The sequence below is a fragment of the Passer domesticus genome, chromosome 2 (assembly GCF_036417665.1).
Source record: "Passer domesticus isolate bPasDom1 chromosome 2, bPasDom1.hap1, whole genome shotgun sequence".
In the NCBI taxonomy this organism is placed as follows: domain Eukaryota; kingdom Metazoa; phylum Chordata; class Aves; order Passeriformes; family Passeridae; genus Passer; species Passer domesticus.
Window position 1 is genome coordinate 76,441,530 of NC_087475.1, and position 288,358 is coordinate 76,729,887.

General features: G+C 36.9%; 4 protein-coding genes across 25 annotated transcripts; 3 read left to right on the forward strand and 1 right to left on the reverse strand.

Moving 5' to 3' along the window:
* Positions 1 to 46,519: 46,519 nt before the first annotated feature.
* Positions 46,520 to 196,274, reverse strand: DYNC2H1 (dynein cytoplasmic 2 heavy chain 1). 22 transcript variants are annotated; one of them, XR_010356428.1, is made up of 91 exons: positions 195,897 to 196,272; positions 193,409 to 193,579; positions 192,763 to 192,898; positions 192,340 to 192,458; positions 191,642 to 191,786; positions 190,648 to 190,880; positions 190,274 to 190,408; positions 190,067 to 190,180; positions 189,793 to 189,904; positions 189,524 to 189,648; positions 188,236 to 188,411; positions 186,687 to 186,882; positions 186,010 to 186,105; positions 185,342 to 185,494; positions 185,133 to 185,231; positions 182,848 to 182,987; positions 182,531 to 182,759; positions 181,976 to 182,103; positions 180,634 to 180,749; positions 179,253 to 179,380; positions 177,632 to 177,781; positions 176,645 to 176,850; positions 175,663 to 175,818; positions 175,457 to 175,571; positions 174,741 to 174,911; positions 174,171 to 174,553; positions 173,314 to 173,446; positions 173,106 to 173,223; positions 172,836 to 172,948; positions 172,628 to 172,747; positions 172,033 to 172,183; positions 170,275 to 170,477; positions 169,629 to 169,811; positions 168,877 to 169,059; positions 168,517 to 168,740; positions 167,833 to 167,948; positions 166,801 to 167,000; positions 165,873 to 166,137; positions 165,333 to 165,540; positions 164,840 to 164,969; positions 163,786 to 163,941; positions 162,930 to 163,189; positions 162,055 to 162,301; positions 161,191 to 161,342; positions 160,458 to 160,602; positions 159,103 to 159,205; positions 157,725 to 157,892; positions 157,481 to 157,605; positions 156,063 to 156,311; positions 155,149 to 155,257; positions 154,037 to 154,150; positions 153,077 to 153,219; positions 152,288 to 152,369; positions 150,890 to 151,044; positions 149,868 to 150,005; positions 147,354 to 147,467; positions 146,049 to 146,209; positions 145,763 to 145,886; positions 145,028 to 145,149; positions 144,078 to 144,164; positions 142,588 to 142,714; positions 140,767 to 140,908; positions 140,116 to 140,225; positions 137,527 to 137,625; positions 136,276 to 136,399; positions 133,288 to 133,451; positions 132,428 to 132,547; positions 129,592 to 129,726; positions 128,694 to 128,837; positions 126,986 to 127,075; positions 125,376 to 125,441; positions 123,235 to 123,285; positions 121,702 to 121,779; positions 120,420 to 120,551; positions 118,950 to 119,022; positions 116,164 to 116,324; positions 114,154 to 114,279; positions 111,008 to 111,118; positions 109,381 to 109,536; positions 107,391 to 107,466; positions 105,741 to 105,952; positions 103,907 to 104,011; positions 86,659 to 86,775; positions 80,459 to 80,668; positions 77,509 to 77,598; positions 61,913 to 62,022; positions 61,498 to 61,579; positions 55,105 to 55,221; positions 51,346 to 51,528; positions 47,643 to 47,768; positions 46,520 to 47,095 (listed from the first exon to the last, which is right to left on the reverse strand). XR_010356428.1 is itself a non-coding variant. In XM_064409406.1 (90 exons), exons 1-89 carry the CDS (start codon positions 196,095 to 196,097, stop codon positions 51,370 to 51,372), a joined length of 12,921 nt encoding a protein of 4,306 aa, XP_064265476.1. In that variant the 5' UTR covers positions 196,098 to 196,272; the 3' UTR covers positions 46,520 to 47,095; positions 51,346 to 51,369. The 22 variants fall into 22 exon arrangements, 12 of the variants coding, with proteins under 12 accessions (XP_064265476.1, XP_064265477.1, XP_064265475.1 ...); XM_064409406.1 differs by lacking the exon at positions 47,643 to 47,768; XR_010356429.1 differs by lacking the exons at positions 46,520 to 47,095; positions 47,643 to 47,768; positions 51,346 to 51,528 and adding exons at positions 58,028 to 58,101; positions 59,893 to 59,941.
* Positions 196,275 to 197,056: 782 nt separating this feature from the next.
* DCUN1D5 (defective in cullin neddylation 1 domain containing 5) lies at positions 197,057 to 210,286 on the forward strand. Its single transcript, XM_064409418.1, has 8 exons — positions 197,057 to 197,421; positions 199,977 to 200,059; positions 202,584 to 202,654; positions 203,048 to 203,139; positions 207,985 to 208,093; positions 208,203 to 208,307; positions 209,170 to 209,272; positions 209,955 to 210,286. Exons 1-8 carry the CDS (start codon positions 197,342 to 197,344, stop codon positions 210,008 to 210,010), a joined length of 699 nt encoding a protein of 232 aa, XP_064265488.1. The 5' UTR covers positions 197,057 to 197,341; the 3' UTR covers positions 210,011 to 210,286.
* Positions 210,287 to 248,985: 38,699 nt separating this feature from the next.
* Positions 248,986 to 256,620, forward strand: LOC135294308 (collagenase 3-like). Its single transcript, XM_064409419.1, has 10 exons — positions 248,986 to 249,287; positions 249,388 to 249,629; positions 250,738 to 250,886; positions 250,988 to 251,113; positions 252,010 to 252,171; positions 252,749 to 252,866; positions 253,457 to 253,590; positions 253,931 to 254,090; positions 254,825 to 254,928; positions 255,467 to 256,620. The coding sequence occupies exons 1-10, from the start codon at positions 248,991 to 248,993 to the stop codon at positions 255,565 to 255,567; spliced, it is 1,593 nt and encodes a 530-aa protein (XP_064265489.1). The 5' UTR covers positions 248,986 to 248,990; the 3' UTR covers positions 255,568 to 256,620.
* Positions 256,621 to 280,753: 24,133 nt separating this feature from the next.
* On the forward strand, positions 280,754 to 287,323 carry LOC135294309 (interstitial collagenase-like). The gene is made up of 10 exons (XM_064409420.1): positions 280,754 to 281,000; positions 281,148 to 281,392; positions 281,851 to 281,999; positions 282,094 to 282,225; positions 283,080 to 283,241; positions 283,634 to 283,853; positions 284,988 to 285,121; positions 285,686 to 285,845; positions 286,695 to 286,798; positions 286,988 to 287,323. The coding sequence occupies exons 1-10, from the start codon at positions 280,896 to 280,898 to the stop codon at positions 287,086 to 287,088; spliced, it is 1,512 nt and encodes a 503-aa protein (XP_064265490.1). The 5' UTR covers positions 280,754 to 280,895; the 3' UTR covers positions 287,089 to 287,323.
* Positions 287,324 to 288,358: the final 1,035 nt, after the last annotated feature.

Here is a 288,358-nt window from a genome sequence, read left to right on the forward strand (position 1 = left end):
CCTTTTGGTTAATTTTGGCCTAGTTGTGTCCCCTGCCAGCATCTTGCACATTCCCAGTGCCTTGGTGGGGGGAATGTTGCTGTGCCAGCACTGCTCAGCAGTAGCCGCAGCAATGCTGTGCTATCCACAACTTTGTAGCTATCAGTTCAATGGGGGCTGCCATGGGGAAAATTAACTCCATCTCAGTCATCCCTAATACACTGGCAATTTACACATGTTGGTGGTGTGGCAGGAGAGGATTTTAATATGAGAAGATTTCTGGGAAGGAGAGGAGTTAATGTAAGAGCCTTCAAGAAATAAACAGAGATTTATGTATTCAGTTCATCTTTGTTTTAACTTCAAACAAGACCTCTTCCCTCTGAACACTTTTATTATGAGTGAACTTTTGAGTCCATCAGCCCAGAAACAAGTGTACATCCAAGGTGCATCCCCACCACACAGACACTGCAGACACAAATCATTTTGCCAGATTTTGGAGGCTTAATCCAGTTGTCTGCATCCAGTTGTCTTGTGACATTGGGGTGCTTTAATACATTTTATCTGGCCTGCAATTGCTAGCCTTAAAGGATATGACCATCTGTGTACATTGCAAATACCCCTGGGCACCTCAAAGTCACAAGGTAAATATACACATCATAGATCTTTCAAGTTGATAAAATGAATTCCAATAAAAAGACAGGTCAGAAGTGAGCCATGAAAGTGACTTTGGTTGATATGCACACAATAGTAAGTTACATGTCTGAGCTCTCTCGCTGAGCTGAGGACTCTGAACAAACGTAGCTCTGACTAGAGGTGCATGCCAAAAATTATAGAGCTTGTGGGAGATATTCATCATTGCAAATTTATAGCCAGCTTCAGTAAATGTTCTTTTGTTTTCACTCATTTATTTAACCATATAGCCAGTTAATATCTAGCACATATAAAGGCTATAGCCATCATTTTCCATGGAGGAATTCGGGGTGAGAGAGCTGGGGACAAGTCCATCTTCTCAGTGACATAATTCTAAAAAGCTGTTGTGAAATTATTTTTCCCTTGTCAACAAAGAGCAGTGAACGAATAGCTGTGTTAAAAGAGTAGCTGCATGCTTCTGAAAAATTAAAAAGCCAGCCCTCAAGCTGAAAAAACAGCCTAGTGATGTACTGCAAAAGTCCTTATTGTTCATTAATACAGACCAAACAGCATCAGGGGCAGCTTTCAGAAACTGAAAAAACGATGATGATAAAACGAGAAAGGGACAACATGTCAGTGTCTGTCCCCCTAGAGCCTCAAAACTTTTATTTCGCTGAGAAACAAACAGAACTCAGGACCAAATAAGTATATAAGGGATTGAGATTTTGTTCTCTCAAATGGGGGTTGTCACTGTCATCACAGCTTGCTCATGGAATGACAGTGCAGCAAAAAATTTACTCCCATTTTTATTTTATTTAGCTTTATTTCTGTTTTAATTAAGCATGGAAAGTAAATAAATAAGACTTTTTAATCTGTGATATGATAAATAAAGAGTAATTGAGGAAATTTTACCAAAAAAACAATATAAATCTACACAATAATGAAGTGAATTAATACAGAAACTAAAAATCTTTGAGGTGAATAATTCCTGACAATTGATTTTATTAATTATGAAAAGATAAGACAATTCCTTAATTTGCAGTTGGACTCTTGGCAAAAAAGTCTTCCTTTCCTCACCTTAGAATTTTAGCAGGACTTCAAGGGTCTGTTTTCCTACTCAGACTGACCTGCCTGCAATGATGCTTTTAGTCAAAGTGTTGCCCTGCAAAACAAATGTCTTTAGAAATATACATGGAATATTTTCCCATGACAACTATTAATCACCACAGGATGAACCACTGTTACAGAGGAAATCCAGTCCTGTCCCAATTAAAGGTCATTTCAGGGTTAATATTGTATTCCAAATATTCCACATAGTAGAAAGGCCAGAGAGAAACAGATTATGGATCCTTTGTCTCTCCTGTGAGAGACTCTGTTTATGTTTTATGCATATTTTTATATCATTATCTCTCTAATCAGTTTACAAACAAACACTCCTAACACAATTCATCCTCACAAAACAGATGTATTTACTAATACAGGATATTTCTATTCTGTTCCTACATCTGGAGTAATACCTTTTAATTATGTAATTTCCTATATTTAAATCTTTTAAGCAGTGTCACTGTGCGTGCACTCAACTTGATATGCAGATTCCTCTTCTATTAGAGTTTGAGCAGGAACATGAATATTGTGCCAGCTGTACACTGTGATACTTATAATGTGTATGAGGCAGGAGTACTGCATAACACACTCTATAGGTGTGTGTGTCTGTGTGTGAGTTTGTATGTTTGGAATCCCAACAGAACGTGAAAGGATATGGAAAAGATTGGCCTAGTTATAGCTGATATTACTTTTACTTGCAAGAAGTGCTATAAAAAGGTGCTGCCTCTTAAATCACAGCCAGGGCCATACAGAGAGGGCTACCCAGCCTAGCACCATGCTTGTGAAAAGCCAGTAAGTAGCCACAGCAGGAACATAAAAGCAGGACCAATACCAAGTTATCCTTCTTCTGGTATGTCCTCCCACTTCAGTTTGGAGACTTTTCAGAGAAAGAGGTTTCCTCTGTTCCTTTGTTCTTCAAGGCAGTGGAGAGGGGAGCCTTCTTTCATTCCTGGGCATGTTTTCACTCAAATCCCAGTCACTTGTTATTCCTTTTATGCCTTTTATATTTTTATATATCTACAATAGTCATCTCTATGCCAAACTAAAAGCTACTTGTCAATTCTATCTCTTTTTATAGTCATGCTATTTTAAAGCCCTGATTATATTTGCCATCCTTCTCTGATTAGCTGACACTGGCATATGCAGAAGCAAATTATGCTTTTGATAGCCTTGTAGTTAACACACTGATAAGGTTGTCCATAACTGAGAAATCAACCCCACACACATATCACAGTTCCCATGTGGTTTGTAAAGCAGAGATTACAGAGACTTGAGTAAGAATGATAATGATAGGAAAAATGGTCCCTAACTTCTCCCTTGCTCAGTCAGTCTCTTTCAAAAGACCTGTCCAAGGTCCATGGTCAGGCTCTTGGACCACTTCCCACCCAAAATGTCCAGCTATAGAAATTTTTGTTTCTATTGGTCAGAATTGCCAAAACTGTAAGACTTGAGAAAGAAACGTAAAACCAAATCAAGAGCAAAAGACAGTGGCAGGTTTGGCAACCAGTGTGTCATCCTGCCAGCCAGGGGCACTCCCAGTTTCAAAGCAGAGGTCAGTACTAATTCATTCTATTTCAAAGGCTTGATGCAGTTTTCTTCCTTGTCAAAGTGTACATGATTTTGCTTGACCAGTCTATTCATGGCTTACGTGATGTAAACAGTGAGCAAATCTTGAAATCCTCTCTTTGTGCTATTGCCTCCATCCATTGTCCCTTCCATGTGTTACTTCTTTGGAAAAAGAGACATGCTGGGAAAGCACAGCAGCATCTAATTCCTGAGGGCACATAAAATGGCAACAGTGATTACTGGTTTAAATAAATATAGCAACAGTGGTAGCAATGCAATCTATTCCTACAGTGAATAAAATTTAACATCCATGTTCAGACACTTCCTGTTATCCATCAATTACTGGATCAGCAGGAAATAGCATACTCAGGAGGAGCCACCTGGGTAATTGCACGGCAGGTAGTTAAAGGAATAAGCAAGTCGGATGGTTTAAACTTAAAGGAGATAAAAAAACTTCTGTTTAAAAATCTCAGATTTTAGTGAGGATTATATTATTAAAAAATAAAAAAAAATTCTGCATCTCAGTCAGAATTTAGAATCACATAGCTATATGTAAACAGGAAGCAGAAAGATCAGCTGGATCTTTTCTGTCACTTCCAGCGTCAGACCCTTATCTACAGACCTTTGCTAGAACACAACAGTGAACCACTAAGAGCAAAGTGATGGCATTTCCCATTATTTCCCCTCTGCAGCTATCTCTGGCAATCCTTGATATTAAGGTTTATCTTGACAATTTTGACATTTTTAATCACTTTTACCATCTTAAATATTTGTTTAGATTCCTATTGTATAAGAAGAATAAATATGTATTTCAACCACAGACTGAGATTTATTCCTTGCTGGCCTTACACAGAAGATAGTACAATTCTGTAGTGGATTTAGTGACATCCACTAGCTGATGTGCTTAGATGCATAGAGTTCCCAGTGGGCACCAAACTAGGAAGCCCTTTATTGAACAAATATGTTCTTCAATCCAATATAAAGGCAAAACAAGAAAGAAAAATCTAAGACAGAGAGAGTTCCAATATAAATGTGAGAAAGAAAAACTTAGAGAGAACTATCAATTTCCTTTTCAATACAATGACTGTTGTTGCAACTAGGAAAGGAAAGTGTGATGGGTTCTAGCTATTCAGGTTGCACAACCTAATATCTAGAGAAACTGGTATTATCTCTGGACATCAAATGTCCTGCTGTCTCCTGGGAAAACTTTAAGAGTGCCAAGAATGCTGCTATTTTCAAAGAAGTCAAAGAATGGCTACAAGATTCTACTTTGCAGAATGTGTTCTCTTTTGCCAAATCCCACATAACTGCACCTCCAACTTGGTGAATTTAATTTTTACTTAATTTTCAGCAAGCTACAGTTTGAAAGGGGTTTCTATACTTATTGTGTTTAGAACAATGCAAGAGGAGTCCTTCTAACCCTGGGCAAAAAAAAAAAAAAAATTGAGAGAAAAAGGCAATAGATTTATACAACTAGAATTCAAACAGTAAACAACAAAAAGCCCTTCCTTGGTCCCCATCACATCCTCTGTCTTATGCCTGCTGTTCATTTAAAGAAAAATTAGTTATGAAAACTTCTTATAAAATTTCTTATGAATATTTTAAAATAGAAATGTTAGGTACATAAATCTCTGTCAGACCTCCTTACATTATAGCAATAAAAATATTTATATTACTTATAATTTGCATATATGTTTTACCCAAAATAATAATTCCTAATTATTATTTGAATTTCAGGCTCTTTTCCCTAGTATGCTAATTTTCCACAAGTTATTCATTTTGCTATTTCCTTTTCTGGTGGTTCCTTCTCTGTTTTCACTTAAGTTTTAAAAGCTGTTCAGTCCATCAGCAAAAACTTTAGTTCATTTTCCACAGTAACAGCCAGGTAACTGGCTTTTTCTATGCTTTTAATGATATATTCATATTAGCAACGTTAATATTTGCTCTAGCTGTGTTCTTCCTTCATGGATATGAAATGAATGCTCAGAATTTCCTATTGTATTTCAGGTCTGAGGAATCCATTAATCCCACTTAAAAGCCATGTTACAGAGGATGCACAGAGCACACTGTGGAGAAAGGGACTTAAGGCTCTGACAGCAACACTCTGTTAGGTACCTTCCCCAGCCAGGTGCACTATGGCTTCCCTTAGCCCAGTTCCTGTAGCCACATCAGTGGGCATTTTTAAGCACAGAGAAATGCACTATTTCAGGCTTTTAAGTAGTGAAATATTAAACAAAAAAAAAAAAAAAAAAAAAAAACCACAAAACCAAACAAACAAAACAAAACAAACAAAACAAAACAAAAAAAAAAAAAAAAAAAAGAGGAAAACAAAACCAAGCCTTGCTTGACTTTCTTGAAACTGCTCACCTTGAAGCACACTGTTCACACAGAGTTGCTTACCCTGGCCAGGAGCTCTCCTTCAATGCTCAGCAGACTCTCTCTATCTTGTGCATCTGTTCCTTCAGGCACAGCCCATTTCTAGACCACCATGGAGCCACCATGTGGAGGACATGAAAACCATTTGCAGGACTCCTTTTCTTCTATCTTGATGTATTTCTCTCATGTAAAGAAACTACAAAGTGAAGACAATTGTGTTACTTGTTTTGAATACTTTCTTAGTTCACTCAGATTAAGAAATAAAGTATCCCACTCGGTAAACATGTGTCCCAGCATGAAATTATGGAAATCAAGCAAAACCAATGGCAAAATCTCATCGCATTCAATCTGACACATGGTTCTATTCTGGATTTTATATACGTGAAAAAATGGAAATTTAATTATACCTTTTTACACTGCTACAATCCACTATTTATCTCCTCTGAACTACTGACCTTCTTCTGTCATGCTCAAACATCAAGGAGTTGTTTGTTCGATTTAATTGCCCACAGGCAAGTAAGTCTGATGTCTTCGTCTTTATCTTGATGATGTGAGGACTATCAATTGGGAGTGATTACAGCACAAGCCATGTTACTGGGGGAGCTGGAAAAGTCAGGCCAATATGTGTAGCTTTGGGGAATGATGAGAATCTTTAAGCTTTTAAGGAATCAATGCAAGCTGAAAAGCTGAAAGATATGGCTATGTTCAGGAAGTGAGCATACAGTGATCACACTCCTAGAGGGAGGCAGGGAGATGTCCTTCATGTCCAGCTAGACATGTCCTTCATGCCCTTCTCTGAAGACATGCCTTTTCTTCATAATACCCTTATTAAGGAGTGACAAGGTAGTGTTGTTTTTCACAGATTAATGTTTGCATTCAGCAGCATGCTCCTGAGTTTTTCCATTTTATCAGGTTGCAAATAATTACCATGCGCCACATCACCTGGAGTGCCATTATGCAAATTTGCATATGGCTTGAATACGCTGCTTGGATAAATATTTATCATCCTTTAAAGCTTCTCTTGGAAAAGAATGTCATACCTTCTGTTCTCTCTTGTCACTTCACATGTACCATGATTCAAAAAGAATTTACAGCTGAAGGGAAGGTCTGTGGAGAAAAGGTTTGGTCCCTGCAGAGAAATTTCTTTCAGAATTCTGGAAGAATAAGACAAAGGGAAAAATTGTAAGTAACTAGCATATAAAAAGAAACATATAGCTCGATGGTGCACCTTGTTCAGAAGTAATTTTATTCTCTTCTGCCAGGTTCTATTCTGTATACTCTTCTCCTGAGCCTGAACCCCAAAGGATTCAGTAATCATTGCGGAATATTACAGAGAAAGGCTTTCTCCTGTCAAGGTTGCTGGAATGTTTGCTACCATCTCTCATTTGCTCTCTTATTGAATGTTCATAGAATAAAATATATAATAAAAATTCTATAAGAATAATGAGCAAGAAAAATATGCTCTTAATCCAAAGGTTTCCTTTGGAGGTATTAAGGATTATCTGCCTAAGAAGTGAATGAGGACTAGCAAAGACCCTTTTGCCCAAAAACTAAGCTGGTACAATATTGCCTTATTAAAATTTTTGGAGCACAACTCTAATTTAGAGATTCAAACAAGGCACACTGACAAGTGCAAATATGCACTTGGTTCTGATGGAAAGAAATTGAGCAATGTAAGAGGGTTTTCTATCATAAAACTTTGGGTTTAGGAAAGTGTCAAACCTCACCTGAGATCCAGGCATGGCTTGAAAGTGCAGGCCTTTATAAATTCCTGGTCTTGACTTTTTCAGAATGAAGAGGCTGAGGATGAGGCTACTCAGGGAGACAGAAGAGACAGTAGACGCAGATTAGGCCTGCTTGCTGTTCCCATGCATGGTGGTCGTGGTGTCTGGGAAGGGTCAAAAAAGCTCTCCATACCACAGGGATGAGCTGATACTTCTGGAACTGGAGTCTTGTGAATGTTTCTGTTGATTTGGCAGAGAAAGACCAGAAGTTGTGGTGAATGTTTGTTGCATTCACCCCTGATTCACCCAGCTAGATGTCATTTCACCCACCCAGAATAAACAAATTGCTGCAGGCCATGTCTACTGCTCTTCTTGTGGATGTTGGCACTTCTGAAGAGGTCTCAGAAGGCAGCAGCACAACATCATTGCATCAGCTGAGCACCTGAAATCTCTTCATCATTGTGAGAATCCCACTCACATGCTGGAGCTGAAATCCCTGTTCTGTTTACCTGCATGAGCTGAGTACGTCAGACATTTTTCCCCCCAGTCCTAGCTTTCTCTTTCTGAGAGAGTACTACAAAAGACACAAAAGATGGTGCCTTCCCAAAGACACAGCATAATAGCTTGTGATTAATGAAAGACCAGCAATCAAGAAACAGGCAAAGAAAATGGGGCTTTTTTATTTTAAATTATAACAAGAAACAAGCTTGATTTTATGTAAGTCAGGCCAATTTGATCAAAAATAGGTAGATAGACCAGGGAAGGGTATTTTGTATCATAAGAAGGAAACTTAAAATTCCTTGAGTGGCTAGTTGAGGATTGATTCTGCCAACTGAAGAAAGAGATATGCAGATGTACACATTTAGATAACAATTTGAGATGCCTTGAAAGAAAAGGTGGTGGTGGTAAAATCTTTGCTAAGCAGAAATTAGTAAAATAATGATTTGTTAATTTTCTTACCTGTTTTTCCTTAATTGTCTTCTTTGTCATGTGAAATTTACAACCCAAGTTCAACCAGAACATAGCAGTGCATTGTTAATGGCTCACATAAATCAGGTAAATTAGCTATTTTTACCATTTGTCTTCCTGAAAGCTTTAAGAGCAATTTGTGTTGCCTGCCCAATTGAAAGAAAAATATCTGTGCCTTTGTGTGTTGATAATGTGGGAGCTGCAGGAACTGTTGTATTAAACCAGCTGTTTCTTAACATATGACTTTCCTAAAACTGTCATGTTCACCTGCTTTAGAACTACTTCATCCTGCTTCTTCTTAGTACTGGGGTATGTTCAGAGCTATACCCTCAGTATAAAAGAACTTTAAAACAGTATAATTTTCTTAAGTCTTCAACTCCAATCTCTTGGGAAAATGCTACAAAAAACCCTCAAGCATGGTAAAGAATTGTTGTTTCCTACATTTTGGAGATGCCTAGTTTCAGAAATCCTAAAAACACCCTGGTTTTCAGAGAGAAGATCTTGCTATCACATAGGACACTAACTTCCTTTGGTTTTAGTTCCTGAATGATTTAACCATGATCACACAATATAAATCAACATTATCTTTCAGATTCCTAAAAGTTCATTATCAAAACAGGAAATTAACCCTGACAAGAGAGTGGCAAGTAACTATTTTAATCACTGAGCAGCCTTTCATTCTACACTGGAATTAAACCACGACATCTTTGTTAAATCAAATCCTGCTTTTTGTTTTGTACTCCATGCTCTTCATGTACTTCAGCCAGCTTGAAAGCCTAGTTGATAAACATGTTCTGAGGAATAGAAGTTACCTTGTCCAGCCCAGAAGCCCACCACATAGGTTTTCCCACTTACCTGCTTCAAAGCAGATAACATTTTTCTTTCTTAAACACTTCTGATGTTATCCCAATAATATTGAAAAGACTTGAGCAGCAAGGAGGGAATTTTAACAATGTCATAAATACAGCCAGCAGAATCTTGCATTTTCTCAGTAAAGACAATGGGGGTATTTTGTGATTCAGCTGAAGACCAAATGCTGTCCATAGAGTTGGTATCCACTGTGAGAGAGTAAGACTTCAGCCAGCTCAATAGCATTCCCTACTGCCAAGGAAAAAGGACTCATGCTTTGGAATTCCACCCCCCCAGCCTGCTGATCCTTTAGCGGAGTCTCCCCACTACAAACTGCATGAATCACAGATGGACAGTAACAATGGATAGCTAGGGTGGGTAACCTGTGACCTTTTGCAGGAAGTTTAGATGCATCATATGTAGAAAAAAAGGCCTAGCCTCTACAGGCCACCAAGGCTTATATTCATATGGCACTCTTCCTTTAGGAGCATGAAGGCAAGCTTTCCCAAAGATGAGAGGTGGAATGCAAAGCTACTGTACTATCACACAGGGTGCCCCCCAGCACAGACAAATCTGCTGTACATTTCTTGTTTGGGTATCATTTATCATTTTAGCACTCTTGGAAGGTTGGCTGCTGTATCAGATGCTATTTCTCTTGACAGACAGAAACACAGTTATGAAACACCACCCATCTCCATTACGTACTCTGGATCAAGAGAACTGGATCTGGGGGTAATATGAAGTCTGGAAGTGTTTCACAAGTTGATTTTACTTCAAACAAATATTTTGTTCTGCTATTCCTTTGTTCTTCATGAGAATCTAGACTTTCATTTCCAAATTGACAGAATAAAGAAGGTAATAAGTTTCATAGTATAAAAATTAATTGCTAATGTGTTGCACTTTTACATTTTGCAGCATGCTAGTGATTACTTCTGTTGGAAACTGGATTACACAGCATATATTTAATAACTACATTTCCACTAATGTAAATTCCTTGTTTCAATCTATCTTCTACTTAATTTCTCTGAATAAATTAACTCTTGTTCACTCGGAAAAGATGGTTGCAAAGTCCATAACATGTTTCTGTGACCACGTTGAACATATTCAAAGCTCCTCCTTCCTTTTGTCTTTCCTCCCCTCAACACATATGACTGAGGAGAAAACAATTTTCCACCATAAAATTTGTTGAAAGGCCACAAACTTGGAAGGGAAAGTGAGTATGGACATGCAGTTTTGGATAAAATATTTCAGATCCACCATCAGGTTGCAATCTAGAACTATCCAACTTTTTGCCAGATAAGCCACAATTTTCAACTACTTCTCTCTCTCTGTACTCTGGAAAACACTTAATCTTCAAACTCTCCCTAATATCCAGTGAAGAGTCATCACCTAAACATTGAAGACTAACACGCATGATTACTTCCATCCACTGACTGTCAGTGGCACCCTAAGCCTCTGCCAGGCCTTTGATCTGATGAGCTGTCAGAACAAGGTAACTTTCTTAGCAATGAAGAGTAGCCATATATCAACAATGAACATATTAAATGTAAATACAAATGAAAATAATACAATTAATGTTTTCAGAAGACAAGATTCCTGTCAATCTCTGATTATGAAAATGCTCTCCAGCATTACCCATAGGCAAAGCATTGGAGTAGGACCGTGCTGCCAACATCTGCATTTTTGCATGGTGCCAACAGGCAGAAACACACTCTGAGGGTCTACACACAGGCCCATGACCAACCCTTGAGGCTCTCAGATGCAGAGACATTTGGGGAGCACAAGCCTGCTACATGGGATCTTGTTGAGCTGTTTTGAAAACAATAAAGGCAGTGCAGGCACTGGTTGCCAAGCGTTTCTGTTTGGTTTGCCAGCTATTCATATGCTGACTGGAAGGTGCACACCATTACAGACATACTCATGTCCTCTATATTCTCCCCTGCTGTTCCTCTATTTCAAGTTGCCCAAAGCTGGTCATTGATTTGTGTAAGCCAGGCCACTATTCCTCTCCTTTTTTTGACCTCGGACACCCTCCAAGATGGCACAGGGTAGCAGGGTGACATTTCTCCTCAGTGTCTGAAAACTGAAAATGGACCATAGGAGACAAGTTAAAGCAAACAACAGGGCAGAGATTATGGGATTTTATCTCTGTTTGAGTCCTGTAAGTCAGGTTCCTGTTATCTTCAGTAAGGCAACAGAAATTTCCACAGAACAGCAGTGGTAACTCATTCTGGAGGCTCTTCTTAGTAAGGACACTTAAGCCTTGAACCAGACAAGGCATCTCTGGTGTGCCACTACAGCAAAATATTTCTCATCTTACAGAACCCAGGAAGAATATTTAGTGCTGGGGTAGCTCAGAAAAATATGATTTTCATTGTGTGAGAAATGGCAGCATTTTGAAATTAATTTCTGCACTGAATTAGATTGTTCACAAAGAATGCTAAAATCTATGAAAAGAAGAATGTCTCTACTAAAAATGGTAAATGCCAACTAAAACTGTTGGCATTTTCAATACAAATGAAAGTATTCAATTTGCTGAAAGAAAATCAATTTTAACCTGACAAATGGATGATATGTTATTGTGACTTACTCACTTATGAAATGTAGACTCCAATTTTCACCTTTCTGTTTTCATCATCACATTTGTCAGCTAAATAATAAAAAGCAATATTTGGTCCAAGAAGTTATTTACCTGTGTTTAAAAAAATCATATTTTCTGAAGGGAATTGTCCAGCATCAGTAGCTTTAAGAAGCATTGACTTCCAGTGTGTTGAACATGTGGTGTGTACATGCAAATCTCCACACAGATGCACCTTCATTTTTCCTGGAAATCCAAGTAAAATCTCCAATTCTTAGAAAAAAAAGGCTTTAGTTTCCATTGTGTAAGGCTCCCAGCAGGGTCTCTCCACCTCACTGCAGCAGATTCACTGCTTGTGTTAATCTTTGCTGCTCTGCAGTATGTATGCACTTGCAAAGTTAATTCTGACTACTGAGAGACTACTGGAGCCCCAATTTAAGCATAGGAAATATATCTGGAATTGGAAATGCTTCTGAAAGCACAATGAACTCCTGAAGTGTGCCTACTGTTTCTGTAAATTACATCTGCCTGGGAGATGCAATGCTATATGCTTTGGGATTTGTTTTATTTGGCTTCTTGTTTGTGTAAGGCTAAGAACATAAGCAAAATCAAATCTAAGCAACTGAAAAGTTCAACTGTGAAATAAAAAGACAAGGAGAAACATTTCTTTCTCTTTGTCTCCTGGTGGAGGGTTATTGCAATCCAAGTAAAAGTTTTCCTAATTTCTTCACTGTTCTTTGCACAAAGCTAGCAAGCACAGCCTCCACAAGATCCAACTTCTCTCCTGCTCCCAAAAAAGGAAAAAAAAAAAAAAAAAAAAAAAAGAATCCCTCTTTCGTCTACACCCAAAAGCTACAGGAAAGACTTTTTGTATTCACATTTGCCCTTGGCTTTTTCAAAGAAGATATGGTCAATTTACATTCCCTTCATGCCTCTCCGTAGTTAACTTTCTCCTGTTTGCTCAAGTTACCCGCTCACCATTAGAATGATGTGAATATTTTTCAAATGTCAGCCTTTACCCTGAGTCACTACACTGCTAAAGCATCTTGACTGTGCGCTGGATGCAGAACACAGACTGCTTTGATTAGGTTCCATTTTTAAAAATCTGATATGGGCAACAGTTTTTTACACTATCTCATTATGTAAAAAACAAAATGAAAGACTGAAATTAATAGGCTATGGAGAATTACATCAGCTGCATGAGAGACAGGCTGGCACTGCAGAGTGCTATATTTAACCTTCAGGCTCTGGAAGCTTGAGAGCATGCTGACCACAGACATCAGGGTTAATTTTTGTTTTCAGGCTGGTGTTTATCATCACTGCTCACAGTGTTCAGGCACAATAGTTTATAATACATCAAAGGCTTAAACTGAGTAAATGGATTAGTGAATTAGGAGGCAGGTGACAATAGCCTGCAGTTCTACAGCAAAACAGTAAAAATATTTAGTGCATACCTGCCTCCCTCCTTCAGCCTGACCAGCTGTGGTCTCAGGTTATGACAGCTCCAAGATAGAGCTTGTTACAAATGCACATCCCAGGGGTGACACAGGAACACACTGCTTTTTAAAATTGTGGCACTTGAGCAGAAAGTGATAGAGATTTGTCAGAGTCATGAGAATGCAGAACACTGTAGAGGAGATCGTATGGATTACTGTCAATACTGTCGCAAGCACATAACATGCTGCTCCCCAGTGAACAGGCAACGATTTGTCAGGCTGGAAGAAAGAAAAAAATAACAGCAACATCCCAGAAAAAATAACAGCAATATCCCACATCTGGAGAGAAAAAATAAAGTATAATTAACAAAACTAACATAAGCTGAACTAAAAAAATAATTTCTTAGGTCACATCAGCAGGACAGAACAAGTGAAAGGTTACAGATGAGGCTTATGTCCCTATACAAGTTAACTATGGAAGCTCATAGATTCAAGAACTATGTCCCTTGTCAATGCTGGGACCTAAGAATGACTAGCAAAGACAATTAATTTCTGCTTTATACTGCTGAAATTTTCAGACCAAAGCAACCTTTTTAAGGAATATACTGGTAGACATATGGATGAATTCAAGGTTCCTCACTCATACTCCTCACATGATAAATATGTTTTGTTCATTGGTTTGAAAACTCTTTTCATGAGAATCAAAACACCCAGTTTATAAATTCCTCCATAGCTGAAACCACATATTTGACAACTGACCTTGCAGGATCCTAAAATCACAGAATCATACAGGCTGCACAGTAAGCCTGGGAGTGATCTGGTCCAACCCTCCTGGGCAAACCAGGGCAAATTCTGATGAAGGTCTGGTTGTCTGGGGTCTTGGGCAGCTAAGTCCTGAGTACCTCCAAGGATGGGGATTCACAACCTCTCTGGGCAGTCTATGAGTATACTTTATCACTATTGGTATAAAGATTTTCTCTTCTTCTAATGCAACTCATATCTGCTTCCTGTGGCGTCTCATAGAACCCCTCCACAGACAGTCTGTTTTCTATGCAGTCTCTGGTTCGGTATTTGGACACTGAATAAGATTCCCTTGAGTCTTCTCCAGTCTAGAACGACTCTTCCTCTGCACCTCCCCTCACATGTAGGATGCTACAGCCCCTTCATGGTTTTCATGGTCCCTCTCTGGACCTGCTCCAGAATGCCCATGTGTCTCTTGTACTGTGCAGCCTAGCACAGGACCTGGAATTCCAGATGTGTTTCACCAACACTGAGCAGAGGGGAAGAACCACCTGCCTTACCCTCCTGCCCCATCTCTTGATGGTACAGCACAGTACAAGGAACCTGCCAGGGCAGATTTCCACACCCTGCTCTGTTTGTGGTTCCTCAGGTCTCTCTCCAGAGCTGTTTCCCAGCTGGTCATACCCAGCCTGTCTTGTGCCTGATGTTGTTCCTCCGTGGGGTCAGGACTTTGACATTTGCCCTTGCTGAGCTCTTAAGGTTCCTGTCAGTCCACTTCTCCAGCCTCTTCAGTTCCCTCTGAATGGCAGACCTGCCCTGCAGCTCATCAGCTGCTCCAGCCAGTCGGGAAAACCGTGTATCTGTGCTCATTCTCAGAAAAACTCCCAGGTTGAAACTAGATCCTGAGAAAAATACTAAACCCAGGAAACAAACCAAACCAACCAAGCAACCAATTAACAAAACTCACTACACACCTCCCAGTATCATGTATTACCAGTAAAAACATATCTGGAAGTAAAGTCTCTGAATGAAATAGCTTACATCCAAAAACTACCCCAGGTGCATGATACTTCAAATCTGACACCTTCACCTGAAGATCTCTGAAGACCTTCCACTGGTAACACTAGTAATGAGTGGGTATATGTGCTGAAACAGCACTAAAGTGCTGAGCATTGGCTTTTCCTGTGTCATTTCCTGGCCTCCTGAGAATCAGTTCAGCTGGGACAGGGAGCAGCCCACACCTCTGTGTGGGCCCTGTATCCCCACCTTGCTGCCCACTGGTGTTTCTCAGTAGGTCTGTACTAAGATCCCGTTGCAGATTGCAGAGAGCTACTGAGTGAGCACTGTTTCTATATACCCAAGAAAGCTGTGTTCTGTGAGTACTAATTTACCTCTTGCATTCCCCCTTTCTTTTCCTAAGGTATAACTGATCAAATTCACTTTCCTCACAAATTACTATCAGCCACTCAGCAGAAAAAGTGGTAGCTCTTAGGTGACAATCAGTATATTTTTTCAAATGAATTGAACAATCATGGCAATAGAAAAAGAAAGTAATTTTTACTAACAGTACATTTGCAGACAAAGTGGGGGGTAGCCATTAGAAATACTGAAGAACACAGAGGTTAAAAATACCTGATTGTGCAGTGCCAGAATATTTGTATAAAGGGGAAAAAATGAACATTTTTCAGTATAACTATTCTGCAATTGTGTTTCAATAAAACCAGGAAAACCATGGAACAGGGAGACAATGCCGGTTTAATCTATGACTATCAGAGACTGATTTCCATTGAGAGTAAATGCAGGAAAAAAATGCTAATGTAATTACTTTCCTTTGGAAAAATGCAGTCAAAGTGAAATAGCATAGCTTTATTTTCCATAGTATTTTTATGTACAACAGTTAGTAATATTGGAGGGGGAAATGCTTGGTTGGTAGGAAAATGCCAATCTTATGATACAGGAGGAGCCCTGTGTAATGTAGAGACCTCGTTTCTACATACTGTACTTTTGAAGGTGAGGTCTAACCACCTGCAAGACAAGATTTGCTTGTGCCTTACAATTTAAACGTGTCCTGTGTAAGGTTTGTTATAGTTCTGAAGCTCTTTATATGTGCCCATTTCCTACACAGATTTATGGAAGAACAAATATTGTAATAACCAACAGTCTTTAATCCTTTATCTTAACAAACTATAAATGAATTGTCAACCCTTTTGCATAGTTTACAGGTCAGAAGGGAGATCTTATGAGTTAGTAAGATTTGCTGCATAGCCCAGGAAGCATTGAAACCATCAGGCCCATTTCAAACCTCCAGATATGTAGAAAATTCAAGCTCCCATGCAGCCCTCCACGTGAACCAGGGATCCTAGTCATGGTTTCAGCAATAACTGAATAAAATGGTATACAAAGTGAAATCAATGGGATTTTGAAGTCCGTAATTTTCTATGTTTATAGTTTTGAGTGAAAAAGATGAATGATGACTAATACAAATCATTTACATTGAAAACATCTTTTCAGCAGAAAAATTTCAAAGCACAAGTACTTTATCCTGGTGAAATCATAATGAAAACAAATAACATAATTCACCTGTAAGACTGCTGGGCTTGCAAGAAAATATGAACTGACTTTTCCAGCAGTTCATGCAATCTGTTGTCATAGAAGGATGCTTCACTTTAAAAACTTAAGCATCTGCAGTTACATGCTCTTTTTTAATACACAGAGAGAATAATGCTACAGTGCACATCAAAGTCTCATTTGCATGCAGTGCTTCATTATTTTACAACTGTTGAGGCCTCCAAAGTTTTGCCTACTCTATGCAAGAAAGATCCAATCCTTGGAAAGTTTCTTACTAGGTTTGTGTAAAGAAATATTCTCAGCTACACACCCTTTGGAAATGAATGGAGAAGTGTACCACATGATCTTCCTTGAAAGACAGATGAAGGTCTTATTCAAATTTTCTAAGTGTTGATAGTAAGGAATTTTTAAGAAGAAAATATTTTATTTAAAGTATTGCATGACAGATTAAATGATTAAACACATGTTCCATCTTCCTCATTAGTAAGTTATTCTAAATCTCAAAATTTTGTTTAAAAAAAACCCTGTTAATATAAAATTTCACTGGCAGTTAACCTTCAGCTGATGCATCTGCATCACTCAACCTCGTAAGACAGGGTGAATTAGAAAAGGTAAAACTTTTTTTTTTAACAGACTGTCACTTTAGTATTTCCTCCCAAATCATACAGTATAATGGGTTCTGTCTGGTGAAGTTTCCTTCTGGGTCAACGCCCACAGCTAAATAATGCAACTCACTGATTTGCATGTGCACAGCTGAGACGGTGATGCAGGAGATGCTTTGAAGGCTGGGCAAGTAAATGACTGCACCTGACAATGTGGGAAGCACCTGACCAAATAAAATCTGGGACCCTACAAGTGGTGCCTGACTTTGACTTGGGAGCGTGTGAACTTTGGCTTGGGATAGCATAGGACAATAGGCACAAAGATGGCCTATTTCCCAAAAAAGGAGATGGATGGCACTAAGGGCTGGATGTGGCAAATTCACACAGAGAAGCCTGAGGCTGTGGCTCATATGGGTCAGCAGCTGGGCTAGAGGCAGAGCTGCCAGATTTCCCAGGGAGGAAAAAGGCAGTAAAAAAAGGAACACTGGAATACCTGCTCTAGGAAGCACTCACATTGCAGATATCCTCACTTGGACAATACCATATTTCTAGGAACAATATCCTCAGGAATGTGATCCTTGGAGAAAAATAACTGAGCTCTGTTCCCTATTCATTTCCTTTAATTTTAACTTGTACTCTATACATTTCCTCTGACTAGTCTCCTCCCTGGAGAAAAAAGTTCACTTTCCTCACAAAGTCTTTTAAAAACACAAATAGTACCTTTATACAAAATAGAGGCTACAGACATGACTCTCCAAGATTTTCTAAGCCCTTGGTGCAACAGAGAGCTTTGACAGTATATATATATTTTTTGCATGATGTAATTCCTTCATTGTCCTAATTTTTTCCAAAATATAGGCCGGTTCTGAAAGAACAATGTCAACATCAGTCTTGAATTCTGGTTGCCTCTAAGATAATTAAGCATTTGAATACAACATAAACACTTTAAGAAAAAACAGGCAGACAAAAACAATCAAAAAACCAAACCAAAACAAATCAACAAAAAAAGGCACAAAACCCAAAAAGAAAAAAAAAACCAAACCCCAACTCAGATATACTCCAAATGTAGGAGAAACAAAATCAGAAAATGGATTCTCAGTTCAACAGCAAACAGGAGGTAGGACTACAGGTTGTCTGAGTTACTTTTGTTATTGAGTTACTGTGATTCTATAGTTACAGGGGAAAAAAGATAGGAACTGAATATTGTCATAGAATAATCTACACACTATGGGGATGGATGCCAAGATGCTCTGTGGAGGTCCATAGAGGGTATGACCTTTCCACACAGGTGCGGAGGGTCTGGGAGCTCATCATTGGCACACCTGATCCCTCCACTGGTTTTCCTAGGAGTCATTTTGGTTTAGCAGTGTTCATTTTGGTTTAGCAGCATTCTGACACATCTCTGCTACATTTGATGACCAAAAGCCAGAGATAAGTGACCACTGGGAACACAAGCCAGCCATGAAATGTATATTCATACCAGCATCTCTCTCTCAGACCCTGCACATGTGCTGGCTAATCTATACAGCACAAAGGACAAACCCAGCCACTAATCAGAAGTCTCTATTTGTGGCTGTGCAAAATTAATTCTTGCCCTGATAGCTCCTGAGCAGCCTCTTTTTCCCATGTCATGGCAAAGATCACTAGGTAATCCTTGGGCTGAATAGTGACTTTTCACCTGCTGAGTCCATACATGCACTGCTCATTTGCTCAGTTTTGCATCATGCTCATCCACCTGGTGTTTACAGGATCACAGAATCATAAAATATGCTGAATTGGAGGGACCCACAAGGACCATCATTTGGAAAAAGCTAAGAAAGGTTTCTTTGTGGCTTGATAAGGACATATCTGATGTCCTTAAGCACTGGGCTGTGTTAAGGCTTGATCTCCTCCAGGAAAAAGCCATGGAGCTCTCCTAACCCTGCCCCGGGGGACAGGAAACCAGCGCAGAAAGTCCAGGCTTATGAAGAGGTTCACAGCCACATTTAAATGTTGTCTCACATGCCTGTGACACTGTGAAAAGCATGTTGACATCTGTTCTACATGGTCAGGGTGGTTTTCCATATGGAAAGTAGCAAAGCTTGGGAGTATGCCTGAAACTCTCAGTATGAGGACACCTGCATGGGTTCTGAGGGGCCCGTGAGAGTCCCAGCCACCATGAGCCCCTTTTCAGCAATAACTAAGGGCATGTTGCCCCTTCTGAGGTCCTTTGAGTCACAAACAGTTCATCCTTTAAAATACTTTCGGAGCTCACATTGAATTGTGGAGCAATGGGAGGACTGACTCTGTGGGAATCTGCAGTCTCTGTTACCCGTGAAGTGTGAAACAACGGAGCATGAAGGCAAGTGGAGAGCAGAGGCTTTCTAGAAGAGTCTTCAAACACCACTCCAAGCCAAGGCATCAGCATATCATGCAGTCCCATCCATACTGCCAGGGGGAACAATCTATAGACCATCCGGCTACTAAACCACCCACAGTTTTCACATACCTATTTTTTCCACTCCCAAAAATTTTTTCCGTTAATACAGCAGGCCATGGCCAATTAGGAGAACAGGGTCCTGGAGGGAAACAAGAAGCAGTCCAAACCAACAGTGCAAAATGAGACAATGGTTGCAACACTAATTTTGCATTGAACGGGAAAATTGATTTTGAAATTCTGGAATAACTTTCTGAATATAAAAGGTGACAGGATTGCTGATGATCCACGTATGAGTGTTCCATGCATGGGCTGAAGACTTTCTGGTTTCTATCTTGCTGCTCAGATCAGTTTTCATATGAAACATTCTGACTCAAGCCCCAGCTCATGGCTAATTAGATATAGATCTTCTAATATAAAACAGTAATTCCGCTAGAATCCTAGTAGAGCATGGACATTAATAGATTCCTCTACTCCTCCCTTTTCCTCAAATGAAGCTTTAACCTTAGGCTAAACAAATGTGCAAAATTACTTCTGGAGGAATTTAATTTCCCTGTTCACTAGTTTTACTTGTATTAATTAAAAGAAAATTCTCAGTCATATCTTATTTGACTGGAAGAAAATATTTTACCATCAAACCTTTCTGAATAAAATATCATTTCTGCTTTGAATAATTTCCTCCTCCAAAATATCCAGGTAAATTATCTAGCTATGCACATTTAATGAGTCCATCTCATTAGTATGTAGGTATCAATCAGAAACCTAAGACCCCTAATAAATTCAGTTTATTTCACCTCATCCTGAGTATTCATGTATGCTCTAAGGATGTATGGGAATGTTGGGGTTTTTAAGTGTCTACTTTGTTCCTTGCCTCATAAAGACACCTTTGCACTGTCTTTTGATTTCTAATTGCATAGCATGGCAATCATGCCATTGAACATCTTGGATCTTCTTCATGGTCAGTCTCAGGAGTCCTAAAAAGGGCAGAGAGTATCTCACAAGGAATTCAAAGCTAGATTTGTCATTGGGAAAAATCCCAATTTCACATGTTTTTTCCTGGCTGTCCTTTTAGTGAGACATTCTGTTTCATGGGAAATAACTGGCCATTTTGACACATTCCTCTTATATTCCAGAGAGGGCCAGTTAGACCATTATTTTGTACTAATAAATAGTTTTTACTATAATCAGCAGTACATCAGAGAGTACATTTGTGTAATCACAATCTGCATCTCTCCTTCTCAAACACAACACAGTACTACAGTAGGAAAAAAAAGAAAAGTATCTGAACAGTTCATTCCAATTTTGCTAAATGACCGTTCAATTTTCAGGTGTTACAGAAGAATGTAGTATCAGCCACTGAAGTTATTTTCCACTGCAGGACTTGCTCAATAAACACAACCAAACTTTCAGAGGCAAACTGGTTGCCTATCCAAAGGTTAGAGAGGACTGAGCTTCTTGTCAGCTGTAAGGTCAAAATGATCACTTTTTTTTAGCTCATCTTTCTACCATTACACTATATTTTCCCACAACTGAGCCCATGTCATAAAAATTTCATAGCCCTGGCTAGGTCTCTACTGATACTTCGCTCCCAAGCTGGCAAAAATCAGCATGTTTCATAATCCATGTTCTTTATAACACCAAGTTCATGGGTTTGACCCTCACCCATATGGGCCATTCAATGAAGAGCTGGATTTGATTGTCCTTGTGGGTCTCTTCCAGCTCAGAATTCTGTGATTCTGTATTTGTGTCTTGCATCTTGCTGTAGTAGTTGAGTTTCTACAATTGGTAATGTGTGTCCACTACACACATTGGAAACTGGTCATGTAACCTCTGGTGGGAAGAGGTTACATGAGGTTATCCCTCTTTGCTCCCTGCAGAGGTACTACTTGGGCATTCAGGGATATTATAGATTCAGTCCTCAGTTCTGTGTCTGAGATGTCAGTGCCCTGGGCAGAGGGGATGCCATCCCACATCATGCGATTGTGGTTGCTGTCAGATTCTGCAGATTTACATATCCTGCCAAACAGCTATTCCCATAAACATGCCATGGATGGTGAACTTTCATTGTGGTAACATGATCAACTTGCAGAAAGGCTGCCTTTCTAGTTAAATGGCTGGTGTGCTTGTTAGTCATCTCTCTTACTGTGAATGCCTTTCTTCCCTCCAGGAAAACACTAACAGAGAATTTGAACATTTATTATCCAATAAGTGAGTTATTATCATAAAATATAATGAAAAATATTGATTGAAGAAAACAAAATCTTTCTTAACATATAAACAGGAGTTCAAGACAGCAAAAATAATTTAATAACTATTAACTGACAGAAGAGATAATGTACATTATATCAATTCTCCAGTAGATACTGATCATAAAGGTTATCTGATTGAGATTCTCTGGTGTGTATAATACAGCAGGACTGTAGTAGCCTCTGAGACAAGTACAGCTGAATAATTCAAGTTGACATCTGTCTGGGTGCACTATCACAACTCGTTCCTTAAATTCCTAGATCCTGGTCTAAGACATTTGTTCACATCCATGAGCAGTGAATGAACAATTCCCTCCCAAGACAGGTGTCCATTAGCAAAATGGCATGCCTCATTTGGCCTTAAGCATGGGTGACAGCTAATAAAAGCATGTGAACATGTGTTATGTGTATATATGCCATAAAGCATAATCCTCTTTGCTCTATGCAGAAGTATTTCCTATTGCCCCAATTATTGTGAGTGCTGGGAAGTATTTCAGCATGGAAAAATCATGTCCTTAACATCTGTGTCCAGGCTGGAAGCAAGCAAATATTGTAGAGTACTTTTCACAAACATCCATTTAGGGGTTATTCCGTTCCTGCTGTCTGTCAGCAATAGGATCCATACAAAGACACTTCACTGGCACATGCTCCCTTCCTGCCAGCTGTCACAGCGGCTGCTGCTGGGCCCTGGCACTGAGTTAGGGATGACAAGTGGCACAGACAAAGGCTGATGCCCCTTCCTGGTGCAAAGTTGTAGTCCAGGAAGGGCAAATTGTTATTCTGGGCTACTTTCTGATGCAAATAATGAATGGAGCATCTATCCTATAAGCCACTATAAACCATCAGGTAGGTTTCAGCATTTGTGTCCAACTTTTTCCCGATGCCTTAAAAAGAGATGTGAAAGTACCTTTTAATATGCTCACTGATAGGAAAGATACATTTCATTTTAAATCTTTTATGTGACAGTATGTTTCACCAACTAGATCATAAAAATGTAAATTACTGAAGAGGGGGAGAGGAGACATGCAAATGCTTCAAAGCTTACTGAGAGCTTGTACAAATCTCCCTGTGCATCACACTTTTCACTTAGGTAAATGCTTTCCATCTCCAAAGAAGAGTTATTCTGACTAAAAAAGGCTTCAGCAGTGGACATTGATTTCAGTTGTACCACGGCAATACAGTTAACTGCAACTAAAGTGTCAATGCTGATCTCTTCATTGTATTTGAAAGAAAGCTGTCTCAAAGCAGCAACTGAGAGCTCCTGCTAGATGAGTTTTGCACGACAAAGCAAGGAACTCTTCTTTGTCTAAAGAAATAAGGTGTTTTCTTCTAAGCTGGCCAAAATAACAAGCCTATGGGAGTGTCTGTCTTAGATACTTTGACAGCAAAGAATTGCTATTACTGCAGGACATGAGCTCAGAAAGAAAAGAAAAACATAAGAAAATGTCATTCATATAATGAAGTTGGTTTCTGCATCTGAAAGCCCCAGGTAACAGCTTCAGTCTGTCAACTGTTGGACCTTCTAAAAACTACCTTCAAGCGTTCTTCAAATATGTCCTCAAAATAATGAAAAAGTTCCTTTCACCAGTCTGCAGTGCTCACAGCATTAACTTCCCAAAAGCTCCCCAGAGATAAATGACTACAGAAAACAAACCTATTGGACATACCTATGCAGTATTCATTATAATAATATTCTTTCACAATTTCACTAGGCTTCTCACGTGCACACAACACTCTCGTGCCTGACACTTTGTACACACAGATCCTCATCACCTTCTGGGCTTGTGCACAGCACTAAGATAAATGGTAAATTAACTTACAAAGTCTGGCCTGTTGAGAATTCAGAAGCAGCTTCTGTGGCTGTTAGAGACACAAAGAGGCAGCTGATGACCAGCTCCTCCAGTACTGTTTGACTGACATATAAAGGTCAGTGTTTCATGACATAGAGCTCTTGGGCATATTGTGGACCCTCTTCCTTGTGCTGGCTTAGCATCTTGGTTTGCTTCTTTTTTCTCTCATTCTTTACCATTTTGGTTTCCTAATCCTTTGCTTGCCTTCCAGTCATCTTTCCACATGGCTAGGCAGATCACCATTTATCTTGATGTCCAGCTAACTGGACATCAACTGAGGAAAAGGGGGAACTGAGAAATTATTTGCATTCACTTAGCAGGAAGTGGTAGAGGAAGAAGTGAGAGAAGACACTCAAGTGAATATTCACAGGGAGACCAGGATTAGCCATTAACTTGGAAGCAGAAGCCACTCTGGGCATGGTTATAACAGGGAGGTCACTGAAGAAGAGGAAACACTGAGATCTCAGGAAGATCTCCTGTCTTGCAGCCAAAGCAGGCACAGGAGGATGAGTGGTGGTGCTTGGAGCAGACCATGTATGGCATGAGGAGCTATGACCCTTGTCTTCCAGCTCCTCACTGGCATGTAGGGTAGAGACAAGCAAGGGGACCCAGGAATCCAGTACATAAAAACTACAGAGCAGACTCTCTCTTTCCAAGACATCACACAGATATATGGATATATTTCCCTGAAACTGGACACCAACCAGGCCAGAAGTGTGTTTGCAACACAGAAAATATAACTGCTGGTTTTGGGATTTGGAAGGTTTCCAAAACAGTTCTCCTAGCTGGAGGCAGATGCTGCAGGCCACAGAGTTTAATAAAACAGTCCCAACCAAAGGTTTACAGAACTAAACTGCACACTTGAGGCCAGATTACTAATAACAGATGGGCAAAATATAAAGCTGCACAGGCTAATTGGATGCCCTGTTAGTGGACACTTTCCATAATCCAGGGGATTTTTGAATGACATATGTTTATCTTCCCCCCCCTTCTTTTGATACTATATCATTATGCACAGTAATGAGACACCTGTCTTGGTGATTACTGAGCTGAAAATCCTTATGAGGATGTTCACCTGCAGTGTATCAGCTTTTTTATTGGTAAAACATAGATACTTCTCTCTGATCACTTCTCTGGTCTCAACATGAGACTGTCTGTCTGAAAATCACCACAACTGGAGCTATCAGCATTTGGGAGGCACCTCTGCCTGGGTTAAGAAGGTCACCTGGAGGTAACTTTTTAGCCACAAGGGAAAGGTAGAGTGGGAAAAGGATGAAAAGAAGTGGAAATGACTTCAGACATGTCACAGACAGTCTGGATAGAGGCACAGCAGCAGTGAGTGATATCATGAGACCTCAGTTACCACCCTTGCTTGGAGGTGAGAAGCCAGCCTGGTGTCCTACAGCCATTTGAGTGGCCCACCTCTGCTTGGGGCAGCAACAGCACTTGAGCCATATTCTCTGAAATCCATATGCAAATATCCATACGCATTGTTCCTCCAAGAAGGCTGAGGTCACTGAATCATTGTGGTGGAGGTTTTTTCATTTCTTAGTGACGCACAACTCTTTGTGTTCACCGCCACTTTTCAAGTGAGAGATGGGCAAAAATGACTGGTTTTTCCAACAAAAAATTCCAAGAATTTTTTACTTTCTGTGGCATAAGCACCATCCCACTAAACATCTAATGTTTTTTTTTATGGTTGTAAGTACAAGACAAATCCATTTGTGTCCCTTTCCTTCTACCATTACATATATATTCATTGTCCCTGGTGGACACAAGAACCTGCCACGTGCCCTGAGATGTATGTCAAAGCTGGAGCAGGGCAGGTCTGTACGAATTCCTGCCTCTGAACACCTGTGGAATTGCTGGTTTGGAGCTCTAGAGAGGAGCTGGCCACAAAGACTAAACAAAGCTCAACACTAGCTGAGTTATTGGAGACAGGCACTGAGTAATCGTGTTCCTACCTGTATAAACTGGAATCAAAAGTGAGTTATTCAGTCAGTGGAAATAAATGGATTTTTCCAGCTGGTGTGGCTGACGTGTACTGTGTATATCACATTTATATATCTTCCTTCCTCCAACCAGCTCCCCTTTCAATAATCAAGCTCTATAGCTATAACAATTCTACTGACTGGAAAGAAATGTGTGTTCACAACATGCGCCAAGAGATAAATCTTGTTACAGCGCCGGCAACACATTCCATGCATTACATGTGCCAAAGGAGTAGGATTTATTCAGGTCATTTATGCTCCACTGGAGTGGAAAAAGGGAAAAAAATAGGCTTTGCTATAATGAATTGGACTCTTTGAGTCCTGCAAAGAATAATGCCCATGCATGTGCTGACGGAGATTGCCATCCATCAAGGCAGCAAGGGATGGCCTTGCAGGACAGGTCTGTCCAGGACTCACAGCTCTGTGTGCACTCTTCCCTCTTCAGCTGTGTGTACTGAAAGCCCTGCTCCGTGTGCTGCCCACCCCAGCAGCAGCCCCTCACACAGCCACCACCATGCTCTCCCCACTCTTCACAGGAACACCTCCTGATACCCGACACACCCTGTCCCATGCGAAAATCCTTCCTGCAGGTCTCTTCTCATTTTGGACAGGCCACTCTGAGGGAGTTTCATTTTGCACAAGTTATTGTTCATCCCGCAAAAATGCCCAGAGGAAAGTGACCAGTGTCCCACTTGGCTGTGTAGCTGCAGAGCCACAAATTCCTCTGATCTAAATAGGGCAATGAGGAGAAAAAAGGGCAGAGGAAGGAGAGCTCAGCTGGCCAGAGCTATGGCAGAGACCAGAGCTGGCTTCAAAGCCATCACAATTCTCTCAGACAAAGGAGGAGAAATTAATTTATAAACTTCTGGGAGTTGCTGCCTCCTCCTTCTCTTCCTTTGTCTGTCCACAGAGCTGTGAGCTCTCAAAGCAGAAAATACCCTTTTCCCAGGATTAAGAAAGCAGCTAGCACATTGCAGCTAGTGTTACAACTACAAGGTAACCCAATGTACATTTGCAGACACCAGGTTGGTATCTCACAGTTACTGTAGATAAACAGCCTATTTATCTGTCTATCTATCTATCTATCTATCTATCTATCTATCTATCTATCTATCTATCTATCTATCTATCTATCCCTTTATGTACCAGCATGTTTCCTTTCTTCATCATGCTTCAAATTCACTGGCAGAGAGGAAGGGAAGTTAAAAGAGAATAACAGAGCAGGGAGAAAAGGGCCAAAGTTCTGTATTTGGGTGACGGGTGATCTGTTTCAGCATGAAACAGATTAAATCTATCAGGATGTCACAGGCCACCTGTCCTTACACAGAGAGAAGGGGCAATAAGTTCACCTTTACTGTAGTGGAAATAATATCAATGATGCTTTAAACCCTTACTATCCTGCACTTTACCCAGAAAACACTCTGTGAAGTCAAAGCAGCCAAAGAAGTATCTTGGAATGTAGAAATGCAGATATGGAATTGTGTTCATGAAGAATTCAAATGGCTCTGTACTTTTTGAAAGTGAAAATTTATTTTATTTTTCTCAATTAATGTCAGTGCAGTAATACATGAATGGATCTGAAAGGCCATGAGGTTTTCTTTCACTGTGAAGGAATGTTTGATAGTGTAGATATTTCCAGCTTTTTAGTAAAAAACAGCAGACTACCAAGATCATGTATTTCAAACTTCAAGCTGCACAGGAAGCCATCAATAATGTATTTGCAGTTCAATCTATTGACTCTACATCTGCATTGTCACAGGGAGGAAGAAATAAGAACTATTGCACTGTGATTAAAATGGTAATGAAAAGATCTAGGAAGGGAGAGTGCCTTTGAAAGAGTGAAGGAAATGTTTGCACAGCTCCTGAATGTCTGGTAACACAAAGCTTCTTGGCTTTTGTTTGTGCTTTCTAGTTTGAGGCAGGTTTCCTGTATTGTCATAACACAAGATGTCCTGGGGAGGATGGTTGAATATATCATGTTCCACTGGGCACGGAGAATTTTTTAATTCCTCAGCTGATGAAACTGACCAGATCTCAGCTGACTTGTTTTCCCATCATCCCATCACACCTCGTTGGTCTGGCCAAGAGAAATGAACAGGAGATACATGACATACAGAAATGAACAGAATGGGGGACTGCAGAAAATTTCCTTTTCTCTATCATTCTCTTGGAATGAGACACATATCTAAAAACAACATACTTTGAGATGACATAGCACATCTGAGGCACAGGATGCAGAAGAATAGTAGGTGTCAGAGGACCAGAAAAAGAAGGATGAAGTATCACAGTAGCACAGGACTTGGAGTGGACTGTGGGGTCACTGACTGTAGCTGGCAACAGTCTTTGCAGGCTACCTGGTATAAACTCAGTTCTTACACAAGCACAGTCCATCATGAAGTGCTGAAGGATGTTCTTGTTGGAAAGAAAATATATCCTTGTGTCCTCCTGCTCTTGCAGTCGGGAGCACACCCATTATTCTGTCTGATCTTAGTCACAGCCATGTAGGCATCTGTTCATACAAATCTTCTCTGCTCTTGTTTGTCCTTTCCTGCTACTGTCTCTAAGAAATATCAGTCCTAAGGTTGTTTTGTGGGGAAAAAAAAAAAACAAAAACAAAAAACAAAAAAAAAAACCACCAAAAAACTTGCTGTGATGTCATCTGTTACTAGAAGTTTCATTTTATGGTATCTCCTTCTTACCTCCATTTGTTCAGTGTTTTTCTCATTCAGAACTGGATTGTTTTTCTTTTTTTAATGTTATATGTTATTAATGTGTAATTGATGGGTGATATGTGTGTTTAGGTTATGCTTTCCCTTTTTCTTAAATGGCGATGCTGTGTGTTTTTGCTTTCAGGGAAGATATTTGAAAGGAATATGGTGTAAGAGGAAGAGGGATTAACAAAATGGGATACACAGTTTCAGGGTGGGAAATGCAGTTGTGCATTGCATATGGAGGCATACACTGAACTGCAGCTTAGGTACAAATATTAATTTTTTATATATATATATATATATATATATATATATATATATATATATATGCTTGCATTCCATATGCATTCCATAATCAACAGGTTTAGGGAGAAAATTAGGTAAACACAAATCTTTTGTGTTTAGAAACACAAAATATTTGAAATGTTGTCATTTCTTTGTAAAGAGAATTGGAATTCAGCCTCAACATGGAATCTGCAAAACCACATAAAAGGCAAACTGATTCACATTTTGTAATTGTGTGCTTATCCCTAGGATAGTAAATAATACTCAAAACAATAGATGGTAAAAAGCAAATATTATGCATATTTTTGTATGTTCTGATATCTCTGCCTCTTTAAAATCAATAGGAAAAGCAGAGCATGAGCCTGGAGCCATGGTACAGCAGTGGATCCAGTATAGTTGGCAGAATCCCGCTGCACTGCTGGAGCAGATGGCCCAGTATAAAGAGAGTTGTCAGTGTCTTCACATAGATAGATCTGACTAAGCAGTCACTGATGTTAGCTTTTTTCACAACCTCCCTCCAAACCATGTTAAAATTATATAAATGCTACTAGTGAAGTAACTGCTCTGTTCTCTATTCAGTCCCAGGAACAATGGCTTTTATAGCAATCCTGATCACTTTCCCATAGCATCTTGATGAATACTAAGAACCAAGAACATGCATAGGCTGGGAGGAGATATCTGGAGTTTTCCATGGATAACTTGTGTCCAGGCCTTTATTCCACCCAGGGGTTCAAGGTTCACTCTTAGCATGCGTGTCTCCAGAGGCTAGAGTAACTAAGAAAAACATCAGTGTCATTAAGCAGAGCCCTAAAAGGAGTGATATTCCTGCTTTGAAATCCTCCCTGTGGAAAAGTAGGTCTTCTTCAGGCAAATCTGATAATAGGATCAGTAGTAAAACATCACAGTTTCTCCTCTGCCATATTCTCTATGCATACATTACCTAGACAAATCATCCCAGAAACAGGAAACTAACACTGTTAATCAGTGTAGCATATTAAATATTCTTGATGCTTCAGGGGGAGTAGGGGAAGTCAAACGTAATTGTCCTGAGCAGAATATATTTCCATAACAATGAAATCTCAAAATCAGTCCCCTGTTCATTTTAGCAAAGGAAAATTATCATACCCCCAGATATTTTTGGTCAGTGGGGATACCATTACAACCTTCTGAATCTACGAGAGCCATTTTGAGCTGTATTGTTTTATGATGACTCTGTCACTGCAATGTGACAAAATGGCACAGGTTTTAGTTCAGACCAGTAGATGGGGATTAATCAAGCTGTTATTTTTGTTGTTGTATACCACCAGTGGAGGCTTTTAACTAACCAGCTGAGAGACTTATGAGTGTGGAAATTGGTTTTTTGCATATTCATTAAGAAGGAGAATTGTTCTCCCTTAGCAGAGCAATCTGTATGAGAGCAGAGGACCAAAACTTCCAGCAGAGTCAGGCAAACTGCCTGGTTACAACTGAGCCACGTCTCTGGAAGTGAGAATGAGAATTTGAATGCCTTGAGGATCTGGACTAGTCTGTAAATAAGAGGGGATTTTCCCTGCAGACAAAATCCCTGCAGAGTTTAAAGGGACAGCGGGAAGTACTAAATTTTCTCCTGAAGCTGTATAAAAATTAGATAAAAATAGAAAAATCTGCTGTGTGCTCCCCTCACAGTGACGTGAGACTGCTGCCTCTGCATCTGGAGAGAACCGATTTGGAAGAGGTACTAACGTCCTATTGTCTTTATTGATCACCAGGTGAAAACACTGACATTCAGGGAAGAAACTTTGAGCTGCTGCTGGGAGTTTGTGATTGGCTTGAGGGGTAGAAGAAGTAGCACCTCGATCTCTAATGAGAAAGCCTGGTAGACACAAAGTCTGGGCATCTGAAATAATCACCTGAGATACTTACCTTCATAATTGGCCAAGGAACAGTCATCATCGAAGCACAGGTCAAACCACCATGCAGTACATCTGACAGGTCAGACTGATATTGGGAGCTGTGCCCCAAATCAGTTTGTGTCATTTCACTGCCCAGAGGTCCCAAACACTGCCTACTAGTCCTGGCGTGGTGCCCTGTTCTGTAGGTATAAAATAGCTTGAGACAATTACCTCTTTATCCTTAAATCCAAAAAATTACCCTTGAGATCCTCAGACAAGTGAAGTTTTTATGGTGTTTTTGCAGCCTGCTCTGATGCACTGCAATGCCATGTGCTACACATGCCTGTGAGATACCTTGGTTGTGGGTGAGGTGTGCATAGAAAGATACCCCAGACTCTGCTCAGCGTGTAGGAAACTGCTGAACTCAGAGATAATTGATGATGAAGACAAGTTTACTGCATTTGGTAGGTTTATATTTTCCTAAGTCATGGCTCAGACTGGGCCTCGACAGTCTATTCTTCAATGTCAAACCCCTGAGGAATATTATTTCCAGAAATGTTTAATGACTATTTAATAACAGCTGCATAAAATATCTCTGATCATATTTTAATATTCCCAGTGACAGAATTGTTCAGTGATGAAGTATTTTATGATTATAAAAATATATCTCTCCTTTTTCAGAGAGCTGTCCTTAAAGCAAACCCTGGCCATGCAGCCTGACCCTCCCATCCCAGCTGAAAGGGCAGTCCAGGTATGAGCTACATGAATCAGAGGGAGAAAAGGAGCAAGGGAAATGCTTTGCCTGAACTCACAGTGGTAAAATCTGCGACTGGCTTTTTAGAAAGGCCGAAAAATCTTATCACTTAAGCATTTGCAAGTAGGCAGGTAAAGACAAGATACGAGTAATGAAGTTCCTTGCTTGAAGGCACCAGCTGGTCACCAGCGGGATGTAAGGCAAGAATTTACCTTCAGAGGGCTGCCTGAAGAGCCCAGAGCAGATGCTAACATGTTACTGGAGTGCTTGGTCTTTCCCTGAAACAAAAGTTGCTGCCCAGTGTTGGATATAGCTGTGCAGGGGGTTTTCACACCCCAGCTGCATCCAACCTCTGCCTCGTGAGTAGCAAGGGCAAAGCAGGCACAGCGGGTGCTACCAGAACCCACCTGAGCTTGCAAAAGGCACTTGGGGCTCCCCTTTGTTTCTGCAGTGTTGCTGCTCTCCTCAGCTCAGTTTGGCTGCCTATCCCTTTGCTCTTGGTTTTGGAGCCAAAGCACATCAGCATCTTGTGGCAGTGTCCACCCCCAACCCCCGGGTTAAGCTATAGCCCTCATTAAGGCACCCAGTTGACTCTGGGATCTGGGGGGCAGATGTCAACAGGATAGCTGAGAGTGGTCTGGAATGGCGACCCTAACATCTTGCTGGTATGCAACTACAATCATCCTTCTCCATAGGCAGTGGATAAGCAGCCAGGCCCACTGAGCAATCCTACATGGCAGCAGGCTGCATGGAGGATCTCCCCTTGAGCAGGGATGTCAAGGTTATTTCTCAGTGTTTGGAGAGTTCTTGTAGCATCAGACACTAAACTTTGAAATCTTTAGAAACATCAGCATGTTAAACTTTGAAATCTTAGCTGGATGATATAAAAGAATGTGTGTATATAATCCTTCAGACATAAACTGTTGACCAAGGGGACAAGGATTTCCTCTCTGAAAAGGAGATTAGAGTAGTTTATTTAGGTAGGGGAACCTTTCTGGGCCTCACAACCCAACAGGAGGGTCTTCCTGATAGTTCTGACCATGCATTCAGTTAATAACCAAGTTTATCTTGCCATCAGATCTTGATAAACCACTATTGCATTTACCATTGAACATTTTTAACTCACTGGTTCAGATCAATAAAGGATATTGTAGCTTCCCTCTTACAAGTGAGGTGCTTGACTCACCTGTGACACAGCCACACCCCGGAGTTACCTTGCCTTGGGAGAGATGTGCAGTGCACTAGGTCCTCATGAACCGAGCCACTTGTTAATGTCTATGTGATGTGGTGCTGGTCAGGAATTTCCCATTGCAGAAGGTCTTACTCTTCTTTACCCAAATATCATCTGGAGCCAGCTGGTGGCACCTCCCTGCTCCTGATCTCAGGCAGGCCTGGGTATCACTGCCTGCTGTAGACCCCATTTTGTACAGTGACTTTTGGGGTTCACATTACTCACAGGACATCTGTAATAACCCTCAATAGCCTCAGATCCCAAACAGGACTGCAGGTCATACATGCTAGGAGGTTTACAGCCTTCAGGTGGATGAAAGAAATACTTTAAAACAAGTTAAATATGTGTGTCTGTATGTGCATGAAAAGAAACATGAAAAGAACATTTACATGAGTTCACAGTGTTTACACTTTTACATGACCATTAAATGCCAGTTTCTGGTAAATGGATTATTGGCCCAATTGACTCAAATTCTTGGCTTACATAATTTATTGCTAGTTTAAAGAGTTGCCACTCTTCTTAAGATGAGGTGGCTCTATCCAGGGATACAAAATATGTTCTTAAAGCACTTTGCATTCCTAAAAGGGATTGAAATAATCCTAGACCCTGTAATATTTCCATTTTTAACTGAATTAGTGACCCTGTTAAAATGTGCAGCCATTAGAATTTTCTTTGCAAATACACATGGTTCCAGAAGGAATCTTTTTTTAATGTATCTATCCTCATCAATATCTGAAATCCATTTTCTCTAAGTTACTTACATGTATTTAAATTCCATTTTGAATGGGCTTCACCAGTCTGAGACTTTTGAAGTACAGCTACCTCTGAGGAAAAACACCTATAAAATCTATTCAGTCCATTGCAGAGTATCAATATGGAAGAAAATTTTGCTGAGCATCTTGAAGATTTATGCCTATTCATTCAAGAATTTTTACAGGCTATGTCTTTTTGGAATTGACATTTCCTAAAGCTGTCTGTAAAAGCATTCCATGGCAATCTAATGGCATCAGTTTACCTGCTGCTTTCTAAAGCAGCAGTGTCTCTTTAAAATTCCAGCATGTACAGTAAATCTAAGCTTACGTACAAAAGCATTGCTAAATTAATTTTTTATGTATTGATGATTTCACTTTTACCAAAGGAAAGTGGAGAACTCCCTGTAACTAAAACATTCCTTTGCATGGTGTGACTTTAGTACAAGTTGTATATCAGTTCCAGAGAATTTACTTTCTGTTGAGCAAGTTGGTGGCATGACTGATGCAACTTATGTAATTCAGACTTCTTGGTGTGTTGGAGGAAGTAAGAGAGCATAGGATTCTCTCCCTTTCTGAATGTGGAGATGCTTGGTCAGTCACCTGCACAGGAAAGTTATCGTTCTATAGATTCTTGTAATACCTTGATCTGTCATCCTTTTCTAATACCTGGCTGACAGCTTACACTTAACAAGCCTTACAAGGAAATACTGAAACAAGTCTGGCTGCTGCCTCATCCTTCCAACAGCATCACACCACCATGGACCAGTGGGGTTCAGCCTGGTCAGGCAGCCAAGCCCCAAGCAGACACTTTCTCAGTCTTTCCCTGTGGGATGCAAGAGATAATTGGAAGGGTAAAAGGGTTGTGGGAGAGGTTGTGGTTTGGGTTGTAGTAGAGGCTATTTTTTATATAGTAGCTGGTATTGGGCTATGTTTTGGATTTGTGCTGGAAACAGCATTGATAACTGAGGGATGTTTTCATGATGGCCAAACGGGGCTTACACAGAGCCAAGGCCTTTTCTGCACGTGAGGAGGCTGGGGTTTGGTTTTGGGAGGGGACAGAGCTGGGACAGCTAACCCCAGCTGACCCAAGGGACGTTCCAGACCACATGGCATGATGCTCAGCATAAAAAGCTGGGGGAGGAGAAGCAAAGGGAGGCACATCTAGAGTGACAGAGTTTCTCTTCCCAAGTCATGGCTATGTGTAATGGACCCCTGCTTTCCTAGGGATGGCTGAACACCTGCCTGCTCATGGGAACTGGGAACAAATTTCTTGTTTTACCTTGCTTGTGTGCATGGCTTTTGCTTTAGCTATTAACTTGTCATTACCAGGACCTTTGAGGTTTTTAGTAAATTTACTGCCTTGGATCCATTTGCAAATTCTCAGCGGAATGATCATGAAATCATAGAATGGTTTGGGGCAGAAAGGACCATTCACCTAATCCAATCCCCTGGCATGGACAGGAATATTTTCCACTAGATTAGGTTGCTCTGGGCCCCATTCCATCTGGCTTTGGGCAATCTCAGTGATGTTGCACCTTCTCTGGGCAACCTGTTCCAGTACCTCACCACCTTCATCACAAACATGTTCTTATTTCCAATCTAAATCTACCTTCTTTCAGGTAGCTGTTAAAGCTGTTGCCCCTTTTCCTGTTAGGTCCTGGTAAAAGATCTCCTTCCATCTTTCTGATATTGAAAGGCCACAACAAGGTATATCCAGAGCCTTCTCTTCTCCAGGCTGAACAACCCCAGAGGCACTGGCTTTGTACCCATGCCACAGAAAAATGGGGTACAATGGTATCTTTGCAGACAGAGACAATTACAGTCACACAGAGAAGCAAAATGAATGGGCTGGGGGTTTTCTCTTACAGAGGAAGACAGGCACACTTGCTCCTGCCCAGAGCCTAGTCCTGAGATCCCTAGATAGGGATGATCTTTTCTTCTACCTCAGCCCTAGTTCTGTGCTATAAAAGACTTTCCAATCTCCTATGCAGGTATACCATGGGATTTTTCCCAGGCAGCATGCCCCTTAATGCTTGGCTTCAAACCCAGATCAAAACATCTGCATGCAGGCAGTACATGCTCAGCATCAGCTGCATGAGGCACACAAACATGCAGGGAGGTAATCACTCTGCTGTTGCTTCCTTGAGGCACTGAGAAGTACATTGTGATTTCCTTTGGGATACCTCATGAGGACAGAAAGAGCATTTTTGAGCAGTTATTGTGATCCAGCCCTCCTTTGGTCTATTTGCATGGGAGACACATGGCTAGTTTGAAAGGAGTCTGAACGGAATTTATTTACTTATTCATGTGATCTCTGAAAGGTTATCTCCTGCATCGAGCTGCTGAGGACTTGTCCTGTCATGTTGTCTGAATAAAAACACAGCTCCTAAACCTGCCTGACTTCAATAACCTTAGTGAAACCTTGTTGGCTTTGATGGAACAAGTGGACGTGACATCAGATGCCAAGGATTTGCTTGTCATCTCCATCGTAGTCCCACTTTGGGATTCTAGCTGGGCCACAGAAATCTGTCACAGACTAATCTGCTTGGGATGTCAAGGAAGCCAGAGCTGAAGCCTTGATGTATGAATCTTCTGTGCTGATAACTCTCTGCTGAGCTTTGATGAATGCATAAAGAGTTGGCAGATGAGTGGGGGTTTTGATTAACTGTGCTAGTCTATGCACACTCAAGCTTCAGTGAGATTGTATATTGTCAGTCTGCTGTCTCCTGTGTGCTGAATTCTTATTTAAGCTTTTGTATTTAACAGAAAATTTTGATTTCTCTTTCACTATGGAGTTTAAAATGAAGTTCAAATCAGACACAATTTACAACATTATAAAGACTGGGTAATAATTTCTGTCTCTGTAAGTAGCTTTGAGATGGGATTACCTTTAATGTTTATAACTTCTCGTATTCACATTTGCATTAATGCATTTTCCTTAACAAGATAAAAATATTTCTTTACCAAGCACATCCATCTGGAGTTACGCTCATGAATATTTTTTCCCAGGTATCAAGTTTCTCATTTTCTGCAAAAAAAAGGAAGTTAACTTATAATTTTTAAAAGGGCAATGTAGATCTAACTGAATCAGATGAAACCTTAAAAATTACTAGGAAGATCCAAATTTGTATTGCAACATGCAAGGCAAAAAAACATACAGAAAATTATGTATTTTGGTACATAACATGTACCTCTTAAAACCTGTAAGAGAAGAGAAATGGTGCAACCTTCCTTTTTTGTAAGAATGCTGCTTCCTAAAGTGGTGCCTAGACAGCCACCACGATGGGGAACCACAACCATCATCATGGACAAGAATTACAGGTAATGCAATTTCCGTCCCGTTTCACTTGTGGACTAAAAGCAAAGTGAGGCTGCAGGAGCAAGAGCAGACACAGAATGTAAGAAGGATAGAAAGCTGTAAGAAAACATCCAAAGAAGGGCTATGAAGATGGTGAAGGGTCTGGAGGGGAAGCCATGCAAAGAGCAGCTGAAGTTACTTGATCTGTTCAGCCTGGAGGAGACTGGGGGGAAACCTCATTGCAGTCTACGACTTCTTCATGAGAGGAAGAGGAAGGGCAGGCACTGATCTCATCTCTGTGGTGACAGACCTGAGGGAATGGCCTGAAATTGTGTCAGGGGAGGTTTAGGTTACATAGCAGGAAAAGGTTTTTCACCCAGAGGGGTGACTGGGCACTGGAACAGACTCTCCAGGGAAGTGGTCATGGCACCAAGCCTGCCTGAGGCCAGGAAGAATTGGGACAATTTTCTTGGGCACATGGTGTCATTCTTGTGGTTGTCTTGAGCAGAGCCAGGAGCTGGACTTTGATAACCCTTGTGAGTTCTTTCCAACTCAGGGTATTCTAACACTCTATGATTCAATTATTCAATAATTGTAATACATTGTCTCACTGCTCTATCTCAAAATCTTTCTGCCAACGTCAGCTCTATTTGTAGGAAGACACATCTTTTAATTATCCTCTAATTTGTTACTTTAGCTCTTAAGCAGAATACAAAACCTAATTCAATGCAACATAAAAGTTCACAATAGAAAAATGTATTGAGGTAAATCACCTCCATTGTATGAAACTCCTGAAAAGGAAGAGACAAGGGAGGAATACCAGGCACTGGGTTTTCTTACCTTTCTTTTTTATTCTTTAGTGCACAAGTTTCAGAAAAGTCTCTCAGCCTCTTTTAACTCATTTTCATTATAATGGGCAATGGTAGCACTTACTGGCTCCACCCGTTCCTGCACCCTTTACTGTTTCTAAGCCATGCAGAACTCCAGTCAAAATTCACAGTCTGGATGTGCTACCAGAGCTTTCCTGCTTGCATGGCTCTGTCATCTGATGTATTGACAATGTTTAAATGTTTTTATTGCCTCTGTATATCCTGTCAGATGGTCTTCCAGCAGCAAAGCCCAAGAGGTCTTTAAGAAGAATTGGTCACAACTGATGGGTTTTGAAAATACAATTTTCACTGTCCTTTACAGGAATGGTGGCATTTACAACTATTTATGGCAGAATACCCCTCTGTGCCCAACAGAACCAGAAGAAACCAATGAAGTGTGTGGCTGAAGTGTTTCTTTCATTGCTTTGGGGACCTCACAAGTTTTGAGTTAGACACGAGGAATTAAAGGAAAAAAATTCCAAAGCCAGTTAATTTCATTTGTGTTTGGATAACATTAAAAGGTCTGTCTTCTACTACCAAAGCTTGGTATGCATGACCCATTTGCTCTTAACAACTCATCCCATCTCTGCTGAAAGGTGTGTGAACCATTGAACAGTACAGAAAAGCTGGTGAATAAAGGAAAAGGAGGAAAAATCCCACATATTTTGAGTTACAAAGGCTCTACTTGCTTGCTTCTTTTGAACACAATGCAACATTTCCATACACCAGTCTTCAGTGACTTTTAAGTTGCCTTTCAAAGTGACTGAGTGCACTTTAGAGCAAAGCCTCCTGTTTTTCTCCCAGCAAGGAGTGCACCTGTCCAAGCCATGAGCAGCCAGCTTCTCCAGGAGAATGCTGTGGGATGTGGTGTCAAAGGCTTTACTAAAGTCCAGGTAGGCAAAATCCACAGCCTTCATGTCATCCACTGAGAGGGTCACCTGGTCACATAAAGAGATGAGGTTGGTCAAGCAGGACCGACCTGTCACAAACCTGTGCTGGCTGGGCCAGATCCCCTGGCTGTCCTGTGTGTGCTGAGTGTTGACACTCAAGGTGATCTGTTCCATGGCCTTCCCAGCACTGAGGTTAGTCTGACAGGAGTTCTGGTTCCTTGGGTTATCTGATGGTACAGCCCACCTGCCTTGAGATGGTTCCTTTCACCTGTTTTACAAACTAATTTCAGCACAGAATGAAAGGACTGCTATACTTTCACTTATTAAAAAACCAATTTGCTGCAAAATAACGGTGAGCAAAGCCCAGTGTTCCATGACAGCTGCTGCCAAAGCCAGCTGCCCTGCCACCCCTCCTGTGTGGTGTGGGGAGCTGGGGCACGGCTCTTGGGACCTACAGCTACACCAGGATTTTAGGTCACATCCTGACAGATGAAGATGACTTGCCAGGCCAAGTGAAAGCCATATCTGGTCCCACTTTGGACCAGACAACTTGGTTGGAAACACTCAAATGCTGATGAGAGTAATTTTGTGTAGAGAAAAATATCTTGGTATTTTTCCCAAGTAAAAGCCTGTGTCAACATTTCAGCAAAAACCTGAGAGACCTGAGGTTTGCTGACTACCAAATCCTCATGAAATCCTTAAAAGCACAAGACAGGATTTTTCATAAGGTTCATAACTCCAGAGGATTAATGAGCCTGAGGCACTTCCAGAGTCCTGTTCATAATTATCAAAATATCACATCCTGTATTCTGAATTCTGAAGGGAAATATTGGTGGTTTCAGATTGTTTTCTGTGCTTTGTACTGTGGGCCGCAGCTGTTTGAGTAACTGAATTTGAAATTTATGGTAGTCTTCTTGCTTGTCTGAAAGTACATATTTTTTATATTTCTGTTCCATCATCCAGAACAAACCCCAAATATTGCAGCAATCTGTAGGACCCAAATACCATGAAAATCCAGGGCACAAGCTCTAAGACAGTGACTGCAGCTTATCTCCTATCATAGATCTGAACTGCTCATGCTATTACAGTCTGGGAGAAGAATTTCCAGTGTCACATGTTTTGGAATCATAAGCTGGCAGACAATTTATCAAGAAGGAATCGAAAATTGTAGTCACATTTTTTGGAGTAAAGGCTACAGTATGTACATTGAAAGCAGCCAGATTCTGAAAACTAAATTTTATAATGGCAGGAATGGGTCCCTGTAGTTGACAAAAAATGCACTCGTGTATCTTCAATTAAATAATTTTTTACAAATCAAATTAATTGTCTTGATATATAATTTTAGTATTAACTGAAGACATTTTATTTTGTGAGTGGATAATTTTTTAGAGAAACTATTAGATTTATCTCAGATGTATAATTTTTTTTTTTATCCTTTGGTGGTTTTGGTATTTAATTTATACTGGTATGCTTTTAGATATGGAAGAATATGTTCAGATTTCAAAACAAAAAATTCCTATGAATTGAGGGATAAAAATTTCTGTATTGCAGCAACCCTAGAGGGACAGTCTAAAGTGTTAAAACCGTTTTTAAATTTATTATTTAGGACTGGTTTCAACGTACTTTCCTTCTCAGAAGTCATGTTCTAGTAAATCATAATTTTCCAAAGGAAAAAGAAATCAGCATAAATTTCTTAACAGGCCCACAAAAAAACCCCAGCCAATAAGTTCTGCTGTTCACCACAGCCATGGCCCCCACTGCACAGAATTGTTTAAGGTCAAATTAACTCAGTGAGACATTTCATCAGCTGATGTGAACCAGCACAATTTCCCTGAAGAAAACAGAGACGTGTTGACTTATAGCTGCCCAGAGTGTCCATGTAAATTTTCCAAGTTTTCTACAGCACTATTCCTTTTGATGGTTTGTGTCAATGACGTTGCCCCAGACAGGTCTTCAAGGTGGTCATAATGGAATATAGTCAACAAATAACTTCTGTCATATCACAGAATAGTGTGAGCCTGAGTCGGAAGGGATGCACAAAGGACCCTCATGTCCAACTCTGGACTGAATGTGGGGGTCAAACCCACAACTTTGGCATTGTTAGCACTGTGCTCCAACCAGCTGAGCTGATCATATGAGATCTACTGTAAAACCTCACTCAGATTAAACAACCCACACAATGGATCCAAGTCCTTGTCCTCCTGTCTCCAGCAACACTCAGTAGCAGATGCTTTGAGCTGAGAGCAAAGATAGTCCTTCAACAGATGTATCACTTCCTTCTTGTATTTCCAAGAAAATCACCACAAGGCTCTTCCTATACTTTGCAAATGCCCTCCATAATGTTAAAACCAGTCCATAATAGGATATGATAAAAGTGGTTTTGCAGTTTTGAAAGAAAAGAAAATATAGTTCCTGCCTGTTCATATTCTCTCTTAATCCATTTCTGTTATATTAAAAGTTTGGAGCCTGGCAGCAGTGGGAAGGGGTGTGTGCCTGCTTTGGGCAGCTGAAACCTCTGGGAAAGAGAGGAGACCTTCCACCTGGGAACCAATTAGACTTTTGCAGTTCAAGAGACCTTCTGGAGAAAAGGACAGAGGTAAAAAACCCAAAAAAACCCAGAGCACAGGGGCCCTGCTACACCAGAAATTGGTACTGTTGCAAAATAATTAAGAATTAATATTTATCTTGAGTACCTCTTCAGAAAAATAAAAATTGCTCTACAAAACACCTACCTCTGAAGTAGTTCCATCTGTAGGCGGGAAAGAAATATGATCTACTTATAAATAACTTTAAAATTAAAAGGTAAATTCAGTTTTGTAAAGATTTATTTAAATTCAATGTTCCTTTAAATTAAAATGGCAAGAATAAGTATGTATTTGCTTAATGGATCCTGACTCAACTTCCATCATTTAATGAAAGGAGATGGGCAACCCTTCACAATATAACATTTGTCCTGTTCATGAAGAAGCACTGGGAGAGTGCTCTTCAACAGGGTATGAAACCATTCAATATGGATAGCAAATAAAATCAAAATTTTATATGTTGTTACCTGAAACTTTGTAACCATCTGATCATTAAAAAACAAAGAAAAAGTTAGTTCAGAGTTCATAAAAACTTAGCAAAATCAGTTGAAGATGGCTAGATGGAAAATAACTTTTTTTTTTCTTATCAGCAGACTGAAAGGCTGCAATTGTTTTGTCCAGAAGGAAATTTTTAAGAGGGGATATCATAAACTTGTATAAAGTAAAGAATCTCAAAAGAAAAATCCAGTTTTCTGGAAGTATGCCTCAGGCTCAAAATTTTGGACAACCTGAAGAATGTTTACACATATATATACATGTATCACAGAAATATTCATGGGTATTTTGGGTAACACATGGTTTCCTGGAAAGGGAATGAAATCTGCACTTTGGAAAATGAAGAAAACATTCAGTTTGTAGGAAAGAGAAGGAAATATACACAGATTTACTTTACTGCTTTATTTTACCTTTTTTTTCCCCCTTTTTTCCCCAACTATTGGTAGTGGCAGCATACTGGATCAGTTGACATGTAGTCCTGATCTAAACCATCAATTTTCATCTTCCATTCATGATGGCAGCACCCAGTTAAATGCTAAATTTGACTCATCTTTGTATTACTCCACTGCACAAGTATTTTCTGGATTGCAAGGCATACAATTCTTCATCAAGTTGATAGATTTTCAGTGTGGACTACTCTTCAGGGTAGCTGGCATGATGCCAGTGGGTGTCTGGCCCTTCAGACTGGAGTTGCTTCACATTCCAGTAGTGAAGCATTCCACTGGTGCCTAAAGAGGCTGACCTGGAACAGAGACTAGACAGAGTTAAAGGAATAATGTGGGTATCTATTAAAAGGCTTTCAAAGGATACACCTTGGGCAGTACAAGAGCCCAGCCAGGGCTCTGCCCAAGATGGACTCAGATGGATGACCAGTCACAAATTTTCACACTTTTATAAGATTTGGTCCATTTACATATTTGGGTTAAATGTCCAATAGCAGCTTCACGTTATGAAGTCACATCCTCCCAGATTGCTTTACTCAATTTGCTGTTTGTACTTTTTTGCCCTGAAGCTGCAACGCTGTCCTTGGCTCTTGGGCTGCAAAAGGATTGTTTTGTCTAACTGAACTGTGAAGAGAACTTGCTATGAAACTAAGGCAGTGCAGAACCTGGAAAATATGAAAGCTAAAACTTAAGGCATCACCACAATTCCTCAACAAGCATGGCAAATCCATTATTTGGGATTCTTCAATAATTTTTAGGGGGTTTGCCCCTTAATTTTTATCTTTCATTTTTAAAAATTTTGTTCTGTTCAACTTTCTATTGCTTAGGAAATTGCCATGTTCCACTTGCTTTTTTGAAATCTGCATCACCTTTCTGCTACCTCAGTTTAGTTTGGTTTCCAATTTCACCAGTCTGGACTTTTTCATTTCCATCCAGTGAAATACAATTAATTCAATAATAGTAGAATAAAAAATATTTCAAACATCTAGACTAAGTTGTTTAAAAATCAGATATTCAGGGACTAGTTAAATTAGCATCAGAGACACAGGACAGGGTAATTTTGACTTGCTTGTGGCAACACAAATTTCTCATCTCATCAGCTCACTCCTAGAAGCAGCTTTGTCCTGTGAAGTGATCAGCTTAAAACCTTCAGGTCTGTTTCTTTTTACTTCAGGAGTTGACCAGGAAGTGCAGTCAGGATACTTTCATTTGTATTAATTCCTGTGATTCTGCTGTTCCTGCTCCAGGCAATCCCTAGGAGCAGGTGTGGTACAGCCTATTCTTTGATATGAACTGGATCAGAACTGCCAAAACTCTTGTTTCCTAACACCTATTTCAGTGAAGGTTTCCCCCATTTTATCTACCTTAATGTCCAATCACATATCAGATGATTTAGAGGGAGGGAGGGAGGGAGGGAGGGAGGGAGGGAGGGAGGGAGGGAGGAAGGAAGGAAGGAAGGAAGGAAGGAAGGAAGGAAGGAAGGAAGGAAGGAAGGAAGGAAGGAAGGAAGGAAGGAAGGAAGGAAGGAAGGAAGGAAGGAAGGAAGGAAGGAAGGAAGGAAGGAAGGAAGGAAGGAAGGAAGGAAGGAAGGAAGGAAGGAAGGAAGGAAGGAAGGAAGGAAGGAAGGAAGGAAGGAAGGAAGGAAGGAAGGAAGGAAGGAAGGAAGGAAGGAAGGAAGGAAGGAAGGAAGGAAGGACAAAGTAAATATTGAAGTAAATATTGGCTGATTACCTCTGCTACCTTTCAGGATGATCAATCATACAGCATCCAAGAGAGAGGTAAAGTTTACACAGGTTAAGAGACAACCTACCCTTGGGCACAGCATGTCTGAATGTGGCAAAACCAGTAAAAATAACACAGATTTCTCCTTAAATAAGTATCCCATTTTACTGAAGAGCCACAGCAAATATTTTTGCCTGGGATTCCTGCCTTGATAAAGATTAAGTAGGAAATTGAGATCCTCAGCTGTTGTAAAATGGCACAACACTACTAACCCTCTCCCTCCATTTGTCCCTCTCTCTCATTTTTTCTTGTTGTACAATTTAGTTCCTTTGCCCCAACTTGTCTCACATTGTGCAAATCCCTGCATACTGTATCAAATTATTTTTCTGACTCCATCAATAAATTCAAGCTTTTTTAAAGGCTTAAAATTAATTTCTTTAAAACATGACTTACAAAAAAAATCCATGTTGACCTTCCTTGTTTTTAAGATAGTTGAGTGTCACATTTTTTGGTTTACAATTTCAGTGGGGTTTACATAGAATAAAGTTTTTAGGGAAGATTGCTTAAAAAAAAGAGAACTTTTCCTTGCCCTAGAACCACAGTCTACTTAAATGATAGGTTAGGCACCTATTGACCAGTGAGGTGACATTGTGCTGGAGTTCCTTGAGTTTCTTAAGGACTCTTGGATGAGAACCTAACAAATTATTTCTTACAGCTATTTTCTAGTTTCTTCTAAAACCTTTTATTTGACAGGTCAGTTTAAGATGATCCCTAAGGCTCATCCTTTATTTAAAAAACACAGACTGAGATGACAGTATGACATCATATGAGAACCACACTCAGGTTCTCTGAAATGAATTTTGATGCAAAGAATTTAGGTTTCTGTTGTGGTCTTACCTTCCCTGAGTACTCTTTTTGCACTTAATCTAATAACCCAATACTCCGCTTGGCAGGCATCTTGCTTCTGAAGTGTTCAGAACATTTATTTTTGGTTTTATGCCTTGAGGTTCCTCTAAATTGTTTTTGGCTTGCTCTATAATGGTTTAACATTTCATTCATCCATTTATGCTGTGAAGTGCTTCATTTTCCATTGACTAACCCCTGAACTTGCTGATAGCTTATGAGGAGCAGTAAAACTGAAGGACTTGCAGGTCATTTCTGTATAGAGCAGAAGGTAGAAGGAGCAGAATATTTTTTTACTGTAATTTATACACTGTGCTTGAAATTATGAACATGTAACTAATCCACCAGACAGAGGCATGGTATATTTCAGGTTGGAGGGGACACCAGGAGGTCCCCAACAGCAGGGTCAGCTCTGATGTCAGAATGGATTGCTCAGGGTCTTATCCAGTATAATTTTCAATATTTCCAAGCATGGTGACTGGACAATGTCTCTGGGAAACCTGTGCCTGATTGTCCTTGGGGAGAATATTTTTCCCTGTATAAAATTATAACATCTTGTCCTCTGTCCTCCTGCCATGAAATTTGATAACCTCCATGTAGGCAATGGCATGCTGCCAATAAGTCCCTCCCCAGAAAAGTTGCCTCTTATCCAGGCTGAAGAAGGACAGTTCCTTAACCCTTTTCCCATAATTCATGCACTCCAGCCCCTTGACCATCTTGGTGAACTGTCTCCAGTGTCTTTGGACTCGTTCCAATATGTCTCTGTCTCCACTGGGGAGCCCAGCACTGGGCCCAGAATGGCAGACCTGTGTTGCCAATACTGTGCAGGGAAGGATCACCTTCCTCAGCCTATTGGCCACGCTCTGCCTGGTGCAAAACAGGATGCTGGTGGCCTTCCATGCTGCAAGGGCACCTTCTCCTCACTGTTCTTTCTTCCTATGCAGGCACGGAAGATGTACAGAAATAGTTCCAAATGGGCCAGAGTGGTCAGTCAGTGCTTCTTCCACTTGCACAAACCAGACATCTTGAAGGAAGGAGAAATTCACTTGCTGGATCACTCATTTCTAAAAAGAACTACATCACAACTAACTAGAAGAATTTTTTTAAGATGTAGCTGCTTATTCAGCACTGCTGTAAGAAATCTCCTTTGGAACGGACTGTTGATGCAATGTTGTATAGACTATAAATTGTCTTTACCTTCCAAACCCATCTTAGTCCCCTGTGCCAGGCTCTCACCAGGGTCTAGTCCACAGTACCATCTAGTGGGAAATGCTGATATGACCGTGTCCATCCCAAAAGTGCTCTGAAGACATTGTCATTTCTTCCCAATCTCAGTAGGTAAAGTGTATGGAAATCCTCTTAGGCATGGCAGTAGTACATGTGGGATTTCATGAGGAGAACTCACCTTGCCAGGGGCTGAGTCAGATCTGACAATGAAATTGCCTATCTGAAACATTTCATAAGCATGATTACTAATTAATTTTTCCAAGGCTGATCTGTCAATAAGAATAATAATAAGATGATAATAATAAGATAATAAGAATAAGAAGAATAAGAAGAGTCCATATTTGCTGCTCTGAAAAATTAAGTAGATCTAACACTGGAGGAAAATTATGAAGAATATATCTAAGACTTCTTCTAAAGAGAGCTGGGGCAGCTTGTTGTCTCCTGAGATGCAAAGGCAGTAGCAATTTCGACACTTCTGTAGAAACTGCTCCAGTTAGAGTACACAGATCTGACATTCACCTAGGGCATCTGCATACTGCAGTTCAGGCAGCTTCCCTTACAGGATCACCCAGCAGGAGTGAACACCATACAGGATATTTACATTGTGCTCAAATGACATGTGCTCTCAGTTAATTTATGTGTTGGACAAGACACTGCAATGCAGATGGCTTTGATGAAGAAAAAGTAGAATTGTGGCATATTCCTACACAGGATGAATACCCAAATTCTTGCATCAAGTAGCCTGTCATACCTACACAACCCATTCTAAAACTAACCTCTACAAAGATTTCTGGTTATTCTATCATGACTATTTATGTGCTACAATTAAGCCAAAGTAATTCAACTTTAAAATAAAAAGAAATAACCAAATAACCACCTCAATTTCCATTAAGATCATATCTAAGAACTATTTGTGTGGCCCATGTTAACAGTAATTGTTGTGAAGCTCTTCAAAGAACACCAATTTTGCTCCTTGATTTTCTAAAACAGGCCAGTGAAAAGTCTTTCTGTGTGCACCAAACACACAGAAAGTGAAAAAAAAACCCCTTTTCTGTTGCTTTCTAGGTAATGAGAACTAGGAGGAAATCTAGATTTTAAAGGCTGGCAGTTCTTAAAACACACTCATTTGGTGAGCTCTGCTGTAAGGAGCTTCAGTATCTGAAATGAAATGCAGCTCCAGGAGATAGGGCTGAGTTATGCAGCCTCGCTGACTGGAGGCCATGAGCTGAGGTGAAGGAGGATGGACTCTCAGGCACATGGGCTTCCAGGGAAGCTTCTGAGCTGTGAAGGACTCCAGGGCACTGATGAAGCTGCACATCTTCAGAGGAGAACATAGCATAAGAAACCACAGAGGCTGAGCTTGTTTTCTCAAGTGTGACCCACTCTTTATGGGTCTTCAGACTCTCCCACATCTAGTTTCTTATTCACACCTTTCATCTGCAAAGGATTAAAAATGTAAAAATTAAAGGGAATTAAAAATGTCTATGTAAATCTTCATATAGAAATTTCTAGTCCTGGTAAAGCCTGCACATTTTTATTATGGTAACCAACATTAAGAAGAATTTATGCAAACCCATTTTTGTAGTTGAAAGACAGTCTATCAGTTTAAGAACTCATATAATTCACATTTGATGCTTTTGAGCATGCAGTTCAGGTTATTCCCCCTACAACTCTAACAGTGATATAGCTGTCTGGGGACAAATTACTGCTGTTCTGAGTATTGGTGTCTGAAAGCTGAAATAAAGAAACAGAGGGGAAAGACAATTTGCATCACCAGTTCTATTTATACTCAGCATAACTTGCATAACTTGCCTTCCACTGCAGCATTTAGATTTTACTGAAATTCTAAAAATTTTCTGGGAAACAAATTTTAAGTCAACTTAGCACCTAAGACATGTGAGGTATTCTATCAACATCATAGGTCATGTTTCTGAAAGGCTGTTTTCCCTAAATAGCACAAAGTGAGTCTGACTCTTTAACAAACCTGTATTCTTCTGTTTGGGCACACAGCACGCTTTGTGTCAGCAGACTTGCAGTGAATTTGCTAAATGCACCAAACAGCACACCTTCCAACGGAGGACAGCACCAATATCTCACAGAAATTTGATTGCTATAAGGTGTAAAAGGAAGAAACTACTCTTTTTCAAAGTTAAAGTACATGCATTTATTAAAAAAAAATTATTTGTATTTCAAAGACGTTAAGATATTACTGCATAATCTTCATTATTTTCAAAGGTTTTGTTATCTTTTAAGGTTTTTTCACTTTGCATTTTGTCACTTTGATTTCTGCTGATAACAATTTGCACTTCCTGAAGATTTGCTGATCTCAAGTCTTCAAAGGAGTGTGTTTACAGAGAAAATGTGTGTTTTCTAAGATTTCTTTATATATCTTTTTAGTCCTACAAGTTCCTATACCCTTGAAACTGAATAGCAGAAAAGACTCTTTCAAACCCTATTCAAACCATAAAGGCATTTCTGATATTTTTATTTCTTATGTTTCCTGATTCATACTTCTCAATGGCCTATGCATGTGATACAGCTGCACTTTGGTGGCAATAAAAACTCTGCAGTTCTGCTTTTACTGCCAAAAATACAATTCCTATGATCTAGAGTAGTAGTTATCTATATTATCTTTCATATAGAATACAACATTGGGTAGAAAGCACATTATACAATGCAAACAGGCAATACCTATCAAGGAACACATAAATAATTTAATTTTCCCTCTTTAGGTCATCTGTGGGCCATCAAAAAGATTAGGGTTATAACTCCAGTTATGAGAAAGTAAGAGTAGTAAACTTAAATGACTTAAACAAAATAAGTATGAAGCACACTGCTTAATACACTGTGAGTGCAATATACAGCTCCCAAAGTTTGGGGGTATTTTTGTGATGATAATACTACATAATTTAAAAATCTACTAGATTTCAAGCTGAAAAATTAGATTGATATTTAAATCAGTTTTTTGTCCTGTGCTGGAAAAAAAAAAATTAAAGACATCAAAGGCACCTCAGAAGAGAGAGCCTTTTCACAAAGAGAAGAGAGAGCCTTTTGTAACAAAGATCAGCCTCAATGCACTCCCACAGAACCTCTGTCCAAATAAAAATTTAACTCAATGCTCCAGTTATAGCTAAACATTAAGTAGCTTCGGTTTTTTTCATGTCATGGAAGGTCTTAGAAAGAGCAGAAGCAAACAGACAGTTCCAGCAATGTGAAGGGGCTCTAAGCTGAGAGGACAACCAAACAAAATGAGATTTAATCAAGCTGGCTAAAAGAAGGCTCTGACAGAAATGCATGAATCTGTCTGGGAACAAAACTCCTGATGCTGTGAGCTGAGAAATATTCCACAGTTCTAAATCCATGGCAGTAGTGGATGATAGGTTACAGACCTCCAAAGATAGGCCAGTTCTGAGGGATTAGGATACAGACAAGCCATCAGTAAGAAACTGAATCAGTTCCTGACCTTGAAATAGAAATATGGTGTGGTAGGTCAGGAGGAGTCTCTTTTATATCTGTTCTTTGTGATAGGATCAATATCAGTGTATTAGTAGAATCAGTAAGACTAAATATATAGCAAGAGGAGACTTGAAAGGAGAGACTTTACATAATAATCATATTTCGCCTGGCAATATGGAAGAGAATTCCATAATCTCCTTACAATGAGGAGAGAAAAAAATTTTAAAAACCAAAACAAGGAAATCCCTAGAATAGTCTACTAATCATTCCTTTCCAGATTTCTACCACTTACTATTTTTATTTCCCATTACAAGCGAGATGGGTCATCAAAGCCACCTACTACGTCTCTGGTCTTTACTTTCTGTGCAAGGTAGATTAAAAGAAGATGTATTATTCTCCAGACATCTTTGTCCTAACAGGTAGTTATCTGAACAGCTGAGTATCTGTATTTCTCTACCTGACACAAAAAAGAAGCTGGAGTTCGTAAGAGCCAGCATACTGATCCCTCAGTTTGAGACATATGAGAGCTGAAATTCAGTCTAGGTTATGAAAATGGTGGATCCAAAAGGGAAAGTTGCAGCACGTTCTTTACATGTACCTATAGAAATTAAAAGTATGCCCTCTACAAAAGTTTTCATCTTCAAGAAAGTCTAGTATGGCAGAATATTTTCTCTGGACAAGTCACCGTCTAAATCCTCACAGAGCTTGTACATAGATTTGCAGAAGTGCTTTTGTTCTGATAAAAACTTTGTCATTTTTCCCAAAAATCTTCTTCAGAAACATTTTTTTTTTTTTTCACAAATTTTCTACCCTTTTACTCTTCAGTGAATTAGAGTGAAATATATAAAGGAAGATGATGCAATTATCTGAAAAGTATTAAGTAAGTCTGTTCTGCTTTTAGACAGGATTCAATTTTAAAAAGGTATGTTCAATTGCACCAAATTATTTTAGGATAGCTTTTGATTAGAAGAACAACTAAAATGGAAAACTTTCCAAACAGAGACAGAATACCAAGTTTAAGGCATGAACAATAGAGAAGATGAGAGAAAAAAACTTTCTTCAGGAAGTTGACCTGGAAATGGCGCTTATCTTTTTTTTGCTTTCCTTCTCTCTCCCTCAAACCATCAATGAAAAAAATCAGTAAAGTGAAATTTGGTCTTAATTTAAATACTAATTCAAAATTAATATAAAATCTATCAGATAGATCAGACTGAAAATATCTATTTTGTTTTCCAAGCAAACCAAGAAAGTGCTTTGCCTTTGGCTTTTAAAAATATCTTCATGAGGTGTGTAATTCCAGTTAAAAATTAGACACTTTCAACTGTTATGTTGAGACATCAGTAATGCTGCTTCCTGCTGGATTTTAGGATTTTGTCTAATTGCACTCCAATGCTATGAGGGCATCCCAACCCGACACATCATGAAACAGTGAAATCAAACTTGGGTAGCCTGCACTAAGAACAAGATTCCAGGTGTTTCTCACATCAGACCAAAGGCAATATTATATTCCTCTGTCTTTCATTTAACAACTGGATGGAAATCTCTCTCTCTCTTTTTTTTTTTTTTTTTCCTAAGGAATTGTTTGGCTATTGCAGGCTTTTATGTGCACGTTTCTACAGGAACTTAGTACAGTTCCATATTTCTTTTTTCAGTAACTTCTGGATAATACCCATGATAGTAATCTAACTCTGTAACTCCACATGAAGTTCATCAAAATCCTTTTATTTACTACCTATACAAAGAAATACCATTACAAGTAAAACATCATTAAAAGAGACTGACACATTTATCCTGATTCTTATCTTCAAGTAAAACATTAAATTTCAGTTAAAAGGGGTAATTTTAAAAATTTTGTTTTATTGAATAACAGAGGCATATGAATAACAGTTTCAAAAAGATAATGAAAAAAAAGATAAAAGAAAAAATGCTGACTTTGAATTTTATCCAATATTTCTGAGCAAACCAAAAGAGATTTCAACAACTTCAAGAAAGAAATACAGTATATTACAATCTAGAGAAACAATCCAAATTAGCAGTTTGCTTAACAGTGTCATGTCAAATCTTACAATATCCCACAAAGATACAGTGAAGTTCTATCAAGTAGGATTATTTAAATACATCTTAAAAAAATAAACAAGAATTAATAAACCATTGCTTTAAAAATAGAAAAACAGCTAATCTAAAGTTCTCTTTAAGTAGGTAAGAAATTAGATGCTTAAATATCTCTTAACTTCACAAGTTGATGCAGTTTCAGATCACTGATTTTTCAAAAATAAAGCAGCTCCACATTGAATCCACTGGTCTTGGTTTCCTCCACAAGGTACATCAATATTTGTCACCACACGGTCTCTCTCCACACTAGTGTACACTGGTAAAGATATGCATTCCTCTGGAGAATATGGACCATATGCATCCTGTCAACAAACAAGCACTTAGTTATCACATAAAAATACAACAAAATATGAGAAAACTATATTCTCCACCGGTATGGTATCTAAAGTTAAGATACAGCTTGGACACTGCAGCCTTGGACAAGGAAGTCTTCATTCAGGACACTAAGGAGAAGGATTGAATGAAGCAGGGACTTCAGGAAAATTGCTCTCTCCATAACTCAAACACCAGGAAGGAAATAACAGGGATGATCCTATGAACTACATAAAAAAATCTTCCTTCAGCTAAAACCCTCCCAACAATCACACGTCAAAAGTGCCTCCAAACCAGGCTAAGGGAAGTGCAGATCAGTTTCCTGCAGGGAGAAAGCTGCTCAGGAGCCCCTGTGCTGTAGTGTGGGGAGCAGCTATCCTGGCAGGCTAGAGTGTTGTGGTGTCTGTGTCCTGGCAGACCCTACTGCCCCATCCATCCCTGCAGCAAACCCTGCCCTCCTCCTGTGGCACAGCCCCTGCTGTCATCTGAGATACCTGCAAGCATCATACTGCAGGAACTACAATCCAAAAAACCTTACCCCACCCATTCCAGGCTACTTTATTGAACTGCTCCTCTCTGCTGTCTGTACTACAAACTGCCTTGGATGGTTTCCTCTAGGGCTTTGTATGGAGCCCTAGGCTCCATACATGGCACTGCAGCCATGTCCAAGGCTGCAGTGTCCCTTAGCCTTAGTCCATATGTGTGACCACAGAACTGAGCTCAAAGACTCCATCTAGACTTCCTACAGCACTTAATTTCAACCCATGATGTATTTAGTTACTGCAAATAGTTCAGGGTTTGATTCAACTGATATATATTAAGCATGTTTTCTATACCACTCAAAATGCCCCATCCTGTCAACAGGAAAATGTCAGATTTTCAAGAACCAAATAACAAAGCAGCACACTTGTCAGAAAAGAATTTTAAATAAAAATGAGTGTCATTTTAACTCAAATCACATCAAATGTGAGTTAGTGATGCTCCAGCATTAGAAAATAACTAAAAACAGGAAAAAGGAAACATGCAAACAATAACTGTTTCAAGCACTTTGCCTTGCATGTGAAGTATATAGCCATTACTGAAGAATTTTGCTGTTCTTTTTGAAAATCAACTTCCCCTGTTTTTTGGAAAACAGTGTTTCAATCCTTGCAGAAGATTTATGTGTAGCAATATTTGTATAGAGTTACTGAATAATCAGGAACTCAGCTGTTCTCGGAAGGATTGTACTTAGTCCATTTATCCCTTGGTTAACTCTTCTGAAGAAGACAAAATGCTGGCCAGACTGAGAGTAAAATGTTAATCAGAGAATTTAAATTTTGTCAAAGCTGGGAGCCAGAAGCTGGCCAGTTTGCCTTCAAAGACCCGTTTTTGGACACCTTTTAGGAACAAAAAAAAGGACACCTTTTAGGAACAAAATAACTGTTCTTGTGCCTTTCTCAATCCCACTGATGTTTTAAGGAATCACATTATTGGGGGGTTAAAGCCATTCTGCGGAAGTCTTTTTGAGTCACAAATCCTTATGTCCTTGGCTGAAGCACAGTCCAAAAGTTCCCTCTGTCAGACTGCCTCACACACAGTTCCATTCCCTTTAGTGACACCCTTCACAGCGTGGGTTCTATCAGTGGATTAAAACTGGAAAGGACCTTCACAGTTTAATGAGAATAAGCACAATGTTAGTAGCTCAAAATATTCTGTTTAGAGCACTGCAGGATTTTGAGAGGGTTCTCTCAGAGAAATCCCGTAGGCTACTTTATGTTTGGTTGAAAATTACTTCAAAGCAGTACATTATACATATACTTTTGCTCAGTAGCTTTCAAAAGATGCATTTATGGAGAAAAGAAAATAAGTTCAAAACCTAAGAATTCTAAGATAATATGTTCAATTTTATGCAATCTTCTCCTAAGGAGAGATAATGAAATTAAGGGAAATGCATGATATCCAGTTCTGCTTTGGTTTCTGTGCACAGTATTTGATTATAGTCAATTTTTTACAGTGATTGTAAAACAATTCAAGGGTAGACCAATTCAGAAAAACTCTCCTTAGAGACACTTTATATTTAAAATCTGGGAAGCTGACAAGTTATGGCCTGTGTTTTATAAGAAATACATGTTTTTCCAATACGAAGATGCCAGTTGCTATTCATTTCAAATATAAGTACATTTGAAAAAGTTTAATTCATTGATTACTGAAGTATCTAATTTTTTAATTTTACAGATAAAGCTCCCTGCTGATTTCACACATAACTTTTTGATCCTACCTTTGGAGTTTGAAAAAATAGTCTTATTCAGAAAAATACTAAAAAATCTGTTTAATTTCAAACACAAGATGAATGTCTTTCAGAACAATGGGAGGACTACTTAGAATTCTCATTTAAAATGTGTTTCCATTTGGTGTTACCATGGAAAACCACACATGGAATTACCATCCTGACCATCCACCACGCAGCCAACACATTAAAATATCTGGCAATTCTGTATTTATCCCATGTACCACCTCTCAAACAAATTAGAAATCTGTTTATTTATCTGAAAAAACCAAACCCTGCAAATACTGAAAAACTGAAAAATCTTTCAGTGATCAACTCTGTAAGAGCTTTTGTGATGTTTTCTTTTTTTTTGTCCTTTTAAATTTTTTTTTGGTATTTTCTTGCCTAACCAAGCTGGGAGCAATGGTGCAGATGGTGACTAGCATTTACTTCTGTGTTCAAAGTCTAAATCTGTTGACCTCTATACTTGTAGTGCTGTACTATAATATAATGCTGTATTTCTCCTGCTGGAAAAAAAAAAAGAGAGAAAACTAAGCTAGAATACAGCAGTGTGTTAGCAGTGGAGCTCCTTGCACAATATCTGTCACAATACACAAAGGTCATCATAGTGGTCTAGGCTGTCTCTAGAGTCACACCTGGACAGATTTATCCCAGATATCTTCTGATGGGATGGGCTTCCTAAATGTAGGTTGGATGAATTCTGCAATAAACAATTTTTTAATGAAAAGACATGCCCTTGAATACATTCTATGTGATTTTTTGAGTTATTTATCAGCGATTGCTATGCCAGCTGGAGAGCAGAAGCAGTAACTGTTTTTACTGTTTGGATTACTTTGCTTTCATCTTAAAATCTGCAAGCATTGACATTTTTTTAAATTAGTTTAAGTAGGAGAAAGGCTTTCTTTGCTTACAGCTCACATCATATTCTCTCTTTTTTATTGCCACTGCATACTTTAATATTTAAAATGCAAAGAAAATATATACTAGGAATGAACTCCCAAACACATGTACATATTTATATGTACATGGAAAATATACTAATGTTTTGAAAAAACAAAGAAACAAAGGTATGACTAAAATAAAGCCCTTGCCTTCATCTAAGCAATATAAACTAAAGAATATTAACAAAATTACAATAAGTTTCTGTTTTAAATCATGTACCTGCTTTTCCGAGTAAAGACTGGGATTTTTATTTTGAAATGAAAGGAAAACAGGTCAGCAACATCATACTGAAAAGCTACTACACAGAAAAAATCAAATTATGGGTCTTGAAAGTTTAGGGCTTTTAATAATTTAGTACCTGTGGAATCCAGGCCATGTAACAAGGGAGAACAGATGACACACTGGGAGAATCATGCAGATTTTCTGAAAGTCGATTTCCATCAAAACGACAACCTTCCAGTTGTAAGCCACTGATCTGCCATGGAAATATAAAATATTCAAACATAAATAACAGAATTAAAATGTCAATAATGATTACACTGTGCTTTAATAAATGATGAACCTTTTTACTGTGACCAAATTTTTAAATAACAGGAAATTAATTACTGTTATGTTCTTTGTGAGAATAGGAAACATGATTTAAAAGCAAGATCTGGACCATACTTCACTGTGAACTTCCTCTAATTTGGATTCACATTCTTTGAAATACTGGAGAAAAATACCTGTAAATGTCATTAATTATGAAACTGCAGTTGCCTGGCATTTCATTAATGGAATTATGATAGCAACAGCCAAGTTCACAATCATTACAATGTCGAGTAGAAGAGAAGAACAATCACTGCAATAAGCATGACTTCCTGCTTGGAAGTCTGAGCCCAGCTTTCAAAGAATGGAATGTGCAACTACACAGCTTCAGCAGAGGCAAACAAAATATGTTGAAATAATATGAGAGAAAATTTTATTTAACAAACTCAAGACTTCTTAGACAAGGATATTGATGTTTGGCAAAAAATTAAGTAAGAATCAGAGATGCTTAAGTAACTATGCAATGCTTTATTTGCAACATGTTTCAAGTGTTTTCTTTTAATTAAGTAATTTCAGCCTCTGAATTAAAGGTTCTGTTTTTTCTTCTCTGGAGTCTTCCATAAGTTGGTGACATCTGTTCTAGATTCCTTTAAAAAATTCCAGTATTTGCTGATAGCTTTACTTTCCTCAGTACAAATATTACTAGTTTGCTAATAATAATAATAGTAATAGTAATTTTGGCCTTCTGAAGTGAGAACTTCCATTTTAACAGTAATAAAACTTAATTCAGTAATAACTTTCATGCAGCTTTTCAAAAGGCTAACTATCCAGCTGCAGCAGATCTGTAACAGAAGCTACAATCTGAAAATCATCTTTCTGTTATACTATTGTACTAAAGCTTGAATTAAATTTATCATACAGAGGTTGGCTTTCACCAAATGCATGGTTCATAAAGTAGTGCTGGAATTAGGAAATACAATGTTGTTGGAAATTGGACGAGTGATCACATAAGCAAAATGGAGAAAAATGTCATTTTCTAATATATTTTCCCTTGCAAGAAATGTTGAAACATCTATCAGATTGCAAAAAGGAGTTAAAGTATGATGTTACAATGAAGATCAGTATCATAGAAGAGAAAATTGATATAATTTCCTTACGTAATTTTAGTATTCTAAAATTGCGCATTTTACGCCAAAATATGAAATTAAACAGTACCACAGTGTGGGTTACTGTCATGCTTGAAAAGCAATGCTTTCCTCCCCAGTGTTAGGGGTTTTTCATTAATAGTATATTAATTGTAAACTAGCTAAGATTACATTTTGCATTTTTAATATCTAATTATTCTTTTGATTGTAGACAGGCATAACACTCTTCAAGAATTTGCTTCTTTAAACTCATATTTCTCTTTTAACGCTGAGCTGGGGACTCTTCCTTACAATCTGAAAGATGCAGATGTACAAGTTCTAATATGAAAAAAATGTTATAAAATACGGCATTAAAAAAGACGTAGAACTAAGCTGTGTTTCTCCTTGGACAGACAGTGACCAGAGAAGTGACAATGTTCTTTGGAGCAATCTGTGCTTCATACAGACTAGGACTAACAGCGAAACCACCAAAGCTGCGGATAACCTGAACCAAAACAATCCCAAATGGAAAGTTCAGAGTAGACTTTCTGTCTAACTTTCACACAAATTTTAGAAAGATTCATCTCCTATGTTATTCTTTCTGTCCTTCTTGCTTTCTGCAGGGAATATTTTTAGGGATTATAGTTTAATAAATAACCACGGCAAAGTCACTGCACAAAGACTGGTATGATGAAAAGGTTTTAAAGTTTGTTGCTAGGATGTTCAAAGGTCTGGCCATCCTGAACATCTCTGAAAGAAATTTCTACTGAAGTGGATTATCTATTGAAAAAACTTTTTACTATACTTTTCTTCTTTTGATATTGGCAGTCCCTTTAACATTACAGTTATGTAAAATACCATTTGATCTCCTGGAAAACTTCTCCTGGAAACCAATGGTAGAAACTCCGTTGAAGATTAAGACCAATTTTTTACTTTCATTCAATATTAAAAGACATTAAGGAAAAAAACCCAACAATACTAGAACAATGCACTTTCCATACCATTTGGCTCAGTATGCCCATAGCCATGTTTTCATTTCTATAATAAACAGTAAAGAGAAATTACAAGTACTATGAAAGACATGAATTTCACAGCATCTGTAATATAATCATAGTATCTTTGAAACTCACCAGAGAGTAATGGCAGAAGTTGACCATAATTTTTAATTCTTACAAAGAATTTGGCAGTTCACAGCTATCAGTACTATTTTAGGTTCAAGACACTTATTCTTACACATTACAGACTATGTTTCTTTAAAATACCTTTGTAGAAAGTGTGCTGATACCGTGGTCCAAAGCACATCTGTTTCCAGACAGATTTTCTCTTACTAATTAATGCCATAATTTTCCATTACACGATCCAAACTGCAGCAGACTTTGGGAAGTCATATTTTCACTTCACTACCTCTACAGGCCTCCATCATTAATTTATTGATATTTTGGGTTGGAGGTATATTGTAAAAAAAGATCTCTGAGGATGCCTTATAATAATATATCTGTCAGTTGCTAAGTGTATGGTTTTGATATTAATACTCATATTGTGGATTTGAGACTCTCAGTAATTTTTTTTTTTCACTATGTATATCAAGTTCTACCCAAGGTCATATTACTTACTACCCAATAAGTTTCTTACCATGTTTCTTCCTTCCTTTCTTTCATTCTTTTCTACAATACAGAAAATGGAATTCCAAAAGGAATGACTACCTGCTGTTGTACAACAGCACAATCAGTGCACAAAGCAAACAGACAAGATGTATTTGCATATCAATATGTAATTTTAGTGCAATAGCCATACATTTTCAGTACCTTCTGTTAAAGCAACCTGGAGTGATATTAAAGAAGGTGTAATTTCATACAGATTGATTCTAAGTGATATTGAGGAAGGTGTAATTTTATACAGATTGATTCTAAACCAAATATTCATCACATCCTACTAGAGAAGATCCACATCATACATCTAAACCATCACCTGAATTAACACTGATAATTTAACATCTCATTTGATAATTCATACAAGACCAAGGTGTGTTCTCGGCCTGATTGAGTGTTCCTCTGCCTACTTTGCACTTTCACTGACAGTTCTAGAAAGCTGCATGCTTCTAAGTTACAGATGATCATAGGGTGAATTATTTGTATTTTTAGGCATAGAAAGCTCAGCCATCTACAGCTGCTGAAGCTTGATGCCATTTTTAAAAATCACGGCAAGACTGAAAAAGCATTTTCATCATACAGATTATAAGGAGATCTTCTTTCTTCCCTATCACAGAACAAATTCTAAGTCATCAAAACTTTTTAAAATAAAAAGTAAGAAAAAATCCTGAAGAACATGTCTTCAAAACCACGCCTGACAGTTTTCCTAAGAAAGTTATATGAAGTAAGTTTGACTATCAGGTTTAAATTTCCCCACATTACTACTTGTGCCAGTCCCTCAACAGAGATACTCTATCAGGCTTTTAAATCTCTGTTGATTCAGGGACTTGAGGACAACTCTCCCATACCCTGAAAGAGAGTCCCCCAACTGTGTGAGTACAAAATCAAGTATCTCAGTGGAGTTAGCTACATAAAGAGAAATAATACCATTAGCATCAATTGAGACTGATAAACTTCAGAATAGCCTATACCATGGTCTGGTTCCCATAGGGGAGTCTGGTAAGTTACAATTTCTGGTTTAGGTAGGATAAAAACAAGGTCCCAGCTCTTTCACCACAGTATGTGTTTAAGGACTTATTTCTTCTGCTGACGGAATTAAATGTTTTTTTTACTTCCCACTCAGAATAGGTTCCTATTCAACAAGGTTAGCCTGAATTCTTGAAACTGCCAATACAACATTTACTTTACCAGTATTAAAATTCATACTGTTCTGGTGAACCAACCTTAATGTACAATCCAGAGGATCCTTATCAAGCAAGACACATTTTAGAGAATTAATTTTCTGAATCAATGACTCTTTTATGCCCTAGTTATAGTCTCTGCTGTGTATAGCTTTGCTAGTGGGAAAGTTCCCCTCAGTTCTCCATGAACATGAAGAAGCACTCATGGTAGGGAAGTCTAAATATTCAGCATTGCAAAGGGTTCCAAAGCCTTTCCTCTCATCAAAGATTAATAGAAACAGTGAAAATACTAGTGATTTCCTAGTAATAGAGAATCAAGGAATATTTTTCTTACAGAGGAAAATATAATATTCAAATCAAGTGAAGAAACTTGGCAGGATTCTTATGTTTTGCTAAAAATAACTACTCACCTAGCTGCTTGTTGCATTCATGGGGCAGAGAATTTACTCTTAAACAAAATTCTCTTCTGATTTTCAATCCCTCTTAGAACATGACACATTCTTGTAAAGCAATCATATAGATTAATTTTTTTGCCCACACATGATATAGACTGCCAACAGTGTACTTTAACCAGTATTGCCAAAAATTTACCACATAAATTCTCAGACAGTAAAACATTTCAAACTTCAGTTAGAAGTTTAATAAAAACTGGAGTACTGTAACAAACCTCTTTCCTCTCATTCTTTATTTGCCAAGCAGCTCTTTCAATCTGGCAACTGTAAAACATTGTGATATTTTTTAATATCTGAATATACAGAGTTATATTTACTGAGTAATATGTAGGAGTTGCGGTACTTGACATTGATTTTGACATTTTTCAAATATTTTAACATGGTTTTGAAGAACTTCAAGCTCCTACAGTCTGCAGCTGATAGCTAGCCTACTAGAATGACTGGTCTGAGATGTGAGACTCAGTTTTGACTTACTGCTACGGCCTTAGAGGCCTTGGTTGAATCTGTAATCAAAGACCATGTGAATTGCAAGTATATTTGTCATATACTGGGTTTATACCAAGCCCTAAAAGTTCCCTGGTTTAGTTATCTCCAAGTTCTACACCCTGTCTTCTCATGCTTGTTATGAAATGAAGCAGGCAACCATTACTCTTACTTAAGTATCAAAGTTGAAGAATTTGCAAAATTACATTCTCTAATTCCAACAGGAATTAATTCAATGAAGTTCAAAAGTCTGCACTGTATATTTAGGGCAGATTGGATGATTACAGTTATCTTTACTGGCTTTACAACATATTAACATTTTAGGAATACGAAATCTTACATATTCTGTATTAATAATTTTGACACTGTTAGGAGCCAGCCCAGAACTCTAATATCTCCCACAGCCTTGTGTCTGTCTGCATTACCAGACTAGAGAAGGTGCCCTGCCACTTCTCTCTCTCCTAATGCAGCAATCTCTGTTTTAGCAGAGCTACATGGGCCCCACAGCTGCTGTTGAGTGCCCTGTGTTGGGCACAAGTGCCTCTGTGAGGATGTGGTATTAAGGGCTGTGCTCCATGCTGAACACAGAACATGGAGCTGTGCAGCATTATTTTGGGATCAACATACCTGTAGGAAGGCAGCACAGAAAACTTAATTTGTCAATTCCCTAAAAAATTAAGTATAAAAAAGGTGCACAGAGACCTGTGCTGACCAAGGTGGAAGTTTTACCTGGCATGTTAAGAAGCTATATCAAACCATTTGAGGATTCATCTCTACTTTGCTGTCAAAGCAATCAGTGGTGACTCTATGGCTGGTGGCTGCAGGCTTAACTAATCATTAAAAAATTGTTGGGTTTTTATCCTACGAAAATCTAGTCATCTTATAGCTTACTTTGGTTTACTTCCTTAGTAGTCTCCTTTCAGTGATTAAAGAAATGCTAACACATGGCCTTAGACTTACAGATTTATATGTGTATTTTCTCTGGCTACCAGCCACTCATCTATCTGGACAAGAGCAAGATTTTAACTCATAAAATTGCAGCTTCCATTATCATCTAAGAGGTGATTGAAGAGAATGGAGCAATAAGCTTTATTTTAAAATAAGAACAGTGACCAGGGAGGAGAAAAAAGATAACCGCCTTCCTTTTCTAATTGCGGTGGAATTTTGCACTGCCATTTTAGTAGCTCTATACCATTAACCAGCCTTTTTATCTCAGGTACACCAATTATCTATAGCTCAGTTTTCCAGGAAGTTTACGGACAGATGACTTGGACTATACTGATACAACATCCTCAAAAAATCCTAGTAAAATACCTTACAACATCCTAGTAAAATACCTTAACTTGGAGTTTGCCTTCCTGTATTCGCCCTTTCCATGAAGCTGTAAATTTAAGACTGTCCACTGAACACTTCATTACTCTGCAATGGAAACAGACATACAGTAAATCTTACAGATGTGCAACAACAGGATATCAAACACAAAGCCAAACTCAAAGTATTTTCAATAGGTACCATATGATATTAAGTCTTAGTTTGAAGAAAAATACATCTCTAACTGAAAAGAAAAAAAAAACAGTAAGTATTAAAACAGGTAACAGATATTTTACTTCAAGGCAAGAAATAAAAATAAGATGACTGATGACAGCAATTGACATAACTTTTTGGCTCTGTGTCCTCAAAATGAAATAACCATCCTCACACATAAGGAACAATGGCACATTAGCACAAATAGGCACATTATTTTTCCCTCACCTTGCAGTCTCCTGGCGTAAGGCATTGAGAAATGTGTCTGGATGAAACAGCTCAGAAAGGTCAAGGGTGTCTGACAAGAGTTTCTGTTTCTCTGCTTTTTCAACCCAATTCTAAAAGAAAGAATAAATAAAATTTAAAATAAAGAAATTCTGAAATAATTGAAATTATTACTTGATTTTTCAACATTTTGTGTTAATGTGGGTGCGTCAATTATTATGATTAATAAAAAATGTTTGCGTAAACATACTGTAACCTCAAAGCTTAATAATAATTTCTATTATTTCATAACGGTAAAAAGGAAATTAATATCCTCTTAAAATATAAAGAAAATTAGCAGTTTATGTGCAACACGACTCAACCGTTCTAAATAAACTCATGTTTCATTCTTTGTTCATTGCAGCTTACTTTGTACAGTGAAAAGTTACCATTGTATGATGAAAATTATAATTCCAACAATTTTATCATTGTTGAAACCCTATTTCACCTTTACTTACTGGGGAGTTTATGTTTTCCATCAAAATAGCTGGCATTTCTGTCCTTGCTTTAATAAGTTCAGAAAAATAACTGAATTCCTCTTGGATATGCTTTAAGATCATTTTTTCGTATGAATGGCATATTATATTGAAGAAACACTTGATTTTCAATCTGCAGTAATAGTTTCTATAACTACCTGCCAACAGGTTTTCTAAATATTGCTCATTACTGGTAAGGTTGATGCTGCCATTTTTATTATATTAGTTGAAGATGTGAATTCACAGAATTGATTACAAGATAAAAAATGGACTCTGTTATACATGGCAGTAAATGAATCCAGTAAAGGTGGGGCGAATAACTGTCCTCAACTATCCTTACAGAGCACATGTCTCAACCTTCTTCCACTCTTAGTAGCAGCTGTGAAGCCTGCTAGGAGCAGGAAGCTTGGAATTTCTCATTCCAAGCAACACCTTGTCTGCAATATGAGGAAAGAGACACACATTGAACCTCGCCATCTTTATAAACCATGCCATCTTTATAACCCTAAGAAATGCAATCTAGGTTTGATTCTCAAGACATTAACAATGTCAGACAAAGAATTTGCTCTCTTCAGACAAGATATTTAGGTACCTGACTGGTTATGCAACAGTTCACACTCAAAACCCTCTTCTGAAATGTTTACAATGTATCCCTTTGGTACAATTTATTTATATGATACAATCACAGTCCTTGCTATGGCACTGTAGTATGAACCTGAAGCCACTGTATAACAAACCCTACAAGTAAGCTCTTCACAGATAGACTAAGTTTCCAAGGCCAGGCTGGATGGGGCTCTGAGCAACCTGGCCTAGGGGAAGGTGTCCCTGCCCATGGCAGGGTGTTGGAACCAGATGATATTTAAGGTACATTCCAACCCAAACCATTCTGTGATTCTGCAAATACTAAGATGGAAACTAATCAGAGAATAAGATTCCACATGCTATCACAGAAAGGAGAGAGACAAGTCCCACTCCTTTCTAGATACCAGCTCCCAGGAAATGATAAAATTGCTCTAGTCACTGAATAAAAAATCTTGGAAGTTATACTCTCATCACACAATGTACCTTCCAAGCACCTATATCATGTTTTAAAATTACTTTATTGTATTGTTTGAACTGCTGACAGATTAATAATTCCATAGAACCATTTTGGAAATTACGAAATCATAAAAAATGCAAGTAGATAACACTCAGTAAGTTTTATTTTATTTTGGCAACGTGTCACACACATCTCCATAATGTTTCCACCATGTTCAAGCCTTTAATCAGTTTTTTGGTTTTTTTATCTGCCACATCCCTGATTATGAGCCCTCAACCCAAATGATTATGAATCAGTTCAGAGATTTCTGCTTTCCATTTTCATTAGGTAAATGTACACAGTTAATGACTCTTGTCTGCATGATTCTTTTAATGACTTTTTATAACTTTATGAAACTTTTGACTTCAATTTCTTTTATCATATAGCAGTAAATGTATTCTGATTAGGAGAGGTTTTGTAAATTGTTTTGTGTAATAGAAGTAGGCATCACTTCAACTTGTAATTAATATAATCATTATATTGCTGTCATCAAATAAACTTTTAATGTAACTGCTGAAGAGAAACACTGTCAGGAACACAGATGTTTATATTCCACCCAATTAAAAGACCAGTATGGGTAATATTAACTCTAAACTCATATAATTAGTAGCACTAGGATGTACACAATAACAAAAACTTTCATTAGATGACAAAAACAAAATTGTAATGTCTTGTACTGCTCCATATAAAGCTGAATATGTAGCTCATTTACATCCATTTAAATAAATCATTTTAGATGCAATCAAATGTATTTCACAACCCAATTGTAAAAAGTATCCTTATATTTATTTTAGTCCTATAAGATCACATGACAGCCTATTAGGGAAATGCTACAGTCTCAAAAGACAACACGACTCCATTAACAGATCATTTGTCACTGGTAGTGCCACTGCCACAAGGCTGGAAGAGATCCGGTGTTGATGGGAAGGAAGTTTAAGCTAAGCTGTAGAAAGACTGAAGTGATGTTTCTTGAAAGGGAGAAATCCCTCCCCCATCCAAAATCTGATAGAAACATGTGTTGACTGCATTTGTCAAAGTGATGAAAAGTTGTTTGACTCCTTATTCATCTTGGATGGCCATGCAGCATTTCAGTCAGAAGGGCTTTCTTCCATCACCAACTCTTACATAACTATATAACTATTGTACCAACAACATGGTCTACGAGTCCGAATATCTAAACCCTGAAAATATGTTTATTCCAAAATGTAAGAAAAATCTATCATCCACTCTTCTGTGCAATTGTTTATTTCAAAATTTCATTATTCCAATATTTTCTGAATATTTCTTATTACACTATAAATATAACAATCTGTTATATTTAATCTGTGATAGATTAATTTAGAAAATCATTATTATAAATATAATATCAACACTTACCAGTGATACCCAAAATGCTTGCAAAGCAATTCCTGGCAGGATATTTCAAAACTTCCATTAATGTGGGGTTCTGTTTGCTATCATAAAAACATTTTCTTTTCTTTTTTTCCCCTTACACAAACAAGTCTAATAGCATGGTCTCAGGTAGTTCAAATAATATTTTTTCATGCATTTTAAGATCCAATAAACATCTATTCCACTTTCAGAGAGAAGCCTTTCTTATCATCTATAATCCCAAAGCAAACTGAGCGCCTCATTGAACAGTGGAAAGAATAAGGAGGCTGCCAGATTTTCACATTATTATTTATACAGCTTTAGGATCACAGAACTCCTCTTAAATGATGCAAGTACTCTTCCTTCACCAGTTTTAATTCATTCCAAATGTATATTCTTCTCCTGCATTCTTCTATTGCTTTGTTCCCCAAAGAGAATTTATACTGAAAATCATATAAATCACCACAGAAGTGATTTCATTTTTGTGTCCAGATGGAAAATTGTATTCAGGGTTACATGCATATGTATAGCCAGGAACCAGACAGTATAATTCTGTTTTTCTACAAGTTTTAGAAGTTTTCCACATTACTAGGGAAAAACTTGGAGTGCAGAACTTTGGCTACATCTGAGAGTAAATGATGGTGAGTAGCACTGCTGGGAAAGTACTCAGTTAACTGGAGTTTACACTGAGCCAAGGTCAAACAAGCAGTTATGCTACAATCCCATTTTCCTCACAGTGCAGCAGCTGTTCTACAGGTGTCCTCCTAAGTGCAGGCATTCAGTGGTAAACACCAGCAGGAGTGACAGTATTACAGCTCAAAGAAATGAAACAGATGGATTTTTGCAGGCACTGAGCCCAGAGGGGGTAATGCCTATGGTTCTGAGGAACAACAGGTACACAACAATTCTCTCCCTTGCGGTAATTCTTCGTATGTGAAATCCTTGAGGCATTATTCTTGAGGGAGCTATCCTTTATTAAATGAATGTGTGAATACTGCAGTATTTCCAGTATATGATAAGGTGTTGGCCCATACTTACAAATGACAAATAACACAGTAATTTAATTTGGAGTTTATGTTTGGTTTAATTTTTTTCCTTTTTCCTTTCCTTTTTCCTTTCCTTTTTCCTTTCCTTTCCTTTCCTTTCCTTTCCTTTCCTTTCCTTTCCTTTCCTTTCCTTTCCTTTCCTTTCCTTTCCTTTCCTTTCCTTTCCTTTCCTTTCCTTTCCTTTCCTTTCCTTTCCTTTCCTTTCCTTTCCTTTCCTTTCCTTTCCTTTCCTTTCCTGTCCTGTCCTGTCCTGTCCTGTCCTGTCCTGTCCTGTCCTGTCCTGTCCTGTCGTCCTGTCCTCCGATCAAAACCACGGGATACTGCTTTAAACCAAATACTATTAATTCTTTATTTCAGTTTTCCACACCTGAAAGCCCCCATCTGAGCAATAACACAACAGCACAGTGTTACAGCATGAATGTTCTAGGTCCCTTAGCATCAGCATGCAAACTAACCACGTGCTAGAAGCAGATACGCAGTAAGGTACAGCTGACAGAAACATTAGCAGATGTGATCTCATTCTGGTTACTGTATTAGTTCATCTTTTATCAAAACAGGAACTTAACTTCCCCTGAATTTCTGTTTCTTACATTTAATATGGATACCAGAATGATGCATAGGAACTGCAACAACACACTGACAAGTTCATGATTGACTTATGCCAAAAATACCTACTTCCAGATATTTCCTGTATGACCATTAAACACAGAATCCAGTTAGGCAATACTTTTATGCTTCATGCCTTCTAGTTTCTTCTTTCCCAAGTATATCAGTCACCAAGCACTGGATTGCACTTGCAGTTACACAGCAGAATACAACTGGGTAAGGAATTCTAAGAATTGTAACCATTCCTTGGTGGAAGCAACACCCAGTCTCCAAAAATAAGTTGTAGGGGACAGAAAACAGTGGCACACAATATTCATTTGTAGATAACAGACTAGACTGCCTACAATAATACTTGGACAAAGTCAGGACTACATCAGACATAAATCCTTTGCAGAGCTCTGGAGCAGCGATACTGAAATCTATACTGTGATGGTGCTGGTGTGACTAAACAGAGATACAGAATACTCAATATATTAGCCACTGGTAATGATGGGATGCACTGCAGTAATTTGTTTTACAGTACCAGCTCAAAGGCTATGTTACAATGAAGAGAGCCAACAGAGAACTGCTTACTTTGCCATGGCTCGTTTTTCCTGGTAACACCCCATGAAATACAGATTTTCCATTAGCATCTCCCTCACAGTCCTTGTTCCTCTAGTGAAACAATGACCCCTTGAACACAGTCACTGGTCTCACTCAATTTTTTTTCATTCTGTTTACCAGTCATTTATTTTTTGTTAATATCCTCTCTTAAGGCTGTCAAGATACAGAGAAAATCTCTCACCCATGCCTATGTCACAGAACTCTACTATATTAGTAACTATTGAGGCTTAACCTAACTCTCAGATAAGAATGTTAATCAAATAGACTAAAGCAATCTAATCAGAAATTGTTTAACTCTGTGGGGCCCATATCCCAAAATACTTAAAAGATACCACAATTAAAAGGGAAAGAAGGAAATCTGTTTTTTTTTACATGAGACAAAAAGATCACCAAATGGAAACAGTGGCTGATCCAACTCCATTTAAACAAAGGAGGTAAATGATGTCATGGCTAGTCTGTGATGTGGCACCCCCACACATCATGCTGGCTTACACTCCAGCTGCTTACACTCCATTAAACAGAACACTCCAACACTGCTCAGACTAGCAAATAGTTTGTTCAAAAAAGAGATTACTGCTCAGACTAGCAAATAGTTTGTTCAAAAAACAACAACTTTGTGTAGACGCAGAATATAATTAAGTTGGTTTTTATTTTAAATTGATGCTGTAAGCTAGTATGGATTGTTGTTTGCTCCTACATTGTAAAGCTAAGGCAGTTAGCATAAAGGTATCTCAAGTGCAGCATATTAGCTCTCTGAAGCTCATAAAACCTTTTGTTAAACCCAAGAGCAAATTTCTTTTGTTGTGGCCAATCCCAAAAGACCAGCTCATCATAAAGGTTGTAGGTCTCTTTCAGATGTCCTGTCACACTTGAAAGTTAAGAGAATGCTGAAGAGCATTAGCATGGCACAAAGCTTCATTCACACCCATTCTCAGGAAGAAACCCAGAAAAACATATATTAGGGAGCAATTTAAAGAAAAAATATTGCACATTTTGTTAAACAGCACACTTTCTCTGTTATACTTTTAAATTAATTCTTGTTTTTATTTAGCTATAATGGATTTAGTTTTTAAATTACTTCCATTATAGAAATAATTTAGTCATAAAATTAAACATTTTGGCACCCAATCCAATTGCAATTCAAAGTAGCTCCAAATTCAACACCAATTTAGGTTGCTCAGGGCATTGTCTACTGTAGTTCTGTGTATCTCCAGATATACCTCCACAAATCATATATTTCCACAAACATCTCTGGACAATATGAGTAATGTTTTTTAATTTAGAAGCTGAAAACTAGACAAGTGTTTCAAATGTGGCCTCAGAAGTGTAGAAGAATTAATAACTGCCTTTGGCCCTTAGTAATGTCATTAGGAATTTTGCATTTCTATGACGTCTTTGGATACACATTGGTTTCAGTTTTATTATTCTAGCAATATCTTAATGTCTTCCTTATTTGATGGATTCTTCTGTTGATATATCCAAATCAGTACTTTTTCTCAGCGTGATAAAATACATGAATACACATGACAGAATAAATCTTTTTCATAGCTTTGTAATCTGCATATCTGAAGAATGAACAATATTTTGTTTAGTTCTAAATTATTTATTGCCTTTTGCCTGATATAGAAGTAATTTCAATTGCTTACTTTATTGCATGGGATAATGAAATATTAGAAATAATACTGAAAATGTTAATTATAGAAAACCTGTAAGAAAACACATTGTGTGTATAAGGAAAAGCACATACAACACTTTGAAAAAATATAAACCTCACAGGAATTTTGAAATTCAAGTTCAGATGTAGAGAACAGATTTCTCATTGGATCACAACTCACAGAGTGACTGTGTAGAATTATCACCACAAATATATCAATATGCCTTTGCATATTCTCCTCCATGTAGGGGCACACATTCTAATTTAGCTGCTATTTATAACACTCAGCTGAATACACTGGGAAACATTATAGAGCAGGAGGGCATTTATCATTCCTGCCTTTAAGCATCACTTATGCACCCTAAACAGGGATCTAAGCTTCCCATCACTCTTAACAACAATTCTACTTTGACTCAAGGTTTGGTTTCTTTTTTCTTCAATTATGTACCTTGCTAAACATTTAGAGACAAAGACCACATCAAAAAGAATTCTACTAAGAAAAAAAATCAAAAAACAAAATGGACAAAACCCAAAATCTGAATGCCTTTTTGTTGACTTCAGTTTTAAAATTCAGTCATGTCTGTTTACAGAATTGCTGAGTGCACTTTTATCCTGCTCTGATTGCTTTATTTGACTGTGAATTCCCAAGAGTAAAACTACTGCACACTCAACAGATAAAGAAGGGTTTAGTCAAGAATTATTCTTATGACTCTTTTCCTTCACAAACTAAATTTGAATTGACAGCCTTGAAACTTAAAAGGCTCCAAAATTTTAAATATTTTTATATATTTGCAAAGGGATACAATATGAAACTGCTATAATTTCAAATTCAGTAATATGGCAGCTCCTTCAAAGAGAGAAAGATAGGTCAAGATGCGGTTACATTTCTGCCTTCCCCCAAAGAAAAGATTGCTAATTAGGGATGATGCTCACATGCGCAATGGAAATCCTTTTCTAATAAAAAATGGGCTTATTTTTTTAATACGTCTTCAAATGATATTTGAGAAATAGTTACAGCATGTTACCATTGATTTTGACCTATTAAAATCTCAAAACAGGACATGAAACATTTTGCAAACAGCTACACCAACCCAGTTCCCAGCAAACCATCTAGAGGTTAAAAAAGATCCACAATCACACTGCCTTTCAGTTACAAAGCTGTCTTACTGTCTTACTACTCCACGTAATTTATTTCTATGTATGAACTTCTAACTATGAAATCAGAATTACAAAAACAGTAACGGATTTTGAATAGATTGCTTACTTTTAGTAGATAGAATATTTCTGTCAGTGTAGTGGTGATCAGAACAGCAAGTTACTGTAACCAACGGCAAGTCCTGCCCAACCAACCCAGTGGCCTTTTATGATGGAGTGACTACAGCACTGGGCAAGGGAAGGGTTACAAATTTGGATTTATGAGCCATCTATCTGGATTTCTTTGACATGGTCCCTCACAACATCCATCTCTTTAAGCCAGATAGAGATGGATTTGATAAGTAGATTGTGAAATTGATAAGAAATTATCAATTATCCAGAAGGTGGTGATCAATGAGTCAGAGTCCCAATGAACACCAGTAACAACTGGTGTCCCCCCAGTGGTCCATACCGGAACCAGTGTTATTTAATATCTTCATTAATGACATAAAGGGATCAGGTGTACCCTCATCAACTGAAGGACAGGATGCCATCCAGAGGGACCAAGGCAGGCTTGAGGAGTGGGGCCCTTTGAATCTCTTGAGATTTAACAAGACAAACTACAAAGTGCTGCACCTGGGTCATGGCACCCCCTGGTATCAACACAAGCTGGGGATGAATGGATCAAGAGCAGCCCTGCCCAGAAGGGTTTGGGGGTGCTGGAGGGTGAGACGATGGACATGAGCTGTCAATGTGCTCTCACATCCCAGAAAGCCAAAGTTGTCCTGGGCTGCATCCAGTGGTGGGCAGCAGGGCCAGGGAGAGGATTCTTGCCCCTCTGCTCTGCTCAGACCCCACCTGCAGGGCTGCTTCAGCTCTGGGGTCCCAGCACAGGGAGCACAGGGACTGCTGGAGCGAGTACAGAGGAGGGACACTGGGATGGTCAGAGAGATGGAACACTTCTCCTATGAGGAAAGGCTGAGGATGTTGAGATTGTTCAGCCTGGAAAAGAGAAGGCTTCAGGAAGACCTAACTGCAACCTTCAAGTACTTGACAGGAACCCTACAATAAAGATGGAGAGAGACTATTTACAAGGGCATGTGGTGACAAGACAAGGAGGAAAGGCTTCAAACTGAAAGAGGGTAGATTTAGATTAGATATTAGGGAAAAATGTTTCCTGTGAGGGTGGATAAGGTATTGGAACAGTAACCCAGAGAAGCTGTGGGTGCCCCATTCCTGGAAGTGTTCAAGGCAAGGCTGGATGCAGGTCTGAGCAGCCTGATCTAGTGGCAGGTGTCCCTGCCTATGCCAGGGGGTTAGAATGAGATGGTCTTTAAAGTCCCTTCCAACCCAAACCTCTCTCTAATTCTATGTTGTCTTAAAAAAACAAAGGAGATTGATGGGATGAACCTACCAATTGGTGCATTAGCATGTGCTGCAGCTTTCTCATTTATTAATGGATGGAATTTAAAATTACCAGTTTTTGACAGAACAACATAAGGACTCATTTTCATATGTGAATGATAATAACATCATTTTCTACCACTTGTACTAAAATTAACCTTTTTTGCTTGAGCTTTTGTCAGACAAGACTATCCATTTTACTCTGCTTTCCCTTTTGCAGACAGCTCTGTCCATGATAAAGGAGATACAGTGAAAAACAAGTTATTAGAAAGAGAGCCATCTACACTTTTAATTTTGACAGATTAAATGCATAAAATTGATTAATATTTTATCATTGCATCTTTTCAGCTTTCTTCCTTTATTGTGAAAATGTATCTTGTAGCTTAAAGAGAAAAATCAATGTGTGATCATTATTTTATTGGTTTAAATAAAGGATATCAACTACAGCTTTACATCTTCTACAATACATAGCACAGCTTTTTGTAATTTACTAAGTATATAAATACTACCTTGCATTCATAGAAGAAATACAGAATACTAAATCTAGGAGTTTTTAATTTAAACCTAGGTTAGGAAAAAATATAATTTTCTTTAAAATATTGTAATTTATCAGAGACACAATATCTGTAGAGACAATGACCTGGGTTTATCTTCTTTTATTCAACACTTTCTGTAAGTCCTTTTATGAGTAATTATCTCCTGCAATAAACATTTTATAATCAAAGAGCTGAATAATTGGTTACTGCTATGATAAGGGATGCTGCTCAAACTTCTAGTTACAAGGTAGTATTTCATAATTTCAACAAAACAGCCATTCTCACAAAACATGCCTAGAATTTCAAGAGTTTAATGAACAGCCGCTGAATTCTGTTGAAACAAATTACTTTTCTCAACAGTTAAGCCTCATGTGTATTAAAACGCCCATAACTTGTGGATGCCTCAGTTTAACAGAGCACCTAACACTCACTAGAAACAAGCTTCAGCAGCTCACAATGAAATGCAGGTAGTGCTATTTTCCCTTTTCCAATGCTGCTTTTAAAAACTGTTTTTCCAGTTTTTTGTGCAACTGTTTTTTGTGCAAAAGGCATGCTTTTCCAAAACTTGACATAAGTCCAGCTCATTGGCAACCAAAAGTATTTACCTTTTGAAATAGCATAGTTTGCAGATTTAGTGCTAAACCCACTGTATTTTGGAGGAAAACACACATTTCATTACCAAAAAAAAGTCATGTTTAGTTTTGAGCATCACAATATATGAATGATATTCTGTAATTAGAGACTGTCCCAAGGAGGGCTGCAAATATGGTGAAGGGCCTGCAGGGGAAACTGTATCAATGCATGAACACAGTTTTCTGTAAGAGCACAAAAAATGCTTCAGCTTCTACTTTAATTTCCTTGGACATTAGATCTTATTTCAATGGACAACTCCTATTACCCGCCCATGTCCAAAACTTTCATCTCACATTCTCTTTGGTCCCTTGTTTGGATGGTGCATCTTTACAAAGCACTACGACTCTGTATCAGCCATTACTTCATCAATGCAATCTATGTGAGACAGTGATTAGAAAGGACGTGATAAAACAGCTGCTAAGAGCTTCAAATTTGCCTATTAAAGACAAACAAAACATTTTTTTAGTAGTACTTGCAAATTTCCAATTTTTACCAAGCAGTTATCAATTAAATATAAGGTCTTAAAAGACATATCCTGGCTGATAAATTTGGAACAAAGTGAAGTAATTTTGCAACATGATGGGAACTGAGGGAGCCAATTGAGGATCAGTTCCTTAGCAGATAATGTTAGGTTGCAGTTGTATTTTTGTTTTGAAAGTCATGACAGCTAAAGAGGAGAAGCCCAGAAAAACAGCAGAAAAATGCTAATTCTTCAGAATAATGTGGAAATTTGAACTAAAATAATGGAATGGGTGGATTTAAAACACATTACTTTTACGAATTTTTGTGCTTCAATATTAACATACTAAATCTGGAGTATTCTGCACTGCACAGATACCTAGGCAACAGCTGTTCAAATAGAGAGTCATGAGAGGAACAATAACAAGGTGGGGAACCAGCCAAACTAATCCATCTGAATCAGCCTCTCCTGAAACTGTAAAACACTAACCATTAAGCTATTGTCCCTGCTGCAAACTCCGCTAAGGCAATGTATTGAAAACTAAGTGTGATTACTTGGACTGGGATAGGCCTTATATGGAGTGCCCAAGTGGATGAATAGCAGGACTGAGCATGACTATTCTGGATTTGGACAAGATTTATTATGTGAGTTCTTTAACCTGGTGAAAATTGAGAGGACTTGACTCTCTCAGTTTTCTAAGAGCAGCCTTTCTGCGTGTTATCAGTGAATGAAAATTTAATATCTCTGCCTAGATGCCTGGAGTGCGAAGGAGAAATCCTGGGTTTTCTATTCCCAGAAGGTTTTATAGTACATTCAGCAGGCAATTTCCAAGAGTTCAAACCTCATATAGCTTGGGCATCCAATCCACCTTTCTGGGGAACTAATTGTTGAAATGGAGGAGTAGGGCTCCAAAACAGGAACAAAGTCATTCTTCCTTAAACAGTAAATGCCCATTAAAATAGTAAAAATCTTATACTAGGTGATCAAACTGGTATTGAAGTTAAATATTACTACCGTAGATTTTACTCAGGATGGAAAGAGAAAAGAGCACAGCACCTCAGAAAAAGATAAGTCTCTTGAAAAAATATAAAATTTAACTTCTTTATATACTAGGAATACTTTTTAGATAAATGCACAATTTTCACAAAACCTTTCATAAATTATGCAACTGAAAACTTTCAGTATTCATAAACATTTCCTTGATTAGAACTCTCAAACTGGTGCTTATAATTCTGAGGTCAGAATGTACACTGCAAGACTTCTAGCAGCTTTCTAACCCAACAGTCATACAAAGGAAGAACTGGTTTTGTAAATTACATAAAACCAGCTGAGTCCAAAAGAATGAAATATAAGGTCTTCTTGGAATAAGAAGAGTTTGGGATTCCTTTTTGAAAAGGTGAAATTAAGCTCTTTATTTAGTTCTAGTGGAAACAAAAATCAATTTCCAATTTGTTGACTTGAAACAATTTTTAAGGTTGCCATTCAGCTGACATTTGCCTGGATTGCTGTTTTGCCTCTTGACAGCTGCAGTTCTGAGTCTCCTCTCTCCTTCTCTCCTGCTGGTATCCATAGCCATGAGAAGACACTTATCTAGAGACTGGGATGCATTTAATACCATTATATGCTGATGTGTATTATTGCTGAGCTATGATCATGAACCACAGGAGAGAGGGAAACCATACAAAGCATTTAGGGTGCCATCATGAGCAAACTCACAGTATAAGGACCAATAATTAAAACTTATACAATGACCACTGATGATTTCATATCTTAATGTTGGTAGCAAATGTATCACTATAGACAGATAAGCTGAAGCACAGTATTATAAAGTTCAATGTCAGCACTGCTAATTGAAAGTATTCAGAACTCCACCTTAGAAGAATGTTCAATATATAACTTTTGTTTCAATTTAAAGCAAAAGCTACCATCCAAATATCAGAATTTTCACCTGGGAATAAATTACCTATTTACAGCAGGTCTGTCACCATAACAGTACAAAGCAACACATGCCTCTACTGCATTTTGCATATACAAATTTCTTCACACTTTCAATAGGCAGTTTTGCTTTTTTTTCCTAAATTTTGCTTTTTACTGAGTAAATTCAGACCTGAAAGATGCAACACCTGTTGTTTTTCTGCCTGTTGTTGTGTAATGCTCTCAGAACATCTTTACACTTCTATAAATTCTGCTATAAATATTTTACCATCTGGCCATATTTTGTGTTCTTCCCCATCGCCATTAAATGCTTGCTGCAGTTGCTTTTATTGTTTTCTGCACTGGCAGCAAACCTCTTGACAAGACAGCCTTTAACTAATAGTCTAGGCAGAGACTTACTCCATCCTTAGTTCAGCACAACTTTGATCTTTCAATGTCTCCTATTTCGTCTTAACAATGCCTAAATCAAACCTTGTCAAACAGTAAAGTGTAAGTCAATATCTTACAACCAATGAAACAGAGGGACATAAGAGTAACTGGAAAAAAGCTTATAAAGTTGGTCATATAAAACTAATCTAAAATATTGAATTTATTGAAATATAAATCAGAAGATAATTTTCAGAGTTATGAGATATCTTTATTGAAGCCTTTATTGAATTTCTGAATACTAAATCTAGAATTAACTACTGATTAATTACATTTATAAAATCAATAATGACAAGTCACAAAAAAGAAAAGTTAATTAAGAAATGATCAAGACTAATCAGGAAGGTGTAATGGGCACAATCATGATTTGGAATCACATATAAGGAAAAAGAAGATTCAACTGAAATGCATAATTAGAAATAATCAACATTTTTATAATAATATACAATATAGAAATATAGAAACTGTATTTCAGATGCGATTTGACTAGAAGCTTGAGATGCAAAACAGACTGATACTTTATTATTAAGAATTTCTCCAAACACAACTATATTACATATTTGACATTAAAGAAATAAAATGAGACAACCAGCAGGTGTTATCACTAATAAAAATTTAACATGATTTACTGCTTATGGACACAGTCAAGTATCTACTGTAAAGCTATGCCTTAATAATCTTTCTCTCTCTTATAATAAATAACTATTAAAAACTGTAAATGAGTCCTTCATAATAACTCATAAAAATGACTAATCCAAATGCACCATTTTGACAGTAGTTTGAGAAATGAGAAAGGAATATTACTATCATGGCAACGCAGCAAATATAATGAAACACATTAGTCAATAGCTGACTGGAGTAATAAATGGAAATAAAAACTTTTGGGATATGTGTGGTTGAAAATCGTCTGTTACTATTAACATAAAATTTCATCCTGTTACCTCTGCATTGTGACTTTGTATGGGAAGTGCACTCCACACAGAAGCTCAAACTCTAATCTCAGACTTCCATTAAAAATAAATCATATAAGTAAGGAAAATTGCACTCCGTTTGGTCACAGCCAAATGAAAGTAGAAGTTGCAAACAGTAATGTACTCTTGAAGGTTACAAACACAGTGACTCACCACAAATAATGTTTTTTTTAATACTAAAGGCTGTAATAGTCAGCGAAAAGAGAGATGGGACTAAGTTCAACCCCAGTTATATGACCAAATAACTTCTGAACATGCACTGTCACTTGCTGCTATATGTATTTATATTTTTTTTTCTGTTTTGTACTTTAAACTTTTTTGGAAGTAAAGGATGAAGAAAAAATAAGTATTTGTCAACAGAAATGGTTTGCATAAAAAGAATCTTATTAACACTTCAGAGACATTTATTTGACAGTTTCTTTAGAAAAGTAAAGCCTAGAAGACACATAGCCCTCAAATCTTTCTTCTGAATCTGACAGTTAACATAAATGTTGACAAAAAACTTGGTATCCAATTGGACAAGATGTGTTAATCAAGATCAAAACCAACAGCTTTGTATTTATTACTGGAGGCAACAAAGATCTGTCCTTTCTAAAGTAGTCTTCCTCTCTTTCAGGTTCTCACAGTTTTCTCTCTATGTATCCAACACAGATAAGGAATCTGTTTCCTTAAATACTAATTAATTTAGATAAATTATTTTGTCTTTGTATTACTTTAAATACACCACTTCTGTCAATCAAAATATATATAGATTCACCTTAACTAAAAATTAACCACTTTACTGTCACACTGTGGATAGACACCTTCTCTTATGTGCCCTTGAAAACCCTGAGAATGCAGATCTTTTCATTACTTTCTTCCAAAACTAGATAGCTATGAATTTCTACTTTACCTTTATTAGAAATGCTTCACTTATGTCTTGATAGGCATCTCTCTACCAGATTAAAGAGTGTGTCTTGACTTAAATGTAAAGTTTCATCTGGGTAAAAAAAGTCTTTTTCCCCCACAGCTCGCCATAAAGGCTAATGACAAAGATATAAACCTTTTGTGAAGTAACCAACAATAATATCACATTATTCCTTGATCTTTAGATTTTTATATACCTTTTCACACATCTAAAATTCTTTTGGACCTGTGTTTGTAAAGGTCTACTGTAGTGGAATTTACATAATATACTGTGCCACTGAATACCAGCACACCGAGTAAAAAAAGACTCTTTAAAATTACCTGTATGGCAAGCGCTCGAGCTACAAGACTTCTAAGATATTGCAAAGGATCTTCTGGACCTTCCCACTTACTTTGCCAGGCAACAGGACACTGAAATAAAAAGATAGATACTGAAAGTATCAAATCCATTGTCATTTCATTTTAAGTTGGCAACTTGAATAAAAATAAATAACCTGGAGATCAAATATATCTACAAAAAAAAAAAAAAAGGCAGCACCAGCAATATAATGACCAAGAACATACAAGCACAAACAGAAAGGTTGTATTCCTGCTAATTCTTTGTGTTGATGGAGCCACAGTGTTGACAGAGAACTCACAAGAAATGAGGAAAATGAGGAAACATCAGTTGGTTCCATAAATATTTCCAAAAAGCCTTAAGAGCATTATGTCTTGAGAAATCACAATGTCATCTTTCAGCTGCAGGCAGTTTCCCACTCCTTTGCTGCAGCCCAAAACATTCAGACTTCAAAACATAGTTTTGTGGTTCTGTGATTAAGAGAATCTGGTACAATTCCTCTGCATGATTATTTTCTCATCACTTTACAGCTCTTGTAGAGCAACACCTGAGAAAAAAATGCCTGCAAGACTTCCCCATATAAATTTCTCATTGACTTCAAAAAGAAAGACTTAAAAGGACATCTGTTAAACTTCCTCCTTATAAAATAAGGATAGAAACACTAATTTTACCTACGCCACAGGAACCTAAAGCACACTGGAAGTGACTGCAAGATTCTCCTACTAATGAGAAATAAAATTAATATAAATCAGTATCTGTGGAATATTGCACACTACTGAAGATGCTAAGCAGAATCAACAGTTTATACTATTTAATATTTACAGCTGCATTTTACAGGAAGTTCCTATTCTAATAGTGTATGTACTGAATTGATACTGAAAATCTGATCCCAGAAGTTTGCAAAAAAAGGTATCTTTCAAAGTGAATACTCTGTGTTTACCCTTCATAGATAGAAACCAAAACGTAACTAGATTCAAGGATACTAATTAAAAATTAATTCAATAAACTAGAATACATACAAAACAATTAATAAAGGACAGTTAATTGCATGGGGTTTTTCTTAATTAGGATTTTTTTAAATTATTTTTTATTTGAGACCTTGCCTTTTTGCAGCCTCTTCTACTAGATATGCGTTTACAGGGAGCTCATCAATCTAGCACTTACAAGGCATTTGCCTAATGTTGTTACTGTATCACTCTAAATTACTTTAAGTCTAAAGAAATTGCTGAGCTAATTATTATTATGCAAGTGTATCTCAGAAGTGCTTATTCTCTTTTTGGCTGAGGTGGAGTTAATTTTCTTCCCAGTGGCTAGTATGGGGCTAACATAGCAAATACAGCACAAATGCAGCACATTGCTGAAGCCTTTATAAGTCATACATTTGTTGAATTTTACATTTCTATTAGTAATCCAGCAGTTTCTTCGGGTGCTATAATCTTAAAAGAGATACAATCCCAGTGGGTTTAAAATACAGCTTTTAAAAAATAGTCTTTTGCTACAAAAACCATGATAACACTAAACGAGAAGAGTGTATAGAAAACACATGAAGAAAATCATTTTAAGGTGATAAATTGAGTGAGGTTTAGCTGCCATGCCAAGAACGTGGCATTAGCCTCTCTGGAAGACAGCTGAAAAAATATATGGTCACAATCCAATGAAGTGATCCATGTCAAGGAAAGTGGGTAAGTAAGCAGATGAAATGACAGAAGCACTGGTCAATACATCAGGAAGCACTGAACCAATGCTTGTGAGAGGTTAAAATGAACAGAATTTAAAAAAAAATTTTGAGGCAGTGATCAGCTTCACAGCTCCTGCCAGTTCCAATACAAGTGTGCAGTTTAAGCACAAAAGCAAGCCATGCTCTCTTGCTCAGTAACAAGAAATACAGCTGTAAGGACTAAAGAATGGCCATTACATGTGTCCCTTCCATTCACTATGACTTGGACTTAGTGCTAGTTTCTACCACCTAGTTAAAACATGTTTTAAAAGGCAATGAGATTGTTAACACAAAAACTTAATTTGTTCTAACTGTACAGCAATTTTGCTAACAAATGTTGTCATGTGAATCTGAAAAGACAACAAATTTAATTATTGTTTTGATTAGAATTTGATTTATCAATAAATGCATAACAATCTTTTTAACAGCACTTGTTTGTCACATGAAGATAAACAGGATGTTAATAGGAATTATTGTTCATTGCAGAAGCAATCTCAATATCTATGCATTAGCACTGACAGAATTTATCTGTTGCTGGAGGCGAAACAAAACCAGAGTTTCGTGTCACATCAATGTTTGACTCTCTTTTAACTCAATTATCTAGATATTAATGATAGAGCATGTAAATTTCCTGTCACTAATTGTACCAGTTTATAAACATGCCCAGTGTGATGCCAAAAAAGATGGAGAAAGTATAATATAATTTAATGAACATATAATTCTGACTGATTTCTTGTATATCAAGAATATAGGGTGAGATGATAGGTTGGTATGCTAGGCACAGCTTTTCTGCTGAGGTATGGTAATACTCCATACTGAATAAATGCAAGGAGAACTGTTATTACAGTTTAAATTTTAAGAAAATGTAGAAACTAACTAAGGGGACAGATTGACATATTCTACTGGCTAATGTATTTGACTTATCTAGCATGACTTGGTATTTGAAATTGAAATAGTATTCCGCAACTTCTAAACTTACAGAATTTGTCTTTAAGAGAAAGCTTGATAAGCGAGTAATACATTCAGAAGATTCTGCAAATACTTCTAAAAATTTTACAGAAAAAATGGTTTTGTTTTAGAGTTTCTATCTTTAAAAGAACTCCATTTTAGCGTCTTTATCAATAAAAAAATTTAGAACATGAAAATGAGTTTTAGTTCAGTTTCCTTGGGTTTTTTCAATGCTTATTGTAATGTATATTCATTACAAAATTACTTACTTTTTGGTTTAACAGAGCAATTGCTAGACTTTGTACTTCAGAACTCAGTAGTGAGGTGCCTCTGATGACTTTACTTAAAGAAGCAAGTGACTGATGGACGCTCTGCACAAGGCGAATGGCATTGAAGTGTTCCAGGCTAATGAACGCTAAGATTGGAGATCCTTGTTGTTCTGCAGGAGGAGACACCTTCTGATGGATCAGGTTGGAATTCTGAGAAAGAGCGCGGGATATCCAGTTAATAAACTCAGGGAAACTATGGTGTTGCACAACACCTTATTTGCTTAATTCATGATATTTCATATGACCTTGTTAGCTTTGAAGTAGTAGCGATATCATCCCTTTTCTGACACTGAATTAAACGTACAGTGATACTCCCAGTGCTGTCTGTGACGTGTTCAATGAAGGCACCACTCTTCTGAAACAAGTCTGTCTACCCAGTTACTTCAAAAGTACTCGAATTGCTGAAAAATCTTCACTTAGCTGAATCACTGCTTTTAGTATTTCTGTCAATGTGTTAACATAAAAAGCAGTGATGTACTCAGCACAGCAAGATTTTACTGGATAGCGTAAACTATGCTGCCAGTTCTTGATTCCTGAGACTAGTTCAACATAGAATTGAATTAAATACAAAATAAATATCATTTTATGTGTAAATCTTGAGTAACTTAGACTCTGAGAAGTACTGCTGCCATTTTTTACTACTTACTTCCCTTCCATTAAAGCCTGAAAATTTATTCAATAATTCCAAGAGATGGTGCAATTTTGCGAATCTTCACATGCAACTTAGGTAAATCTATTTTTGCATGTGTTTGGAAACTGCCAACCTGTAATGTGGCAAGATGCTGCAATGAATTCCAGTGATAGAATTAAAAACTTATTGGAAAATTCTGTAAGGCACATATGTAAAAAAAGTAAACCCTAGCCTATGGGAAAAAATGTTTTGATATTTCAATTTCTAGTAATTTAGTAAAGACAAAATCAGATTTTACTTTCTTTGAAATATGTTTTTTATAATAATAAGTTTTGATTATTTTTTAGGTTTAAATAAATTTCTGAATTGTCACATGGCATCTTGCTTTCCAGAAGACACAGCACATTTACCTCTATAATCTTTTCCAGGCACTATGTATTTGTCAGAATTTTTACATTTTTAATTTCAAGCTCATACGCCACTCAGCTACCAAGCTAAAACACAAGAAAAGCTAAATGAATGAGCAAAACTTTGGCTTATGACTGACCAACAGAAAAATTAAGGATAAAGTCTTCCAACATTATTAAAAAGGTATACAACAAAATTACTGATCAAAATACCAAAGCATGAAGTATTTACAATTGTAATGCTTTGCATTTTTTCTTTGCATGCATTCAGAAATAACAGTACCAGTTTCACATCAGTTTTTCTGAGACCATAATTTGCTGAGTATATGTAAATTGTAATACAAAACTAGCATAAACTAGCTGATAATTTCTTACTGACGCGTTTAATTGCACAAAATAAAGAAAAACCCAAGACACTGCACACTGGAGGCTTTGCTCAATATTTGATGCTCTCATAATTCACAAAAGCTTATTGAGAGAGAAGTCCTCTAAGTTCCTCAATATTGTCCTTTACATAAGAGTCTCCTATGAATTTCAGATTTATTTCATCACTCTTTCTAATGCTCTCCCCTGAGAATTCGTTGAAACAACCCATCTATCATTTCCATAGGAAAATTAAACATGAGTACCAATATCAGTTTATACATTTAATGTCCTATTACATTCTCTTAAAATCCATTATGTATATAACTCCCATCAGCTTTTAAAATAGGTGTATGCTCATGACCTGCTTGGGAATTAAGATGAAAAACTGCTGAAGTACTGAGTGCTTTTCCTAGTCATAAGAAACTGAAGGTAGATTCTATTCTTTAATATTAAATACTGTATTTTGTTACCAATATTAATCAGTTCTATTTTCAGACTTCTATCATCTTTCCTCTTTCAGTTTTGTATATGTTGCTATCTTAGTATAATATAAGACTTAATAAAGTCTCACCTAAACTGTCCCAGAGCTTTACTTTGTTACCTTCTTAAACTCAAGCTTTTGCAAACTCCAGTTTGTTTTGAAACTGCCTCCTCAGAAATGTAACAAATACAATGGAAATAAACTCATACCTTTACTAGTTCTGCATTTGATTCAAAATGCAGTTTTGGTGGTGGTGATGGGTTTTAGAAATCTCCATTGCCCTTTTGATGTACCTATTTTGCCACCTTCTTTGAGGCTCTCTGCCTATTTTTTTAGATATTAGCCTCTCACTGGTTTTCACATGCTTTTCATTAATGACAATAAAAGAAAGAATGACCCTATATTTCTGTGTCACTGATTTTCCTTCATGGAAAAGACCCTGTTGTTTTTTTAAAGCTGAGGTAGCTAATGAGGTACCAAGCACATGGTGTGACTCTTGGGGCTGTTCTGTACAGTGCCAGCAGTTGGACTTCAATGACCCTTGTGGTTCCATACGAATTCAGGATATTCTATGATTCTATTATTCTATAATGGTTTAGATAAAAGAGCAACAAGTCATTAATTTACAAAACTACTTCTACAGTTTTCTTGCAACATTATGCAACTTTATAAAAAATAATTAGTTACATTTTACAAACATGACAAAAGATACAGAACGTATAATTTATAATCATACATTCAGTTAACAACTTTGAAGGAGTTGCTGCTGAAATTTTTATGGGTGTGCATTCCAACTTTCATAGAGCTGATGTAGGGTTTTTCTGAAACAAGGCACAATATGCAACAACTTCACAACAAAAACATAGCACTGTTTCCTCTCTCTCACTCTCCTCATGAGACAGAGCCATTTGGATGCGACGAAACACTTATGCACTCCCCAAGTTCTCAAACTTTTGCATCTAACAACTATTGCATGATGGGCAATTCCCGAATTCCACAGGACAGTGAGTGACACCCAGCTGATCCATTTACGTGACAAGGAATGCTTGCAGAAGTCCTGAGCCACAGGCTGTCAGGGCAGAAAGCTGTGTGGGAAGAGAATGGACACCAGGACAGACACTGGTTGAATTTACTCTGATTAACTCAAGGGCTCAGCCCTTGCCAACAATCTGTACTGCGCCACCCTTCCACATTAAGGATGGGTTTTTAAAATTTGTGTAACATTTGACAACTTACTCAGTGAAGACTTCATTTTATAGATCAACAAGTCCTTCATGTAAACTAATACTGAGCATGTCAGTATGTGTTTTTTTCTAATTAAATGGCAGGTTCATGAGAGTTTAATTAATTCGATAAGTGTCAAGCTGTTATTAAATCATGCTGCAAAACACTGTAAAAGCAATTTTAGGACAGTATTCATTACAAGGATGTTTTCAATTGCAAGAATTAACATGTGTGTTTTCAAATGAGGCTAATATAGGTGAAAATATCACGACATTCTGTATTAGTTCAGAACGGCTTTGCTTGTGTAATTTCAACACAGATGCACAATGATTTGAAACAAATTTTAAGTGTCTCTTTCATGTAAAGTAAAATTCAAGTAAAAATTTAGAGTCTGAATTCTGGCTAGATTAATAATCAGTGGATGAAGGAGAGGCAACTGCCATGATTCTATTCTTGTAGAGAGATAAATAATAAACCTTCCAGTTCAACAATTTCAGGATATCTGAATAATCGGTAGCAACAATTAACAGGGTTTTGCATCATGTATGGTCTGAGAAAAAAAATGAAGCCCTGCAAATTACCAGAAATATTTCTGAAAAAGTAACAATAAAAAAGACCTTGCTACCGTATTAATGTATAAGAATTATTTCCCATTTTGAAATGTCTAAACTGAAAAAAGCTAAAATTTCCAAAGCATATCCGCCTTTTTTGCTGTTTGGCCACAAAGAATGTGACAGTCTCTGAAAACTGAACAAAAATAATTCCTATTCAGAGAACCACAAAACAGCTGAGGTTGGAAGGAACCTCTGGAGACTGCTACGTTCTCAAAGCTACAGCAGGTTGCTCAGACCTGTATTCAGTCTCCATCCAAGAATATGAACCCTTGGAGCTTTTCCACACAGACCCCAGTCAACTGCCAGGGGTAGTGTGGATCATATGGAGCTCAAGGGGTCACAGTCTGAGGGCCAGACCAGCCTCAGCAGGCTTTCCACAGCATCCCACAGCAGAGCCCCTGGAAGGCAGAAGAACTTCCTAAACAACAGATGAGGTCAGAAAATGGAAGCATCCTTCTCCCAGCTGCAGGGAATTGCTCACTGCTTTTCCTTACCAGTTCCTCCTGGTGCTTCTGTGTGGATCAGGTTTAGCTGGCTTTGGAGTTTCATTAAGAGTGCAAAGAGAATAATATGTCCAAACTGGGAGACCATGATCAATCATTGAGGTGTAAATTCTACAGGACATACCTATGTCAAGTGGTAAATTTTGCTGAATTTCAGAATTGTCAGTACATTGATGTACAACAATTGTTTTCAAGTTATTTGTAAGTTAATCCTTTTTTAATTAATCCTTGACTTACTCACTCAACATGGGAATAAAAATGTTCAAAGTAACTTAATCTTTGTCTATATGTTAATAAACTTCTAAGGGTCTTTTTGCCTCTGGAATAATTTTTTTTTTACAGACTTCAGGAATACGTTTTTAAAATTTTACTTCTTCATATCTGGGAAACTGTTTTAGTTTCATATTCTCTGCCCATTCATGCATAAATAAAATAATTTATGATTGTTAAATTAAGCAGCAATTCAACTATCTTCTTCATTCCAATTTCCACGTCTTTAAAAGTTCTGCAAAGAAAGATGATGCCTTCATTGAACTACCAATCTAGAATGAGAATGTAGATCTGCATGCAATGTCTGTGAAATATTAAAGATGTCTAGGCCTTTTCAAAGCTGAAAGTAATTACTGGTTGAACAGATCATGAAAACTAATTTTGATAAAAAATATTATCATTTAAATTGTTTTGAACCATTCAAGAAAATGTCCCCCACACAAAAAAGAAAACCTAAAAAAGGTTTTATCTTTTTATAGGATATAAAAGGATAAAAGCCATCCTATCCTAAAGGATATATTCAGAATATTAATTTAATTATCTGATATTGGCATAAAATCTTTAGAAAACCAAAGAAACTTCAAAACAATGTGGAATCCTCAAATTTTTTGGGTTGAAAGGGACCTTAAACATAATCTGGTTCCAACCCTCCTGAACAGGCAGGGATATCTTCCATAGACCAGGCTGTTTAAAGCTTCATTTAACCTTGTTTTGAATATTTCTGGGATGGAACATCCACTAGATCTCTGGAAACCTGTGCCAGAGCCTCACCACCATGTCAGGAAAGAATTTCCTAATATCTAACCTAGACCTACCCACTTAGCATGGATTAGATGAAAATTCAATGAGATACTTCAAAATGTTACGGTAAATTCTAATGGGTACCTATGTCACTTCTATGTATGTGGTTGTTTGAGTAAGGGAAAGGTTTTTCCCATTACAGTGCTGCTGTGTACAAGACATAGTTTCAGGCCACAACATCACTGATCTATTACTTGATCACTGAGGAGACAAAATAATGTCCAAGTGGGCACCTAGCATGAAGTGGGAGAGATCCTTCCCAAGTGTGCAGGGTGTCTGCATTCACCCCCATGACATCTAAATGTATGCCTGGAATAAGAATTCAAGGGTTGGAAACCAAGCTTTACAACATAAGTTAAAAAACACCACCACACTGAATCAAGCTAGACCAACAAAGGAACATAAAGGGAGTGATATTGGATAATGCAGAGGGGATTTTTATGAACTTCAGTTTAAAGCTAACACCATATTTTAACACTATAAAGGAAAAACTCCATTGTATTTGAAATCATTAAGCATTTCTTGTGAATATTAGATAAATTAAGAGACTAAATAAAAATCTAAAGTACATTAGCATTTTTCTTGGAAACACAGAGAGGATGCTAGTCTTATGTTTTGAGTGTGGTCTGACCCCCATATGCAGAAAAGAGGTGATCGCCTGTTGTATCACATTCAGACTTCGTAGCTAATTATGCACCCAACATTGTACTTTCTACCTCAAATGCATTTAATTTAGTTTTTCTCTTCTTATCTTTCACTGCTTGAGATAATACCTTACACTATATTTTTTATGTATTTACCAGAAAAATAAAAGTTGTCTTTTCAAATTAGGTACAGTCTTACCTGATTAAGTTTCTTCCATAGGTTGAGAATAGGAGAAAGTTCTGTAGACCATATTTCTCTGTCAAATTTGCAGCCAGCAGTTACTGACCTACTCAGGATCCGAAGCTGTGAAATGACCTGAGTGATGAGAATACAAATGCACACTTGAAGAAGGATAAACAAACTTTTTTTTAGTACAAAAATGCCATACACTAGCAAATACTCTTCAATTTATCTATGAACTATCCTTTCCTGCATATTTAATTACTGATCATGATCTGACCAAAACACAAACAATAGGCACATTCAAGTACAAAACATACTTAAACTTCATTCACATTAAACCAATAAAACCCCTACATATTTTCTTATCATAGTAACTGTCTTCATCCAATTATAATTTAAAAACTAATGAGGTGCATAATTATGTAAAAAGCCACTTTTCCACAAAATTTAGAGACAAAACTTGAGCTCTGCCTTTAACTAGGCTAAAGCTCTGCCTTTAACTAGGCTCCATCTGTAATTAAAAATTTAAGAGAAACAAACTCCCAAAATATGTTACTAAATACATACAATAAATATCACACACCAAAACTCAAGACAATTATAGGAAATTCAGTCTGATCTGACCAGAATCTCTTATTTACGAATTTATGGAATTGCATATTTGTGCTACCTCAACATATTTAAATGTATATGTATTAAAAAAGCATGAAATTTAAAAAATAACTGCAAACCTTCCAGAAAGAAGGAGAGGTTCTAGTTCATTAGGTCCAACTGCCTTTTATTGTTAACAACCCTAGTAAGTTCACAAATCAATTGATGAAATACATACATACATTTGGAACAAAGGCCACCGAAATTAAAATTCTTCAGAGATATTGCAGTCTGTCTCTGAAACTGTATATAACCCCCCTGGTATTTTTTTGGCATTTTTGTTATATTTTAGTTATTTTTCACAGTGTATTTTTTGCAAGGCATGCTAGAGAACAAATTATTAATTCTCTTCTCTTTCACTTGACAATAAAGAATTAAGCTTCATAGCAAAAATGTATTAATCATTCAGAAGGTCTGGACTATTTAATTGTAACACAGTCTGCGAGAGAAAGTCAAGTTGTTTCTGCTGGGATTTGACTTATTTTCTAGTCTTGAAAGATGTGCAATGATGAAGTGCTTTCTTTTGTTTTTCATTTTCTTTCACTGAAGCAAACCTCTCCTTCCTATTTATCTGCCTTGATAGGGACTGTGAAGCACTACAAGATGATAGTACACCCAACCATCACTTTAACTTCTATAAACAAGCACTGACCATGAGACTGCGATTTAAAATCCTGAGAGAAGAATTTAAAGGGCAGTAGTAGAACCACAACCTCAGAATGCAGGAGAGTATATTTCAGCTTAGTGAGGGACCTTTATAGCAGAAAGCAGTTGGCAACTGTTTTGGAGAGCAAAGAGGGGCCAAGAGAGCTGCTCAGTTCTCAAGAAAAAAAATTCTCCAGGCACAAAACCAGTTCTTTCTGATGCAGAGGAAACAAGCATGACAAGCAAGTCAAAGAACAATCACGACAGAAGATCATCATGGATGTAAAGGAAGTTAGTAACCCCAAATCCTAGAATATGCTGAGTTGGAAGGGATCCACAGGGATCACTCCTGGCCCTTGGTCATCCACAAGTCACACCATGTGCCTGAGAGCATTGTCCAAATGTTTTCTGAACTCTGTCAGGCTGGTGCTGTGACCACTTCCCTGGGGAGCCTGTTCCAGTGCCCAGTCACCCTCTGGGTGAAGAACCTGTCCCTGACAGCCAACCTAAACCTCCTCTGACACAGCTTCAGGCCATTCCCTCAAGCTCTGTCACTGGTCATCACAGAGAGATCAGTGCCTGCCCCACCTCATCCCCTCACAAGGAAGATGAAGGCTGCAATGAGGTCTCCCACAGAAGATGGACACAAGGATGGATGACCCAGCAGGGGTAGAAAGACATTGCTCAATTGTGTTAGGGTCAAGTAAGGAAAGCCAAACCTCATCTGGGTTTCAGACCAGCAGTGTATGCAAAGGCCTAAAAAGGCTTCTGGCAGTATTCTGGTAGCTACAATGAAAAGAAAATATGAGCTACTGCTCTTTATAGCTTCTGTTATATAAAATAACATTTCACCCTCTCATTCTCATAACTTAATTTTAAACTTTCATAATCCTTTGTGTGCCCCAGCTATTGTGTATATCAAAAAAGATTCTTGTTTAATTTAGCGAAAAATTAATTTCTCTGATGAATGTTTTGATCATAGTATCTTTATTATTCCTACTATTCTTCCTCATTTTCACTCTGCACATATACAAATGTTCTGACAAGCAATACAGATAATAAACACACATTTGTGCCTTCCAGATATCATTCTTTTAGCTATAGTTTTGTATCTTTTAATTTGTTTTTGGGTAGTTGCCTGCCATAATTTGCTAAGCAATAAAACATTTATATGAAATACACTTTAACTGGTAATTCAGTACGTAGTACTTCATATAAACTTGCATATAGTGCATACTATAAAGCTGAAAAATGTTTATATGATTGCTTTGTGAATATGGGGGATTGAAAACATTAACTCTGCTATTCATTTTCAAAGCGCCTTTAGAGGTATAAACATGTATCTCCATACAGCTGAAATTATTCTGAGAAGTAGTGACTGCAAGATCAAGTAATTTAAATATTTTTCTAACTCTAGTCTACAGTGTTAGCTGTCTTTTTCTAATTAACTAATTATAAAATTTGTCAATATAGTTTAAATAGGAAATACAGAATCTATTCTTTATTTCACTTTTTTTTTCCTTCAGTGTGCCTATATGTGTTTCTGCTTTGTGTATTTCACCAAAGTAGTTAAAAAATATTGGGTTATCATTACCAAAAGTTAAATGCTTAAACTAAGAGTACAAAAGAAATCAAATCTTAACTCTCTGTGTTCTGAAGTACTGTAACAGACAATGATCTTCATCAAATGTTCATGTAACATCTCTAACTCTTTACAGTTTATCCCATGTCTTTTCTCAGGTTTAGCAGGTATGATGGTAGCATAATTTACTCCTAAAGTTTCCATGACAGCATAGTTTTCAATTCATTGTACTTTTTTTTTTTTTTTTTTTAATAAGGAGCTTGGCTGAAACTTTTTGGACTGGTGGCTCTTTCAGCCTGAATATTTTTTCAAAATTTTAACCTAGATTAATCATTCACATTCAAGACACGGATGAAAATACATTTGATTCATGTCAAAATACTCAGGTTAACCTCACCTTTGAACTGCTTCAACACCCCAAATTTTGCTAATGGACTGTGAATTTGATGGCAGCACATCTGTCTGAATTTAGGAAAGAATTACATATTGTAAAATAGTAAACTTATTGTTATTTAAGTATGATTACAAGTTTGATATTAGAACTTGAATGGTGCAAGTATTTCATTCTCACAAATCCCAATGAAGTTCCCTACAGTATTGACCAGTCTATGCTACTTTGAATCAGCTAAAGCTTGAGAAAATGTTTACATAGTACTCTCAAATCAGTCTCTTTCTGGTTGTTATGAAAATGAAAACGGAAATTAATTTTTTTTAATAGGACCATAGAACAATCAATGCTAGAAAGCAGCTAGGGAGGTCTTCAGTCTAATCACTTGTTGGAAGCATGATGAGCTTTAAAACCAGACCAGGTTCCTCAGGGCTTTATCTAGTTTTCAAAAATCTCAAGTACACAGACTGAATAACCTCTCTGGATGACCTCTTCCACTGCTTTACCACCCTAATAATTAAAAGGTTTCCCATAATATCACATCTGGACCTTTCTTGTTGTGGTTTATGTCCCGTGAAAATAAGAGTCAAATGCATGGACTGGGAAAAGAATGTGTTAATACTGGGAAGAACCTGAATAAAACCATGAGTCAGATATATCACCCTATTCGAATTCTCAGGTGTATCACAGAAGTGTCCGAAGGATGGTGGTATGTTTGTTTGCAGTTGCTCCAATTAAGTATTTTCACCTCCAGGCAACAGAAATAAGTTTTGAGTTGGAAGGGAAACTGGATTTAAAAGAAAAAGTACTATCAGGAATATATTTTGGGGGATTATATGAAAACCAAAGCAACAGGAATGAACACACAGACTGGATAAGTACCTAGAAGGAAGGAGACCTTGGTGCAGATGACAAAGGGAATATGATTAGAAATCTGTATTTAAGAAGAGGAAACAACTCTTGGGTTGAAAGAGGTTGCACATTAGGCAAGCACAAACTCACCCTTACCTATCCTTAGGCACTTATTTAAAGCTTACTTAAAACTTACTCCAAAATATTATCACCTTAGTCTCCCTAAATAATCAGTAGACACATCTTGAGTGGTATAACTTGCATTTGAAAGGTTCTTTTATTGAGTACATAGGAAAACTAAGTTCTTTACATAGGTACCTCAGATAGCTGGGTCTATGCTGTGGAAATTAGAATGAGGATTTTAATTTAATTTTCTGGAAACCTACCTACAAAGCTTGAGAAGAATTCAGGTTCTCTCAATGTACTATGCATACAATACCATCAGGCCAACCTATATCCAACTTCAAAACTTACTCTTATCAAGCTTGCCTTAACCATGATGTTTCTATGAGCACATAGCGAGATCAGAAATGACCAGCACAGATGCATACATCCAGGTCTGTGGAATCCTATCGTTTGCACTCTAACCCAGGTATGTACTTATAGTACTAAGGAAACTGAAAATATAATCACAAATGTATAATACAGGGCACTCAAAGTAAGAGTACTTTTACAATAATTAACCTTTGAATGATCTCCTTTGTTATAACAATGTATTCTTTTATATATTATACACTAAAAGCTCTTACATGTTCTGCTAGTGCACACCAAATGCAGATCTGAATATTCTGAATAATGAGAAGAGTTAAGAAAGTAGGAAAGTAAGTAGGAAAACAGTACCTTCATTAAAAATATGAGAGGGATAGAAAAAGGGATACTAAAAATATAAAAGCAATCACCAATAATGGTCTGTTTAAAGAGGGGCAAAAAGATTATTCAGAATCACAATTCTTTGTAGAATCTGTTTTAAGTAAGGTTAACTAATCACAACAGTATCTATACAAAAAATTCAATAGAGTAATTTATTTGTGAACAATACACCTAATACTGATGAACAGCCTAGAGAAAATGCTACCAAGTATTTACTCTATTCTTAGTGGAAAATTCATGCACTGTATGTTTTTTTCTGAGTTATCAGCACAGAAAAATACAAATTGCATATATTAAGAAAGGTGGCGTGGTCAAACTAAGAATGTCAATATTTATTTACCAAGTTATTAAATTACTTGTGCATCTCAGCTTTTTAATCTATTACATATTTTTGGGTGCATCTACAGACATCTGCTGCTATGATATTGACCAGCACATTAGAGTAGAAAACATGTGCATCTAGAGAAATTATGAGAGATAATGAACAAAATAGAAAACCATAAAGATAATGAATGCTCCCATGCAACTTCCTATGGAACTACTAAAAAAGTAATGTTTTACCTGAAAATCAAAATTCATGGAAAAAATAAAAATGAAGAAATGTCAAGATTTTAATTTTACCTTCTCTGAAACTCAGTCAAGCCAGATTTCTAGGAACACAAAATCTATTTCTGTTCTTTACTCATGCACAAGATGAAGAAAAAGTCTTGCTTTCAGTCATTCACAACTACTGCAAAAAATGCTACTTCACAAATACAATATATAATAAATGCAGACTTACATCTAAGTCTTGTATTATTTTGGAATCAAATCAAATTTTATACACAGTATTAAGCCTTGAAAAAGAGGAAAGTAATACAGTAAAAAATATCTTGTGAAATTCTGACAGTGAATTAAAAAAAAATCAAATAATTTCTGAACTCAATATGATTACTGTTCTAAGAATGCAAAGCTGGAAAGATTTGCTAGTCAGATAACTGGTACTTTTTCAAGATTATGAAACATATAAAAAAGAATTTTTATTTTTGTAGAAAAATCAAGCAAAGTCCTCTTAGTAAATCTCAGATGTCAAAGTAGATACTCTACTGCCATCTACCAGTTTTAAAAGGATGTAGTATTAGCACAGAAACCACTTCTACGCTCCATTTCTCAGAATGAAACAATATATCCCTTTACACAGCTGTTTAAGGAGATATTTCTGGTTTTATAAGACTTTACAGCTCAAACTAAAATATGAAGCTATAGCTTAATTACTTTGGTAAATACTGTGGAAGTACTAACCCAGTGCAGGGCAACTGTGTCTTTACTGTGTCACAAGAGGGAGCAGGTTTCTGTGTGACATCCCTTCCGCCAGAACTATGTGCTTCCATCCTGTTTCTCACAGTTTGGCTGCTGTTCCCTCATTGCTGAGAACACAGCCTAAGACTGAGCTGGCACTGAAACTTCTCTGACTTTCAGACCCTGCCTGTGTCCCTTACCCTCTCTGCAAGAACAGGATCCATGGATGCTGTTGGGATGAAGGTATTTAAATGGCACTTGTAAGCAAATCATTCCTACTGCATGTGGATCAGTAAGAGACAGTATAGGTCTATGCTTGCTCTTTTCTTGTTCCATCAAGGTCACCTCAAAGCTGCACTTTCACTCATTAAGGATCTGAAGCAGGGCTGGACTCTATACAGATACATGACTCCTCAACCAAATACTAAGTAAACATGGCAAAGACATTAACCATGCCTCCATCTTCCTTTATACAGAAGTGATCATGTATCATAGACCTTTGACAACAGGAAGACCTTCTGTAGAGCAGGGCTTCAGGGGAGGAAGGAAGAAAGTCAGCAGCATGCTGTGGATGGACAGCAGAAGATCTAGTTGAACCTTTTCCTAAAGAACAACTAAGATTTTTACCTCATAGAGGTCCACAGGATATACATGACCTGGAGACCACAAAGCCAAAAGGAGTGCCAGAAGAGGTGGTTGACCTTAACTAATCACACACCCTGATAAAATTTAAGGAGACTGGAAAATGGCAGCTGGTTTTTAGAAGAGAACCAACTTCTCATATGCAGGGCACCACTAATATATTTTCATATACACAGCACCAGTCCAACAAAAATTAATAAGGTTATTTGAAGCATTACATAGATTCACTAAATTGGTAAAGAGATTATTTCTATCTCTTTTTGTTAGAGCACAGTACTGTGGCTCCCACTCCATTAATGGCACAGCACATTTCTTTCATGCATCACCACAGGTGTATTCAAAATACTCCCCATATTTCAAAATTCCTTTTAGGTACTCAGATCTCTCAGTTGCAGGGTATTAAATATAGGTTGATATTACTCATCAATTTCTACTAGAGACTGTTAGTCATGTATTTGTAATGTGGGATGTAATAAATGTCAGCAATTAAATGCTCTGAACAATTGAAAGGTTATATAATTGCTAAATTATTTTAAGAAAATAAATTCATCTTCATCTGGAATCTACAGTAATAACATGAGACTTTCAATACTAACAGAAATTGCTTTTCAATAATTAAAATACTTTTCAATAATTATACACATATTACTCTATCTGGTATAATTAGAATTACAGAGGAACAGTAAATATAAAATTCATGCTCTGAGCCCTGCTGAGCTGGATTATGAAAGAGAAAATTGTGTCTGTTGACAAACAATCAAGAAGCTACAGCTATCATTACAGCTGCACCTTGAAAAATAACCACACACCACAGCCCACCTATTCTACATACAGTAGAAATTCTGCAGTCAGATGTATGACTGCAATATTGGGTGGACATACCCTAACTTTTCTTTATCTTACTTGGGTAATGACAACCATGGATTTTTGGTGTACAAGCTCAAGCATGACCCAGCAATTTAAGAGTTGCCAGTGTCCTCATACACCCTCCCCTACACACCTTCTGTCTCTGTTGCTCTCAGAAACAAGGCAAAAAGCATCACTGGAACCATATACCTGATCACAGTTTTAGTGAGACAGAGAGCAGTTTTAATCTAAGGAAAAGGACATGCAGAGAATAGTAGGAAGAGGTACAGAATCAGCCAGTGACTTGCTGAAAATAAAAGCACATCAGAAACTAAGTAAAAAAAAAAAAATCTGTTTTATTGAAGTCAGTGACATCATTGCAATTACATTTAATGAGGCAAAATTTTCTTCATGTTTCCTGACTTTGATTTGTACCTTGTCTACTAGATTGCTCTACACTGTTCTTCATTATTAGTTTAATATTAATTTTAGCTTGAGAAATATCCATCACCTAATAAAAAATAGTTATAAAAAGGTAACCTTTTCCTACAACATTTCCCATTTTCAAGTACAGATAAAAGAGCAAGAGCATTTATTTTAAATAAATACTGTATTTAGTCACTGCACTAAAGTTCAATTAGCTATCCTTTTGATTTCTGATGGATTTCATTAAAGAAATTGTTGTTTCTCTTCAAGCAATCCCATCTATGATTCAGCATGAGATTTCTGTGCTAGTATTAATTTCTATGGAGTATTCAATTCAGTAACATGTTTTTGCCTGATTTTAAACTTGACATTGTTCAGATAGAAAGTCATGCTGATGTAACACGTGAACATTAATGCCCTATGTCGAATTTCTGCTAGAACAATCTCTCAAGTTTTCAAATCATTCAGCTGCCATTCATGATGAGTATGAAATGTCAAGGTATGAATCACAGAATGACAGAATGGCTGGGGTTGGAAGGGTCCTCTAGAGATCATCTACTCCAACACCCCTGCCAAAGCAGGTTCACCCAGAGCAAACCACACAGCATCACCTTCAGACAGGTTTTCAGTATCTCCAGAAGAGGAGATATTCAACCACATCTTCTCCGGCAGCCTGGTCCAGTTTTATGTCCCCCTCATATTTAGGAAGTTCTTCCTCAGATGGAACATCCTGTGATTCAGTTTGTTACCACTTGCCCCTGTCCTGTCACTGGGCACCACTGAAGAGATTCTGGCCCCATCTTCTTGATAACCACCCTTAAGATATCTGTAAACATTGACAAAATCCCTCAGTTGTCCCTTCTCCAGGTAAAACTGACCTAAATCTCTTAGCCTTTCCTTGTAAGACAGATGCTCCAGTCCCCCAGGTATCATAGGAGTGCCCTCCAACAGCTCCTCATCTTTCTTGAACTGAGGCACTCCACGTGTGCCTCACCAGGGCTGAGCAGAGGGACAGGATCACCTCCCATGACCTGCTGGCACTGCTCTTCCTGATGCACCCCAGGATCCCACTGGCCTTCTGGGCCACGAGGACACTGCTGGCTCAGGGACAGCTCATTGTCCACCAGGACCCCCAGGTCCTTCTCTGCAGAGCTGCTCTCCAGCAGGTCAGCCCCAGCCTGTGCTGGTGCCGGGGTTTGTTCCTCCCCAGGTGCAGGATTCTGCATCTGCCTTTGCTGAACTGCATTAGCTTTCCCTCTGCCCAACCTCCCAGCCTGTCCAGGTCTCACTGAATGTCAGCACAGCCCTCTTGGATATCAGTCACTCCTCCCACATACAGAAGATAAGTATGAATACAGGCACAGATCATTCCTAGGCCTTTTTAAATACTCCCTGTAGTATAATACTGTGCACTGGAGTTCTGTACCAAAACAAAGTTATATTTATAGCAGTGATCTGCAAGATGAGATTTTTACTGAGATTAAGAAAAAAATACTAGCTTTATAGTATGTCAAAGAACTGCATCCACAAATTTTTCTTGGGAATTATAGCTTACAAAATCTTAAATTAGAGTTACCTTTTAGTCACAGAAGCCCTCTAAATACCATTATTTGCAACTCTGCATACATTTCAAAATATATGTGAAAAAGCTGTATTATTAATGATGACTTCACTGAAGGAAATTTCTGAAGTGCTGGTTAACAGCCCACATTGCAAAAGCAGGCAAAAATTATTATTAAAAACATTATTTATATATGTTTTGAAGATAACCATGAAGTAAACTGCAGAATTAAGATTTTGGACTTAAGGAAATAAGACACTAGTTTAATGGCTGTAAGGGAGAGGGACAACATGATACAGTATAACAAACAGAGCGAAAATTTGAGGCAGTAGAGTGGACAGCACATTAATTTCAGTTGGTTAAAAAGGAGAAATAAAAGACTATTTTTGAATGAGCTTCAGAACAAGTCCCCTCAATGTGTAGGAAGGCCAGGATTTTTAGCAAAATGACTGAATAAGCATGGAGTATTGTAGGAGTGTGCCCCCTAATGACAGAGTGGCAAAGCTAGCCTTTGTCCCACAAAAAGGAAAGAAGCCCAGAAGTTTCTCTCACCGATTAGGTGAAAAGCCACCTCATAGGACCTCAGAGACTTCACCAAAAATTCGAGGTCATCTAATTGGATAGAAGCCAAAAAGTCCCGCCTGGCCCATCAGGTAGAAAAGAATTAAAGTGCTTTCGTGAGGTGTTTATACCAGGAGCAGACCTCTGCACCTGGCTCGAGTTTTTCTGTTTGTTATTTTGCCTTTTATTAAACCTTTTTTGTTTCTAACACTGCAGCAAAAGTCATCCTGCTTATTTTATGCCCAAAAAGTAATAGCAAAGCTATCCTTTGGTGTATTATGTTTCTTTTTGAGGGATTATGAGACCCGGCCCAAGAAAAATAAACATAATAGAGTATCTCTGTGGATTGAAAGGTAAAGAAAAAAAGGAATATATGGAAGAAAAATCAAGGACAGTGAAAGAACTGCTTGGACAATTCAAGATGAAATTAGAAAAGCCAAAGCCCAGCTGGAGATAAGACCAGCAGGAAACAATTAGAGGTGAAATGGGTTTCAACACATATGAAAAAGTTCAAAGAAAACACGGGGCATTGACCAAATGTAAGAGAACATAACTGAGGCATGGTACATAACACCTGAAGTATTCTAAGGCCTCTGTGCATGGTGTAGGAAGCAAAGGAGCAGATAATACTGGGAAATAAACAGCCCATGCAAAGACCATGAATACACTAACAAGGACTCAATCCAGCTGTTGGCTGGGCACCAGTGGTGCTGCTGATGCTCAGAAGTGCAGCCAGTTTTGTTCAACATCTTTACCAATGATCTCAACGAGAGATTGAGTGCACTCCCAGCACCCTGGCAGACAGTGCCAGGTCACTGTCTCACAGGCACACTCTCTGCCATTAATGTGAATGACAGCCTTGCCTGAGGATGCATAATGGTGGGAACCATTCACTTGCTTTAGCAGTTCAATAAAATAAAACTGGTAAGGAACAAATGAAATTTGAAATGTGTTGGTCTGTCACTGCCCTGGAAAATAAAACAAGCAAAAAAATATGTCTACTAATTAATAAAATCCCTCTTTTGCCTTTGAGACAAGCACTATAACTTGAATACTTTAGGATGCTTGAAATTTCACTTCCTCCTCCTGAACTTTTCAATTTGAAATTGAATACTTAGATATGAGGTGCAAGCGTAACAACTGCATTTACATTTTTACAATACTCAATGCGGAAATAGCAAAACAACTATTTTCAAAATCCTGTTCTAAGAAAAATCTAATTTTTCAAGTAGTCCAGTTTTCAGGAGAGAAGAAACCCTCCTGTGTTCTCAGTAAACAACACTTCATAGTTACAGGTATTTTAACCTGTTAAATGCTCATTAAAATGTTCATTATATGAGTATTAGAAATGCTGCTGACATTATTACAAAGCTTGACTGAAAGGTCAGTGGAGAGAAATAGGTAATTCCAAAAGGTGATTCACTCCTTTATTTTAGATGCCTCTCTAAGACTGGCACAAATTATTCCCTGTAGCTGCTTGTCTTTCCTTAGTAACAAAAAATGAAATGGATGACTAGCTAAGAAGAGGTGGATAATACTCATTTGATTGAAGCTAGTTGAGAGGTATTACACTGGGTTTTCTTTGTTTTAATTTCAATTAGCTTTGAATTTGGCTTACCATATTTTTCTATCACAGTACCTAAACACTTAAAAGAAAAACAAACTCATAACAAATTATTCCAATATCAGTCAGAAGAATTTGAAGAGGCTTGAATCAATAAATACATCACAAGTCTTTTCCAGCAGGATTTAAACAAAATATCCTCTAAGAGCTGAACTAGAAATCTAACAGAACCTCTCTGTATTTCAAAGATAAACTCTAATTCCACGATATCTGTTTTTAAAATACCATTGACTTGTGGGAAATGTTAGAATAACCTCTAAATAAAATATTTGGTGTTAACACAGGAGGTATTTTAAGAAATATTAAAACACTAACTGAAGATAATATCAGTGAAGGAAAGAGGATTTCACACATCAACATAATTCACTCCATAGCTGGTATGAATTCGGTATCTTGGAGCTGGACTGTTAATACACAGGGAGCCTGGATAACCATTAGATTAGGCACCTAAGAAAAATAAAGCTTTGTTAGATGACTATCACCCTTAGAAAATATTTTTTCTATTATGTTAGTTTCGCTGCCAATGTCACTTTCCAAAAAAAATGTCTGTTCTGGTAAATAAAAGGGGAAGTTCATGACTTCCAGCAAGAAGGAAAATTTAAAAAATTAAATCTGAGAAAAATAAATTACCTTATATCCTCTACCATGTCACAGAAAATGATAGATTTGTATTCTATTTGAGACTATAAAATTAGTATGAAAAAGGTTCTTAAAGCAAGTAATTTTGTTGCAAAGTCTGAACCATCTAAACCCCAGAGTATTACTGGTCTGGTTGAAAAGCAATTAAAATTACAAAGGACAAAATACAGAAGGAGAAATACTTCCAGCACGTTCAGTTGAGGTGAACTGGAACCCAGTTAATATTTACATTATAAGTATTCAGACCTCAAAAATTTTAATTCATATATAAAATCTACAAATAAATAATTTTTGTAGTATTTATTTGAAAATTTGGTGAGAAGCTACGGTCTGTGGATTCTTCAGCAATGAGTCCCAAAGGATTATTTTACATCTCTGATGTCCTCAAGCATTTTGAAGGTGTATTGGGTTTGGCTATTATTGACCTTGGCTAGCCAGCAGGTGCCCACCACAGCTGTTCTATCACTCCCCTTCCCAGCTGGCCAGGGAAAAGAAAATGTAAGGGAAGGTTCATGGGTCGAGTCAAGGACAGGGAGAGATCACTCACCAGTTACCATCACAGGCAAAACAGACTTGAATTGTGGAAATTAATTGAATTTATTGCTAATCAAATCAGATTAGGATAATGAGAAATAAATCTTCAAATGCCTTCTCACCATCCCTCATTTCTTCCTGGGCTCAACTTCATTCCTGAAATCTCTACCTCCTCCAATCCAATTAGTGCAGAGCAACAGAGAATGGGGGCTGTGGTCAGCTCATCACACATTGTCTCTGTCTCCTCACTCTCTTTCCCTGCTCCAGCATGCAGTCCCACTCACTTGAGACAGTACTCCATTAACTTTAAAAAGTAAGTTTCAATTAGGCATGCACAATCAGCCTCAGAAAGTCATAAAAAGCTACTGCAAATCTACAGCTTTGCCTTCCACTTGTGCCATCACTGGGACATAAAAGTGGACATAAAAGAATCAAGTCCAAGTATAGAGAGACTGAAACTATCCTTTATCTTTGCATGATAATGTGAGAGAGTACTCATTCATTTATGAAAATATCCAAAACAACCTGATCTTCAACCTTACTGAGACTTAACCTGTCTCATATGATACTCTCTGTGAAGCATTATAATGCATAAAAGAAGGCTGAATTCCTGAGGCAAGATATTATTAGAATTATTAAACATTGTATTGCACACAGAAACTAGCAATGAGCAAACCACATGCTAGCCATATTCATTATCATTGGCAGTCATATTTGAAGAATCTTGTACAACCTGCCAGCTACTGATTGTCTTTTTCCTCAAAATAATTTACTGTATTATTGAAGAATGTTTAGATTACCCAGTTGAGTGATCATATATAGCTACTACTTACAGGCTGCAGTCATTTGCATTTGGCAGGATTTGTTGGGATCACTCAGCACATGCTACACTCTCTAGAGTGCCTGCAGTAAATATGTCTGCTGTGCAAAGAAAGGAGATAAAACAATGTCTCTGCATTTTCATTTCATCCTCCTAAGGTGGTTACTGGCAATAAGTTATCTTATTTGCAGGTAGGGTAAATCCTGCACAGAACAGGATAGTTCTTATTGCTTTTTCAAGGTTTAAAAATACATACACGTCTGTCTGTTTCAATCTGTCAAAATTCCATTTATCACATAGGATAAATTTTATTTTGATGATGACACTTATGTATAGTTCTATTACAAGTACAATTAGGGATGAGATTTGTAGATAACAATTTATAAAAGCACAGAACTAAGAATAAGAGATGAGTCCACTAGCACCAGAAGCCCATTTTGCAAGAAGGTCACTGGAGAGATATCTAAATTACAGACTCTTCTCATTGCACAGGAAACCTAAAGCAAACCTCCACATAGTTTGATTGTTCTAATCACTGGTTATAACTTAGACTGGGAACTGGACCATGTGAAAATGGGCCAATATGCAGGCAAAATACAGTGTTTATCAGATCAGGAGGAAGGAGCATGACTGTAACTAAGTGGAGAGGACTGTTGTTGAGTATGAGGAAACTGAACTGCAGTACAGAAACCTTCTACTAGTGTAAAATATGTAGGATGAGGTATACTGACTCCTGCAGCTGCACTGGCAGTGGAGATTTTTTCTATTTTAATGCACTGTTCTGCAAAGAGAACATAGAAAGAGGTGTGAGATTATTCATGATCTTATTCAACATAAGAGATGTGTCAAAGGCTTGCTCTAACCTCAGGTGAGGCAGAAATAGAGACACAGGGAACTCTAAAAATCCAGGCTCTAAAACTTTACTTTTCTTTGTCTACTTAGAGCACCTAAGCACATAATTCAGGAAAAAATACTAAGTCATGTCTTTTTAAGTAAAATTTGTTTATCTGTATGCATTCAATATTAATACTCTCTGAATTACACTACAGATCATTGCAAGACATAATTTCTAGTAAATCAATTAGTAATTGCCAGTGTAAAAATAATACTGGTAGCAATATTCAGCTTTTAAATTAGAAAAGTTCTCTGCTGATAAGAAGCTGTGAATATAGTAATATAAAAACACTTGCAAAATTTCTTTTAAAAGACCCTTTCTTTTTATTGATGTTTTGGGTTTGCCCAAACACTGGTAACGCATAGGTTACAGAAGAGGTATCTTCATGACTTCAAAATGCTGCACTGTGCTGCAGCCTATTTCTACTAAAGTGTGTTGCTGCAGCAACACAAGCTATCACTTCAGCATGAAAAATTAATAATATTCATAGAAAGTCTAGCGAATCAGTGAAGTAGTGGACATTGTACTACATTTCACCTTTCTAATTCTAAAGACATTGCAGCTGAGCTGGTATCAACTGATTTCTGACTGTCCTTGTTCATTACCTTTAGCTTGGTAATGGATTTCTGAGAAACACTCCTGTTAGAAAATGACCCCTTAATTTCCAGTTGTGAGCCGTGGGATCACCTACAGAACTAAAACTGTCAGAAATGGAAAGGGAGTAGAATTCACAGTGAGGAAGAAGCACAGTTTAAAGAAAATCTCGCATTTCTGTCACTTAAATTGCCTAAGATTTAAAGATATACTGCAAAATACTATCGGAAGGATGAGAAAATATCTCATATGACAAAAAAAATCATCACAGAACTGTAACTAGAGAAGTCTCACATTTTCAAGATTATAACCCATAGTTTATAGCTTATAATCAATGCTATGGCAGAACAGTTCAGCAGAATGTGAGTTTACATGTAAATGCACTCATTATCTATTTCCCTTTACACGAGAACTCTGAGTCTATTCTGATTTTCAAATATTAGCATTTTTTAACAACTGCAGATTTTAAGAAGTTATGCAAGCACAGCTGAAATAATAAAAATAATCAGCAGTCTACAGTGAATCTGAGAGAAACAAAAGCATCTAAATGGATGTTTATGTCAATGATTTTAAGGCAAAATCAAAGAGAGATATGTTTAATCTTGGAGCATGTATTAACTATGTAATAGACAAGTTCTTCAGTTCATCCTATTACCTTATGCACTTTCACCCTACTCATTTGTCTTTACGTATCTTTATGTCTGCATGTTCTAAAGAAACCACAAATAGTTTGACAATACAGCTATGGATTTAAGTGAACAGAAATATTTAAACAAATTTGCCAGTTGTATATTTGATAGGCAACAAATGCAATACTCCAAGGCTTTTTTGTTTTTTTTCAGTAGATCAGAGGTCTTACACCAATAGGAAATTTCTGCTTGGAGCCCTTTTTAAGTGACTGTGAGCAAACAATTAGGTATTTTGTTAAAAAACTGCAATTCTTAGTCTTGAATTCATAGGAAATTCCAGTTATAGGGAACTTATTGGTTTTGCTAAGAATGGTTGGACCAGATGATCACTGAAGTTCTTCCAACCTATGATTCTATAACTTAATTTTTTTCACTCTATAACTTGTCTGTACATAAGACCTCACACCAGGGCTGGGCAGAACATTACAGAGAGCCTTGATATATAGACCAACTGACTTCACAGTTCTGATTTAAGAGTCTCAAACCCATCAACTTTCACATTATCCGACACAACTAATTTACCAGTCAAATAAACTATGCTAATGAGTATTTAAAAGATTGCACTCTTTAACTGCACCTATACAGTAATTGTATGCTCTCATCTAGACTTCATATTTCTAATTGGAAAGGAATTTTTTGACTAATTGGGAAGAACTCTTGAACTTCTAGAAAAATTTTTCAGAATTTCTGTTTCAGCAAAAGCATAAAACCTTGCCCATATTCCATGTGCAAAACTATCGTATCACTCTTCAATGTGACCTGAACTTTACTATTGGAAACTTTCTCAATAATTATCTGTTCATTTAGGTTCTAAATGAATACTCTTGTAACTAAAGATTAAATGTTATTATATTAAAATATTCTACAGATAAAAGTCAAAATATTTTTTAAATTGTCCTGGATCGCCAAGCAAATTGTATTCTATTTGCCATCTGTATGGCAGTTGTCCTCTGTTAAGTGGGAAGTTTTCCTTATCTATTCCACAACCACTGCTCCCTCTGGGAAGACATCTGCTGCAAACAGATAGAAGTGAAAATATTTTTAAAAATACACCAATTTACTCTGACTTCCTTATGGAAATGGCATTTATGAACAGGTGGTTGGGTTCTTCATCTTATAATGGCTGCAGAAAGGATTCAGAGGTCAATGAAAAATGCTAACTTTACCTGGGAACTGATGATACGCTGTGATGAACGAGCAATATTAGCTGGCAGGCCAAAAAAGTCAGGTTTATCATCTTCTGGGAGACTTTCAATAATATTACGATAATCCTGCATAAAAAGAAAAGAATAGACGCAACAGAGGGAACTTTTTATTCCACTCATGAAAATTAACAGCATATGCTGAAAAAGAATTTCATTAAGTGCAGAGCACAACACAAAGATTAAAAAAGTATATAAGACATGACCTATTATGGTAATCTTATTTATAGATTTCTTCATTTTATTTATCAGAAAATATCTTCTTTTATGTAACATTTCCACTCTAGAAGACCAAAAAGCAATTCTGATTACAGTAATGCTATCAAATGAAAACAAAAGCACACCAAGACTGTCCCTGAAAAGTAGATACAATATTTTTGTTGAAAACTTAAAGGTAAGATTAGTGACAATGCCAAAAAAAAAAAAAACCACCACAAAAAAACACCACCAAAAAAAAACTCTGGCATTTGGAATTCTAATAAGAGTATAATACATATTTATAAAATTAAGAGCACTCACTTCTATTTAAATCCACAAAAATATTCACTCAAAGAAAGTGAAATAGTTTAGGTAAAAAAAGGTTTGCACACTCATTGGAGATACAGAATAGCATCAATAGTGGTTACAGTGTAATAGTCACTAATGATGTTCTCTTGCACAAAACAGACAGAGGCCTTGCAGATTCAGGTAGACTGATGGTGTTGAACATCTCTTTTATTGCGTTTTAAAGGCAAAAATATTTACTATCTGAAAGTCTGTCTGCCCCCCGTTGCAAATGTGCCATGTGCATTTTGTCTTTGCTTGCAGGAGCATGTGCTGGATATGCACAATTCACTTTAACATGGAATCTCACTTCAGAGGTAACAACAGTAACACTGAGGAAATACTACTTGAAGACACAGAACCATAAATTCTTACATAAATTATCATATAAGATATCGAGAGATATCAAATGCTGTACAGGCTAGAAAACAAAACTCATTTACTTGACCATATTATCTACAAGAACAGAGACCAGACTGGTTTGTTTATCCCTTCTGGTTTTAAGATATTAACTCAGCACATCTATAGAAAATAAATAATGGTCATAATAAAGTAATAAATTATGAGCAGTAAGAATCCAGGTAAAGAACGCCAGATTACAGCAGTTTAGTTTAACTGAGATAGTATTATTCATATCCATTCATATTAGAGGTCTAGTATGGAGTCTTCCATTAAAAAGCAAGTGAATCTTAATCACAGTAACAACAATAATTATATTGTGAAAGGAAAGAGAGTGATCAGTTGTTTAGACTGTTGGATTCCCTCTCTTTTTACACTAGAGAAATACTGAAGGAGAATCAGAATCCATACTTATCACCAAATAAAATGTCATATACCTTCCATGGCCTGTCAACAGATTGTCAGAATGTTGATGTATTTAGGAAACAAGAAGGTATATTCAGATATATTCAGGTATATTTTCCTGTTTCATCCAGAAGTTGTAGGAATATTTAGCAGTCTTTAAAAAAACACTTTTATGTTAAAATACTAATTATATAAAAACTTAATTATATCTTTCATCTAATAATAAATTAATCCAATTTCTTTTACTCAACTCTTCATCGCTAGGCCACTCTGCACCACAGTCCAATCCGACACCACAAAAAAGAATAGCAAACTAACAGAGTTAATGCTCCACACAAAAGAGAAACAGAGGTATCCTTTAGATTGTAACCTGGGTTTTCTTTGTGGAAGCATTTCAAGAAAAATTCTTGAAAATTAATTCTTTTTTAGGTGATAGAAGATGTATACCTACCAAAATGCTGCAGGAATTCGGTAAAGAGATCGAACATGGGAAAGTACTCATCTTCTTGCCTCTGGCATTTAAACTGCCAATGATTCGTGAATTGAAAAGCTGCTCCAAGTAGGACCGAAGAACTCTCATATCAAAATAATTATCTACACGACCTCCATAAATTGCATTTTCAAACAAGCCATGAACAAATTCCCACTGAAAATCTTTGGAACCTATGAATTAATTAATTAGTATTAGTTTTGTATCACTGAATAGCATTGCATTATAAGCATTTCTTCTTGCCACTGCAGTTCTTCAGGGTAATATGAAGAGATGAACACATCAAATAATTAAGTTTTAATTTTTCTTCTATATGACCAAATAGTAAAAGCTGCAGGAACTTGAAAGAGTTTGTAAATATCTGGCACTGAAAAAATGAACACTTAGTGTGTTGCAAATGAATTATTATAAATTTTGCTTTAGACTTGAAATGCTTTTTGAACTAACTGGTTATACGCATTTCAGAAATTAGGCTATTAAAACATTCATGTTGTGCTCCTTTGTCATAAATAAAATTTTATACACTATTTTCTACCATGGTACCATCGGATTGATTAAACCAAAAGCAGATCGTGCTCCAAATAGGAAAGATTACTGGAAATGTCATCTTTCAAACACAATGAGGTCCAAGACAGATATTTTGCAAATAATTACATAGCAAATAAATCTAAGCATGTTAAGAATAATTTCCTGGTCAGATTGATGTTGTGTTAGACTACTCTGACCCAGCTACATCCCACAAGTTCAAAATAACTTATTTTCCCTCCATTCTATCATTGCTGCCCAAAATAACTGCAATGATCTCCTTGTGTCCTACAGCTTTCATGTGCAGATTGAAAGCTTGATCAGAAAGGTACTCCCTAAAGTCCCTTAAAATAGGGAAGTGGCAATTTCTTTAAGTGGCGGTTTACTGGTGGTAATTATTGTATCCCAATGCTTCAATCATTCCTTCAAAAGAAAAGATTTTTTCATAGTAATAATCAATGATTATCATTGACAGTTAATGATTCAATTTCTTTAACTCTTTGTGTGGTTCAAATCTGCACAACTAAGGTCTGATTTCAGAATTACTAACCATCCACAAATCCCATCTAAGTCAATGATCATAAATTATCTCTACATATCGGTTCCTAACTTTACTTTGAAATTGTACAAAATGCAAGGAGTAAAAAAAAAAATTACCTTTACCTTATTAACTAATATTAGAAGTTCCTGCACTGGTTAACAGAACAATGAAGTGGGATCTATTTGATACTGAGTTTCAAAATGAAGAATTCTTTCATATTCAATTCACAGTTAATCCATTTATTCAATATTTAGTGGAACTCACACCGAGAAGGAATGGACACACAAGATTTCATTTTACAGGCAGCCCTGTATTTCCTATTTCTTCCTCTGGACTCAAGAAGCTGAGCAGCACACCCCCTTGTCACCAAGAATTAGTGGTTTACCCAAACACCCAAAAATGGATTTATGATTCACTCTGTTTTACTCGTTTTGCTTACTGATAATGAGCTCTACAGCATACCCCTTTTATATGAATGTTATAGAAAGACAAAGCTCTTCATGCAACATCCCTACTAATGGGACTTTCCTTAAGAAGTGACTTACCTTCAAAGAGTCCATCAATAATGTCAAAACCAGCACGAAGATCAGACAAAGAAAATTCATAAAACTTGGTCCAACCCTATCATGAAAAGAAATCCAAAGAATTTAATTAGTGATCATTTAATCAGGGATGATCATGAAGTAAAATACCAGTATCATAAGGTTACTGAATGCTGTATAATACTTAAGGAAAAAAGAAATAACCTGTGTCCTCTAAAGTGCATTTTTTAAAAGATTCAATAGAGGTAGTATAAAAAAAATCAGTTGTAACAATTCATTTAATTTATATACTTACAAAAACCAGAATCCATTGAGTATGAAAAATATAAACTTAAGATTATTTTATTTCCTATCAATATTTACTTCAACTAAAACTTGCTGACATCTAAGACTAGATCATACATTGAAATACAATTTTTTATTTCTGAGGGCATTTTTGTATTTCAGTACACAGACAGGATTTTCATAAATAGGAATGATTCTTCAGACACCGTCTTAAAAATACTCCCATCACCTTGCTGCTTAATTCATGTCACTTCTTGTCTGACCAAAAAAATTATCAATTACTGCTACTATTACCATAAATATCACCATATGCATATTTCAATCATTTGCCCTTTGTACCTTCTTTTTGTTCTTGGGGCATTAGTTTTTATGTAGCAGGAATGCATACTGTGTATATAATTCTCACAAAAAGCTTTCAGTGTAAATAAATACTGATATATGAGAAATCATTTAGGAAATCCAGATTTCCTAAATGGTATATCCTATTGCTCTATCTTTTTACAGTGTACTTTGCATATGGATGATATCATAGCAACAGTGCACATGATTCATGATGAGAAATGCAGATGTGTCAGCCACATGCACATGGTCCAGTGAGATGAATACAGCCTGCAGCTGCTCCACAGATGACAAAAAACTATCAGCCAGCCACCCTGAAGGTCATATTCTGGAAAGATGCTCCTAACAGTACCATGTTGGGGTTTTTGGGCAGATCTATACATGAACCCAAAACAACTCAAAATTCATTATAAAATGCAAGAGCTTCTACCTGAGATTAGCTATTGTCCATCAATATTAGAAACTGGTAATCATGAAATATAAACACATCAGTGTATGCACATTTGTGCAGTGGAATTAAAGAGAGCACCAATCCCATCTTGTGTTACTTGAAAAACTGGTGCCAAATGAACATGATTTTGAACAAGCACAAAGGAGAATTCATTCAGTTTAATACTTAAATTATTTTCACCTATTGTACTTCTTGAACACCATATTCAAAAGCCTGTCACTGCAACAGGCAACCAACCTTAAAAAATCACAAAGTCAAAACTAGAAAAAAACTCCCAAACATTCCAAACTGTGCGAGATCAAATCCTTCAGACGACAGAGTAATTTCATATCTAGTCTATATAGAATAAAAGAAACAAGACATAAAACAGTTTTCTTTTTGGTGTTTGTTTTGGTCTGTTTAATTTAAACATCTTGCAGCCAGAAAAAAAAATGTTCACTTTAATGAAAAATCTAGCTAAGGCAAAAACTCTGAAAATCATTATAATCTTTGCAAGAAATTAATGATTTCCTTTGTTCTTCCTTCTCCTTGAAGGAGTTTGCATGAAGAAATTGCAGACAATGTCATCTCCTCCTCCCCTCCAGTGTATCTTTACATTCAATTGTGCTTCCATAATATTTTTGCCTGTCCCATGCAAACAGGATTCACAGAATCTTTCCCACACTTCTGTAGCAGTATCACTTAGTCCATGAATCACAAAATAACCCCATGCAGGCAGAAGCAATTTTCAGAGGGACAGGAACTAAGTTTACCAGGATCTTATTTTGCAATTAATTCAGAGACAATAAAGGCACCAGAAATATCCAAGTTTTTCTCATTTCTGAATATGACCCAACATATACGTGATGAAAAATACTTCCAACTATGAAAGCTAATAAATGGGGCAATTTTTTTTCAATATAGCAAATAAATAGCTACCTGAGGGATATAATTTCTTCTTTCTTGGCATACAGCATGAAACCATGCTAAACAGAAGAGAGAATGTGCTCTAGACAAATTTCCCTTTTTGTTGATTTGCTCTGGTGTCCAAGATTCATAAGTTCGCAAGAGATTTTTTTTGAGGCCTGGAGGTGCCTGCATTGGAAGGAAAAACACTGTTCAAGACAGAAAACTTGGTACTTTTATGTACTATTTTCTTAGATTATAACCTGAAATTTGTAACTTAATTAAATGACAAACAGTGCTTAATAGAATAAAATTTAACAAGAAAAAAATGTTTGTAATAAATGGTCTAACAACAGAATGATTCTACAGTGAACACAACTTCAACACACTGAAGGAAATGGTAACCAGGTAAGCAGGATCAATTTATAGGACTGTACTACACTAAAGAACTTCGTGAAAGCACAGTACACTGTGAAAATGTACATCATGAAAATACATCATCATAAAGTAAATTCAATTGTTTTCAATCAAAAGAACTTTTTTCTGATTTTACAACCTCAACTACCAATTATTTCTGTGATGTAATGAATGTCAAATTGCCTTATGTCATCCTTACACTCTGTTAGCCAGCATATAAGTATGGTATGTATCTTCATTGGTAACATTCTACATACATTGGAACATACTACAGCCATACAATAATCAAATACCATTTGCCAAGTCATTGCCTATCATGTAGGTAACAAAATATTAACTGCAATTCGAAAGGGAAAAAAAATTAGAATATTGCATTTGTGCAAAGCTCTAATTATTCCAAAGACAGTGGAATGAGTAACACAGTCCTGCAGTTTCTGTACCATTGAAGACCTCAGTATAAGCAAAAAGGTGCTGCAAAAACTTTAAAATACTTGCAGTCAATATAAAAGTGTAAGTATTTCAGCTTGTTGAAAGTCGGCAATATTGGACTCTTAAAGGTCAACGTTTCCTGGATCAGCTGCAGGCAAAATCTCCACACTCCATTATCAATGGAAAATTTAGGAGCACTCCTACTAACGATTTTCATTTTGGACATCACTTCTTAAGTGCATTCATGATTAGACTACTTTTCAATCAGTTGGAGGAACACGGTCCCAGTTATTCCTTAAGCTGAGTCATTTGAAATGCAAAGTTCTCAATTTTGAGTAAAGGCTTTTAAATGTATGTTCTGCTGTATGGAAGAAGAGCCTTTTTTTTTTTTTTTTTTTTTAAAGAGTCCAGTGAATATAAAGCTCTAAGACCAAAAAGGAAAATAAGAAAGAGAAAGTGGAATTCTGTGATCTTCAGATGAGGCTATTCATCAAGGAGAAATTCCTTGTTTTCCATCTACGTAACAACACTTGTGTAGATTTTTGTTTTTAAGAAAAAGTGATTAAATGCACAAAGTAATCTGCAGCACAAAACAGAACAGCTAGTTCTCCTATGTAAACTTATTTTCAGTTCATACTTACAATTTAAAAAGCATCTAGAAAAAAATCATCTTTCAAGGTAAACCCATATTTTTGTATTACATGTAATTGAAATATAAGGTAAAACCATTTATACTATCTAAACATATAGTTTGCTATACATCAAGGTTCATTCAACATAACAATCTAATAAAAGCTTTTCAAACAGATCTTACTTCATAAGTTATTTTCAGACTTGACTGAAGCAAAATTGGAGTAAACTTTGGATGAACTTCCGTAGTAAGCCAAAGACGAAAGTTTGGTTGAGGATGTAATGTATTCAGCTCCTATTAAAGAGATGTTATATATTGAAATTGGCTTTGAGATGATTGGGGGGTTTTTATACATAGAACAGTATTTACAAAATTACAATATCCTGGATTAGAAAGTTAGGTTTATCTAAAAAATCGACAGTTGCTTATACACATAAGGTTATAGTTCAAGATGTGTTGCCTCCGCACATTCTATATCATTGCCATGCTCAAATGTGAAGTTCATCCTAGCTGTGTCAAATTTTTTCACCTTTTTCTTAGATACTAAATTCAGGACATAAAAATATACAGCAGTTCTTTACTTCTTTTAAGTACAATAACACCAGAAGGCTACATCAAAAATGATGAAGGCTTGCAATGTCGGCTGCATATCAACAAGAGATCGCAATGACTTTCAACACCAGTATAGCTATATTAATTTATTTTTCTTCAAGTATTTGTTGTATAAACCCTTCATGTATCATGATTCACAGAAAACTGAGGATTGGAAAATTGAGTTCTAAGAGAAATACTGTCAAGAGTTATTTCAAATATAAAGGCTTCACAAAAATATATAATTATTGAATATATGGAAACACACTACTGGCGCTTTACACTCAGTTGAAACCCACACATTTGTCATTAAAGACACCAAAGTTGCCTGACAAGTGGTTTCAGAAAAAAGTCAACAGTTCTGTGTATGTGTGTTGGAAGAAACTTAGTTCAGAATCCTCTTGAAAGACTTTCTCACAAGCCACTCATTCTGATAATCTCTAGAACATAATTATTATAATTTTGTTTTCAGTGTTTTTAATAACGAAATAATCTGAAAAACCATTACTTGTTCAGCTGTTTAAATAAAATTACAACTATAAGCGGTACATGGTATAACAGAATCGTGAAGCTTTGAAGGAACCACCAGAGACTGCCCAGTTCAACTCAAAGCAGAGCCAGATACAAGTTGCCCAGACCTGGAGCCAGTCAGGTTTTCAATATCTCCAAGGATGGAGACTCAGCAGCTTCTCTAGACATCCTGTTTTGTTGTTTGACCACCCTCACATTAAAAAAATTTTATCATATATTTAAATAGTATTTCCTATATTTTAGTTTATGCCCATGGCCTCTTGTCCTGTCATGGGATACCACTGAAAAGGGTCTGACTCCATCTCCTTTACTCTTTTCCATCAGCCAATACACAAAATACTACGATTCCCCATGAAGCTTCTCTTTCCCAGGGCTGAATAGTCCCAGTACTCTCTGTTTCTCTTTGTAGGATACATGCACCAGTTCCTTCATCACCTTTGCAGCCCTTTACAGAAGTGGCTCCAGTATGCCCATGTCTCTCTTGCACTGGCTAGCCAAGTAGTGGACACAGATTTCCAGGTGTGTCTCACCAGTGCTGAGGGGAAGGACGACCTTCCTCCACCTGCTGACGACACTGCCTAAAACCCAGGATGCCCAGGATGCCAGTGGTCTTCACTGCAATGTCATTTTGCTGGCTCATGGTCCCCTTCTTACCCACCAGGACTCCCAGATCTTTTCTGCCAAGCTGTTTTTCAGACAGTTTGTTCCCAGACTGTTTGAGTGGCTGGAGTTACTCCTTCTCATGGGAAGCACCTGCCAGCTCCCTTTACTGACCTTCACAAGGTTCTTGTCAGCCTATTTCTCCAGTCTATCAAGGTCCTTTTGAATAAAAGTACTCTCATCTGTTACATCAACCATTTCCCTCAGGTTTGTTATCAACTCTGTTTGCTGAGGGTGCACTTTGTTCCATTATTCACCTCACTAATTAGGATGTTAAACAATGTTGGCCACAGTATCAATGCCTAGAGCACAATGCTGATGACTGGCTCATCCAACTGGACTTTTTGATGCTGAAAGCAACTCTTTGAGTAACACAATTAGGCCAGTTTTCAATCTACCTCACTGTGGTACACTTGGGTCCATATTCAAAGACTGGGAGAACTGAATTTCTGTACCTGGATGGAACTGACTTATGAATATGCATCAGTCTCTTGAGAGGATGTTCAAATGTAAGAATTACACAGTCTCACACTTGCTAATGGCATGCAAAACAGGCAAGGGGATGTGCAGAGTCAAACATCAGCAGATCTTAGTCTATATTAAGCTCAGGAAGAAGTTTAACACATTCAGTATTACATTCATGTGGAAAGAACAAGACCCTCCTGACACAAATCCATATTTTAATACTTACAAGATCTGAAATTTCATATTCAGCAAGGAGCTTACAAACATTTCATTACTGTTGACTGCCTTGTTCAGACTACATGACACACACATCAGTGTTATCTTGCTTTGCCTTTCCATTTGTTCAGAATGGATTAGAGGAATGCTGAAGGTATGTGCCACATGGTTACTGTGAGACAAATGACAGACTCCAAGCTCATGTCCATGGACTATGCTTCACAAAAATCATTGAAAATTGGAAAGTAACTGTTGAAGAAATTACATTATTTTCTTCTGACCTTATTTGTTTTGAGGATTTCATGGTGATGTACAAGAAAAGTATATCATATAAAATCAATTTTAATTAGCAAGTTAGTGATTTGATATGCCATAAATTTGTGCTTCTATAAAATATGAGACATTTTAATTTCAAATTAGCAAAAACCTCCTAGTGACTGAGCCTGAGTCTGCATTTCAAAAAAAAAAAAAACCACCAAAACCAAACAAAACAAAATAAAAAAAACCCTTAAAAAAAAGTCCTAGAACTAAGGGGGGAAAATTAAATTCAAGTATACATAGATTCATAGTTCATGAAAAAATATAGGTAGTATCCCATAAAATACCAGCAGTCCTAACTGCAGCATTTGCTCACTCAGGTGGTAGAAATACTGTACCATACATTGTATGAAAATTAAAGCACTCACACAAAGAAGGGAGCTGCTTAGATCTGAAGCAGTTCACCTTATTCACAACTGAGAAAATTACTTAAGTGTATTTTTAAACTGCAATTTTAAACATCAACATGGAATGCCTGAAATGCTTCTGAAATGTTGCATACTAATTTTGTCTTGTTTCCCATATAATCTTCATATATTTACCCTCACCTTCTCCAATACAGGAAGCCAAGATGTAACGAGATGCAGGTTCTTCAAACACAGCCATTCTCCATTCCGAGCACATTCTCTCAAAGTTTGAATAGCCAGGTCAGCTTGGCCCTGGCCCATGGCAATCTGAAATGGCAGACACAGTTGTATCAAGAATCTCTCATACCTTATTTAACAGTCAAATACAAAATCGTGTTTTCAAGTTAGGAATTTTTTAACATACGTTAAAAAAAAGAGTGCTAAAGACAACCAGAATTTTCTCTAATGTGATAGGTTGCTAAAGTAGGAAAAGATTAAGGAAAACAAGTTTTTCTTTGCAACTTATCTAGCCAGTTCCTGTACAAATAACATTACCTAGTCTTTTAATGGAAAAAACCATACATCACTTGGTGACAGTGATCATATTCCCTAGGAAGTCAAAAAGTAATTTAAATAACAATGACTAAACTGCATTACTGCAGAACTGCAAAAATAAGAGCAAAATAAGAACTGTTTCTCTTGACTACAAGTTAGAAGCACTTCCTTTGAAGAGAAATACTCGATTTTGCTGGGATATATTAATAGTTTGGTATATACTCCTTTCTTCACATTTTATAGTACCATATTAGTTCTACCTTAGAATCTATTTGGAAGATAAAGATAACAAAAAACCCTGAAACAAACAAGTTGAAAATAAAGAGGTTTTAGCCAATGTGAAAAGTCTTTTCTTGGCATTATGATTCTCTGACTAAGTAGAACTGAGCATAATATCTTAAAAGAATTGAAAATAGCCAAAAGAAGACAGCTGAAGGTCACTAGCAATATAGTAGCAGATGGCACAAATTTAGCACTCTGTTCTTTATCCCATGTGAGAAATATATCAAGAGAGAAGAAAATTCTATATTTTATGTTCTATTCAAATTACATGAGAAAGTGTAGGAAAAAAATAACAAAAAATATTCTCATTAGTGTAACAACTTTCAGGTGATTTGAGTCCCAATCCTTAATTGAACACCATACTATGCCACATTTTTAAAGCCTAACATATAAAAGATATTTAGAGATAAATATGAAAGTCCATGTGGCAGAGTAAGAAATATGTGTTCTGCAATGTTCACAGCTAGATAAGATAGCAGTAGGATCTAAATATTTACAGTTTGATGGGAAAAATATATTATATCAGTTTATGTTCCAGTAAAGGAACAATTTCAAGGACTATTTAAAAGCAACATTAAACTTGACATTTTCCATTTCTATGCTAACCAGTTATCAGCTAGATAACAACTTTCCTCTTCTTAATATGTCAAATGACAGAAGGAAATAATATTTTTGAGAAAGTTATAAAGTATATTGGTACTGTGTATTGGGAATATCACGAAACCTCTTGATTCATATAATAATTTGAATTGGAATGGATCCTGGGAGGTATCTAGTCCAATCTCCTGCTCGAAGTAGGGCCAGGTATGAAAGATTAAATCAGGAGCTCAGAGCTTTGTCCAGTGCATTCTTAGAAACCCTTCAAGGATGTAAAATTTCTCAAAATATTTTACAGAATTTTATAAAATACCTAAGTATTAAAAAAAACACTGAACACCTGACTTGTGTTTTCTATTGAAGAAAGAAGTGTGCAAGTCCTATAAGCAGAGGAAATGATGAAGTCTAGTTTTTAGTGGGTTTTGTTTGTTTCAATTACTCCACACCAAAAAAGATAATGCTGCAGCATGTATAACAATTCTCAGCCTCTTTTGTTCTTTTCCATCCATCTTCTCATTTTTCCTTCTCCACACTGGAGGAACGTCTCTTGTTTGGATTCTGCTTCTGTGAGCATGACTAATTGTGTGTCTCTTCTCCAGCCCATTTTGCCAGTGGAATGTGAAATAAGTATCAAGACAGGTAGGAACGAGAAAACACCACAGACACCAATAATGATTTTACTTACTAACTTCCTTGGAAAACAAAGTAAAACAGATATTTCCACAGCAAAATTTTACACATTGTGTTTTTTAATCACCACACTTATCTAAGACTGACCTGATGGTAGCACTCAGTATTTCTTTCAACACTGGCAAGTTCCTGTAATTCTTGAGAAGGATCAGCACCAGGAGAAATTATTATCAAGATGGGCTCAATTTCCAGTGTCTCTTTATACAGACGTTTCATATTCAGAGGTGATGGAGATAATTCTTTTATTCCTATAATTAGAATTAGAATTATTATGGAAATAAAGTGACTACACATGATGGAGTGCTTCATTATCCACTCTAGAGTTCATCTGGTTTGAGAGTTCTGCTCAGCAGACACCATAAAACCAGTTTTAAAATGAAGAAAATATCATTACAACATGCAGGTAGGTATAAGGCACCCCATATTGAGAAGAAAAGTATTTCTGGATTTCCAGCTTGACAAATTACAGTCTTTATTTAGAGTGTAGTCTTGAGGAAAACATACAAAAAGAGAGGAGTGGAATGAGAAGTTATGCCATTTGCTAAAAGTAATTGCAGTGTGTATGTCCACAAGCAGAACTTCTCTCTTTATTCCCTTGAGAGCCTTAATTATTCAACTTACACTGATCTCGGTACTATGATTACTTAAATCTTAAACATGTTATTTGTTTTAATATACAACTTAAATGCCTAGAATGTTGACCTAGTAAAGGCCGATAATACATGTATAAGTGTAAAATAAATTAAACAGTGTTAACCACATATTTTCATGCATCTTTAGACCAGCATTTAACCAGTGAAGCATTGGGTGCAACAGAAAATCACAACATACAGTAAGACAGAAGAGCCCAAATCAGTGACATCTATGCCACAACTACTAAAAGATGCAATACACACTTCCTTGAGGATGCAGCCTGTTTTCAGACTTGAGCTATTGTATGTTGCACACAGAGCAATGCAATGATAATTTGTACCATAGAATCATGAAACAGTTTGTATTGGTACCTCAAAGATCATCTGGTTCCAATCGCCCACCATGGGCAGGGGTACTTTCCACTAGACCAAGTTGCTCAGGGCCCTATCTAGCCTGGCCTTGAATGCTTCCAGGGATGGGGCATCCCCAGTTTCTCCGGACAATCTGTTCCAGTGCTTCACTACTCTCAAAGGAAAGAACTTCATCCTAATAGCAATCTAAATCTACTCTCTTTCAGTTTGAAGTTGTTCCCCCTTGTCCTGTTACTACATGGTCTTGTAAGAAGTCCACCTCCAGCTTTCTTGTGCACTGGAAGGCTGTTACTATGGTGCATTTCTGTATAGCATGTAAAATAAAGAAAAAAAGCATGCTTCAGGTGTTACAAAATACATTCATAGAAAATTCTTATTAACATTATCCTCAAAAGAAATTATTTTACTCCCTCTTCATCCATAAATTTCAAAAAATAGGTAAAAAGTGAGAAAAGGAAAAAAAATGTCTGGATAAAACATAATTGAAAGGCTTTCTTGTAAGATATACATCTCTTTTGGAATTCATTTTTTCTCACAGGAAAGCCGCCAAACAATATTAGAAACTTAATGGCTTCCTTTAGAACTATGTGAAACAGTTTGTTTGTTTCAGGGCAAGGACACTCAAAAAGACAAGGCAGAAAAAAAACTATGAAAAAATATTCATACGAGCATGACATTTTTTATTGGTTAGAAAGTGATAATCAGGATTTCGCCGATCTCACTGACACACATGAAAAATCTGTGGGTGATCTGTGGATGATTTACTGGTTTTGAAAACCCAAATGGAATCAATGGTATTCTGCTTTCCTTGGTGAGGCTGCAGCTTCACTCACCAAAAGCATTCCCTTGTGCAGCATTCCTCCAAGGAACCAGCCCCAACACAAGTAATTTATGTAATGCATTAAGATTTGGAAGAGAGTAAGCAAGCAAATAAATTTACTCTGCATTCAGGTCTCTGTGGATTTTGAGCCACACACACCGCAGATCACTTTTGTCATTTGAGTCCAGCAGGCAGGGACATTGTCAGCATGGGCCATGTCACCATGACCAACATAACCTCTCTATCTATTAATAATGTTTGACAGATAAGCTATACCTTAATGCTGAAAATCCCAGTCTGGCTGACAGATATGGAGCCAATTTTAAGCAACAAATAATGTCCACAGACAGCATAAGGGAGTAAGATAAAGTGACTTAAAACTTACAGTGTTCACCCCGATGAGACACTCAAAACTGCTAATAACTGAAGGAAGGTTTTTGTGTGCTGTACCGCAATATTAAGATTATTTGGCATACAGGTTTCAAACTTTGGATATAATAGACTTGAGAGAGAAAACTGACTGACTAGGATAAATAGACAACTGTAGCAATGAACCACTCTCTAAATAATTTGTATTTTTAAACAGACAGTAAAAAGTATTACAGACCAAGAGTTCTACAAAAATGATTGATATGAAATACTCTTTTGAGACTCAATTTATAAAATCTCAAACCTAATGGTCTTTAAATGGTAAATTACATAAAATAATATTTATGGAAAATCTGAGTCTTAAGGAGATTGATGCAGTGCAAAACTTTGAGAAAACCAGTTATCTTCCTTTCTTGATTACTCAAGTGTTCAAGAATTAATTAAAAGAATTTGACAGATCTTTTTATTATATTTTCAATCACTGTACATAATAAATCAAGCGATTTTAAATGCACTTTTAAGAATATTTTACAAGAACAAAATCAGCAAACCACATACAGCATATTTTCATATGCTAAAACTTAGGAATTCCATAAGAACTATAATATAAAAGAGAAACATAGGACTAAAAATGCCATGTAATTGTTGTGCAGAAATACCCTGGTGAAAATTTAACTTACCTAGGGTTTTACACGCAAAAAGAGCCATGGCACTCTGTAGTCTGTCTGGTCTGACAGCCTGGACCACAAGTACCTTAAAATAAAATATGTTCAGCAGAGATGAGTTGATAAAAGTGTATAGTGATAATTTAAAATGCAGGATGGATGAATGATGAAAGGATGAAAGGGATGAATTCTTTGAATTCATCTTCAGAACCAAGTTATTTTCTCTGAATATATAGAGCTAAATGATCATTCCTTTTCAAGATCATCAACTGTAATTGTTCTTTTGTATGTAGTTTGTTCTATCAATAGAATCAGAAGATAGATCTATACCTAATGTCTACTTGTAAGCTACAAACTTTTCTACAATATTTTAGAAGGAAAGTAGCTATGTGGGTAGCTAGAATGACAGAAAGCACACTTAGCTTTATACTAGTATCTAAATTCTGTGCACATATATAGGCAACAATGTCTTACTTGAAACAGAAATATTTCTGGTTTCAGTTCAAACTAATTTATGAGCAGCACATCAATCTAAAAATGTAGTTTCAATATATTTGATAAACAGAAAATTCTTAATACTTTCTGTACAAGAAACAAGATGCACTGAACATTCCAGATTTACTTTCCTGTAAATGCAGACATTTTGTGACAACACACTGCACACATAAGAAGTGGTCTTCAGCATTTCATTGAATTACATATGACTCAGACAAATTCCTTTCCAAAATGGTTTGCTCCTAAATTGTATGCATGCTATTGCAGAAATTTTCCTCTTCCACAGAAAACTCCAAAGAGACAATAGCTATGGAACTACGGATTGTAGTTCCAATCAACATGGAACTACATTGTCTAACACCCCATCCTTTCTCTGGATGTTTTCATGTAAAGTAACTTCAAAAGAAAAATTACAGCATCATTTGAAAGTAATTAACAACATCTTTTTTTCATAAACACAGAAGTGACTATATTTTTCTTTTCCAGTGGAAAGCAACTCTCAGGTTGAAGAAGGAACTAGCTTTCCCCATATTATTGGTGTGCTCTTTATCACCAGATTTTCAGAAGTCATTTTTCATTTCTTCTATTCTATAGAAGCAGAGGCTGTTACTGTATTTTCTGTCAGATGTGTGAGTTTGCACATTCAGTTAAGTAAGATGCTCAACAAGCTGACACATCCAGCAGTAACAAAGCAACCATGAAAGAATTTTAATACCTAATCATAAAATTAATTCTGTGCATATTTCTAAAGAACTTGTTACCTTAGAGGGTGTACTCAGTTGCAGCTAATATATCAACACTAAAAAGACTCAGATGACAGAGAAATAATATGCACTACAGTAAAAAAAATATAGAATTCTCAGATTAAGAAAATTAGTTAAACTGCAGGACAGTGTAGATACTGTCACTGCTTATAATTCAACCAGGCCTGTATGTAAAATTTACTTTCACTACTGAACTCATAATTAATATTACGAATCGAAAGATTACCTGCTGAAACAACGAAATTCTTTTTACAACAGGAGATGGAAAGTCTTGTTCACATACAGAGCTCTGAGAAAAAGTGCGCCACAGACTTTCATCTTCAAAGCAAAGTGTCTGATAGAGACCTGGGAGAGAAACCTATAAAACAAATAGTGTCGATTTAACTGTAAAGAAGAACAGCCATTTGGGCATTGTATATTTTCATTTATTTCCAAATATGACTACAACCACTACTGTGCAAATCACAAAATTCAATTTTATCCTTGGAGTTAGAGAAGAAAAGAGTACATTTTAAAATTAACCACTTGTTTACCTATTCCCTGGAAAGACTAAATCTATATTTGTATTATAATTTTAGTTTTAAACCTTAAGGTTCTTTGATTTTAAACTTTGGGCTTTACCTTTAAGCCCTTTCCTCTAAATATGATCTGCTATCTGCTATCAGTAATGGTTTGCTATCAGAGCATGCTACTGATTCATTCAGTTACTCAATTTCTGTTTATTTGTTTAAACTTCTAACTACTATGCTTGCCACACCATTATTGTGATTGTTCCTGATTCCTGGTTGAAGAGAAATTAAATAGTGAACTTTAGGTTAAGCAAAAGAAGTCTTTGCCAAAGAACAGTCAAGGTTTTTTTCCTTGCAGCTGAGCTACATGCAGGAGGAGAAGAGGCTAAGACAATTTCAGGACTAATATTTTCCTTTAGTTCCCTTCAGGATCAAAGGACTTTAACATTGACCAATGCAAGGAAGAGTTTTTGTTTTAGTTCAGTCTGAGCAATCACAAACTCTAAAACACCTATAAAGATGTACAGAGAAATCTGATGAGGAGAATATTAATTTCTGAACAGTTTATGACTTTTAGTACAAAATTATTTGTGAAAGTCATTACACTAGTGAAATCTACAACTGAATATTGTTTGTAATTTTTCTTCTATTATCCTAGCTATAAAAATTGTAGAACTCGGATAGATTTGCAGTATTTTCTAATCTCAGTAAGATGACAGGTTCACTCACATGCATTGAAATTCATTATAGATGGGGTAGAAATGTTCATGAAAAAGGCTCAGAAAAATGAGATTAAAATAAAAACAAAAAACACCTTTGGTTTTTTTAGGTGACTATATATTAAGCCACAGTTTCTGGAAGATAGAATAAACAGCTTAAAACAACAAAATCTTTTGACCTGACAAACACATACCTGAGTATTCAAGTCCAAATTGCCATCTGCCAAAACCAAAGTTCTTTAAATTTAAATTCAAATTCAAGAGACCACATGATGTATACCTTCAAAGATGCTACTGCCCAGACTCGATCCTGTTCTATCCAAGAGGGAACCTGGTCACGAGCGCTTCTTTGTGAATCCTTAAGGAAGCAAGTTATATCACACATGTAAGCTACACAATCTTTTATGAAACACTATATTCAGTAATAAGACTGTGAAACCCATGTTTTTTAATTACATTCACAACAGAAATCTTTCTGTGACCTTTTGCTAAATTCATAAATGGTATAACAAAAAAAGATACCAAAACATTTTAATATGAGACATACTGTTCACATTAACACTTGCTTAGCTACTTTAGCCTGAAAATACTTTACCCATTTAGAGCATCCTTATGACACACTCAATTCTAACTAATTTTTTTACTAAAAACAAGTGACACAAATGATTGGCTGTCAGCATAGGCACTCTGAGAAACTGGCTTCAAAAAAACAACTCCATTGCACATATTTGCAATTATGAAGATGGTTCTTCACACAAAGAGCAAAACACCATTTCTGAACATCTCTGCACTGGTAATCTGGCCATAGCTCTATTTTTCTGCTCTTTAGATGTCTGGCATGGAGGAAGTTCTAAGGATGAACAACACTGCTTAAGCTCCAGTGGAATTTCTGTATTCACTATATCAGCTGTTATTAAAAGATCTCTCAGTACACATTAACTAGTCTGAGGAGTCCCTGAATGGAAATGTATTTGGATCTTTCAAGGAGTGAGCAACTTTAAGAGTAATTTGAAATGCTCAGCAGAGAAAAACAGAAGCTTTCTTGTGAAAGAGTATCTCAGCCATGAGTAACAAAGTCTGAGAAAGAACAAAACTAAGAAATTTGGAAGCGATTGTAGAAATAAATTTGACATGAATCTGCAGTATACATTTCATTTGGGCTGAAGGGCACACAAGCACAATCCTTCCAAAACCTGTGGATTGTGCCTTAGGTAGGGTAGAGGTAAGACTGGTATTAAATTCCATCATACAATCGGATCTCACATTCCTTGAAAATGGCCTACAGCAAGAAATACTTGACAAACACTCAGCTCACAGACATTTAATTGAATTACAGTGACTCCAGACACATAAAGGGGGACCTCTGCAGTCACACTGAAATGCAAAGCCTGCAGTTGAGCCTTCTAATGGCTAGAGAAACTGCATTTCAAGGATCATTTTAGCAACCAGATGCATGAGAAAAACTACAAAAAGTACAACTCATACATGACTCTGGGAGGAGGGATTCAGAAATACTGATTTTAATTAGAGAAGAGGGCTGAAAACCTCCTCAAACATGCAATTTCAAATTGCCATCCTGATCATAGGAAAAAAAAAGAAAACAAAGGCAAAAAGATATTCAAATTAAAAAGCTACTTGCCATATTCAAAAATTCTCTAATAAATTTATACCTTTATATTACTATGTGAAAAGTACTTTTTTCTTTAATGTATGAACACAATTAATTAAACAACATGGTAAGAATAAAACTTTAACTTGTCAGGATTAAAGTAAGTATTCCTTATTTCAAAATACGAAAATAAATGTAGCTTACTGATTTTCTGATGGTGTCTCCAATGATCACACCTGTAAAAGTCTCCCATTCCTGGATGGAATAAATGAACAACTCAGATAAGTCACAAGACACCTTTAAGAACTAAGATTAATATGTAGTAGCATGTAGGCAGAGCAGGAAGATAAACAAATTAAATGCTAGATTCTGAAAGAGTTTCAAGACATTTTTAAATGGTAGATGATGCTACCAGAATGTAATTCCTTTTGCAGAATCCAAGCTAAGTGGCTGTAGTGCTTTATAAGAAAAAGAAGCAAAGGGGAAGTTCTATACTTTCTCAGCACCCACAGTTCCTACCCAGACTGCTCATCTACAGACTATCAGGAAACAACAAATGTGGCTGGCAAGGACACACATCCAGCCTGGTGGGACATCAGCAGCCCACACAGAACAGATAACTATAGAAAGCATGATTGAATTTATGTATGATTAAAACTTTTAGACTTTGTATATGTATCCAGGAAGACAATTTTAAATAATTTTAAACCAGATTAGGCAAGTATTTAAAACCACTAGAAATGACATAATCCTGTATTTGGAAGTGGCAAGAAACAGACCAAAAATTCTTTCATAAGTGAAATTTTCCATAAATAATTTCTATATTCTATAATGAAGATTTTTTTATTAAAGACAATAGTAACATTAAAAATTTAGAAGTTAATTAACTAAGAGTAATACTGATGATACAAACCCCAGCATAGTTCTTTGCACCCATCAGTCTCACTGTGTCTTGAAACAACTCACTCTTTCAGCTACAAACTTGATGCTCATCTCCCAGTTACAAAGAAAATGCTTGTGCACACAAAAATGCATGGAGTATTTTTTGGTTTGTGCAATAGTGTTATGAAGAAAAGAAGAAGTACAATATACAGGGAATATAAAACTACCTCAGAAAAATCTATACATATTGATTCAGAAAGAGAATGTCCCTACTGAGAACCAAGGCATTCTATAGAATATTGTTGAAGTTGTACTATAAATTCCATATCGCTATGCAAAAAAATATTTAAGTGCAGAAGGTTCAATTATTTTGGGACAGGGACTTAGAATACTAAATTCTTTAGCAGCATATTAAGCAATTCCTAGTCTCATCATATTAAAAGCTTTAGAAGAAATAATTTTTAAAGAATAACCACTTCAGCTTCATTTTCTTCACTAAATATTTTGTACAAGCACACTTCTCTTAACAATTTAATGAAAATAACTTTTACCTTTCAGAGAAGTAAAAAAATTATTGATACTATTTGCCTGTTCTCTCTCTTCAGTATTCAGATACTGTAGAAATATGCATTATATATGACCTAGATTAAGCTGTCTAAGAGCTATAATAGTTGATGGAAATGCATGCTGAACAAAAGAAACCAACACTTAAGGCTGTACTTTATAAACACGAAGCCAGGACTTAATTTAGTCAGAAAACTATTTGCAGGTTGCTGCCTTCATGACTTTAGAAACTCAAGAAAGATAAAGCAAGATATTTTCAGAAGCTCAAATCAAATAATAAATATCAAATAGCAAACCTTGGATAATGAAGAGCAGCCAAGATAAACTTCTGCTAAGAAGATGAGTTATTTCTATGAGGCCACATCATTGCTGAAAAACTGGGATTTCACTTTGTCAATCCATATGTTTACCATGAAACAACTCCTTCATCTGAGGACTCCAAAGATTTTTTGAACCTTGTACCTTAAGTTCACATATTTCATATAATCAAGTTTCAATAATTTCATATAATCACGTTTACTTCCTTCAAATATATTATCTGATTTTTACCTCTATAATGGACTCTCCTCTATTGAACTGACATCTACTACCATTTGATGTCCCTTCTCATCTCCAGCTTCTAGTACAGAAAGCCATAGATTTGTCTCTTCATTTCATGGAGGTACTTTAGATAATTAAATGTGCCTTGACTCAGGATAATCAGCCACGTTTAACCAATTGTGTTAAGTCAATTATGCATACTGATTCACTGCAGGCAGACTTTATAGGATTAATCTGACTACACTACAGAAAACTACAACTAAGTCCTACACTTACTGACAAAAACTTTTTATCTGCTTATTTACTCTTCATAATAAATTTGAGTAAAATACTTGGGCATTTTCTTCTTTAGCACTTACATTCTCTTGAAAAAGCTCAGGGTGCATTCCTCGTACAAAATGTAGTGCAAACATCAGCTGATCAGCCTGAAATAAAAACAGTAAAAGTGTATTTATATACTCAGGAAAAGTTCTATTTAAAAGTAACATTTCTTTTAAAAAACACTTCCAATTCCATAATAATGACTTAGTGACATATATCATAATGCAAATTTGCTACATCCCTTTGCAAGTTAGAGACAAAAACTAACTTAAAGTGGGCTGCAAAGTGAAAGGTAATGAGGCCCCTACTAGGAATTAGAATCAAGTTTTGCAAGGCACTGAAGTTCTCATTTTATTGATAAATATGAACATCATATGACATTGAGAACAAACCACACCATTTAACTTTTTCATCTTCTCAGACAAGGTCTGCAAGCAAATCCATAACACAACTGCATATTAGGCTGCTCCCTGGATGATCTAGTATCCAAAATTTGAACGAGAATTATTTAGAACACTAAGTAGCCTAGACCAAAGCAGCTCTGGCAAATTAGAGAGGAAAGATGGGCCAGTTCAAGCACTCAGTAAAATTTCTTGGCACCACGTCATTTAGCAGCATTAATGAAGCCTATGTGCACATAAATAATATCCACAGACAGACAAAATCCTTCTTCTTGATTCCAGCATCCTCCAAAGGGAATGAAGTCGTATCAGCTATAGCATTTATGAAGACACTAGTAAAGCCTCAGTGTCACAGCAGTCCTTACAAATTTTCATGGATAAAAGGCAGAATTAGCAGTGAATTGTGGATGGTGTGAAGAGTTTATTTGTGCTGTCCACAAATATTAGAACACAATAGTAAACTGGAGGAACCATTAGTTTGAAGCTGCACAGTTAACACATTTTCAGTATTTTCTAAGCTCTAGTCTGATTACACTTAAAATCTTTCCTACTAGAAATCTCTCCTCTGTCTTGCATTTGAACTCTCTACTTTTTTCTTACATATAAAAATTGCTGCCTTCCACATTCACAAGGTGTAATAACTTAGCGGAAGGCTTCACATACTTATGACTTCAAGACAAACATTAATTATTATGAGACTATTTCATGAGAATCCACTTGGGCTTTGATAAACAAAACTCCTTAGAAAGAAATGCTACCCCTCAATATAGCATTGCTAGACTGGGGGACAGGCGTAGGAGGTGGTGTACAATTTTCAACATCTTTCAATTTTACAGTTTTCAACATTTTCAACAAACCCACTTCTGTTTCTTTAAAAAAAAAAAAAAAAAAAAAAAAACAAAAATACAAGAAAAACTGCCAAATAATCACACAAAACCATATCTTTAGGAATGCAAGGAATAAAAGCAAACAGAAAATGAGTGCTCAGAAGACTGCAAAGCCCATGACTGACTCTGAAGCCAGAATGAGGCAGAGAGGTAGAGCTCTGTGGAGAATGGTGCATCAGCAATATTAATTTGGTCATACACTGATTTTAAGTCTGCATTTAGCATGTTAATTACTAATAGTGTAATGTTTTGCATCTATTACACAATACTGCTTATTCGAAATAGATCAAGTATGAGCTGCTGAAAGAAAACTTTCAAACCCAGTGCACTGTATAAAAGCCAGAAAAAATACAATCTTACCTTAAACAAACAACGACAAACATATTCATACACTGTATGTTTCAATGAGTCAATAAGCAACTTGATTCTTTCCTCAGTATTACCTGAATCCTAAAAAAGAAATTTCAGATTTCAAAAATTCCTGTGGAAGTAAAAAACTTTCCACATACTTTGTAAATTTCAGCAAAATAACACAAATAATCTGGACTTTACATGTTACTTTACTAGTTCTAAAACCATATTAAATTCATCTGCAGCTATCAATGATTAAATGGGACATTCACGCTGAAGTATTAAGAAATTTATTGAATGTTTTGACTATGAACATGATATAACTTTGCATATAAGGAGAAATACATTAAGAATGAGAGTACATTTCCTTCTCCTAACATTAGTATCATTAAAATCTCATCATTTTCACTTGATAAAAATTGCTTATTAACTGAATTACTATATTTAATACTACTAAACAAGTATGTTGATCTTAAGTGCAGTTATTAAACTTCTGGTCAAATTTGGCCCAACTGGAAGGAACATTGTAAAAAATAGTAAGTGTACACTGTCCTTCAAAGCTCATAGATTGAAAGACTAATTCTAACAGGGAAAAATTTGAAAGACAGGACAAAAGAAGAAAGGAACTGGGGGGTAGGGAGTGTGTTAGAGGTAGTATGACTTCCTTTCTACCATGCTGGAATTTGAAGAGACGAGTTTAAGAAGGGCAGTTGTGTAATTGATTTGCCTAATACCTTTCCCATGTCTACTAGATTTTGTGGCATGAAAAATTGGATAGAGAAGGAAAAAAGGCAAGCAATGATGGCAAAACCAGAAGCTGAGCTTTAAATAGGTAACATTATAGGCAAAAAAAAAATTATGAAGGAGTGTGAGAACAAGAACAAGAAGCTAAAACATCATGTTGTGAAAAAGAAGTAATAGGAACTTCAAAGAGGGCCAGTTCACATAGTCAGAACTGTGTTCCTAGTAATGACTGGAGCTGAAGGAGAGCTGTAATCACAGATGCCAGAACAAAGGGGAATCGAAAGGAAACACGATGAAAGGCTGGTGAATGACTTTCTAAGTAAAAACAAAGAGAAATATGAAGGATTTTGGAGATGCTTAATAAAAAGAAAATGCACTATTACTCAGCATGGGTATTTTGATCTAAGGAGTGAGGTGACAATAGATAAATCCATTATTTGCTACAATAAGAATATACTGGCCTAAGAATACAGAAGAATAAAAAATACATTTTAAACAGGACAAGCTGCAGGCATGCTTACAAACTGTAAAAAAAGTAGATAAAGTTATGACCTTCCTTCGGGTAAATGAACCATGTAGAAATAGAGGTATTTCCTTATTCTACCCCTTGCTGATAAAATTAGCTTTATTAGCATTTTAAATCATGAATTTATTTAAATAAAGCCTTCAGTAAACTTATAATCAGCCTTTGTTTTCCTAAATCACCGTAGACAAATAACAAGCCTGAAATCAGAAAGAGTTACTTTGTTTTCAGATGGTAGAGAAATTCTGTGATTTATATACAACATAATTTAGAAGTCCACGTGCCTGTATTCTGAACATCTAAAGCACAACAGGTCAGCATCACTACTTATTATACACTTCATCATCAGTTTTTCTAGTTTGTTTTTTTTTTAAATGTCCAGAGTGACTAATAAATTCTAAGGATCAAAGCAGATGGACTCTTCTGCAGCTTCAGGAGAAGAGCAAATACCTGCTCGCTTTGCAGAGCCCTTTGGAAAAGCCGCAGGAACGCCGCCAAACTAAAGCGGTACATATTATTAATTTTGGACAAGTCAGAGATAATGAAGTACATCTTGCTAGCACTCTCAGCCAAAGGGAGATAGGCATCCCTCTCCTGTGGAGAAAAACAGCACACATTAAAAAGCCAGGTGCATTACTGCCACCTACTGATTACTGGATAAACATTTACTCAGCCCACCAAGAAAATATTCCTATGACTCCCACTGATTTAGAAAAGTGAATCCTTTCCAAGCCTTCAAACTGAGGGATCAGCACGACAGACTTCAACACTGTCCTGAGATTTCAAAATTGGAAGAAAAAAGTTTTTAGCAAAAAATCCTTTAAATTATGAAGAACATGTTGGAAATTATTCCCTAGAGCATTAAGGTCTTTTCCACCACAGAACACATCCCAAAATTCAATGGGAAATTTTAAACTAAACAAATAGAACACAGAAGAAAACTCTGCAATCTGTCACAAAAACAGGATGTCAGATTAATAGCATCAACAATGGTCTAAACTTTCCCAGTAGCAAGGGGCATATTAAGCAAAAACACCCATATGAACTATAATGTTTGCAATAGTGGATGGCAAAAATAAAGTCAAAACCCATTACTTGCCAAAATTCCTTTAATTCAAACTGGCAGACTTCAAACTGTGTAACTACTCAGCATATACAAAACAAAGCATTTTAATTACTGAAAATACTGCATGTACTTGCATATCCAAAATATCATTTACCCAAAAAGAACTAATATAATATGTTACTCATCCTATAACCCCATGGATGTATGTATCAAATCTAGGTAAAAGATTATCATTTTTAGTAGGGGAAAAACAGTACTTAAAAGATTAAAATATTCTTCTACCTTATCAAGGAAGCTCTGAAGTCTGAAAGATTCAGCCAGTGATTCTTGGATGAGTGCACTGCTTGCTTTAGTTTGATTCAAAGATTCAATCAGATCCTTATTTTCTAGTATATTGCCTTGTGATGTTGCAAGTGTCTGGAAGAAGAAATTCATCTATGTTACATTTTTAAAAAATCCCATAAAGTAACCATTTTGGAAGCTACCTTTCTGATCTGTACGTATTTCTGAAACATTGAATGCATTTCAAGAGCTCTAGAAAACTGGTGGTTACTCCAAAAACTGAGACATTTTTAAAAGAAATATGGAAAATAGAGCTCCAGAACATATTCCAAAAATCCAGACTGCCATATTCTGAAACATAGGTTATCAGCAGGCTTTTGAGAATGATTTCTACGATTAGAGTCTTAGGCAATAATATTCCCACAGTAAATACAGATTAGGTATTTCTTTCTTGTGTTTAACTTCTCATTTAACCTGAAGTTGACTATTTGTAAAAACTTCCTGTACTCATTCATGAATTCATTTTCTTTCAAAAGCATTCCAGTTCTCATAAAACTCTCATCTCCAACTGAGATGAATATTCACATTACAACAATTTAAGTTTCATAATCAAAGACCACTTTAAAATCCTTGAGATTGCCCCACATTTTTCCTGAGTTCTCATCATTAAATTACGAGATAAAGCAATTAATCTCACTTCTAAGAAGTGGGAAAAGCTTGAATAGTTCACTTATATCTCAGGTTTTTTACTAACTTCCAGTAAATACACATCAAGATATTTGTTTTGAAAACTGGCTGCTTGTTAGTCAAATCAGTTCTGAGCAACGACCTGTAGGACATCATTTTAGAATATCTGGAGGCACAGATTCACCAGTTAGAGTAGTAGAATGCACTTACTTCTCTACCTGAAACAAGTTTAGGACAAGATCACCTGCTTTTTCAGATAGTCCAGTTCATCCATGAAGAATCATACTGTGAGCTATGAGACAGCACCCATGTCTTTACTCTGAGGCTTTTAGAAGGAAATCAGTACAGTACTTGAGAGAGAATGGAAATGTTGCCTTAAGATTAACTTAAATTCAGCCAGATCTCATCCAACACTGACTTCTTTGTTAATGAAGTCCACCTGTCAGTTTCCACTGAGCCTTAGGTTTCATTCTTCAGGGTCAAAGAATATCCTGATTTCAGGATAACTTGCTAACAAAAATTCCAAAACTGAAATCAGCCTTGCTGTTACTACTCAGATGCTTTCTGTTGCAGATATCTTAGGCATCAATTTCTTAATGTTTTCTACTTGATAATTCAGATCGGACAAATGAAAAAGATTTTTGAGTTCCAAGATCCCATAAATAATGCTAAAGTGAAATTGTTTTGTTGCATCTCTGAATCCTCAGCTTCTGGTAGACAATAAGGTGTTAAAATGGTAAAATCTGGATATGGAATTTTATTAGAGAGACAAGTTTCCCTCTTCCTGTAGGAGAAATCAGAGTTTTAAGAAAGGGCTGACCTTAGTATTTGAGAATTAATAGGGAGTTCAATAGGGACAGCAAATGTGGAAATTCAAATCACATAAAAATGTACAAAATTCTAAAACTGAGCTATTAATCATAGAATCATAGAATAGAATGATAAAATGGTTTGGGTTGAATGGGACCATCTAGTTCCAAACCCCCTGCCATGGGCAGTGATGCCACTCACTACATAAGGTTGCTCAAAGCTCCATCCAAACTAGCCTTGAATACTACCAGGGATGATGCATCTCCAAATTCTCTGGGGAACCTGTTCCCAGAGGTTCCCAGAGGAACTGGTGCCTACCACCCTCCCAGCAGAGAATTCCATGTAATATCTAAACTAAACCTACCTTCTTGCAGTTGAAAAGACATTCCTCCCTTGTCCTGTCACTGCAAGTCCTTGTAACAAGCCCCTCTCCAGCTCTCTTGTGGGCCAGTGTAATAAATGGCCAGTCTAACCTGCAAAAACTATTATTTTATGCTCATCCATTGCACTCAGTACTGCAAAGTTCTGTGACTTAGCTACAGACGGAGGGGTTTAGGGCACCAAGTAATCTCCCTGCATCTCTGACCTTTCAAAAAGACAGGATTCAAGGATCCATTCTTACAAGCATGAAGTACAATTTATGTGAAATCCATAGCTAGAAATAAACAAAAAATAAAACAGTACTTCCTTGGAAGCCTTTTTTTATAGAGGTGAACATCTGTTTCTGAGCATAAGTACTTCCAAAAAAATAAAAAGATGAACTGAAAATTGAGAACATTAATTTTAAATGCAAGACAGAGAATGTTAACTGTAAAGAATAATACAGCTCATTGCTAATAGGAAACAATTGTAGAGGTTTAAAATTTTAAATGTCTCTCTCAGCAACCTTTCCATTTTGTAGTAGGATTTTTTTCATAACACAGCATCACTTCTCAATTTGAGAAAGAGTCATTTGATATGATTCACAGTCTTTTTTGAAAACTCATAATTTCAAAATGAAATAGTATCATTTTTAATAAAGCTTTTCCTTCTTGGTGTGTTAAAATTACCAAAATTTCTAATCAACCTAAATCAGCCTAAATCTATCTCACCAAATTCATAAATTTAACTATGAAAGTGCTTAATGTATTGAAATACTACAGTTTCATAACACATGTACTTTCTTATATATTCTACTCTTCTCTTCCAAGATGTCTAGGCAAACAATGCCTTTATTTTTCTAATCAAAAATCCTGACAACTCATTATTCCAACACTTCCAGTATCTTCATTCAAACACACAATAATGTCACTATCATCTTATTGGTCTAACAGATATTAAAGAGGTAAATTTGTTTTACCTCCAAAAGAGAATCCTCCAGTTTAGCTAACTGTATCTTCTTATCTTCTTCCTGTTGCAAGAGTTTTGTCTTCTGCTCTTCCAAATCAGGCTTCTCATGCTGAATTGTTAAAGCCAAAAGCTAAAAACAAAGAGAGAAAAGAAAAACAATGGTTTTTTTCCCCTGCATTTCCACTTCAAGAGGGGTCAGGTTTCATGGACACATTGTATGATGCCAATTCTACACCTCCAGAGGAAGGAGGAAATCCATATGGTTATCTATGCTTCACATTTTGAATTATATCTTACTAATAAATATCTTATCTACATCCCATTCTAAGCCTCTTGTTAGTGTAGAAAAACTTGTTTCATACCAAATAAGGAAGGGATTTTCTTCCATTAATTGATCTCTCTTCTTTTTTTCTTCCTTCCATTTGTATGTTACATTTTGATTCCTGGACTTTATAAAGAAAACCTCAACAGCTACTAGCATTTTAAAGTAAATAAAATATACAGTATTTTGGTTTCACTACATTTTTTTCTGTACACAAAGTACCTTGATGATACCAGCATTATTCTCTAAGTAGGACACTGGAGAGCTATAACAGAAATGTTTCCATGGTACCATAAATGCATCTTGAACAGAAAGCAAAGGCTTAGCAATTAATCTGTTGCAACTGAAGTCAATGAGAACATTTTAATTTTCTCTACTGGACCCACTCCTTGGTTCCAAAGTACATAAAAATTTTACTATTTATATTTGTGAGCTTGAAAATACCTCCATAACCATTAACACAAACTGCACCATTGGGCGTATTCCAGGGGCCGGATGCAGCTATGCATGTTCACGATACATACACTGGTTTTATTCTAAATGCCTACCTGTCCTCTTAAGCCACTTGCTGTTGTGGTAAAGTTTACTTCTGTAACAATAGAAGAAGCATCAGGTGGAATGAAGGGATTTGGGTTCCTTGTTGATAGAAAAAGACGGAATTCTTCATTATAATCTACCATTTTTTCACCTATTTGTATGGCGTAACGGGGTCCTGTAAACAACAAGCAGATATTATACTCACTCTGATTGGAACATTCTATAATTATCTGAAAACAACGGTATTCATGTAATACTTTATAATCAATGGATCTAAATATATTTTACAATATGAATTTATAAATTGATTGGGAAAAAATACAAATTCAAAAAATGTAAAGAACACATCCTAACCTGCATTGTTAAGAGACAGAAAATTAATGACATAGCAATAATATAGGAAATTGCATAGTAAGAATATTTAATACACCTGAGTAGTTTAATTATCCTTTCACAGAACACAAAGCATCAAGGACAAAAATGCATTTGAAGTAAAAGTAATACTAACAACTTTCTGAAATCTTCAGACTGTGAATAGGAGACAAAACACCACAGAAAATGACCTCTTATGTGTAAGAATTTTGTCAACATTTAAACACATTCCTTTACCTTTAAACATTGGTCTACCTGTCTACATTAGTCATAATTATATACTAACTAAGATGGCTCAATATCTCCTCATCCAAACCAATTAGATTTAATCTCTGGTTCTGTTATATTTATTTGTAGAAGTTTGATGTTGCTGTATAATCATAATTCTATTAAGATACTATTTTCTAGGATAACTGTAACAGAGCAAGTCAATGGAACTAAAAATGATAGAATATCTAGACAGCAGAATGAAAGAAAAACATTCCATCAAGAATATCCCATACTGTATTATTATAAATATATTTAATTTTACCATATTATTAAATAAACAAGTGATTTATTATATAACTGTTGTCATGGTTTCAGTCTGTTCATACTCCTAATATTTCTCCATATGCCTGTTACAGAATACAACTACATGTACAACCCTCGGCACCCCTCTTCCATAATAAGTTTCCATTCCAGCAGGGTCAGAAAAGAATAGACTCAGACAATCACATTATTAGAGTAAGATCCCAACTCCTGATACTGAAAAACAAAGAACAGTATTTTAAGTTGAAAAGTGAAAATTTCCATTCCGGAAAACTTTCCAAGATGGCTTAGGTGCTTCTCTATTTTTAGCACTGGGGGCAGAGCAGAAATATAAATCTCTTGCTAAAACACTGGTAGAGATGAAAATCACATACCAATTTTCCTTCTATGCCAAAGATCAGAATAAATTTTAAGACTATGTTGTAAAAATGTCAAACAGAAAATGGAAGCTGTACGAAGACGAATTTACTGCAGTATATAGATTCATATTTTTTCTTAACATTTCATTCCAAGTAATGAAAAGATGTACAGTCATTACAAGCAAAATAATGCAGACAGGTCCCCACACCCACATTTTGACAAAAAGGAGTGCATGCTTGCTTATAAAATGATGGAAAAGATTCAAATAGTGACCCATTCTTCCTTTTCCAACAACAGCTCTTTAATTTGGACCTACACAGACCTGGCATTAACATAGCTCATTAAAAGCAAAAAAGGATGTCTGAGTGTTATGAGCAATTTTCCTGAATAAACTAGTATATTTGAATTTAATCTGCTTTCTCCACAGTTCTGCAGACATAGTCATCTTTCATACTGTATCTCATTAGCTCTCCAAAATTTGGCAGAAGCTAGAGGGGCAAAAAAAAATTGTTACAGTGTTCCACCTAACCCTCCACAGATCCCTGAAATCACTACTTTGGTTCCATTGTTTCAATGGAAATAAACAAGCAAGTACATCTGTAATGGAAGACTGATTTAAAATAATACTTTCTTTTTCCTAAACAGATTTTTCTTATATTGGTGATAAATGTATACACGAATACTATGGTATTTGCATTTATTTTTAGCATGTACTTACATTTGAAGAATTACTGCTATCTCACACATCATTAGATCTCAACAGTAGATGAAATGACAGCAAAAAAAGTCTTGAGCTATTTTTAGTACCCAAAGTTCATACAGCAAATTACATGGTACATGCTGAGGAATGACCACTTGAGGTAGAAATACAATTACAAAGGATAATGCAAATCTACTTTAGTTACTGTAATTTAGAAAGTACTTAAAACACACTTTGCTGTACTTTTTAATTCACCATATTCTCTCAATATAATTTCAAAATATGTAACAATTCAACAAACTTTATGCTGAGATACTTGCATAATTACAATTTATTTTTGCTAAACTTTTATCACAATTTTTCATATTAAAAAAAATTCCTTAAAGCAGCTAAGTCCAAAGCAGTTATGCAAACAGTTAGGTAGAACACAGTATCTCTCCAAAACAGAGATATTATATTGCAAAACCTAAACATTGTGATTTTTCACTTTTCTTGCATTGGTTAAGGGACTCCTTTCACAAAATTCCACCATTTTGCTGATCTTTATGATCTTCCCATTCCAAGGGTACATCAGGAACAGACCTGTGTGTCTTCTTTAGGTTCAGAGAAATCCAAGAGAAGCAGGAACACCAACATTCTAAACCTTTGATTTCTAACTGCACTAACAGCTGTGCAACTTCTGGTTTACTTAAGGTCCAAGTTTCCAATTAAAACTATGTGTTTGAAATCATCACTGGAAATCAACTTAAAATTTTAATTTTTAAGGGTCTATAAAAACACATTTTTGTAACTTCAATTTATACTTTGAATTTACTTTTAAATAACTTTCAATTTTAATACTTTCCAATATTTTTCCACTTACTAAATAAGAACATATCTCCAACATATTTCACACTCTGAAGTGTTAGTAGCAGGTTAATACTACAGAGAAAAAAAACTACACAGTATTATGTTTTGAGAAAAATCAACTTTTATATAAATAGATCTAAACTACAAAAGTTTTGAGCAAGGATTTGCAAAGATTTTGGTGATTTACCTTGAGCAATAAGATCTTTTCTTAGCAATGGGTAAAGTACAGGTTCCACTCCATCTACTTCCTGTATTATAAGTGTCTTCCCAAATCTCACTGCCAGCTCAAGAGCAGTTAGGAAGTTGGTGTCCTGGATAAATAGAAACACAATCCTTTGATTCATGCTTTTTTGAAAAATGCAAACACTTCAAAATGAGAAGGAAGGCATTACAACAAATAGTCCAAATCTAAAAATCAGCAGTATAGATGAAAAATCCTATTAGAGGCAAATGTTATTACAGGGTTTAGCCACAAACGTTTAGTTTAAATAAACTTGATCTACTGATCAAGAAAACCTATCTAACATGCCTAGATCTTCAAGTGCTGAATCAGAAGAGAGCAGGTTCCCTGTCATGTCTGCCAGGTGCATCTGAAAGTCCCGGCCAGGTCTCTTATATATATATATTTTTTTTTTATGTCTAAAAACTGAACCAAACACAGGATTCATATTATTAAGAGGTCTACATGCAGTCTTTTGTTGAAAGCAGGTGTTTGAACATGCATGTGGTGCTTATGAGCCCCTTAGTCAATAGAGATCCTGGATAATACAGGCAACAGAAGCTAAAAGGTAATCAGACCAATCAGCTAGCAGGACAAACTATCAATTACCCAAAGATATGTTATCTACTACCATCAGAGAGTATCTACAAGGGTGCCACAGAGCCAGCAGGGATCTGTGGAAAGACCTACATGCTGTTGAAGCAATATTTTGAGGCCAGGTGGGATTCAATAAGGGACTTCTGAATAGCACCAGATGCCTGCCTGTGTGTGTGCAACTGAGCTGCACCTCACTAAACAGCTACAGATAGACAATGAATTTCAGGTACCTTAATCTCAAACTGAAATCAAATATACTCTTTCCAGTGTAGATAATACAATACAACAATCACAGGGAATTAAGTGTATATGTACTCCTGAAATCCAGTGAACTGCAACCAAGTCTACAAAAGACCTCTTTATTTGAAAATCTCTTCTATCTTCCTCTTAGCAGGGAATATGACATTCCCAGAGATACTAGCACAAAGAGACAAACTTGTAGAAATAGTACCAGATGTTGAGCCTCCAATTTTAAACAACCTAAAACTCTATGGGGAATTCCATGTTTCAAAAAATATAAACTAATTTTTGGTGATTTCTATCACAAATATTTAAAAACTACTCTGTAAAATCTGGAATAGAGAAAGCTCAAACAGAAAAGACCAAGAGTAAATACTGCACCTGTTGGTTAATAACTTCCAAACGTGATTCCTTCAAATGTGTCTTCAACCATTCAGTAGCCCGGAAAGAAGGGTCTATCAAAAATGGGCAAACTTTACTCTAGGGAAAAAAAAATAAAAATATATTTACTAAAATCTATTTTAAGAATAAAATTGGAATACTTTTTTTTTTATTTCCCCAAACTAATGTAATATGTATTTTAAAATATTTTTTAATTAACAAGCTGTTTAGAGAAACAATAACAGATGAGGAAATTTATGTCTTGCATTTTATCTCTTCTTTAAAAAAAAAAAAAAAAAGGAGAGCACCCAGATCCAAAATTCTCAGATGTTTGTCCTGCTGAAGTTAGTCAGTTCTTCACCTTCTCTTAAAAATAGGAGTCTCTATTAAATGAGTATAATCTACAGCTTTTGTTATTCACAACTGCTTTTAAACTTAGAAGAGTATTAGTCTTCCTTTTTCCTCCTCTGGTGGGCAAAGGTACAATACTTCTGGGTTTGAACCTCAATGCATTTTAGAAAGAGTCATGAATACAAGTATTTTGCAGGCACAAAGCTACACTCAACTCTGTCCAGTACATCCATGTCTCTCTTGTGCCGCGGATCACGCAGCTGGACCCAGGATTCCAGGTGTGGCCTCACCAGCACTCAGTGAAGGGGAGGGATCGCCTCCCTTGACCTGCTGCCAATAGTTTGCCTAAAGCTGTCCAGGATACCATTGGCCTTCTCCTTGGCAAGGGCCCATAACTGTCTCATGGACTACCTGGTGTCTACCAGGACCACCAGGTCCTTTTCTGCAAATCTGCTTTGCAACTGGTTGATCCTCACTACTTGTTGGTACATGGGGTTGTTACTATCCATACACAGGACTGTGTAATTCCCCCTCCCCTCCCCTGAACTTCACGAGGTTCCTGTCAGCCTCTTTCTCCAGTCTATCAAGGACCCTCTGAGTCTCAGTCTTACCCTCTTGTGTATCAAAGACTCAGTCTTAGAATGGCTTGGGTTGGAAAGTCCCTTAAATATCATCTAGTTCCAACACCCTTGCCAAGGGCCGCGATGCTGCTCACTAGATCGGGTTGCTCATGGTTCCAATACAACCTGACTTTGACAGGGCATCCACAGCTTCTCTGGACAACCTGTGCCAGTGCCTCACTACAATCTAAGTAAAAAATTTTTTCTTAACATCTAATCTAAATCTCTCCTCATTTAGTTTATAACCATTCTTCCTTTCTCCTCTTATTATCTGCCCATGTAAAGACTTGTTCTCCCTTTTTTCTGTAAGTCCTCTTTAAGTACTGAAAGGCTGCAGCAAGGTGTCCCCAGAGCCTTCTCTTCTCCAGGCTGTACAACCCCAGCTGTCTCAGCCTGCCCTCACAGCAGACCTGCTTCGGCCATCAGATCATCTTGGTGTATCAGCCATGTCTCCCAGTTTTGTGTCAGCAAACTTGCTGAAGGTTTAAACATGTACTTCCAACAATTCTCTGTTTCAGTCTGACAGAAAAGCATTTCCAAGTTTAAGGCTTTTTTTTTGATTGAGTTCCAGTATTTCAAACTGAGTAGCTACACAGATCTCAAACTGAAAGACAGGGGAACATGATGAGTATTCAAGCATCACAAGATGATCAGCACAAAAGGCTGAGAACTGTACTGTAGATTACACTGGTAAAATACCATGTCAAATTTCAACTTTATGAGGATGTACACAAGGAAAATTATTTGACCTGATTGAGTATTTCAAAAACTTCTTTACACACGGTGAGATTTTTAAGAGCTCGATCTATTCAACTAATGAAAAAGATGAAAATAAGGTTTTAATGTAGGATATAAGTAGCTTTAATGGTACAAGACAGTGTTTCTTGAAAAGCTTTTTAATCAAACAGAGAAAAGAATATATAGATCTACTAAAAGGATCATAAAGCAAGATGAATTCAAACTGGAGAAAAATTGGTTACTAATTTGAATCATAAATCATCTAAGCAAATCACCTGTAGTACATGCAGATTCTCTTCATGCCATTAAATATTTACTTGTTAGTAGATCAAATAAATGACTACACTATTATATACATAATCATATGCATTATATATATCTATATATATGATGAAACTGAATATTTTCCTTTTCTCAAGTATTATTAGACATATATATATATATAAAAAAAAGAGATAGATAGATAGATAGATAGATAGATAGATAGATAGATAGATAGATAGACAGACAGATAGATCTTGAAAGGTATCTGCATATAGCCTTTTCCTTTTTCGGAGAAAAAAGTAATAGAAATTATATGCCAAAGTGAACATACATAGGACATAATTTTCATTGGTTGTATTGGTGTTAATGATTATTTATGCTTTAAGCCTGAATAGACTGATAAGGAATACAACAGTGACAGCAAAAATTAAAACTTCTTTAACAGTTTTTTTTCCTTTTGTTACAAAATATCCATTGTTACATAAGTATTTATTTCTCTGTATGTGTGCTCTCTGTGATGCCAATAAGAAACATAAATGAAATAGTTCAAGTTGCCATGTTACTGAAATTTGTAAAAATTCAAATACTTCCAAGACAAGACAAAAAGCAAATTTACCTGCAAGATGACAAGAGCATTTTCTATTGAAAGGTCATCTGAAGGCAAACCTTCACTTTTCCAAACTAACTCCTCACTTTCTGTACACAGGAACCGTCGTAAATCGAACTCTGACAAATGAAAGTGTAACTTTCTGTCATTTACAGTCTGCATAGTTTAAAAGCATTTACCAGTCTATACAGAACAGAGACTTTGTCTATATTAATAGAGTGCAAGTCTGTAGACTTGCCTTTAATCTATTACTTTATTGAACTTATTCATAAGTAGTGGATGCCATAGAAATATTTTATAGTTTTGCTAACACACAGATAAAAACGATTACTGAAAAAGCAGAAGCATTCAGAATGCAATAGCAAATTAACAACCATTAATGTGAACACATTCATTTTTGTAGACTTTTCCTTTTAAGCAAGGACTATAAAGATAAAATTATTTATAAATATTTATAATCTTAATAATTTCATAGAATAGTTCTAAGAAATTGTCTGTCAGTATCTAGAAATATTTGTTCAGTAAGAAAACATCTCTTCTCACTTGGGAGTAAAAAGACAATTGAGACAGTTCATTAGAACTCACTGGCATTTCTCACTTCCTCAATCAAGCTTAATTACTTGCATGCAGACACTGACAAACACACACACACAAAATTACTTTCAAGGCCGGCTGATTTGGTCCATTCATCCAAGCTGTTTTTCCTCTGATCCTCAGGAGCAGCAGAAAGATACGTAATAAATGCAGCTGCTAACTGAGCTCTTTTAGGCAACGTTGCCAGGTCATCTGTTATCTCTGACACCTTCAGAAAAAGAAGTACAGAAAGTATAGGTGTTTTGCAAACAAAAACTGCATTAATACGTCTCATCAGTTACTAAAATGTCAGAATTAAATTTGCCTGCCATTGGTTATACAGTTGAGACAGTTTCTCTTTTTGCATTTCAGGTATCTATACCTAGCTAAGACACATGGAGGTATGGGAAAAATTCCTTTCAGCTCTGGGCTAGAGCATGCATGGATTTTTCTGAGTATGTAGCTGATAAAAATCCATGAATTTGATGAACAGTTCAACTTATAAGCAAATGAATAAATGGTATTATAGAAAGAAAGATAAGAAATATGTGATCCTAGTCACAGTCAGGCTGTAAGTATAACTTACAATATGTATACAGACAGTAAATACTATATGCAACTTTCATACTTACTGTTACTCAATGTACACTTAAATGATAAAATAAATTTATCATGTATCTTCAAATAATTTATCTGCACTAAATAACCTCTGCTTTGAAATGTTTCAGTATTTTGAAGAAAAATACAGTGTATTAACATCATATGTGACTGCCATAATCAGTTTCAAAGTCTTGTCACTTTAATTATATTGACATTAAAAATAAATGCTGATTCACAAAATAAAGGCAACTTTTTACTGGTTCTTCCTTACCTTAAAGGGAGACAAATACAGCTTTTTTACTGTCTTCGTTACGGGGTGAGTTCCTAATTTATCTATTTGTCAGTTTAGTCTACCATTAACAGATAGTCTGAATTTTCTAATATACCAAGATGAAAGACTATGAGGAACCACTTTTAGAAGCATTTAAACACTGGGGTCCAAATATATCCAATCCTTACTACAGCAGGTAGCTATATAAAGCTACTTTCAGAGGAAAATCTTCCTAATTTTTCCTGTATGGCGGTCAACCTACAAGAAGGATTCATCTAACTTTAACTTTGGTTCTCCAAAATGCAGGCATTTAGTTAATTGCTGAGGCTTGTTTTGGTATCAGTGGAGACACAGAATCATGTATTTCTACATGAAAATTTCTTCTGACTTATGATCTCCTGACCCATGAAAGTTACTTAGGGCTTTGTGGAGGTGTCAGCTATTTTCAGCTTATATGTATCTTCTGATTTTCCTTTTTGTTTCAGACTGTAGAAGGGCCTGTGTCTCCAAAGACTTGTCAGTTTCTCTCAAATATATCATTTGAGCAAGATATGCTTACTTTCCCTACTTCAGCAGCAGAAAATTTTCAAGCATTAAAGTGAAGACTTCAAAAGCAAAACAACATTTTGGGTATACCTATATGCACATTTACAACACAAATGCCATAAAGGTGATACATTTTAAGACCATAATTGTTTAAAATCTGTCCCTTTGGCTGTATCTCAAGTTGGAGAGTCCAACTGCTGACATGTTCAGCCAGCATAACAATTACAACCTTGGGACTGAATACCAGCACAGAATTTTTTATGTTTTCTATAAAATACTGGGGGATTTTTACACATTTGGTAGCAAGGTTATAAGTATGATGAAGTAAAAATAAATTTCAGAAAAAATTAAAGATTTATTTTCTAAGGAGAAATCAAAAAATGTGCACTGGGAGACATGCAGAATGGCAGTAACTCACATTCTCCAGGCAGTGCAAAACTGTATTTTCAACTTATCAGCTGTAAGATGTACTTTTGAAAATTTTCACTAACCTGAGTGCTCCATCTTTTGTGCTCCCTATCAAGTTGATTTATCAGTACCTCTGCAGCTTTCAATGTTTTCTGAGCTTTACTTAGTTCTGCTTCAAGTTTTGCTGCTTCTGTTGTTCTATTCTGGAACCTGTAAAACAAATACTCTTTGTAATTGCTATCACAAATTACTAAAGTTACGAACAGTTATTTTCAAGGAACTTTAACTGATTGAATTTGTCATGAATGCCTGGCTTATTGTTATCAAAGAACACAACTGCAGGAGTTCTTTTTTTTATACCTTCTGCTTCTAATTGGTAGATGGGCTTGTTAGACTTTCAGCTAACAAAATGCAGATGGATGCACAGGTGAGATTTAAAAATGGATTTGAAATACAGACTATAATGTCTGAAACTCATTCCTTCTTCTACTTAAACAGCCTGACAATTACAGAGATTGTGTAAAGTTTTGTTCTGTATATAGTCAGGACAACAGCAGCTCAATGCCATACCATAAATTTGTAACTATTTGGTAAATTTTATCTATTAAATGTTTAAAAAATAGTATTAATAATTCACATGGATGACTCCAGTTTAATTCACAGTTGTCTATCTTGTAAACTAATATGAAGTAAGAACACGCCCAAAAACTAGGCATGATTTATTTAGGTATTATTTTCATACTGTTCAACATCTATTTAGTTTGATTAATATATTAAATAATTAATACATTTAATCCACCTATTCAAAATAATATATTTATATATTACTTTATAAATATATAATGTAAAATTATAATATATAGGATTCAACTGTAACATATATTAATTAATTAAGCTAAGAGATCACTATATAGTTGATTTACAATAATTCAATTATCCTTTTTTTCCTTTGTAGACTACAAATCATGACTTTTACTAATATGTACATATGTCAGGTTGCAAATTATCTCCTATACTGATTACATAATAAAAACATCAAACTGAAAAACTTGGATTAAACAGAATTTGGAGAAAGCATAAACATTTACCAGATCTATTTTTATGCCTCTGTGAGTCATGTACTTGATGAGAAGCTAAGAAAAAACTAGCTGACTGTCAGAAAAGTAGGCCACCTTAAAAGAAATAGAACTGCCTCTCTTCAAGCTGTGATCAGCAGAAGTTTTGTATAGGAATGTTTCCAAAGTCCTAAGGAGTCATTGAAGTCCTCTGTGATTCAGAAGGTGATAAACACAGTTTCCCTTTGACATCTACAATGCCTACAATAAAGGCTACCAACACAGTCAGTAGTGAGAAGCAGGTACTTTTAAGGAGCATTTATTTCATCTGATCAAGGAGATGAATTGTAATCTTATAGTATTTATCTCCACTGAGAGTACAGATAGCCTAAGCATCACTAATTGTGACGTGAATATCTGGCAGGACAGGAAGTTACATTTCCTTAGATAAAATTATTCATACGGTTAAATTATCCATGCTTTCTATTTATATTTTGAAATAAACACACCCAACTTACTTGTCTTTCAGTTCCAATACTTTCTGACCAACAGAGTTCAGAAGATCCTCTAACTTCCGTTTTCTGTCCTCAGTTTTCTTGAGATTACTATAAAAATGTAACATATATTTTAAGACTATGGACTCAAAGGAAAAAAAAAGAGTAAATGTAACAGGAAAGTAATTTGCATGGAGATAGTTCAAAGATATTCTCCACTGTGTTTTATATTGAAATATATATTTTCACATATAAAAGTTTTGAGTACTTCTCATCACATAGCTTTAAAATGGAAACCAAACACCCCATCCCTAAAGATCAAATTCTTCTAATACAAAATTTCAAAACCTGGGAAAACAATAATTTTAGATTCCTCAGGTTATGTATGGTCATAGGACTGTGTCTTATCTTTCTGATCCTAAGGAGAAACTGATAAGGCTTGGCACGAGACTGAAAAATAGGAACTGCATACCTCATAAAATAGCATGGGTTTCACTGAGAGAATACAAGTTAAGAATACCTGTGATGCTAATTTCCCCCTGTACTCAGCTGAGACAGGTTGTACATGATTGTACAAAAAACATCTATGGAATAGATTCCAGGAAAAAGAAACTATTGCACACTTAATTTTTTTGTCTCAGTATGTACATTTTATTGCCTCTGATGGAGGTTATCTTTTATTTTTTGTTTTTAATAAACTTCACTTCACACACAATCACAGAATGGTTAGGGCTGGAAATTACCTCTGGAGATCATCTAGTCCTGTTAAATCCTGCTAAAGCAAGATCATGTCCAGGCCAAATTTCAGTATCGGAGGAGGAGGCTCCACAACCTCTCTGGCAGCTTGTTCCAGCACTCTGTCACCCTCAAGTAAAGAAACCTTTCCTAGTACTCAGATTCCTCCTTGGCAACTTCAGTTTCACCCACCACCATTGGAATTAAAACCACTAACTTTGTAATAGTGTCTAACTTACGCTTCCAAGCCAGCCTTTTCTTTTTCCAAAGGCTGAATTCGCTCTAGGACATGGGAATACTGGATGTTGGCATTCACCCAAGCTGCTAATGGAGCAGCTGCAGCACTGGCTCGTTTAGCATTCTGAAAAATTTAGTACAAGTAAAGTTGTTGTAAGAAAGTCCTTGAAGTATAATGTAGAAGAGATAAATAGAGGATAAGTAACAGCAACAGATTTTCCAGTTACCAACTTAAATATGCTAATAAGCCAACTCTTCTAATGAACTAATCTTTTAAATTGTTACTAAAATTGTATTGAAGGCCATCAATCTGTGTAAAAACCCACAGTGGGTATTTTTATGAAGCTAACTGAAATTAACAAGTTTTAAATCAATGAATGATTTATTAGACTTTTACTGGTACAAGGACGCCAAGGAACCAGTTACAATTCCTTGGTCTGAGTTTTACTTTAGAGCAGTAGAAAAATCTTTGACTACTCAATTCCACAATGACTTCTTACCCCACCCCTTCACACACACAAACCAAAAATTTTCACTTTAGGAGGCAGTATGCAACAGAGTAACCTCTGCTACACCTTTATCTGTTTATACTGACAAACTCTGTAAGCAGAATTCACCACTTTTTCTCTAACTGAAGTTCATCCTAAAAATTTTGCTGGCAAACCAGGCAATCATGTCTTTTCTTTTGGTCTTTTTTTGGTCTTGTTTTCATTTGATGTAATGCAATCAGGAATTACCTTTGGATCAAAAGATGCTCTGTTTTTAGAAAGAAGTTCTTCAACACTCGCTCGTATTTCTTTTGGAATATTACGGGCATCAAATGATCCTATGTCCTCCCTCACACTTCTTTTGGCCAAGAAACTGTGAAAAGAATTAAACAACTAAGTAAAGAAGAAACAAATGTTGGAAAGGTTATTTCCATATGAAACCAAGGAATTCCGAGCACAAGATTCCTGAATACAACAGAAAGTAGTTCACATTGTAACTCAATGTTTAATTTTAAAGGTTAAATAATATTCTCACCTTTTCATGCTCACCCATGATGTATCAAAAATCCCCATCAGGCGCAGAACTCCCTCTAGAATGTCTCTGATTATGTCAGGGGGCATCCGCAGCGACCGGATTTCTAACAAAGCTTCTGGCTTTATATTTCCAACAGCCAATTTAGCTTCACTAACCAATGGCTTAAAACATGAATGAAAACACATTAAAAAGAGAGATGAGGATATGAGATACTGAACATTTCCCATTCCAGTTTTCACACAATTTCTTGTTCTTTTTAAATACTTTATTACCTAAGAAACTAACATTGATGCAGATTCATGTTTACTAAAAAATTGCCATGCATTTACAAAGTGATAATACGTATACTTCCATATAAAACAGTATAATGTAATCTTGACATTGTGATACAGGTGTCTTTTAATAATGATGCTAACCACTATTTATAGGCAGGACTGGGGATCTCTTTGTAAACATCGATAGAAGTACAGGACACAAGAGCCTTCTGTTTCCAGTAACTAAACAAATCCTTCACCCTTATCAACAAAGCAACAAAATGGTCAGGAAACAAAGTTACAGATTATCATTAAAGACTGTGCACACCTTGCACATCCTTCATATTTATCAAAGACCACAGAATGGGTCTAATCCTGTAGTTCTATGTCACTTTCAATACAAGGATATAATTCCTTGATACCTGTGATATTTAAAAGGAAAAAAAATAAGTTGTTGCACTGTTCTCTTAAACTTTAGTATAAATTTAAAATGAATGGTATGAAAAATACAGACTAAAAGCACTGACTGAACACACATATCCCCAAAAAAACTGGTGTAAAATCTCTTGAACAAGCAATTTGCTGTAGCATCATTATGACATACACTTTTCAGGATTTAGTAATAACAGTAAATTATCCCCCACTAAACTATTTCCATTCAGCTGATAGTACCAAGCCCTATATTACCAGCTTGATCAATGCAAAGTAATGTAGTTGGTTTATGTAAAATATGAGTAATTGAAAAATACTACATAAAATCAGCAGAACTCAGCCAGAGAGCATGGCAGCATAGAAACAGCAGGTGAAGGCAAGATTTGGCTTCAAAACTGTTTCTGTAATTACTATCTAACAGAACACAAATGCCAGAATGCCAATCTCTATTTGCCACATGGAATACTGTTTTCTAATGCATAAAAATTTTAATATCAAAATATTTTAGAGTAAAATTTAAGAATTGCACGGATAAATTCTGCAAAACTATTTTGCACAGCAGGACATAAGTCAGATAAAATCAGACTGCAAAATATTACTTTTCCTTATCAGCTCTTACCTGAACCTCTTTCAGTTCATCTTCAATTTTTCTTTTTCTTTGTTCTATTTCTGCAGCCTCTTCTGCTATTCGGTGTTTTATTTTTTCCATTTCTGCTTTCTGCTCACTAGCACTCTGTAAAAAAAAAATTTCTTTCAGTTTGCAAATTTACACGGATTTTATTCCTTTAAGTCTCTTATTTCTTTTAGTCCTCATTATAATAATTTGCACAATATCCATCACAATAAAATAGCTGAGTCAATTTGATATTGGGTAGGCTGGCTAAGTAAATCAACTATATGGAATAAGCATAATTTGCTGTTACTGTGTGTCCTTCCCTTTCTCTACCACAGACCAGATCTGTACCTCTATCTGTGAGGCTCATTATGACTTTTTTCCCCTTCCTTCATACATTCCATTCCTATGTCAGCCTTCCTCTAAAAGCGTAAGGCTGACAGCCTCTGCAACAATCTTACTACATTTGAAAGTACTATTTTCCTTTTATTGTCTTTGTCCTGATCCTATTTCTATTTCAATTTATTTCACAACACCATTAAAACACTCTTTTTCTATCACGTTCATAAAAGCAGCAATATTGGAAGTACAGCTTATTAGCCTAGAATTACTAATCATGGTATGGTTTCTTTACTTGTAATTTTCCACCAATCTGTTTGTAAAGATAACTGTCTTATGTCCTATATACATATTGGAAGTTGTTTTGGGTTTACTTTTTTTTTTTTTTCTGTATTTGTACTGTGCCTATCAGTGTCTACCGGTAGACAGTAGCTATTAGACATCTCCAGGAATCCTAAACACTTCAGTACAACAATGAATACCCAGTATATAAAAGTAATAAAAGTACAGTAGAAAGGACCTGACAAGACTTTTAGCCATTGAGGATAAAAGTATAAGGTAAGATGGTAATACTCTAGGCTCAGATCACCTAAAAGATAAAGACAACGAAGCCCAGAGTTTGTGTTTTTCCAGTATGTAACACATTATCATCACCAGCAATTGTCAAGCTGAGTTGAAGTTGTAGCAGAAGGTAACTGATGCATAAAAGCAGAGAAAGTCTTAAAATAATAATAATAATCCTCTGAGCACTTAACCCAAGCTACAGATCAGCATGTTATTGAAGATTACATTCAAATCCATAAAACATTAGCTATATAAAACTAGATTAGACATTTCATGCAAATGAACATGCACTGAATGATTACTCTGAATAAGAAAACCTTAACATTCAGTTGTAGGTCAAAAGCTTTTCTCTGAAAGGAGATTAAAAGAGTCTGTATGTATTAGAGCTCTCTCTGTTATATAAGCTAGATCATTTGAAGTGACATTAAAATGTTAGAGGGCACCTATACTTTATGCTAATCTAAATAATCAGACTTCCACTGTAATTTTTCTGATGTCAGTGGGGCTATCGTGTTTCACTGCTTTTGGCCTAACCTTTGATTTTCTCCTACAGTGTAGTATGTGCTGCCCACATACCCATAACTCTACCAGACAACAGTAAATGCTAATTTAACACTGAAATAATCAACACTCCAAGCCAATCATCATTATTCAAATTCATGTACGACAGACAGACAGAGCCTAAAAGTACTAAAAACTGCCTACAGGAAGAGACTTACAAAGAACGGAAGTAATGCACCTTTAAACCTTTAAAGCGCTGTGAAACAATGGTTTGAACAACCAAGCAGTTATTCTACTGCACACAGAGAATGTCTTTGACATCAAACTTCAGACTGGCCAGATTAAATTAGTAACAAAAAATAAAAAACAAAAAAAAAACCAACACCCAACCAAACCAACAGTGCAGTGATGCAGTGACAGCAGACTCATTATAGCTTATCCTCCACTTTGAATTCCAGGAGGCATCAATGCAGATCAATAGGCATCACCTATCAATAGGCATCACCTATTGTCTACACAATTACTTTACTTGACTAAGAAAACATTACTAAAGAAAATTAGTATTTGGGAAAAAAATTCTGCCTCTGAGCTGAAGAATAAAAGAAGAATAAAAATTCAAAGAGTGATGAATATAGAGGCATTATCTAACCTTCTCTGAGGTTAACTTCAGAGAAACAGACCTCATAAAATATGTATTTTCTAATAGTTCTCAAATTTAATTCCTGGTATTTGTTACTTAAAACAGTGCTACTTGTAAGTATTTTGTTGAAATTTCCAATGGGATAAACATAAAAGGCATCAGTTTGGGTTTACAAAGTTCTAGGAAAACATTCAGACTAAACTACAACAGTGAACACTACTCAGGTACAAAACTTGCACTGATCTCTTCCTACTCAATCAGTTCTAACCTGACCTAAATTACACTATTCTTTTCCTGTTGCAACTTTATTCAAGCCTCTGGGCTCATGCCTTCCCTAAGGCAAATTCTTGTAAATGCATCGGGTTTTGTCACAGTTGAAAAGTACACAAAACATAGGCAGTTACAGAGACTAAGGACAGAAAACCAGCTTTTTTTCCTTCTTTTCCCCCTACTTTTGTTGTGATTGCGTACAGTACCTGCATAGATACTGTAATTTCTTGAAGAGCAGCATCTGCTTCATCCTGCTTCGTTTTGAGTAAAATGCTTTGTTCTCCTGCTTTCCTGTTCAGTTCATCTACCAGGGCTTTAGCCTCATTCAGCTTTGAAACACCTGCCTGTAAACATTTATAAGAAGAAGATATTTAGGAACAAATTTTAACTGAATTTAAATGAACATTTGCTAAAAATAGTAAGGACAAACAAAGAATAATGTAGACTAATCTTTTTTTTTAATTAATTTTCACATTTTCTTAATATTATTTAACCTAAAATTTAGATTTGGCAGTTCTAGCTGTGTCACTCTAAGATCTATTACAACAGCCAGAAGATTAAAAAAAAATCTCAATATAATAAACTTTTAATGAAACAACAACTAGCGCATAATCTTTTTCCCAGTAATACAATAGCTTTTCAGTTAACTGGTATTAACTCAATGTAACTATATCTCCCCTAAAAGCAAATCAATAAAAATTAAACAGAATGAAATCAAATAGATTATCTGATTTCTACATATTTGAATACTCTAAAAACATAAATATAAAATGTTTCAATTATGCTCAAAATTAACTATTTTCTTTAATCACACTTTCTACATAATTTATTTAATGCTAATTATATAATACCAATTCTTCAAGATATATTTGGAAAAAAAATATCTGGAAGATATTTTGGTTTAGGATAAACATCTCTAATTTTCCAGTAAATTATTACCTTTATTCAACAAAGCATTTAACAAGAAAACATGCCCAGTCTGATACATTCTTGAGGAAAAGTATTAACAAAAACAAGAAAATCACTTTTCACTCTTTCAGGCACTTGAACAGAGAAGGGCATTAAGATTGATACTATTTCTCTCCTGAAACCACAGCATGAGCATTTGCCAGAAGAAGACAGACACATCACATAACCATGCTAGCAGCTACAGCTCTTTAATACAAGAGACATTTCCTAATGCAAGAACATATTGAAAAGCCGTATGTCAAGGGTGTAAAACACATACCTGCAAGTGGTTCTGCCTTTTTATTAGCTCTTTTCTTTTACTGCTGTTGATGGTACTGTATACACGAAGGAATGTCATATACCTGCTAGGCGTTGCTCCGTATATTTTACATGATTCATGGATTGCCAAAAATGACTTCAGAAAATCAGAATGACCTGTACAACATCATTTGTTATACAGATAAAATTATACTGAATTTTATCTCACATTAAAATAACTAAGAAAAAGCAACACAATAGGCTTGCTTTTCAAGACATGAATGAATTAAGAGTATTCAAAATAGCACAAAGACTACACACTTTTTTAAGTACTCTCAGGGAAAAAACTTGTAAATACATTTGAAATGCCTATTTCACAGAAAGAAATACATTGAAATTGTTTGACGTTTGGAACAGCCAGCAAAATTAATTACAGACTACTGAAGGGTAACTGTATAAGAAACTACTTCCACACAAATTGTATTTTAAAATACTTGGGACTGTTTTAGAAATAAAGCCCATGTGTGTTTGTCTTCTCCCTTATCTCTGATGACAGGCAAACTAAAAGGTTTTCCTGCCATTTAGTTTATTGAACAGTTTCTCAAAAAAAGCCCAAAGATACTGTAAATAAACTGCATTACCCTACAAAGGAAAAAAATTGCTAAACGCTATCTAAATATAAATGAATGCCTCTAATAAGAACTATGGCCTAGATTAATTACAATGATCTAGGATAAAGAGGGATGGCAATGTGAACACCAAATACTATTTTTGGCCATTATTCTGATTGGTGTATTAAAAAGCAATATAAACCAAGAAACTCCAAGTGATCCACTTACTATCTTATATTCTGTTAGTTCCACGACCTCTAAGTGCTACTTTTATAGAAAGTGGCTAAAAGTAGTATTCTGCAAGTGAGTGCTGACACTGGTCTCTTAGATTATGTTTGAGACACTCTTTTTAACATGACTATATTTGAAGCCTTATGATAAAAACTAATTATTCTGAAAAGGGGGCATTTCTTACAACAAAGTATTTTCAAAATTAATAAAGTAAAATGAAAACCTAGAAAAAGAATAATGAAATATATAAACTGAAAAACTCTCAAAACATCAAATTATCAGGTTGTGAAATAACATCCACATAGAAGGAAGACACTGACCAAAACAAGATACAGCTAAATCAGCGTATAAAATTGAATATACACAGTGTTGCTTGGGACAGAAAAGACTGCATTTGATCAGCCAGGATGTATGTTTCAGACTAATGCTCTCTTGTGCAAAATGCCTGCCATGTGAATAACACCAAAGTCTATGAATATGCTAGTAAACACATACTCAAAGTATCTATGTTATTATCTATGCCCAACATGGGATCAAGTGTTTAATAACAATAACTAGTAGGTCTACCTAAATATTACCTGAATGTTTTTTCTTAACTTCTTTTTGTGTTTTTCCAGTCTTTTCTTGTTCATCTGAATCACACAGAAGCATTTCAGGTATCTAAAAAAAACACATTATTTTTTTGTATGAAAATTAGAAATAATGACAATTTGAGTTAAAATTAAATTTAAAAAAAACCCACAAACCTTCAATCTAGTTTTTCTTTTGAAAAGACTGAAAATTATACACTTAGAATAAGGAATCTACAGAATACTTTTAGCATTAGGAAGATGATTACTGCCTTTCCATGTCACTGATAACTTCCTATTCTCTCAAGTAGAAGATCCCAGAGGCACTGTCACCACTGCTGTTGGGCTCAGCCTTGGCCAGCAGCACATCCTTCTTGGAGTCAGCTGGCACTAACTCCACCTGCCATGGGGGAAGCTTCTGGCAGCCTCTCACAGAAGTCACCCCTGCAGCCCAACCCAATACCAAAACCTCACCATACAAACAAAATACAATTTGCTTTAACACTTTGCTTTCAGTCTGTATTTTGTTCTTAAATGCTGTGCTGGATCAGTCACAGTAGTCAGCATGTTGTTCAAGTCAGCCCACAGAGAGAACAAAACATAATGTTACTGGCAAAATAACAATGCCAGTAATACTTCACTTTTCTGCAGACTTAAAGTGTACAAAGGAATTAAATCAGTACAGTGATAATTATTCCTTCACAATCTTAAATATTTTGACTTTACTCACCAGAGCTCATTTATATTAATTAGTATCAGAGATACTAATTTAAGTAAGTCACAATTAATGCAACTTACCTTTTTCATACTGTCTTCTGACCAGCCTTCCATCCATAAAACCTGGCATTTTTTATACAGTGCTGGATTACTTTCACAGTTTATTGTGAAATTTGAATTGGTAGAATCCATGATCAAGACAACATGCAGATTTTGTTGGATCCCTAAGAAAATGTAACAATTCTGAGTACATAACAATCTGACTACATGACGGTAGATTTATTGCAAATACAATATAAATTACTTTCTTTCAAATACTTATCACAAGGTAATTTCTGGAAAAAAAGAGCCTACAACACCAAATCACAGTAGGACAGGAATGTTTATAAGATGAACCTTATTAAGTACCATGAATTCTCACTATGTATACTACAGTGCATTTTTTAATTCTGAAGAGCAGGCAGTATTTAAGCAGAAAGCACTAGTTTTCATTGTAATTCATGTAGACCATTAGAACCAATCAGAAGTAGTTCCAGGCTGGCTGGCTGCTATGACTGTATTCTTCCAGTCATATTCTTTGATTTATTTCTAAACTATTTAATCTTCTCATTGGGCCAAGGAAGAAACACAAATAATTAAGAAAACTATCTGTACACTTGCTTATGATTACTCAGAATCCAAAGTGATTTCTTGGCATAATTGACAAATAGAAGAAATCTCTGTTACCAGATATATATAAAAGCTATACAAACCAGAAAATAATGGGAACAAAAGCTTTCTTCCTTCCAATTACTTTCAACAGCAGATTTCGTAACATTTGTATAACATTCATCAATAGAAAATTTCAGACAGAAAAATAAATTTTCAGCTGAGGATTCTGTGCCCTCAAATACCACAAGTATTACTCCTGCCAGCTATTTAATAACTAATTTAAAGTAAAAACTGCACACAATAAAAGACCATGTTAGAAATTATTTGTCCATTATTATTCCACTTTTTGAACTTCATATTTAATGATAACTTATAACTCTGTTGACATACGATATGTGAAGTAGGTGAAAATTGGTCCTGTAAATCCATCTTGTGAAGCTTGATCCTTCAGAGGAGACAGCAATGGTTCCAATTCTTCTATTTTATACAGCCCAGGAACTTCTCCTATTTCAAGAATGAATTTGAGTCAGATAAAATACACTATAATTCTTTAAATTGCTTTGAAGGTCTCCCATGAATTCTCTGTAGAGAGAATTCAGATTTCATCATTTTCACCTCTATTCTTTCTTGACTATTATCCCATGTACTTAATAATTATTTTCATGATATCATGAAAACAAAAAACAAATTACAGTGCTTCTATTTAACAGTCTACTTTGTTTATGTTGATGAAATGTGTTTGAAAAAGGCTCTTTCAAATCTACCCAGTGACCCTGTTCTGCACACAAAACAAATCAAACCAAACTGTCACACACCAGGACACCGGAACATGAAAGTGAGTAGTCGCCTAGATTCTCAGACATAAAGTTTTAACACTGGATAACCAAGATCTGATACTGTAAGTAGATCCGGGGTAGCACCTGAGAGACCGGAAAATCTGGTGCTCTTATTGATCAGCTCTTAAACTACTGCAGTTCCAAAAAAATCATTTAGCAACTTTGACTCAGTCCTTCAATGATCTTCTCACTGATCCAGGAACAAAGCTGAACACTAAAATAAAGTCACTTTTGTTATTTGTTATTGTTGTTTATCATCTCACTACCTTCAGAAAAGTGAGCTTTGCTGGTGACTATTTCATTAAAGAACTCAGTCTATAAAATCTAGTAAAGCATTGGAAACCTCTCAATTTTCAGTTCTATTATAAAAAGGAAGTGGTAGAATAGAATGCATTTTCATTTTGCTATTACACTGTTATCAAAAACTTCTTTGAAATTAATTAGAGGAACAGAAAGCACCTCTACTATAGGGTAAGTGAACCTTGAGTTCACTAAGTGAACCTTGAGTCAGGATCTTATATAAGAGTACTCTAATTATAACAGCATAGAAAGCTAACTAAACCTTCTGATAGAGACATAAAGTTAGAAAACACCATCTAATTCTGCCTTCTTGAGCTAGGTCTGCATGGTACGAGTAGCACCATACTCTCTTTGGACTTGACTCACCTGAGGACAGTAAACTGTTGACCATCTCCAGGAAAGTGGAATGAACAAACTGATAGTCTTCAAGCAGCAATACCACCTGCTGGGCTTCAATGCCTGCAAGCTCCATCACCTAGAAGCAGGGAAGACATTTAAACCTCAGTGTATTGTTCAGAAAGAGAATGATAATCATACAATATCCTGAGGTGGGACTGACACAGATCGTAATCTTCCTTGACTATATATCACATACATATTTTCTCCACAACATCTACACTATTATATATTTACAAAAGATTTCTAGGTGATTCATTTCAAAAGATATCAAATATAAAGAACATTTTACCTAGATATACAGCTTAGTAATGAAAAAATAATTAAAACAGACTCTTTCATAGTGTATATTTACATATATGACTCAATTATAGAATTTAATCACTCTTTTGTGTAGGCAAATATCTAGAATTTTCTTTAGCATAGCTGAAGGTAATGAGAAACTGTTGATTCAAGGTTTGCATCTGGTTTTAAATAATATGTACACTTTCATCAATCACTAAAATTTTATTTGATTTAACTACTATTAACTGGCAGATCATCATAGAGACAGAAAATAAAAGTATATACCAACATAGAAAGATATACATGAAAAAGCCTTTCACATAAAAATTCACATAAACTTCAAATTTGTAAGTTCTACAACAATCAAAAAGAGCTCTGGTATTCCACAAAGTGGATTCTCAGCTAGTCACTGTAAAGAACAGTACACACATCTAGAGTGAGAACTTCTAAAAAATTACTTGTTTCATTTAGACTGTCATTTTTCTTCTTGCATAACCTTCTGTGTCCTTCAAAATTCCCATATTCTCTTTATTTACTTTAACATACCCTACAGCATTAGAAAATAGATCAAACTTACATATTTAAGATCAGTGACTTACATATTTAAGATCAGTTTTGAACTGCTTCAGCTGATAACCTCTGGAAATTTTGGGAGTAACCAGAACAGCTCCATGCATATGACTGACTAAAGAGGTAACTGTCCGACGACCTACACCACTCCGTCCTGCCAAAAGAAGTGATCCTCCAGGAAAACTCAGCACTCTGTCCACTTTGGACATATAACTGAGGACTTCGTGGAACAGTAAAATATCTATCTCTTTTTTGTCTCGTCCATAGTGAATTATACCCTATTAAAAAAAAAAAGAGGAAAATAAATCTGATCACCAATAATAAATATAAGCAGTGAGATATGCAAACATCCAACATTTAAACATTTAGAAAAGAAGGGCTTAAAAACTTAAGAGCCCACACTGGGCTTCATTCAGAAAAAAAATATTTTTGTCACAGAATTTAGAAATCTCACATACCCTTTATGAATAATAAATATATCAATAATTAACATATCACACTACGCCCAGCAGCAGAACACCTTGGAAGTCTTTGATATATTGAAATGGGAATCTACCACTGAACTAATTAAAATTGAATAATGGACCAGAACGAAGTCTGAGCTATGTCTCTGATTCCAGATTAATTAATAACTCAGAAGAGTGTTTTAGGCACCTAATTGCTGCATAATTGCAGATTATGGAAGCTCCTAGTGAAAGACACACAACAACAGATCCTATTATTAAATTATGACCTTGTTATACTCATTAAAACCTCATCTTTGAAGCCCAATGTAACCATGTAGTCAGGAAAAAAAAAAAGAAAAACAACAACAAAACCAAACCAACAAACTCCCTGCTTACTGAGGCTATTGAATTTCATAATTTCCCATATAGTGTATTGGTCACAAACTGGCACTTAAGGAGAGGTGGTAGATTCCCATCTGCAGTCCATCAAACACTATTGCTAAGGGTGACAATCTCAAAACTCTCATCCTAAAAATCAGAAAGCCTGGAGGAGTCAAAGTGTTTGTAATTCCTCATCAAGCTCACTTTTTTGTACTTTAACTGCTTAAAAACATGCCAAATCTCCAGCAGTTCTTCAAACAAAAATTATGTTACCATATTGCCAATTCAAAAAGAAATAATTTAATAAAACACTTAGGTACTCAAACAATACACAAATATATATAGACATAAATGTTTCTCAAAATGTTGGTTCATCAAACTGTTGTAAATCAGCAGCAAAGGCAATCAATGTCCCTTCATCAACCTAACCTTGTTACATACTTCCTACTGCCTGCCACATAACATCATAAATCTTCCCTTCACCAAATGCAAAAGGTGATTCATTGAACAGGAGGCAGCCCCCACCATAAACCTGGTTGCTTGCATGTCATTCTTAGCCAAAACTGTCTAGAATCATTGCTGTGAACCCTTGATGTGTATGTTCTTTAATCATGCCTCACTTTTTGAATAACATCTTTCAGGTCTGTTGAGTTTAGTCTGCCAAGTGGCCTCCCATGTGGTGGTAGTGCCTGGCCTGGTGTGATGAATGCCTCTTGACAAGCTCCCCAAGTTACATAAAAGGTATCTGTGAAAAAAAAGGAAACTTTTGAAACTTCAGGTATTCATCTCATATGCTATCTATTTTGACTAGGCGTTTTCTAAACAAATATTTCAGGCTTGTGTGGTATGCTTCAAATGCCTTACCTGCCATATTGTCCAGAACATCAGAGCCCCAATCACCTTGAAACACATTGGTCAAAATGTTGTCAAATACTTGAAGTTCTTTTGTGCCAACAATTCTGTCATGGAACAAGCGGCGTGCTTCATAAGCAAGAACTTCCAATACAAAGTCTGCAGTTTGTGTCAATGAACCTACAAAATTTAATGAGAGAATTAATTTTATATATTTATAACAAATTTTCAAATTTCTACTTTAAAATATGAAATTGAAAATGAGCAAGAGAAATTATATACCAGAAGGAGAGCATCGGTAAGGAAGAAATGAGAGAAAAAGTAAACATTATGAAGTGCTTCTTAATAATTTCTTTATGGATCATTACAAGATAAAATGAAATATATTCTATTAAAGCAAGTTCTCTCTATTAAAACAAGTGTCAGCTTTTAATAAAAATGAACAAGGTGTTGCACACAAAGTTAAAATTAAAAGTCAGTTTTCTAAGCAATGAAACCAAGAAAATCCAGAAGACATTTTTAAAAGGGAAGAGAAAGACTGACAACAAATACTAAAATAATAATAAATACCCAAAAGTCTGTATTATAAAATGCCTATAGAGACTCCAAATCTTAAATACTCCTCACAAAAGGAAAAAGGAAGGTGAGTAAATAACAAGCCCTGCCATTCATCACTGGAAAAGCACATGCACATGTCAACGTTACACAAAACTAGGAAGTCCCTAAATCAGCTGAGATTCATTGATTGTCAGTGCAGCTTTTCTGACATCATTCAAGCTGCATTTACTACCTCATGAGCCCAGAAAATAGGTGGAAAGGGAGCACAGCATTCTTATCACATTCATCCTCTTTAACCAACCCTCTATACAACTTTTTAAAGAATGTAAGATCTAAAACATAGTAATTGCTTGTTATGTAGTAATAATACCAATTTCAGAAACAAAAAACAATATTAGAAAGCAGCCTATGAAGTATGTGTATAAACTAGGTTTATACAACCAGGTACAGCAAGACCACCATGAGAGGCAAGGCTCTGGGAATACAGAAAACAACACATATACTCAAAAAAACCTCAACACAAAACACAAAAAAACAGAAGAGTGAAGAGTAGAGGGTACAGTTCAGGTTCCCATAGTAAAAATGCAGTCCCAACCTATTAACTTTGCTTAAACCATAAATAGCTCCACACATATTTTAAAACATCATTGGATTTTTTTAAACTTGTTTACTCATATGTTATGGAATAAACTGTCAGGCATTTTCTCCCTCTATTTACAGACAGTCCACAGTTAAAAAAGATCAATGTGGAGCCAACAGCAAGACTGACATCAATAATAATCTAGGCCATTTTAGAGCTACTTTATTAATGAAAAGCAAATAAGTGACTTACCACCTTCTAAATCATATCTGAATAAACCAAGAACCCACTGAGTAAGAATACATGGTGTAAAAAGGTAATGACTGTGATCATCAACTGTGAATTTTGCTCGTACCTAAAAATGGGAGTTAAGGAAAGGAAAAAAAAATGGTATTGTAAAATGTAAAATACTTTTCTAAAAGGTACCAGATAGATTAGTTTTCTAGTTAGCGCACATTTAGAATGTTCACCAACTAGAATGTTCATATTCTATGAATGCACTCCTTATTTAAATCTTGTTTTTTGAACACAAAAGATTTTTCTCAGAGGATTTTTTTCAGTACTATTTTGTGATGGAAACAACTGCACATCTCACCTAGGACTGTAAGTGCAGTACTATTAGACAAAATACATAATTTTTTTAAACAATACCAAATATGAAGCACAAAGGCAATAATGAAATGTAATAAAAACCTACCTGAATTATTAACACTTTCTCACTAAAATCTACCTAAATTAGTAATTCTTTCTCACTACAAAATACTTCATACTTACTCTTCTCCCAGAGAGGATATTCAAATTTACAACTCCATCATTAATTCAAGGAATAACTGCTTTCATCAGTTATTTGATCACAGTGTGAATGAGACTTCAACTCATATTTCTTGGAATACATCAATAATGTCATATGTAACTCCTGCTGGTGCATGCTAGCCAGTGACTAAGCCCACATTGTAGTCAAAAGGATCAAGTATATATCATGCTTCTGCCTGGATGGGGACATTCATACATTCTATAGCAAGCACAACACAGTACCTTCCCCAGTAAGGCTATGTACTGATTAAGAAAAGCAATTAATTAAGCATTTTGCTAGACAGAAGTTCATAAAATTTCAAGTGGGAAGCTAAAGTGAACTTGTGTCCAGTTGTCAACACCTGCTTTTAACAGTGTACCATTGTAATAGATGTCCTTGATGTTCGTAAAGGATGCCACTATCATATCTCCTTCTGTGTTCATAACACCATCCATAACAACTGGTACACAATCATCTGATGCACTGTCTCCCCATCCATTAAGGAAAATACTACTATTCACATTTTATAAATCAGGAACTAAAAGTATAGAAGTGTTAAGATGCATGCCAAAATCCTAAAATAAATCTGTGGGAAAGCAAGAGCACTTATTGCTTAGTCTGCTTGGTTCTACTACCTAGGATTTTCTGAAAATAAGAAGTTCCAAATTTGATATCAACTTTATTAAAAAGATATGAACTTAGATTTTAATACTGATAAACCTTTTTACTCGCTTATTAATATCAAAAGCTTATTATTTGTAATAAAATATCAGAACTCTCTATCTCCTTGAAAAAAGAAAAAAGGTTTCCATACCTGTTCATAGATCTGAACCATAGATCCTGCTAGCTGATGTATTTTTGGTAAAGAACCCCAAACAGGGTGATTCTTTAGGTTTTTCTGTAGTACAGGTTCCAAGTAGGCACTATAAATAGTTTGTAATTGTTCTCTTTCTGGATAGCTAAAAAGAGAAAAAACCTAGTCATTATGGATTTTTCTGCTTTTTTCAGAAAACTGCTTAACTTTAGTTAAACAGTTTTCTGTTTAACTAAAACTGAGTTAAACTTATATACACAATTACTGAGAAATTTCATTTAATAGCATTTCCATCCAACAGTTAAGAAAAATCATCATTTTATTGCATTACGCAATAAAATTTTCTAAATACATCTGTTGATATGGTCAAACTTAAATAAATAAACAAATAAAAATAAACTTAACAAAATAAACTTAAATAAATAAACTTCAAATTCTCTAATTTCATAACCAAATACCACCTTAACATAAAGCTGCAGAAAACAGTTTACGGCAAGAAAATTATCCAAGAGGAAACATATTTCAAACACTTCACTACCAACAGGCACCTGTGGATTCCTCTTAGCTGGACTCTGGTGCCAAGAGGCACCAAATAAGCACCAAATCTGACAATCACAAACTGTGAGAAAACGTGAAAGACTGGAACGATCACATCTTTGCAAAGACTAAATTGACAAGAGGTCCTTATAAAGAGAGGCTGAATCTGAGTTCTGAGAGTTAGACATATACTTACTCAATTGCACAGAGACGAACAATAGAAGTAAATCTGGAGGTAAGTTTATGTCTTCCTAATGTTCCTCCAGCTGACATGGAAGCCACAATTTGGATGCTTTCTAAACCAACCCATTCCAGATTTTCATCATAAAATCCTTGATATGTAAGAACCTTTAACAATTAAATAAATACTTCATTAAAGTCAACAGAGTATCATACAAAATAAAATATAATAAAAAAGTGAGAAATATATTTATCTCACTTTTTTCAATATTTCTGCTTTCCTAACTGCCTGAGGTATCTTACTCCTTATAATTTTGTCATCTGCACATTTGCAGCACTCCGTTGTCCCAATCATTAATGAAGATGTTAAAACAGATCACGGCTTCCAAGTGGACTCTGTACCACTGACAATCACCCTCTGGGCCTGGCTCTTCAGCCAGCTTTCAACTCACCTAACTATCTGCTTATGCAGCCTGTATCAACAGCTTTTCTTGTGATAATCTTTTGGGAGACAGCATCAATGGTCTTAGTGAAGTCTAGGCAGACTATATTCACTCTCTTCCCCTCAGCAAGCATGACATGTCCCTGGTGAATCCATGCTGACAACTCCTGCAATCTTCTTGTCATTCATGTGTCTACTGCACTGTAACTCATTGAGATGAGTGCTATCTTTATTTGTTTATAAATATTAGCCAAATAAAAATGTTATCTTATTTCTGGCTGACACCTACATAGTCTATTAAAGCACAAACAAAACCAATTCCAATACAGGATGCAGGATTTTAACACAGAAATTAATCAATGTAGGTATTTACTACATACACTAAATTATATCCAGTATACCTGAGTCTCTTTATAAATAATAGACATAAGTGCTCACCTGCTGCAGAAAAGCCACAAGAGTGCTTGTTCCCCATTTATCAGGTTTGGGTAAATTGATGTCTTTTAAGTACAAAACAAGCCTTTCACAGTCCTTTGGTCTGTACACTCGTCCAGTGTTTGTGCTGATTACAATGCAAGTTTGACTTAATTTCTGTAGAAGATGTTGAGAAGTAGTCTGTGCACTGCAGTGAACAGTGGCGATCTGAGTGGAGCGGAGCTGAGAAAATGCATAGTGAAGCAGCATCCTAGAAAACCAAACATGTAGGCATAAATAAATTAAAATGCTATGTATCAAAAGATATTTTATAGTTTTTGAATTAACATACATATACTACATTCACTATTAATAGAATCGGTGGAACATGAGGTTTGCTGAATTCAACATTCTTGCCTTTAAAACCATACCATTTTCCATTCACAAAATTCAATGGAAGTGTAGTGTACACAGCTACACAAAACAAACAGCTAATTAAATACCTTGGTTTAGTGGCCCAACCCATCTAAATAAGAAATCTAATAAAGGCAACAGGATGTGCTAAATTGAGTTGCCCGCACAAGGCATCTAGAGCCTCTTGAAATGAGACTGGATCTCATGCGCCTCTAAGCTGTTGCTCCATGACAACTGGTTTTCCAAAGATCCTGTTTCATATCTAAAAGCTACGTACAGATATCTTAGATGCACAGTGACAGTCTGAACTGTCCCTGTAGAGCTTCATAATTTACTCACTTGCCAATACATAAGGTTTGTTTAATTAATGACCTAAACCAGTCATATTCTATCAGAAAGTCATATGATAAAAGCATTATAAAAAAATTACAGACTCTGTTAAACAAATAGAAGTATATTTTACTTAAAGTAGAAACTATTTTTACCCTTTTCCACATCCTTCAGGACCCACAAGAAGAAATGGCTGCTTATTATTAATATCTAGCCATGGTCTAAAGTAATCTAAACTTCTCTGCATGTCAGGGGTTTGGATGACAGGAAGATTTTGGAGATTACTGAAGTCATCAGCTGTTAGATTTTCAGGTTTTTTCAGCTGATACAGCATTAGCTCTCCAGTGTCAGTGTCATAATAAGTGTCCAGGGGCTTCCTTGGATCAGGAGGAGACTCTTGTGCCCAACTGAAGATCTTTAAAAAAATAAAAATAAAGCTTCAGTTAAATCCATATTCCTAACACCAAGATCTACCATTTCAAGCTAGTCTAAAGAATGTTCAAATATGTAAAATCAAACACAATTCTTTGATTTGATAGTTTGAGGCTGCCTTTGAAAATTAATTTATATCATGCATATGCTTTATGATTAAGTCCTTAACTAAACAATAATATATTACTCTTCCACTTCTCATAATATAAAGAAATTAAATTAAATTGTATTTAGAAAAGCTTTAAATTTTTTTTTATATTAGGCATCCTAATAAGAAGAATACCTAAGACTACCTCTCTGATGAGGAGGAGGTAAAGTCCTGTTTCTATTTCAAGTATTCTGAACAGAAAAAAACCTCACAAATATAAATCTGAATTATATACAAACACAGTCTGCTGCAGTGAATCCTGGCACTAAGCAATATGGACAAAGGCATTTCACTATCTCTTGATGCAGGACCAAAACATTGCTATCTGGGATGGATGCAATGTATCAGTGACACATAAAACATTCCTTCACTTCTCAGCTATTTCCCTACAGATTACACAAATCAAAATCAAATTAGAGCACAGAGATTACCTCTTTTGCAAATTCTTGTCGTGACTTCATGTTGAGATTGCCACCAAGACCACGTAACAAGTTAATCATAAACTGTCCACGATCAGTACTGCCACGAAGATGAGACAGTCCATTCATCACAGTTCCAACTAAACTTGTTTCCACAACAAAGTCATTCTGTAAATTGTAATTTGTAGCAGATTTAAATATATATTCCTCAATATAAATGTGATGCGTTGCTAGCATGCTTTTACTACTCATGGCTTTTTGACATTTATACGAATGAGGAAAGATCTCAACACTACTATTGTTCTAGAAAATTCACTTGACATTAAATTATTTCTAAGCATTGATATGGTGATTTTAATTCCAGATTATGAGTAAATGTAATTTAGGATAAGCAATCAGAACTTTTCTCACGGATTTTGAGAATCTATAAGGAATAAACATAACTGTACACTGGAAATCTTCCTTTTGAACAGATTATTTATGGATTTTGCTCTTTGGCACCAAAGGGAATTTGCAGCCTCAGGAACAATGCCACGGCTTCTACTTTGTTACTTTAAATGTTTAAAAATGCCATGGGTAAAAGAATTGGGAGGAAAAACAATTAGAAGAACACAACAGGACCTTGTATGTTCCCCAGAAGGAGATAATGCACATCTCTTAAACACTAGCACACCGGAGGGAAAATCTCCTAAAAAATATTTTCAGCACATAAGCTACTTGATCAATGTAAATTCAACTCCTCCAGAGGGGGAGTATGGGAAGCAGCATTAATGTGGTCACAGCACCAAGCCTGCCAGAGTACAAGGGTTTGGACAATGCTTGCAGGTACACAGTTTGATTCTTGGGGTGGTCCTGTGCAGGGCCAGGAATGGGAATTCAGTGATCCCTGTGTGTCCCTTCCAACTCAGAACAGTCTAAATTCTATAATGCTATCCAAAAAGAGCTGAGATTTATTTTTTTTAATTGCAGTTCAAAACTTAATCTGAATGATCTATTCAGTGCTAAACTAGAAAAATGGATCATACTTAACAGAAGCTGAAATTTGATTAAGTATTCATTTACTAACCTTCTTTACAACCCAGTTTAAAGCCTTTTCAAAATAGTCCCCAATCCAATTTTCAAGGTTGTATCTGCATTCTTCAGGCTGACTTCTTATCCAAGACTTTATTAGAGCATTAAGATCTGTATCTTCATCACTAAGTCAGAATAAAACAAGATTCAGATAAATACAAAACACCAATGTCTTTAAATAGACTGTTTTAAAGGAACAACACAATTCCAGAAAAAGTCTGGTAAGATACTTCAACAATTTCTAACCAATATTTGGGCTCTCCAATAAAGAATTCACAATGTCTTTTAGAAAAAAACTGAGATATTTCAGTCAAAAATTTATAACAAACACCACAGAAAGGATGCGCAACCTAAAGAAACTTCCCCAGTGATTGGCTTCCTAAGTGTAAGCAACTAACCAACTGCTCCCTTCACTTGAGAATACCTTTTCAAGAAAGGTAAGTATGTATTTGCTCACTTGAAAAGTATGTAATACTCTTCTGGCTTACCTCAGAAAGATCATTCCCATTCGAGATATTGTAGCAGGAGAGGCACAGCTAAGGTCATGAGTTTCAAATATAAAGTTAACATTTGAACCAAACTGAATTCTTTCTCCACTGGGCATAGTCAACAATTTGTTGTCATCCAAAACAGAATTCAAAGATTCAATCCATTCAGGATCAATATCACCATCACAAATTATCCATGAAGTAATATCTATTTCCAGACAGAAAAATAAAATATCAAACCCAAGAAAAACAGTTCAAAAATATCACCCCTTGGTATCTTAATGTCATTTATTATTCTTTCTTCATTATGACTTACAGTTCTCTGAAGACACTCCTCACATACTTTACCTTCTGCTGCCTATTTTTTTTTCTTATAACAAAATTTGTAAAGAATCTACTGAGGCATTTGGCTACAATTGTTACCAGAAGTTTTTCTTGCCTTATGCTATCCACAAACAATAGCACAATATGAAGAAGTACTTGAAAAGGAAGGATTTCAGTAATTTCAGTGTAACATCTGCAAGTCCCTCTCAGACATACCTCGTGGCTCTCGCACCACTTGCCGAGCACTATTTGTAAGCACTCCATCAGACCATTCCCTGGTATCCATGTCAATCCGGCCCAGCAGCTGATGCCGAGGCATGGCTTTGGGATTCATTGTGTACTGCTTCACTACTCTGCCGGTTTTACCAAGGGCTGCCTTTAACATCCGCCAGAGCGTTGATTTACCTCCACCACTGGGACCTACGATAACTACACCCATTCTCTGACGCAGCTGCTCATATAACTCCAAAGCCTTCTTGATCTAGAAGAAAATGAAAGAGATAAAGGCTGTGTGAAACTGTAAAGCTAAATGAAACATGTTCCTTTACAGTATTTTGAAAATTACTTTGCATGCACACGCTTTCTATAATTTTGTTTTCTTAAATAATAGATAATAGCAGACATATTTAGAATTATGATACTAAAGTTTATGAAGAGATTTATTTTACATGTTAGAAGCATTTTGCTAAATTACTAGTACAAAAGCAATAGCTATCTTCGGGCACTTTTTTAATGAGAATTTAACAAATCTTCAGTCACAAAACTTCATCCAGTTCTACAATAAATAAAAACAAGGCAGACAACTGCTTGCGAAAATCAAATATTTACATATTTCATTCTTTCACTGTCCAAAATATTAATTGGCATTTGTATCTGGCTTGAATGACACTGTGTGTAACATGTTCACATCTTAATTTTCTTTGCACTATTTTTCTTTCAATTATATAACTGATCTACACACACATCTTCATTTCGAACACACATCTAATTTTTATGTATTCATGTAATTAGAACCTAACAACCAGTCATTCTCACTTTTTTATAAAAGATTTTTCAAAAGAAAACAGAAATGAGTTAAATTAATGTAATACAAATCAGTTCTAATTCAGCATAATACTGTTTTGTTGCTGTAGTTGATGTTTACCTGTGTGCTAATAATTTCCAAGTTTGCTTCCTCAAAGACTTGTTGCAAAGCTGCAATTAACTCAGCATATTCCACATCTTTAGAATCAGTGCCAGGAAATACATCTTTAACCAACTCATCAAAACGAGTGCAGTCTGCAAATGTAAGCTTTGATGTAGTGTTCAGTCGCAAAGCTTGAACCACTATGTGACTTTCATTAACTGGAAAGAAAAAAAAAAAGAAAACAGATCCGTTTAAGCTGTGTCAACACTGCTCATACATTGAAAGTAGAATTGGAGCATAGATTCCAGAATTCCAGTTCATGTACCATTCTACTTGGAAGTTAGGCATACTCAGGCACACTTCCTGTAAGTACAATATATGCCCACAATCTGCCCTATACAGATATAAGGTGGTTATGATGCTGGTCAGATGCAGACCATTTGTTATGTCAAAATCTGTAAACTTTCAGATGCATGCTGGTTAAGCAAACAGGAACCAGTAGTTGTCTTCTAAAGACATGAAATGCTCATCCATTCCATATTCTTTAATCCCCTCTCATTTAACACCTAAATAACAACTTTAAAAAACTTTTAAAAATGCAGTGATTCAGTCTTGTCCAATGTATTTCTATCATTCCTACCTATCCTTATATTTGTCTCTGCCTACCAATTTGAATCTAGAGCCATGTGAAAATTTTGGCAAAACTCAGAGTCAAAATGGTCTGATAACTAATGAATACTAAGAGCATCAGAAGAATTACTTTCCTGTCCTAAGCCAAGTAAAAACAAGACTTTGAAAATCATTTAAAATTATTCCCAAATGAAGTCTGTAATCTGTGTTCTTATCATCATAGGAAAGCTCAGTCTAGAATATGACAAATCTTTTGTGATATCCTAGCGAAGGTGGGCTTTCATAGATATTTTCTTCTTTCCTAAATTGCCTGTAGATAAAAGCCATGGCTTTTTAAAAGTCCAGTGAACAAAAAAGCTGGAGTGAGTTATATTTGTAAAAGATTCTAAAGAATCAAAAGTTTGGTGTGGTCAGTCTTACCCTCTTGCTTTGCATCACTTTTCTTCAGCTGATGAAGAAGACTGCCACAGCCTCTCAAAACAGTCTTCAGTGCTCGTAAACCCCAATCATAGTGCTGCTGTGGTGTCAGAAGCTCCCTGAATTTAAAAACAATATTGTAATAAGCTCTAGGTGGCAGCATCTAAAATTTTGGGTTGGTGAATGAACACACTTATAAAAGTGTGGTTTGGTCACTGGCACATAGTGTCATCGGAAATGCATTTCATAAATACAGCAATGACACTGGAATTTTCAGAGGGGTTATATTCAACATGTATTTATTATTATAGTGAAAGACTCTGAGAGCATCACTATAACTCTGATCTTTGCACTCTCTAATGCATATAGTTTTAACCAAACAGTCACTTGCATTTCAACAATTTTAAGAGTTCAAAACAACACAATGCTTGTCAGCATTCATATGCTCACTTTTCTATTTAGTGAGATACTAGGGGAGCAGCAATTTCCTCCCTTAAGACTGTAACTGAATTCAAGGTACTTTCACGTCTTGACCTCCCAACATATTGCTGTATTTTAACTTTATAAATTAAAAGTATCTGTACAGAGATTTGCATGGTAAACCACTTAGATTTAAGAGCTACAAGGGAAGAGAATTAGAAAGGTAACTTTACTAAGGAGGGGAGAGGCAGGATGGTGAAAGCTTACCTTGCTAGATTAAAAATAGCCACTAATTTTCTACCCAGTATTTTAGCATCCTTAAAGCCTTCTGAATACAAAATAACTTCTGCAATGAGTTCATTGTCTGGATGAGTCATAGCAACTGGCCTGAAAAGTTGCTTGAGGTTATCAGGCAGTTTTTGTCTTCCACCATAACCTTTTCCAGCAGGATTCAGAGTGATAAAAATTCCAGAATTAGGATCCATTTCAACCTAGCATTAGAAGTGTATTGTAATGATACATTGTCAGATGAAACAGTATTGAGAAATGTTGGGGGACTATTTTTCGTTACAGTAGTCAATTTTTAAATGTGGCCGATGTGAATAAGATAATGAAGTTTTACTGTACCTTTTTGCCAAGCATCTCACACACAGGACTGTGTTTCTTCAGGGCATGTTGAATTGTCTGAACCTGCATGGATACTGCGGACAATACAGCTTCCTCAAGCCTATTGAATTCATCAAAACACCCCCAGGCACCACACTTCACTAAGCCCACAAATATGCGTCCCATTGACTTCACATCAATGCCCTTGAAATTGAAAAGAATGTTGTCAAAAGTCAAATAACAAGAAAATATAAAAGAATGTCTTCCCATCCACTAAAAAGCCTTGAAAATGGCTAAAATCCACTAAAAATGTCCTTGAAAATATCCACAAATTTCTAATAGCAACTGACAAATTATCAGAATCATTTCCATAATAATTTCAATGTAACTACTGAAAAGAATGTTGTCAAAAGTCAAATAACAAGAAAATATAAAAGAATGTCTTCCCATCCACTAAAAAGCCTTGAAAATGGCTAAAATCCACTAAAAATGTCCTTGAAAATATCCACAAATTTCTAATAGCAACTGACAAATTATCAGAATCATTTCCATAATAATTTCAATGTAACTGCTACTACTACTACTACTACTACTACTACTACTACTACTGCTACTACAACTATGATAATTACAACTACTACTACTAATAACAATAATAACAATAACAATGAATATTAATATTATAATTTTAATATTATTTCTGGAATATAATATTGCTTAATGAAATATGGGTGTAGATATCCATTTCCTAAATTAAACAAAACCATATTCACCTCATCACAATTAAAGACTAATACTTGTCTTCCAAGAATCCCACCCAAGGCTTTTACTGATTCTGTCTTCCCAGTTCCAGCTGGACCATAGGGATTTCCTCCAAGACCCATCTTCATGGCCTGAGTAAGAGTTAGGAAACACTTATCTGTCAAAGGTGTATAAACAAGTTTTGGTGAAATCCCCTGCAGAAACAAAACAAATTATATTGATTGCTAGACAGAAAATATTGGCATTTTAATTACATTAATTTTAGTGATAAGCAATTAATTTGAAAATATAAAGCAACAGCCAAACTTTCTGTCTCATTAAGAATATGAATTTGCTTACAAAGCTGTCCTGGTTTTATATCAAATGCCAATGTATTGGTCAATTTTTTTCACGACAACAGATGAAACTGCACTCGGATATATAAAAGCAAGCATATTAAAAAATATTTAGATGATAACTTGATAAAATTTATATTTACCCCATCAGCATCAGGAATGAAAATTATTACCCTGTCTTTTAATATGATCTATGAAACAGCATGTTAAGGACATAACAAAGTTTAGAGAAATTACAACAGTTAGGAGACAATCAGCAACATGTATGGAATGAGGAAGTGCTTGACTCATATATAAAAGCCACTACATAAAAATACTACACCTGATATTCATAAGTATACTGGAGTTCAGCATCTACCATCTGAACATAACATTTTTGGTCATTCATATAAAATCTCAGCTGCTTCTTCCAAGCCCAGTCTTCAACACTGTGAACCTCAGCTTGATTCAGCTGTTTCACCACATCAATGTTATGAATGATATCAAGAATTAGAGCTTTAAGCTTGAGCTCAAGGATTCCAGATTCTGCAAATAATCACACCAAAAGAAAAAAATCACTCTTGTATAGCAAGGAAGACATGCTACCCATTCACAAGTTCATTGTGCTGCTTTCTATTATCAGCAGATTTTATTTGGATCTTGTTTGAATTATATAAAGGTATTTTTTATTTTCTAAAGCAAGCAGCATACAATAAGATCCTGACAGACAATGTAAATCATTGTAACTTTAGTCATTTTGATGTGATTTTGTCTGCCTCTACATGCTGGGGGGGAGGAGGGGTTTGAGACAGAGGAAGAGAGGGAGAGAGAGGGGGAGAGGAAAAAGGAGAAGGAGAGGCTTTTCTGCAAAGCAATTTATGCCAAGAGTGTTAATAGCCATCTCCACTTCAGCAATCAGTGTGGCTCAACCTGCTGAGTGAGCTGCTGGGCATCTGAAAACTATACTACACACACTCTGGTGATTTTACTCAGAATAATTATGGTGATGTGGAGTGAAAGTTCATTAACAGATTGGGTACATTAAGTATACTCTTAGAGCATATTGTTTCATTTCGTTTCATTGAAAGAAATCAATGTCTGTGTGTTTCTATACCATTCCATAATGGGAATTAAATCAAAGTAAATGAGAATAATCACAACTCACTTCAAAACCCCACCTATTTTCCAAATTAAAACATAAATGTAATGTATTATACAAGAGATTATATGAACACTCCTCTGTAACTGAGGAAATTTCTCAAACAGCTATAGAAAGAGCACAGAAAGGGAGCTCAGATAAAGAAACACAATTACATACTGCTGGAGGTAGGTGATATGAATCCTGATTCTAATCAATGTATCAGATGTTTACAGTTCACAAATTGTAAGCTAGAATTTAATACAGTAAGCAGCTGTACAAATGTACATATTTGTACAGCTATATGTACAAATGCACATATAGCTGCACAACTATATATAAAGTCGTTTTAAACCTAAGATAAAGCCATCTAACCTAACCTGCAGGGTAGACTTTTTTATCTGAAGCAGTCACTCAAAGCCCCACCTCTCATCAAAAAAAAAAGAAAAAAGCACCCAGAGGCATAATTATTCTAACCCATTCAGACTATGTAAGATTCAGAACAATCATGTCTTGAGAATAACTAGCTTATTTTGCCTCAAAGGTACTCAAAATTATTAGTTCAGAGGCAGATGTGTATGTCTAATTTGAAAAAAGAGAATCACCTACACAGTTGTACAGAATATACTGGCTTGACACAAGGTACATCAACTGTAGTTTACCCACTTCCTGTGAAACAGTAGACACATAGGCTAAAAGATAGAAACTTACTAAAAAAATTAAGAAAAGAGGTCCCCAAATAAATTCTCCAAGATAGTTTCTAAGATACATATAACAGTCCTTTTGTTTATTTTGAAATATTAATGACTTTAATCTTGGCTGTAATAGGTGACTGTAGGTAACTCAGCTTTGTGAACTCAAATTGAGACATATTTATATAATTTCCTATTTAAATAAACAATGTAAAATACAACATTACTGCAGTCATAATAAAGAATTATATATTAATTATCATTTTTATACCTGTACTCCCGGTATCTTCTATGTCACTACCAATGCTGGTATAATGGTCCAATTTAGCCGTGAGTTCTAATTCTAATTGTTGCAGATTATGGTTTTTGATAGCACTTTCAACATCTTCAGTGAACAGAATTTGTTCTGCCAAGGAAAGAATCTTTGGAAGAGAAAGTTCAAATTATATTTTATATATACTGAACACACATAAAAAATAATCAGTTTTTCAATTAATTTGCAATTGTTTATGTCTGATAATTTAAATATGTTATTGCACAATTTTTAAACAAAGCTCTACATTTGCTATGATCCTAAGAACAAATAAGCCATCCAAAAACCTGGCCAAATTTTGCCAAAGTTTCCAATGTAATCTAATACAGCAAGTCTTTTTCATTAAGTGGTATGTCAAAATGCCATGCAAAAGACTTGAATATTTCAAATGTTTGCACAGGAATTTAGTAAGAGCACATATTTTTAAGAACTTCTCTACATGATCAGTGAGTAAAATGGATTGATTTGGGTTATTTTCTTCCAAATCTAAAAAAAAAAAAACTTATTTGGTAATTCTAAGACTACACAGTGGTACTGTTGGATCAACTACTACCTGGGAAGGAAAGAGCGATGGATCAATTGAACCTTGCGATTTTTTTCCAGCATCAACGCAGTCAATTAACATTTTTTTCAGAGTCTCCTTCATCTCCAAAGCCAAACTGTTTAGCCACACCTGACAAAGAGACAAAAAACCTCAAAATTATATTAGAAATTAATATCTCAGTGATGTTTGAACCAGAACAGAATACGGATTTTATTACCTCCACATCATTTGATAGAAGAACTTTATTTCTAAGTGGCACAGTTTCTCCTTCTACAGACTTCATAGCAATTATGTATTTGAATTCTTCATCAAAGCTCACACTATTAATGCCTATGAATCAGAAAACACCAAAAAGTTATATATTCTCAAAGTCAAAAAATTAATTACTATGTGTCTAGTCATGGAAAGAGAAGAACTGCAACATATTATTTTGCATCAAAGAAGCTTATCTCTAAGTAAAATTCACAAATAAAGATTAATGCATTACCAGCAAAAAGTTTCTTAAGATGAGACTGGATAACCAGAGGATTTGTGGACTGTCCTAAAATTTCTAATAAGTCATCATCTCCAACAAAATAGAATCTTGGAAATGCTGAGCGCTTTTCCTATACAAAAACAGAATAAATCAATTTTGTTGATTTAAACCCAAGCTTACTGACTTTCTTTACAAAAAAATGCATTAATGTTCACTGTACCTCCAAAAACTCATTCAGAGATTTCTGACACCTCTGAAGCTGGTCAAGTATGCTAGTTAAGGTATTTTTTATTCCTGCCCGGGCATTCAGTGATGTTATCCTATTGTCACTCTTAATATCTGACATAATGGATCTTGACAGAAAAAAAAAAAAAAACAACAATTCATTATCATTTTAATTTAAATATGATACATATAAATTTAAGTAAATTTAAAAAAAACACAGAGATAAGTAATATAAACAGCTGATATATAATTTTTAGATTTCGGTGCTAATGATGAAACATTTCAGAATTTACCTCAATGTCTCTCCAACGTAATTTAAGCAAAACAGTTTCTTGCTAAAATTTCTCTACACAGAACCAAGAAAATTAAATTATTGACTTTTATTTCCATTTAAGTCATTTCAACTCAAGCCAAGACAGATAATGGCACATATCTTTCTTTATTTCTAAAACCTACCCCCTTTTTTATCTTTTTACTTGTTTGGAACAAATAAACCATCTGTTTCCACCAAAACTCTGTGTGTATTTTCTTAGTGAACAAAGTGATAGTCTTCAACATGATTCTTGAAAAAACAATTGCATCCCCTCTACTTCTGCTACTAAACACTAATCTTGTGTTTGCCTGCCTATGATGCTTCATGATTCCTTTCTTCACATATGCCCCATTAAACAAAATATTACCACCTTTATTCAGATATATGTTGCCATCACATATATAAATCTTCTGAATCCCTTCCACTGTCCTTCTTGTCCATACATATGCCAATTGTTCCATATATGTGCACTATGAAGAGTGTTCCAGACTATATGTGAAAGATACCACAAAAGGTAAGGCACATTCCATAACACTAACCTAAAGTTTTCATCAACTCTGTTAAAACGAGCTTGTTCTTTGGGTAGAGCTCCACGACCAAATATCGGTTCCAAATACACCCATTTCCTTTGAATTTGGTTTAAATTCTGCAGGTACTCATCCAAGTCAGCTAGCTTTTTTTCCCAGATGGACACTTTATCTTCAAAGCCTTTGTAATATGGAGAGTCCTTAAGAGACTGTAGAAGACAGCGATGATCTCCAACTTGATTGACTGTGTCCTTCCAGTCTTTAATAAGCCTGATGGTCTTGCCTTGGCTATCTTCATAATCTGTTAACATGAAGACAGCTCCAACTCCCCAGAGTTCAAGCTCACGTAATGCTTCTCTGATTGTGATTTCACCTTGAGCTCGACAATTCAAATCCTATTTAAAAGTAAGAACAGCTCTCATATGAAACTATAGAGCTTGCAATAAACTCTCCATTCAAAAATATAACACAAATTCTACTTCTACAGTATTTAAAATATATACATAGGGAACAACATATACCACATAAAGTAAGTCATAAAAAAAAAAAAACTATGGATCCTGGATTTAAAATTATTCATACCTTAAGTTCCATTGCTTTTTCAATAATGGCATCTGTCACTTTTAATAGATCTCCAAATAGCAAACCTTCAAGTGTAGTGCCTCGGGGAAGACCCAGAAGACGAAAGAGATCCAACCAATGGTCAGGAGAAAGATGTTCTCCTCTTACATATTTTAGGAGTGGAATTATCATCTATTAAAAAAAACACACAGGTAAATCCATCTACTCATTATGAAAATTGCATCTCTTTGATTATGGACTGATATGCTATTCAAACAAAAATAAAATTTAAATTCTTAAACTGAGGTACAATTTTTCCAGTTCCTGAATTTGAAGTTTGGGAGTATGATTCTGAAGGCAATTCACTGTAAATCTGTGTCTATGTAAGCTGTAATGACCATTCCATTTAATGTAGAGAACTAATGGTTTCCAAAAGTAAGTGAAATGTTCAAAACACTATCAGAAGACATTTTGTTAAATATTAACATGGTTTTATTGTAAGAAATGAACAATAAGGTATAGAATGGAGTACATTACTCAGTAATACCATAACATTTTTTGTTTCACAGGACTTTTTGAAATTCATAGAATCACAGAATTATTTGGGTTGAAAATGACCTTAGAGATCACCTGGTTCCAACCGCCCTGCTGTGGGTAGGAACACCTTCCACTAGACCAGGTTGCCCAAAGCATCACCCAACCTGCCTTGAACATTTCCAGAGTAATTAGCATCTTACCTTATATTTGTCCACTTCTTTTTGCAACTTTACTGTCATTACAGTATGTTCTTCCATCTTCCTCAGTCTGTCATGCCATTTAAACAAAAATTCTTCAAATAGGTATATCTTACTTCTGCATGAAAATCGGGCATAAAAAGGTCATAACAACACAGTGCTACAACCACACTTGTACACCCATCAAAAATAAAGCACAAAAATGTTACCTAAAAGTAATCCAGTCTTCTTTGGCCTTTTCCTGTAAACCTTGATAAAATTCTTCATAGAGTGCCCAGACGTCTGCACAACTCTGAATATCTTGACTTACAGCTTCTGACAATGATAAGTCAGGTTCTTCCAACTTAAAATGATGGCATTCTTCACTGCATAAAAAGATCATTGCATTATGCATTACATTATTCCACTGTACTTTTATGGGTTAAGAAATAGTACCATAGAGAAATCATCATACTTTTTTAAGAAAAGTCATTGGCTTTATTGAAGAATATTGCTGCCAACTGCATTTTCCATCTAATCTCCTTCTTGAATAGAAAGAATAAAGAAATATGAGTGATAACTCTTTTACACAATAACCTTGTCCCATATTCACAATTATTTTTTCCATAAACTTTCATTTATTTTTTATTTATGAGAAAGGTGAATTCATCTGTGCCCTCAAAATCAAAGCTGGAAAGAAAATAATTTTGAATTGATCATTTCTTCCTGGTGGTAAAAAGAACATGCTAATTTTATTTGCCATAATTTACATGCCAAGGTAAGAAGTTAAATAGAAAACTTTATCCTCAGGATCTGCAGTAATGAGCACAGACACTTAATGGGAGAGGTGAGCTCCTGTCCACTTAAGTTACAAGAGGTTCTTTTTAGACCAATAACCCAAAACTTCTCTTAGTGAGAAGTTCTTAATTAAGAATTGAGAATTAAACCCTTAGTGTACAAACTTCCTTTTGCAAGACCTTAAGAGATTTCTCAATTTATCAAAAAAAATCTAGAAAAATTTAGCTTAAGAAATTCATGTTATGTAAAACCAACAAAAATGATGCTGAAAAGCTAATGAAAAACATGTAATACAAATTAAATTACTTACAATATCTGTTGGGATAAAAATTAGTGAACATTTTCTGAGATACTATTGCTGTAAAAGATCAATACATTAATGAATAAGATATACAGGGAAATAAACACACATACATGAGTTTTTCTTTCACGGTTTTAAGTTCATCAAATTCTTTTTTTTTTTCCTTTATCATCTGAGCACTTTTCTCGAGTACATCCTGACCACCTGTTTCAATTACATCATCACTTGGCTTTAGCTGATCCCAGCGAGCTTTAAATTTTTCCAGATCTTGAAGATATGTACTGATACGTGAAAGCACATTTCCTTTCATCACTTCCATCTGCAAAGTAATAGGCAAAATTACATTCCTTAATGGTTTGTATCTATAACTATGATCAAAATCAAAGTGTCAATTTCAAAACTTTATAATGACTACTTGATCAAAAATCAAACTCAAAAAACACCTTGTATAATACCTGAAGAAATAGTTCAACTTCAATGTCCTCGTTCTGTTTTTCTTTTAAAGGGGCAGTACTTTTGTTATTATGCTAGTACTTGAAATCTATTTATTCAGCTTATGCTATCTACTTAAGCTTGCCTCTTATAGCTTATAGAAAAAATACTGTATGTATGGCAAATTGGTATCTTCAGTGGAACTTCAAATGAGTTAAGCAGTTTGCCTATGCACTGGAATTACAGGACTGTGCATAGGTTAGCAAAGTTAAGCAAAAAGAAAATAAAAAGCTTCAATACTAAAATCATTATAAAGAAATTAAAATGCTATCTTTAAACTGCCATCCTCTTTTCCTCTGTTAACCATTGCATTTATTAAGCCATTTCTGTCACCAGAAAGTTGTTTTGAGACTGAACTACAACAATACAACATTTATATTAGCATCGGTTCAACAAAAATTTCCCCTAGTTACTACTTCAGGGTTAACAGTTACTGCTTGAGAGTCTTAAGTATTCTTCCTTAGACAGCTCTCCCTCAACTCAATAATGCCCATGTTATTATTGAAGTGACAATATTTATGGATTTAATCTAAGAAAAAAGTATTGTTCCAGACATATTCAAAATTATTTCAACATTTTCAGGTAAAACCTTAAGCTTTCATTGCTACCTGTTCAGCAATCATAAGCTGGTGGCTTTCCATCATTAATTCAAATTTATCCCATGTAGCTCTTAGGTTACTGATACTGTCCAAACCTGCACCAGACACAGTTCGCAGAAGTTTGTTTTTATCTTCAGCCTCTTGAAACAGGAGAAAAATCTAAAATTGGAAAGATCAAAGATAAGTGTGCATGTAAAAATTCAGCAAATCCTGCTTACTTAAAGCAAATACATATGAATAACCAATTCTGCATGCACAAATAATAAGTTTGTATACTTATAAAGATGCTTCTTTAATACTGTTTATAGAATAATATTAAAATATTTGAAAAAATAATATCTGAGGTATTTAGAGAAATTCTAAACCTTGATCCTAACATGAGATAAACAGAAGTGAATATTAACTATGAAAGAGGTAAATGCCACCTTATTCATTGCAGAGATCAACTCAATCAAACTGGAGAAGAGCAGCAGAGCAACAGAATGTGATAAATCTGCATGTATGTTTGCTGACTTTGGCTGGAATGGTAGTAATTTTTTTCCTTAGTATCTGTTGTGGGCTGCTCAAAGTACTCATAAAAGAATTGGAAAAGGAGACCAGTCTATGAGATGATAAAGTTTACTGATGATAACTATGTTATTTCAGGCATTAAAATACTTCACCTGAGAAGAACTGCAGAATGAATGTATAAGAAATAATGACAGATGATACTGGTGACAAGCAAAATTCAAGCAGATAACCATGAAGTGACATAAATGTGAAAAAATAAATTTCACATGTACAAGTTGAGTCCTAAGATAAAAACTACACTTGACTGCTATCTTAGGGTTATGACAGCTAGTTTTATCAAAATGTGAGCTTAATCTAAGAAGCAGGAAGCAAAACAAATGTTATGAGTCACAGAGATCAAAGAGATAATAAGAGATAATATTACAATTTCATCATGTAAATGGTTTATTCAGATATTAAAAACTTAGAAAAATCTGTTGGTCACACACGAAATAGAAAGACTTATCAAAAGACAACAAGGACAATCAAAGTTATGAGTGGGCTTATGCATAAGAAGAGATTAACTACTCTTCAATCTACAACAGATATCGCTGATACCAGACACAACAAAGTAGAATACTTTCATGTGCCATGAAAAGGAAGAATAGGAACTGTTTGGTCCATATCTCTTCCAATATAAGACACAAATTTTATGAAGTTAACAGGTGCCAGTTGGAAAAAAAGAAGAGGTGTTCTACATGTAATGGGTCACTGAGCTACACTTTACCAGAGTATATTTTGGATGTCAAACACACGTTTGCTCTCAAGAGAAGACAAGGTAAGGTTGTGGAAAAAAATCCACTGAGTGTTACTATATGCTTAGAAACCACATAAAACTCAACAAGGTTCAGATTGCAGTTTAGAAGTAAAAAGTATCAAAAAAGCTAACCTGATTGTATGTTTTCCCCTAAATAAATCACTCCACTGCTGGACACAAATTACTGTGCTACCTGGACTACTGCCCTGACACTATGTGACTGAGCATGATCTTTACTAGTTATTATTAAATGTAAGTTTCCATACTAGAAAGCAATTACAGTTTTATAGCTGTTGCTCTGGATAGAATAAAATAGTATCTTACCCCCTCTTTTCGTTCATGTAGGCTTAAATATTTTAAATTGTCTTCTGCTATTTCATCTACAGTCTGGGGCCTCATCACAAGTGTTTCCATGGCATCAGTGAGAAACGTAGAAACATCACAGAGGTGAGCTACACAAAGACATAAAACAAAGTTATCATGGAGAGAATATTTCTAGTTTTAAATATCCAAGTCAGACAAATGCACAAGCATACAGCATTAGTCATAAGTATACAAAGTATTTGTTTAAAAATTGCAGATTCCAATCTTGTCTACTACCTGAACAAAAATTGCACATTTGTGTTTACAAGTAGCTTTTCAAATGTAATTCAGTGTGTTCAGTGTATGATTTAGACTACAAGTTTTAGATCTCCTTTTGAACATTAGACATAAACAGATGACGCATTTATTTAAATACTTTCAAAGGTTCTAAAGGTCTTTTTTTTTAGGTAAACAGATAAAAATTGCTTTTGGGTTCTTTGGGGGTTTTTTTCTGTTTATTTTGGTTTGGGTCTTTTAGGGAGGCTAAATAACTAAAGCCACCTTGCCTTACATATTGAAAAGACTCACAAACAAATGCCTGCATAAGCTTTAATGTGGTATTTACCTATCAAGGTAAATTTCTTTTGGTACTGAGAAAGGAGTTTTATAGCTCCATGAAATCTTCCAGGAAAGATTCAACTTTCAGGCTATGAAATAATTCACTTTCTTGCCCAATCCCCGTTATGTGTTTCCTATGACAACCATTAGATTTAAAGCACAAAGTACTGTTATTCCTCATCATGTATGCTTTATTCCACTTTGTCCTGCTGTTTCATATATAGGTCAAGCATCCAAAACGGGGAAATGTTTTGTATTCTTCAACATAGTTTTAACAGTTTTGACAATCAAAGTGATAAGCAATTCTATGAAATAAGTCCAGATTATTTTAGATTCTTATTATGTATTTCAATTTGTAAAAGAAAAATCTAATAGCATTTTTCTTACATTTTATGACACCTTCTCAAATACCTAGGAAATTTTCTTCCCTCAAATATCAAATTAATTTTCTTCTCCGAAGCAACAAAATTTTTCTTCAGATAAAGAAGCAAGCAAAACAATGTTCATATGTATTCTTTTACATCTGTAACAGAGGTGGCCCAAACAAGAAAACAGGAAAGCTACACAATGGACATCAAAGGGTCCTAGGCTACGTCTGTGGTGAAAAAATACTATTGAGAAATACACAGCTGTAACAGATTACTTTCTCTGCATTGTGATTTCTGCAGTTCACTGTGCCTGAAAGCAAATTATTTCTATAAAAAAAGTATTTACATTAACACAAATGTGCCCAAGTACAACAGAAACAAACAAAACTAAAATACTGTTCATTGACACTATTTACCTTGAATAGATTTTCTCAAAGAAACAACTAGAATGTCATACAACTTCTGGATGAAATCATCAATCACAGTTTTCACAGGGTTGCAGTTCACAGTTAAACAATCTATTCTGATTGTGCTTCAAAAAAAAGAGATTAAAAGACAGCAAATATTCAGTAGCATACTTACATGTTAGTATCTCTAGATCTATGCACATCTATGTTTACCCTAACTTCATAGTTTAATTAAAATTTTCCCTTATAATTCTACAAGTGAAAGTCATAGCTTAATGGGAAATTAAGCCATAGTATTGAAATATTTACAACAATCATGCATATATACTTTCAGTTTTATGGGGACTGAGGTCCAATGCTCTGCTTCTCCAAATAGTAAGAAAATGTAACTATTTATATTTGCATATACAGTGCCATAAAATTCTGAAAGGCTATTAACATACTCAAAAGAAAAATACTTTCATTATTTGTGTATTCATGTCTTTAATTCTCTGATTTCCATCACAGTTTACTAACTCAGCCTTCAATAGCAGTAAGAACTGAAGAAAAGCCAGAGAGTCATTTCATATATATCTAATTTATCAGTGACCATAAGTAGATACCTAAAGAACACTAAGGAAAAGGTCTACCTCACTTGATATCTTCCTGACTATCCTCCCTCAACACTAATATTTTCAGCTCATGGATTTCTTAGCAACATGTTGCTTCTGGCTATAAGGCACATCAGCCAGTTTCTCTTCTATTCACCTGGGTTTGTCCATGAACTCATGGAAATCTTTACTGCTCAGAGTATCACTGGCCAGCAAGTTCTACTTCTCCAGCATGAAATGTCACATCTTTTTCCTTGTTCTAAACATGATTCCTACCAGTTTTACTTTAGAACTCTAACCATACAGTACAATAGGTTCATGCGATTATACATAAGAATAAAAGCCTACCCAACCATATTTTAAACTCTAAGTTATAAGAGGTAATTGATGTTTCATTACAGGAATTACTTCATGACAAACATGTGCTATGTCTGTTCCTAACTCCCATATATATTTCACATGTACAGGACTTAACTAAAAGATTTGTTAAAATATTATGTTTTGAAATATTTCAGAATTAGTCCTGAATTCTGAGGAAGTTTCTCATTATATCAAGAGGAAGTAATTAATTTTCAGAGAAGATGACACAAATAAAAGAGAATATCTAAAAATAAAAATGAAAAATCAAAATCTGAACATTTAAAAACCACATCCACATTTTAAAAACATTTGAAATTATATCTTCATCTCTATTTTACTATTACCTTTAAACTTTCTGATAGAATACATTATTGAAACAAAAGAATAGAGTTACACTATACCTTGGAAGACGTTCTGCTTCTTTCCCTCTCACTTTTAATGCCTTGAAGTTTTTTTCCCAGTCCTGTCTGCTAGAAAGGTGTGTCTTCACCAAAGGTTCCATATCTACTTGGCCAATTACAACCCATTCCTTTCCATGGAAAAGAAATATTTTCCAGATTAAAAAACTGTTTCTCAATAACATTAAAATACTCTAATAATGTTTTCAAGTTACATTGTACTTCTTCAATTATCTGTGGATTTTTTTACTGCAAAAATCAGGAGGTAAAAAACAGTTTGACATGTTCACACATTTAAGGATATTCAAAACAGAAAGACTGAAAAGTCAGCTATTATACAGAGCATTCAAAAAGAACTACACATATACTTCAAGTCAGGCATGTGCTTAAGTGGTTGGCTTAACATGGATGGACTTGCTAAGCTTTTGCTTATATGCCTTGAAGAAAAGGACAACAATTCACAAATGTCATTGCTCAGCTACTTCTAGTATGTCCAAAGCATAAAATGATACAAATCTAAGTGAAAAAAGGTATGAGTCAGTCCGCTACTGAAAATACCTTGAATTGATTAGAAATATCTGCCAGCCTTCTGAACAAATCTTCTGCTTTACTGAAAGCGGTGAGAAATCCATTTGCATTTCTTTCGGTCATAACAGTGAATATAGACTCATCTTCTGCCTCACTTACTCCCCTAAACTGATTTGGAATAGAGATGAATCTCTTCATTTCTCTGTAATATCTAGCTCGTACTTCTTCAAAAGGAGGTCTGAATTGCAAGCGACCTTGCCTAAAAGGTGAAACAAATAGAAAAATTAGTATTTTAATGTAATCTGTGCCTGAATATTTTGTTTTAAGGCAAAAAACCAAAATCTTACTTGAATGTTAGATCAATAGTTATCTCTGGTAAATTCTCATTGAGTGCTTCTAAGCCCATTTGATACTGATGCTCCAGAGCTTTGTAAAGTTGATGATTCCAGTGTTGTCTCCAGGCTTTCATATCACTTGATTTGAAACCCTAAAATGTATTAAAATTAAAATTATTTTATTCCTCCACAATTATAAGATGAAACTGCACACGGTATAAAATCCAAAGACCAGAATCTTAGTAAAATTCAGTAATCACACAGCTGGCACAGACTGGGTCATGGCACCAAGCTGGTCAAAGTTTCAGGACCATCTGAACAACATGCTTAAGTCACTTTGTTTAGTTTTAGATTTAGACAGTCCTGTGAGGAGCAGGATGTTGGATTTGATGGTCCTTGTGAACCCCTTCTAACTCAAGATATGACTTTTTGATTTTGTGACCAGTTATTGCATTTATTGCATTTATTTCAAATTAATATAGGAATTAAAAAGGTATACAAATTAAACAGTCTCTGTGGCAAATCAACATAGGAATTTCACTGAGGTTCATCACCCATTGGTTTACCAGAACGTTACTGGGTTACTCTAAAATGCACAGGACTCGGCTGGAAATAACATAAAGAGCTGGCTGAATAAGAGATTTAAACCTGTATCACACTTTCTGTTTTCTTATAATATGTAAGCTACCTTTTAAACAGTACTTATAAAAATTCTTGTGTGTTTCCACAGAACAATGTTAACTAATAAATTAATGTAAAATTTTACCTCAAAGAATCCAGTTTTTCATCAAAATCTGCTACACTGCACTGTAAGAACATGGAAAGCCTTATCATACAGTCAAGCTCTGTAAATCACAGAATATTCTCAGCGGGAAGGGACTCACAAGGATCATCAAGTCCAACTCTTAAGTGAATTGTCCATATGGGGTCAAACCCATTACCTTGGCATTATTAGCACCCTGACTAACTGAGCTAAATGGTCATTTGCAAGTCATGGAGGGATTTGCAGAAAGACAACTTAAGCTAGGAAAAAAGCTAGAAACTCCCTCCAGCTTAAAAGGTACTTTTGTTTAATTGGAGATTTTCAGGCAGGGCTTTGGAGGCAGTCCAGAGTTGCAGCAGGAAGCTAAACAGTTAAGGTCTGCCCTACAATTCAAAGCTGCCTATAGGACCTCTTCCAACAGAAAGATTCTAGAGATTAAGAAAACCTGAAATTGTCTTAATTAAGCTTTAAAACAATTATATACAGGGTTTTTAAAGAAATATGTCATATTTTCATGACAACAGCAGTAAGACTATACCATCTTATAATTTTTGGAATTTGAAAAAAATATACATTCAGTTAAGTTTTATCACTTCTACTCAAAGATTTTTGCAGAGTGACTGAATACAGTTTAGGTAATTTTCCATCTAAAAACATTTTGTAACACCAAAATAATTTTCAAGCAATACTAAAGGAAATCTAGATTCTTCTCATAAAATATACTGACTTAAAGAGAAAAATCTGCAAACTAAACTTGAAAAGAAACCAAGCCAAATTAATTTTCATATTATCTTGAGAGAATAAAAACAAAATTAGAAGTAAAATACTGTAAAGACACTGCATTTATTTGACTAGCAAATAACAACAAAACTAATCTGCTTTGTGTTATAAAGGATAAGAACATATACACCTAAGAATATAGTCCTTGGATGGCTGAAGGCTATAGGAAAAACTAAACTGACTTGAATAATAACTCAAAATAGCCTACTTTGATAATATGATATTTTTAATCAAAATTGTTATCATCTTACTCAATGACATTAAGGGTCTTTTCCAACCTTAACAATTCTATGATTCTACTCTAAAAGTTGTCAGTTGATAAGCGAACAAACAAAAATATGTTTTTCTCATTATTTCAGACAGAAATGCATTTTAATTCCAAATTTTACACATTTTTTTTAATTCTGTGTGTGGCTCACTCATTATCTGTACCAATTTCCTCATTTTACCTTGCATTAACAGCTCAGACACAACTGATCTACATTACCCAAAGTTTTCCTATTTCCTCATCTAACACCTATCATTGACAAAAAGTTCTTCTCCCATTGCTAGTATGACATAAAAAATTATCTCCATCCTCCTCATCTGTGATTTTATCTCACATCTGGCATTAACTAGGACACAAATGTTTTCCTAAGACAACTAGTAACTCCTTAATCGGAATTAATTCAGTCATGCTATGCTTGAGTCTTAAATCTTGATTACGTTGAAAAGTCAAATGTTCACAGTTTGAAGTAGGAAAATCAAACCCTGCCTGTGACTCGAGGCTGGCAAAACCAGTTCGGAGCTCCTGAAGCCCCTCTTTCCAACGCTGCTGCTGCCGCAGTAGATCAATATTCATAAGTGATATGACCTGTTAAAATAAATTTAAGGAATAATAAACATACTCATCATCATGTAAATTAAAGAAAGATTAAGATATGATATAACAGACATGACTTCAATTTCATCTGGAAAATATACCTTTTGAATGAAGTTTGTGTGCCACTTTCTTAGTTTTCTATTTTCAGTGGAAATCCGTTCAGCAGCACCTTGGAGTTTTTGGATATAAGCCTCCAGTTCTCTGGGATTATCCCACGTTATTTGAGCTTTTCCTCCAGGACCTGATTTTGAATGCTTTAAAAACACACAAACTTTGTAACACTTAATGACAAAAACAGTCTACTAGCCAACATCCAGAAGTGATAATATAAGAAAGATGGTTTTATTCCTAGCAAAACAAATGGAGGATCTCCTTATCCCTACCTGTAGTAGAGATAAAATAATCTGGCAAATCACAGACAAAGCATAGCATTATAGCTACATCAGTGCACTGGACAAGGATTAATGACAGACTCCTAACAGAATTTGAAATAGATCAACTGATGTTGAGACTGCTGCTCCACAAACATAAGCAAACATCTGAAGATGAGAGGACACCTTAAATGCCCGTCTTGGTCTTTGCTCTGCACAGATCAAAACCAGAAATGTTTGGTTTTGATTCATAAAAATCAAATAATTGCTAATCAACTTCACCTGTTTATCAAGAAATACTCTTCTAAATAACAATGTAATAAATGTAGAAAATGCAGTGCAGAATATGCACAGATACCACCGAAATTAAAAAGAAAAAGATATGGGAATTCTTTCACCTTAATTATCTGTTCAAATGCTAGAGCAGATTGTAACATCATTGGTTTTTGACTCCAAATCATTTGTTGATCAATAGAATTATAGAAATGTGCCACCTGTAAAAAAAAAAGAGAGCTTAAATTTAAAAGGAAAAATTAAAAGTCTCATGTCACCTTTGCCCTAGTTGTAGGGGTATCCCAGATATCAATGACACCTTATGTGAAATTGAACTGAAACACAAGCCAAACAAAAACATGTGGTATTGAGTACAACTAAAAAAATAGACCATCCACCCCCAAAAACCCCCCACACATTTTCATTAAAATACTTGCTCATATATTTGAAAACTACCAATGGTGAGGACAAGTTGCTACATTTTATGAGCATTCCCTTTAGTCATAATTATAAAAAAATGAAACTAAAACCAGGTAATCAACTGTTGTATTTTTGTATATTCATACAGTAATTTCATATGGCTTTAATACTGTATTTCAAAAGAAGACACATTCTGAAATTGTAAAGCATATCTTTACTTTTGTTTTCTTTTATGGGCTTCACTAATATGTTCAAGAAAAAAGTCACTTTCATACAGACAAGCACAGTGAAAAGCTTAACCACACAGACAGAAAAGACAGCACTGTAGAAAAGTTCAAGCAGGGAAGTCAGAACAGGAAGTTATTACAGCATAATCTTATACCTGCTTGAGGATGACTGCCTGCTTGCAGAACTTTTGTGCAGTCTTTGCAAGATGCTGTATTTTAGCTGGTATAGCAAACCCAAGTGCTGATAGCTGACGTACTTCTCTTAGCAGAGTCACCAAACGATCTGAGTAAAGTATGTTTAATGCTCCAGAAATGGGATCCAACTCCATCACAGGGCTATTAGCTTGGATACTGAACCAAAATCAATCATATTACTGAACAGAATTTGATATTTATTCTTACTTTGGTGCGTTTTACCGTAATATCACAAACTATTCTAAACAGCTTGATGTCATTCTATTTTGTTTTTCTATGCACATTAACATTTTAATTTACTCAGAAATTATTCCAGTAACCTTTCCTTTAATTCAAAGCCAATGAAGATAAGACAGATATTTTTTGCTTACAGTTTTTCAGATCTGTGATGATAGTTAACATGTAACTCACAGCTAGACAGTATTCTAGATTACACTGTATCCATCACAGTCTCTCAAGCCTTACCAGCTCTAGTCTCCAGCACTGCAACGTGGGGAGAAAATAATGAAGGAACCAGTTCTATGAACCAGAACTTGCATCAATGGAGCATTTTGGTATATTCAGCCAGTTGCTAATAAGAATATCGGCCTATTTTCAGACTTTACTCTATTTTTTTCTACTTTAGCAATGCTTCTACCACCATCCTTTCACAAACACTTCAGCCTTACTCATTTTTTTCTATTTTTCTTTCATCATCTCTTTTCTAGTTCCCATACCCATTGTGCTCCCCTATGTAGGGAGCTACTTATTTTCTTGTTCTTTTAATTAACCACTTCGCATATTTTAAAATCTTACAATAACAAAATTTTATAGTACTAATAAATTAGATGGCTGTTATATATTTGAGTATTTTCATTAAAATAAAACCTTTTGCTTAAGTATAAACTCCTGTATCCCCTGTAACTGTGGACAAATTCTTTTCAGAGGAATTTTGCAACACTCAGAGCTGAAGACAGAAGTAATGTGGCCAATCAACTAAAATTCTTAAAATATATTTTAGTATCACATACAGAAATTATATTATTTTGGGGAAAAAAAATTCATTAAGTTTAAATTTATATGCTTACCCTTCTTTCATCTGCCTTATGTAGACTGCAGAATTTCTTGTGAATGGCAATTAATTTGTTACTCTACATGTGTTATCTGTATATCACAGCTCTACTCTCATCTAGTCTCTATACATTATCACTGTAAGGATTACAATGGGTAACAAGTAAAAACAACAAGAAAGTCAAACATGTCTTTCATTCCAGGTGCTAACAGAAACTTCAAGATTAGTTATGAATCTGAAATATTAGCTGTTAATTAGTAATTAATAATATTGTCCTGTATACTCCACCTTACCAAGCAAGACTGGCAGGATGATGAAAGTGGAAGTTGCTCTATTTGTGTCTCCATGCATTCTCAATCCTGTATTTTTTTTTATTTCCTTTGTCAAGTTCTAATGAATTACACCACACTACACATTTCATTTTTTAATAAACATTATTTAAACAAGAGTGTATTTACCAAAGTCCTGACTTGGGATTTGATAATTCTGACTGAATATTCCTAGACCAATCATCAAATTGCTCTTGCTCATATACTTTCAACTGTTCCAGAAAACCATTTGCACTTTGATGAAAAGTTTGAAATCCAGGTAAGTCAGACAGAAGAGCCTCTGCCAGCTTGATAGAATCATCCACCTTAAACACAATAACAAAGAAAAGAAGGTTAACTTCCCAGTATTCAATCAGAAAGAAAAGAAAGAAAAATCACTACAATAAAAGTCAGTATTACAAAACATCCAAGCTGACTAGGAAAAAAATAAAGTGAATTCTGAACTGTGTCCCAGATGTCTGAATTCTCTTTACAGTAAGCTGGGTTTGAATAAGCTGTTCACTGACAACACTGACAATGGCATCCACCCCTATTAAGATACGCCAGGATATCCCACTTGGTCTTTATTTAAGTCTCTGTAAAGGTACAGATCTCCCATGAGTCTTCTGTGTATCTATAAGTTCTATGACAATACTCAAAGGCATTTACAATAGAATTTCACATCTACAAGCAGACAAATTAAAATCCTGGTCAATACAATCAGTGGAGATTTGAGAGCCAAATTCAAATTAAAAAATTCAGCACAGCCTAAAGCTGCTGACATACATCAGCTTATAGGTTAATAGTTATTCTGGGATAAGCATCTTCTTATTCAAATCTAGAGTTATTGAAGAGGGCACTTATGTTCACAAAAATCATTTTGGTTTTCACTGGTCAATGTTGTCCAAAAAATGTTAAAGTTTCATACTAAAGTGTAAATACAAACTTAAAAAAACAAGATAAATTAAAACAGAATTGTTGTACTGCAAATACTGCAGCAAATACTGCAAATTCCCTGGCAAGCACAAGCTCAAAATGTACTACTCTTAGATTTCATGAAGATACTACAAAGGTTAGTAATAACAAGTGAGGATTAGGATTACAGAATCTGGGTATCTGTGAATCTTAAATACAATTTTAAAACGTAAACGGATGGGTAAAATTTAACAAAAACACCTACTGAATTTAATTTTGGTCTTTTACCTAATGAATTCTGTTTTTTTCTTTCTTTTTTTTAATGGCAGTTCAGTTTACTACAAAAAAGACTATATTTTGGGTCTGCTAATAAAATTAACTTAGCAAGCAGCACCACTGTTAAGGATCCTTGATTATATAACTCTAGGGAAGTCCACAATTTTTGTGTGTGGAATTCCCCACAGAAATGTCAAATACCATGTTTTACATTCTACGAAAAATCATGTGTAACAGAATCTGTTACCTTCAGCTCCAGCTGCTGTACCCATACAATATTATTGACAACTTCAGAAAGGTTCTTGCCTGACAGTGGTCCAGAAACATCACCAGGAACACCATGGCACCGAGTTCCAAAGTCTGTCTCATAGTCTAACACATGCAAAAATTCATTAGACCAGAAATCTAACAGAACAACCTTATATCATTAATGCAATTATAAAAATGTACTAGGAAATCTGGCATAATTCTAGAATTAAATAAAGATCCTAGCATTCACTAAATGCAATTAAATACCTTTGACATAATCTTGAAGTGCTGCCAGTAATGTTTCCCTCTCAAAAAGCAACTCTTTGCTTATATTTGGGTGCTTTATCAGTTCCTTATGTTTCTGAAATATTTGAAGAAGCTAGAATATAAAGATTTTTAAAAGTTACCACTTTCTTGTGAAAGAAAAACATAGGTTCACACCACCCAGTAATGCTGTCTTTCTCATATCCCCTAAATGACTACTTAGGAATTAAATAACTTGATCTTCAGGAAAATTTTCAGAATACAGAATTACCCATACCTGCTGTGGACTGTCCTGAATTTCTGAAATAATTTTCTTCAATTTGCTTGCTATTTTTTGTTCCACTGGTGCAATAATTCTTTCATACTGAGAGACTGCTGCTTTCCATAATGGCTAGAGATAATGAGTTCATGTGTTAGTTTAGGGCTATATACATAACAGAAAGACACAGAAAGAATGTGAATAAATTAAAAACAAGCATTATACCTCTGTGTAAGGATTATAGTGTACAGGATTTAGGCCAGCAAAGGGTTCAAACACATGGGAAAGATGTAAAGAATTTTTTTCTCCAGCTGGCAAAAAGAACATAAGTTTTTCATGAAGTGTTCTAACAGTTAGCACCTATGAGGGAAAGAAAATATTTGATATAAAAAATGTATTTTTACATAAAATTTATATTTACAAGTACACATCTCTCTCCTTTTTACAAGAAACTTTTGAAAGACTTAGACAAACAGATTATAAAACACTATCTGACTCTGAAAAGACTATGGAAGTATTTTAATTCCCTTTTTTAACTTGAAACAATGCTGTTTAATTCTGTGTCTAATGAAACTAATGCGTATAATTCAAACTTCTACCTCATCAAGACGTTGTCCAAGTTTGGCTATCAGCTCAGGGAAATATTTCTCATTTTTCCATGGATGTAGAGTGTAATGTTGCCACAGCTGTCCAGTTAGGTATTCACAAGCTGACACCCATTGTTCACAAACCAAGATGCCAGCCTGTATATTTTCTTTAACACTGTGAAAAGTATCCTCCCATAAATTCAAAGCTGTTAATTTTCTCTGAACAAATCTACCTAGTGAGCCACCTAGAAGGCAAAAAAGTATAAAAATCTGTTTGTTTAAAATAATTCCTTTAAAGTGAACCACATTCTAACCACATTTGAAAAACAACTTGATTTCAAACCACACAAATGCAGCAATAACTGATTATTTTGTTTCAGATTCAACAAATCTCTAGAATATCTCCAAGGTAAACAGAAGTTGGTCCAACATGTGAAGCTGACAGATTTGGATTCTAGATTCCACACACAAGCACCTGCCTTTATCAGCAGCAACAGCCATATCTGCCTGCCCCCCACAACTCTTCCTCTTCCCCACACACACAACTGGCAACCTCACTGTCCTGTGCCTGTCCCCAAACATGGGGCTGCTGTCAAGAGAAGGACAGAAGAACCTGTCTGCACATCCTGCTCTCATCTCCACACAGACTGAACCAACATTTAATGGGAGTTTATGTAAATAAATTTTCTCCTCTGAAAGAAAGGCAGAGAGTCAAACAGAAGCATGACTGCCAGCTTCTGTTTGACTCTCTGCCCACAGGATGAAAGGTATCCAGCTCCATCTTCTATCTATCACCTTCCCAAGCATGTGTGAAAGCATCTACCAGAACTGGCTGAATTACCACATACTAGAAGGCAAATAATATTCATGAATCATAATTACAAGAAGCAAGCACCCTCATGCTGTGGGCTGTTATTGGTGCCTTTACAAGGAAGAAGGTCTCTGCTCAAGGAGTCATTTTACTTTTCTCAACTGCTCATTTAACAAAGACTGCATAAAGGTTTACCTATCACATCCAAGAGATTATGCATGCGAGACTGTGGATAAGGTTCGTGGTCTGTTTGTCTCCACACACTATCAAGAGTGTCCTTGGTAGCCTCCACCAAATCCACAACTTCAAATAATGAGAGGGTATCCAAGTTGCAATAATCCTAGAAAAAAATATCCTTAATACTCTTACTTTGCAAATAGTATTGTCAAAACATTTACACTTTCCTGAAGCTGGCAAGTGGTGTAGTTTCCTGAGGTTTACTGCATAACAGAATATGTCATAATCCTCTTGAAAAACCAAGCATCTGTGTTAGTTTATTCGTCTGAAGTATTCATCGCTATCTGAAGCACTATTCAAGAAAGTGCTTTGAGGATCCCTGAAGTGTCGCATAACAGCATTAACAGCGTCCTTTTCAACTCATGAGTCAATCCCCAGCTCACAAACTGCAACATACAGTTGTACTTCCACAGCAGCTCCTAGTATTCAATGATCAAATCCACTCCCAAGTAAATGTTGGCATTCCCACCCGCCACTGCCACTACAAACTACATGAATATCATTTAAAGTAAAATTCTGCCTGAGAAAAAGTAACTAAACAGTTATATATTCATATACTTGGAAAGAGAGTACATATACTGACACAGATTTCATAGGAAGAGTGGTTCTCACTAAGTCTAGAAATATTTCACTGATCACACAAAATAAAAACATACTTTTGCAATGTCCTCAAATAGGTCTCTAAAATATGAAGCTCTCTCTTTACTACATCCTTTATTTCCATGATGAGCACATTCTCTCCAGAACTGAAATTCATCTGTTGGTGTAAGTATAGCTGCAAATAAAATAGAAAATATTTATATATGAAATGAAAAAATGTTTATAAAATACATTCAGTCAGAACACACTTTCTAAAGCAAACTTATAGATATGATTATGTAAATATCCTTTAACTTCTGATCCTGACTACATGCAGTATAAAAGTCAACTCTGCTCTTCTGGCATGACCGTAAGTAATTCCAGTCTGCTAACAACAACCAGTTATATTTTACACTGTGCAATCACTGGGAAACCTAAACTCTCAACTTGTAAATAAATTATTTACTCTGAATTCAAAAATTAACTATAAAAAAACAAACCTCGCACATCATCTTCACTAAATTTTGTTCCTTTGTAACTGGGATCTGATCTTCTGAGAGTAGTACTCAAGCCAGCTTCAAGCTCACTTAAAAGTTTTTGGAGCTTGGGATCAAATACTTTACTCCACTTCTCATCCTGTAATGAAAATTTTGAAAATTATGACTCACGTGATAGCGCAATTAGTATTTTCTTCCTATTAATAATTTAAAAAATATTGAGATTAAGAACCAACCACATGGTGGGACAATGTAGCGGTTTTTTCCCTGAAGTCAAGGAAAAGCGCTTCATTCTTTTGCTTTAACAATTCAGAATAATACTATAAAAAACATTTTCATCACAAAGTCAAAAGTCACTTGTCAGGTTTATAAAGGCATCCTGAAAGTGTGTGAGCCATTTTTCCACATTAATCACCAATGGCCAGTGTATTCCACATTTCCAGTCAGGCATATTTATGACCAGAACCTTCCTGATATAAGCTTAAGTACTTTATTTCACTTAGAAATTATAACTATCACCCATTGCTTAATCTCCTCAAATATTTTGGTTTCATGATATAAAACATTTAGCTCAGAATTGGGTACCATCCTATTGGATTCTAACGTCTCAATATAAATCTACAGAACATTAAACTAGTATGTTGCTCACCTTTAGTAATACTGGTGCAAAAACCTGTCGTACAGCTTGATAAAGGGTGTTGATTGGTGAATCTAGCATAGATGACACAAGAATATTACTGTGAAGATTATCTTCAGTAATTACATCAGGTCTCAGCTTAAAGAACACCAACACATTATTCTTTGAATCAGTAGCTTCAATCTGTAATAATCAAGAAAACGGGATTTGTTTAGAAAGCTGTTACTAACAGCTACACTACATATACCATTTACACAAACAATTTGCATCAAGAAAAAATATAAAATAACCATATTACTCCCTCTGGGCTCTGATAAAATTCTGATAGTATTTGTTTTGCACAGAAAATTAAAATTTCTATTATACTTATTTCTGAGTCCATAGGAACCTGACTTCCAACATCAAATACATAAAGCTTTCTACAGCATATAATGTCTGTAAATATCATAATTTCTTACTATATTTTGAAAACTTCACTTAACACTTTCTCTGGGCAAAACAGAAACTCTGTCTTGTGCCTAGAGAAACTAAGCATTAAGCCTATTTTTTTAATTGTATCTTTATGCTAAAAACCTTTGGGAATATTTTTATATATATTGCAAATGTTCTGTATGGTTTTCCTGAGTTTGTAAATACATTATTCATATATTTCTCAACAACAGAGACAGGCATGCTCCTTCATCAGTAAAATCATAAATTGTAGCATGACTAATGTTCCATCCACAGCCCAACTTATGGGTAAAGTTCCAAAAACTGCCATAAAGTAATTAGTGAAATTATTTGTGGCTGAGGAGAATTCATAGTACAGGAAAATTTATTAAACATTTTATAAATTAATAGCAAAAAGATATGCTAAGTGAAATCCCAGATTCTCTGCAACTGTAAATATTTGTGTACTATTTTTCTGTTAAAAGAAACAAAGGGTAATAATAACAGCCTTCAGTTTTATTGGACAGTATCAGTTTTACTCTCTTATCGAGTGTTTAGCCCAACTCCTACAGACATAGCTTCCCTGAGACAACAAGTACAGATAATAGCACCAATATGCATCTGATCTTCCACAGCTGCTGAAAGCTGCTTCGTATTTTAGACAGTGGCCCAGCAGCACCCCCAAAACCTGGTACATTTTGTTCATTATGTTCATTCTTGCCTGACTATAGCAGGCACTAGACTTCACAGAGGATTAACCAAGGAGTTATGTAAGTTACGGGTCCACACTCCACAGGCTGAGGACTCCTTACATGCTTCTTCCATGTGTGAAGCCACCAACATAAGACACCAAGTCCCCGGTCTCCTGCAGAACAACAGGTCCCACTGTCAAAACCCACACCTTTTCTGTACACACCACGCCGTGCCTTCCCTACACGGTGACACTGAGTGCACATCACACCCTGTGGTAGCAATCCAAAGAGTCGCTTGCTGAACACAAGACTTAAGGCAGGACATTTCACACAATGAACCTCAGATTTCCTCACAGCTGGACAAATCTATGGTAAAATGCATGCTTTGGAAAAACACGCACCTTGGATTTGTCAAATATCAGCCAATGTGCCATATACTGGGTCCCATTCCCTGCACGTACATTGTCCATGCAATCCTTTGGGACATCTGGATGCAGCCATGCCCAGGAAGAAATCACACATCCAACTCCATGCTCCAGGCCATTCACATAGAGACAATACACAGCACACTAAAACTGCACCAACATGGGCACAATCTGCTAACAAATGTATCGTCAGCTGACCATATGGTCTTTGTGGACTCTGGGAACTGTGTTCTTGTTTCAGCAAGGACAGAGTTAATTTTCTTACAGTGCTGTATTTTGGGTTTAGTATGAGAATAATGTTAATATCACACTGATACTATGCAGTGGTTGCTGCTGAGCAGTAACTACCCAAAGTCAAATACTTTTGAGTGCTTCGTGCTCTGCCAGTGAGGAGGGCAGGGGAAGCTGGGAGGCAGCACGGCCAGGCCAGCTGCCCCGAACTGGCCAGAGGGATATTCCGTAGCACAGAGCTCAGTGCATGAACTGGGGGGAGCTGGTCGGGAGGCACCGATCGCTGCTCGGGGACGGGCTGGGCATCAGTCAGTGGGTGGTAAACAACTGCACGGTGCATCGCTTGTCTCCCTTGGGTTTTATTCCCCTCTCTTGACCCTTTTCGTTACAGTTATTATGATTAGCGTGTTAGTAGCTAGCTATTATTATGTTTTATTTCGTTCATTTATTAAACTGCTCTTATCTCAATCCACGGCGTTGTTTTCTCTCCGATTCTTCTCCCCACGGCGAGGTGGGGGGACAGTGAGTGGTACTTATCTGCCGGCTGGGGTTAAACCACGGCAGCCGCCAGCAGCTCACAGCAGACACAGAGACCCGCACAGATATTCGCAGGACGGACATGTCTCCCAGATCTGACACCAGTTTTTACGGCCACCAAGCCTGGGCTGACTCCGGGCTCAGCATCGCCGCTCGCACGCCGGGACGCGGCGGACACTACGGTACCTTGTTGGAGGCGCTGAGCTGCGCGCCCGAGCGCTGCACCACGAGCAGGAACTCGTTGCCGTCGTCGAGGAAGCGGCTCAGCTCCGGACGGGAATGCAGCCCCGCGGCCAGGGCAGCGGCACCGCCCGCCGGGTCCAGCCCGAAGTAGTTGGCAGCCGTGGCTGAAATAAAGCGCTTCCTCCTGTCCCCCTCCCCGGCCATGGTGGCGGCACGCACCCCGCCAGGCAGGATCAAGGCGGGAACGGATCCAGAGCGCCACGGGAGCACATGCAGACGCTGGCGGGAGAAGACCCAAAAAGCTCACGGCGGGAAGGACGGCGGCTCGCTCCGGGGCACAGGGGGAGAGGCCGGAGCCGTCCCGGCGTCGCCGGGACCGTCACTATGGTGACCGGAGATGGCGGCCCCGGCGCGCAGGCGGCTTAGCTGCGGGAGGCGCGGGCCGACGCGCTCGGCAATCAGCGGAACGGGGCGGGACGGGGCTGGCCTTGGCGGGCGGGGCGCAAAGGGTGCTGCGCTGCGCCTCGCTCGGCAGCAGCGCCCGGCAGTCACCCGATCCGCTGCCAGGCTTCCCCTGGGTTCACCGACGCAGCTCTCCTGCCATCAGCTGCGTCTCGGTGTCGCGGCTGCCGCAGGACCTGGGGTGTTTCCCTCGCTCCCGCCCCACTCCCTCGGGAGCCCGTGGTGCCCGGTACGGCACGGCGGAGAGCACTGCGGTGCCGGCCCCGGGGAGCGCTGGGAGAGTGCTCAGAGCGCCCACCGGGATCACAGCTTGTGACCGCCCGTGGTTCCGCGGGCCAGTGCGGGCGTAGCGATCCGCGCCCCGCTCAGCGCTCCCGGCCCCTTCTCTAGAGGGTCTAAAAGGACGGAGCGCCTCCCGTCCTGCCCAGCAGCTGTCCTCGAACTCGGCCCCCGCTCGCGCCTCTCTGTCCCAGCCCCGAGCCTGACGGGACACCCAGCTCCCCCGGGCGCGGCCGGTGACCGCGCGGGTTCGAAGGAACTGGAAGGGCGGCGCGGCCCCGTTTGTTTCGCTGCGCGCGCCGAGCCCTAACCGGCACCGCGAGCCCTGCCGGGCCGCGCGCGCGGCGGCCCCGCCCTCCCGGAGGCGGGTCCCGGCGCGGCCCCGCCCCGGCGGCGCTACCACTTCCTGCCCGGCGCCGTCTGTGTCCGGGTCGTTCTCGCCGTTCTCTCCGCAGCCGATAGCGCCCGCGCTCGCTCCCGCCCCCGGCGCGACACCCGCTTCTGGGAACGGGGCGGCGGCGGCGTCTGCCCGCGGCGAGCGGGGGCCGGCAGCACCCGCTGGGGCTGGGGAGGACCAGCAGGAACGGGGTCTTTTCTCGTTTCCTCACCGCCGGTCTCGGGAGGCGGCGGCGGCCAGGGGAAGCGAGCCCGGGGGGGCCTCGGCTGCGGGCCCCGGCAGCGGGGCGGCCCCGCCCCGAGGCAGGACGATGCCGGTGAAGAAGAAGAGGAAGTCCTCGGGGGCGGCGGCGGCGGACGACACCGGCCTCAAGAAATGTAAACTCGGCAGGTACCGTCTCGCGGGCGCGGCCGGTGCCGGCGGGCACGGCCCGGGCTGCGGCGGCCGCGGGGCTGCCCGGGGCGGCGGGCGGGCCGTGTGGAGCCCGGCGGGGCCGCGGCCGTGCGGGCAGGCACGTCCCGGGCAGGTGCGGGGCTCGCCGTGCGGCCGCTGCGGCGGCGTGGTCGTGCCTCGGCCAGAAACGCCACGGAACGGCTCCCATTCCCGGCTGGCTTTGCCTTTGGCTGCACCTCAAGGGCCGGTTCTGGCATTTGTCCCCATATTCGTTTTATCTCCCTGGGGTAGGCGGCTCTCCTCGCTTTAAGGCTGCCAGTACTCAGAGTGTCTGTCCTAAATCGCCGTTTCCTCTTTTTTTTTTTTCCTTTCCCCTCCCCCCTTTTTTCTTTTTCTTCTTTTTTTTTTTTTCTTTGTTTGCAGTGAATTGGAAGGATTGGTCAGCACACTGGAAAACAAGAGCAGGAAAGGTTTTTCAAATAAATACAGCTGTTGGAAGCATCTTGTTCATTAACTGCTATAAAAGAATCACTTTATGCCGTGATACCCAAAAGTTGCTGTTAGAACGATCAACCATTAGTGAGTGCGGTGCAGCAGGAGCTTACAGTGTGCCTTCCCCGAAATAACTGCCTGCTTCATCTATTAGGCCTTGCTAAGTATGCCAGTAAAGTAGTAGTTAAGACTAAGGTCCTGAGGACATGAGGATACAAAGGACTTGCGAAATCAACACTACGGGAACGGCTATTGCAAAAAATTGTGGCATATGGCTTTTCTCATTTGCTGGCCAAACTTGAGCTTAGGAGTACTCAGGCTCTTAGTTTGTTATGACTGTTCATTTAGGGTAGCCATTCCTAGCTCACTTTTTGTGGGCATTGATGACCTTTTCGTTTCAGTCAGTTTATTCATTGCCTATAAATAACTGTTCTTCTGCCAGCATTATCCACTGTACCACTCTACTCCCTCATGGTTCTGCCCCAAAGTATATTTAGAGGGAATACTTCTGTTTTCTCATACTTTATTTTGTATACTTAAAAAAACTAAGTTATTCAGGTTTGTAATACCAGCTTTCAGTTTCCTTGCTGATCTTAGCACTTGTTTGCATGTGCTCACTTTCAGTTTGTCTTTCTAGAACACTGTTAACTGAAATTTTATGATCTCAATTTCTTTGACTTAGTGTTTTATAGCTTAGGGAAAAAATAAAACCCCACAGATTCTACAGGGAGCTAGTTGTTGGGCAAAAACTATGATGTAAGTGAGAGTTCGTGCTAGATGCTAGGTGATCAGAAAACATTAGATACGCAAGCATTTTTGTCATTATGTTCTTACACAACAAATTATTTGTAATATTCTTTAGTAAAATCAGTGATTACAAATAGATCTATGTTAATCTGGATAAAGCCAATAAGCAATAGCATACCATATGACTCTGCCTCTTTCTGGTGACTTGTGTTCCTAATGCCAGTTGGATGGATGGATGGATGTTTGGAGGACTCCTTTAATTCTAGCTTTCAACACAGAAGGCTTCTTCTTAAGAGCATTGTGTTTTTTTCCAGTGAAGCTAAAAACGATCCATGGGAGTTAAAGTTGTTCACCCCTCTGAGAATTGAACTATTCTTCTCCTGCTTGACGTTTTAATTTTAAAATTGCAGTGTGGGAGCTGCATAATTTTAAATCATCTCATATGATTAGTTCTCACCTCATTGTTAGAAATAACCTTAGCTTGTTCTAAAAGTCTGTAATTTGTGTTGGAAAGGAGGATGCATTGAAGGTGCTGCAACTCCTTATTAACTGAAGATGCCTTTGTATAGTCGGTGTTTTTACTGGAAGAAATTCTATGCATTCTTTTAATGAATGATGAATTAGAGAATTCACTTCCTAGGCAAACTGGGTTGTGTGTTACATAATGAAGACAATACTGAGCAGCTTCAGTCTTGCCACAGATTGCACACTGCTATTCTGGTATACGTACCAAATATCTGTAGAATTTGTATTTTCTTAATTGTATGTATAATGCAAACCAATTGACCAAGTTTTTTTCTCAGATTTGGATGGTTAACTATAAATAGCCTGACTTTTAAATATGTCAAACTCTGCAGCTTCTGTTGACCTTAATGGGATCTGTGCATGTTCAGCACTCTTGAACATCAAGCTGCTTATTAGAGACCTAACACTGAATGCCTGTATGTATAAATAAAAGTAGGTAATAAGGCATTTGAATTACTGAGGAGTGGTATTTTCGCCATCTGTGTGGGAGTTTTTTAATTTAATATCTACAAGATAACAGTACTTCTGCATTTCAGAAAAAGTAATATTTGCAATAAATTTAGCTATGAGATGGTTGTAATCTAAAGGGAGTTTTGTGTTCCAACAGGAGTTGAGGATGACAGACAGTTGCCTTTTATGAAATTCAGCATAACTCTAGATGTATACTGACCTCGTGAAGCAATTTAAATAGATTAATAATAAATGTTGTGTAATTTAATTTTTTCTGCTTTTCACATGTCACATGAAAATAACACTGTTCATCCCTGTGTTTCTATTTGCTACTGCAGATCACAAGCGTCTGGTAAAGTAATAAGTGGAGAGGAACATTTTTCAAGCAAAAAGTGCCTGGCTTGGTTTTATGAATATGCAGGTAATGTGCAGTGCATTCATGTTTGAAACTATATGGTTTTGTTTTAAATAAAGCAATACATAAAATATTACTTGCATTTTGCTTTTTGTGTGCTGATGTAGACATAAAAATGTGTCCGTATTTGCTTCCTTATAACATGCACTTGAATCAGGAGGGCTTTTATTATTACCTTCTTGGTGTTTGTTCTTTTTGACTTATTTTTGTTTACGCTTTATAACTTTAAAATGAAATAACACATATCAAGCAGTACAATGTTGAGCCAGGATATACTGAGTGATTCATTTCTTGCTTTGAAATTGTCAAGTAGAAGTCAGGACATTGAGAGATAATTCAGACTGATGCTTACGTATCTAACTATATCTTCTTTGTGATCATATTGGAAGACTAATAATGTAGGTCATGATTTAAGCTCCTTGGATTTCTGTTTTAAAAAACAAAATAGTAGAGGTTTATACTGGTTTTCCATCTGAGAATTTTTACTAACATTTTTTATATTCTAAATGCCAATGTTTCATTGCAGAGGTATTTGAAGTAGCCTCTTTCAAACAACTCAGAATTGCCATTGAGTAACTGCTTTAAGTGAATATGCAGTATATTTTGCAGAATTTATTACACTATTGCTGCTATTTATTTACCAATTATATGGTTTCTGAACTCGGGATTTCTGAATTGTTATTAATTCCTTGTCTAGTCACTATTTAAAGTCCGTCATAACTGGTTGGTGATTAAAACTCATTAATTGCAAGATCTTAGTATGCAGAGAGCTGCTGATTTATCTGCCAGCAATTGGTTTGAGTACATTTATCATATTTTCTTATCATATTTATGATATTTTCTTTGCAGTCTTTTCACTGAACTACTTTTCAATGAACTACTCTTACTTATAGTAATCTGCTCTCTACTTTAGGTTTGTAGCATACTCTTCTGGAGTAGTCTTTTCTAGGGAAATAATAATTCAAAGTTAATTTTCTTGTGATAAATTTGTTTGCACATTCTTCAGAATTAATGTCTGTAAATTTTGGCTTTGTCACTGAGTCAAGAATTGAATGTAGGAAGTTATACTTACAGTTAACCAGCAATCAAAAAATGCCACATTTCTAGCGTGAGAGAGAATTCCAGTTAAATTATATACAATAAAAGATAAAATGGTTCCATTAAAAGATAAAACTATACACACACATATAAGTGTATGAGCTTTATGTATAATTTCTGGACCAGAAACACTCATTCAGGCTTTTACTTGTCATTACCAGTGAACCCTTGTATGTGTTTCTCTTCATAATTTGCTTTTTTTTTTTCAAGAATTTTCTATCGTAACAGTGTTTGGTATTGCCTACCTAGGCAAAATGGCCTCTGCAGTATTTTTCAGGAGGTAGGGATTCATGATGTTAAGTGTCAGTTGGATTTTATTTTTCTACAAAAGTAGCCATTCTCAGTAGGTTTTATTGACAATGTTCTTATCTCACAGTGAGTAGTTATGCAAAGCACATTATCAAAACTCTTAAAGAGGCTTCTGCTTACCCTGGCAGCTGATCAAGTGGAGACAGATTCATCAAGGACTCTGCCTATTAGAGGTAGCAAAATTTGCCAGAAAGTTGTGAAGTGGTATGTTGTTTTGGAAGCTAAAACCTTTGCCTTTTATATGAGTTTATACTCATTAAATGTTAATGTAATGATCCAGGACACATTAAAACGCTGTGTTGACTGGCCTTTTAATAATATTTGGCTGCTCAGTAGGAATAATTTTTGGAGGCTTAGTCAAAATAACTGAAGCCAGAGAGATTAGAGGAACAAAACACCCTGGAGTGTGTGTCCGTATGCACTCTTCAAAAGCACTATTTTGCTGCATTTTAGAGGCTTTCATGTTAAAATGGAGAAATGACAGCAAAACACTAACTGCTGTGGTCCTAATCAATTTGTTTTCATTGCAGCCCTGAACCTTTTTTTTTGCTTTGTATATGGCTAACATGCTCAGCATTTCTTCAATTTATTGTTCTCACTTTGCTTATTTTACTCAGCATTGTAAAACTCATCTTGCATTATTTGCAGATTCACCCTCTGTGTTAGAGTAAACCCATAATGTTAGCACCATCAAAAGAATAATATCTGTAATAGTAGTTGAGACAGAATTAGATTTTTTGGTTGTTGATAAAATAATTTTTTGAAGAACATTTTTCATAAAGTAACTTCAGCAGAGAGTAGTGGTACCCAAATGTCTTGACTCCCACAGTTATTGGAGTTGAGCTTCATCAATAGGAAGCTCAGTGGAGTCTTTTGAAAAATCAAATGCAAAACTGAAATGGCTTGTCTGCTATCATAGGGAGGCAGTGCACAGCACAAACATTCTGGTGTAGCACATATGTCTACACAATTGCACTTGACAGAATAGTTCTAGCTTAAAAGCTACTTAATAGTGTAACTCAGTATTTTTAGAAATACTTTGGGTGCAATATAGCCTAATTATTGAGTGTAACCCTTGTGAGTGTTACTTAGATTTCACTCTGGTGTGGTTTTTGCTTTGAAGGTCCCGATGAAGTTGTAGGCCCTGAAGGAATGGAAAAATTCTGTGAAGACATCGGTGTTGAACCTGAAAATGTAAGTTTCTTTCATATTGCTAATAACACCTAAGGTACTAGGTAAGGTTAAGTTCTGTGTAAAGCTCCTAACTCCACTAAGCAGAGTGTTTCATTTTCCTGCTTGTAGGAGCTGCTCTTAAGATATTTCAGCTGAATACATCAGTTATATTTGGCTGGTGTGTGAGGGTTTTTTGGGTGGGTTTATTATAGTAATACTTAATTTTCAAAAATTGGCATTGAGGGAAAAATTGCATGTAGCTGAATTTTTTAATGTTAACAAATATGAAGACCAAGCATATACCACAATTGCTAGAATGTTTGAATGCTTTAGAGTTTTGTTCTTGGACATTATTAAATCACCCTTTTCTTATGTAATGACTCTTTTTCCTCCCCTTATTTTTGTTTCCCTTAGATTATTATGTTAGTTTTAGCCTGGAAACTAGAGGCTGAAAGCATGGGATTTTTCACAAAGGAAGAATGGTTGAAAGGAATGACCTCATTACAGTAAGAGTGCTTTTACCTATCTAATAGAATGTTCTAATTTTATGATTGTACCTATAACTTAACTATTCTTGTTCTGTTTCATGTATGTTGAAAATCAGACACAAAAACAGCTGGCTTTTAGTTCTTGTTTTGGTCCACAACTGCAAAATTAATCTGAGTTCAGTCAAAGGATTAAATTACTGTCTAAACCTAGTTAAGTTTTGGTTGCTTCCATTTCTTGCAACAATATGTTAAAATACTATCATTCTAGTTAGCAGATATAAATAAATGTATCTGGAGATGCACATAAACATGTCTCAGCACTGATATTATGGAAAGATTTTACTGATTTCTGAGCTTTATAGATGAGGACTGCAAGGATAATAATTTTGGCTGTTGGTGTTATTAGATGTACATCAGAAGCTATGCTTAATGCTTAAGTTAAATAACAGCTTTTCAATTTATAAACTAATCTTGCTCTTTCTGTTTGCATTTGAATTTTTGATGAGTTAATGTTCTGCCTAAAGAGATTGTTTCTTATATTAATCAGCTTTTTGTGAGGCTTAAGTCAGTAGTTACTTTTTGTTTGTTCTTTGTGTAACTACCTGTGGTACCCTAGTGTTTTAAGGGTGTCATGTTATGACACTGCATTTAGTATTACAGATAGGGAACTACTATTGCAGCTAGAGCACAGTGGGAAAGAGGGCTTGGCTTTACCCTTGCCCTGTCAGTTGTGGATTGGTTTGGGAAATTGGGCATATACCCTCTGGTTACTCAAAACTATGGAGTAAGTGACTCTGGACTGACTCTCAACTCTTAGTTCATTTGGGACCAGGCTTCTGATAGATGCCTTGATTATTTTGTGACTATCACCAGAAATTAAATTAGGAGCTGGAATGATTAAATTGCCTGAAATTCAAGATGACAGGTTAAATTATGGGTGCACGATTTTTCAGATGCAGTGAATTGGGTATTGGTCACTTATCCAAAGTATTTAATTTTTATGCCCAAATAGAAGCTTTCAAAAGTTAGCCCATCTCACAGAATGCAAGCACAGAGACATATGAAATCAGGCACCTGTTCAGAGATGATGTTTTAGACTTTGTTTCTAATAATTTGCTGACTGGAATTCTTCTGGTTCTTTTCAGAACAGAGCTGGTCATGCTATAGTCTAAACATGTTTAGTACTGAAAATAGGGTGCTGGTGTGCGTTTTCGTGGAAACAGACTTGTGGTGAGAGCACTTGCCTAAGCCTAAAGCAGTTAATGTGTATGTTTTGCTTTCCCTGTTGCTCTCTAAAAAGCTGGCTAAGCAGAGGCACTCACATAACACAGCTCAGGATCCATTAGCTGAAAAATAGGTGCAGATTTTGGCTGGGAGTGAGCAAGCAGCTCTGTGATGCTTAGTTACCATCTGAGGTTAAACTATGATGAAAGAAAATACAAACCTGTAGACTAGTGCTGTTGTTGCTTACTAGGAAGGGAGGATGATATTATGGGATTCTGTGAATGGGGTTATCTATTTTCTCTTGAAAGGTTTGACAAAAGTTTGAAGTAAAAGGGTTTTACACTTAAAACGTAAAATATTACTGCATGCTTACATAGCTTATTTTTTTTCTTTGTAATTTTTGCATGAAGAAATGAGATTGAAATGCATTAAAACCCCAGAGTATATTATACATGGACTTCTCTTATAGAATCTTTATTTCAAAATATGTGAAATGTTACACAAGGTAATTGCATGAACAGTGCTGGGTGGAATTCAGCTTAATAGTAAGATACCTAAATGTTTGGTTTATATGTAAGAGCTGGATTTCTTAAACTCTTATTGCAATCTTTGGGGATCCAGTCGGTGTAATGGAGCCTAGGGAAGTGTCCACTTTGCCCTAAAACCTAATGACTGGTCACCTGAATTGCTCTTAGAGGTTGCTTGGCTAGTCCTCTATGAATGACAACACCTGAAGCTTAGGACATCTATCTCTAATCTACAGTTAGATGACAGCATTTGGGTGCCTCAATCTTGAGTGACATTCTCTCTGCATGTTGTTTTGTAATACACTAGTGAAGTTTGCTGTTTAGAGATGAGAAAAATAAATGTATGGTGTGGCAGATACTGTCAAAATTAAGATGAATTGAGCCCTAAATATCATCTTATAAGACCTAAACAACTTAGGCTGGGAGGTTTCCAGTACGGTGCGTAGGTGAATTCTGCCCCGTATGTGTGTGCATATACACATGTACATATATATGTGTGTATACCTATATATTTATGTATATATGCAAGCTCTCCTCATAGCAGAGAGAATAGAGTACCTCTGCTAGGCCAATTATTTCATCCTTCTTAGGATGAAATGTATATACTAACATGAAATGTTTTTGGTTTAATGTTTTTATACATCTTGCTGATTTTTCTTTTTAGTAAAAGACAAGTGTATGTGAATAGCTATGAAATATAAAACATTGAAATAGCTGAGTAGGAGTTAATAAATCATCACTTTGTCCATGTTAGCTATGCCTCAGATGATCTCTATCTTGACAGAAATTAAAATGCATTCACTTTGTGGTGCTAATTTGAGTTTTGCTAAAGATGTTACATAGGGATGAGAAGAGAATGTAGTAAGCTAACGTCTAATTTTGATGGTCTTGAGGTAACACCATTCAGTGCTATCTTTCAGTAAGGACCATTTGAGAAATTACATCTTTTTCTAGTGTCTGTACAGGAGTTTAGTGTTAATTCACTTGTACTAATTAGAAGGTTGTTCTGGTTATTAGGAAGATTATTCCAGGTATGGGTGATCTCAGTCATCTGTTTTATGGTGCAGCCACACAGGCAGCTGTACCTCTGTAAAAGAGGAGTTTGGCAACTCCTTGCCTCTTTTTGGGAGGAAAGTCAGTGGCTAGGTATAAAAATGCCCTAAACAGCTTTAACCAAAACATATCTGTGTGTCGGGATCCAGAGGCTGGTGCTGGTCTGAGCATGATCCATTTGGCTTTTTAGTTGCAAATGCACTAGATAATAAATTGCTTAGGAGTCATGACACTTAATAATTACTCATTTTCATACCAACTTTTTCAAATTAATCAATTGTGTGTTAAAATACACATAGCCAATAGTATTGCAGACAATAGCTGGCATTTTACTTTGCACTTAGATGTATGAACAGTTTTAACAAAGTAGTTTGCAAGAAATTTAAACATACTGAAATTTGAGTTTACCCATGATAGGGTAAATCATCTGTCAAATTATTTAACAATGTGTGGTAAACCCACTATAAATATTTTACGTCACTAGTACACTAAAAACTTGAGCATTTAGGTAGATTAAATAGGTAGATTTGTCCTCAGATGTGTAGAACATTCTGGTGAAAGTATGAAGCTTTGAACATATAAGAGGTACGAGTAAAAAACGCAATGCCTTTCTAGCATAGCATAATGCTAGAATAGCATAATTATTTCTAAGGGTTACATATAGAATACAGACCAGTTAGATGGCTGAAGACAAAAAAAGTCATTTTATTTCTAGTTCAATTTACCAAAGCTCATTTAACAAGAGTTCTTTGCAATTTGTTTTATGTTTTATCACGGAATATACTACATGTCATCTGAATATGTAGTCTAATTAGCTAATAGTTTTATTTATTTAGCACCAGTGTTGGCTAGGACTGAGTGCTGCTTTAGGTAGATGCTGCTAGAGACAAGAAATAATAAAAGGTTGCATCAGTTGGAATTGCTACATTTCTCTTGTCGAAGTCTGAGCGAGACAGACTGACAGACAGCTGTGCACACACAGAGTGGCAGATCTGAGGAACAGGAAGTATCAGCTGTGGGCAAAGTACAGCATCAAAGCCCAGCATCTCAGCAGCCCTTGCTGGGGGCCTGTGTGACAAGTCCGTGTGGAGCTGTTAGAGGTGCAAATGTGTTCTCTGAGAGGCAGGCTGCCAAAAGGGGGACACGTGACCAAAGGAAGTATTTATGTACAGCTGCATTTCTGAAAGTATGCTTCTTCACAAGGGATACAAGGCAAGGTAGATTTTTTAATTTATTCTTTTTTAGTCATGGCAGCTATTTTATAAGAATAGAATGTCCTGTTATAACTGTTCTATTGAGTGAGTACTTTCTGGAGGATTAGCAAAGTTAAATTGCATTCTCCTTTGCCATTGTTGGTGAATCTGACCCATTTTCTGTTTCCTTGCTGAGTAAAGTACAAGGCAGATTTTCTGCCCAAGGGTTATTTTTGCCAAAGCTTTATCCTGTTGACTAGCGGACCTCTATGTTCTCATACAGCCTTTGATTTTTCAGTTGAGTAGCTACTGACTAATTCAGGTGATTAAGGCTTTATCAGAGCTTGCATTTATCAGTCATAAAACATGAGCAGACTAGTATGTTAGTATGTTTTGCAGAGTGCCTGCTCAGTCCTGCCATTTGTAAACGCACACTTCAAAACTACATGTTTAGGGTTTGCATTTTCCCATTATTTACAGCTGTATTTTACCCCTTAATGCACACTGAATGACGTTTTCTTCAGACATTTGTAGTGGTTGGAAGATAAGATACTGCTGGGTATGACTGTAGATTACAGAGTTTGGAATTAAAAGACTGCTATTTGAGATGTGAAGCATGCACTTCCTATTATGTTGGTGATATATTTCAAACAAAAAACTTGCCTACAGAAGCCAGCATTCATCATTTCGGAAGCTGCAAATAATTTTGAGCATGTTCAAGATTCTTTAAGTCAGTTTCACAGTATTACTCCTGTGTATCTAATGATTGTGTTTTGGTGATTTCAGTTTTTTATGTTTGCTGGCATTTTTTTCATTGTCTAATGTGGTGTTTTGAACTTCTAATGTTTTGTTGGGTTTTTTTTAAGGTGTGACTGCACAGAAAAATTACAGAGTAAATTTGACTTCTTACGGTCACAGTTGAATGACATTTCATCCTTTAAGAATATCTACAGATACGCCTTTGATTTTGCAAGGGTAAGACTGCTGAAATACTAGCAAAGTTCTTACTTCTATTTATTCAACTTTTATTTATTAATCAAGCTTGTGCTTGATTGGTTCCTGTGCTTTCTTTATTCAACCTTAGGAAAAAGACCAGCGAAGTCTTGATATTGATACTGCAAAGTCCATGTTAGCTCTTCTGCTCGGAAGAACTTGGCCACTGTTTTCAGTATTTTATCAATATCTGGAGGTACAAGTTTCCTTGACTTTGTGAATGTTGGCATAGGAGTTTGAGTGTTCTGTGAGAATATTGTGTTTATTTTACTTAAGAATGTATCCATAATGCTCCCTTTCCCTTGCTCAATGTGCTTATGAAACAGTGATGTTCTTGTATGCATCACAGATCCTTATCTTCCTCCCTGTGCCCCATTGCCATTTCTTTTCTAAGGCAACTAAAATTCCATCTTGATTTTACTGTGAACATAAATTTGAAAGTAAGTATAGAGCCCCACTAGTCTTCAGCTGCATCTGCACTGCATTTCAGGTTTGCTTTGTGCAGATATGGTGTGAAGGTATCTTGATCTCTGGCTCCCTGGAAGATTTTGATCAGCTCAGCTGCAAGTGACTGATGAAAATGAACAGGTGTATATGTTGTGGAACAAAGAGCTTGATACCATTCCCTGGCTTCAAAACAGTACTAACACTGCAAAGTAGATGTCCTAATGATCATAATGTATTGTACCCTGGAGAAAAGATGATTTTTTTTTTTTAAATAGTTCATTCTGGAAATACATCTGAGCTAGATAGGTCCCACTTCAGGGCAACGCAAAAATATACCAGTTTTTGAAGCTTACAGTGGTGACTTACTGATTTCCAGGTTTTGGGGAATTTGATTCTGCTCTGATCTTCTACGAAATCATTTTATGTCATTTCATAACTATGAAACATGTTAATGTGTAGTATTTTTAAAAATGGAAAATCAAGTAAGTAATAGCCATTGTTACCCATTAAATAGTTTGTTAAGAACTCATTGAAGATAAAATTATATAAATTAAATGCAGGAGTACCAAATGCCACTTGACATTTTAATATTTTGAAATTACTTTTCCTAGCAATCGAAGTATAGAGTTATGAACAAGGATCAGTGGTACAATGTACTAGAGTTCAGCAGGACTGTCCATGCAGATCTTAGCAACTATGATGAAGATGGTGCATGTGAGTATACTTAATGTTTTGCTTATTCAAATTAAATTGCATAAAAAAATTTCCTGTAACAGAAACAATACTGTAAGCTATAATTTTTCCAACAATAACTAAAAAAACAGCCCTGATAACCATCCATCTTCAAGCTGCAGATATTAATTTTTCCTAATTGTCTGTCAGTGGTATAGTATGTAAATAGTAGATAGTTTTCTTGAGCCAGCTTGTATTCAGTGAGAAGTTGCTGCATGCAACTGTAGACTTGCAAGTAGAATTATAAACAGCAAACTCTCATTTTGTACTAGTATATAATAAACTGTAGCTTAACAATTTTTGCCTACCTGCTGGTACTTGGGGCTGAGCTCTCCACCCGGCTGGTAGTCAGTCATGCCAATTTTGAAAACTTTGGGAAGAAGGAATTAGTTGTCCTGATTTACAAGGTTATTTTTACGCTTTTTGTTCAGTTCACTCCACCTGTCGGATATCAGGTGGAGTGATATCAGGAACAATGCTTTCCATAAACTGTTTTTTTGTGCACTTTTTATCATCCTTGGATTGGAATGATTGTACTAATTTATGGGTATTTTACCATAGGATTGACATGGATGTTTCCTGTATCAGTAGTTTTAACCTTCATACTTAAAAAGGTGTTTGAAAGACATTATAAATTTTAACTCCAAGCTTTGTCTGTTTGCAGGGCCCGTACTTCTGGATGAATTTGTTGAATGGCAGAAAGTTCGTCAAGCGTCATAGCAAGAATTTAAAGGAAAATGCAAAATTTTTTTTTGGTGCCCGCCTGTACACAAAGTAATGAGAAAAACAAAGGATTGCATTTTCATTCATGAGAAAGACTTTACAGTAATTTTTTTTTTCCTTTTTTAAGGAGACTTTCTTGTTACATGTGATATGGGCATTGAACCACACCTCTTCTGAGACTGAAAGTTGGAGTTCTTGTTTTGAGTCTTATGTTTATAGCATTTATTTCAGAACAATAAAGATTCAGATTTGTGACAAAGGCCTAAAAGTGAAGGATGTCCCTTGAATGTGAGCGTGGTGTCTCTTTTTAAAACCAAAACTAGAAGATATCTTTCTCAGAAGTGCCCTTTGGTATGAATTTTTGAAGACCTTAAAATGCTTAATTGGAGCTGTTGCTTGCTGTTGGTGTGATTGTCTGTGTGGCAAATGTTGGAAAGAATGACTGATTTTGGAAGCCCTGGGTAGGAGTGTGCTAATTTGCTAGTATTGGTCATGGGTTGTGCCACAGTTTTCAGCTCCTCGTGGAGATAAAGGCCTTAAACTCCTGCTATTGTTTTTAATTTCTTTGTTTATTCCCCACCCAGTGGCATGGCATTTAATGGCAGGCCGTTTCAAAGCAAAAGGTGTACAGCAAATGGCTCTGTGTGCAGAATGGCTGAAAACTAGTTGCCTGTACTTCACATGCTGAACACAAATACTCTTTGGGTACAGCAAGGCAGCTTCAGATTTTTACTGCTATTTAGGCTTTTTGGATTGCTTTGTACAAGTGCAATTTATATTTTAAAAGGGAAAACTGGGAAGACTTGGTTTCAGGCTTTTCTTACATGTTTTAGACTGGAGGCACTCATAACATGACTTTTTTTCCTCTCTGGATGGTTTTCATAATATAAATCAAGAAGCAACTATTTAATCACCTACTTTTGACCAAGTAACAGGCTGTATGTAACAGGATATTAAATGTCACCCTGTTACTCTGTGTTCTGAGTCCACAACCTACTGTGATTGCCCTTTTAGGCATTCAGTATTCATGATAACCTTTAAATGTAGTAGAAGTTTCTACTCTACCTCCATGCCTAGGAGACCTAGTGCCACTCTTGAGAAGGAAAGGGATTTTAATCAGTAAATGTGAAAACCAAACCAGAATGAGAGAATGAAGAATTTGCAACTTCTGCTTTATTCTATAAATGTATAATACAGACTGTGATAATACTGAGAGACTCAGTCAGTGGTCAAGGCCTGTGTGCCAAATACTTTAACAAGTGAAATAAGAATAGACAATGTAAACTAGGCATGACTTGAAGATCTTTGCCTCAGGGAAATTACTTCTCTTTTGCACATCCCTTAGTCAGACTAACAAGCATGAGTTTTTCTGTCCTTAAGGAAAGCTGTATTTCCAAGATGATTTTTTTTTTAAGAAGGGGGGTGGAAAATAAAGGCAAGGCATGAAGAGAAATAAGGAGTACTAACTAGTGCTGTGTGCCTGTGCTCTTGTTCTACTACCAAGGACCACACTTGCAGCTTCTCTAGAGATGTGCTTGCTGTGGGCTGCAGGGTACAGTGCAGTGGTGGACTGTTCTGCGAGTCACCTTGAACTGTAGAAGCTTGGTTTCACCCAAGCGAGAAAAGCACTGGAGGGAAAAACCAAACAACTGATGAGATACTTGGAAGATCTCTGCTTGTACAATGGCTAGTGTCTGTGTGCATATAAACAGATGCACTACAGCTGCTCTAAATATTTTTTCACCTATTTTACAGAAAGTACCTAATTCTAAACGTCGTGTAAGCTGCAGCATTTCCCTTCAGTATGTTACAACTTACCCACTTACATTGCTGATAGTTCTGATTTCACTCATAACAGAGTGCCTTTCATTTAGGAATTGCCCTACCCCACAGAAAGCTTGTGCCAGAATGAGATTAATTTCAACAGTCCTAAGACCTGCTGGTACAACGAGGTCCTAAGATGCACAGATAAACATGCACCGTGTAACTGATGTCAAGGGACATACTGCTGTATGCTAAATCTCTTCAGGGATGATGATTCTGAAATGACTTTGAAGTTCACTGCAATGACTCTCCTTGCATACTCTGTTTAGTCCCCACTAGGATGTTCTCTTTCCAAAAGTTTTAAAATACTGGTCAGAAGACTCTTTTATAGCTTGATTTTAAAAAAATCATTGCTTTTAGGTAACTGCAAACTGTTGTAAATTCAATTTAAACCATTTGGTCCTAGAGGATGGTTTTAGAGTGTAAAAGTAGGAGTGATGCACCTACCAACCTGAGTCAAGTACTTGCCCTTAAGGTGTAAGACACTATGTGATGTATCATTTGTATCTGTTAAGGTTTTATCAGTATTCCTATAATAAATCCATGTTTCAGGGATTTACACTGTGGTTGTGTGAGTGATTGAAAATCATCAGTTACTGTAAAACTTTGGGGATTAATGTATTTAAACTAGCTGAAATGGTTTTTCAAGTTTGAATAAAATAGAATTTTCAGTTCTGGCTTTTTGCTCAAAGCTGCAGTCAGGTGTATTGTTTCAGTGTGAATTAATGGCTTGTACAGTTTCATTGTGAGCTGATCACATTTATTAGCTGTGTTTTATTACATCACCTTACAGCATATTATGGATAAGTGCCAATAGCTGTTAACTTGGTTTGGTTTTTTTTAATTTTCTGCATGTCCACAAGCCAAAACTTGGCTTCTGCTTTCTTTAGTCTTTGAACTTTAATTTTTGTTTTGCTCAGGTGCATTTCAGTTTATTGATATTTTTTTTTAATTATACCTTATCTTTCAGTGTTGTAAGAAGAAAGTTCACAGGTGAAATATGCTGCCAGAGTATCACAAATTGAAGGTGAAACATCTTCCAAAATTAAACTATAGTGGTGTCTATCTTAATGCTATAAATTTCACATTAATCTCAATTTCATTTCTTGATATTAGTTCTTCCTAACATAATTAATCACTTCTAGTTTTCTTAGACAACTAACAGTTTTCAGTTGAAAGTCTGAAAGCACCCACCTATTCATGGGAAAAGCCATACTGGTAGATCAGAATGTAGTATTTCCCGTGTGTAAAAATGTGATCTTGAATTGAACAGTTGTGTCTGTTTACCTGTGTCTTTACTGTACATGTAGTTTTGATCCAATTTCTTTTTACTGTTAAAATTAGCTTCTCAAGTTCTTTACTAATGGCTATAATTTCACTTTTCTATGTAACAAACTGGATTTGGCTTTTGAGATGACCAGGGACATCAGCTTGATACCTGTTTTGGGTAGCCTGGATGAGGGCCCTGTGGTCTTTGGCTTTTGTTCAGGGTCTTTTTTTTTTTTATCTGTCAAAAGCTTTGTGCTGATACATTGATAGTGACTGCACAAAAATTGCATAAGGGACCATAAGTTCAAAGTTTCTGTTTTCATATTTTGAGCTAGTAAACAGTTCCTTCAAAGCAAAATGTATAAATTTGTACAGGTTTAGCTTTGTTAAGTATGATGAATAAAATGGTATGTAATAGGGCAGAAAACTTATTTTGTTATGCTGCCTCTTAGTTTTTCCTTTTGTGTTTTTGTGTATGTGTAATTGTTCATAAAATCACTGAGGTAACTGAATTTCAGCAAGATGGATCAGTCTCATTGTTAAGTCAACCTTATTGAAGAGTTTCTTTGCTTGTGTGTGTAGATGTAGGAAATAGAACTTTATCACAACTGCAAGTAACAGCAAGCACTGTTCTTGATTATATACTATGTTATTAGGTGCTGATAGAACATCATGATCTTGGAAATCAACTGTCATTAATTATTCACTGAATGAACACAGTTCCAGCAATCTGTTGCAGTGCATGCGAATGAAGAGGGAATGAGCTTTTCTGTCTCCCCCAGTGTATCTCTTGGGTCATAGGTCTGTTTTTAGGAAAGGACTTGGTGTTTCCTAAAGTACTCTTCCATAGGGTCTTTCAGAGCCCATTACAGAGAGGATCAAAGACAACATCCTGTCACATGTTTGAGTTAATAGTACTGCTTTCCTTGCAGTTGCAGCTGGCTCCACTCTTGACACTCCCTAGTTGTTGAGGTCTGAAGGCATACCTGCCTCAGGACAGTCTTCCCTCAGTCTCTCTCAGACCTAAGGCCTGTTTGTTGCCTCCATGGTTCTGCTTTATATTGTTTTTGACAATGAAGTTCCTGATGCCTTCCTGAGCCAGTGGAAGTTTGCTGGTATATACACAGCAGGTATCTCATATCGACAAGTGATGGCGAGAGTTTTGTTACTTCATTGTCCATCTGTATTATCATTCTTGCTGTATTTTTTCTTGTCTCTGTGAGAAAAGGCACTGAATTAATAGGTAGGTGCATTAAAGCCTGAACATGCACTGCAAGGTTATGTGTTACCTTAGCCTGTGTTACCTTAATTTTTATTTTACTTTCAAACCACTGCCCGGTGCATCACCAAAATGAAATTTGTGTATCACGTCATCTGGATTCTAAACTCTAATCTTGTTCCTGTTTTTGTCCTGTTTAATCAGAGTATGACACTCTCTATGTACTTGGATTTCCTTAGCTTTTTCTACCGAATAGTGACCATAATAACAAGGACAGAAGATGTAAGTTACTGAATTTGTTTTATAGCCTTAGACTGGACTGATGTTTGTCTTGATGAGCCAAATACTATTTCTTTAATCCAGGTTGGTTCTAGTGTGTTTCTCTTGAATGACTTACTACTTTATAAGTTATGAAAATGTAATGGTTGTGACCTGTGTCTCTAGAAACTGTATATTTATGAACTTGCTTTCAGCACATAAAGTTCTTTAGCTTCTTGAATTAAATTTCTTGCCTAATTATGACAAAAAAAGAATCACTCTATGTTTCAGGGATTTATCCATGAGTGTATTTTTGTCAGCTCAGTCGTGAATTAGTGCTGATTATAAAATAAAGGTATTTTTGTTTGATTTCAATTCTAGCTAATGCGCAACTGCATTTTTTCCTTAGTGTTTACAGAATTGCTTCGTTTACTGTCACTCTTCATGTTATGGTAGTAAATTAAAGGGATAGAACACAGACTGCTAGCTATTTTTTTTTTCTGGTAACAGCACTGAGGTGAGGTTTTTTTATTCTTTTAAATATTAGGATATTTCAGAAAGGTTTATTATGCCTATTACAATAATTAAATCATAAAGTGAAATGGTAGATGTGGTATCTAGCCTCCTAACTATCAAAGACTTAATGTGAAATTATGTTAGCATTCAAAATCAGTCAACTATAAATCAGTCTTTGTAATAAAAAAAGAACGAGTATCCTATGATGTAATGCCTCTCAATAATTAAAACTTACAAAGAAATTAAACAGCTGTATATTTCATCCTGGAACTGCTCAACATATGTCAGTTTGAAGACAGACAAAATGTTAGGACACATCTGAAAAAAAAGTCATTATTCATGACACATGTAATGGCTTTAATTTTTTTTCAGATTACAACAGTAGGAAGAGGATCATTTGTTATATGAAAAATAGGTTCTCTGCATACCTGACACTTGCATTGGGATGATGCTTTGTGTAGTAGTTACAGGTATTGGTTCTGTCTACAAAACAAAGGAAATGGGTTATTCCCTCGTGCATGTTAGGGTTTTTTTTGCATTGGGACTGAGTAGCAACGCAAAGGAAAGGCCATTGCTGAAGCTCTGAGGACTGGGTATGGATCATGACATGGTGCTTCTGCCATGATGGGAAATGGAAATATTGATGGCATATAGGGGAAGGAATAGGAAATATGTTTCAAAGTAAAATAGTCATATCCTGACATTTTCCCCTGTATTTCCATGGTTCTTGGTGTAACCAAGGCTATGCTCTCTCCCCGTTTCAGACTTGTAGCTTCTATACGTGCACACACAGTTTTATACATAAAAATTAATACATAAATGTTTCTTATCTAGCATTCAGTGTGGTGGAAACTGCTCAGAAAGATTTTGAAGCTGTAAGGAGAATTAGAAAGGAGATTCTGCTCAGCTTTCCTAAATGATGTGTACTTCTCTGGGGCTGGTTGCCTTTCTGTCCTGTGCAAATCTACCCCGATGATGTATTTTTCTACCTTTGAGCGGTTCTGTCCTAGGAGGGAACCTGTTTAAAGTTCTGATAGTGAAATGCTGTTTCCTTCCTAAATCTTCAGTAGGCTGATTCCAGACCCAGTGACTGACTTGTTATGGTTTGGGATTGGCTTGTTGGGTTTTTTTTTTCTTCGTATGGTGATTTCTGGCTTATTCTAATGTGGAAAAATATCTTTATAGAGTTGAAGTGTTCATGGGAAGACAGTAATTATTACTGTCATTTGAGTGAACCACTGTGATATTTATGTGCCAAGGCCCACCCTTTGCCAATGTTTCTGACTTTCCTTTATTTCTAATTTGTTCATGGGGCTGTGATTTTAGGTCGTGTATTAAATCATGCAAGGATATTGCTGGGGCTGTGCTGTACAACTGAGTCTGTGCTGTACTGAAGTTTATTACAATGTGTACTTCTAAAATGCTTTGCTTATGGCTTTAATGATGTAGCATGTTACAATTTGTGGGGCTTCTTCACATAATTTTGCAACATAGTGAGTATGCTTCTTTGCTCAATGGAAAAACACTGGTTTCTGAAGTCATGGGTAAGCATCTGAAGTGTTAGGAGCTGTTTGAAGCAGGAATAAGCTTCCAAACAGAGTTTGATTTGCTGTTTTATTTTTTGATGTTAATTTTATTTTCCTAAAGGGTCGTTGTTCATCAGGGAATATGTTCATAGTCCATGTTTAATACCAGAATATTATTTTTCTGTCAGTTTAAGAGTTTTCTGGACAGCTAGTGCACTAGCATGTAAGGTTTCAATTTCTTTGTACTGAGTACTGTGCTGCTAGTAAAACTTTCATTCCAATCTGATGATACTACTGTCCTACTAACACTGTGCTTCTTCATTGCATAGTGCTTGTCTTTTAACTTCTGCAATTGAAATAGTAAATAATTTTACTATTTAAGTACATCATCTATAGTTTCTCAGTGTTCATTAAAAACATCATTAAGCCAAGAACTTGTGTTCTAGTCTTGGTGGTAACAAATGACAGAGAGAAAAATCACCTTGTTCCCATGTCTTGCTTAGTTTATATGTTCATTGAATGCTTTTTCTTTTTTTAACTCAAAGATTTGATGTGTATTAGCATAGTTAAATTCACCAATGATTATTCCAAACGAGCTGTACAATTATTTTGGTAAATAAGGGAAATAAACAACAGAGACTCAGTTCTCCAAACATTTTAAGATTTCATCTTTACAGAAATTGCATTCCTAATGATTGAACAGACATTTATTTTATGCCCTTCTCTCTTAGATTTTAATACGTATTTTAAAGTAAATGTTCTGCGGTCCTTGAAACAGTGCAGTCATCAGTGCACACTAACTGCCAAGCTTTTGCTGCTGGGCAGTTCCAGGTGGAAGACAGAGGAAGTGCTGACTTTTAGACTGGATTGCAGGCCAGGTCTGTGTCCATCGCTTGGGTTACAGTTTGAAACAATGTGAGGTTGGCAATATCTCTTTCTGTTATACGGCAGTGAGAAATAAAGATGACACACTGGATTGTGCCATGTTTTCACAGAGTTAGAAGTGGGGTGCAGTGAGGCACAGGGAAACAGAAGGAAGTTTCAGGCAGTTTGGGATAGTTAGATTTTGGCAGGTATACTGCTTTATGCAAACAAAGTTACCTGGTCTGGATTTTCAGGCTTTGTTTGTGCAGATACTTTACATGCTCCACAGAGGGCTTGCTTTTAAGAGCTGAATATCCAAAAATGTCACTTCTCTGTTGCAACAATATAATTCCTTATAGTGTCCTAGTAGCTGTTAGGAAGAGGAAACCATTTAATGCCTGGATGTTTCCCACTGACAAAGTCCGCAGGAGACAAGACCAGTGAACTCTTGTTGGAACTTCTGAGTTTCATGCCTTCAGAACTAGAAATTAAAGGACTTGGATTCAGTTGTGTGGCTAGAATTGGTGCTGCTTCCACAGGTGTCCAAGTACCTGTTGGTGGGGGAAGTAGAATGTTGCATTTGACATGTCAGAGTCAGTAGATGCCTGAGTCATGTCTAACCCTAATGGCAGTTCAGGGGGATGGCAGCTATTTTGTTTCTGGGCAGAACAGATGAGGCATCCCAGTATATACCTAATTGAGCCACTCAGGAACAGCAGTCACAAACAGAGGAAACAGTCTTCCTTTTGTCCAGTAGCCAACTAAGCTTTCATAGCTTTCAGAAAAACTCAGGTAAATGTTATAAACTTGAATATTCATTTTGGTAGGGCTTGGATTTCTGATAAGTGCACTCTCTACCAAAGGAGGTTTATGCACTCTAAATTTGCTCTCTAAATTCTCTTAATATCACTTTTTGCTCTGACTTGTTAGTCCAGTACAACAGAAGGAATAAGGTTTATAACTGAATATATTCAGCATAATCTGTCAGCTGATTGAACAGTGAATCAGAGATACTGAGTGAGTTCATCAGACCATTGGAAGCTAGGGTAGATGGGTCACAAGCCAGTTCCCAGGGGAAATGGCATCACTAGCTGTCCTGCGACCAAAACAAAGCAGGGTACACTGGATCAGCCAAAAGATCCTCAGAAGAATCTCTGCTCTGATTCTCTCAGAAAGAGATCCTTCCTCTTTCTCAGAAAAAAGACCTTCTAAAACTACTTTGTTCAGCACTTAGAATTTCCTTGGAGATCTGATCCGGTCCATCTCAGTTTAATGGTTTTCATTAAACATATGCCCAAGGTCTTCAGAAATTCAGAAGGTGTAATAAAAATGGAATTGACCAATTTAAGGCACTGTCACAGGTACAAAAATGGCCTGAGAGGCTGGGCTTCCAGGGAGAAAAATGTGGTGGTTTTAACAGCAGTAAAAAGAGAGTGCTCAAACACATTTCTATTCATAATTTTTATTTTATCTCTTGCAATTTGGTTCTATTTGAAGAAACATACAGATGTAGACTTTTTAAGAATTTGTACCTTTTTTTCTCTATTGTTTGTAGAAAACTAGAAAGAAGAAACAAAAGCAAGTTTAATTACTTCACAAGAGGAATCACATCTACACAGCCCAGTTCTGCTATTCAGATTAGCCTAATCTGGCTAAATTGAGTTTCTTTACACTGCTGCACAATGAACGTTGCTTAAGTGTGACTTTCACTTGCTATCCATGTAGGACAAAGTGTTGAATGCTCCTATGGCTTGATCTGATATCTACAAAAAGCTGATTTCAAAGAAAATTCTAACTTCACTTTGTTTGTCCATATATAATTTGAAAAATCTAAGGACCATATAATTTGTGAACCTTCTAAATGAATAGAAATTTCAAATAACCCCCCCTGTAATTATCAGTAGTAAAATATCAGTAGTTCCTGTATCTCATGCAGATTTTTCTTCCAAAAAGTGACATTTTCAGACAGCTCCTTATTTTCCTGTTCATGAGGTGAGATTTTTTATTAAAGGGGCCATACTGTACACAGACCAGGTAGATCAGCTTTTTCTGCATAGACTGGGTCAGCATTACTGTTCAGCTAAGGATAGAGGCAGTGACCATGTTAGTTCTTGAGGTCTTGGATGTGTTCTGAAGGAATTTCTCCCCTCTCTTTCTGTATTTTTTTGTTCCTGTGGAAGTCATTCATAACCTCACCTGAAGTGGACTTGATGACTGAAATGTCATAAAAGTTATCAGTTATTTGTTATATTTTAAGTAAGCGATGATGTAGTCCCTTTTAAAATTCATACCTCTTATGGAGATGCTTGCTTACAAATATTTCATGTTTTTCCCAGCCTTGACATGTCACTGATGTAACTCATCAGTCGTTGCTTTTATTAAATATTTTGTAATGGGAAGTGTTGTTTATAATGCACCAGTCCTGTGATTGGTAAGCCCAAAACCTCAGAAGGCTGCAGTTCCTTGGGAAATTTTGGAAGAAGACTCCTACAGCAAATGCTGTAAAATGTGTATAATTTAATGATGCACTCTATTGATTTTCTAATATTTGTTCTTTATTACCTTATATGCACTTCTTTGTAAGAATGACACTTTTCTCTTACTTGTTTTGTAAGCTGACCACTGATTCAGAAGTCACTGAATAATGCCATATGGCCCAAGAAATTTAAAAATAAACCACATTAGTCCCACCCTGTCTTAGCACCCATTCATTTATTAATGCAGTAGTACAGTGAGCTTGACCTGCTTGGGTGCTGTACAATTTTATTAAGTGTTCTTGGGGTAGCTGCCATTTTTTTTCACTTCAGGAGTGGGTGATGTCTGTATACAACTTGCTTACAATAGTGTTATTTTAAGAAAGCCCCATCACATGTGTCAATTTGCCATTAGTACCATGCTGTGATTTGTTATTCAGCATTAACCTGTCCTGTATTATAAATCAGGAGTTTCTTCTTGTTGTTTTAAGAATTACTATGGTTGTAAGTCTAAACAAATACAGAAATAGTTTATATCCGTTTGATAGTTTTACTCCAAAGCACAAAGTTGATTTATATCCTGTACCACCAAATTTTGGCTTTACCAGTTCTGCTCTTTTCCACCAAGTAGATGTGCCTCTTTCCTGTCCCAATTTTTGTCTGCTATTCCATCCCTCTTTTAATCAAGACAGCTGAGAGCCAGGTAAATTCATCTATCCATGGTACATTTTCTGTGTTAAAACTTTGAGTGAATCATAGAGTCCAACAATAAGCTGAATTGGAAGGGTCTCATCAGGATTATTGAGTCCAATTCCTGACCTTGAGCAGGATGCCCAAGAATCACCCTGTGTGCCTGAGAATGCTGTCCAAAGTGAAACTCTTTCACTGGTCCCGGAGAATCCAGATGGCAGTGACGAGTTAGAGCATGTGTACAACTCTGGAGTTTTGTTTAACCATAAAAATATCCATATATTGTCTATACCATTGGGAAACACTGAAACTTTAACGGCTTTTGCTAAATATTTTCTGCTGGAAAACCATGAACTTCATGCCTTTCTTCTTTTATTCATGGTTTCTTCATTTGCACATGTCATTTGCTCCTGTGAGTGGGAGAGATACATTTCAGGACAGGGGCAACCAAAATTAATTTACCTGTTTTTAACCTCTGTGTGACACTGTTATGGATCTTTGCCTCGCAATTCCAGCTCTGGAGGAAGACTGCTTTTAGCGGGCTGGATCAGATCAGACGCTGCGGGCGTTCCCGAGCCAGGCGTGTTTTTCTGGAAGCGCCGCACGATGACAGCGCAGCGCCGCGAGGTGGGGCCGTGTCCCCAGCGATGCCGGGGCCTGCTGCCACCGATATTCCAGCTGCCATCGGTATCCGGCCACGCGGGACAGCGGCAGCGGAGGCGGCCTTTGCGCGCTCCTCCCGGCGGGCAGGCAGCGCGGATGGGCTGGGAGGGGAGCGCGCTGTCCCATTCTGGCACACATCAGCTGCTGGAAGCATCCCATGCTGATGAGGTGCCTCAGATAAGCCAGCTCTGTGCTTTCTTCGAGTTACACAAGGATATGGACAAGGTGAATCTCTGGATTGTTTTCGCTCTTTCGAGTGTAAAGCGTTGACTGAGAGCCTACAAAGCCTCCTGAGACACCGAGTGTTTAGTGCGACAGGGCACAGGAGTTTCTCAAAGCACTCTGGAACCCAACTCCTTTAACACTGACAAATCTGTCCCTAGCATTCAGGAAAACAAACAAACAAAACAAGCAAAAACTGAAACAAACAAAAAATAACAGCAATAACAAAAATCAAACACAAAACCTAAAATCTCACCAACATCAGCAACAATACAAGCTGAAAATAAGATTTAGAATGGAAGCTAATATCCCTTTATAACCTATAGCTCAGTGGTGTCCACATAATTTTCTTCACCCTTATACTCTCTCATCTGGACACAAAATGTGTCCGGAAGACATTTGTGTCCTAAACAAGGGCACTTGTGTCCTTGTATCTTGTGTCCTACTTCTTGTCCCACAGAAGTATGATTTTCTTCATACCTATATGTGGAAATGCTGAAAATTAAAAAAAAAGAAAACAAATTCTTATTTTTCAACTTTTTTTTTTGTTTTTAATGTGGTATATTGATATGCTTACAAATAAGTGCTTACTAGACTTTTATAAAAAAATTCTCCCACTCAGTGATGTAAAAGTTCCTAGGATTCTAGTGGAACTTGGCCCCAACGGCTACAATAAAATAAGAATTTTAAACCATCTGGAAATCTGAGCACTTCACATACTCACTGTATGCCTACATATAGTAGTCTAAACGTGCCACCGCCACCATAGGGACTGAAATAAACCATTAACCTAGTTTGACCCGACAGTTAAACCACTATTCTGTTCCTGTCCATACAGCCATGTTTTCCTGTTGACTTTCATCCTGCACTATTTCATATGGCATGTCTGTTGCAAGAATATAATCAAAATATAGTCAACAATTATCTGGCTACTTTAAAATTCTAATGATTCTGCAAACTCCCTAGCAGAGTAGAGATTTTATTGTTTTAGAAAACATTCCCTAATATACTGACTTGTGAACTGATTTAAGTGGTCAAACCACGCTGCAGTAGACAATTTCAAAGGAAATGGAATACAGCTCTTTTCCCTGCTGATTCAACTGCTGAGCTATGCATCTTGTGATGAATATGCAAGTGATTCCTAATGGAAATGAGAAACAGATAGGAAAACTGCATAGTTTTTGTGATTCAGGGAAGTTTCCAAACAACGGGCTTACATCTGGATGGCAGGGGGAGGTGGAGCTCAGCATTAGGGTGCAGACAAGAAAATGTGGTGCCTCAGCCCCAGGAAGCCCCTGAGGTGTTTAACACACAGCCCTGGTGCCACGTGGGCTGTCTCACAGCCCAGCATCCTATGGAGATGCATGATACAGGCACACAGGGAATGGGACCTGGGGAAAAGGCACTGGGTGTTTATTTTAATCTCATTTGTGGTATCTTGAGTTCTGCTGCCTCTGTACATGGACAGTGAGCTCACACCTGGCTGCCCTGAGCAGGGTTCAGGAGTTTGGGAACAGGCCCTCCAGATACTTAATCCTGAAGTCGTCTTTCTTGAGCATAATTCCCTTTTTCTAGCTTTTGTACGTAAACACTTTATATGCATGTATGTGTTTATAAAGTGTTTGGATAGTATACATAGAGAGGATAATAGAACAAATAGATTTGGTGCACTAAAGATTTTAGCTTGGGAATACCTTTATATACATATAGCTTCTGTATAGGCTCAAAGCCTAAGAAAAAACAGAACACAGAGTTAAGGTGATTGAAAACCTTAGTGTAGAGAATAAATACTCCAAAAATAAACCTGAAGTACAAAAATAGCTATAATGAAACATTCTAGATTATTATTAACAGCCACCAATTAGAACTGAATTATTTTAAGACATATTAGCCAAAATATTGCAAATGTCAGATTTGTTTGAATGAGAAACAGTCTCCCAAGAGGAGTCATAGAACCAATTTAGCAACATTTAAAAGAAGACTAAATAAGTTATAACTAAAAAATCACACTAAGCAATCCTAATGACCAGGTAATAGAAGGCACCAGAAATTTAATAATGCGCTTTTAAGTCTGATTTCTATGATTACAATTCTTGATAGTTATTCTCTCTATAATTTCTATAATTACAATTCTGCCTTCATAGGTAGCTAACTACTAAGTCAGACAACTGTCATATGTACTTACTGATTCATGTTCCTACCACTATAACATTTATTTTATTAAGAACAAATGTCTAAAACAATCTATTTTCATATTGTACTAGCCATATTTTCTCTGTTATTGTCATAACAATATGGCAATATTGTCTGGGACACTTACTCTTCTAAAAATAAGCAACTAAATAATGTATAAATATTATGGGAAGTTAAAAGTTAGTGTACAAAGGCCCTCTGAAACTAACAGGGTATTCAGGCAATGAGGTGGCCAAAATGTAGAGCTGCTTCCTACTGAAGCCATTAGCAGTTAGGATATTCTTTTCTCCTAAGATGTACAAAATATTAATATTTTCAAAGTTATTGTAATTCTGTGTAGACATTCCAGCTACAGACACCCATCTTTCCTGGAAGTTTCTATTCAGTATTTCACTTAACTTGGTAACTCAATTGGTGGGCATGACGGGTCTTGAAAATATGCCAATGTTTTCCTTGCAACTGGGTGTTAAATGCATAGAGAACCTTAGTACCTAGCTCTCATTGCTGCCTCCACATTTTACAAAATCCAGATACCTTTGACAAGGTGACTCCTTATTCTGTATCAGAAAAAAATATCAGTAGGAAATAGGTCTGTGTCCATGAAGTCTTATAATTCCAAGAAAACAAAAGAGCTTAGCTCATAGGTCACTGCTCAGTTGTTCTTATCAACTCTATATCTTGGAGCATGGAATATACAACCACAAGTACAACTTTTGGTCAAAGCCTGGATAATCAGCTCATTTTCACACCATTGAGAACAGTGAAGATGCTTGGACATTTTTTTAATGATTGGCATAGTCATAATTGACAGCAGCATTACACAGTTGAAAATTTAATCTCAAAAGGAAAATAAATATGGTCTTTTTTCCAGAGCAAGCCCTACAAAGCTCAGGCTTCCTAAAAATTACTTGGCATAAAAACTCTAATTTGGGCACAGTTGGTAATAATCCTACATTGGCAAGGAGAATGATCAGATGACTTATCACAGTATTCTTCCCTATCTCTTATTTTTATGATTTACATTAAGATTCGAGCAGAAGGCTACTTCTTAGTTGGCAGAGAAGCACATTGGCTCAACTGCAGAATATCAGATCCAAGTTTCTGCATCTCCAGGTACTCTTTATGAAGAGAAGACATTGGCAAAAGTGAAGTAAAGCCACCTGCTCCTTATTGATGGGCAGCAGGGCTGGACACTGATTTGCAGCCAGGGAGTTTCTCTCTAGCCTGGTTTTTGCTACTCAAGTCACTCAGCCATGAGCTCTTCTAAACTGCAGCTGCCACAGTTCATTTTTAATTTTTGCATGCAGAGCCAGGAGTAATCTGGAGCACAAACCAAAGCAATGAACAGACAAAATTAGTTCTATATTGTGAAGGGACTAATGTAAAATTTTTCTGTTAGATTTCTGTGTTAAGTAATGGGCACTAATCAATGCTCCTTTGATTGCTTTGTGTCTTCCACCTCAATGCAAGGGCATGTTACAGCCCTGCTGCTGCTTGGCAGCCCATTACAGACTGTTTATAGCTGTGTTTAATGACTGATTTGGTTGTTTTTCTCTAATTGGAAGAATCCTTTTCTTCTGAATATCAGAGAGTAGCAAAGTCACAGCTGTTCAGGTATAAACAGTCAGAAATCAAGACTTACAGCTCATTTTACTACTCATTCCTTTTTTTTTTTTTTTTTTTTTTTTTTTGGTGAGATGTATCATCATTTTTCTTATTACCTGAATGTAATATGTAAAGTATCTACTTCTGTTGCCATTTTACTAGTCTGTACTGTACTCTGTCTCCTCATTCTTCGTTTCTTTGTTCTTTTTGGGACTACAAATGATATTGATGGTATCACAGTACACCAAGTACTGTGAAGGACACACAGGATTAGACTGAATTTGTGAAGCTCACAGGGAGGGATCCTTTTCTCTTGCATAACGGTATGGCTGTGATCACACTCAAATTGCTCCTAGAAACACATTCAAAATATCTTTTTCAGATGTGTCAAGAACTACCAATCTTACCCCTAACAAGCTAATTCCAGGAGCAGCTGGGTACAAAATACTATTCTTTTCTTCCATCTAGAAGTAATTATGGCCAAAGAAGTGGATCCTGCAAATAGAACGCATTCAATCCTTCTGGGCTCCCATTGATGGTTTCCCAAAGCAGAAAAGATTTAATTAATAGCACAAACATGGGAAGCTTCAAAGGCATCAATAAACACATAACACAGTAATTTTTTGCAGTTATTCTTAGATCAAAATTTAGCAAATATTTGTTTTTCAATACAATTCCTGAACTTGCTTCAAAAGTATGTGATGAGAATGAGTTCCAGGGAATGAGCAGAACAACAGAAGTTTCCAGCCCAGATAAACTAAAGTTAAGGTAAAACTTATTTGCAATACCCACTGCTAAGCAATTAAGTGTTCAGCATGACTCTCATTTATTGAATAATTTTATAGATGGATAACTGAGGAGAAAACTTTCCCTCTTGTACTTCTGCTCTTTGTATTAATTACATTGAGTTCTAGTGCATTAAAGAAGATGAATTAAGGATTGACCATAGGACTCATGTTATATCCAATATGCAGTGTTCATCACAAAATACACCAAAAGGATAAAAGACATATAACCCAAAACTGTGTGCCTTAGCAATCCTTCCTCTCATCAGCGTGGCTGTCAGCTTCATTATCTCACAATTCTGAATCAGCATCTATATATTGTGATGGGCAAATGAAATCCTGAAGTCTGAAATCCCAAGGCCAAATATTTACTATTTTCAATACTGGTATGTGTTTTACTTTAAACCACTTACAAAATCAGATGGTTAGTGTTACTATTTTAATTCGTATAACTATTTGCATTTTCTCTGCCACCTGGGCAAAGATATTTATCCATAAATGAAGTGTTAATACTTCTTAACAGCCATATATTACCCATACTGTAGGATCTATACAATTAAAAATAAAACTAAGCACCAGCATCTTCCATAGTACACTGAGAGACTGCTGAAGTAATTGTAAAATAGGACTAACTTGCAAGTACTACTCAGCATGCCAGCAAGCAGAAGCCAGTAGCTGTTTTTAGAAGTACAAAGGTCCTGGATCCAAAAGGATCATTTCACTGTGACTGAGAGTTTCTGAGAGGAACCATTGCATGTAGTCATTAGTTTATTCTGGCACAACAAGTAACCAAATGTTCCTGAGTGAAGTGAGAGATTATGATCTTAGAGGTGGTGTATAGCAATCTAGGCTGGTAAAGATCTAAGTCCAATAAATCAAAGTCCATCTGTATGATATTTCATAAGAAATCCCTCAAAATGCTTTTGGGAGTATTCATAAGTTGCAAAATAAGGGAATTTTTAGCATCTGTAATTGACAGAAGGACAGGAAACAGCAGTTGCTCACAAGTTAAACTGAAGTCCTAGTAAGAGGATGTAGAAAAATTTCTCCTTTGCCTATGACTCCAACTTTGCCTTCAGATGTCTGGTCCAGCAGCTTGTGGTCATTCTTCTAGTATTGCCACTAACTCAGGTCACCTAAAACAGTCCTGCTTTCAGTTCAACAGCTCTACACTCTGAATCTAGATCATTCTGTCTCATCTGAATGCATGTAATTTATGAACCTGGCTGGGAATAATTGGTATTTCAAGCATGCAGTCACAGGTAAAATTGGAACTTGCTTGATGATTGCTTTTTTCGTTAGTTATATGATGCCATTTATTGGTATAGCTGGTGAAGGGTCTACAGACCAAGTCCTATGAGGAGCAGCTGAGGAAGCCATGGTTTAGTTGACAATGTGCTGTTCAGTGAAAAGTTGGACTTGAGAGTCTTGGAGGTCTTTTCCAATCTTAATGATTCTGTAATTTCCCAGAGACCATGTACTGCCTTGTTAATGTTTTAGATTCTATCACAGAAGAACAAAGGCAGCATGTTCCAGGAGCAGCTGGAACAACATTGCTGCTCCTACAGCCTGCTCATCCATCCATAATTATGTGGAAGCTTATACACAAAGGTGCTCATGATTGTGCCTAATCTGGCAGCACCTCAAGTGTTTACTGTACATTGCCCCTGAACCTTCAACAGCAAAGAAACACATCAAAAAAAAAAAAAGTAAAAAACCAAAACAAAATAAGCAAATAAAAATCCACAAACAAAACCCGAAAACAAAATGAGCAAATAAACAAACAAATGGCCAAAAAAGAGAGTTAGAAAAAGAGGGTCAAGTTCCTTGACAAAGAAAGCCACCTAAGACATTATAAACACACGCTGTCATAATCCTTGTTCTTCCATCCTTCTTTTGGTGCAAATGTTGAATAAAAATACATGGAATTCCTGGTCTCACTGGCAGCGCCTTGTGCTCCCACATGGTGATGTTCATACATTGATGATTCACTTCTCCACATGGGTCCTTCACCTGCTAAGCGACAGAATCAGCTTTCGTTTGTCTTTCTTTTATTTCTAATTAAATTGTATGATCTACATCCGTTGCTTTATGTGACCCCCAACATGATTTAATGTCTTAGTCTTCTAATATTTTTCATTTTATGTTCACATGCTACTGCTGCTGCTCTATATTCGTACTTAAATGTGTTTCTGCTTTTATTCAATTCCTTCTCATTCTCAGCTATCTTCAAGTATAATGGTGCTTCTTTTCACCTTTGTATTACTTCAGAAGAGTTTACCTTTGCACAATTTATATTGTTTTTCTTGCTTCTTTTAGAGGCTACTCTGTCCTACACTCTTAGATTATTTTCTTAGACTTGAACTATTTTCTTAAAAGATTGCATCTACCATTTCCCTGATTTTCTTGTGGTCTCCTTTTCTGAAACCAGTTATTCCCTCCTTTCTTTCCAAAACCAAATTTATAACCTATACAGCAGAGAAAAGAAAGTTGTGACAAACAATATAAAGCAGCTACAGTTGCTATGTAATGAACTAGATGGTTGATAAGGTCTGAGAATAATTTTTAGCTTTATTTTAACCTAAGCATTTGTTTCATATTCACTTTCACTTATGCATAAGTGGATGAAACATTATATCACTATTAATTTCTCTTGACAATTATAATTATGTTTCTTTTAATTTCCAAAGATCTCAAAAACATTTAAAGGTATACAGAAGAACCTTGTAAAACTTATTAGGAAGAAACCCTGAGAGTTCTCTAAAAAGAATACATTTGAAGTGTAGATAAATAATTATTTACTTAAATTTGTATAAAAAACACCACAGAGGGATAATTTCTATCTCATTTGATAAACAAATTATGATTTATATTAAATAACTGAGTGCCTTGTACAGAAGGGTACTGCTACTGTAGCACTAAATAGCAGAATAAATGCATGAAAGGGATGAAATTTAAACATTATTGGAATTTACTGGAACTTAGTAGTCTTAGCAGAACTTATTGGGATTTAGTAGTCAGGTTCATTATCTGATTGATAAACAGGAAAGGAAGGAAATACTTTAGTCAAGAAATCCAGAAGTAGACTCTGTCCTCATAAAGGTTTTCACAGGACTTTTAAAGATCAGAGGCAACTTCAGTTGTGAAGATCTCAATTAAACAAAGAAAAAGAAACTACATGCAACTTGCACGTCATGAAAAGCTGAAGGGCTAGCATGTGCTTTGTGGATTAAGGAATATAAAGGTACTGAATGTAAAGGTGCTGAATCCTTTGGCTTTAATACAATGGATGAAGAATTATGATTTACTTGAAATTAGTCTCTTTAGAACAGTCAGGGGGTTGTTCCTAGCATTGCAGGGCTCAGCTCTGAAGTGAAGAATACTGTGTTCCTGCTCCCAGCATCTGCAGGAGGTCTGCTGCCCCCCTGCAAGCTCTGCTGCTGGGCAGCCTGGCAGGATTGAACCCACAGCATATTTGTTTGTATTTGTGCAAACCTGATTTCTCCACAGCAGTATTGTGGAACTCAAACAGGAGAGCAAATGACACAAATCTGACGAACTATTTAGAAGCTCAGTTTCCTGAGCATCAGTTTCCTCCTGAACTTTAATGTTTTGTATGTTGACATGTTTTACCTCTTTTCCACAAAGCTGATTTCTTTGTTATTAGTTCAGGTTACTGTCAGCAGCTACTGTCAGACCTGCTGTTTATAGTCACTAGGATTCTCAAACTGGGAAAAGTTTATTTGGAGAAGGAAGGTGAATTTTTCATTTAAACCTTAGTGTATAACAACAAAAGCAGGCCAAGAAATGTTCTGTTCTGTGGCACTCTGTGGTCTTTACTGGCAAAACCAGTGTTAGTGTTGTGTTCCTTGTGGTGGACTCTTCCCACGCTAACCCAAACCTCCCCACCAAGGTAACCCAGAGCCTCAAACTTCTTCTCTTCTCTATCCTGACAAGAGGGAGACTTGCTGTCTGTGCCTCTGAATTCCTGATGTAAACAGCAATTTTTGTGGTTACCATTCTTGGCAAAAGTCATGCTTCTAGGAAAAAAAACCCTTTTGTTTGGAAAACAAGAAAAAGCAGTGAGGGCCACTCAGAAGTCTGTGTTACAGCACCCATACTAAATGGACTAGAAACCAATGCTGTTACCCAAAAATCTGCTGAGTTACACAATTCTTAGGAGTAAGATTTACTGGACCTGATGTCGAGTCTCTGATCCACACTCCTCTGCCAGCTCAGCATGCAAACTGAGTTTTTAACTACACTATACAGATTAGGCATTTATCTTGCAGCAAGAAAGGGGGACAAGATTTTGAGATGTCAGTTAGGAGTGAGAAAGGGAAGAACATGGGAAGAGATTCTAGCAGATTATTCCTTGGAGAGGTACAACAGAGCCTCAGGGTTGCCAAATAAGTTGCAACAGGATCCACAGCTCTGCTGTACATCATACCCGTAGGTATGCCCAGAAAACATGACTCCATTCCATACCTGTTACGTATTGGCTGTGCAGCCTCATATATCAGACTGTTCCCAAAGGGCACACAAGATGCAGCAGAGCCACACTGCTCCCTTAAACAGCCAGGAATGGTGTGTCTGGGGCTCTGCCCAGACCAGCACACAGCACACATGTGCCTGCACCACCACAATGCTTCACCAGCCCCATGCCTCACAGCCCAGCACCTTCACCCCCACATAGTGATGTTTAAGCCTTTGCTAAGGGTTAATCCACATTCTGCAGGGCTTAGCTTCAGCTGTGATTTTAGGGCTGTGAGGCCACTTCAAGGCAATTTTTATGACTAATTTATACAAGTTAATTTCCTGGTAAGATTCATAATCAGAAATCCAGTTGGAAGTCCAGATACTGCTAATGAGAAACAAACCATACTCAGAAGTCATAAACAGGAGAGGAAATCACAGCAAAAATATAATACTCAGAGAAGTTGGAGAAAACCTCATAAGAGGTTGGAGAACCTTTAGAGGAGATTAGAGAAAGCAGCCCATGATCAACAGTAGATTAAAACTAAGAAAAATAACATCCTAGAGATAAAAGAGAACATACTACGACTCCGTGGAAAATTAATTTTCCTTGTTTAGTTCATTTGTCATGGTTCCTTGCAAGAAAAATTTGTGTACTTGGGTTTATGTTTTTTCTTATGCATGTCCTTCCTTGCTCTTAGAACACAGAATATTCTGAGTTGAAAGGGATCCATAAGGATCCATAAGGATCCATAAGTCCAACTCTTAAGTGAATGGCCCAGCCAGGGATCAAATCCACAAGCCTGGTGTACAGAAACCTGAATTTGCTGATTTTCTTCTAGTACACACCTTAATAACAAAATGAGGGTGAGCTTCTTTTCTGCTCCCCTTGTTGAGCTGTCCCTCAGGAGTATCCTGCCCCATGACCATGATGGAGATGCCTGTCAGAACACAGGGATTTGCTGCATGCTCTGGCACTGTTCCTCTCTTTCCATCTGAGGTTTTCCAGGAATGGAGCTGTCTCTCAGTCCTCTAGGTATGACAAGGAGCGCACCAAGGCCTTCCACAAAGAAAGTCTTCCAGACTCTGCTGCAGGAAGGGGGATTTAAAAATGCTCTTGTGGGGAAAGTACCTTGGAGAGAAATGTATGAATGTTTAAGTGCCTTTGGATCTATGATAGGCATATATTCCTCCCACTTTTAATTATGAGAAAACTGAGAAACAGGGCTGGGGAGAGGCCACCATAGGCTGGAACCCTCAGGCCAGGCAGCAGGAGAGAGGACAGAAAGGGGAAATCAAGATGAAAAGTATCAAGGAATGATTCTTGGAAATTACCCTAGAGCTCCCCTAGGTAGGGAGGTATGTTTGTGCACTGCAGTGTTGCAAAAAGTAGGTCACAGACTTCCACACAGGCTGTCTGGAAGCCTTTCGAGCCATTCCCATAGCTGTGGTTTGGCTCAGGCTGCAGGCTCCCTGTGACATGCCCAGCAAAAGCAGCACCTTCTGGAAGCTTCTGGCTTCTGGAAGCTTCTGCCAGCCCATGCTGGGCTCAAAGGGGCTGAGCTGCTCCGAACTTCTTCTTCTGGGGCTGTGTTTAATACAACTGGCCATAACTTTAGCCTTATTTTCTGCTAAGATTACATAGCTGCCCAGTTGTCTTCCTACTGTCACAAGAAGATTATTTTTATTTAACTGGCTGAATTATTTCAAGGCATTTTATTTACAGCTGATATGGTAATACTTCTGTAATTTTCACTTCCTGAGGGCAGCACAGGGGAATGGCAGGGATGTTCACTGTTGATGTCTTTCGCAATCATTTCAATTCACCCTGCATAATTTTGCCAATACCAGTGTAGAAATTCAGGGGAAAAAACAGAGCTAGAATAAAGGGTGAATTTAACAAAGTGCTTAATAGCATTCCCTTCCTTCTTAGGTCCGATGAAAACAAGATAAAGTTTGCTGATTACTTACTTCCCAAAATGAGTACTGAATTAATGGGAAAGCCACAAATAGCTTCTCTTCCCTGTCACACTCCACAACTGCACATAACAGAATGATCCATAGGCAGGAGGAAACCAGCAGTGGTGCTGTTCTGCAGCCGCTGCTGGAATGACATTGGGAGGTAACTTGCCCTGAAAATCTTAAAATCTTTTTTTTTTAGACTGTACTCTCACTGTCTTTCCTTTTGTTCCAGAAAAAATAAGTCCTCAGTACATGATGGGGAAGATGCTATCCTGATAGGACTCCAAAGAAATTACTACAAATAAATTTGTGAAATGAAAAAAAAAAAAAGAAGATTGATGGAATAATTGTCTTTTATTTTAGCAGACAAAAAATGAGTTTGTAAATCATCTGTTCTATTTCTAATATTTTTTCCAAAATATAGATACAAAAGATATCTAGATAGTTCTCAATTTCACCTCAAATACTGTAATTATAAATGGGAGACCAAAGATTAAAAGACAATGTTAGCCAGGAAAAATTATATATATCTTATGATTCTTTGTTGGTTCCATACAGCAGAGAGACATGATATTACGAAAATGTAGGATTATATAAATGCAAAAAATATTTTTACTGAAGTCCAACAGGAAAAGTAGTGACCTGAAGAGAAATTATTTAATAATCAATAATGTTTCTTTTGTGCAGCTGTTGAGACTAATGCTCTGTAGAATTTTGTCACTCGGAAAAATCTCTCTCCTATTTCAGACTATCACCTTTTTTCACTTCCAAGATTTCATATAAAACACATTCAAGGCATCCAAAACCTTGTCCTGTAACTCACATGGGCAGGGCACCAGTTTTGAGGCCAGGTATCTTAAATTCTTTGTGGGTTTCTGTTCATGATTGATGTAGAACAATGTGAGTATCAGTAGTAGTATGTGCAAGTTTTATCTAGAACAATTAAATGTCCTCCACACCCACCATGAATCAAGCCCAGAAACTCAAAATATAACCTATATTTTAAATTATCAGGTAATTGAATAGAAAATTAAAATATTTGAAACCTCTATTATTCCTAGTAACATTAGTTCTAAAGCATTGACAATGTTATTAATATTTAATTCATTTATTCAAGTCCCCCACATTTCAGTTTCTGTATTACCAAGCATTACCATGTTTGAGACATCATCCCCTTGATTTTGTAAAATGTTACAAGAGGCTCTGTCTTGTAACATTTGCAACCTAAGACAAGAATTTCAGACTTACCTAAAATGTCCAATTCTATTAGCCAAAACAGCTATGGGATAATTAACCTGTACATGTGTCCCAGATACCACAGGCTGAGCATAACGTTCCACTTCAGTAGTTTTATATTCCCTTGGGCCACAAAGCTTATCCTTGATGTCAGTATTTACACAGCTCAAATCCCTTTATTTATAAGCAGTTTTTCAATGGATATGCGATTTGATGCACTTGGATTTTAACTATGGGCCCTACATGCTAAACTTGAATCCACATTTCTGAGATTTTCAAGCTTCTTCATGAGCTACAGACCTGGAGAGAGAGAGAGAGAGAGAGAGACAACCTAGTACATTTACTACCCCTGATCACTCCTGCTCCAGTAAATGCATCTCTGGTTTTACGATGTAGGAACTGCCAAGTAGTGTTTAACAGCTGCTCTGCTGCTATAAATGTGACTGCCATACTTCCTTTCTTTATCATTAATTTCTGATGACTACTGCTGCGTGTAAGATGAAGGGTTTTCCACATCTGATGTTTTTAAGTATCTTGGTTTGTAATAGGCGATAAACATTTCTTCACTGGAATGCAAAAAAGTCATTCCACTTGAGGACAAAACAAAACAAGTTCAAGGTACATTGGAAATCAGGATTTGCTGCTTCATTAAATATTTTTTGCTTATTCTATTTATGTCTAGCTGTCTTGAGTTCAGTACCAAGATGTGAATCATGTGTTATGTTTACTGGACATTTTATTTCAAATTAACTTCCTGATATAATATAGACTATCAGCTTCAGCACACCTAGGATTGCAGATATTAAGCCAAATTTTGGGCCATGGTTTCCTTCTACCCTCAATTTGTTCCCTCGTTGATTTTAATAATTTCACATTAATAAGCTTACTAATTCTTCTTGGTAGAGGCCTCAGACAAGGAACACAATTACATTGTCTTTTCCTGTTATTAGATTTATGTTTATTTAGGATGGGGTTTCTACCAAGAAATGGTTAATTATGAAGTTACCTCCAGATATCTAATGAAGCAAAATTTCTTCAGCCATATCTTTCTCAAAAAGTCTAATTTTTAACATGCTCATCTGTAGTGAATTACAGCTTACAATTATTTTGTACATAATTTCATATAAAAGGGGCTAGTCCTTCAAGAGAAATGAAGAGGGAAAACCAGGAATATGTGAGGAAAATGTTTAAACCCAGGAATATGTGAGGAAAATTCTTAAACACAGAAATCAGTTTTTCTTCTGTATTTTCTTTTTCTGGAAAAAATAAATACATTGACTAGCAAGACTGCTGCTTGATTAACTCTGCTTGAGTCTGGGACTGTAGCTAGGACAATGTGCAGAATCGTTCACAGGAAGAAGAGGAAGTAATTCAATCAAATCTTTCTCCCTAGGTGCCATGATAATCATCCAAATAAATCACCCAAATTAATTAGAATAATTAATTTTGGAATCTATGCCCCTTTATGAACAGTATACACAGTTACCTTCTTTTTTCCTGTGTTTCCTCTGTTAATCTGAATGCCTTGTGTCCTTACTGCCTAAATTATACGGTGTTGTCTAGTTTGCAAATATGGTGTTTCTTTTTGCACCTCTGTATATTTTTCACACCCCAGGCCTGTCTAAGATCCAAGTTTATGGCAAATGAGATAATCTTGAGAACTTTCATTCTGCATTAGGGAATTTCATATGTTTATAAATATGGTGTGGAAGGCAGATGAATACATTTTAGGAAAGTCCCCTCAACTAACCATTTAATTAGATGTTACAGTATAAAGACTGTAATCACTGTTTTATTCATAACTGTTGTGTTATTGGCTTTTTTTCAGAGGAATGCATGACTGACCTCTCTTTCCAATACTGCTGTCAAAAATTTCATTAACTCAGGTTGAGTAGGAGTAAATATTTACAGTGAGTGTTATTAATTCTCCTCTGTGCCGTGCCCATTCTAATAGTATGTGTATCACTTCTACCATCTCAGGTTTGGTGTTTAGCCTTGAGCTGTACAAGGCTCAACATTTTACCACTGGAAGTCTGCCCCTTGTTGATCAAGACAGGGGTCATTGCATTGGAATTTAAGCACTTACTCTATAAAGATGACTGACAGTAATGTTACCCCTTGTGATGGTTTGTTTTGGTTTGGTTTCAGTCTGAGTCAGACAATACTCAAACATCTAACAAAAAGCCCCTGGTATTTAGCAGCTCCTCACAGAAATCAACATCTCTGTAGCTTCATTCCTATCAGCAAAGAATGCCCTTATTAAAGTATTTTGCAGCTTGTGCTATCAATAATGTCTTGGCTGAATCACCAGAATCTATTAAGAGAAACAGAAGATGATTACTCTGAACAGAATGTTCCCAGATAAAAGGCATTTGGGACAAACTGAGCAGGATTTTCCCCATGACACATATTCAGTGTCTGTGAAGACAAGTCAAATCATAGGAAGAGAGATCCAGATTTTTCAGAAAATAATTCTGAATAAATATCTAAATAACTGAGTATCTAAATATAATGTTGCTCTTACTGCCTACATAGTACTTTTTAGAAAACACATTTTTTAACCATAAAAGTTTTAGATTTACCAGAGCCCTGGAGCTATGGAACTATTCTGATAAAGTGAGAAAGTTGGTGACATTGTACCATATATATCCAATATAGGTTGTCTGAAAGTGCAGTGTGAATAAATTAACTACATCAGAGCTTTTAACACCATTTTTTTGACTCTTTGCAAAAAATTTAGAAGTTCAGAGCAGTGTCTGTCTACAAAAAAAAAAAAGAATACTAAAAATAATATCATGTCAAATAGATCATTCAGCTAAAGTATTTGCAAAAATGACAACACACCTTGTGCTTGGACGAGTTTGAGTCTGTATTGCTTCAAAGAGAAAGAATTAATATTTAGATTTAGAAAGAATTAATATTTAGAAGAGGTCAATTTGAGCCTTCTTTACCTTGCAAGTTGTTTAGCAATTGAGCTGCTTGTTGTTACTCTTCTAGTTATTTTTTAATAGTAACTAGTGGAAAATCCACTAGTGACTCACAGAATAGACCTCTGCTTTCAAGTGTCTGTGAAAAACACCTTACACTTCATTCCTTAGGTAAGCAAGATGAAGGAGTTCCGTCTCAATTGTCTCCCCATTTTTTAATAATCTAAAAATAGTGACTGAGTTTCAGTCTTAGACTTGAGTCATAGTTCAAGCAACTCATAGAACCATTAATCAAGTCTTATCAAACAACAGAAGAACAGTTTCAATTGTCTTAAGTTAAAGTAGGCACAAATAACAGCAGCATGTTGGCTTTGGCAACCTCCCTACTCTTTTATGTTCCCAGTAATTTTCTAACACTCATATGCATGGTGCTCACCCACACATGTACATTTCAGACTGAAAGAATTAAGAACATCCCATTTTGAACACTTCACCCTCTCACAAAGCATTTGTAGATAGCATTTTCAAGAATTTTTTAGCCAGTCACTTTGACTTTTTTTTTTCTCAAATGAATGTGCTAAGCATACAAATCAATAGACAGCCTGGCGTAGAATTTAAAGGGAGAAAGCTACCAGAGGCATATGTATATTTTGGGTTGTCAAGTTGATATTTATTTGGAGCTGGAATACCAGCATGCTGTGATTACATAGAAATTGGATTGGAGACAATTAGCAGTGGATACACTTTTGTTGTATTTATTTGTTGAAGAATTAATTTGCAAACTTCATTTGAGCATCATGCACTAGTATTTGCATTATGACTGTCATTAGTGAGTTTACTGATGTTATTGGTCTGTAAATTAATATTTATTGAGGATTTCACTGATAGCTTTAGGATCATCTATTATACACCTACCAGTAAATTTTTGTTGACCTGGATTTAAGATGCTTAACAAAATGTCAGAAATGAATGGAACTGACAGATAACTTGGAAGTTAGGGACCAATCTTTCTCAATTTTACTGTACACCCTGCATAAAAATGCTTAGTTGAATAATAGATGTATATGAGGATTAATCATCTAATGCTTGTGAAACATTCAGAAGCTAGAAGACTAGTTTTTAGAATTTTATTGTTGACTCACTACTATAAAATTGGAGAAAATTTAGATTAAAAACATTTTAGACAATTTTTTTCTCAACAAAATACAGTTTCAGTGGAACTGATAATATTCACAAATTTGAACAGGGAGGAAGAAACATGATCCAGTTTACACAAAAGCCAGCGAACCAAGAGCAATGTGTTGAATATTGTTTCTCAGCAGCTCAGATATAAAATACTCACATTCCTTCTGAAAGGTTTTCCAATCATCTACTGGATCAGTAACAACCATCATTCAAAAAATGCAGAAATATGGGTTAATTTCTTTTGGAAGGCTCCTTGAAAGGTCATACAGTATACCACTGCCTCAAATTTAATTAGATCATGTTACTCATGGATTTAACTATATGAATTTTGAACATCTCCAAGGACAAAGAACCAAAACTCAGCCCTTTCAAACATTTTACATCTCATGACAAAGAAAATTTTCCTAACACCTAAGTGGAATTTCCAATGTTTGATTTTGTTTTCATTGCCTCCTGTCCTTTCTCTGTGCACATCCAAGGAAAGTCTGCCCCCACTTCTCTACATTTTCTTGTCAGGTACCAGAAGATATCAGTGAGGTTACCCCTTTGCCTTCTGATCTCCAGCATGAACAAACCCAACTTTCCCAGCCTTTCCTCTCTTCCCTGTGCTCCAGCCCCTGACTATCTTGATAAGGTCTTCTGTGCATTAAAGAATCCAGATGTGGACACAGTACTCCAGACATGGTCTCTCATGTGCCAAGCAGAGGGGGTGATCACTTTCCTGGATCATATAGCTGCAGTTACTACCCAAGGGTTTTAAACTACGCTTGCTTAAGCTTAGCTCTCATTAAGGGAACATGAAATATGGGTGTTTTTTTCTTCTGACAAGAAAGATAAACACAAAATGCTTCATATGAAATCATTGGGGCTTTTAATTTTTTCTTATTCTGACTGAACAAAACCATCAGTTATTCACACAGTTTTAGAAAAAACCCACACATTTGTCTGGTGCACAGCACATCATATATCCTATAATTTATCTTACAGTTTGTTTAGCCGCATGGGGTTTTTGGTCATGTCGGCTTTGAATGGGAAATTGATCTTTTCTTCCTGTTATTTATTCTTTTCCTGTAAATGATAATGAAACAATGCAGCCAAAAATGCGCCATAAGGTAAAACAATCCTTATGCTGTGATTGTCAGAAAACAGTGTGCACTTCTAGAGTTGTTATTTTGCCACCAAAAATCTGTAACCATGTCAACCTTGTTTCTGTTGTTAGCTCACATTCTTTTTGCCTTCTGGATTTGGAATTTAAACAGCCCATTGTATGAAAGAAAAAGTTAACTCTATAAGACTAAATCTTCACTCAGAAATCAATGGCTCAGTATGCAGTGGCAGGCGAAACAAGTCAGCAAAATACTGGAAGCCATCAGGATAAGTGCTGAGAGAGGGACTGATGGGAAGAATAATTTTCCTACTATATCAAAATTCCCCATGTCAATTTCTTGAGAACTTAGTGCAGTTTTGTTCTCCAGATCTCAGAAAGGAAATAATGACAGTGAAGAAAGTACCCAGAAGGCAATTTTAATTATCAAATTGAAGGACCAGCTACCAAATAAGAGTTTGGACAAGAGGAAATCGAAAACTAAGATGTGCAAAATCGTGACAGTACATCAGAAGCTGAATGTAAAGCAGCTAGAGACCAAACTGTACAATATTAGGGGCACAGGGCATTGAATCAGGCTTGCAAAAGTTTGATTAAAGATAGAGAAACTAAACCATCTCTTGTAGAATAGCAAGTGAATATCTGGAATATATTGTTACAGAAGGTTCTCAAGACATCCAGCATCAGTCAAAAACTCATCAAACTGATGTTCTCCCTATTGTCTTTAATTATCATTGCTAAGATATAGAATACTGAGGTAGATGGGTCAGTTAGTCATTTGTATGTTAAATAGAGAAACTGAAGCAATTGAGCAAAACTTAATGAAAGTAATTGTATTTAATGGTACAATTAAAGTTTTGTGCTGTGAGAATTAGGTATTCTGTGAAACAGGATTAAAAACTAGATTGATCCCATCTTACACAAAGGCAGGAGGAACTGATTCAGCCTTTACTGCATGGTTAAGAGCATTCAGCTGGGATATGGGTGAACCTCAAGTTCCTACTTTGTTAGGTACATGGTCGTAAAATTTTGTCTCAGTCAAATTCCCTAATGACCAAAAGTAGATCTGTCATGTTGTTACATCCTCTTCCATCTGAAGATATTCAGTTTCTGGAAGTCAACCGGATTAATAGTGCATAGAAACAAAACTTGTTCTTTTTGTTCAGGTACAAGTCAGGAGTTGTTACAGGGGATATTTCCTAAACATAAATTATAAAAATTGAATTCATAGTTATGTGAATAGCTTCAAGTGGTTATTTATAGAGAAGCAGCCTTCAGAGAAAATTTTAATTTTCAATTATATTTCGTTATATTTTTAGATAAAGCTAAAAAGTATTTCCTCATCCAGGAATAAAGAAAGACAAGAATACACAAACCTTATTTTAACATTTTAATAATCTCATTATTTGACAGTAATGGAAGTATTTTTCATAGCCAGAGTTTTCTATGTCAGCTTTGAACAGGTTTTATAAATTATTTTGCAGTGAAAGGAAATAGAGCAATAGCTCAACTTAATGCACAGGCTTTGTGAAACGTTCAGTGAACATTTGTTATGGTTCACTTTCAGGCAGGAATTTCATTTTATATGCTAAGGAAACCAAGCCACATATGACACCAGATTTTTTACTAACTTGAAAGATTCTGACACCACTATGCACAGATATCTCCTAATTTGTTTATGTAATAAATTCGACTTCACATCTGGCTAAAGAAAAGTGGAATAAACAAATGAAGATGCTGAAGGCTCAGGAGCATGTGGCTGGAAATTTTCCCAAGACCTTGGTCTGACTGTCTCAAGACCTTGCCAATATCATGATAACAAAGGCTGAAGATGCTCCAACCATTTTAAAACAGTCAGTGATAGATTCTATTCTGATTTACACCCAATGTAATTTAATGAACTTTTTAATCTTCCGGTATGAACCATCATAGAGTAATTCTCCAAAACGAGATTAAAATTGCTTGCATTTTGTGTGGTCCTCCTAGCTAAGGCATGCTGAGGATATGGAGGTGATTTGTGAAAGCAGCACAGCTTCACACAGCGCAAGTTCTGCCTGATGAACCCAGTGTGGAGAGACTGCAGCAGTGGACAAGGGAAAGGCTGCAGGCATCATTTGTTTGGGCTTCTGTAAAGCCTTTGGCACAGGTCCCCAAATGCCCTGCTCTCTAAACTGGAGAGAAATGGATTTGATGGTGCTGCACTGTTCAGTGGATTCCATTCTTGCCTGAGAGCTGCTCCATCCCTCTGATCACTTTGGTTTGGGCAGCTGCGTCTAGGTAATCCTATCAGAACCATGATCTCCAGGCATCTTCTGCAACATCAAAGCTACTGAACTTAGTTTTTCAGCATGAATATGAACAAGGATTTCTAGCATCACAGCTTTTGCAAGTCTTCTTCTATAAACCAACAATATTTATAATTTTATTTTTCTGTAATCCTTTAACCCCCACTAAACCAGTTTGAATTACTAGCAGTTGGTCTTTGTCACTGCAGTGAATCAGAGAACTCTGCCTGATGAGGGAAGAGGAAGAAGTCAGTGAAAGAAGTCACTTCTTGCTATCTACTAGTACAGAAAAGAAAATGCTGAATGCCAAGTCTAGGGGATGCATGAATGGAACTTTTTAGCTGGCATAAGAACAGAGATAGTGCAACGAAAAATTCATTTCTAATGACTTATCAGGGACACTGCTGAAATTCCTTTCTTTTGTTGTCATTCCATCCCACAGCTACCATGTGAAAAAGAGGAATGGAAGCTGTTGTCTTCTTCTGAAAGTGAGTACAGAAGGACATTTATATAGCAGAGGCCAGGGTGAAAAGGGTAGAATGTCAGAATGGCAGAGAAATTAGGAAATGTGGAGAAATGGCTGAAAACACTCTGTTCATATCATTCATATAGAGCAGTGTTAGTGTGCAAGATAGTGTTAAGGCATTAGATAGACTAAATAGGATGTTCCAAATATTGCAAATACTTATCTTGAGAACTTAGTCTGAATCACATTAATTTGTATTTGCAAACTGTGTTGGTTGGTTAATTTTTCTAGATCACTTTTTGAGCAGTATTTCACAGTAACCGAAAATTCACTGATATCATGAAGATACTGACTGATAAATTTGAACATGGAGAAGTCTCTGAAGATTTCAAATGACAGCCAACATATGGAGGCCCAGATTACTCAAAAAATCTGTAATGCATGGAACTTCAGTATGCCTAAAGTGTCACATAATCATATTAACTAAAATGTTTTCAAAATATCTAAGTTTGATGTTTGATTACTGGTATTAAGGAAACCTCACCACAGGCACTGGGAGCTGCTGTTAGGTCCTCCTGAAGCTGTCTGCTCCAGACTGAATCCCGCTGTCCAGTCTCTCCTCACAGTGCAAGTGCTCCGGCCCCATCATCTTGGTGGCCTACCCTGAATTTGATCCAAATGGGGAAGTAAGATTTTTGACTAAATGTAGAACCTCCTTTTTATTATATTTCTTTGTAATGGAAAAAATGACCTTCATTTCTGTGCCACATCACTTTATAGTTTAAAACATGCACTTTGCTAGATAGCACCAGGAGGTTTCTTAAACTCACCTTTAGTAATCTCTCACCAGTTATCCAAACCTTAATTTTAAGCTTACCACTTGCTTGTGTACTTTCTATAAAACTGTATGCATCAGTCTTCTAGTTTATGCCCCCCTTACCCTCAAGAGCTTTTGCAATGGGGTTGAGAAACTGCTTTGTAAACAGCCCAGCTGTATAAACAACCTGAATGTGGTTGGCAAGCAAAACCCATGGCTTTAAACATTACACTTCCTTCCCTAACTGTTTTTAAAATGTATGGGTTTAGACATAAAATGCCTTACAAATCAAAAATTTACGGTAAACTTTACTTCCATGCATTTCCATGAAGGACAAGTACCTGTCCAAAGAATTTGTGATGCTTTCTCTTTTTTTCAGATAATGTCAATGCAACTTTTTTAATTCATTTGACATCATTCTGAATTATTTGTGTGCATATATGAGAGGCTCTCATCTTGAACAGAAATTTTTGAGCACTCAGGTGGAAATTCCAATAGACATTAGCTTGGGAAAATATAAGGAATCGGGAATACAGTTCAATTAGGGTGTACCTTTAGTGACTGATTTCTCTGGAAAGAGTCAGGTAATACCTCATTCAGTACATATGAACATGTTTTATGAACAATGGACACATCTCTCATATTTTTCACTGGTGCTGAAGAGAGGCTTTCTTTCCACTCTTAAAATCCACACCAAACCTGCCCTGTTCCTCTGCTGCATTTCTACTTACAATACCTAGAAAAACAAAGGCCTTCATGGGGTTAGGTACTACAGCCAGCACTGGTTTGACATGTCTAGATCCAGTGGAAACAGTTATGGCTTCAAGAGGTGTTGAAGATACAGTGCTCTTCAAACTCCACTTAGACATTTAACATGCAAAATTTCTGTTTCCTCTGGGTAACTTGTTCAAATTCTTGAGTCCCCACAATTTTAGAAAGAAATGCTGAATCGCTTTATAGATAAATCATCAAATGTATTTTTCTTCCTAATGCAGATTTTTTTAACAGTTACAATTAATTATGAAAAATGACTATCCATTTATAGTGGAGGTCTTAATTTTTAAGGCTAAACTTGCTACAGGAAAGTACTTAAACAGTAAATTGACAAGACAGGGGACATTTTTCACCATGATGGAAGAGCTAAAATAAAAATGCTTTAAGGACATAAGATATGTATTTTGGGACAGACACAAGAAATAAAATACGTCAAAACATACTAAGACCTATTTATGGGTGTCAGAGATCCACAGTGCCACCAAGATAGCCTTTAAATGTGTTTTTGAGATTGTGCAATCTTAAATATCAGAATTTAAAAATACGTATAAGATGATGACTGTATCAAAAAATTTAGAAAATTATGTTTTACCTTGGATCTATTTTTCTGTGGCTTCATTTTCCCTTAGTTTTTATTGTAGTGTTGACCAGCTCCTTCCCTTGATCAGCAAAATTATCTTGGCTAGACACAAACTCACGAACTCATTGTTTGCCTACAGTTTTCTAGCAATAGAGATAAGTTGATATTTTGTACTTGATCTGGGCAGTCAGTTTGTTTGGACAAAGAAAATTTGGATTCATGTACCTCTTTGAGGCATTTTCTTTCTTTCAGTTTGGCTGTGGGCATGAGGCAGGAATCCCTGTTTCTCCCAGGTCAGGTGCAGCTGAGAGCAGGAGCACTGTCCTGGAAGGAATGCATATTTCCCAACTGCCCACCAGCTGCAGAGCTGCCACCTTGCACAGCAGCACAACAAAGCCCTGCAGCACAACAGCTCCTGCCTTCTTCAGGCATTAGTAGAAAATGGGTGAGAAGTTCCACTCCAGAAGAGGTCACCTGAAGTATCTGTGTGAACCAGCTGGGGCTCCACGAAGTCAGCAGAGCCCAGGTGTGAGGCACTCAGCACAGGAGCCCAAAGACAGGCATCTAATGCCAGCTGAGATGCAGGGGAAACCCAGGGCACCTGCATGGGATGGTCAGATATGGCACAGGACCAATGAGAGCTCTCTGTCCTTCGGGCAACATTAGAAATCCAATCTGTCTGTGGGCAGTTGAAATAATCCCAAGGTGCCTGCCTCAGTGTAACAAGCTAAACTGCTGTCTAGGGATTAGAGAATGCTTTCACTTCATTGATTATAATGAGACTTCAGACACAGCACCCAGGAGGGTGCCCAAATTTAGTCCTGCAGACAAAAGGACAGTTCATCTCTGGTGCCCTTAATCTCTGCTCCACAGAGTCTAGAGGGCCTCATTCAAATTAGACTCACTGCCTCTTGCGAACATATTTATTTCTTGCTTCTGGCACTGGACCATATTGAACATCTCTGAGCACCCCAATTACATGTTTTTCCCAGCAAATGATGCAGGGATGCTGCTGTTTAATACAAAAAGGAGTCAGGTTGCTGTAACATCCCCTGTCATCCCAGCTCAGTTGTTTTGGTCTCCCCTTCTTGCCACAGGTCCCAGAGATGGAGTCCCACCTGGAGAGGCAGAGCCAGAGTATTTCCATGTATTTGGAACTACTCTGAGATTCCATTTACCCCTCTGCACAATGGGCCTCAGAATAACATCATTTTCCCAGAGGAAGCTCATCCAAATGTGATGGCACAGCCCCAGGCACTGGAAATGTTTCACTTGAAATACAACTGCCTTGTGGTAAGAAACATTAACAAATGGGACCATTGACTTTTGTTTATTTTCCTTAAGTGAAGTGTCTGCTGTTTCAGGGTCGGTGATCATTCACCACATTCACTATATGCTGTTATTTTGGGCACCAAACACAGACTGTAAATCAAAACAGGACACCTTTCAATTATTTGTGTTAGCAAAAGGTATGTAGAAATCACATGGTTGGCTCAATCCTTGTTTTCAAATAAATAGTACCTAAATGCTGTTTTAAAGCACTTCATTTCTTCTTGACACGTCTTCCATCCCCCATTTTCCATTTTTCCTTGAAGGGGGAAGACCATCATGATTATTCCAGTTTCTGCTGTGCCTGTGTAAATTACCATCAGTCCAGCTAACTTTACCCATACCCGCAAGATGACAGAACTGCAGAAATTTTGCAGTGCTTGTTGAAATCTTACTATTCAGCAGTTTTGTGGGTTTCAGAGCTTTTAAAATAAAACTTTCCAGGCTTGCTTGGTTGCACTGGGGTCAGCACAAGGTCTATGAACCACTGCTGATGGGTTTTACCTTCATTTACACCTATCTTCATAGTTTTGAATTAATTTTCCAGCTCAGACAGTGACATAACCTGGTCTATAGATTTTACATCTTACAATGCCCAACACAGGCTGGCTTTGATGTTTTCATTTGTCAGTGCCAACTTTAAAAACTCCCTTTGTTTGAGGTTTACAGAGTCTCTCTACATAAAGGTAAGACTTTCAGAGGTCTCTACTTAGTTCCTAGCTCAGTCAAGACTTTATCTCCCCTTAAAAATACCATCATACACTGCATCTGTGACATTGTTTCAGAAAGAGGGAGAATAAAGCTAGTTTTCTTCAAGCCTTCTATTTGCTTGCTTTCATGGCCTTTTACCATTCTTTCTTCGCTTTGTCTACAGAAGACATAAATCCATGCCTCAGTTTGGACTTCTGGCCACTGATGTAGTATAAATAGCAATAAAAAGTGTAAGAAAACATATTGGATTCTATATTTTTACATCGCCAGGACTCCCAAAGGATTTAACTGAATGCTCTGAAAACACGATTCATCCATAATACACCCTCACATGGCTCATTGCACACAGTCTTTCAGAAACCAGGTTCAGGTTTAGTATTTTGATTTACTCCCTGGGACAAAACAGCTACAGACTTCCTGTTTTGTTTTGTTTTTTTTTCTTTCTGTATGTTTTTCTACTGGCATGCAGAATCTGTTCACTACAGTGGACTATCTTCACTTATTCATTTCATTTCATTGTTCTACTGTAGCAAAGATCCAGTTTTACTCATCTTTTCTTACACAAAGAGAAGTTGTTTTCAAAAAAGCTGCCTGTTCTATTTTTTTCCTGTAGTTACTTTGCCAAATTTTTAAAATATTCCTTGGAAATGCCTCAGGACAGCTCTCTGGAGGTACAAAAAACAAAGTTTTTGAAAGAGATTTCACAGTGAACTTCAAAGGACTTCAGAGCATTTGTGGAAAAAAAAATCACGAAAGTGGAAAATCGTTCTTCCCTGCCTAATATATCATTCTTTTCATGCAAGACAATTACAATTACAATTACAATTACTACTGCTTTGTTGATTTCAGCTTAAGCATTTTAAAGAACTGAGCTCCACATCACCTTGGAGCCCTTGGGTAGGCTAACAATGTTCTTTAATTTTACTCTTGAGCCAAGCTAAATATTTATTTTCAGTTCTACAATTATATCATTCAAATACTGTCTCTGAGTATTTGGTTTCACTTTTAATTGGCAGCAAGCTGACCTGTGTTTAAGGTAAACCTGAAACCACTGAGGAATAATTTGGGACCATCTTCTCCTCAAGTGTAATGGACTGATCACATTTTTGCAATAACAATTGGTTAAGAAATCTCTCCTGTTCCAGAAGCAAAGATTCCAGTGTCTGAGCTGAGAAAGAGTAGTTCTATAGGGACTTGAGACAGAATAAAAACCTTTTAACTACATCTTATAAGGGGCAGTGATACACAAATGACAGTATAAAACTGTGCTTCTTTATGTATAAGGAACCTAATTTCTGAGAATTTGGAATTCACTGGAATGTTATCTGTGGAGTTTTAAGCTATTCATTTCACTCATAGATTTCTGAGCTGTGTCTGGTAGTGCTGTGAACAGCAATAACATCCACAGCTTCATGGTCTCCAGGAAAGCATTCCTTACAGCCACCAAAAACAGGACAAGGCAGCACCACTGCTCCTAAGCTCCACACAAAGAAAGCAAAACACACTGTAAACTGCTTATTTGCCAATTGGGTACCCCAACATTAATAAAAGCAGTGCTACAACTATTAATACAGAAATGCTGGAGGGAAAGAAATGGGACACAGACATAACCTGGCATTCTGCACCAGCAAGGAGTGCAGTGCAGTGAGAGCATTGGCAGCATGGATTCAGTGCTTGTCCTGAAGCACTTCAGGTAATAGGTGGAAAAGGAAAGGTGGAAAGGTGGAATAACTAATTAACAGTCTTTATGTCCATTGCTTAGTAAAAATCTCAGTGCTGCTGACAGATAATGTAAAGGAGAATATACAAACTGCTTTAACAGATGTTGTCTGTTCCTAAGTGGTCTGACCATATTTAGCAGTGGCTGAGATGGGCAGAGGCAGAAACAGCCTACATAACAAATTCTTCTCAGCTTTATTTGCTTTTGCTGTTTGTCATCATAAAACACACAGCTATTATTGTTTGAGTAATAGAGCTTTTACACATTCAGCTTCACTGATTTTTGTCCTTTTCCTGTTTTGCCGACAAGGGAACATCCACATCAGGGTAGTGTATTCCAGGGTGTCTGTCCCAATGTCTAACAGAAAGCTGCCTGAGGTTTTCCATACAGGCAAAATAAATTATCCATGAAAGAACAAGGCAAATTCAGCAGAAACCACATCTCCCCTTGGACCTGTGCTTGTCAGCAGGTGATATGATACAAGGTATAGCAGGAGCTGAGATTGTGGTGATCCTGGGGAGATAGAAATAATCTTTATATTTGAAGTATAGTAATGCCCATCTCTGCCATAATGTCAGATTTATTCTACTATCCACCTCATAAGAAAAAAAATCACATATTTTTGTTATTGTAGACACACAGATCCATTGTCTACCTGTAGCTGGTACTGCCTCTCTCGAAGTATTAGCTCTCTCATTGATCTATGGTTGTCATCCTCTCATAAAGTAAATGAAATTCAGGGTTTTTGAAGATAAATTTTATTAATTAGTCACTCTACATAACCTGCTTTATTGTTAACAAAAAATGCTTTTAAATGTTCTTAACTATTTCCTGATATTTAGCATTTTTTGTTTTGAGTACATCAGGCAGTAAAGTATCCTGTAATATAAATAGGAATTCTCTTTAGGATCTCTGAAGTAAAATTTTTTGTTAATGTTATGGAGTTATAGCTTTTTACAGAAACAAAAAAAACAATATCATATTGTATATTCTATAATGTTATTTCACTAAGAATTGCCATTGAACTAGTGTAATTACTGAAAAGATGCAGTTTACTTTAAAATAATGCCCCTTGTTATGTATTTTTATTGTTTATTAAATGGCAAAAAAAAATTTTCTAACAAAGAAAAGTAAGTTATTGCAGCATTGTTGCCAGTTATTGCCTGTGGAAGTTACTGCAAAATAATCAACAAGTGTGGTTTGCTTATGCCCATTTCTTCCCGCAGCCTATGTCAATATTCAGAGACCTCATGTTTATACAAAGATACAGTTTCAGAGCCCTCAGCTGGAGAACGGATGCCTAAACCACAGTGTTGGGGAGGAGAAACAAACCAGCCATCTAAGCATGTTTACTTCCAGCAACAAGGAAGTTCGAACTTGTCCCTGAGTGGTGACTCACCGGCTTGGGACTATAAAAGTAAAGGTAGCTGCTCTCTAAAGCATCAGGGCTTCAGACTTCAGAAATCCAACATGATGCAATCAGGGCTTGCAGCTGTTTTCATTTTCTTGTTGGGTTTGTCATTATGCCTGACAATCCCTATTCCCCTTGAAGACAGCCATGAATTCACAGAAAAAGACCTTCAGTTTGCAGAGGTACAGTATAAAATAATTCATTTGCATGTTCCTATAACAGTAAGCTGTGCAGTTACAACTGTTTGGAAATTATGCTTATTACTCTTTTTCCCCTTCTTAGCGCTATCTCAGGACTCACTATGATCTCCATCCGAATCCTGCTGGCATAATGAAGAAGAGTGGAAACACAGTGGCAGCCAAACTTCGGGAAATGCAAGCTTTTTTTGGCTTGGAGGTGACAGGCAAGCTAGATGAAGAAACATATGAGCTGATGCAGAAACCAAGATGCGGTGTCCCAGATGTGGGGGAATATAACTTTTTCCCTAGAAAACTCAAATGGTCAAAAATGAATTTGACATACAGGTAAATGCCTGGTATTTTGAGTATTATTGCTGTTATTACTTTCTTTCCAGGTGCATTGTCCAATGGGTTGCTCAGTACATGAGGTTGATGTGGGAAGGGTGCATTTGAGTTTGACTAGATTAATGTTGCAGTTTAAAACCCTCACAGCCCCACTTTTAGAAAGGTGATCCCAGCTTACACTGCAGCCCAAAGAAGTAAACGTGAATTTTTCCCATTGCACTTTGTCATGGAAAAGGAAACCTGGTGTGCTGTAAGCCAGCAACTCCTCATCTGGCCTCCATGTAGACACTCAGGACGCATCCATGGTGCCAAATGAAAGAGGGGTAGGGGCTCAGGTCAGGCACTTCTCTGGGTCACTCCTTAGCTCTGTTTTGGACCTGGTGTAGTGTTTGCTTCTGTCCTGTCCTAGACAGAGAGGTGTAGATGCAAACCAGTCTGTGTAGTGTGACTGTGAGAGCAGGCTTTTCCGTATCACATCCCAGATGTGGATCTCTGTCTTTGTTCAGACAAATCCCTGTACCATGACCTCAGAAAAGTTGACCTTAGGAGGTGAAGGGCTGACAGTTCACAGGGTAGATCCTTCTCCTTTAATTCTGCAAGGTCATATATCTGGGGCTTTCAACAGCTATAGACTGAATTTATTTAGCAGATTCCAAATTTGAAATCACTAAAATCTCTTAGTTCCATAGCTAGCGTTAAATGTTACTTTAATATGGACAATTATAGCCTTAAAAAAAACCACTTGGTTAATGTTTTGCTGCTCCAGGAAGTGAGGATCTTGAGATTTTTTTATGTGTCATAAGAATTTTGAAGTTACTGATATTATTTTACTTAGTACTGAATATATCTGTCACTTCCTAAATCTTCTGGTGCATAGAAAAACAATTACAGAAAGCTGTTGGATAATTTCAGATATCTCTGAATTATTTTAGTGATAATATAAATGTTTAATTTTTTAATACTGTACGCAGCTACTAAGCTCCTTGTTATGTGATAAGATCATGTGACAAAAGCAAAAACTTTTAATGAGGTGTACAGTCAGATAAAAGTGCATTGCACATTTCTTCAATTCACACAATTTAACTGGAGATATTAATCTGTTTGACAGAATTATGAATTACACTTCAGATCTGAGACGTAATGAAGTAGAGAGAGCTTTCAAAAAGGCATTTAAAGTTTGGTCTGACGTGACACCACTGAACTTTACCAGAATACGCAGTGGTACAGCTGATATCATGATCTCCTTTGGCACTAAAGGTAACAGAGAACCAATTGTTTTCATTTTATAAGTAAACTGAATTCTTAGATATATATAAAATGGAATAATTAATTTAACTGTTTTGAATTTTGTTTTATAGAACATGGTGACTTCTATCCTTTTGATGGACCCTCTGGATTACTGGCACATGCTTTTCCCCCAGGCCCAGACTATGGAGGAGATGCTCATTTTGATGATGATGAAGTTTGGTCAGATGATTCTAAAGGTAACAGAAGTTCCTGAGATTATTTGAAAGGGTGATAGATGGAAAATTTATCCTTGTTTGATATCTGTAGGCAGTTTGTTTTGTCTGTTGACTTTTGTTCATCATTGTGTTCACTGTTCACACATAGAATGCTGAGTTTAACCTCCAGTCATAAATGGAGGTTTAACACATGCTTAGCATAAATTTAAAGATATAACATTCCTAAGTGAAGTTATTAAAAAAATTACATAAACAAAATGTTATCATTTTGGCATTTCACTAAGGGTAACTAGTTTTGATCACAGACTGATGCTTTACTGAATCCTAGAGCAAACACCTCAGCTGCACATTGTCTGCTTGCATTTAATTCGAAAATTCATCACCTTGCCTATTCAGGACAGAGTTTAATAGAACAAAACACTATTTTTTTCAGCACTGGATTAGGTCATGCTCCTGGCATTAACGCTAATTTTTGCCATAATGGACTCCCTACTGCAGATGAATTCCCAACAAAATGTTCTTAATTTGAGTAGGACCAAGACTTCACCCTAGAGTTTTCCTGTGTTGCTAAGAAATTTAAAGACATCTAAATCTCCCTACGTAGTAACACCATCATGTAAGAGTTAGGCTGAACACCAGCTATGAGACGCTAGGTCTCTTAGGCCCTTATTAATGCAAAGCCGTTCATAGTGCAAAAGTGACAAGCAATTGTATCTCGTGGAAGGTGTCCCTGCTCAAGGCGGGGGGTTTTGAACTAGGTGGTCTCTAAGATCCCAAACCCTTCTGTAACTTTATGAATTATGCAGAATTTTTCCATGTATTCAGTTGTCTCATTAATTGTCCCCTATGTTAAAGCACAATGTCAAATATGGTGATGCAAGAAGATATACATTTACTTCTGCTGTGCTTTGTTATAGGCTATAACTTGTTTCTTGTTGCTGCCCATGAATTTGGTCATTCACTGGGACTTGAACACTCTAGAGATCCTGGAGCTTTGATGTTCCCAATCTACACATACACTGGAAAAACTGGTTTTGTTCTTCCTGATGACGATGTGCAAGGGATCCAAGAGCTCTATGGTAAGTCTGTATAATGTATAATATTTATCTCCTGTATCATTATAGCCTGCTGCAGATGCACTGCTCAGTTACTCTGAACTGCAGATGTTCAATAACAACAATCATGATCAATTAAGAATGATTCACTGGAACAGGAGATGCTTTGATTTATTAGCTGAGAGGGGGAAAAAAACCAACTATTCTGCAGAGCACAGTTGGTCACTGACCAGTCTCCTTTAGGGGTAGGTGATAGGGCATGGAGTCCTTTTACTTTTTCACCTGCCTGAAAAGAGAAGTCTAAAGACAGAAATAGAACTATCCATGTTTCATTATGAAAAGCATAAAGTCTTTGGGGATCTTCAAAACTTGGGATAAAGAAAGCAAGTTCAATTAACACCTTTGCAGCACACTTGAACTGCAAAGTTCATGGATGTATTTGGCTAGAGGAAAGAGAGAATAGATTTTTCTGTAAAAATCTTTTACCCATTATGTTTGTATTCATCATGATCTTGGGAGATCTTCCATGTTCTGTTCAATATCATGATCAACAGACAGAAAATTAACACTGTCAAGCTTACATCATATGATATCATTGCAGGTGCTGGAGACAAAGATCCCAACCCAAAACATCCCAAAACACCAGAGAAATGTGATGTAGAATTATCACTTGATGCAATAACAGAACTTCGTGGAGAAATGCTGGTCTTCAAGGACAGGTAAAGACACTTCCATGTCAAGGGTACTGGATAAAGTTTGAGCAAGCAAAAGCACCATTTCATTTTTTACTAAAGATTTGGGTAAATGTACATTTAAAAGAGCACAAATCAATATAGGTGTCTCAAGAAATGGCATCATATATCTTTTTAGGCAGGATTCATAATGCAACTACAGACTTGACTGCCCAGCAACATAATGTGAAGATAATATGGCTGAAGACTGACACTTTTGTGCACATTTTTAAATTCATGGGATTTTCTTTTACACGCATAAATCTGCTAACTTTTACTTGGGTGAAGATGTGCTGCATTCAGGAGCTTCACATGGGACATCAGTGATTCTCTTATTCTAAATGAAAGAAGCTTAAAATTTGTTATTGTTTGAGGTGATCACTGTGTGAGTAACAAATAGTCTCCAGCTGATGGCTGTGAGGAAAGGAAAGGTCTAAGAGGGGCTCAGTCTATTCAATATTCTATGATATGATAACCATCAGTTCATCAGTAATTTATTTTAACTATAGGACATCAAAGATACTGCTATTTTACAGTATGACAAGAAACATAAAAACCATCTTCCTTTTCTGAACTAGGTTTTTCTGGCGACTGCACCCTCAGATGGTTGAGGCAGAACTGGTGTTACTTAAGTCCTTTTGGCCAGAGCTTCCAAATAAAATAGATGCAGCTTATGAAAATCCCGTCAAAGATCTTGTGTTCATGTTTAAAGGTGAGTTTTCAGTTTTCTTGTTGGCCGAAGAATACACATATTTAGTCAAGCTCAACAGGTGGTATAGAGGTAAACAACAGAAGAATAAAACATCCTGCCTTCCTCACTTGAAAAACAAGTTATTTTACCTCTATGTTCACATCTATAAAATTTTCAGTGAATTAGGAGATCTGCAATTTAGTTAGGATGCCCAGAATCATAGTACAAATAGTCTAATGCCTACTGAGTATGTGACCTAACAGTCTGTTTGTTGTATGAAAATAGGGATCACAGTTTCCTGAGTACTTACAAATGCTGAGTACTTACAAAAGACTCACTCATACTTCATTCATATTTTCAGGAAAGAAAGTCTGGGCACTGAATGGTTACGACATAGTTGAAGACTTCCCTAAAAAGATATATGAAATGGGATTCCCAAAAGAAATGAAAAGAATAGATGCAGCTGTCCACGTTAAGGACACTGGCAAGACTCTCTTTTTTACTGGGAATAAGTACTGGAGGTAAGCTGGAGACAGTTTCGGTGTCCATGTCATAACCTGTCCAGATGTATGGAAATATCAGGAGTTTGGTTCAAACCAGGCATTTGGCCAATCAGGTGTGTGGTTTCCATTGGTGCTACAGCTACAACATGTCGTAAAGGTGTATGCAAGGCTTTTCCAAAAAAATGGGCACAGATTTTAAAAGCTGCAGGAGTGTAAGGAAATGAGAACAAAGTGCTCTGATCTGGGAGAATGTCTAGTGTGGTCATGCCTGCTAGACAAATTCTCCGTCTTGCCTCCTTGAGTTTCTTGTGTGATGTGAAATGGTATCAGTGCTGTGAGCCAGAAATCTGTCCCCCCTAGGGTGTCTCTTTTTTTACTGTCCATGGGTGGGACTCGCAACCAGGTCTCATGCATAATTAAGACATTACCATCCCTTCCCACTATCATTGGGCCAAGCAACCTCAGGATAGGTTCGTAGTACCAATATATCCAGGTACAATGATCTCCATAAAACACACACTTTATTAATCAGTTCTGAAAATTTAGCTCCATTTCCTTTTTGTTTATTCCATTTCTGGTGGAGGTGTGCCCTGTTTATCACCCTGCATTTTACCATTGCACTAGACAGAAAGCACCCAAAGACTGCTGGCTTCCTTCGGGTGTGGGTAATTTCCAAACATATAAAGGGCACAGGCTAAACTCCCAGACTGTTTAAATCCCCTAATTTTTTTTTGCTTTTGTTTTCAATATAGTTATGATGAAGAGGCAGAGGTCATGGACACAGGCTATCCCAAGCTGATAGAGGAAGAATTCGCAGGAATTGGTGATAAAGTGGATGCAGTCTATGAAAGAAATGGTACGTAATCTGATAATGAAACTTTATTACAATTAATTGCCCTTGAAAGTTGAGATTTATGTCTTGTAGAAAATTGTGCATTTGTAATTTTAATTTCTTCACCTCAATACTTCTGTTCTTGACTGAATCAATTTTCTGATCTAAATTATGCTCTGACCAAAAAAGAGCTTCTTCCTTAGGGAACCTAAAGTGACATGTTTAATATAGAAGTATTGTAATGTAATAACTGGAGCCCATTCCAGCTTTTCAGGGAGTGTTTCTGAATCAGTGTCTTAATAATTAAAATGCCCTGTATCTTCTGGATCAAGTGATGCAAGAATTTTACACAAGATTAAATATCAGTCATTTTAAAACTCTGATCCAGTTCTTGCAAATGGGATGAGGATCTTTTAAAAATTTAGCTCAGCATTTTAAATATGAAAATGTTGCATTTGAGTTATTAAAAATGAAAACAATATAATTACTATTTTAAGGATAACTTTAATATGCCACCACATTTTCTTAGTGTTAATTCTTTCTAACTTTCTTTTTTCCTTAGGTTACCTTTACTTCTTCAATGGACCACTGCAGTTTGAATATAGCATCTGGAGTCAAAGAATTGTCCGTGTCCTGCATACTAACTCCCTGTTTTGGTGCTAATTACAGCTGAGTTCCATGTCATAGGCTGTAGAGCAGCTTGTAGCACATGGGAACTTAATAAAGTGGGCATTTAGGTTTATCAAAGGACAGCAAGGTTCTATGAACAAGTACTAGGCTACCTACCACCAAATGTAAATTGTATATATGGACTTATACAGCTGCATGTCAGTCTGGAATTGATTTAACTTAATAGGAAAGGAGAAAATAAATCGTTAGCATTTCAAGGTGCATTACACCATTTAAAGTTTGTCTAGTATTGGAGTGATGCTGGATACATCACACACTTTCATGAACACTACTAATTCCCAGTATTCTGAGCACATCTAGCACCTTTCAAGGATTTCCTAGCATGTCCCAAGAGATAGACTTGGTAACCCTGGAGCTTTATATCTTTAAACTAATTCTTCTTCACTTTTTGAAATTCCTTTTAACATACTGGGAATTCAGATGTGTAGTGAATGAGCGAGGGCTGCATGGTAACTCCCTGAGCAAGTAACACCAAGCAGCAATGATGAAGTTTGGGAATTCAAAACGATTTGACTGTATTGAATGGGAATGTCTCGCTCAAAGCAGATGCCTATGTCATCTTTAGAACAAGGAGAAGGTACAGAAGCAGTGAGATGTCATTCCAAAGCAGACAGGAAAGCAGGAAAAAGGAAAAGTACTCCTTGAAGAAATTGTAGAATTTTATGATACTGGGAAAACAAGAAGGAAGCAGCCACAGGAGAATCGCACAAGTTGAAACCGTGCATGATGCTACATCTGGTATCACAGCCCAGGTGTTTTCAGCTGGTGTTGACTGAAGTGACATTTATAGAGGTTATGCCTGTGCCAGAAGAGAACCTGAACATCCAAAGCAGAATATTGAAAAGAGTATATTTTTTCATGTTGGCCACTCTTTTAATATCTATATTAATTGTTTCAGTATATTGTAATATTTTGTTTGTTTTGTTCTGTTTTTTTTTTTTTTTTTTTAATCAATGCAAATGATGTGGGACTGTGATTATTTTGATTTTAAAAAATAATATTAAATAAAATGGAGGAATAAACTGACATTGTGATATTACTTAATTTTTCTTATGCTCCCTGTCACAAAAGCAATACAGAGCTATTGGGCAAAAGAAATCAAAATCCCTAACCTGTGCATTTTATTAGTTAAGATTTTCATCTCTGTTTAAAAATAAAATTTATTTTTTGTCCCTTCAAGAAAAATAATTTTATGGAAAAGAAGAAAGAAGAGTGAAAAAGAGAAAGACCCCTCAGAACTGCAAAATAAGAGCTAAGTTGAGCTTTCTGTAATGATAAGCTAAGAGTTTATCATTACAGAAAGAATGAGAAATTTCTAAGAAATACTGGGAAAACAGTTACACCTTAGTTTGAATGTTAAATATTAGCAATTAATTAAAACTACATTGTCCTGATCTGTCTTCTCAAAAGCCTAAGTCAATCAATCAGCCAGGCCTGCCAAGCAAAGCCCACAAGAAATGATATCTTTAAATAAACATAAATGACCCGGCTTACCTAATGGTGGGCTAGGTGCGGTTATTTCTGTAGCTCACACAGCATAGATTGGTTGTGATAACTAACAGATTGAGAGCTCTCTTCTGAGCATAAGATTGTGAACTAGTGAATTCCAGACCTTATTATGCTTCAAAGAAATGCATGGAAAGAGAACTGGAAAAAACCTTTACAGAATGAAAAACTTAAAGTGGACTAAAATCAAAGTTCTGTTTTATGATAAAATATTGAGAAAAACCCTGGGGGAAAACTCAGTACAATTCTCTAAGCATAATAAACATAATATGGTTCAATTACATATAAAAAGGTTTGACAGAGTGTGCCTGAAAAAAATAATGTTTTATATTGGGCTGAAGTTTCACTTAGTTATTTTGGCAGTGAAATAAGGCTCTGGACATAGTCCTCATTTTTCTCAGTAAAAAGACTTGGTGAAAAATTGTATCAAAATAATAATGAATCTTCCAAAAGGGCTAGATGTTGAGTCTGAGTCTTCTGAGTTTCAAAGGTCTGACAAGAGCTGCGCTGAGTAAGAGAATGCAAATGTAGACAGGGAAGCAAGGAGAAGCAATGAATGTCTTTCAGATCTATGTGAATTTCTGTTAACATTGAACACTTGTCAGGGGAAAAAGGTACTGCCTAGGAAGCTGGACCTTCAAAAGCCTTCAGCATGATCATATCCAGCTGCTCCCCAGCCCAAACAGACAGATTCCTGTTAGCCGCTCGCTGACTGGAAGCAGCCTTTGGCACAAGTCCAAGCACAGATTCTGCGTCTGCATCCCCAGCAAGAGATGGGAGCTGCTCTGTGGTTAGCTCTACCCCAGGTGAGAAAAGTACCAGGCTGCCAGTTTCCTGGCATTTGGTTGAGAAAAAATAAATGGAAGAAATTTCTTGTGCTGTGGAAGTGGAAGGCTGAGATCAGAGGCAGAGGGACCCTGTTGCTGCTGTCAGCCAGAAAGGAAAACTCTCCACAGTACCTTGTGCCTTGGGACCCACTGCCACCACACGAGAATAGCACTGCATGGGTGACTGGTGAGAACCAGATGGGATGTCACCCAAGACCATCAAGAATTGAGAAGAAATAATTCTGTTTCCAGAGGCAGAAACTGAACTGACTTGTTTCCCTGAGATGTGAGTTGAGAAAGGACCACAAGGAGGCTGAAGAGTTGTCTCCCAGGATGCAATACAAACAGAACTTCCCACCAGGTTGCCAGTTTTTTATGTGGAACTACACAAATCCACCTAATAGTAGGGAATAGACAGAATAGTCTGTACCTAATAGTAGGGAATTTTGTCAGGGAGGTTTAGGTTGGATATTAAGAAGAGGTTCTTCACCCAGAGGGTGGCTGGGGACTGGACCAGACTCCCAGATAAAGTGATCACAGTGTCAGCCTGACAGAGCACAAGGAGCATTTGCACAAGGAGCAGAGCACCATGCTCTCAGGCACATGGTGTGACTCTTGGAGTATCCTGTGCAGGGCCAGGAGTTAGACTCAATTCTTACGGGTCCCTTCCAACTCAACATTCTGTGATTCTGTGATTCTATGACTGATTCTGTGATTCTGTGACTGGTACATGAACAGCTATTGATTAATGTGTCTTTTATACACATGTTGATCTCTGCTAGGAATGGTCATTTGGAGGAGGAGAAAGGATAAGGCAAGAAAAGGAATCTGGCAGATTCTCCTCAGGGAGTTTTCTGTGTTGGTTACATGATCCTGAACAATGGGGATTTGGAGGATGCAAATATATATGCCAGGTGAGAAAAAAAGTAAGCAAACATAATTTAAACTTTCCAAAGCAAGAAATTAGGCAACACTGTAAGAATTTCCATGAACTACATGAGATCTACTAGTAGCTGAGAAACTTGAGAAGGAATTCAAAGTTACATTCAAAAAGCAAGTGTATTTTTCCTTAGCATAATCTCCAGAAATCTATTCTGAAGACACTAGATGGCAGTGACAGCTTTGCTTCTTAGAGATTCTGCACAGAATTAAAATTGTAATGGTGGGTGAGGAAGCCACAATTAACTTAGTGAGTTCTTACACTATGTCAAGATATAAAGACCCCAACACTAGTAAAGATATTTTAATTATCTATTCTATTGAAATGCAGTTTTCTGAGTAAAAAGGTTATAATAATGTTCAGGAAGATTCTAGATGTATTCACTATCAGGGATACTAATTCTTTAGTTTTCTGCAGAATTCGATGCAAAGCACTTTGTACAGTACACTCTTGTCCCAGGCACAATGCAACCCCTTAGTCTAACCCCATTCACTGGAAAATTCCACATACACATACATAGACATGTTCTATCTGCTGGGAACATGGCAACCCTTCATGGATTCTTACTGAGTCTGGAGAGGAAAACTTATTGTTTCAGTATTTTCTCACATTGACTTGAACAATGATCTAGACCTCAGCCTTCAGCCTAGGTCAAAGAATGGCACATTCACTTCTGTTGTGGTGAGTGTGCGTTCACCTGTCCTGTTGGAGAGGTTTTCTGTTTACACATATACAATTAAACAGTACTTAGTGGAAATACTGATGGCCCACTAGCCAGAAAACTTATTTGGAATATAGGATCAAGACCTTTATCAATAATGTTTAAGGGTTTTTGCACAAGGTGAGGTGTCTGCACACACTGTGAGTCCATACCAACTTTGCGGTTTGATGGTTCTGCTGCTTCTGATGAAAGACATTTCCTAGGAAAACCTCAGTAGTTCTCCTTAAGATGGTGCAGAGGGTACAAAGCCCACACAGAGTCCCTCCAGCCTGTGATCTTCCTCTTTCCTGCTTAACACATGGGATGTGGTTGGTACATCCATTTTAGTCACAGCCTTTCAATTGCATAGTGCAGTTTGAGTTTCCAGCCAGTGCTGTTCAGGACTACCTCTGGCTCTCACTTCACTTATCTCCTACGTGCTGTGCTACAGAGAGTGTGCTCTGTCCCTGCCCCTTTACTCACAGAAAATGGATCAAAGGATATCTTCCTCTAAGGAAACCCTCACCAGGCAGTAGGGAAGAAGCTTTCAGTTTCTTATTTAAATGTCACATAACAAATCTCCTATTGCCACAGTAATACAGGATGATGCTTTTCTGTGTGTGTGGCCATGAGCCATCCACGTTGTGTCTTGACTTTTTGCTGGACTACACCAGGGTCCCATCACTGGGCAGGAGGAGCCTGATGGAGCAGTGTCCTCAGAATAGTCACATCCATACTGTGCAGTCTCTGCTGGACTATACATGCTCTTACATGATCCTGTTCTGCTCTTCTTAAAAGAGGAAGATGGGTCCTTTCCAGAGCCAAGTGTTGTTTTCTTAGCCCAAATCACACAATGACAGCCCTCTGTAATCTCATCATTACAGGGATTACCACCCTAGAAAGAAAGTAAGAGAGATTTCTTTTTATTTCTGCATGATTTTTGTTGTCTGAATATATTCTTCTTAGGAAGAAAAAAAGTATGTAGCCCTCCTCAGAGTCTGCCCTAAGAAGAACCTGTGAAAGTCTGTTGGGAATCATCCCTATCTGAAGGATCTGGAGTTCACAGTGTCCTTCCCCCTATTTGTTTATCCAGCAAATGTCCTTTTCAGACTCAGCTTGGACCATTCTATGATTCTATTGTTCTATGGTTAAATTACTGGTTCCAGGTAGTTTTCAGGTGAATCAGGAGAATTTACCATATAAATCTTGCTCCTGGTCCAAATTTTGTGCTATTTTGCTATAGCACATTGGTGATATAATGGCAAATAAATCATGCAGATCTTCATGATGGGGTCAAAAGGCATCAGTGGTACAGAGAAAAGAGGATGAGACAAATGCCAGAAAAAAACTTGGTCATGGAAGCTGCAAGGACCCATGGGTTAAAACATCATGTTTGAGGTCTCCCAAGGAAAACTGCAGTACAGGTAAGCCAGGACCATTGGAGTGGTCTGTGCAGTACCACAGAGTGCAATTTCAACAAGGGGCAGCCAGGATGTGGCCAGGCAGCTGGAGCAACTGAGCTTGGTAAAATGCTTGATCTCCTCGTGGCTACATATTCTGATCTGTTGGTCTCAGCTGATTAGATTAGACCCTGCAGGCCAAAACAGTAAAGGAAAGTAATTTTCATTATTCTGGCAGAGCATAAACACAAGGTTGTGTTCATGATGTATTATGTGATATGTGCTGTTTTATGCCTCAAAGTAACCCATGTCAGAGAATTAGCTGATGGCTAGGCTATCCAGCTGTACTTTCCAGGAATCACCCAAGGACTCTTCCTTGTGGAAAATTTGTAACACTAATAATTTTAGCACACCATTTTTTTGAGAAAATGCTTTGGGAAGTTTTCTGTAGTCCCAATGTGGATATTCTGCGCCAAAACACAGGAAAAGAAGCTCCAATAGGGTCACTGGCTCACCAGTTATCTTGTACATGAGAACATATTTCCAATTGAGGTCAATTTCAAATTAAGAGAAACAAAAATTAAATTACACACTCAAAAGTATCACAGAAATGTACTGTCTAAAATTCTGTTGAAAATCATGGGGCAGGAAATAAAATGCACCCAGATCTATTTACAGTGGTAGAAAACATTGGATAGCATTGCAACATGGAGATAGAGATCTATAACAGGAGAATGAGTATGTAGTAGGAAATATAAAGCAAATGAGCATCAGCTTATCTCCAGATATTTTATTTGTATAATTAGTATTAGTAGCTGAAGTATGAATATTAAGAAAGAAATAATCAATAAGAGCTTGTTAGGATCTGAACCACGATTCAAACAGAAGTCTTAACATAGACTTCAGTTTGTTTTGGTTCAGGGAATAATTGCCCAGATAACAGCTGCTTTGCAAACTGCTTGGGAAAATCATTGCTCTCATATAATCAGTCTCAAAGTTAATAATAATTTCAGAGAAGAGACTACAAACACATGTTTTGGAGCAGCACCTGGATCTGGTACCATTCAAACATTTCAAAAAAGGGGCAGCAAAAGCCCTTTGGCAGTTTTCTGCTGAGTGCCAAGGAGGAAACACAGCTCAGAACTTTGCATTCAGGAATTTTCTGTGCTATGTTCATGAGACTTAGAGTATGATTTACACTCTCTGAAACTGAGTCACTTGATGCACAAAATAAATATCGGATGTGGGTTCCTTCTCCCTCTGTGAGGCTACAGAAGCATCAGCTCCAGAAGGAAAACGCTTGTTGAAATTTCAGGCTTAAACAATCCAGTGCTGTGCACGCAGCATTAAATAAACACCGGAAATTTTAATTGTTATGATTCCTCTTGCTCTATTCATAGCTCCCTGCATTAGAATTTTCATGGCACCCCAAGGGATGACTTGCGTTATATTGACACTTGTTTAAACTGTGACATTTATCCTTGAATCTAATCATTAGAGTCACAGAATGTTAGCAATCCCCAGCTGTCCAAATCAGGCCATCTCAGATGGTCCTACTCTTTTCTATCCATAATGGAAACAAGAAGTAAACAAGATCCCGTTCTGTGATATTTCAAGCGCTGCTGAATTTTTCATTGTTTTTCTTTAGTTATTTCTTGCATAGATACAGGCGTTCTTAATATCCACATTCTCAACTGAATCTCAGATTCAAAATAGTACAGTAAACACAACAGATTTTTTGTGCTCCTTATGAAAGGCTACTCCTTTATGATCTATTTTTAAACTATTGTCCTTGTTCACTGAATGTGTTCTTATATCAATAAACAGTAAATAAGAGGACCTACTTTCTGTAAGTCACTTGCTTACGCGTCTTTAGCAGAGCTCTTATTTGTTTTAACTTTAAAACTGATGTTACAATTTCTTGCCCTTTGATGTGAGCAATATTTTTTATTTCTCCTGACAGTTTTGGCAGACATTTTTCTTGCTATCTACTTTGTAAGACTGTGTGACCAGAGCTAGACACAATATTCAGGTCAGACGGAATCAGGTCATTATGTTTCTAGAATTATCATTAATCTCTTTCTCTACACTTTATAGCCTTATTTTTTGTAGACATGTCAATACATGGTTTTAGTTGTTATAAAAGGTTTGCTTTAATCTCAGTTAACAGAGATTTCATCTAATAAAGAGATTTCATCTAATTTCATCTAAGACAAGCCACAGGAACACAAATTTAAGAAATTCAACCAGAATTACAGGAAAATAAGCAGGATTCAAGGACATAATCAGTATTGCTTCATTGATCAGCTGTCTGCAATCTACTTTCTTCTGTGTTTACTGAAAATCAGAGATTTACAAGTTCAAAATGCGTCAACTGCCAGAACTGAATCATAGAGAAGCCCAGCCATCCTGTTATGGCAAAACCACTCAGGAATAAAATAATAAATACTAGTGTGAAGCAAAGTCAGAGGACAGTGTGAAACTAGGAATTATTTCCTTCCTCTGGTGCATCTTACTAAAGGGTACTACCTGCTCAGATTACCATGCCAATTTTATGATGCCAGGTTTTAGAAAATAAGTTGTAAACAGCCAAAAGGCAAGAAATGCAGCCTGAAAGTACACTTCTGGGAAGCAAAGGATCCGGGAAAATAACCTACTTTATAACAGGGTAGAGATTTAATGAATGTGTGGAATGCAACCCTTGGGCTATGGGGTAGGAACAAACTGTGGCAACAGGAAAAGCGGGAAGGTTACGGCTACCAGTAAACTCTGCCAGTGTTGTTATCCTTACAAGGGAGGATACATGAAAGCAAAAAAACTCAAAGGAGCAAGAAATGTCAAGTCAACATTTACAAATATGCGAGACCCACAGCTTTGATCCAATGCTGAAATGCATGGGTGGATTAAATCACCCACCATCGCAGATTTGGCTACAAGATTATGGGGCTGTAATTCCAACACCACCACCCCCCAACACACCTTAGAGCAACCACAGCTGTGTAGGTGGCACAGATGTGTTTAGGCTCAGGATGGATAGACTAAATTTTGATGAGATGATGTAATCAAAACAAGTCTCACTATTATTTCTAGCATTGCAACTTGTTACTGAAAATAGTGTACGTGTAAAATATCTATCTCTTAAAATATCCCAGTGACATAATTAGCCTCACTTCCTCTGTGTTAGATGACTAAACAACACGCTGTGTGTCTGCACAGCCAAGACAGAAGTTGCAAGGTGGGGTGATTAGTGTATCATTAGTGACTTGCCATGAGGATGACCAAAAGGGACTCTTGCTTCTGAAATGTTAGGGCTGAAGCAGAGGTAGAGTTTAGGGGCCACCCATCTTGAGGTAAACTGCTTTCTGTTTTGGCATGCTCTTTCTCATGGACCAGGGAACAGCAGTCTTCGTAACTCCAGTTTGGGATGAGTCAATTCCTCCTCCAAAGAGTTTACCCTCCAGGGAGATGTAACGCACAGTGAGCTGGCAGGTATAACCCATGAGCAGACCTCCAGCCTGCAGGAGTCAGAGCCAATCCATGGTGTATTTCTTTTCCCCAAATTTGGATGACATGCTTTTGGCTGGAGAAGGCAAAAACAGAGACAAGGACCACCAAGAGGGCCTTCAGGGAGCAGGGAAGGGAAAGGAAAGGGAGAGATGGGCAGGGAGAGAGAAGGACAGGTGACTGTCTCAGACTGCCCTGGACTGTGGGGCAGCTCAATGGATTCCACTCATGGGAAATGTGGAGCAGGTCCTTTGCTCTTCAGTTTTCTTCCTATGGTAATATTATAGTTTGTGCTTCATTTGATTCCTAGAGGAAACTGAAACTGAGAGCCAGGTATTGCTCCCAGTCCACTTTGCCTAGATTGCCCAGGTATTGCCCAGACCACTTCCCTTGAAGGGAAGAAGCTTAAGTGTCCTGGCTTTCTTAAAAGTTTCATTGAATGACATGACATTTTATCTTCAAATTTTCATACTTACGGTGCTTTGTTACTGAGTTTTTAGATTATGGTCTGTACTGGACATTTTGCTAAGAAAGCAGCAGACCGCTAGGCAGATGTGGAGAAATAAAAGCTTTCCAAGCCTGCCTGTTTATTCTCTCAAAACTGTTTTCAGAGTCAGGCTGAAATCTTCCTGTTTGAAGTTTCAGAGAATGAAGGATGAGTTATTTTTGTATAAACAGTAAATATTTTGTGTGAGCTAGCTGGTCTATCAGATCCTGTGTTCTTAAAATGAGAGATTTACTGGACATCAGTATTCAGTTGTAAATAATGTATCTTTCCGCAAAAGATGTCAGTTGCTACTCAACACAAGTTATGCCAAGGAAAGCAGTGTAAACCTTGTGTGAGATTAACTAAGAAATGTTGGATGGTGTGTTGTCTTCATTCCTTCCTGTTACAATGAAAGGAGAGCAAAGAGCAAACACACCAGCTGGTAGTAATGATCATGCCAGAGATGTGCCTTCACAGGTAGAGCCATTGTGCTCATTCCCACAGATTATAACACACCAAAAAAATTGTTACACTTCTGGGGTATCTGAGACTATATTTCAAAGTCACTTAAGTAGCTACAACACATTCAAATTCAAACAATTTTTCTGTGCAGGTCTGAGAAAGTGAACCTGCTCTATATGCTTGGCAGTATTTTCATTGTTTTTCATACTGGAGATCATCACAAGCAACTGTTGGGTTTTTGTCTTGGGAATATCCCAGATTTATTGTGTGGGTGTAGTACTTGTCTAGCATGATCCCACTGACTAGTCTGCTTCCTCACTTTGAATCATTAGATATTTCCATCAAGCAGATTGCACAGATTTAATTTTGTTTCAGCTCTCAGGTGCCACAAACTCTTTCTCATTTGCTGTGTCAGACATTCTTGCTTCAGCTGGCATGGAGTAAATAACAAAGACCTGGAGGGCCTTTCTGCACCCAGCAGAAGAACAAATGCACCAGGCTGTGTTATATCATGCAGCAGGAAATAATGCCTGCTAGGACTTGAATGGAGATTACTATCGTTTGGACTAGTGTTGAAAGAGCAGCTTTAGTGCCTTCCCTGATATGTGATTCTGTAGCAGTATCTACATTTGGATGTCATGGAAGCAAGCAGGATTTCTATCCTGATTGAATCCCCCAGGCTCAGCTGTCACATAAATGACACAAATCAGGCACCTCATTCCTCTCACTTTGCCCACCCCACAATGCCTTAAAATTTTTCATGTTGTTTAGTTTCAAAGGCTTCAAAATAAATTCAATTATCTTCCAGCAGAAAACATCTGCAGGTAAGGAGGTGTAATACAAGTGTCCTGAGGCTTCATCAAGCACTTCTCAGTGACACTCTTGTCCTCAAACCACCTGGCAGTGAACAGGTGATGACACATGATGGCAGATGATGGAATGTAAGGGACTCACTTCTTTGAATAAATGATTGCAAAACAGTTAATCAGTAAAGGAAGGTACAGGACAACCTTCAGGGAAGTAAGAGAAAGTAAAAACCCAGAAAAGAACATGCACTTGCATAAAGACTTTTTTCAGTAGACTTGGTGAAATGCTTCCATAGTGTTCCAGGAAAAAATGAAAAAAATCAGTTAGGTGTGTAACAGAAAGAAAGAAACAATCAGAACTGTAGGATAAATTATGAAACTCCTTTTTTCATACTTAGCTGTGAGATGAAAACAACAGAAGCAGCACAGTGGAATTATTACTTCTTTATTAATAGTGAATACTTATTCAATCTCTTCTTAGTTAAAGTAAATTATTTGCATTCATTGGGCAAAGGTTGACTTAAAGTTAGATAACTGAGACATCATGCACATTATTTCAATATGAGCTTAAGGTGAGATATCTTTCAAGTAGAACTGATTGATTGTGAAAGAAGAATAAATTCTTCTTTTGGAAAGATAGAAATTATTTTGCTTAAAGATTGAGTTTGGTTTTAGTAAGTATTTATTGATATGAATGCAAAACCCAGTGGCTCCGCAATTAGTTTCCAGAACTCTGGCTGCCTTGGTGCCATGACCACTTCCCTGAGCAACCTGTTCAGGTGACTGACAGCAGTCTCAGTGAAAAACCTTCTCCTGATGTCCAATCTGCATTTGCCCTGATGCAGCTTCATTCCATTGCCTCATGTCCCATGGCTGCTCATACTGGCACTGTATGACCATATGAAACAATTTTCACCTTTATCACAGAGAGAAACAAAGCCAGAAGCCAAGCAAAACAAAAATATCTGGCTAAGTGGATAAAGAAAGTAGAAAGATTTGGCTGTTATTGAAGGAGATTAATTATCTAAATGAGGACAACACACTTCATTCATATTCAGAAGGTAAACCTGACTTACATTACCTAAGGAACTCTGGTTATTTTGCAATCTTGTTCTCTTTCTGCCTAATCCTGGGGCATCCCAGAGATTGTACAAATTGCCTAATCACCTCCACTGTTCACAAATGGCTCACTTCTTCAGGTATCTCCTTTTGACCAGATTAAAGACTGAGACATGGCTGAGGTAAAGGGCTGAAATCATAATGACTTGTTGAATATGGTGTTAAGAAGAGGGATCTTTCATACATCTGGGCTGGTCCCATATTCCCAGTAAGAATATGCCAGCCTTTGGGAGGCCAGATGTGCTCCTCTCATGCTGTGTTGGGGTGTTGTTGGGGTCCCCTACTCTTTGCATGCTTCTTATAGACTTTTACCAGAGTAAGAGCCTCTAAATGAAATGATAAGCCAGATGTAAAATTGTCCTCTGCTTCCCACTTAGTCAATGAAGAAAGGTAGACAAAAAAGTGACTCACACCACTAATATCTCAGCTTCTGTCTGCAGGCATCTGTTTTTCTTCATTGACTGCAGATCGGAAACTTGATGACTGTGCTCCTAGCCTAGACAAATCTATGAAACCACTACATTTATGTAAGTTTTGTCTCAGATTTAGCCAGGTTTCTGACTTTACATATAACACCCCTGCTTTTTGATTTATTTTTTTATCAAATTACCAGCATTCTGATACATCGAAGTACTTTTCAAAGTTTTTGTCTTAGGGGCATCCAGTTTCTTTTCACCTTTGGACCCTCAGAAAATTCAGGTCCCCTCTCATTCAAGTACATGGGCATTATACTCCTGATAATAATTAACTTCTGATAAATTCATTGATCTTGCCCAATGAAATTCAAGCAGATATGACTTAGTCAGTCAATGACATTTCACCCCTTGTAGTCAGTTAGCAAAATCGAAGCCAAAATATAAGTACTTCATAATGGAAGCACTGATTATTGTTAATCACCATGTTGACTATAATACCAAGGTCCATTTGGACATTGCAGCTGGTTTTTGTTAGGAAGATGGGGTGAGCCCTTCTGGTGAAACATAAATATAAACCTGTGATATCCCCTTTGGTCTTATGCTTTTGTTAAAGCAAAGCAACAGAATCTTTGTATAAAGCTCTTTTAATGTATTTTAAGTGTGTACTTTAGGGTGAGATGAATCACATTCTCTGTATGCTAATCTTTCAAAAGGAGAGATCCAGCACTAACGAAAAATAATTTCATTCCTGAAGATTACTTTCATAGCTTTTATTTCTCTAAAAGGATTCCAATATGATCAGAATCTACACAGGGATCTCAGTCAGATACTCACCTGCATAAAATTTTGATCCAGATAAATTTCTTTTCCTTTGATGTGACTCATTTGTTTTTATTCTGTCACATCATAATGCTTAAGGCTAACTGATCATCCTTTTCTTGTTTCTCACATCAGCCCACAATGTGCACACATCAATAATTATGTTCCACTCACACTTTTGTTCTGTCGTGTTATTTTTAACTTTGGCCTTGGATTCTTCTTCTGAGATACTGTCTACTATATTTGGAAGCCTTCAACATTTTAATGTCTGTTTACAGTCAAAAATTAAAAATAAGTTGAGTTTAAAAAATCCTGAGTTAAAATTCAGGACTATTATGCAAGAGAAAAAATAAATTAATAAGGATTGGGCAGAATATATAAAATAAATAACATAAAATAACAAAAAGGAAGAGAAGTTATATATTTGCTTGCAAACAATTGTTTTAAATAAGTGAGTCTTCATTGTACAAATATTTTCAAACTATGCTTGAAGACCTAAAAAACAGATGATGCAGAAGGATTCAGGAAGCCTCTGTGGTCAATAATGTTTTTAGACAAATAGTGTAGAAGTGTGGGAAAAGACAGAAATAAGCCAAATTTTAGCTGTTATTGATAACAGGGAAATGGAGGCAAGGCAAATCTCTGTTGAGGGATTGCTGGATTCCACCTCTTTCAGTTTTATCTTTTCTCATGGAGCTTTTGTTATTATAAAGTAAATAAATGACCCAGAATGATCAACATTGTGCAAGTGACAAACCCAGATTAATCCACCAGTCAAGCATTCTAAAGTGAGACCTCAGTAGACTCCAGCTGAGCTTGGAGGTCCATCTCCCCTGTTCTGGCAGTGCCTGAGAGGAGATGAGGGAAGTGGCTTTGCTGCCAAGTGCAGGAAGAGCCTGTATGGGGTGGCTCTTGGGCAGGCTCTGCTCCTGGGATAGGGAGCAGCACGGGGAAGAGGAAGGAAGGAACCTTTTCCTGACTTAAGCTAGTTGCCAGCTTTGCCAGCTACTGTGGCTTGTGGGGCAAATATTACCTGTGGTGGTCCAGAGAGGGTTACCAGGGTTACTCAGCTGGCAGGACAGGGGGCAGGTACCCCTGACTGTGGGGTTCAGTGCTCAGCCCACCCCCAGTGCCAGGTGCCACACTGCAGGCAGAGCCTTTGGGCACAGACAGGCACCCTGGCTGACAGCTCCAGTAAAAGGAGTTATTCTGGAGCAGGGAGGGCACAAAGGCTCAGCCACACAAGGTCACAAGGCACGCTATACTTTCCAGGACCAAGGGGTGACACTTTTTGTTGACCTGGGTAGGTGCCCCAGGAGGCTTCCAGTGGGTGCAGAGCATTTGCCTACATGACACACATGTGGTGCTGCCTCTCCTGAACTGATACCATTGGCACTACTTATGAAAGTACATGTGCCCCAGACTCAAGGAGACACACAGTGAATATTTTCTCTCAAGAAAATTCCCTGAACTATTTGTCTTAGCTACTTCTTGGGAAGGATCAGTGCCCAGGCCTTCCTTAAAGCAAGTGTGATTTTCAGAATATTCCCCTGTCCCATTGGTGTTTCCTCATTCCCTGTGTCTCCTGGGCATTTGCTCAGTCCCCACCAGATCAGCTCTGCAGGGTGTGGAAGCGGGTACGTGACTGCTTCAGCAAAATACAAATTCTTCACAATAGTTTTCACTCCAGAACAGAGCCTCAAGCAGATACTTCTAATTGACTCACTGTGCTAAATAAGTTGTAAGCACCTGAGTCATGCATCATTTTAATGCTCTTAACAAAAGAATCAGCTTCAAGAAAATTTGTGTGGATTACTGAGACAAAACGATATTTTAACAATACAATTTAGGTTAAATGCTCCTTTCCTGAAATGCCTGCTGGGAGGAACTGAGATATATTGGTGCATTCTATTTAATTCCACAACTAAAGTATGGTACTAATGACAACACTAAAGAATTTTTTCCTGAAAAACTCCTCAGAAAAATTAACTAGATATGTTTATTTTACTGCCATGGGGACAGGATGATATAGGATGATGAAAATCCTATTGCACTTCCCACATTATTCTTTGTGTAATAGCAAAAGGGATTTTTTTTTCCTTTTTTCATTATCCTTCTTGTACCAACACTGTAATTTATAATTGATAAGACATATATGGGGATCTATAAATTGCTTGTGAGCAGAACACACTCTTGTCTGTGTTTCCAATTGCCTGTGCTAACGAGTTGGTAGTTAACATGACAGCCAGCTGGTTTTGGCACTATCTGTTTTACTGAAAGCAAAAATAAAGAATTGCTTGTACAGCTGCATAAAAATGTGGAACGTCTCTCGTGGAAAGGCTTATGTCACTGTTATAAAAGCCTTTTTGTGGTCAGTGGACAAACAGAGGAAACTCTCTAAGTGCTGTTTCACTCTGTCTTAAAGGAGTTATTTCAGGCAGTTTCAGTGAATTATGTTTCCCAGATACCTCTTAAGAGTAATGGGAGCTGCACTACCAACAAAGTCTGTCCCTGTCTTTGCACAGATAAAAGTGCAACTGAGCCTCAAGATTATTGTGCTGGGATTAGTAGGAACAAAGGACACGACTGCAGCAAAATACTCCAGTCCTCTAAAGCAGTTTGTCTGCAGGTACACAGACCTCCCTTCAGGTCCTTCCTCCTTCAGGCTCTGCTAGTTCAGTGAAAGAATATCCTTCCATTTTCCTGTAAATTATCTCCCCTCAAAGGCCAACTGTGCATCCAGAAATCTTACTAGTTTTTTTCAATAAATGTTTAGGGTAGACAGGACAAGCAAGGTGTATAAGCAGTTACTGAAGTTGTCCATCTCTCCTTCTCTCCATCTGCCTTTAGGCACAAAGACAGGTTGTGCTTGACCTTCCTTATTAGCTGTGACAAATGAAATCACAAGTGCTTCTTTGAGTGCTGGTCTTTCCCTGCTCTGATGGATATCATTATTGCAATTTGGGGGTTACAAGGCAGTTTTCATCAAAGCTACTTTCATTTTATTTGCATTAGAGCTGTGTTTCAATCTTTCCTGTGTGCCTGAGAGTGATTATTCATTTGTAGTACAATATTTTGGTAGGAAGGATGTTGTCCTGACCCAAGCACAGAAAAAAACAGACTGTGAGAAACATCAGAGCTCTGAACTTTATTCTTTCACCATAATTACCCATCTATATGCCTGTCTTTATGGCTGTGTTGCTCTGTATATGAGGTAGGTTCATAAGTAAACAGCATGGATGGATGTGAACATCAGCTGTGGCACCAGTGTAAGGTTAGGAACTACATATTTCTGTTTCTGAGCACTTAGCTGAACATTGTTGCATTACTGCGCTTTTATATGATGTGTTTCAAGGAAATTTTTTTCCTGTTAAATTCAAAATATATGTTACAAAAATATATATATTTGATTGGATCTAAATTTAATAGTATTAAACAGTAGTAGTACTACTATTAATAGTAGTAGTAATACTATTAATAGTAATAATCGTAGTCACCTTAATTTAATAGCATTAAAAATGTGTAAAACCAGAAATTAAAATTTTCCAAGTTCAGAAGGAAAACTATATTTAGTATTTTCAGTGCTCTTGCTATTCAATATCTTCTGAATTTAATGCGGGTTTTTTGGGTTTTTTTAATAAGCCTTTTCCCTTTATTTGTCAGCTTTGAGCAGGAAATGGTTTATGAATATGTGAAGTAATAAGTGGTGTAGAAGTTTGGAAGAGCTAAAACATAATGTGGGAAATTTTGGGTGGTTTTGACTATTATATATTTTTAGGGAAAGGGAAATTTTGTTGTTGGAAGAAAGAAAAACAAGGAGTTGCCAAGCATATTATGTTTGAGAAATAATGAAAATTTCTTTATTAACAATTCATGAGTCTTGCATGATTATTTTTAACACATATTTATGATTAACTCATATCCCACGTAATGGAATTTTTCAAGTGGGCAGTAATTTATTTCATTTTCTGCCCAACTATAATTTTTATTCAAATTGAACCATGTTTGAGCCCTTATTGCAACAGAATTTTTTCACTCTTCCAACACTGTTGGTGTTGAAATCTCTATCAACACCAAAGAAAACTCAGACCAGATTCTTTCTCACTTTACATAAAATGACCAATCTTTCATGTCAATCATACTTTCCTTAATTTTATCCTACAATGACAAGTAGGTGTGTTCTCAAATAATCATCAAAGGAGACAAGAAGTCCTTTCTTTGCTGGCAGGTCAAAAGAATGAGGGTTTTCACTTTAAAAAGAAAACAAGTTTTAAAATGTTCCTGCTCTCCTTTCACCGTATGTCTTCAACTAACAGTAATAATACCTGGACAACAAAAACAATTATTCCCTTTATTCTTTTCCCATCTACTGTGAATAGAGTGATAATATCTCTATTTTGTTGCCTTCCTAATTGCTTCACAAATATTATTTGTGTACTCAAGTAGAATAAGGAGAGACTATGTGACACAGATATTAGAGAAATGAACTAATGATCCTATTTATACAGCATCCCAGTTCTGACAAAATAAAATTTGGATACTGCAAAGACGAATTCCCTATAGTGTGGGGCCTTTGAGAATACAGTGTTTGAAACGATAATCCCGTGTCACCTTGGACAATTCTAACTCTCTATTTTGCAGTGCAAGTACAAGGACCAGAAAAAATTTCAAGAACATAAATTATAAAAAAAAAATTTGTAAAGTATATTAAAAAAAACAACAGCCTATTCCCCATGGTGTTCTGACATTTGTACTATTAATTAAACTGAATCTCCTAACAATTTTTTAATGTTGCAGGTATCTATTTGCTAAACTGAATAGATAAAGAAACTCTTACTAGATAGTAAAATGTTCATGCCAGTAAAAATAATTTTTTTTTAGGTTTGAAAGAGAAGCAGATGACTTTAGAATCAAATGCAATACAAGATTTTTTTTTTATAGTTTAGCTACAGGGGTATTATATAATGTCTATAGGGAAAGATGATTGCCATAAGTGGGGCTGAGAAAACTAAGATACAGGCAAGGCTCACCAAAATTTCCCAGGGAAAATAAATAATATTATACTTATTGCTGAAAAAAAAATAAAATAGAAAGACAAGTTTTGACCTGTGGACAGCGGGTAGTGACTGGTAGCGAGCTAATGATGTGCCCTAATTGTGTGTGTTGGTGCTGAGGGTTCTGGTATTGAGCACAGCTGTGTGATTTGGTGTCCAACACATCTGTGCCAGACACTGTGTAAGCTTCCCTTAGTTCACCCCAGCTAGCTTCTGAGAAAGTACATGGTACACTGGATGAAGAGCCTTCCTCTGCAAGAAGTTCACGTATGATCTGGAAATCATACTGGGTTTATGATTAAGTGTTCACAGGAAGGGCAGAGGAGATGCACTGACAAGCCCTGTGTGTCTTGTAAATGCATGATCTAGGGAGGAATCAGTCATTCTGAATTACACAGCTGCCTACTATTTCATTCCTCAAACTCTGTGACAACCCACTGCAATTCCTTCTCTTCACATACACCTGAAGAACCTCTCTCAAATCTGAGAACAGTTTAGCATGTTTTTAGCATGTGAAGTAATATCCTAAGGCATTTTGGAGAGAAAAGGCTGTGATCAGGTCTTACAAAACTGTAGTGAAGCAACATCCTGATCAGCCTGTCTTGTGGTTTTTAATTAGCTGGAGGCTACTGGATAATAATTTCCAATTAAGTCATGTGAGTACAATTCCTTAAGAACATTGTGAGCATGAAAAAGTAATTTAACTTATTATCTGAAACCTAATCCCTGTCCATGTTCATGACTGCACATGAAAGCTTGGCCCATGTGCCATCCTCAGCAGTGACAGCTGGAGAAACTGCTGCCCAGAAGCCTCTTCCTCTGCTCTACAGCAGAGCCCATCCCTACCTGACACACTTCACTCAGATCAGTTGGACTTAATTAACAATTAAAGTTGCAAAGGTTTTACAGTTCAACTTTTTCTTGGGTGAGGTAGTATGAATTCATTTGAATACCTCAGCTAGATATTCAGTAATCCCTGTGCAGGCACATAGTGGTGAGCTGGAGGAAGACACTGCTGGAAAGTGACATATTAATTAGTAATTTCATATCTATGCTTTTTCCTGACTCTGCATTCTTGAGATCACAAGTGGTTCTCTGTTAACTACAGGAATCATATATTCAAGGTAATTTTTTTCATATTAAATGGATTGTGAATTTAATACTTGCAATATTTATTAAAATGCTTTTTTTAGTCAAGAAACATTTTGAAATTTTGTTCCAAGGCAGTTTAATGTGTTAACTGTGGCCTTTGATTACTTGAACTGGTATTCAAAATAAGAATATTCTCTGGTATGCAGGAGTAAAAGAGATGTAGGAAGCCAATTACTTACTTTTAGCTTAGCATTTCCACAAATGCGCAATGACAGCACCTTCACTAGTCAGCATCTTTAAAGAAGTGGTTTGAGATGTTGACTAGCTTTTTTTTTACAAAAGTTTAAACTAAATAAATAATTTTCATCTTTTAGATGTACAATTAATATACAATTCTTTTGGTTTCTTATATTTGTAATTTTCCTCTGCTCTATAACCTAGAACATCAATAAAACATTTAATTGTCAATTTTATAAATAATTTTCATCTTTTAGATGTACAATTAGTATACAATTCTTTTGGTTTCTTATATTTGTAATTGTCCTCTGCTCTATAACCTAGAACATCAATAAAACATTTAATTGTCAATTTTATTATAAAGCTGATAAATTACATCCTGGTCTTCTATGGTAGCATCTAAATATTTTGCTATTCATTGCATTGTTCAAAGACCTCCTTCTGCTAAGTGAAACCTTTGTGGGTGCAGGTTTGCTCAAAGCAGACATGGATCTATAGTGGGTATGGCCACTTTATTATATTAATCAAAATAAAGAAAGGATTGATTGCACAAATGATGTTGGTGTCCAGACAAAGAAGATAAGTAATGGAGGTAAAGTTTTTGTTTGGTACTCATGTTCTACCGGCAGCTACTTAAGGATCAATGTAGATCTCTACATAAAATGACTGCCAGTAGTTGATTAACATAATTCTCAAATGATGATCATGACATATGAGAGCAGGATGGCAGACTGTTTCCTAGAGTGCTTCCTCACTCTCCTTGCTCAGGCCTTTTTATGGACAGAGAGCTCAGGCTTCTCAAGGTAGTGTATTTTTTTTCATGTATTGATAGTATGGTGGCTAAATATCTTAGGAGTTCCAAGTCAAATTAAAAAAGCTATTAGCTTTTTCCAGTCCACATCAAAAGGAATTCCAGAAAAGTCAGGTGATTCTTTACATGGCAAAGTTCCCTATGTCTTCCTAATATTTAGTTTAAAGCATTGCACTCAAGTTCATACATTAACACATAATATATTAACAATATGGGTGATGCACGTAACAAAGTCAACTGTTCAAGCAGTTTTAAAGATATGGGATGACCAACCACACATCAGAAATCATCTTCTGTGGACTTGTCTTCTGCTATGCACAACCAAAAAACTACAGTAAATCTTCTTGAGTCTAAAAATCCATCACCTTAAGTAACAACCAGAGACCTGGTAACTTATTAATATCCTTTACAAGAGAATAAGAATCACACAGGTCCTTGACCATAAAAGACTCTGCTTGGGAGGAGGGAGAAGTGCAACATTTTACTGGCCATCCCCTTCAGAAGGAAAGGCAGGATCCTGCCCACATTTCAGTTACCTCAATGGTTTGGTGTGACAGTCTGAATCTCATGGGGCGAGAATGGTAAAGAGGAAAGAGTGAATTAATTATGTATCACAACCACAGTGCTTCCTGCCACTCCCATTGCTCAGGCCATGTCCAAATTCAGAGCATGGCCCCAATACATTGCCACATATGAAATAAGGGTGCTATTATTTCCAACTTTCATATTCTAGTTTAGTTCCTGCGAACCCCAGAGTTCCTGGGCATGGGATTTTGTCACACATCTTATTCACTGATGGATAATATAACACCAATGCAATCATTCTGTGACCTTGCTTTGTAAGCTACCAAGTCAGACATTGCTGAGAGGAAATGACATGCAGCTTAAGAAACTTGTTTATATACAAAATACAAATACGGAAGTGATTTCAGCTTTGTTAAGGCTGATAATACTCAAGGATACAGACATCAAAAATCTCTAAATTCCTGTGTAATTAAGATCAGCTATTGAAGCTACCTCTACATGCCATCTCTCAGTTTGCAATGGAACTGGGACAAAATGCTTAGACGAAGTAGAAAAGTGACAGATATTATTACTATTAGAAGATGTATATTAGAAAAGCAGGATGAAGAGATTCCACTGATAAATGATAGTATATGGATATACAGGAAAAATGGAATTCGAGTCAATACCTTTTTCAGGCTCAGTTTCAATACACTCAAAGTACTGTCTTGCAGAAAGAGATTTTAAGTTTCATTTTCAGTAAATATTCTCTGTTTTTTCTGAGTCTTTTAATAGCAGACCTTCCTTTTTCCATGTCACAAATTTTCTGCTTGCCTACCTCCCCCAACCACTTATGTGCTATGATCCAGCTGTTATTTATTAAAGACTAGCTTATACAGTGATGTAAAGGGCTTGTGTCTTTTCCTGTTCGGTTACTGCTCCTCAAGTCCCAGAATCTCTTAGTATGAATTTATATCCCAATTCCATTCAAGTGAAAGAAACCAGCAGCTCTTCCATGTCCTGGCATGTCCAAGACCTTCATAACACATCCCGCTTCTTTGGCACAAGTAGGTTAAAGAGGGAGAGTTTAGAAATAGCATGAGTGAAAGGGAGGTGGAAAAGAAGACATCTACAGATCCTTCTAAAAAGTTTAGGAGGTGAAATCATATTGTGCGTGTGCATGTGTTAAGTTAGTTCAAGTTTCCTTTGACTTAATGTGCTGTTTTTTATAGAGTTAATAACAATTGTTTACATGACTGTGCTAAGTATCCTTCCACTTCTCTCCATAAGTCAAAAGTGCCAAGCAGAACTGGAATGACATTTCTGTATGGAATCTCAATAGTAAAAAAAAGAAATGGCAAAATTCCCAGGTGGAATTTTGACAAATCCACTAGAAACCCTGGCACTTGGACGACACCCCACAGTATAATACAAATTGCACTGTCAGAGTACAAACAGTTCTGTGGTGGAAGAATATTAGCCTTGATGTTGGCAGGCTTTTGGTGAAATGCTTCGTTCTACTGCAGGGGTCTTCCTGGGAAAGCACCCGCTCTTGGCCCTGAGTGTGTGGTTAACTGCTGGCGATATGGGACGAATGAGTCTGAGTGCTGATGAGCTGAGGGAAGAAATGAGCAGTATTCCTGGACCCATTCTGGCTGCTTCACTGCTGCATAAGCTGGCAAGTCACCCCTGACGTCTACATGGTCTCCAACCCAGCTGAAGCACAACAGTGACTTCAGGGAACAGGGGGGATCAGCTTCCCAGGACTGGGATGGGAATAGCAACATCTCTTTACCTATGGGACCAAGGCATGAAACAGGCATCTGACCTGCTTCAGCTCTTGCCAAGGATTAAGTGATTCTGGGCATCCCTGCAGCAGAGTTCAACTAGTTGACCTATAGGTAAGGCACGAGTGCCAGGTGAGGTATCAGCTCAGCTCACTCCATTCAAATTTGAGCTGTGTCTTTGCCAGTAAAACTTCACTGTGTCCCCTGGCAATGTAATTTTCAAACACTTCAAACTTCTGATTAAAGCTACAACACAGCTCCTGTTTTATCCTGCAATACTTGAACCCAGGACTGAATACCCACATTTGTTTGAACACTAAGACTGCTGTCTTATAGTTCAGCATAAGAAGGCAAGACATCTCTTGGATCCATGTGTAAGTATCACACTTGCTCACACTCTCAGAGCCATGCAGACTTCTCAGCAATGAATTTGCATCACTTGTGCTTCCAAACCCAAGGTAGGATACAGCTCTTCCTCCCAACACTCACCAGCCACTCCATAAATGTCAGCTTGAGCATGCAGGCAACAGGATCTGGAAGGGGAAACCAGCAGCTGGAGATGCAACATGTCTATTGGCAGCCATGCAAAAGTCACAGAGAAAGAAAATCTTCCTGAACATCCAAAAGGCTCACTGAAATGTTTGCCAACTGAGTGTGCTGCATCTCATGCTCTGACTGATTTGCCCGTGGACACAGCAAACGGAGTGTTTATAAAACATTTAGCTGAGAGCAGAGGATAAGTGCCATATGCAAGCTGCTGCTGCCAGGCACAGAGATATAAACACAGCATTTAAAATGTCCCTGCTCTCTGTCTGGATTTCTATATGGAAATGCAAACATCATACTCTACAAATGCAGTTTGGGATCCTCTTCCATGACCAGCAGAGAGAAACCCTGCTGCTGCCAAAGGAGAGATTGTAGCTTTCCAGCCTTCCTGGCTGCCTTCCTGCATCACTGTTCCCATCCATGACACCCCAGCCCTCCTTCATGGAGGCTCTTCACACCCCTTAGGATGCCAGAGCATTTGCTAATTCCACAGCATCAAACTATTTTTAGTGGCATTAGGGTTACTGTTCTGGGCTGTTTCCTGTAGGTCCAGCCCTCTGAATTGGTTTATTGAGGACACACTTGGTATCAGAAGGGCACAGGAAAACAGCAAGAGCATTGGCCAGGCTGGGAGGAGCAGGAGGACCCCGTTACAGCAGCAGTGGGCTATTGGCAAAGCCACCCTCATCCTGCTGCAGCCTTAGACATAAACATTTGTACCACTTCACTCAGTGGTTCAGGGACCTGGGCTCTGACCTGGGTCACACACAATGTGACCTGACACCAGCCAGGCTGTTCAACTCCAGTTTCCTTTGGAAGGAAGCCATGCCTTTCCCCAGGCCACCTTGCAGACTGCAGAGCTCAGCTGCTGCGGTACAAGGATTGTTTTTATGAAGTCTCCAATATGTTTTTTCTCACTGGAGAAGTAGTTCCTTTTTTCTTATTTTTCTCATGTTCAAAGAGAAGGGGACTATTTTTAGCTCAAGTTTCTCCTTTTGATCTTGCATGTGGGTATTAAGTCAACACAGGAGAATTCTGTTTCCAAAGATGGATGTCTCGGAAATGACAGTCAACAGTCACCGAGTGACAGTGGTTCTGCAATCCCTCCATAAGGTGCAGTGCACCAGGTTCAGAAAAGGGCATAGGAACTGAAAGTAGGACTTCTGGCAAAATGCGAAGCTTGGAAAATGTTACACAAAACCTCATCACCTTCCATCTGATGTTGGAGAAGTTTATTGAAAGGTTCTGCTGAAGACCCTTTATCCAAAAGGTGCCTATACTTCTGTAGGGCAAATTCTGATGTTTCTTCTTTAGTTTTAAAACCACCCTTGTCTAACAGGCCATGTAGACCAGGATATAGGATTGGGGTACTCTACTGAGACTTTTACTTTGTGGTGTGAGGGAGAAAGGGGAGGAGGCCACAGATCCATGAATACATGGGCCAGGTAGCAGCTCAAATAATGGTTCTGTAACAATGCTGGGATGAAAGGAAAGGGAAAGGGAAAGGGAAAGGGAAAGGGAAAGGAAAGGAAAGGAAAGGAAAGGAAAGGAAAGGAAAGGAAAGGAAAGGAAAGGAAAGGAAAGGAAAGGAAAGGAAAGGAAAGGAAAGGAAAGGAAAGGAAAGGAAAGGAAAGGAAAGGAAAGGAAAGGAAAGGAAAGGAAAGGAAAGGAAAGGAAAGGAAAGGAAAGGAAAGGAAAGGAAAGGAAAGGAAAGGAAAGGAAAGGAAAGGAAAGGAAAGGAAAGGAAAGGAAAGGAAAGGAAAGGAAAGAATTTTTTGTATAATTGGCTATGTCACAAAAATTATCAGGTACAAGATGGGCTAAAGAAAGGGTTTTCTCCTGGCATGCTGAGGTCCTGCATGCAAGCCACTTTGAGAAGGCTGAAGGCAGTTTCTGGAGGTCCCTTCTCAAGTACTATGAGGAATTACAGATTGTTGACCCTCACAAAGAGCCAGGTCACTTCAGCACCTCTGAAAAAATGGGGTAGTTTTTGTCCAGCCCAATTTAGGAATGAAGAAAAAAACAACATACTGTCCGATAATATGATTGCGAAATCAGGGGGTTTTGGGCAAGGTAAACTGTCATGTGTTTGCTTGCTTCTAAACCCAAATTTGTTTTCTGCGTTTCTGTGGAAAATCAGAGGATGTTATAAGCTGAGTCATGCCATTATTGACTTTAGCAAGCACAGCACTGATATAAATAGTGAAACACTGGTGTGTCTTAGACAGAGGCAAAAGAGATTGAGAGGTCTTCTAACAAGGGCTGGTAGGACAGGGAGACAAAGATGAAGACCAAGAGCCTTCTTTTACTTGAGTTATTATATTTTATATGCTCCTCTGCTTTTCCAGTGGCTCCAGAAAAGGAAAAAGAAGATATGCAATTTGCCAAGGTAAGGACTATGGATAGAACTGATTAAATAATTTATTGAGAAAATTAACATAGTGATGTATTAGCGATGTAAGTACTTTATTACCAGATCTCTGCACTTGAAAAGAAAGTTTTGTATTCTAAATGGTTGCTTTTTCTTCCCTATCAGAAATATCTTGAAAACTTCTATGATTTTAAAGAAGAGAAACATTCTCTGTTTAAAGCAAAGGACCTCAACCACATGGCTGACAAAATACGAGAGATGCAGTCATTCTTTGGGCTAGAGGTGACTGGGGAGCTGAATCAGAAGACGCTGGACATGATGAAGCAGCCTAGATGTGGAATACCAGACGTCCGTTCATACAGCGCCTTCCCACGCAGCCCCACGTGGACGAAGGAAGATGTGACCTATCGGTAACATACATTAGAGCACACTTTCCTCCTCACCACTGGGAAGCCTTGTGAATGCTAGGCAGAAGTAATGTAAACGGGTTCTTTACTATTTATTTCTGTATTTCTCCATATAAAAGCTCCATTCAGGATGAAAGGGACAGGAATGTGGGGAGTAATCAGGCTACCAAATAGTGATGAGAATACCCAAGTAAGAGTTTACAGTAGTTAGCTAATAGCCTACTGAATAATATACTCAGTGGATAGAAGGAATACAGCTGAGTATAAATGTTAGGGTTTCTGAAAGATATGAAAGAAAACTGTGAAATCTTTATCTGCTATGTAAGCAAACATTTTGAAAATAAACCACTTGAGACACATAAATAATTGTAATAACTGATTAAAATATTTGACCTTGATACCATGTGTCCCAGTCACGTGTGATCTGGTTGTTTTTAATTCCTTTTGTCTTTAATTCACAGGATTCTGAACTACACTCCAGACATGCTGCAAGCTGATGTAGATGAAGCAATTGCAAGAGCCTTCCAGCTCTGGAGCAACGTCACCCCTCTGAGGTTCACCAGGGTCTATGGAGGCCAAGCAGATATAATGATTTCCTTTGCAGCTGGATGTAAGGAAACTCTGTTGCCAGGGAATCATAGTACTTGTCACTTTTTCTTGGCGAGATAATGAGAAGCATCCCTTTTTTTTCCCCTTATTTTTAGTTCACGGTGACTTCTATTCCTTTGATGGTCCAGGAGGAACTCTGGCTCATGCCTATGCCCCTGGCGGTGGGATAGGAGGAGATGCCCATTTTGATGAAGATGAAAACTGGACCAAATTTACGACCTATAGTGGTAGGTAAACTTAAATATTGTGTTGACTGTTATTTTATTAGAAAACATTGGCTTGAAAATGCTGTAAAGTCACATATCCTATGGCAGTCATTCCAGTATTTACTGAGATGTAAAATGTCAGCAAAATTTAGTGAAACCTTTCTGCATATTTTGATCTGGAATGCAATCACAACAGTCCCTTGAAGTTAATGCAGACTGCAGTTACAACTTCAGTGAAGGAAATTAAGTTAGCATGGAATAGCAATGTTGGGTAATCATGACATCAAAAGATAGGGAATTTTCACCCTCAGATAATGACCTTAAAAAGTTGTTTATTTGCTTCAGTTTGGGGTTTTTTTCTGATTTAAAGTCATATTCATCTTTAATTTCTAGAAAGGAAAAAAAATCTTGAATTTATTGGTGAATAACATTAAATATAACAGTGAATTGTTCTGGTTTCCAGCAATGTCCAGGGATTATGTTACATGTTACTGGTTTTGTGAGGTAGTTACCAGGCAAATTCCATGTCTTTTACTGTTCCCAAAATCTGATCAGGTGACTAAAACCTTCTCACCTGCTTTTCAATTGTTATTAACATTTAAGAAACATTGATTCTTTGTTGGAAAATTTCAGCAATATGGGCAAAAACTGTTCACAGAGTGATTTTCCAGTGAGAAATCAATGCCTATGATTCAAAATTCATTCGGAGTTTCTCATTTCTTCTCCAGGAGGCCAGAGAGCTCTTGAGCATAGTTAGATTTTGCTATTTTTTTAAGACTGTGAATAATATACCTCACAGGAGAGAATGGTGCCTGTATCCTGCTGTCAAGCAAAAAATTTATTTAGTGTTTGTTCTTTGTGTGGATCTTTTGTAGGATACAACTTATTTCTTGTTGCTGCTCATGAGTTGGGCCACTCACTAGGTCTCAGTCATTCCAATGTTTTCGGTGCTTTGATGTATCCTGTATATATGGCCGCAGATACAAGGAACTACCAACTTCATCAGGATGACATTGATGGCATTCAAGCCCTCTATGGTAAGTAAGAAGCATTTTCAGGTGAATGATAAATAACAATTTATAATTAATTTCACCCAACAGATAAAACGTACTGAACTTCCTACTACAAGAAAAATATTGTTACTATTTTTGGGCAAATCTCCTGGAGTTTTTGTGGCTAACAGTCTACACTGCAAAATGGAATCTGTAGACTGTACTCATTCCAGTTAGTCAAAAGATCCAAGAGCCTTTCCCCTATGATACCAGAGGAACAGCCCATATCTGTAACATTAAACCCTCTTATCTTCCACAAAAGGGTGTTTATGTGCACAGATGCATATACACTTGGCTTCACATTGTACAGCCTGAAATGCTGTGACATGAACTGCTCTGATCCATCTTCCAATTCCACACTTATTTATTTTCCAAAGGACCCCCCAAGGAATCTCCTGCACTTCCAACTGAAGCTTTTCCTCCACAAGAACCAACTGAAATGGTACCTGCAGAAGAACCAACTTCAATGTCTCCCAGGGAAGAACCAACAGAAATGACACCCTCCAAGCCACCCCAAAGACCAGACGACTGTGACCCTCATCTGACTTTTGATGCTGTCACTACTCTCCGTGGGGAAACACTGTTCTTCAAAGATGGGTACGTGCTTTTATTTCCAGCAACTTCTTTTTGTGAGGCTCACAAAAGCAAAGCACAAAGTTCAGTTCAAGGAATTTTTCCTTCCTTGGTTACAAATGAAAATATTTCTTTCTGTAAGTGTTAAGGCAACTTTGAAAAGTTGTACTAGCCTACCTGTGATGGGTGAGCAACATGGTTTACTAACAAGTGAGTATAATGTTTTAATCCATCATACATCATCGTCCATGTCTATCAAAATTGTGCAAGGCTGAATTCCAGTGCCACTCCTCAGCCTGCAGCTGCTTCAGCATGCAGCACTGTCCTCATCAGACCATTCTGTGTGTGGGCCAGGGAGCTGTGGAAAACATCACTGATGATTTTTAGTGTCACTCTGACCTAGGATTCTGCACTAGACCAGTAATGTCTACAGAGAGCTCCTGCTGCTACAGGGTGGCCTTGTTTCAAGCACAGTCTGATGCTCACTGTAGCGAGTTGCTGGCTGGGCACATCCAGCCTGGCGAGAGCACACAGCAGGTCAGGTCTGGACTTCACTCCCATCTTGGCTTGCAATTGTGTTTTGATTGAACAAGTTTCCTTTGATGATGTAGGTCTGATTTTCCTCCTAAAACATATGAAGAATTATAGCTTAATAGTTTTCAAGGAGGAGGGGGAAAGGGCAATTCTTCCTTAAACTGGATTTTAACAAGTTTCTCAAGAGTTTTTATTTAACATTTGCAATGAAACTGAAATGAGCTCTGTCTGCTTACATGGGTCATGATGAAGAGAAAGCTGCAATTGTCAGCACTGCCATAAATATCCTGCTGACCTGGACAAACCATTATGGTGCAAATGCAGAAGTCCACAGGGCCACTAGCTGTAGGTGATCCTGGCTGAGCCAAGGGACTGGACAAGATGAGCTTCAGAGGTCCCTTCCAACTTCAACTATTCCGAGCCTCAGAGCACCTGTAGCAAAGGGCGCAGGCCTGTGAGGGAGCAGGGCAGAGTGAAGGACTGCATCCCAAAAGGGGTGGTATCTCTGCCTCAAAGGGAGCGCTGCTTCCACACCCAGAGGGTAGGATTCCAGTACATTTATGGGCCCTTTGATCTTCTAATGAAGTACAGACCATGAAGCACTGCTGGTTTTGTTTCTAACAGCTTTGTCTGGCGCAAAAGTCCATATTTCTCAGAAATTGAGCACGACACCATCTTCTCCTTCTGGCCATCACTGATAGCTGGCTTTGATGCTGCATATGAGGTTGACAAGAAGGATCGAGTGCTATTTTTTAAAGGTACTTCTCTTACATTTCCATCAGTTTTTTATGCATATATGAAGTTATATGAATACTAGGAATGTTATTTACTCATAATAGAAGGTATCTTATGCTAATACTCATATTAACTCTAATACCAGTACTACCACTAATAGAGGATATTCTTCATATTTAAATCCATTTAAATTTTGCAAATTATGTTACCACCAGTAACTAATGCTGCTTCACAACAGTCCTACACAGACTTCTTTTGGTCAGTAAGAGCAAAGACCATAGCTGAGACAAAAGTGATTGCTTCATTACATTATCTAAATACATTTTTAAAGATGACAAACACACCTAAAAATATATTGACTTTTAATTTTGGAGTATATAATACTCTAAATTACTATAAAAAATAGGAAATACAGCAAATGTGAGATTTTCAAACTTCTCTGAGCCCTAAGTGGGTAATGTTTTCAGCTGGACATCAAATAACATCTGTTGTTTGGTGGCATTTATTACGCAGAAAGCTCTGGGGCTTTGGCAAAAAGGAAATCAGACTCCCCAAGAATCCTTACAACTTTTTCTGTTTTCCTGTAGATGGCCAGTACTGGGCTGTCAGTGGCTACAGAATAGAGCCAGGGTTCCCCAAGCCCATTCAGAACCTGGGTTTCCCCAGCAGTGTTGGGAAAATCGATGCAGCCGTTCACGACCAAAGTACCAGGAGAACATATTTCTTTGTCGGCAACAAGTACTGGAGGTAAGGTTCTTCTCTCTTCTGTACAAGAGATAATCAAAACAGCTTTTTTAATCAAGTGATGTGAGTATTTGTATGGAAAGTTCATGTCCTCTTTTTGTCAGCCTTCACAGCTGCTTAAACCTGAAACTCAATTACTCAGGTGTTTTCATAAAACAAAGTCTGTTACATCTGAGTGTTCACTTACTCTTATCAGGCTGTGATTAAGGGACAAATGAGTTTTGTTTATTCATTAAGAAACAGTGTGAGCTAGTATAAAAATATAATGTACTAGTTATATAATTAGTATAAAAATATAAATCAAGAAGACTTTGTCACCATGTCAGGTATTCATTCAGTAGTTATTAAGAAGCAGAAGTGCTCTGTGAAATTTATAAATGACAAATCAAGAAAGTTGTAGAAGGAGATTAAAATATTTACTTCCTAATAAACAGTTCAGCCAAGCAGTAATCTTAGCCTAATAATTAGTCTGTAATACTGTCTTGAAAGGGTGTTATTACACCTGAAGTTTGCAATTCTCTTATGGGGTCACTTCATAAATTGTGTGCTGTAAAACTAAAATAATTATGTTTGATTAATTATTTATTACTCAGTATAAGCCATATTCAGCCTTATTGTCAGTCTCAGGGAATGAAAGTAAATGTTCTAATCTGATATTCTGAAAACAGACTTACCTAGGGTACTAAGGATGTAAATATTCATACAGCCTGGATTTATACAGCTCTATGAGGTCATAGATCATAGGTGCTGGATTTTCCACTGACAGTAGGCATATTTTGTAAAAAATCCATCTTGTTTCAGCTTTGACTGTCACATGCTTATTTTCTGTTTCCCTGCAATTTCTTTATTTAGTTTCAATGAAAATAATCAATCAATGGAAAGAGGCTATCCAAGAAAAATAGCTGCTGACTTCCAAGGGATTGGCCATCCAATTGATGCTGCCCTTCAGAAAAATGGTAAATAAATTAAAATGTAATTTAAAAAACCCAAAGTCCACCAGCCAAAGACAAAAAAAAAGTTTCAATACATATATTAAATTCTTTGTTTGATTTTTTTTAAGTCACCCAAGGAAATAGTGAGCATGTAACAATAAGTATATAAAAATGAAATATTAATTTTTTTCATATTTTTCCTTTCAATTCTAGGACATTTCTACTTTTTCCATGGATCAAACCAGTATGAGGTTGACATCAAGAAGAAGAAACTCATCCGTATAATGAAAAGCAACAGCTGGTTTAATTGCTAGAAATATTAAGTGATGGTGCAGAAGTATATTTGTACCAGAAAGAGTTTTTCATGTTTCTTGATTTTAAACAGTGTTATTCACCTGTTCCTGTGCATCTGAGTCTGAAATTATGGCCTTTGGCAATTCTAATTTAAAACCTTTAAAAATGTAAAACCTAATGTACAGTTTTAATTTATTTTCATTCTCCAACTATTTATTAATCTAGTTGTTTTGAGTAATAAAGTGTTTTGCTTGAGTTCAGCAGTTCTTGTGTTCTGATTCAGTCCATTGGAGACAAGGCATCTGCTACAACCACGCACAAGCTGAATGGCACCAGGATCCATCAGCATTTTCAGCTGGGCTCAGTGCCTGTGGGGGGAAAGTTAAAGAGAAGTGGAGGGGCAGTTCTGGTAGGCAATCAGAAATTACCCAGGTGACAAAGGAGGGAAACAAGGCACTCAGGAACAATGTGGGGGAGGCATAAAAGATAAGAGGGGATCCTACACAGGAGTGTGTGAAGGGAGAGACTGGAGTCTGTGGCATGCCATGACCCCTGGCACAAGGACAGAGGGGTCAAGGCTGGGGTGGGACAGGTAGATGGGAACATGGCAGTGGCTGAGAGGACCAGTGCACCAGTGCCACTGAGGATGGTTTTAATGGATAGAGTCATTGGTACAGCAGGACATGAGCCACCAGAGAGAAGGGTAAATGTCCAGTTTGGGATGGAGGTGGCATGCAGGCAGAGTGGGAAGTGATGGAGATATGATCACAGGGTCACAGGGAGTCAGTGGATTAGCCCTCCTGAGCTGTAACCATGTGCCATGGAAATGGAGTCAGGGCGGGCCGTCCACCTCACAATGCTCGACAACAAACCAGAAACAAGAAACACTTTCCAGAGCACACGAGCCAAAATAATACGAAAAAATCTAAGGATTTTTATGTAACTACTACAGATGAATCCTCCAGAAGATGAGTGGTGAGACAAACCTGCCTCCTCCCCCTTGTTTGAGTCCCCCTCTCAGGGCAATAGCTCAGTGACTTCAAACACCCCTTGGGCTGTAAGAGAGCTTGGCTGTAGTCCATCTTCTCTTTGAAGGGACTTGATCCCATCTCTTACAACACTGCTGTGATTATATGATTGTGCAAGGAAGTCAATTAGCTATTAATCTTTCTCCTACAAAACTGGCAAAGGCAGAAAGAGAGGCTGGGAATGGCTGACAAGATAATTCCAGTTACCACAGCTCAAACCTCATTAGGCAGAGGTAAAATTTGCTCCTGTTCTTCTGCACAG

Bases quoted from the DNA above. Each gene is read 5' to 3' on its own strand.
- LOC135294309 (XM_064409420.1), top strand. From the start codon at position 280,896: ATGAAGACCAAGAGCCTTCTTTTACTTGAGTTATTATATTTTATATGC. The intron at 282,000-282,093 runs GTAAGGAAACTC...CCTTATTTTTAG, and splicing joins GATTTCCTTTGCAGCTGGAT to TTCACGGTGACTTCTATTCC. The intron at 283,242-283,633 runs GTAAGTAAGAAG...TATTTTCCAAAG, and splicing joins TGGCATTCAAGCCCTCTATG to GACCCCCCAAGGAATCTCCT.
- LOC135294308 (XM_064409419.1), top strand. From the start codon at position 248,991: ATGCCTAAACCACAGTGTTGGGGAGGAGAAACAAACCAGCCATCTAAG. The intron at 252,867-253,456 runs GTAAAGACACTT...TTTCTGAACTAG, and splicing joins ATGCTGGTCTTCAAGGACAG to GTTTTTCTGGCGACTGCACC. The intron at 254,091-254,824 runs GTAAGCTGGAGA...TTTTCAATATAG, and splicing joins ACTGGGAATAAGTACTGGAG to TTATGATGAAGAGGCAGAGG.
- DCUN1D5 (XM_064409418.1), top strand. From the start codon at position 197,342: ATGCCGGTGAAGAAGAAGAGGAAGTCCTCGGGGGCGGCGGCGGCGGAC. The intron at 202,655-203,047 runs GTAAGTTTCTTT...TGTTTCCCTTAG, and splicing joins TCGGTGTTGAACCTGAAAAT to ATTATTATGTTAGTTTTAGC. The intron at 208,094-208,202 runs GTAAGACTGCTG...ATTCAACCTTAG, and splicing joins ACGCCTTTGATTTTGCAAGG to GAAAAAGACCAGCGAAGTCT.
- DYNC2H1 (XM_064409406.1), bottom strand. From the start codon at position 196,097: ATGGCCGGGGAGGGGGACAGGAGGAAGCGCTTTATTTCAGCCACGGCT. The intron at 154,151-155,148 runs GTGAGTCAAGTC...TTCTTGAAATAG, and splicing joins CAACAGTTTACTGTCCTCAG to GAGAAGTTCCTGGGCTGTAT. The intron at 125,442-126,985 runs GTAAGATTGTAT...TTTTTATTTCAG, and splicing joins TTTGTCGTTGTTTGTTTAAG to GCTGATCAGCTGATGTTTGC.